The sequence below is a fragment of the Halichoeres trimaculatus genome, unplaced genomic scaffold, assembly GCF_033239565.1.
Source record: "Halichoeres trimaculatus isolate MK-OKI-2021-1 unplaced genomic scaffold, fHalTri1.1 fHalTri1_scaffold_2, whole genome shotgun sequence".
Taxonomy (NCBI): domain Eukaryota; kingdom Metazoa; phylum Chordata; class Actinopteri; order Labriformes; family Labridae; genus Halichoeres; species Halichoeres trimaculatus.
In genome coordinates, this window is record NW_027437180.1 from 12,021,931 (window position 1) to 12,242,645 (window position 220,715).

General features: G+C 41.6%; 15 protein-coding genes and 2 non-coding genes across 25 annotated transcripts; 5 read left to right on the plus strand and 12 right to left on the minus strand.

The window, feature by feature from the left end:
* Positions 1–3,498: 3,498 nt before the first annotated feature.
* On the plus strand, positions 3,499–3,570 carry trnae-cuc (transfer RNA glutamic acid (anticodon CUC)). Its single transcript has one exon. It is a non-coding gene; the product is annotated as a tRNA-Glu (tRNA).
* A 4,108-nt stretch (positions 3,571–7,678) lies between these two features.
* Positions 7,679–40,468, minus strand: LOC141804896 (E3 ubiquitin-protein ligase DTX4-like). 2 transcript variants are annotated; one of them, XM_074689573.1, is made up of 12 exons: positions 40,149–40,468; positions 38,434–38,660; positions 21,009–21,223; positions 19,922–20,811; positions 11,613–11,674; positions 11,088–11,249; positions 9,669–9,730; positions 9,179–9,345; positions 8,955–9,108; positions 8,423–8,512; positions 8,189–8,287; positions 7,679–8,103 (listed from the first exon to the last, which is right to left on the minus strand). In XM_074689573.1, exons 2-12 carry the CDS (start codon positions 38,642–38,644, stop codon positions 7,972–7,974), a joined length of 2,244 nt encoding a protein of 747 aa, XP_074545674.1. In that variant the 5' UTR covers positions 38,645–38,660; positions 40,149–40,468; the 3' UTR covers positions 7,679–7,971. The 2 variants fall into 2 exon arrangements, with proteins under 2 accessions (XP_074545674.1, XP_074545663.1); XM_074689562.1 differs by lacking the exon at positions 40,149–40,468 and adding an exon at positions 38,897–39,394.
* Positions 40,469–41,374: 906 nt separating this feature from the next.
* On the plus strand, positions 41,375–41,447 carry trnat-ugu (transfer RNA threonine (anticodon UGU)). The gene has a single exon. It is a non-coding gene; the product is annotated as a tRNA-Thr (tRNA).
* A 1,458-nt stretch (positions 41,448–42,905) lies between these two features.
* Positions 42,906–66,089, minus strand: LOC141802154 (uncharacterized). Of its 3 annotated transcripts, none has more exons than XM_074685638.1 (9): positions 66,010–66,089; positions 63,906–64,457; positions 61,566–61,663; positions 60,427–60,547; positions 56,678–56,832; positions 49,426–49,519; positions 46,955–47,070; positions 44,681–45,032; positions 42,906–44,551 (listed from the first exon to the last, which is right to left on the minus strand). In XM_074685638.1, exons 2-9 carry the CDS (start codon positions 64,207–64,209, stop codon positions 43,989–43,991), a joined length of 1,803 nt encoding a protein of 600 aa, XP_074541739.1. In that variant the 5' UTR covers positions 64,210–64,457; positions 66,010–66,089; the 3' UTR covers positions 42,906–43,988. The 3 variants fall into 3 exon arrangements, with proteins under 3 accessions (XP_074541739.1, XP_074541731.1, XP_074541746.1); XM_074685630.1 differs by having other exon boundaries at positions 42,906–44,554; XM_074685645.1 differs by lacking the exons at positions 42,906–44,551; positions 44,681–45,032; positions 46,955–47,070; positions 49,426–49,519 and adding exons at positions 51,105–51,974; positions 52,073–52,244; positions 53,302–53,493.
* Positions 66,090–66,228: 139 nt separating this feature from the next.
* LOC141802178 (uncharacterized) lies at positions 66,229–74,117 on the plus strand. 2 transcript variants are annotated; one of them, XM_074685656.1, is made up of 4 exons: positions 66,229–66,490; positions 66,715–66,797; positions 67,117–67,228; positions 70,445–74,117. In XM_074685656.1, exons 1-4 carry the CDS (start codon positions 66,229–66,231, stop codon positions 71,440–71,442), a joined length of 1,455 nt encoding a protein of 484 aa, XP_074541757.1. In that variant the 3' UTR covers positions 71,443–74,117. The 2 variants fall into 2 exon arrangements, with proteins under 2 accessions (XP_074541757.1, XP_074541765.1); XM_074685664.1 differs by having other exon boundaries at positions 67,120–67,228.
* A 1,648-nt stretch (positions 74,118–75,765) lies between these two features.
* LOC141787164 (uncharacterized) lies at positions 75,766–77,959 on the minus strand. Its single transcript, XM_074665447.1, has 7 exons — positions 77,860–77,959; positions 76,993–77,246; positions 76,854–76,904; positions 76,574–76,767; positions 76,319–76,478; positions 76,146–76,233; positions 75,766–75,987 (listed from the first exon to the last, which is right to left on the minus strand). The coding sequence occupies exons 2-7, from the start codon at positions 77,213–77,215 to the stop codon at positions 75,969–75,971; spliced, it is 735 nt and encodes a 244-aa protein (XP_074521548.1). The 5' UTR covers positions 77,216–77,246; positions 77,860–77,959; the 3' UTR covers positions 75,766–75,968.
* Positions 77,960–78,694: 735 nt separating this feature from the next.
* On the minus strand, positions 78,695–81,955 carry tmem187 (transmembrane protein 187). Its single transcript, XM_074665446.1, has one exon. The coding sequence runs from the start codon at positions 81,777–81,779 to the stop codon at positions 81,009–81,011; it is 771 nt and encodes a 256-aa protein (XP_074521547.1). The 5' UTR covers positions 81,780–81,955; the 3' UTR covers positions 78,695–81,008.
* A 2,731-nt stretch (positions 81,956–84,686) lies between these two features.
* On the minus strand, positions 84,687–90,894 carry LOC141787165 (uncharacterized). The gene is made up of 10 exons (XM_074665448.1): positions 90,201–90,894; positions 89,854–90,077; positions 89,115–89,319; positions 87,357–87,776; positions 86,471–86,673; positions 86,098–86,249; positions 85,486–85,728; positions 85,214–85,373; positions 85,026–85,101; positions 84,687–84,925 (listed from the first exon to the last, which is right to left on the minus strand). Exons 1-10 carry the CDS (start codon positions 90,853–90,855, stop codon positions 84,906–84,908), a joined length of 2,358 nt encoding a protein of 785 aa, XP_074521549.1. The 5' UTR covers positions 90,856–90,894; the 3' UTR covers positions 84,687–84,905.
* A 6,009-nt stretch (positions 90,895–96,903) lies between these two features.
* Positions 96,904–106,018, minus strand: slc26a11 (solute carrier family 26 member 11). 2 transcript variants are annotated; one of them, XM_074662288.1, is made up of 15 exons: positions 105,826–106,018; positions 104,850–105,072; positions 104,510–104,752; positions 103,652–103,844; positions 103,278–103,363; positions 102,181–102,403; positions 101,916–102,094; positions 101,764–101,836; positions 101,246–101,357; positions 101,101–101,156; positions 100,836–100,976; positions 100,633–100,760; positions 98,497–98,596; positions 98,245–98,378; positions 96,904–98,103 (listed from the first exon to the last, which is right to left on the minus strand). In XM_074662288.1, the coding sequence occupies exons 3-15, from the start codon at positions 104,717–104,719 to the stop codon at positions 97,993–97,995; spliced, it is 1,746 nt and encodes a 581-aa protein (XP_074518389.1). In that variant the 5' UTR covers positions 104,720–104,752; positions 104,850–105,072; positions 105,826–106,018; the 3' UTR covers positions 96,904–97,992. The 2 variants fall into 2 exon arrangements, with proteins under 2 accessions (XP_074518389.1, XP_074518396.1); XM_074662295.1 differs by lacking the exon at positions 104,850–105,072.
* Positions 106,019–106,027: 9 nt separating this feature from the next.
* On the plus strand, positions 106,028–111,048 carry sgsh (N-sulfoglucosamine sulfohydrolase (sulfamidase)). Its single transcript, XM_074662305.1, has 9 exons — positions 106,028–106,296; positions 106,949–107,109; positions 107,202–107,307; positions 107,399–107,766; positions 107,876–107,957; positions 108,039–108,242; positions 108,833–108,999; positions 109,089–109,306; positions 110,728–111,048. The coding sequence occupies exons 1-9, from the start codon at positions 106,218–106,220 to the stop codon at positions 110,909–110,911; spliced, it is 1,569 nt and encodes a 522-aa protein (XP_074518406.1). The 5' UTR covers positions 106,028–106,217; the 3' UTR covers positions 110,912–111,048.
* A 932-nt stretch (positions 111,049–111,980) lies between these two features.
* Positions 111,981–113,474, plus strand: npb (neuropeptide B). Its single transcript, XM_074694891.1, has 2 exons — positions 111,981–112,343; positions 112,936–113,474. The coding sequence occupies exons 1-2, from the start codon at positions 112,080–112,082 to the stop codon at positions 113,062–113,064; spliced, it is 393 nt and encodes a 130-aa protein (XP_074550992.1). The 5' UTR covers positions 111,981–112,079; the 3' UTR covers positions 113,065–113,474.
* A 5-nt stretch (positions 113,475–113,479) lies between these two features.
* Positions 113,480–151,837, minus strand: gnav1 (guanine nucleotide binding protein (G protein) alpha v1). Its single transcript, XM_074694878.1, has 9 exons — positions 151,297–151,837; positions 150,883–150,974; positions 140,228–140,320; positions 139,410–139,570; positions 133,707–133,835; positions 120,867–120,996; positions 120,618–120,689; positions 117,500–117,587; positions 113,480–114,833 (listed from the first exon to the last, which is right to left on the minus strand). Exons 1-9 carry the CDS (start codon positions 151,421–151,423, stop codon positions 114,643–114,645), a joined length of 1,083 nt encoding a protein of 360 aa, XP_074550979.1. The 5' UTR covers positions 151,424–151,837; the 3' UTR covers positions 113,480–114,642.
* A 1,730-nt stretch (positions 151,838–153,567) lies between these two features.
* Positions 153,568–163,908, minus strand: pcyt2 (phosphate cytidylyltransferase 2, ethanolamine). The gene is made up of 12 exons (XM_074665555.1): positions 163,597–163,908; positions 159,329–159,417; positions 158,435–158,596; positions 158,168–158,319; positions 157,999–158,040; positions 157,708–157,846; positions 157,516–157,598; positions 157,179–157,256; positions 156,697–156,762; positions 155,663–155,728; positions 154,968–155,056; positions 153,568–154,883 (listed from the first exon to the last, which is right to left on the minus strand). The coding sequence occupies exons 1-12, from the start codon at positions 163,719–163,721 to the stop codon at positions 154,766–154,768; spliced, it is 1,209 nt and encodes a 402-aa protein (XP_074521656.1). The 5' UTR covers positions 163,722–163,908; the 3' UTR covers positions 153,568–154,765.
* Positions 163,909–164,596: 688 nt separating this feature from the next.
* Positions 164,597–169,124, minus strand: sirt7 (sirtuin 7). Its single transcript, XM_074690576.1, has 10 exons — positions 168,940–169,124; positions 168,682–168,819; positions 167,632–167,736; positions 167,483–167,553; positions 167,306–167,378; positions 167,107–167,205; positions 166,669–166,905; positions 166,436–166,516; positions 166,254–166,360; positions 164,597–166,054 (listed from the first exon to the last, which is right to left on the minus strand). The coding sequence occupies exons 1-10, from the start codon at positions 169,042–169,044 to the stop codon at positions 165,850–165,852; spliced, it is 1,221 nt and encodes a 406-aa protein (XP_074546677.1). The 5' UTR covers positions 169,045–169,124; the 3' UTR covers positions 164,597–165,849.
* A 93-nt stretch (positions 169,125–169,217) lies between these two features.
* cp110 (centriolar coiled-coil protein 110) lies at positions 169,218–180,076 on the minus strand. Its single transcript, XM_074698853.1, has 10 exons — positions 179,657–180,076; positions 179,211–179,336; positions 176,091–178,527; positions 174,263–174,390; positions 172,308–172,409; positions 171,693–171,809; positions 171,458–171,559; positions 171,173–171,289; positions 170,868–170,950; positions 169,218–170,321 (listed from the first exon to the last, which is right to left on the minus strand). Exons 1-10 carry the CDS (start codon positions 179,783–179,785, stop codon positions 170,162–170,164), a joined length of 3,501 nt encoding a protein of 1,166 aa, XP_074554954.1. The 5' UTR covers positions 179,786–180,076; the 3' UTR covers positions 169,218–170,161.
* Positions 180,077–180,934: 858 nt separating this feature from the next.
* Positions 180,935–200,920, minus strand: mafgb (v-maf avian musculoaponeurotic fibrosarcoma oncogene homolog Gb). Of its 3 annotated transcripts, XM_074665054.1 has the most exons (4): positions 200,082–200,488; positions 199,997–200,030; positions 186,250–186,315; positions 180,935–186,166 (listed from the first exon to the last, which is right to left on the minus strand). In XM_074665054.1, exons 3-4 carry the CDS (start codon positions 186,283–186,285, stop codon positions 185,681–185,683), a joined length of 522 nt encoding a protein of 173 aa, XP_074521155.1. In that variant the 5' UTR covers positions 186,286–186,315; positions 199,997–200,030; positions 200,082–200,488; the 3' UTR covers positions 180,935–185,680. The 3 variants fall into 3 exon arrangements, with proteins under 3 accessions (XP_074521155.1, XP_074521153.1, XP_074521156.1); XM_074665052.1 differs by lacking the exons at positions 199,997–200,030; positions 200,082–200,488 and adding an exon at positions 200,678–200,920; XM_074665055.1 differs by lacking the exons at positions 199,997–200,030; positions 200,082–200,488 and adding an exon at positions 193,753–193,880.
* Positions 200,921–205,673: 4,753 nt separating this feature from the next.
* On the minus strand, positions 205,674–212,034 carry pycr1b (pyrroline-5-carboxylate reductase 1b). Of its 2 annotated transcripts, none has more exons than XM_074665505.1 (9): positions 211,861–212,034; positions 211,135–211,228; positions 210,805–210,875; positions 210,461–210,640; positions 210,084–210,191; positions 209,883–209,996; positions 208,031–208,123; positions 207,034–207,197; positions 205,674–206,894 (listed from the first exon to the last, which is right to left on the minus strand). In XM_074665505.1, exons 2-9 carry the CDS (start codon positions 211,199–211,201, stop codon positions 206,720–206,722), a joined length of 972 nt encoding a protein of 323 aa, XP_074521606.1. In that variant the 5' UTR covers positions 211,202–211,228; positions 211,861–212,034; the 3' UTR covers positions 205,674–206,719. The 2 variants fall into 2 exon arrangements, with proteins under 2 accessions (XP_074521606.1, XP_074521605.1); XM_074665504.1 differs by having other exon boundaries at positions 205,676–206,894; positions 211,865–212,033.
* Between the last annotated feature and the right edge of the window lie 8,681 nt (positions 212,035–220,715).

The window sequence follows — 220,715 nt, forward strand, 5'->3', positions numbered from 1 at the left end:
TTACTGCCCTTGCTTCGGATTTACTAAATGTTATTCCATAATCCTATTTTGTTTTAGTGCTTGTTTCGCGAGAAAATCTGCAATTTCATTCCCACTCAACACCTCTATGCGCTGGCACCCACATTAATCTGACTGATGCCTCTTGCTGGTATAGTCTGAATAATGTTTCATGGGTTTCATAGAGAATATCTGGTCTGCAGTGAGATGACATGAACTGAAGTGATTCAAGGGCTGATAATGAGTCTGAGCATATAATTATCCTTTTAAGTGTATTATGTTCTCCCCACTGCAGTGCCATTGCATTAGCCAGCATCTCAACTGTATATACTGATAAATGATCAGATGTCTGCTTCTTAACATTTACAGTAAGACAAGGTATAAAAAAAGCAAATCCAGGACTACCATTCTTTGGTTCCTTTCAACCATCTGTTAAGATTGTCCTATATAATCCCATTTCCATTCAACATTAGCTGCTTGAATATTAAATTCAGTGGTGGCTCACCCATTTTCACTTGAACTACAGCAACTGGAGATGTCTTAATTGCCCCACAACATTATATCATCGCCTGATTTTAAACCCCTCTAACTTTTTAAGCAGTGATTTGGATGCTGAACCCTACACAATACATCCATAATCAATCACTGATCTAATTAGGGAAATATAAATGTTCTTTAAACCACATCGACTTGCTCCCCATTTAGTTCCTGCCAGACATCTCATAACATTTAATACCATTTTACACTTTTTTTCTACTTTATTGATATGATAATTTCAGGTTAACTTAGAATCAAATAAAAGACCAGGAAAACGAAAGGTATTTACCTGCTCTTGTTTCTTACCATACATCTTTACATCAACTGCTTCTGTTAACTTCTTTCTGGTGAAGATCAAAGTACTTGTTTTGTCCACAGAAAACTGAAAGCCCTGTGCATATGACAATTGCTCAACCTTTTTAACTACTTCTTGAATCCTTCCTTGTATACAAGGCCACCATGATGCCACAGGTGCTTAATATAGGGTTAAGCTAATCAAAGGGGAGGGGCTTTCAAGAGGCTGCATTCAAGTTCAACAATGAAAACACAGACTACAATCACTGTTCCCACTATATAACGAAAGTTTGGAGAAACTGTGATCTTTATATTGTTCAATCAGCTGGTCTTCCTGGTTGCTTGTGTTAAAAGCAAAACTTCTTTCATTTTGGTTTCAAGAGTCTCTTTTCTTTGAGGGTCGGACTTTAATGTGTCAGGGCTATGAAGCATACTGTGCAGTCTTGTGTGTAAAATGTGTTGATTGATAACGTGTCTTGTGCTTTGGCTTGATCAGCAACATGTGACTTCCCCCCTCTCATCTGAATAAACCCACTGATGACAGGATGTGTTAGAAGGGAACTAAACTTATCACCAGGTTAAATAAGGTCTGAACAGCTCAGATTTTCTCTGAGTACTCAGGAGCCCTCTGCTGGTGAGTTTGAAATCAGCTCATTTCACCAGCAAATGAAAAGAGAAGCACACCTCCGTCCATCCACAGAGTCAACAACAGCTCTGACAACCCAGGTCTGTTCAGTCATTTCTTCAATGCTATCAGTCACTCTTTTCATATTACATCAAGTGTTTTTATCCATTAATTCAATAACACTTTAATGAAGCTGAATAATGTCATTTTAATATTTGATTCACTGTCTGATACCAAATTACAAAAAAAAAAAAAAAAAATGTCAGTAACTTTTTACACTATAAGAGAGTTAACACTTCAGGTGCTATTTACATTGCTTTACTCTTCACAAGTGTTAAATGTATTTAACACAAAGTGCTGATTTAAAAACTACTCTAAACAGTTTTTCTTTAGAATTTATTCCTGTCATGCTGCACATTTGAAGAGGCAAATTTAACTTCATCAGAGTAAAAATGAACACTGCCTGTGTGTATATGGGAACCTATGAAAAGGTGTCAAATGAAGACTTACAAAATGTTAAATTTGACACAATTAATTTAACACAAACTGAGTGTTGACACATTCATGTGTAATAATCACCCCAAGAAAGACTAAATTGTTGGGTAGATCATTTGTCTTTTTGTCTTTAACAATTCCATATGATGAAATGTTAAGGGACCTCGTCAATGCAATACTTCTAAAACACAAGGTGCATATGTGGTGTTGCCTCCTCACTCACGGTTGCAATGATTGTTATTTTCTCAATGAACAGTTCACAGTAAAATCAGCAGGGTCAATCCAACATTGACAAAGTTCATTTTAATGTTGAGCAAGTGTACATATGGTCCTTATACAGGGAGTCAAAGTAACACTTGACTGAAGAGTTAATACTCAGCGCAGTCTGATACCACGTTGCGCTGAGAAGTGTTTAAAAAAAAAATTTAAAATTTTTTTGGGTCATTCAGATTCTGTCATTCTAATATACCACATGTAGCCAGGAGTTATTCTTCAAACTGCCTTTACAGTAGCTCAAACATGGTGAAATAAGCAATCTCCTGATACAAATATAGGACTTTTGTTTTGTAATTTTTCGTAATTGGTACAGTAAAAATCTTTGATATTCAGCAAAGGTGAAGTCTCAGATGATTAGAGGTGAAATACCCCACTCTTAGCCAGATTCTATTCCTAAAAGTGTTTTTACAGTAGCTCAAACATGGTAAAATGAAAAATCTCCAAGTACAAATATGAGACTTAAATTTGGGATTTATTTGAATTGGTAGAGTAAAAATCTTTGATAATCAGCAAAGGTGAAGTCTTTGATGAGTAGAGGTCAAATATACCACCTGTAGCCAGGAATTATTCATCAAACAATTTTTAAAGTAGCTCAAACATGGTAAAACAGAAATCTCCTAGTACAAATATGGGACTTTTATTTTGGAATTACTCATGGTGTAAAAATCTTTGATATTGAGCATGGGTGAAGTCTTCCTCTGGAAGTAAGTATGCTGTCTCTCAATATTTACCATTGTGCTGAGACTACTCGCATACTCGAAAATTAATTGCGGCTGATTTGACCACGGAGTTCGAAGTTTGTTTGACTGAAGTAGGAAACACACCCTGCCTGCGATGAAGTTCGCATATAGCGTGAGTCTCGCTGTTTACAGCCCTGCACATTCCCTCTCTCCGACGGGTAGCTTGTCGTTGCTAAAAGTGCTACCTTCATCTTCCGAAATTTGCAATAAATCCGGAAACTGCCAACTCCAAACAGCAGAAAGCCTATTATCATAATTTCACATAGACATCAGGCGATTAATCAGAAAGGATCCCTACAAACCAAGTTGTGGCAAAAAGTTGAGGCCGACAACACAAACATTATGCCATGCAGAGTGGTACACTAGGTTTGACATTAAAATAAAATGGACAACTCTACAAAGTAATTTGGAGCTTTATCCGCAACCTTTTATAGCTATGATATTTTGACACCGCTATCTCAATCATTATTATATTTGAGCAACCTGGAAGTTAGCAGTTTTAAAAATGGAAATTTTACCAGGCGTCTTCAGTTGTCCCTGGTGGTCTAGTGGTTAGGATTCGGCGCTCTCACCGCCGCGGCCCGGGTTCGATTCCCGGTCAGGGAACATTCCTTTTTCCCCATGCAAAGCATGTACGTCACAGGCAGCGCGTACCTCTTACCTGTAAGACCGTGGCTGTTATAACCATTGATTTCAAATTCTTGGGAGTTACTTTAGATCCACAGCTCAGGTTTGATAAACACGTGAAGAAAATAGCTAAATCAGTAAAAAGCAATTTAAACTGTTTCAAATTAATAAGGCAGTACATACCAATTCAGGCAGCTCAGATATTCATGCACTCTATGATCTTTTCTCACTTCTCATACTGCATGACAGTTTGGGCTCAGGGTTCACCCTCAACAATCAAAAGTCTGTCATCCTTATGTAATAAAACCCTCAAAGTAATGGACAAAAAACCTATCCAATGGCACCACTGCCACATTTTGAGAAAATACAATCTATTGAGCTTGGAAAGCTTCATGCAGTTTTCATTCCTTAAATTAGTTTTCAAATGTATAAATGATCTTGCCCCTGAACCCTTATCCAAATTTATCCAAAGGCAGAACAGCAGCAGAGTTACAAGAAGCAAGGTGAATGGAAACTGTAGCATATAAAAATGTAAGTCAACATTTGGACAGTCAGCTTTTCTTTTAAAGGCTCGAAACTCTGGAATTCATTACCAACCGAAATCAAATTAATCACAGACTTAAAACTCTTCTCTACAAAGGTCAAGTGTTGGCTAAAAGCAAATCAGAACTGTGATCATTCTTAGTTTGCCATAATTTTTTTTTTGTATTTATTCATTTTGAACTGGGTTGTAAAATTACTTGTTCTGATGTGAACATGTATTTTATTGTTGTTTTGTAAACTTTTTAAAATTATTTTATGCTGTTAAATATTGTACATTTTATGACTTGTAAAGGCCCAACTAGGGACAAGAGTTGGAAATTAGCATTTGCTATAAACTCTCTGTGCAGCACATCAGATTCATACTTAGTGATGGAACTATGTTAAACTGCATCGTCCCTATTAAATAAATAAATTCAATTCAATTCAATTGGATGATATCTTCCATTACCTTTCATCCTCCACCAGAACTCCAACATTAATTTCAGCTGCTATCCTATACCAATTATAACTTCATTTACCAAGACAAAAAATAAGTCCCTTAAAGTCGACATGAAATAAAACGATGTTTTCCTCCTTGGATATAGTCACAACAATGAGACAAAACACCTTCTCATGGAGCTGGACTCATGTGAGCAACATTTAGGCATTATCTGTTTAAGATTAGGATTAAGAGGTCTACCAACAGAGTTAACAAAAATAATCAATTTATATTCAGTAAAAACAGAAATTAAAATAAACATTTTCTATATCAAATTCATGTTGTAAAAATAAAAACAAAGCAGACAGTTCTTTTTACTAATTCTTTATTTTTTTTCTTGTATTAATCACTCATTCTCCAGCAGTTGTTTCTGCAGTATTTACACTCTGTTTTTATCATGTGGTTTGCAGCTTTCTCTTCCGTACCAGCACCTGTGATCACCTGTGTCCCGTCCCACCCCTCACCCTCCCCAAAAACAGAAGACAGGCTCACAGGGCTCCACTGACAGACACTTTGAGAGGATATTGCCTTCAGAAGGGATGAGAGCTGCTGCTGAGGATGAAAAAGCATCTGAACAGAAGTGTAGTCAGAGCTGTTTGCTACATGACAGCTGCAGACTTTAAAAAACACAGATCATCCTTTAAATCAGACTCTTTTTAAGACACCTGAGGTCCACGATCATGGTTCAAACCTCAAAGGAACAAAATCAGAGACAGATCCAGAAAATACGACAGAGAGAAGAAAGTGATGAGACTAAGTTAACCCTTTAATTCACGTTCTCATTCAAAGACGACAATCAAAGTGTGACTCACTGATCGTACTACATCTTTCTCACTGCTATGCCAAGTTTGGGCCACACAGAGCGAGAAAACACCACCAAAGAAAATGTGATTCTAAATCTTTCTTTTCACTGAACACAGCTTTGATCTCTGACACCTCTGCTGCTGAGTGTGAAAATGTAAACTTGGGGAGGAAGATTTTTATTAACATCTGACTGCAAAGATTTAATGTCCATTATTTAACATGTATTTTTCTTGTTTTTCTCTACTTCAGTCAGAATTCAACTTTTGCTCATAATTCAGACAGAATTTAATCACATTCTTCAGAATTTTCAAACAACCCTCTTTTGAGTGGCCAATCTATGGAAGCCTTTAAAGGTCATGATTAGAAACATTTCATCATCTCAGTTTTCCTTGGTTCATGCAGTCATTTTCTTAAGAAAACAAGATGACGTGTTTGAAGCCTATTTCTTTGTGCTTTTGCTGCTTTATGAGAAGAAACACAAAACTGGACTTCCCTTACCTCAATCATCAGCAACAGAAAGGCTGCTTGGTACGCCACCTTCTGGTTAGCGACAACAATTGACCCACTGACCTGATCGTTAGATTGCTATCAAACTATTTTGGGGAAACTAGAGTTTTTTTCCCAAGATAAGTTAAATTAGTCCAGGTTACCTCAAGATAACCGAGATAATGTTATCTTTTTTAATCATGATTTTTTGGGGCTTCCATATTTCCACTGTGTATCAAATGCAAACTAAAAACTCCCCCCTTTCGTGTGCAGTAAATGAGACGAACCAAACCAGGATCCTGAATCCTGAGTCAGAGCGTCGACTTGGAACTGACAACAGGCAGAAAATGAATCTTTACGTCACAGAAAAACATGTACATGGATTTTAAACTTGCTGATAAATTTCATTACAGTTCTCACTCAGATAAAAGTTTACCATCAGATTCCTTTTCCAAAGAAAAGACACAAATCAGCTTCATGTCTGTACACCATGAAAAAAAGAGTGTATTTAACAATACTGTCTCTGTAAACAAAGAGGAGCACATAAACAAAGCATCGTAACATAGATGTACAAAATAAAAACAGAGATTTACTCTAAAATAAAGAAATGCTATAAAAAAGAAAGTGTACCTCTAATATTAAAAATGAGCATTAAAAGGCTAGCATACAGGGAGAACCATCATCATCAGAGCAGAGGATGATGGGACGCCGCAGAGTACCAAAATAAAAGCATACCCTGGGAGTGTACCGTAGTATACTTAGTTTCTCACACACACTCACAAGTGTTAAAACATCCTGGTGAAGGGTCATTTACAGACCTGACTCAGACTGGACAGTGTGCACTGAGGGAGATGATGTCTTCATCCATGACCAAACCTACACTTCCTGTTTTCTAACAGACGAACCAATCAGGGGAAGCTCAGGATTACAGGGTCTTAATGGATCATTTTCAAAACAGACTCTGGTTTTTAAAGTGTCGGACGTTGTTTTCATCACAGCTTCATGGAAATAAAACACGTCTGACGTTTTTACTCTGAGCAGTTTTAGTTTCACCTCTCCATCCTCTGTACACAGCGCCTAGTCTGAGCAGCTCAGATCACAACCTCCTCAGTTTAAAGTCTCCCTGCAGACAGAGTTTAACCTCTTCAGTATCACCGCTGAAAACAAACACTGTCAGGATCTGTCCTAAAACACACACACAGTCTCACAGACACACACACATACACACACAGACTCACAGGTAGTTGAGAGAAGCATGTTGGAGTGAAAAGCAGGAGGTCAGTTATGGAATGATCAAAGTAACAATGATAGAAACTCTAACACAGGTTTGTAACTCAAACGTTTGCAGTTGTTCCAGCATCTTTCAGGCAAAGTGTAGTTCATCAGTGTCACCACAAGAGGGAGCAACAGCACCACAGTCCTGCCACAGACAGGCAGGTGGTTCAAACCCTCCCCGTCACGCTCTTTGTTAAAACTAACAGACTCAACAAGTTAGCTAAACTCTACTGCTGTCCTAAACTACATCCAGACTCCATCTTTCCTTCTTTCTTCTCCATCAGTGGTCATTTCTCTCCTCCTGTCCCCTCCCCCTCTCTCAGACTCCATCCTGTCATACTGTTTCCTCTGAACTGCTCTATCATGATCCATCTAGTTTTCCTCTCTCAGTAAAGTTAACTTGTTTATCTTTTCAGTGTTAGTACCTGTTCATTCTCACATCTGTATGTTTAGTACCTAGCTACTGAGGCTGAAACCTTGAGCTACTCCTCCTCCTCCTCCTGTCTGTGGAGCTTTCCTGTGTGTGCTGCAGCTTCCTCAAACTCCCCCTGACTCCTGAAGTCCAGACGGACCCCGCAGTGACTCCATCTTGAACGTGGTGACCTCTGCAGGACAGAATCTCTCCTCTCCGTTCAGAAGTCCCCCTGCGTCCTGTTTTTTGTTTATTTTTAAGTGCTGACAGGGGGAGCCTGACTGACTGAGTCCAGGACCTCCTCTTTTCCCCCTTGTCTCCCGTCGTCTTTAAATCCTCCTTGTTTCATTTCTATTCTTCTCCTCTCTCCCTGCTCTTCTCCTCACTTCTCCATCAGTGCGTCGTCCTCTGTGATGCCCTGAGCACGAAGCTCCTCCAGCACGTTGTCCAGGTGTCCGGGGTCAGGGAAGCCGTGTCCCGTCAGGTTGGAGCCAAACTCTGTTTTATGGTGAACCTTAAATATAGAGCAAAGCATCAAAGTGAGTGACACAGCTCAGTCTCATCCCTCCCTCTTCTCATGCTGCTTTTAGAGAGCGTACCTCGTTCCAGATGACGGTGTCAGACTCGCCTGTAGTGCTCGAAGTACCGACCGAGAAGATCAATCTGCGGTCCCATGCTACCAGGAGCAGTCTCAGTACCTGCAGACGAGTAGAAAGAGTCAGGACCATTTTTGATGATCAGCAGCAGACTAACTATCCATCAGGTTTAAAGCATGAACATGATCTGGGCTGTGTGTTTGCAGCAGTCTGTGACCGTGCAGTGAGCGGTGTTACCTTGCGTCCTTTCTCGCTGTCGGGGAGGTAGCAGTGTCGCGGGAAGCCTCTGGCAGTGAAGGGCTTCCCGGGGTTGGGGTGCTCTGGTCCCTGAGAGGACAGAAAGAGAAAGGTTTAAGAACCACTCCTAGAAAGTTTTTTTCTTTCTTAGGCTACGTTCACGCTGCAGGCCTTGATGTTCAGTTCTGATTTGTTGCTCAAATCTGAATTTCTGTTTGGTTGTTCACTTTAAATTTTTAAATGTGGTCTGTCTATGGACTGGGCTGTGAACAGCTCACTTGAAGTGATGCCAATGCTCAGTTCATCATTTACTGACATCACAGACTGAACAGTGTTTACAGAAATAAACATGGCCCTGGGTTTTGGTTTTTTTTTCCAAAGTGTAGCTGCTTATCAAGGCTAGGGGTGGGCAATGATTTTCAAATATTCTTTGTTTATGTGAAGCATGTGAACAGGACTTAAACCTGTAGACCTCTGGAGAGACTCAACCTGTGCAGACCAAGCCGTATGACCAGCAGCCACGGTGGCGTACCTGAATGCCTGGTGGGATGTTGTAGATGATGCGTACGGTCTTGCAGTCAGGATGCCCGGGCAGAGAGTGAGGGATGATGTGGTACTCCATCTTCCCCGCCGGCTGGTTGCCCGTCTTCACGCCGTAGATGGTTTTACAGGTGGGACACTGGAGACTGAGGAGATGTGTGTATTAGACTCTGTGCAGAGCGACAGTGTGAAGGTGAGGCTCTGACGTTAGCTTACCTGCCGTCCTTGTTGCCGTTGTTGTACATGGCTACCAGACACTGGAAGTGGTACTGGTGTCCACACTGTGCTAGTCGCCCCACAGACTCCGCCCTCGACACAGGCCCAACACCTGGACCCTTGTACCCAGACGGACCCCCCAGTGGCTCCATGCAGATGGTACAATCCTGAGGAGGGCAATAAGTGCTACATCAATGGCTTTATCCTGCTAATATCAGTTTAAAGCAACCTGATTGGAGATATTGGGGGTGAACTCTGGCACCAAGCTGTTTTCATTTGTTACAGTCATTAAAAAGCTTCATCTGTGAAAGCAGACTGAGAGGGTAAGGTCTTGACTTTAAATAAAAGAGGGTGAAGACATCAAATTAAACTAGAAAAGTTCTTTTTTCATGCTGAAAATGGGTTGAAATGCTAAAGCTAAAAGCAGCGAAGCTAGCTGACGTTTGCTTTTCTCAAGTAAACATTGAAAATGTTGAAACCAAGCTCATACCTCCTCAGGTGGACTTTTTACTTTCTGCAGGTACTTCTTCACCACCTCCTCTGGAGTCTTACCTACAGACAGGACAGGACAGGACAGGACAGGACAGGACAGGACAGGACAGGACAGGAGAGGACACATGTTATAAGGTCAGCTAGTGCTGAAAACACTGATAGTTTCACCCAGGAAGTGATGAAGGACAAAATTACACACTTGAAGATTTACAGACACAAACATATGATCTACAGGTCAAACCGTTTTGTGGCTGGGACGATATGCTTTACTCCTAATTTGATTCTTTAATGATTTTGGGGTACCCATTTGATTTTAAGCCCCGTTTCCACCAAGCAGTCTGGTTTAGATCAGTACAGTTTGGTACGTATTGGATCGGTTAAGTCTGGTCTTGTTTGCGTTTCCACAGCCAGCTGTGCCCCCTCGTGGTGGTGTGTTTGCTGGATCCTGACAGCCTCGTGGGTTACATAACAGCACAACATTTTAGCAGCGCGACACAGTGTTCCCCCCCCAATAAATCCAATGTAGAAGAAAACGCGAAAGTAAACAAGGAGGAACTACGGGACAGCAGCCACTGTCACACAGGAAGTGACGTTTCTACACCTTCTCCACGTTTTAGGATTGGATTGGTTTAGTCTGACACCCCAAAGGAAAAGTCCAGAAAGTGGGATGGTTCGTCTTGGTTATTTTGGGGTCTGTCCCGGGATTAGTTAGTCGAAACGCCATAAAAATGCTCGTCGTATCAAGACGAACCGAACCAAACCGAACTGCTTGGTGGAAACAAAGCTTTAAGTTGTGATTCTTCGATGTTTCTGATTTTTTGTTTGCTTTTTAACACCAGAACATGAGAAAAAGTTGAATAATGATGATAATGTCTACAGACTATATCAGGAGCCATATTTTCCAAAAGACGCACAAAGAAAAACATTTTGCCAATTGTTGGAGAAAAGTGGTAACCTTTTCCCAGCCCAGCTTATAAACAAAGAATCACATGAAGAATTAAATTTGAAAAAAAAAGAAAGAAATTTCTGAATAAAGAATTTCTATCTAGCTTTCACAGGCCATCACCAGTCAGAGGTCAGATGCTGTCAGCTGTTTCTAATCGTTACACAAAGGAGGAAATCAGAGTTCTGATTTTAACCTGAGCTGATCCTACATCTGGATGCCTGTTAGGCCTGAATAAACCCAAACCCAGACAGAAAACATCCTTCTACTGTCAGGCTCCAGCACATCTGAGAGCTTCTCTTTGTTATACTGGACGTGTGTTTGGAGCAGGATCAGAGACAGCTCGCTGCTGAACACAGATCACACATTTATGGATCTTTAAAGTCTCATGGGTCAGCTGAGTTAAACACAGACTCTCTGGCTCGTGGTTTTAAAACATTTCAGGATCACATGGTTCGGTTCTGCGTTGCTCACCCTTGCGGGCCTGCTTCTTGGTGGTCTTCCTGCAGCAGTGGCTGAAGCCTGGCACAGGTTTGATGTCGCTCTTGCTGACGGGCGGAGGGTGGAGCACGAGTTTAGGAGGTCGGGTCAGACACACAGGCAGAGCAGCGGCACTCATCAGGATACCGGTGATACCTGAAACACACCACAAGTCAAACATCAGCTCTGACCTGAAACTCAAACTAATGATATGTACTTAGCACCTTTACAAGCTCAAACACACAGCCCACAGTGCTTCACACAGGAACAGTCAATACATAACAGCAACAGGAGAGAAAAGGAGAGTCCCAGTAGAAACAAAATCAATGTGATTCAATCTGATGAATGCCATGAATTCAATAACCAATCAAATCTCTATTTATATCAACAAATCAGAACAAAGGTTATCTCAAGACAGTTTGTGAACCCCCACTTCTAAAGTCCTCTTCAAGTCTTATCAAAGAGTCTGAGACTGAGTGAAGTGTAAAGTTTCATATCTGTGTCAGTGTGTGATCTTACCAGCGAGGGCGGGGTGGACGGGGCTTGATCCATTCAGGTTCTTCACAGGGACGGTGGGTACCCTGTGAAAAAGACAACAGACTCTTCAGTGTGTGTTTTACACCGACATCTCATCGAACACTGTCCCTGGAGGCGGAGTTTAAAAACACTCACTGTGGAAAACAAACGACGGTCATTTTCAGAAATCTCAGCGAAGAACGTCACAAAAACATATCAACCTGCAAAACTGTATTTCTGATTTCTGTCATCCAGCTTCTCTTTGTCCTTTGTCTCCTTATCTGACAGTCATCTCCTCACTGCTCAGCTAACGGAGTGTGTGTGTGTGTGTGTGTGTGTGTGTGTGTGTAACTAACCACACCCTGCTGTGCGTGTGTGTGTTTTTAGAAGAGCTAATCCACAGAGTTTCCATCTACTCAGTGAGCTCAGAGATGGACGTCACAGAGCTGCTCACTGGGAATTACCTGACGTGTCAGCATCAGCATCATCGTCATCATAATCAGAACACTCAAACCCTTTGTGTCACTATTTCAGTCGTCTGCAGTGCAGCGTACGGAGAGGAATGATGGCGCTTTGAGACATCTGTTACAGAATTCAGAGTGTAGCTATAAAGGTGTGGTGAGGCAGACCTTCCAGAAAAGTCTTTGCAGCAGTTTGACACACCAACACCAAAGGAGAGCAGCAGCTCCTGTGTCCTGTGAGGTAGCAGTCTTTGGAGAAATCAGGGCTACCATGCTTAATAAATTCATCTCAGAGCCTGAATAAAGTTCTGATTCTTGGATGTTTTAACCACTTCATGATACATCAGAGATGGCTTTGAAATGATTCATAAGTGTAAATCTTTCTATCTTGTACACAGACAGCTGGAGGTCTAACCAACAGGGCAGCTCTCTGGTTAAGCTCTCAGACAATGTGGCTCTGCTGTCTCTTCTTCAGGGTTCTGAGTCAGGCCGTGGGGATACTTTATCAATATTTTTTAAACGTGTGATGACAACTTCCTTGACCTCAATGTCCAAAAAACCAAAGAACTAGTCATTGACTCGAGAAAGACTGGCCAGGGGTCTTCACCTGAGGCCAGTACTATTCATGGTGAAGAGATAAAAATAGTTGACTCCTACTTACTCCTACTTGCTGATTTGATGGTTTGTCTGTTAAGTACTGAACCAGACAATAAAAGCCTGCTCCAAGATCACTGGGGTCCAGCTGATGGACTTGAGTCCCCTGTGGGAGGAACGTGTGGTCCAGAATAATTGATCAGCCTGGTCACGTTCTCTCCTCTGACTTTCCTCTAGTGCCCTCTAGGTGGTGCAATCATACACCACCAAGGAAAACAAACAGATACTCAAACTCATCAGGCTGCTAAATGCTGAGCAGTAAACTAAAACTGATTTGTGTTTATGCTCATTTGAAGTGTCTTACTAAATGCATTCTTGACATTCTTTTTATTTCATTTATTGCGTTAATAACTGATCTGTTGGCACTGACAGGAGGATGTGAACATGGATATCTGTATGCAGCTGTGTGTGCTTTGCAATTGTTTTTTTATTCTCTATTTATGTTGTTTTAATGAGGCAGTGTGAACTGCAAACTGAACTGCTCTTCAGGGATTAATCAAGTCGTTTTAGTCTGAATCTAAATCTGAAACATGAAGTTTCTGTAGCAACATGTCACGTCAAAGTTACCAGAGAGACACTAAAAACAGCCCTGGTTCAAAAATAGTGATCATGTGATCATGAAGCAACCAGCTGATATCTGAACATGTAACCACAGCCGAACAGCCGGGTCAAACTGAGGCAGTGAAACACACACACAAACACACACACAAACACACACACACACACACACACACACACACACACACACACACACACACACACACACACACACACACTGGGAGAGGTCTGGAAGCTGTAGTGAAGCTACTGAGTGTCTCTTATTGACAAAAACCTCTGGCTGAGTGGGATCAGTGTGTGTGTGTGTGTGTGTGTGTGTGTGTGTGTGTGTGTGTGTGTGTGTGTGTGTGTGTGTGTGTGTGTGTGTGTGTGTGTGTGTGTGTGTGTGAAAGAAACCACACAGACAGTGTGAAGGGGAGGAGAGTAAACAAAGCGGAGGCAAACAGCAGAGAGCTGTGATGGTGTCTGACATAAGCTCAACACCTGGTCACAAGCAGAGACCAGGCGCTCAAACATGAGTGTGTTCATTGCTCTTTTAAACAGCTCAAGTGGGTCACTGACCCGTTTTCAGTGGGTCGTGGGCCTTTGTTTGAAAATTACCTGTGCTTTTATTTTGAAGGAAGTTTTATAGCGGAGTCTTGTTTATTCATAGGCCTCTACAGTGGGTGAGGATAATGCTCTTCGCACTCCACACAAACTACATTGGATACAGGTTTTCTCACATTTAGGACAAAGGGTTAGGGTGAGCAGAGAGGTGTTGGCACATGAAAGCATAAAGCCTGTTTTTGAAACAAAATACCTTTCTTTAAAAAATGGACCTGTTGGGCTCATTTGAAGACTACTTTAACATCAGAGGACAGCGGATATAACTAATGTTAGAGAAGTTGAACACTTGGGTCACAGCTTGTCTTGAGGGAGGATAATGGCTTCCAAAGCCTGACCAGTTCAAATTGTAATTGGAAATCTGAATTTCCGAGCCTTAAAAATAGTATTATTCCATGTATACAGAAATACTGCCGTTATGGCAAGTTTTTGCTGACATCGCAACTGAAACACTTTTAACTCAAACATGACGTCATTCCCACTCCCGACTTCCCAGTTCCCAGTAGAAAGGGAACGCAGCATAAGACCCACTGCTTTAAAACCAACAAACATTACCCTCAGTGCTGCCACCTACTGGTTACTGGAGCCTTAGGACGGAGGTTGCCATCGTGGAAATATCAACGACAGCTCACTTCACGAAACTGATGCCACCACACAGACACTTGGCTAACTACTATGACACAACCTTAAAGAGACAGCAGCTTTTTCAACAAGCTGGGATATGGATTTACTGAAACACCAGTGTCAGAAAAATATGGATCTTTTTGAGCTGGAAATCGAAAAAAATGAAAAGTTCCAAAAGAGGGACCATAGGAACAGCATAAATCCAAAAAAAAGAAAGCACAACAATACCCACTGCTCACACACAGCTGACCTGGAGCTGGTAATAGCACTTAGCGTGTTAGCTGTGTTAGCACAAAGGGGATCACAGAGTGGGGACCAGAGGAGCGGAAGCTGAGTCACAGCTGATTCTGGATTAGCTTCATGAGACTCATCAACACACTTTAGCATTGACCCAGTTATGAGCTGATAACACACACACACACACACACACACACACACACACACACACACACACACACACACACACACACACACACACACACACACACACACACAGGCTTGCCCTGAATCAGACTGGGGACAAATGACAAACTGCTCCACCCTCTGGTCAGGTTTATAAATCTCATCCAGGTTCCTGTTGAGTTCAGCAGCTCCCCACAGTTTGCTCTTTTTGTATCTTATGGCCTGAATACACTGTTAGCAACTCCACTCTGTGCTTTATGTTCCAGCAAACACTAAAAACATTTTTAAAAAAAACAAGCCCTTTACTTTAGACACACCTCTAAAGAGACAAGCCTCCATCTCAGCAGCATTGAAATGATCTGAAGCTGTTGTGTTGACATGTCACCTCTCTTTGTGTCCTCTCAGGTAGGATCATCACGCTACAGGAAGTGTTGGAGGAAGTTCAGCGGCTCAGACTGAAGAACAAAAAAGAAGCCTGAGAGCTCTGAAAAAGAAGGATCCCGTCGACGCCTGGAAGGGGGATGGGGTCTGAAAGGGACTCTGGTCTCCTGACCTCCTGTGACCCTGCCCTCCGCCCTCATCACACGCCCCTCCAGCTTTGTCTCCCTGCCCGACCCTCTGCTTCTCCTCTCTGTCCCCTGGGCCCAGATGGACATCAGCTGGGCTGATAGAGACCCAGAACAATCACACACTCCCACACATGCTCACACACATATTGTCACATGCACATAAAGGCACACACACATTCCTATGGACACACACACTCTGCAATGTGGACAGGAGGAGTGTTTCACAGTGATAACAGGCCTCATCCTGACCCTGAAACACCACAGAGGCAAATGTTCCTCTGTTTGTGTGTGAGCAGTTTATCCAAGGTTTTAATATGCACACACACTCCCACAATCACTAATGACACTGTACCAACAGTGCCCTCTACAGGCCACACACGGTAACAACAGACAACCTGTTGTTGAGGTGAACAGGTGTTGACAAACTCTCACTGCTCTACTGTTCCTCTTCTCAGTGAGGAAGTTATACTCCCCCCTCACACACACACACACACACACACACACACACACACACACACACACACACACACACACACACACACACACACACACACACACACACACACACACTGCTATTCTTTGTCTCAGTCCTGAAATCCCTCACCGGAGAGGGAGTGAGAGGCGCTGTGAGCACACATTCTTCTTCTCTGCCCCCTCTGGATCGTCAATATTTACTTTTACTGAGTGTGAGTGTGAAGGACAGTGTCGTGTGTGTGTGTCTGTGTGTCTGCGTGTGTGTGTGTTGGCCTGATTTCTTGCACCACTGTGTGATCAATCTTTGACAGTTTGCTGACTTGTTTCTTTGTCTTGCTCCCCCCTCTGTTCCCATGAGCCACCGTCTGTGGGCCCTGTCTGAGACTGAGACCATCCCCACACACACACACACACACACACACACACACACACACACACACACACACACACACACACACACACACACACACACACACACACCTCCTTCTCAGAGCTGTGGCTGTCTGGAGGAAACAACAATCCCGACTTGGAGCAGCACCATTGTCTGCATCTCTGAGAAATATCCCAGTTATGAATTTTGATCAGTGCTGACAAGTTCCTGAGGGGGATTCAAACGCTTCACCCTCTACACACACACACACACACACACACACACACACACACACACACACACACACACACACACACACACACACACACACACACACACACACACACACACACACACACACACACACACAATGAAGGGAAGAGAAGCCTCTGAATGAAGAGTTAGGTTGAAGCTCAGGTCTGAAATTTTCTCAGGAGAGCAGAGAGAAGTTTAACATCAAATAAAGAAAGGAGAAGTGGAAAAAGCAGAGAGAGACGGAGGAGGGAGAGGAGGGAGGAGGGGGCAGAGAAAGAGGAGTGGAGGCTCAGCATTGTGCTGCTAATGCAGTCCAGGCTTGGCTAATCCAACAAAGGTTTCTGTGGAGACCAACAATGAGGCTCTGAGGGGCCCAGACTGCTGAGACGCGACGAGAGCGAAAGGAGGAGGGAGGAGAGGAGAGGAGCCAGGGAAGGAGAGGAGGAGAGACTGGGGGGGTAGGGTTACAGGGGGAGGGGATACATCCAGAAAAATCTACATGTGAAAACCCTCTGACCCTGCCCAGTGTGAGATCAGGTCTTATATCTGAGTCCAAACTCCAAGCTTCAGTGTTCTGAAAAACTGGTGTTCAACACGTAGATCAACACTTCTTTAACACGATGCAGAGCTCAAAAACAACTCTGAACTCAAGGAGAACTCTGGAGGTCTGCAGGGCTAGAGCTCAAAAACACCTTCCTCTGTATCCTCACCACACGTACACACACACAGGCCTTATTAAAAGCTTTCAGTCGTCACAGTTTCTAAGGATCAGCTAAATGCTAACAGCTACATTCTCATGTGCTTACCGGGCACAAAAAGTCAGAGAAAGAGAAAAACAGGAGGAAGAATGGGGAAAAAAGAGTTAAGGGGAAAGAAAGTGAGCAGAAAGGAGGCAGGAGGCCAAACAGAGGTTTGAGGAGGGGGAGGAACGAGAGGCAGAACTGGGGGAGGACGGCACTTTGTTTACGGAGGTGGAGGAGGAAAAAAACAGAATTCTAAACAGGATTGAGCGTAATCTCAGAGAGGTGTACAGCAGAAATACCATTCCTCTCAGACTGGAACAGTGAGCCAATGAATGAGGCTGAGGTCTGACCGTGGGCACAACAACAACAGAGTCATGAGACCGAGTTTAAAATTCTGGCTCAATCTGGTCACAACGGATCAAATCGAATGGGAATATTTGTGTGTTTGCATCCAGCTCTGCATGCTCAGGCCTGTGTGTTTGTGGAAGAGGTTCTGCTTGTTTTGACATGTGAGTGTGTATGTGATAATGAGCTGATGGTCGTTCTACAGGTGCATGTCTGAGCAGACTCAATCAACGTTTACGTTTGCAAACAGCGTGAGAAAATATGCAGCTCTGAATAACGGCAGAGTGAGAGGATAATAATGTGGAGGTGTGTTATCTGTGTATGAAATGATGGTTTCCTGTTTGCTAATTACAATCACAACATTCAGTCAGAGGGACGCTGTTTTTATCGTTCTGTTCTGATCTATAAATTGACGGCTGAAATCTGCTCTTTGTTTCTACTGTGACCAGAGGCCAGGACTACGGAGCTGGATTTTCTCTTATGGAGGTAACTTCAGGCTTCACCCTGGGTCTTTAATAAAACACATTTACTTTCTCCTGAGCAGGTCGATTTCTGAATCAGACATTAACGATATAAAAGCACCACCTCCTGACCAATCGGGTCTTTTGGAAAATGGTCTGCCCATTCTTAGAAGATCCTGTAGAATCAGTGGGTGGATCATGAAAGGAGCGCTTAGGAGAGAAAGAGTTGGACTCATATAAACGAAAGAAAGAGGACTGAGAAAGCGCTCTGCTCCAAACGTCTGTGCCATAATAAAGTTGAATGAGAGATCAGAGCGCTCTTTAAATAGTCCAGTGAATAAATATTGTATAAGAGAATTTACGTATTAACAGTCAGCAATTTTCGGCTAGTTTTCCTGGATTTTGCTCCAGCAGCAGTATTGCTTTTGTCCTGAATAATGTGTTTGAATTCTTCATACTTTTGGAAAATAACTGTCTGCTCCTACAGGGTAAAGTAGGCTGCTCTGCAGGGTTTCTCCTGTTGCTCCACGTTTGATTGATCTAATGTTACAAACTCCACCATTTTCATGGGAGCGTGCACTGATCAATAGTTGGAAACCCTGGGATCTTTATTCTGTGTGAGTAACTGATATCGCAGACGTGTTAGATCCCACTTCATAGTACAGGTCTTGGGTCACTCTTGTTAAAGAGATCTTTATCTTAATAGCTGTATTCCATAACACGTTTTTGCAAAATAAAAGCGATATTTCTGAGCTTTCCATTAAGTAAAATTGTGCCTTACTAGTGTTTCCATTATGACTAGAATTATGCACAACTTGAGTAAAATAAAACGGAACATCTGTCTGGACGCGGCACTAATGATGATGCTGATTCAGGAACATTAGTGTTTTTGTTTACTGGTCAAACTGTCAGCCGTGATCACACCAACTAAAACAGACAGAATGAAACACAGAATAAAAGTCATCATCTCCAGCTCACACACACATGCACACACACCTCTGCCCCTCCCTCCTGCTGCTCTCAGCCTTCAGAGCTGTTACAATATGAATGCCAGAGTCCATATGTGTGGAAGTGGACAGGAGGTGAGGGAGGAGTGTTGTTATGGCAACATTATTATCATCATTAATATCAAAACTTCTGAAAAACCACCTCATGAGAGCGTAAAAATGTATTTTTGAAATTTGAGAGGTTGTTTGAAAATGTGGTGTTTCCATTACCATTTCTTTATTGTGATATTTAGGTTTTACAAAATTCTAGGTGTAATGGAAATGCAGCTAATGAGGCTTTTACCTGGTTGACGAAAGGATTATTTTAACTGCAGACTGTAAAAAAGCCTAAAACTGGGTCTGAGTGTTAATCATTCACAAAATCTGTGCCAAACAATACTGTAAATGTGTGATGGTCCTGGTGGTGCTGGCCACAGTGATGGTTATGATGGTGACAGCGACGAAGATTGTCATATTGATAACGGTGATGATGATAACAGTGAAATTGGATGCAGGAAAAGGACAGAGGGTCTCTCTGCTATCAGAGATCACTTGACAAACTTTAAATGACTCCATTATGAAAACATCACGATGCTCTGAGTTTATGGTGAAGTCTGAGGGACGCTGGATGCAGGCAACACTGTGTTAGCATGCACTGCTAACTGAGCTGCGTTTACATGTATTGTGGGGGTTTTGCTGTGAAGCTAACCAGCTGTGTGTGTGTGTGTGTGTGTGTGTGTGTGTGTGTGTGTGTGTGTGTGTGTGTGTGTGTGTGTGTGTGTGTGTGTGTGTGTGTGTCACACTCACCCTGATGCTATGAGCGCTCTGGACTGGGCCATGGCTATCCTCTGTAGCGCCGGTCTGCTCAGCCCGGCTAAACTGGACCTCTGTGGGAGGGGGGCGTGGCACACGGTTGCAGCAGACGAGGCGCTGCGCTGCGGCTTCATCACCACTGGCGACGGGGAGGGTACCGGAGATGGGGGCATGGTCACACTGTTAGCGGGAGTGATTAGGGTGGCGGTTGGCACTGAGTCGTTGGCTGACAATGAGGAGAGTTTGGGTGGGATGGACGGAGGGTTTTGATTGGATGTTGGCGGCTGAGGAGGAGGGAGGGACGGCGGTGGCGGCCTGTTGGAAGACGAGGTGATGCCTAGAGAGGAGGTTCCAGCAGTGAGGGCAGCGAGTGACTGAGCAAAGAGCTGGGCGTTCCTCCTCGGGGAGGACACGTTCCTGGAGATGGCGAGGCCGTGTGGGAGGGTCTGGTAGTAGTTGGAGTTGGAGTTTGAGTTCTGCTGCTGACCTCGGCCCAGGGTGGCAGATTTGGATGGGCTCAGAGGTTTGGAGGAGAAAGACGCAGAGTTCTTTGGCCGCTGTACGGTCAGAGAGCGTCTGCCTAACGTCTGTACCCCAACTCCTCCTGGCCCTCCTGTGTTTGACTTCACACTGAGGACCAGCATGCACTGCTGGCAGGAGCAAGGCTGGCCCAGACCAGCAGCTGGAAGGCCCCCGTTGGGATAGAGTGAACCCCCCATCCCCATGCTGCTCCCTGACACTCCAACACCCAGGAGGGCTCCTGTCAAACCCCCGCCTCCTCCTACACTTCCACCTTTGGGCAGCGGGAGAGGACCAGACACCAGAGGATAAGCCATGTCAGCGCGTCTCTGCAGCCTGCGACACCTCTGACTCTGCCTATTCACCTGCAGGAGGACACAGACACCACACAGACAGCTCTTAGTGCAAAAATACAGAAACTGGACATAATCCCTCATCACATTCTGCAGCAGCTCCAGGTGTGAAAATGAGAGCTCTCTGACAGGAGCTTCAAACCTCTCTGCAGAGACCCTGCTGCAGGTCTGATTTCTCGTTGTGCGTCACATCAAACCTCTCTGTGTACCTGTGTCATGTTCTGGAAATCGATGAGGTAGCAGAAACCCAGGGGTGTCAGGTCCAGACAGGGCTGCTGCCGGCTGTGGGCGTTCTCGATTGCAATGGCCACCTCCATGTCGTAAGGTGTCCATGTACCGGCATCGTTCTCCCACTCCCACTGCCAGCCCTGACCCGGGGCCGAGGCTGGGTCATAGAAGGTCCTCCGCACCGGACGGATGGTTCCTAAACGGGACAAAAGAAAAATGTACAGTTACTGAACTGTTCCATTCAATCTCCATCTTTCTCCAACAGAGACTTGAAAACAGCAAAGATCTGAAAACATGGTTTCGATCAAAATGCTGCTGAAAGGTGAGTTAGTTTAGGCCCTTAGACTGACTTCAAAATAGCCCTGCAGCAGCCTTTAAACAGAACCATAAATTTTTTTAAACACTCTTAGATTTAGTTTTAAACCTTAGAAATGCATTATTTTACATAAAGAAAAAACTCAAACTAAATGATCACTGCAAGATCACAGCAGAAGTTTTTTAGAATTACCTCTCTCATAAATCAGGTCTATACCTTTTTTTATTTAACAGACTAAATAGTTGCATGTTATTGTCTAATATACACACACTGCATTTTCTGGCAGCAAATTAGTTGAAATACTTAAGCTGAAGGTAGTAAAACAAAGCTGAAAATGTGGAACATGTGAAATAAAATTTGCTGTAAGCTGCTAAAATTGTTAAGGCATAATCAGAGCTACAAAAAGATAGAAAATAAAAAAAAGTGAATAACTGTAAAATGCGTGGAAGGGCCTGAAACATGTGAATAGAGCTGAACTCTGATTAGATAAAAAGCATAGCAACAAGGATGTGAAAAGTCTGCTGATGTACACGTAACAGTAACTGATTGCTTTTCATACTTTTGGAGCCTCAGGGACAGATCTGGCTTCAAATGAACAGCAGAGACTAAATATTAGTCTCCAAAATGCTAAGGTTGAGGAAAACAGAGAGATTTTCAGAGACCTCATTAAAACACCAGCTTCTGCTTGCCAACAGGAGCTGGCACCCATGAAGGTACAAGTCCTACTAATCATGGCAACTATGTCAAAATATCACATGCTCTCACTGGGAGAGATGAAGGTTAAATACACATTTGGAGACACCACTGTGTTTTCTGGGTTGTCAAACAGAGCAAAATCATGGTTTAGTTAAAACAGTCAGTGAAGAGATTAGGAATGATGTTTAAAAAGAGATTAATGCAGCTTCATTTGCTATTAAAAAAGGTAGATGAGACAAGGTATGTCACAAACAAAGCCCAGATCTCTGTCGTTGTGAGTTATGTGGCTAAAAATGAAATGGCCTGTGAAGTTGAGGAAGTGTTTTTGAGATTTGATGATGTGAGTGATAACAGCCTCTGCTGTAACTGAGGAGGTCTAGAAAAGCCAGTAGCTCAGACTTATAATGGTGTCAAGCTGCCTGATGCCATGTTTACCAGCTGTTTCACACAACAATGGAATCTCATGTCCTTGCATTCAGCAAAAACCATACCGAAGTGTAGAGGTATTCTTTCAAGCAGTTGAGGGACTGGAGACATTTTTAACTAAGTCCCAAAGCGCACCTACCTATTGGGTGATGTTGGGGAGCAACATTTACAAAGAGCAGCACCAATGATGGCTGCTGGACAGGTTTGAAAGGTGTCAAAAGCATCAACAAACATATACTTTCTAAGCATATGAGGGCATTTTCAGTACAACTAATACGCTTTATAGAGTTCTGCATATTAAAGTCATAGACATTTGAAATTGTGTGTGAAGTCTTGATGATTGCACGAGACAGGAATTTGACACTTTCTGTGCACAATTTGCATAGAGATGCACCACACTGAGCCTGACAAAGAGTGAAAGTAAACAAAAGCTGTGTTTAGTGAAGTCTTCCATTCATTACCACCACCAAGGAGGTTGTGTTTTTGGGAGAGTTTGTTTGTGAACAACATAACTCAAAAAAAACCTTTAAACTTCAAAGGATTCTTTATCATTGTGAGATAGGGCCGTTTTCACCATATGTGTATATAACTCCACGATAAATGGTCTGATTGTTTTGCAAAACAATACAAGACACGGTCACCATAATGTCTGACAGATGTAAAAGTACGATCCAGATCCTGGCAGTATTCTGGATATTAAGATGTGGAATATGAAATATGTACTGGGTCATCATAATTTTCAACACTGTCAGGTAAAAAATTATTGCACAAACCTCCAACTAACACCAAATTGTAGCAGACAGTCTGCTGAAAGGGAGTATAACATTAAAGTAAGACTTAAGTGTTGCATGACAACCACAATATGCTTGGTGGAGGTCTGTGCTCTGAGTGCTTTTCTAGTTTTAATTGTAAACATTTTGTTGGAAAAAGGTTAATAATTTAATGAGTAAAAGAGGTAGGAATGTGAAAATTCATATCCCCCCTTTTCTGAAGAAGCTGAACAGTAAACAACCTGAAGAGTACAAATCTGCAAAAAATTGAGGAAATAACAACTCAGCTAAAAAAGCAATTCCTAAAAAATGGAGCTGGATCAGCATTTCAACCAGTTACACAAACCCATCCATCCTCCACAAACATGATTCAGTGGCAAACTGGTCCCTGTGTGTTACAGCCCTCAGGAGCCAGCAGGAGTCTCCATGTTTCTCACAGAGTCTTATGTACATGGAGATAATCAGTTCAAATGTGAATACATCAAATTTGGTTGTAAACAAACTTTTTTTTTTCTCAGTGGTAGAAGTGTAACTAGATGATCTATCTCATCATGATTTCCCTATATGATCAGATTAGGGCTGCAACTAACGATTATTTTTAGTGTCGACTAATCTATCAATTATTTTTTCGATTAGTCGATTAATCACGATTATTTTGAGTTTCAACCTAATTTGGCCTTTAAACTGTGCAGACCTTTATAATTCAACCTGTGTTTTGCATTTTTACTGCATTTACCCAGAGTTAGGTTCTCATCTCTGATTGGTCAGCCCTGTGTCACGTTTGTTTGTTTGTTTGTCTTTATTTCATTCATGATGACGTGAAAAAATATAAGTAGGCCTACTAGGCTATACAAAAAATAAATAGGCTAAATCTCAAACTGAATGAAGCAGGTAACAAGGAAATTAAGTTGTTGTGCGCAGTGTTGGACAGACCGCTTATTAGTGACTTTGGGCTCGTTTTCTAATGTTTATTTGCTCATTGGGGCTTGCTTTGCTCTCTGTGCGATCCCGTCTGACTCTCCCCCAACTCTCCATGACAACGCGTTAAGTTTCGTTTCTCTACATGCGCTACTTCCACTTCGCTCATGCGCACTCCGCCCCTCCTCCTCCCCGCTGAGTGTTACCGCTGCAGTGTGAGCTTGAGAGTGATAAATTTCCTCTCTTTTCAAAAGTTAGGGGAATTTTTTACACTAGTTTGTCGCTTAGATCCTGAAAAACTGTTGGTAACAGAGAGTGAAGGAGACTCTCTAGATCACGTTATCAGACGCTAAACTTCGGGAGCTGTCAGGCTGTCCAAGCCGGAGATGCAGAGCCTCCGTCAGAGCGCACAGCGCTCTCTGGAAGTGGAGTTTTTCCTCATCAATTTTCCGCACGTATGAACTTAGTGATCTTTTCCCATAAAAGTATCCAATAACACAGCACCTCATGCTGTGAACTGAAGTTACAGATGAGTATTACCCCCTGGTATTTGATTTCACCATGTGACAACAACAATAAAAACAATGATACGACGCGTCGACTATTAAAATTTGCGTCGATGAATTTTTTTCGTCGACGTAGTCGATTATGTCGACTAATCGTTGCAGCCCTAGATCAGATGACACAGCAGGTATCCACCTGTTCACACCTCATACAGCAGGAAACGTGGACGTAGTCTGAAGATCAAAGATGGAGGTGGTCAAAGAGAAGAACTGACTTATTCTGAGCTTCAGGTGATCTAAATACAGGTGAAGTTGAAGCCGAGAGACCAAGTTAGCAGAGCACAGGCTCATCTTTGGAGAAAGATTTTTACCCCTCGAGGAAAGGAGCTGCAAAAAGCTGCTCAACATCCAGACTCGAGGTGATGTTTCCATCCTGGTACATGGAGAACAGGTTGACCTGAGGAGACAACCGCTCCTCCATCATCACTTCATCATGGCCACAATCAAAGAAACGCAGCGTGGCTTTGTTCCTCACTGAGGAGCTTTCTCTATGAGCACATGAAAACAGCAGAAAACCCTTTGGTGGCCGGAGACTGTGTTTTCTGGGTGTAATCAATCAAACTTCTACATAGTTTGAGCTCTATCAGGTGCTGTCCTGTCACTGAGAGGTAAACGTGCCTTTGAGCAAGACACCAACACTTTGGAGCTGAGTGCTGCAGGTTTTTCTGCACAGTTTTCTCTTCAGTCACAGGAGGATCAGCACGAGACCTGCTGTTTCTTTAACAGGTCAGCCACAGCTGGAACCAAGAGCAACACGTGTGGGCGCGGCCACGCAGAGCTCTCTCACACACACACACACACACACACACACACACACACACACACACACACACACACACACACACACACACACACACACACACACACACACACACACACACACACAAGAATGTGAATATAACAGAGCAGCAGTGTGTGAGGACAGAGGCCCAAGACAGGTGGAGAGAGAGCGCCATCTGGTCTGTATTGTTCTCTACCACTGACCCCTCCCTAAAAACACACACACATACACATACACGCGCGCAGGCTCCACATGTCGGGTGGGGTCAAGCTTTACGCCTGGCAGGACGTTTGTGCTCATCAGCAGAGACTCTGTGGGAAAACTCAGCCACACAGATGAGCCAGCACTTCCTCCTCTTCCTCTTTCTCCTCCTCCTCCTCCATCTTTTTTGCTCTGTCACATTTCAGCTGCTGCTCAAATTTAGACTCCCACCAGCCCACAGTGATGGGGTGTTAAAATGTCCTGTCCTGCCTTAAGGGTTTTCTCAGCGTCACCCGACCTCAGCCTGACGCTTTTTGTGAGGTGATCACGACAGGAACAAAACCTGCAGTTCATCCGTCACGCAGGAGCAAAACAGGACTGAAACAGAAACATCCAGAGTGAAATAAATGTTCCCACTGTGACGTCCCACTCGGTGTGGAAGTCTGTGGGGAAACATTTTCCTTAAAAGACTCAACAAACAGGACAATCAGCTGATCCTCTGCAGGATCACAACAAGGCTCAGCAGCTGGACGGAGGTTTGTTTGCAAGACATTAGAGGTAAAACCGCAAGTGTCTGTGATAGAGGTAAAACCAATCCTGATACTGGTATGGGTTCAATCCTGCCCTCAAAGCTGGATCCAGTATCAGTGGGAAGAAGCTGATTCATGATGCAACAATTGCATATTAATATCTGAACATTCTGAAGCTTTGTTTCCACCAAACTGCTGGTAAACATTTAAACTTTGATAGTTAAATTAAATCAAATTTTAACTTCAGTAATTCCATATACTCATTTTTTTTGCCTTTTATCCAAAACATTACCAGTCTTATCCATCAGTAGGGCATGCAGGATACATTTAACACTGGTATGAGATTGGTCATGGTATCAGTCCATACCCGAAGCCCAGGTATTGGTATCAGAACCAATAAAGTTGGATTGGTTCTTGGAGTACACCGATCACAATTTTCTGACCGATCACGGATCTTAAAAAAGCCTGACCTGCCGATACCGATTTCTACTTTTTATTTTTTTATAACTGACAGCATTCAGTGTTCCAGTCTTATTTTATTGAAATCATTGAACAATACCAGTGAAAGAATAAAATCTTTACGTTCAACTTAAACAATCAATAAAGTGTCCTCAGTTTTAGGTCTTAGAGCAAAAAGCAACAATGGCTGTCAAACCGTCCAAGAGCTATATAAGATCAGTTTCATATGTAAGGATGGGCTGATCACTGATTTCTGATCTCTGATCACCGATCCCCCAAACTTAAGGAAATGGGCATTCATCGATCGATCGGTCGGTCGGTGCATGTCTGATCGGTTCATCCCTAGTCTGTGTCCTGACTGAATGAGACCAACCTCATTCCTGATGTTAACACAGTTGTCAGACCAAACACCCATGGCCATGATGACTCCTTGACGCCTTCGACCTCTAACTTACAATTCCCCGCTCCGTGTTCAGGCAGCACAGGAAGCTCAACAGCAGCACCAGGTTAGGGACACGAGGTGAAGCCGAGTACCATTTAGCACCAAAACCACAGACAGACGTCTCTCTGCTGCTCTGCTCTCTGCTGAGTGATGATGTGTTTGATTGTGTTAGTTTGTGAGTGTGCGTGTGTTTGTAAGGGCGTGGCCACACTGGCCATCCAAACAGTGCTGTGATGAGCACGATTGAGCCCCCTTCCCGCTGCATTGTTTCCCTCGATGTCCAGTTCAACCCGTGGTCACACTACTCCAATATGGACCAGACTTGAGACACACGCATGGCCTGCCTACATCATCGTGAAGCCTCATGAACACAGACAACATTGCTACAACTTTTTTGGCTTATGTTAAGCCATTTTGGTCCAGGATCACAGCAGAAGTAATTTAAAGTTTCCTCTCACACAGACCAGTTCTATATCCTGATCTTTTATTCAACAGATTAAAAAGTCTTTTTATTTATCCTTTATGACAGGATGTCATTTCTGTCTCTGTGTGGCCACGCATTCACAATCCTCTTCTGCTCTTTGTGCCCAAGGCAAAGTTCTGCCCCAAAATGTACAAAGACTTATGTGTGTGCACACACAGGTGAGCACACTCAATAGGGGCAGAAAGCCCAGATTTCTGTCATGGCTAATGAGAATCTCATGAGCTAACAAAGTGTCTTAACTGTGTCTGTCTTTACTCTGTCCGTCTTTTCTTGTTTTTTTTTTTGTATTCCTCTGTGTTTCTATAATCTTGCATATCACTTCTTGTCTTTATAGTCCTCTGTATTTCTATAACCCCCCATATTATTTCCTTTCTTGTTGACCTCTCTAGCTCCCAGCTCTGACTTTGTCATACCACCTAGTCCCCTTCAACTCCGTCTCTTCTACTTTGTCTCTACTTTGTCTCACCTTGAAAGAGTATGGTCTCTGGAGTTTTGGGTTCAGAGTCAGTTTTCAGCTACAGAGAGTAGAAGAAAAAGAGACCGAAGCAGTGAGGGTCGGATCAGGTGGACCAGAGAGCGTCTGACATGAAGCCGACATTAAAACAAAAGAAGAGACCCTCACCTTCACAGGTGAAGAGAAAAACCATGAAACGTATCCTCTGCTCCAGCAGGACGTATTGATTTCAAACTTTATCAGTTCATCAATCTGAGGCTACAAACACGCTCCTCAATGGTTTGAACCATTTCTAATCAATTTTTAACGGAAATGGTTATCAACACTTATCTCTAGAAAACAATCATCTCAATCAAACACAACATTCATTAAATTAGAGATTATTTTCAGGCAAGAGTGTAACTTTTCTCTGCTTTCAGCTTCTCACAGGAAGGACACGACACGACATCCCACACAAACAAAATGCCTCATGAACAAATGACATGCCGCACCACATGACAGGAAGACAGAGAGAGCAGTTGTTGATTTTCAGAGATAAAGCAAAGAGAGAGGATAAAGATGCTATTTTCTGATTGGATAAATAAGTTCCCTTCCCCCAAACAAACATGCAACAAGTCACACTTCCCCTCTGCCATCCTTACAGCCTCCACACCACTGACTGCTCTCTGATGTTCACTAAGGCTTCCTTTGCATATCTCATAGATGCACATGTCAGATTTATGTCAGGCAGACTATGAGCAAAGGAGGGAGGGTAGTGTGACCTGGTCTTTGACTCTCTGGTCAACTCTGTGCTCAAAACATCAGATGCCAACAAAGAATCCAAAATAAGAGGATGAGAAGTAAGAGTAATGTGTTGATCTGGGTTCAGAGACGACTTCTGTCCCAGGTTGGTTCACCGGGACTTTACTTTAACCACTATCACATATACTTGTAACATTCAGCAGATACAACTAACAGCGTCCCGATCTGATATTGTTACCTGATATCGGTCTGATACCAGTAAAAAAACAAGCATCAGATTATATCAGCCTGTATCTAAAATCTCCAATACAAGTAGTTCCCTCAAGGGTCGTTTACACGACAACGGTTTAAGGGTGAAACGCAAAAGTTTTGTTGCGTTTCAGCCTCGCGTTAACACGGAAATGGCGTTTCAGCCGACCTAAAACGCAAACTTTTGAAAACGGCCTCCAGAGTGGGATTTTTCTGACACCCTCCCGACACCGTTGCCGTGTAAACAGTAAGGCGTTTTCAGTGGAAACGATGACGTCACAGTCTGCCTTGCGCGCGTGCATACAACAGGACAACAGTACCGTTGGTACGATCATCACGGACTACCGTGTTGTGCTTGTGCTGCTCAATCTGCTGAATCTGCTGACTGTCTTTCAACAAAATCTGCATCTGTTGCTCCACTTTTTGACTTAGTATTCCCCAATACACCAGATGACTGGCTCAACACTACTTCGGTGGAGAACCCACAAAAGCAGCTTCTGGAAAAGATAGTTATAGCACCACCTATAGGCCTGGGGTCCTCACTACAGCGTTTTCAGTCCATCAGCGTTTCCGTGCAAACGCAGATTTTTTTCACAGAGTTTCCACTGTGTTTTAGCGTTTTCAGATGAAACGTTGTCGTGTAAACAGGGCCTCAGACTCTACTGCAGCACTTCTATTCAGCATGCAGAGCCTATGTGATCACAGCAACAATGTGTGCTAAGGTGCTAACAAAGTGGCAAGGAGCAGAAGTAAAGTGGGCCAGTATTTTTTTGCAAAAGTTTGAAAAAGACAAGTACAAAACTTGTCATGCATGAGTTTCCTGTGGTGGCAGGGAACCTGGGAAGTTTACCAAGACCAACCTCAGCACTGAGTTTGATTAATAACACAAGCCTTTTCTAACATTCCATACTACACAGTTAGTACGAAAAGTGTGTATGATTAAAGCCGATACCGTATCAGATCAGCCAATACTCAAGGCTGCAAAATCAGTATTGTGTCGAAAGTGGAAAGGTTGTATCGAGAAACCCCAAGATACAACACCTGAGTAACCCGATCTCTGGGTATTGGAAAATGTTTGTAATAGGAGGTGTGAAAAATATTGATACAGCAATATAAGGTTATACTTTGACCTGTGATAAAGTATCAATATTTTGACTCTTAATGCCAATACTTTTGTTGAAATAAAAATTCATATCTTAGGTGAGTTGGAACACGTCTTTCGCACCTCCACTGTGGTGGATGGCGCCAATGAGCTACTCTGCTGTATGTTGCCCATAAACCTTATAACAAACATAATGTCAGAGTTAATTCAAAATATTTTATTCCTAAACTTGATGATGTGGGTTTTGATGCTGTAAACATCAATGTTTCTCTCTGTTCTTGGGTCAGTTTGTTTAAAATCACTTTAAGTTTAATTTTTACAGTGCAGCAGACTGATAAAATAGTCATAGTCATGTTTTGCACAATATTAAATTTTTTTATGCGTAACATTGGTTACACCAAGTGACATTTATAAGTTTCACCAACTGACCACGTCTTTCAAACAATAATGTCTTGCAACATTAGTTTAATGTAGTTTGAGTGACAAACTTGACACACTATGTTTTCAAGTTAAGTTTATGAAACACTGAATCTGACTTTTGTTATTTCAAACACAAGAAAAAAGAAAGTTGTTTTCAATCAAATAGTTGATAGCTAAAAGCTGACAGGCTGCAGCTGTCTTGAAGGAGTTTATGTCCTTGTCTGAGTATTTTCTCAAGCTTGTTGAGGTGACACAGTTGTGTTTGTGGTGTTTATAGACGGGCACTGTCCCAGCTCACGGCTGCAGATTATAAACTTGTTCTGAGACCTCTTGTCGTCTGATGTTTCCCTGATGTTACCTGCTTTGTTCTTTGAATGTTCTCTGTTTTTTAGTTTGCTCTCGCTCCCTCCCCCTTTCTGCTCAACACAATTTCCCCAGCCCCCCTGGTCTCTTGGGAGTCTCCCACCCAACCCCTGCCCCCCATCTACCATGACCTCGTTGCCCCAGGGCATTGTGGGGGTCTGGGAATGTGTCTCCTTCAGCAGGACCAGCTGGAGCAAGAGGAGCAACAAGCTGCAGGCGCATAAAGAAAGCCTCTCACTCTGCAGTCCTCAAACACAACCTCCAAACTCCTCATCTGGAAACAGTCGAACGTAGATATGAGTTCACTTTCACACTCCTGAGTCACCGTCAACCAGCTGACAGGGTGAGCTCCTCAAAACCCCAGATCTCAGCCTCACAGAGAGGAAGTCCAGCTTCAGAAACAGCTAATTTAACATTCTCAGCTGTGTCACAGACAGCTGTTTCACTTCCTTTATTCACTCAGCAGGTGAGCAGACTCACAGACTCTGAACTCAGACAACAGGAGGGTTAGTGAGGCTCCGAGCTGAGAATGAGATGACGCTCCTGGTGAGAAACATCTTTACATGAAGTACGTCTGAGAAGACTGTTTCTCTGTGGATCATCACACGACAGAAACAAACTCCACAGACAGCGACAGTCTGAAGTAAGGCTGCACGATGTATCATTTCAGCATCGTCGTAGCGGCTCTGGGTTTACTTTTAAAGCCAAAGTTTCAGTGTTCTCATCGCTCATTTTATAGTTATTTTAACTTTCCATGCCTTATAATTTCACAAGCTGCCATATAACTCAAAACAGTCGTAGTTTAACGTTGAATTAATCTTTGCGTAAAGTTTGCTTTTCTTTCTGCAGAAATCGCCTTTTGTCTATTTCCGAGGTGAACCATGTTCACAAAACACATTGTGTTTGTTCTGGAAATGTCTCTAAACATTACTTTACAGTTGGAGGAGGACAAACTCTGTGAGCCATACACGTGTATGTGTGCACTTTCGCTGTGTGACTCTGGCTCTCATGCAGCGTGTCAACATATTTAATAAATTTCTGTTATATTATTAGTTTCATTTGAGGGGAACTTAAACAAAGGAACCTCTGAGCAGAAGGGTCATTTCAGGGAGAATTCAGTTGAACAAAGTGAAGAATACCAGTAATACCAGTAGGAAACACAAATAATACAATGTCATTTTTACCATCGGGCCACCCTTGTCTGAAGCTCATGCAATAGACATTAAAATATTTCAAACTGTCTTTTCCTGGAGTCCAAATTAAACTGTAGCTTCTCTGAGTGTTGCTACCAATTTGATATTCCTTTATTTCAGAAAAACTGCATCGTGAGGATGAGTTTGTTTAGGGTAGAAACTATAGAAACTATAGAAACAATGAGCACTAAGGAAATCAATAAGGAAATCAATAAGAGTCACTCAAAGCAAACAGCAGCTCAGCTCACAGCCCCCATCAGAGAGAAAGAAAGAGAGGCTCACAAACATTACAACAAAAAGAAAAATGCTTTATCAATCTGTTCACATTAGCCCCGTTTCCACCAAGCAGTTCATTTTGGTTCATCTCTGTACAGCACATTAGGTGTGGGCGGTATACCGGTTTCATCACTGTCACCAGTATCATATGTTGCCACGAAATGAATTACCGTAATTACCGTGGTAAAGCATTGTTACACACAAGTTAGCCCAGGTAGTTGTTATTTATTTCTCCCAACGTGAGAAGACACTTTTCCGCCACATCCATTCTGAAAATACACCTTTAAGGCCAGTAGCACCGAGTCAGTGACGTGATGAAGTAAACATTTACCACGTGCAACTGGTGTGCAAGACAACGGCTGCCCTGTTTTGGACACAGGCTGTACATCGCTATAGGTAAGAGTCTATGGTCAAACCTCAAAACCTAAAATGTGATACAACCATTATTTTTACATAAGTAGTGGCATCAAAATAAATGTTTTGAAGCAAACTGAAGCCATAGTTTGTGGACTATGAGGCGCCACATTTTTCACACGCTTTGAACCCTGCGGATTAAAAAATAGTGCACCCAATTCACAGATTTTTACGGTCTTACGAGCTTCATAACCTCGTAGCATTAAAACCAAGAAATGTCTCAATTATTTTTGTTGTCAATAAAATATGTGCCAATGAAAAATATGAGTTTTGCCAAGCTTTGACCAAGTTTAGACTCATGCCATGGCAGCAACACTGCAGTCTGTTGATTGGTGGAAAGAATCATCACTTCTGTGATAGTAGAAACAAAGAACAACACATAACCTCCGGTCAACTTCCTGAAGAGAACATTCTTTTTGTTTGGAAAACGGCGTCACCAGACAGCTCAAACTTCAGTTGAGCTGAAGCGGCGTTGCGTTTTCCTTCTTCATTTGATTTATTAACGGGGTACAAAGTGTTGCATTAAGTAGCTGGTGTGACTATCAGCACCTGGCTTTCACGCTGCCTACTGAGAGGAACATGGTTGGCTGTTGTAAACACAAACAAGGTCCCAGCTTTACCAATCCAACCCATACCAAACTGTACTGATCCAAACTGGTCTGCTAAGAGGAGACAGGGCTATTGTCTTATTCTTGTTTGGTCTTAAAGATAGTTTTCTCATAGATACGCGAATGTATGGCAGGCTTAATCTGTCAAAGAACCAGACTGACACATTTAATGAGCGAGTTAAGAGTCAAAATAATCAGTTTGAGGTCGGGTTTTAACATTTCAACGTGAAGACGGTAGTGGACGGTTAAATCCTGCAGCAGCTTGCCTCAGGTCCCATTCAACTCTTTCTCTTCCAAACTCAGATACACCAGAGAGCCTGTCTGGACCTGTTACACCCCTAAAGTGGTCCCATGTAGTCTGTCCACAGAAACTGAACAGGTTAGATGGTGCAGCTTCTAAAAAATATCCAAACCTGGTTTAAAAACTAAGGCCAGAGCAGGGGTAAGCTTCATATTTCAAAGGAGAATGGTTTTAAACTGGCTATGAACTTTAAGAACTGAAAGAAATTCAAAGTTCAAACTTTGGGACCAGCTTTTGTTGATCGAGCAGGCACAAACACGACCGGTTTAACTGGTTACTGGATTAATGTTCACAGACTGAAAACACCAGGATAACAAGATGGGTAAGCAGCAGGAGGAGGGATCTCTGATTTCATACGTCACTCATTAAAATCTCTGGCAGCAGGATCAGTCAGTCAGTATTATTCCAACAGCATCACGGTTCACTGGCATGTTAGAGTTCAGCATGATAATCTGATATCTGGATGAAGACACCTGCTGGAGGAGCCAACAAGATGCTGACCAGCTTGATTTAACAACACATGAGAGACAAATGTGAGTGGATGTATCAGACAGAGACAGGCAGACTCTTCACGGGTTTTGTTTTTCTCTTTTTCTGGGACCACACAGTCATAAAAACTTTCATTAAACAATGCTTGGTCAACCATAAATGAAGCAGCTCCACTTTAAAGCAACTTTATAGCCCACAACAGGCATACGACGCCAGCAACAACGAGAAAAACAAGAGTCAGTGAGCGCAGTTGGGGGAGAACCCTGTGATGATGGTGTTTTGGTTCATTTCGTCTCTCACAAATTAAAACCAGCTTCAGCAAACAACAATGTCTCTGAGGAACGACACGTAAAACGCCCCAACCCTGACGACTGGTGAGGAGGAGAAACCAAACAACTGAACACTCCTCTTCATCTTCATCTTCATCTTCAACCTGCCAACAAATAACACTCTCACCTCTGAGTCCAGGCTTCATCCTAACTCCACATTTCTCTAGTGTGTGTGTGTATCTATACGAGGGAGACTGTGTGTACATGACAGCCACGATGAAGTAACTCACATCTGTTCCACAAAACCCAACAATGGTGGAGTGAAGAAAGTTAGGGGGAGCCAGAGAGAACAGACTCCCCAATTATCTCACTCCTTCAACAACCACTCCCACTGAAATACACACACACACACGCGCGCACACACACACACACGCACCTCTCAATGTCTCCATGTTGAAGCCAAGTCCAAGAGGCCCTCGGGACTTTATCCTATTGACGAAACCAAACACTCGGACCAGAGAGAGAAGGGGGAAAGGGGGCTGAAGGAGGGGGAGGGGGACACAGACTGAAGTGAACTTTCTGCTCATTAGTCTCTGAGATATTCCATTCTTTCCACACCATCAAGGGTTTTCACTTCGTTCTCATGTGAGGGGTGTGCAGCTGCTTTGTGACTAAGCTTGTGTGTATGTGTTTGTGTGTGTGTTGAAGAAAATAAGGGCTTAAGACCGAGGAGAACATAACAGAGATCTTGGGCAGCTGCTCTGCATCATCATAACGTCATCATATGGTTGAGTCTTCAACATAAACTATGCTCATTTTCTCTCTAACACACATAAAAACACACACACGGTCATGCTTGATGTCTGACTGAAGTTTCTCAGCTCTCTGTAAGGCGGGGTGAGTGGTTCTGATCCAAACAGCGACTCACAGCTGGGCTCTAACAGAGGAGAGAAGGTCTGCTCCCCACCCTGAGCTCTGACTTTGACCCCACAGTCTGAAACACGAGCTTGAAGAAAAACTCAGCCTTGTTTTCGTCACATATTCAACCTGAGCTGTTGTTTTTCATCAAGGAAAAATAACTGTAGCTGTTCAACAGTTATCACCTCACTGTGAAAAACGATGTCAATAAATAATCAGAGTTCAACACCCGTAGAGTCTGATCACACAGTCTACTGCACTCGTAGCGTAGCTTAGCTTTGTTCAGGCTAGCCAAGACTGGGTTATCTGACGTCAGGTTGGGTTGGATCCTTTGTTGAGGTTAGCTTAGCTTAAGATAGCTTAGGTAAGCATATGTTGGGTAAGCCTAGGTTAGTTTAGGTTAGGCTAACATAGGTTAGGACAGGTTAGCTTAGGGTTAGCGTTACTTTGCTCAGGGTAGCTTGGATAAGGCGAGGTTAGATCATTTGGTTAGGTTAGCTTAGGTTAGATAAGATCAGGCTAGCTTAGGTAAGCTTAACTAAGAACAGGTTAGCTTAGCATAGGTCAGGTTTTTGCTTCGTTGTACTTTGGTTTTGCTTGCACCAAGCGTTGCTATGAATGAACTGTACTATGAACCAGTATAGTTTGGTACAGGTTGGAGCCTGATCCTGTTTGCGTTTCCACAGCCAACAGTGCCCTTCTTGATAGGCAGCGAGTGAGCAGCAGTAGCAGCATCAGCTATGTAATAGCATGACAGCATACTAGCATGACACGGTGTACCCCGCTAATAAATCCAATGAAGAAAAAAAACGTGACACAGTGAACAAAGAGCAACGATGGAAGACATCCAGCTTAATTTCCTTTGTGATTGGCATGTGGCTCTTTGTTACAAGAACAATCAAGCTTTGTTATGTGTTGTTCTGCATTAATGCCGTTACACGGAAAGTGGTGATTCCTTCAACCAATCAATAGACTGCACTGTATCTTAGTCCACCATTTGGGGTCGCATTAATATGTCTGTCACCCCAACAGAAGGGTATCAAAAAGTGGGATGGTGCGGGTCGGAAACACCACAGAATGCATGCCATACCAAGACGAACCAAACTGAACTGCTTGGGGCTTTAGCTTATCTCATTTTAGGTGAGGTTATCTAGGTTAGGTTAGCTTATCTTAGGTTATGTTAGCTCATCTCAGGTCAGTTTAGCTTGGCTTATCTTTGCTTAGGTTAGGTTGAACGGTTTAGTTTGGTTAGCTTTGATTGTCAGCATAGGTTGTTAGGTTGGGTTGATATAGAGTAGTTTATCTTAATTCAGGTCAGCTTATCTCAGATTAGCTTATTTTAGGTCAAGGTTAGGTTAGATTATTTGGATAGGTTATCTTTGGTTATCAAAGGTTAGTTAGGCTTATGTCAGGTCAGTTTTGCTTATGTATGCTTGGCTTTAGTCAGGTTAGCTTAGCTTAGGTGAGGTCACTGTATCTATATCAGACCCAAAACCCAGTGGGGTTCATACTCAGTCTCTCCTGAAACCTTTAAGGTTGGATCACAGAGGACCAAACACTTTGTCTTTAACCTGACACTGCCTTCACTCTGTGCTGGGGATAAATAATCATTCAGAGAAAACTGACAATCTCTGCCAACCGGGGAGCTCAGTGATTTTGTCTTCTATCATCTGTCAAAAACTTTTCTGTGTTCAGCTAACTCACAACTTTTAGAGCCCAGGAAGTCCAGTTTTTGCTGCTGTACTGACACACCTAGGTATTGATAGTGTTCAATTTGTACCTGTATCACATCAAAGTTCCAAACTCTGGTGTCATGACATCCCTTCTGCTCACAATTTCACCAAGAAGCAAAACTGGTCACAACACCGATGTCTGGTGAAACCTCTTCACCTTAATGTTAGCTCGCAGAGAGAACTTTCCCCCTTACATCAGCTTCCTCTATCCTCGTGCTGAGTTTCACCTGGAGGCTGGCAGTACAACTGTTCCAGCTGTTCACACACACACACAAACCCACACAGACTGATCAGGTTTCCGTTGATGAAAGGGAAACTCTCCTGAAGCTGTACTTACAGCTCCACATACGCTGTTCAAGACTTCTGTCACCTGTGTCCATCAGCTGCTCCACCGCTCCACCACTCCCTCCACACCCACCTGTTCACACACCTGTATCTCCTCCTGATGTGTTGAAATCTGAGCTGCCCATCAACAACTTCTGACACCGTTGTGACCAACGCTAAGGTTTCTCTCTTCAGTCTGTCCTCCCATATAATGAACCATACACAGCTGTCTAAAGGTTCAGCTCAACCTGACCTTTCACTGAGTCACACTCAGCTCTGCTGGTGCCTCTGTGTGAGCTGACGAGAGCCTGCTCATCTGGCTCAGCACAGAGTCACTGTGTCTACAGTGGGTCACATGTCAGCTACAGTGTAGGCTACTGCAACAGTATGAGGAGTGAGGGGACAGATCCTGCAGGGTCTTAATCCCAACAAACAGGCAGAACTGTAAAGGTTTAAAGCACATGCTTAATTCATTCAAGTCGAGGTAACAAGTGCACAACTTCAAGATGCTTCACAAAGAGATCCAATCAGCTGCTTCTGCTCCAGGCTGGTCCAGACACAGCCCTCTGTGGCTTTTTTCCTGTTGCTGCTGAATGTTTCTGAGTCACACACATTCGGTGTCTAAATCACAGTTGTCTTCACAGAAAAGTGGTGTACAGGTGTACCTGCAGACCTGGAGCCAGACACGCAGAGTCTTTCACCCAGATTCATTCTGGGCTCAATAAAAGCAACAGCTTCCAGATTGAAGCATTTCATGTGGATTGCTTATACCATTGAGACATCAAGATTAGTCTTGTACGAAGGGTGTACAGTAAAGTGATTCTAACCATGAGGAAAGTATCAGAGCTCTGAACAGTCCCATCACAGCCAGAAGCAAGGCACACTCAGGTAAAGGAATAAAACTTTGGCATCACTGAAAGCAGATTTCTGGCCCCAAACATCACCTCTCTCCACCCTCTGTCTCACCTGTGTCCTGTCTGAACTGATGCATGGACTGGAGATCTATGATGTAGGGCGAGAGCCGGCTGTCCACCTGGCCGAGGACCACGCTTCCTCCGCGGGGGTCGCTGCTCCGGATGGCCGCCTCTATCTGGTGGGATACGGCGGGGCTGTAAGGCCTCCACCGGCCGTGCTCGTTCAGCCATTCCCACACCACCACGGCAGAGGCCAGGAGCATGTTGTTACTGTTGGCCCTGCAGAGGAAATACAGGAGGAAATGGAGGAAAACAGGGTTGACTGTGGTCCGGTTTGATGTAAGGAGGGTTTGTTTGCCAACACAGATAGTAAAAGGGGAGACAGAGGCCAACCACAGCAGACAAAGAGACATTTACACACAACGTTCTGTCTTCTCTGTTTTTCTCTTCCCTTTTTCACAGTCTGCTGTAAATACACCCTGTTTCCCACAGCCAAACACAGCTAACTGTCTTACATTGAGCCGGGGCTGAGCTAACGCCGGGAGAGACCACCGACACATTCTTCTGCAGACATCCGAGCTCCACGCATGGCCAGGCGGGCAGGAAATCCCGGTCAGCACCCGTCAGCTCCGCGAAAACACCGAAAAATGTCGTGAAATCAGCCGCAGAGTAAACGTCCAGCGGAGAGGCCTAAATGTGGAGCTTTGTGGGGTTAAGGCTTTGCTCTCGACACGCAAAGCCGCTCCAGTGACGGCCTTTGTGAGATTTTGGCTCTGTGTGAGAGAAACCACCTCGGTGTGGAGAAAATCCGGGTCAACGATCCGCGTTTCGGCTGTTTCTGCCTTTACCGTAGGAGCAGATAAATCCCCCTGAAGCAGCCTCGGCAGGGTGGAGAGAGCTGCAGCTGGTGTTTGTTTCCTCCCGTAGTTTGGGGCGTTGCATACCGAAATGTTGAGAAAGTGGAGAGGCTTCCTACAGCGCAACCTCAGTAGTACCGACTCCCAAACCAGGTGTTCTGCTCACTTTTGCTACTCCACCAGAGGAGCGCGCAGCTCGCGGGGGCGAGCAACCAGTATCTACCGAGTCGGGCACGTCGAGAGTCCCAAACGATAAAGCTTTGACAGACTTCGTCCGCGGGGTTGATCATCATCGGTGTTTAAGATAATTTGTGAATCATGGAGTGTTAGGTGCTGTGCGAGGGACTACATTATACATGTAGCCATGCTTTTTACTTTACCCTGTTTGCTATGAATGGGTAATATCTGGTCAATTCCTCAGATCACAACTTATTCAACAATATCTCAGGGTGAAAAACTTTTTTTCAAGATTCTATCGTGAAATCTAGTTTGCAATATAAACCAGATTAAATAATAATAAAAAAAAAACAGTGTTGTTCCTTTACCCATAAAACTGCGTTAACACTGTTTGGGTATATGTCCACTTGGGGCTTTTGAACCTGTGAGATTAGTCTGTCACATTTTTTTTACAGTAAATATTTGGGTGTTTTTAAAATAGAGCTGATAAAACTAAATCAGACCTGTCGTGATAACACTAGTTTTGGCTTGAGATGTGCGCGCTCCCGTGGATGCGGCTCTCGTAGGGCACGCACAGCGCTGCAGAACACCGTCGTGTCGTTTGAGTACAGGTTCAACTGGTCTCGATCCCATGGTGAACGCATCAGTGGAAGTTACACCGAAGACAAATGAAAGAGCGCAGTTAAATCTCAGAATATGTAGTCTGGCTTAATCTCATGAAGAAAACACTCACCGGTTGATAGGAACGTCCGGGTCCTCCGACACACTTGGAGGGAAATCCAGGATAGTCACAGACCTCTTTGTAGATTATTCTGTGTTTTTCTTCTTGTCTCCGCCATGGCTCGCTCTTTACTCCGCCGGGGATCACCAAGTGGAAATAATCCTATCTTCCCCTCTGTAAATAAAATTTCAAAAAGTAATCCAGACAGAGATGAACTAGAGTTCCTCTAAAGAGTTAGGGACCGGAGAACAGTGAATAAAGTCCATGGTGAGATGAATTTGACTCTGCCATGTTTACCCTGTCGCCTCCATGTTCTCGCTGTGAGGGAAACTGAAGGCTGTGGAGGGGACTGAGGGGGACAGCAGCCCCCTCACCGCGCCCAGAAACAAACCCCCAGGGCGGACAGCGTCCAATAACAAGGAGGTCTGCAGAGACGGCACTCATCCAAGCCCTATAACTACTAACAACGTGCTTTCCTCTCTCAGAATGAGCTGTAAACATTTAAACTGGGCATTGTGCAGTAAAACACAATAACAACAAAATTATTGATACAGTCATCATCCTCGTCGTCTCATGATCGTAATAATAATAATCGGTTAAGACACTGATGAACCAATAATATAACCTCTCAAACCTGGAAAAGGCAATGATACAAGTCTGAGGCAATTCTATTCTATATAAATATTTTTCAACAGAATCTCTTAGTTATTATAGTTGTGCATTTTTTTATGTGAAAATCATGGAAATTGAGCAAAACAAATCAGTGCACAGGAAGCTTCTTTGCTGATGAGTAGGGGGTCCCGTTTTGTTTAAACTGACCGCGTGCTGCCACCTGGCGGACAGAGTGTAAACAGCACGTGTATTGTTGCTGACCGTCTGAAGCGGTCTAAAGTCGACTGGAGTCCGACTGGATTAATCGATGCAAAAAAGGTCTGAGGGAGCGTTTACAGAGCTTCACCGAGGATTATTGCTGAAAGATTGTATTTTAACATCAGTTCTGTTTCTCTGGTCGATTCATCTTCTGGTTTCACGTTTTTCCACGTGTTTACAGTATATGCTAACTGTAGCTCCTTGCAGCTAGCTGAGCCAACGTCATCGTTTATAGTTTAGTTGGACCGGTCTGTTCACCGCACGATAAATTAACACGATATATTGACATCATCATTTTTGCAAATAGTCGCATACACAAAACAAAATCCAAATTTTTGTAGAAAAGTGACGTCATGGCGTGTGTCGAAGGCTCCATAGCTCAGGGGTTAGAGCACTGGTCTTGTAAACCAGGGGTCGCGAGTTCAAATCTCGCTGGGGCCTGGATCACGTTTTTTTTTTTCTTCAGCCGACTGTTTGGTGTATGGATGATTTAACTTTATTTGTCTGACTTGCAGTTATTTGAATTATTGATTTTAATATCATAGTGTTTACATCAATATGTCTGAATACTATTTACAAACAAGAGATAAGAGAGAACAATTTATATTAATTTTAGAAATGTACTATAAAAGTCTTTTAATTGTGACCTTTCTGGTTTAAAAACAGAATATTTAACCAGTGAAGTTGTGATTCACTATCACTCATGACAGAGAAATTACTAGGTGAGAAAAATCATTAAAGAGATTAAATCAATTTCAGGTTGGATGGTTGACTAATTGTTGAAGTGCAACATCAGCAAACATCCGGAGTTTCTCTGTGTCTTAGTAGTGCAGCACTGTATGGAAGTAGTGTACCTCAGTTACTAATGGCTAGCTTGACAGAAGAGCTCAAGTGTGCGAAGGTCAGGACGGAGATGTTGGTAGCTGGGAGTGAAGATGAGATAGTTGGTAGGTTGGTTCTAAATCTGACGAGGTAGGAAATGAAATCCAGGAGTTGCAGCGCAGGATGCAAAGGCATTTGAAGACTGGACATGTTGCAATGCTGTGGGGTTTGGAACTTAGATCAGAAGGCATGTCCTAAAGAAAGGAGGAAGTTGCTGGTGGAGCAGATATTGGGTAGTAGGAGACCCAATAAACAGGCAGCTGTGGGGTGGGTACAAGTATGTGCTTAGCTCAGAAAAGAATCACATTAACTTTGTGCTTTCAGAATCACGCAAACACCCCTCAACTGGTTTAATTTCCTCACTTCATTCAACTGAAGTCATGTACATATCATTGTGCCCCAGGGCTCTGTCCTGGGCCCCTGCTATTCATAATCTACTTACCTCCCTTTGACCATATCTTCCATAAACGTCACATTCATTTCCATTGCTATGCAGATGACACTCAGCTCTTTGTCACCACACCGACCTCCCTATCCTACTGCCTACTTGACATAAAATCCTGGTTTACAGCTAACTTCCTCAAACTCAACAGTGACAAAAACTTAAATGTTACTCATCTGCACTAAATCTGGCCAAGCTAAATCAAACTCCTCTATACTTCCAATTGATAATTCATCCATTTACCCCTCCCCTCAGGTCAAGAGTCTGGGTGTCATCCTTGATTGTACTTCTGAGATCCCCTCCATGTCTCCACTCCTGTCCACACACTCAGATCCTCGTCCTCCACCCATCTTGCTGTCCCCTGTGTCTACCTCTCTGACTGACTCTTTCCTTCCCGTATCTGTTGTTAATCACTATTTTAAATGTAGGCCTATTTTTTCTTTAGATTGTTTTGTACTTGTGAAAAGTGCCATTCAAATAAAATGTATTATTTTAATTATAATATCCGACCTAAAAGGTCAACATGTTACTGTATTTATATCAAAACAAACTTTCTTTATTAACAAACACAAATTTATCTAAAGGCAGTGTTTATTTCAATAAAGCCACTGTTTCCTCAGAGTCTAATAAAACTTAAAAACATATCAAACAGCAGTGAAATCATTTAAAAACACAGGAGAGGAGGTGTCTCCAGAAACTCTTCGGAGTGTCAGACAGAATTGAACCAGCGTCTTTGGATCCACATCAGTCTTCTTTTATCAAACAGAAACACAAAGTCAGCTGTGAGAGATCTCAAACAGTGTCTTATCATTCCTGAACATAAAAACAGAAAACAGAAAAAGGCTTCATGAATGAGTAGCGGAGGTTTTTGACATGAATGCAAAAATGAGTTAAAGAAAAAAAAAACGGACCATATTATTGCGAACTGAATCAATGATTTCCTTATCAACACCAATAATCTCATCTCTGTCACTCGTGTGCATCCGGCTTCTCATCCTGCTCTCTGGTCCACATTTGGGACATAAGAGGAGCTGACAGAGTCTTTCTCTGCGTCAGATATCTACAGCTCTGATTTTAAACATGATAAACACTTAAAGACATCACAGTGATTGAATTAATCATTCAACCTGATCAGGTTTCACCAACGCCGGGCTGTGAGGTTTGGATTTGAGCTTATTTAGTCTTTATTGGACTCTCAGAGTTTGGATTTACCTGATGTGTGAACCAGAGCTGACAGGAACCAGATGCTATGGAAGACATCAACACAGCCATCGTCAAAACACAGGAGTAAAAGTCACAGCTGGTCACTCATGAGGTCATTAAACGTGTTGTGTGATCAGATCTCAGACAACCTGACACTTCTCTATCACAGACATTAAACGTCGCACAGAGCGCTGAGACTGATCAAACTCTTGATTCTAAAACAGTTACTGTGAAACATTTCCTGAACAGAGGATTAATGTTGAAAGTGTTTGAACTCTCCGGATCTTGCTCAGTTTGGCCTGACAGTTCATTGTTTACGGTGAGCTGACAGTTTTTCCTCACATATCAAAGACGTCAACATAAAACCATGGGGACATGTGGCACCTGTGACTGCATTCTGCTACTAAAGCTCTGCCCACACTGGGTCTTTTGTCCATCACAGTCCACTCTGACACTCAGCTCAGTCCCAGTGCCCCCCTGGCGTGTGGTCCGCAGCCTGTGGCAGATTGCTGATGAGTCCTGAGGTTGCAGATCCAGGCGAACCTCTTCCCACACTGCTCACAGCTGAAGGGTTTCTCTCCGGTGTGAACCCTCTGGTGTTTCTTCAGGTTTCCTGCTTCAGAGAATCGCTTCCCACAGGTGTCACAGCGGAAAGGTTTCTCTCCTGTGTGCACTCTCTCGTGGGCCTCCAGGTTGGACTGGCCGCTGAATGCTTTTCCACACGCTCGGCACACGTAGCTCTTCCTGCGGCGCTCACTGAACAGCAGGCTGGAACCCAGACTTTTATTCTGGTGGGACACTATGCTGGATGGATGCTCTGTGGGGATATTGATGCTGATGGATGCTGATGTGGATCCTCTGGCAGGTGGAGCCTCTGAGGTCCTGCAGGTGGAGCTGACACTTGGAGCTGTGATCCTGTTGATTTGATGAAACTGAGCACTCCTCGAGGCAGAGGTCCTGCTCCATGGGGGCTGAGAGGACGAGGTCTGCATCCTCAGAGGGACTGACACAGAGGGGCCTGCTGACAGAGTGAGAAGAAAAAGAAGGAGTGATTCGTACCATCACTCTCCCTGACGCTCAGAGCTGCCCTCACAGAGAGGATGATAAATGAAAGTATGAAACATCATCACATAAGGGGGTCTCTCACCGTGGGCTCTGGTCTGCTGGACTCTGGAGGGCTCAGCTGCAGGGCTCGGTCCTCCCCTCAGTCTTACTGTGGCCCCCTGTGGAGGCTGACCCACACGTTGAGCCTCTTTCTCCACAATAATGACTCCGTCCTGCTCACATTCTGCTGAGTCCTCATTAGTGAAAGAGCATGCAGGGCCCCCGAGGGTGGAGACAGAGCCAGAGTCAGGGGCCCAGCGGGTGAAGAAGGTCTCCAGGTCAAACAGAGAGTACTCCGAGCTCGGAGGGTTCCTGCTCCTCTGCCCCGGGTCTGTGGGAGCGTCAGACGCCATGGGCTGGACCAGCATCACTGAGGGGGACTCAGGTGCTGCAGGCTGCAGAGGGGGGAGGGGAGAAGGTGTTAATGACTCTTCCTGAACAGAACAAGTTCATCACGTCAACACAGCAGCTGCTTTCCTCCCGTCACACAGAAGGTGGCGCTCTCAGGTCATGTAAAATAGATCTGCTGTGTAGCAGGTGGAGGTGACGCTTCGCCAGGTCTGATCAGAGGCTGCAGTCAGCATCAGGAGAACCAAGCTTCACCGGTTACCAGTACCTCCACCTCTCACACACTCTCTGATTATTCATCCAAAAACCTGAGATTATTATCAACTCTCCCCTCTTTCTCCCTCTCTTTCTAATCTGGCTCTGGTTCATCGTCCAGACTGAGAATAAGGAGCTTTTGATCTAATCTGGCAGAGCTTTAAAGGCTCCTGTCTGCAGCTTGTCACTCTGAGTCTGGCTTTAAGATAATTCTTCAGCTCCTGATCTATAACCTATAGATCTATACATTAGTTTTACCCAGCTCTATGTAAGATCTACACACTGTAATTGCTTAACATGCATTTATATCAGTTCTGTATTTGAGGCTTATATTGTGTCACAATTCTGTATTCTATTCTATATGTGGTTTGTAATAAAAGGACAAACTGAGGTTTTGATTTTTTAAGTCAGTTTTAATGAATAAATAAACTGTGAACATAGAGCAAACCTTACAAAACTGTGACACAATAAAAAAATGACATTAACAGTGAAAGGTTTCCACCAACAGATTCATTTGTACAGAGTTAATCCCGCAGATTAAAATACGATGAAATCTGTATCTGAGGTTGAACAGACCAATGAGAGCATGAACACACACACACATCTCTTTCTCTGGCTGAGAGTCCTCAAAGTCTGACCTCATTATCACCCTGAACAGGCTAAAAACTTTAAAACATGACCCTGTCAGACCGTCACTCAGTCCTCCACCGCTCTATGTGGACGTGCCAATGACAAACTGTGTGTTAGTGTCACAGTGGAGCCCGTGGGTCCTTGAGGATGTGTTAAACAGGAGGCTGAGGAGGAGCTTCACATGAATAAAAAAGGAGCTCTGAGGTGATATTCTGAATAAAATCAGCAGCGTTATGAGGTTAGACAGGCATGTCTCAGACACTAGAGCTGTCTGTGCATGTTTTGATGTCCTGTCTCATGGTCTTTATCTTTCTTTAAATGTTTTTTGATGTGTTTCTTTAAGCTTTTCTATTAATAAAAGTTATAATCATCACGTTTATACTTCTTTGTGAGACTGAGGAGATTTGTTTCAGCTCCAGATGGTCTCTGAGGATCTACACCTCCTTATGACTCTCATAACATCTGATTACAGGTCTTGTCCAGCGTGGAGACGACCCCCACCCTGGGTCCGTGGGTGGTGTCTCTTCTGGTGTTTCCTCAGGTTGCTGGGGTCAGAGAACTTCTCAGGGCACAGCTTGCACTGGTACGGTCTCTCTCCGGTGTGGATGTTCCTGTGGATCTTCAGGTTCCAGAGCTGGCTGAACTTCTTGCCGCAGATGTTGCAGCCGTACGGTCTCTCCCCTGTGTGCGTCCTCAGGTGAGACTCCAGGTTAGCGTGGGAGCAGAAACCGCGGCCGCAGAACCTGCAGACACACATCTTGGTCCTGACGGTTTTCTTCTGCGGGTTTGCTCCTCTGCGGGCCCCCTGAGCCGGACCTAAACTCTGGACCTGATCTAGAGCCTGGGCGAGGCTTGAATCCTCTGACAAGTCAATAACAGGAAGCTGCTGCTGCTGAAAGGACGTTGAGGTGTGGAGACTTCCAGAGTTTTGAACAGCCAATCCGCTCTCAGCATCCTCCTGCTGTGCTCCAATCAGAGCGCCCGGCGGGTAGGAAAGCCGAGCGCAGTGAGAGGATGGCCCTGGAAGGCTGTCTTCATGACTATAACCACCCCCCCCACAGGTCCACAGTGAACCATAGCTGACCTCTGAGAAGCCCCGCCCACTCTCCTGCTGGTCAGACAGGTGATTGGAGGACATCTGTGTGGATTCATCAAAAGAAAGAGCGGCTCTGAAGTCATCGGTGCTCGACTCAACCAGACCTGCAGACAGAGGGAGACAGAGGACGAGATCAGTCACTGCCATGACATTGTTTGCCACATGTCTGCTGAACACTGGGTCTGTACGTGGTGAACACTTGGTTTTGAGGGGACCCGTTTGGTTCCTACACTCACAGCTCTCCTCTTGGTAAAAGCGCTGAGAACTTCAGCATCACTGACCTCCACCTGGTCTGTCTGCAGCATTTACAGTCACCCCCTAACCCCCCCATCGGACCACAGTAAAAATCACAATCTAAATAAAAAAAACAGGAACAGATCCTGAGCTGGTAGAGCCTTCAGAAATACCACAACCCGATCACTAAGGACGGACTGACACCAGCTAAACTGGATGGTTATAACATCGTTGACCATGTAGAAAACCTGAACAGTCTAGAAAGCCCCAGAACTACAGATCAAAGAAATCTTCCAATGAGGCGTGGTTTAGCTTAGACTGTAGACCTTTAAAAGAAACTCTCAGATGTTTATCCAGTCAGAAACAAAGACGACCTGAGGACCCTGAGCTCCACCTCCAGTGCTGTGAAACCCTGAGAATGTACAGGAGGACACTCATAAAGTACCAAACCCTCCTCACAGAGATCTGCAAGTGTATTCTCAGAGTCAACAGGAACATCTCCAACAACAGATGCTTAGCCGAGCTGGGGCAATTTCCCCTTTTAATCTGAGACCAAAAAAGATCTGTCTAACATTATCAGCATTTTAAAAAGCAGGTAAGCTCAACCATCACAAAGTTCTGAATTACAAAGAGGAGAAGATAGAAAACAGTCCCCTCAGCCAGCTGATCCAAACCACCAAATGAAACAAAAAGAAAACTGTGTGACCAGTGGGACACACACACACACACAGTGTTATTCAACTCTTAAGAGATTCAGCAAAGTATGTCCACCTGTGTCATAAACTGTGAGACAGCTACAACATCACCTGACAGGTAATAAATTATAAAACTATTTTAAGATGTACAACATTATCAGCACATTATCAGTATCAGCTGATATTGGCTTCAGAATGACATATCAGATATTGGCCAACACGTCGATATAAGGAACCGATAAAATAATGGGCTGCTGACATGACTGAATTGCACATCACCTCTGTGTTACACGTTTACAGCTCATAGAACTGTGCAGAGTAGATGGAGTCCACCTGTTTGTTACTATTTTGATCAGGGGCTGAAGCTGCAGATATTTTTTGCTCTGGTTGTGATTTTGTTTGCACAGTGCAGATTGAGTAGACCCATATTTGGCTCCTGTTATTAAGTTAAATTAGACCTGAAACGGCAGTGTGTGAGGAACATGTAGCTGACTAACTCAGGCACATTTAATGTCAAAGAGTAAAACATTTGATTTAATTTGGGTTTAATAGCTGTACAGTTGCACTTCTCACATGCTCCCTATGAACACAGGTCGTGTTAATTTACTATGTCAACTGTGAAACTGGTGAAATTTGCTCTGGTTGTGGGTCTTGTTGTGATTGTTAAAAGGTGAGCATCATCCAAGTTTTAATTAGGATTTATCTTTTTGTTTTATATTGTTTGTAAGTGATGTCATAAATAAATATGCAGTTTGATTTTTTTTTCCACAGGAAATGATTATTACATAACAAATGTGATAAAAGAGTGCACCATGACACTGTAATACAGACAATACAGAAAAGAGTTGATGATCTCTGCAGTCAGGTGTGAAAAAAAAAATCTTAGTACCGGTTATATAGGTTTTAAAATATCTGCATTTCAGACATCAACAAAAAAACAATATTATACCTCCTTAAAACTGATTATAGGCATCTTTCAAACACTCAAGGTAACTTTACACATAAAAGCTAAAAACAAAGAACAGAGCAACAATAAATTAATAAATTTAACCATTAGAATTTACAGTGTATAAAATCAATGTTCTCACGCAAACGACCACTTCCTGTTTTCTGACAGTGCTTCTGAACCTTTTTGTACAAACTAACTTAAAATGATCCCTCATTTTGTTTATAAAGAGATGATGTTGTTTTGATGCTGATGCTGATGAGTTATCTGTATAATACTGTGATGTGCCAAGTTTTTATGCTTTGGTAAAATAGTTTTAACTTTTATACCGATAAAGCTTTTTTTTATCACACTGAGAGTCTGTGTCAGATTTGATTTTCATTAATGCATTTTTTTTTAAATTTCGAAGAAGAAAAAAATCAATCTAAAAGCAGTAATGTGTGCTTTAAGCTGACAGTGTGTAGAGACTCCTCTCCAGTCACCTGTAATGGTTGTTTTTAGGGTAAAGGTGCAGCACCCCCTGTCAGTCTGAGCTGTAAAAACATCAACTCTGTGATTCAGCATCAGGTCAACATCTGACTCACCTTCCTGAATGCTGAGGCCCGTCTGGTTCTGAGCCCCCACCTTCACCTCCTCCACCTCCTCCACCTTCACCAGCACCACGTCCTCCTCCTCATCCTGTACACACGAACACACAAAGAGGAGAGAAGTGTCATGTTAGAGCAATAAAAAACCTACCACATTACAGGTTACCCAAACAAAATTTACCAGAGTTTATTTGAGAGGATATTTTAATAATCTTAGACTGCACGCAGAGAAAATGAATCGGCTTTTAGTGCTTTACTACAGAGGCCTTAAAGTGACATGAGCAGAAATGAGATAAGAGTGAGTCTTGTGCAGACTAAAATAAACTTTCTTGTGGTCACATGTTGGTATCTGGTTCGCAGGAAAAACCTTTTTTTCTGCGTATGTCATTTTAGGGACTCTGGACTTCACAGATATCACAAGAAAACAGAAAAAAAAGAAGAAAATATTTTTAAAAGTTTTTATCTGTGGGGCACAATGCATTGTGAACAATAAGTCTAATGTATAGACTCAGACTGCTTTTGTCTAAGCCTGTTGTAGCAGACTGCTCTAAGCTGGGACTACTTAAGGTTTAAACTGCAGTAGGCTAAGGCTCAGATTGCTATATGCTAAGACTGCTATGGACTTACACTGATGTAGGTTCAGATTACTACAGGACTAATAGACTCAGACTGCTATAGCATTAGTCAGTTATATTCTTTAAAAGCTTTAGATGCTATAAGTTTAGAATTTGATAGTCTTACATTTTAACACTGCAAAAAAAAAAAAAATCTAGACTAAAATTTTTTTTCTTCGGGTGTACATTAATGTCACACTCAGAGTCAGACTGAACCTGTGAAATGTATAATCTCTCTCCTGTTCAGCCTGATCTGACCTGGTTCTGCTGAGGACAGTCAGGTTTGTATCTACTGTGAACCGAAAAGTGCTGTCCCAGTCAGCATCATTCATTGCTAAGGGAATAATGTTAAAATCTGCATCAAGTTTTTCCACAAACTGGAAAAAAGCTTGCGTTAGGAACAAACAAAACTTATGTCTATCAATTATCTCATGGGTAGGTGCCTCAGACTGCCCTGCAGAGGGCGCTCATTACATCAACACACCACTCATTAATACACTCTGCATGAGCCTTTTTCACACAAGCTCCTGAGGGCCGACCTGAAGTCACATTTCCACCAAAAGTAGCACAAACTTTGAGAACAGGATCCACCTCTCTAAACAAGTCTGTTTTCCTGTTTCCTACACATTCATCAAAAACATTCAAGCTCAGATTTTTTACTCAATGTGACTATATAAAACACTGCAAGTGCTCCACCAACCAGAAACATTCAGCCTTACACGACCCTCCCCCAGTGCTCCTTCCCTTTCAAAGGACACAAACCTCCAGTTACTGATGCTGTTTTGAAACAGGAAGAAACTAATCTTGAGATCTGCAGATTTAGGACCAAAATCTTGGGGCTGCATGTATTTTTTATAGTTTGTTTTTCTTTCTTTCTTTTTGTGGTCGGGCCACCTGTTGGACAGGCAGGTAAAAAGTGTTTACCCAGAAACAACTCTGTCAGAAAGTTTTGTTTGTCATCAATGGTGCAAGGTTACATCACAGACAAATAAACATTAACAAAAACGAAGCAGTTTCCTGAGATCAACATATTGAGAGAGAATCTTTATTAAAAACATACAAAGGAAATAAAACTGAACACATGCTTTGGTTTAAGATCAGTGCCATTAGTCACAGTTAGTATGTCCTCTGGCTCTGCTGCTTTCTGCTGTAAGTGTTATGTAGCTATCACTGTTCTAATTCAGAGACACTTTTTAAATTACACTTTTTTAAAAAGGCTCATTACATAAAACTTTCACATTGTGTTGAACCAAACAGCTGTCACTGATGATGTGTGATTAGTACATGCTGCTGAGGGATGAGACTTAGCTTCGGTGTCTACAAGCACAGCTTCGACCACCAATCTACTGGATTAAAAACTGGATAAAATAGACTTTATAGATGAAGAGAAAAATTACATGATTTATGTAAAGTGTTGCTCTTCCCCCCACTCTTCGTTCTGGGTGTTGAGAGAAGTCGAGGTATTCAGAAAAGATTTGTCCACACTGCTGATTCCTTCATTAAGATCTAGACGCTCTGTGTGGAGCTGAGCTGCAGCTGATTTCCTCTCACGTCCAGTTGTGTGCTTCCTCTCGATGTGCTTTTTCAAATTCCGCTTGTTCATCACCACCTGACAGATGGGACAGCTGATCTGCAGCACTGGCTTCACCCTCTGCACCTGTCTCTTTGGAGTGGTTGAGACTGGGCTGGTGGTTGTCAGAGCAGCGAGTGGGTTGACAGTGGTGGTGTTTGGCACCAGCTGAGTGGTGGCTGTAGAAGCTGAGGTGGTGTCTGATGCAGCAGGGAGAGGTGGGGTTGTATCACTGTGTTTCTGCTTGCACCACTCCAGGTGTCTGATGAAGTCAGCTTTACGTGAAAGAGTGGACTGGCAGTAGACACAGTGATAATGCAGATGTTTCCTGCAGCTCAGGCCACACCTGTGAATGGTAAACCCTGAAACACAAGACGGTAGAATCAGATTAAAAACAGCTCCACACTTTCACTCAGCCTAAATGCACAGACACACTGACTCCTCTGCTGTGGAGCTTTACCTTCATGGGGAACAGCTCGGTTGAAGTGGTTCTCCAGATGTGTTTTGACTTTGCTCAGCTTTGTTGGGCGGCATACCGCCGAGCTGCAGAACGGGCAGTGAAAGTTCAAGCAGCATGAAGTGCATCTCTTCAGGGTGGGCAGGGATCGCCCACGCCGGATTGTTATGTGCACCTTAAAAAGAGAGTTCCTGGTTAGTGACTTTGAAGACATCTTTCCACAGACATACATTAAGCATTAACCTTGAGCCAGATAAAAATACAAATTTAATCTTCTGCCTTGGATTGAGACTAATCTGTGTGTTCAAACTATAGAAAATAGACACAGGAGATAATCTGCAGCCCTGCGGAGAAGGCCCACAGTCATCAAATGAAACATGTCATCAAACATTACAGGATCTGATCTCTGCAAAACTCTTCAGCTCAATACAAACCAAACAGTCGAGTCACAAATATTCATCCTGAATAGTTTAAACTAACACAGAGATGAGCAGAATGTAGAATGTATCCCAAACCCTGCTGGTAAATTATGTCACATCGGTTAGCAGAGTACGGCTAAAGCTAACAGAGACAGCCCAAATGCCAGTCCTGCCACAGGACCACGTATCTGTCACCTGTGACTGTTTACATCCAGGTAGTAGAGATTTAGAGCATGTGGCAGCAGATATTAACCAGATATAAAGCTCCAACTAGTGGAAGGACGCTGAACCACAGCTTAGGCCTACAATAATAAAAATATCAATCAGTTTAACTGACTGATTACTCACTGCAGGAGACAGAATCTAGTGGACACTCGAGGAACTGCAGTTTGAGGAACCTTAGTGTTAGATTTGTTAACACCAGAGATGGTGACAGAAGAAAATGCTCAGAGCTCCACAGAGCTAAAGTACACGTTTCCTGTTTCATGTAAAAACTGAAACTATATTCACTTATCATCCAAACCTTTTAACACTATTTTTTTAAAGAAGTATCTATCATAGTTGGTGTTTTTACTGAAATGTTTTGACTGACTAAAACCTCAGTGCCTTTAGACAGACCTCCAGCAGACTATGATCAGCCATCAGATGACTGTCAGTGGTGTTGATCACAGTGAACACAGTCACATCATGTAAAATAAGAGTGAACAGTTCACAAACATGTCATATAAAGAGACATCAAGACCCCGTGTTGGTTTTAAATCCAGGACGTTTAAAGTTAAAAGATGAAATGAATGATTCACATTCAGTACTCACGCTTTGATCATCATCATCATCATCATCATCCACATCGTCAGCAAAATCAGCTCCATGGTTATCCGCTGCTCTGGGCTGCACAGTCACAGTCAGCAAGGGTGCTTGAAATGCAGTCCCAGGATCGTGGTCTTGAGTCTGCAGCCTTGGGTTCTGCACACACATGCTACTCGAAATTTCTTTAAGAGCCTGGCCCTGTGGTGGAAAGCCACTGTTAGTTATTTAGGCTCCTGTTTGGCCCTTAATGACTCAGATCCACAGTGATTCCCTGTTCGTGGTGGATCACAGTCTGTGGATCTATTTTAGTGAGTAACTGGATCTGTCTGTAGTTCTCAGTCTGTAAATCGATGGTTTTAGATCAACTTTAATAAATAAGTGTGGATATTGTGGATAACCACATGTGGTGATAGTCAATAGATCCTTGTCAGTGGATCACTGTTTTTTGGATCCTGGGTCTTTGTGTAATGCTGTCAGTTGATAACTGTCTTTAGTTCACTGTGTATGGATCACTACCAGTGATTCACAGTGTGTGGGTCATTGCTTGTACGTCACTGTTTGTGGTCCATGTTCTGTTGATGACTCCCTAAAAATGGACGTCAGTTTATCACTGTCTGTGACTGTAAATAAATAACTGTATATCATTGACTGTGGATCACTGTCTGTAGCTGGACATGAGATGGAGTGGTGGTTGAATTTTCACAGAATTTTACCCTGCAACTATCAAAGAGTTATTCTGACTGAAATTAAGGCTGAGCGATTTGGCATTTAAAAAAAATATAGAATAAAAATATATTTTGCCTTAGTTTTGATACAACACTTTCAATCAAACCAGAATGGCAAAACTCAAAGTGTATTGATCTTTATTATTATTTTTATTGGTATTAATCATTGAGGTCTTTCACACTCTGATCAGGTCTTCCTTATTTTCTTGCTAGCACTTTCCACAGAATCACAGATTTTTAGTGTTTCATCCTGCACCAAACGCGTGACAGCATTCAGGTGAGAGGTTTTCAACATCCTCTACAGATCACACTTTGCTGCTGGTCATCGGACACTTTGAATTCAAACCATCTCCAAATTAAGAGCAATTATTTTTGATGAGTAGTGATGAGTAGGTATATGAAGGGGGAGGGATGGTTGTGAGGTCACAGAGCGAGGGAGGCGAAGCAGAGAGGCTGTCTGTGCGTGTGAAACATGGACACAGACAGAGCAAGAGGAGGAAAGGGAGCAAACTTGTGGCCCATGGGAAGAAATGGACTGCTATATGATATGCAAAATGAGCTCTATTGACACAAAAGGTACTGTCTCCTGTAACTTCGCATGTAAAAAATTACAGATATATATTAAAATCTTGAGATTTCGTCCAGCCCTAATTAAAATTCTGACCCATGTACAGTGGATCACTGTCCCTGGATCACTTTCTGTGGGTACTAGTGATTGTGCAGACTCAATAACCTGCTGCAGCAGGTGGATCAGCATGGTTTGTGTGGGTATTGTGTATTTAAACCATGGGAGCAGAGCTTTCTCTGGAGCTCACTCCCACCTCACATCAGAAACATTGACTCTTTTTCTCTTTTTAAATCTAAACTTGAAACCTCTGTTTCAATCTGCATTCTCCACTCCCGCTGATCCATTTTAACTCCATGTCACTTCCACTTGTCATTTAAACTTACTGTGATTGTCTTTTAATTATGATTTTAATTATCTGTACAGTGTCCCTGAGTGTTTTGAAAGGCGCTTTTAAATGAAAAGTATTATAATTATTATTATTATTGAAGACATTTGTTAAAAAAAAAAACACAAGTCACAACATTTTAGAACCATTTCAGGAAAAAAACAACCTTAGGAGTAGTATTTTAACTTCTTCATCACAAATAAATGTTTGGACCAGATCCTGAGACAAACAGCAGGAATTGACAAAAGATCAAAGACGAGCACCTTTTTTACTAAGACAATATCATTTTATTTTGCCGGTAGTGTTTTTTTAAGTTTTGCGTACATCGTGCTGATCAGACCTCTCTGCAAGGTCAGGGTGCTTTTCACTCTTAGATACCTATAGCTAAAATAAACCTTACATTGTAATTGTTACAATAGCTTTTTATATAAGTTTAAATTTCTGTGTTTACAGGTCTATCCTGCTGGAAGCGTCTCTGTTCTCTGCCTCTCAGTTTTCACACTCTTTGCAGTCTGTCTGTCTATGGATGGAATTGAACCTGCAGCCAAAAACTTCACACAAGTATCAATAAGATCCTGATAAATCCACAGCAAGGAGCTGTATGAGGAAGCATCTTTTTGAAAAAAAAAAAAAAAAAAAAGGTGCTGTTTAAATTCCTGATTGAACATGTAGCCTCAGACGGATCAGTCTGCAGCAGCGTTTCTCTTTCAGACTTTTTAAAAGAAGGGGGGCCTGCTCCCCTGAGCTTATCTTTAAACACACGTTAAATACATTAAGAAAAAAACAGATAAAGGAAAACAAGTGAGATATTTTGTTCTAAAACCCTAATAAAAGCCTTCACCTGATCGGAACCCCATGCAGATACATTAAAAGGGGTTTTAAAAACGTTAGCTGCTCCAGATCAATATGTAGAGAGACTACAGGCACAAATCCTGACAGAGTCACTTTAACACATGATTTTCTGTGTGAAACCTTCTGGTGACTGTTCATTAGAAGATCCTTTTAACTAAAACAGAGTCTCTGATGGATTGAAACACCTATCCGTACAGTTCAGGTGAAGGATGAGAGCTCATCTACGCCTCCTGTTGTCTCCTTGTTGTAAATTTCAGGGTGGCTCCTGAGCTGATGTGTTTTCAGGTTTCTGATCCAAGCAAATCCTCGTCCACACATGCCGCAGCTGTATGGTCTCTCTCCACTGTGAATCCTCTGGTGCTTCCTCAGGTTCCCGGCCTCAGAGAACGTCTTTCCACACGTGGAGCAGCTGTACGGTTTCTCCCCCGTGTGCACACGTTGGTGGATCTCCACCTTCTTGGGACGGTTGAAAGCTTTCCCACAGTAGTTGCAGAGAAACAGTCTCTCTTTGACGCCTGTTCGATGGTTGACTCTGCTGGGCTCAGCAAAAGGCAGTGGCTCAGGGAAACTGAAATTAGCCTGTCCGTTCTCACCCGAGGAGGTCGATGGGAAATCACCCGCAGCCATCGAGTACGCACACGACTCTGTCTTTCCTCCAGCTCCGACCCGCGCCCGCCCGTCAAAAAACTCCTCATGCAATGAGTAAGCGGTTTTATCTGCACCACACAACACGTCAAACTGAGAGTCGCTGCCGCCATCTACAAACTGCTGGTTTATCGTTTTCTGCAAAGAGTTTGTGCTCTCAGCAGAGCCAATCAGCTCACAGCTAAGAAGAGAGGAGGAGTCACTGACCTCCACTCCTCTGCTGCCTGAACACCTCCTCCTACTGCTGCTGCTGCCTGCAGTCGTGCTCTGGCTCTGGGTCACGCTGGGGGTGGACTGGGCGTCCTGCTGGTGGAGGCCGGGTCCCTGTCCTGCAGCTTTGGAGGGGACACACTCCACGACTCCTGAAGACAGACAAGGAAAGGCGATGAATGGACTGAGCAAAAGAGCTGACCAGGGCGTCCCTGACAGTGATACGCTGATTCTTGGACTACTATGTACTTTTTAATCTCTTCAATCAGAAATACTTTATAAATTCACAGGAGTGAAATTTGGTAAAGACTAAGAACGTCAACAAGTTCATTTCCTGTTTTCATAAAAATAACTCATCAGTCTAAACCAAGTCTGAGAGAAAAAACTTCAAAAAAATTATAAAAAAAAAACATTTGCAGCTGCCTGTACACTGTTAAAAAAAATCACACCATAAAACGATGGTAAAATGCTGTCAGTAGAAATCGCCAGTAATTTTCTGTTATTTTACAGTGCATGTGCTGTAATTTTGGATGAATAAGAAAGAAAAATACTGGTAACCCTGCTTTTACTGTTATTTTACAGCAAAGTAATTTTTGTCTTGTAACCGTGAGAGAGGAGGAAACGCAGTGGATAAGCGACCCTGCTGAACATCGGAGCTGCACTGTAGGCACAAGCTGTCTGTGCTCCACATGGCACTGAACACCACCATATCAATGTAACGCTGATGCAGTTAAAAATAGGGATGTCCCGTTCTGATCACGTGATCCGGATCAGATCGGGGCATTTTTTAAGGATCAGAGATCGGGGGAGACAGAATCGGAAAAGGCCTGGGGCCTTAGTTCTTGTTTTTAATTAAAATGTGTATAACAGAACATCATTCATTTTAGAATATAACTTTATTTGTCATTATAACAAGTACAACGATATTGCAAACAAGAAATTGCAACCTTATTGTCACACACATACAAGGTTATCTTGTGGTGCACCACTGAGAAGCTTTATTTGTATTTTGTTGATCCAATGCTGCACTAAGCGGGGAAAAAAAGCTATATCCATGTTGGCTAGAATGATACCTTCATTTAAATAAAATTAAAAAAAACTCAAAGGACAACTTGTAGAAGTTTTTTTCTTTTCTCTTTTTCTTTTTTCCTAATGCATTGCTGAAAGATCGGATCGGGAAATATCGGGATCGGCAGATACTCAAAATAAAAAAATCGGAATCGGATCAGGAGCAAAAAAAAGGTGATCAGGACATCCCTAGTTAAAAATGTAAACTAGTGCTGCATCATTAATCAAATTGCACTTTGAGAACTTGCAGTAATGTTAACGAGCCCCCGTGCGTTCATGAATGTTCCAACTTTACGTTCACCCACCAGCTGCTCTGACATCGTGTGTGTGCAGCATTGTCACAGCAGTAAATGCAAACTAACCAAACAAAAATTTACTGTCATAAAAATGTTCTTGTTTCTTTTTGACACTAAGCACCAAGATGGACACACATTCTTTATGGTAACTAGACTCCCATCAGTATATCAAAACCCCTTTGTGTCAATATTCTATTTTCTATCTGGCACTTTCAATGTGACTTCTATGAAAACAGGACCTTTTTTAGGTTGCCCACAGATTATTGGTTACACAGGTAGTGAAGAAATATAAATCAGTTCAATATTCATATTTTTTACAACATCACACTCGACTGATAAAAATTCTATAAATCGGGGAGTGAGCAGCACACAGCATGGCCATAAGCTTGAGAAGTAGTCTGACAAAAGTTGAGTCCCGTCTTTCATTGTAACCCTCTATTCCATGAGCTGAACACTGTTCTTCATAAACCTATCCATTGATGAGCAAAGCAACCAGGGGTGAGACGATTCCTTGAATAAATGGAGTACTTTTAATATAAAAAAATAATAGAAAAAGGGACAAGTGACAAATCTAGTGACTCTTCTGGAGTTTGGAGACTAGGACTGGGATGATGTGCTTTTCTCGGGATTCGATTCTGTTACAATTTTTGGGGTGCCCATTCGATTTAAATTGCGATTCTTCAATATTTACAATTTTTGCTATTTTTAGTTTGCTTTTTTAACACCAGACCATGGGATAAGTGAAATGATGATGATGTATGCAGACTATATCAGGAGCCATATTTTCTCATAAAATGCACATCTCGTGAGTCTGAGAGAAACTCTGCTGGAGAAAAATGGAAACTTTTTTCCAATCCAGTTTATAAACAAAGACATTTTAGGGGTGCACTGATCACAATTTTCTGGCCGATCACCAATAAAAAGCCTTGCCTGCTGATACCAATTTGGGCCGATACCGATCTTTTTTTAAAATATATTTATAATTGACAGTATATAACTTTAATGTTCCAATTTATATATTGTAAATCATTGAACAATACCTGTGAAACAAAATATTTTTGATTTAACTTAAACAACCAATTAAGTGTCCTGAGTTTTAGGTCTGAGAGCAAAAAGCAACAAAGGCTGGCTGTCAGACCGGAGGAATATAAGATCAGTTTTATATGTAAGGATGGGCCGATTACGATCCCCCAAAATTAAGGAAATCAGCACTGATCGCAGGTCTAAAGGAAGAGGATTGATACTTAAAAACTTTTAAAAAAAGAAAACAATAAACTAAAGAAAATGTATTTGTAGTTCTAAACACATTAAAAGTCTGTTATTACCTGCTTTCTGTCTGTCATATAATGTTATTCCTCCCTCCTTTAGCGTCCACAACAATAACATGCAATTTCATCTATAAAAACACAGCGCAGTGGAGTAAAGACGATGTAAAATTGAAACATAATAGAGTTAAATTGGCAACTGTCAAATTTAGCTCACAGGTCAATGATGGACAAAATATCAAAGTAGCACTGGAGCCTAATGTGCTTCAAAACAGCAGGGACCATCATTTTACACCACAAAGACTTAAAATCTCATTAAGAATACGTCCTTCCCCTGAGTTCAAATGTCTCGTGACTAGTCAGGTCTCACAAAACTTCAATTATAAATCACCTAAACTCACTTGTTTTTAGCTTGTTTCAAATTTTCATTTGAAAAATAAATACTCTATAACTTAACAAAAATATGCTTTATCCGATTACTCAATTATTGAATTTTCGATTGAATACTCGAATACTAAAATATTCATTGGCTGCGGCCCAAAAAGCAACACAATGGACCTGAAAAGAGGCTTCACAAACAGGGGCATGTCCAGACTTTTTAGACTGGGGTGACCCGACCAGAACACTGACTTATGCAGGGAGGCATGATAAATGTGAGCCAACACTCCAGTAAATAGCATTTATAATTGCTATTCATATTTACTACTAAAAATACTGAATCAACAGGCTACAGCTGTAACAAAAAAAGTGAAAGTGATAAAAATCAAACACACTATGGGGGAAAGGCCATTTGAAACTAAAATGCATTACTTTATCAAAATTATTTACTTATTTTGCTAAAACGTGCAGCACTGGTTCAAACTGTGTTTTACATGAGAACATCATCAGAGTCTGATGAGGGTGGGTGGGTCTGAATTAGGCGAAGGAGCCTCATACTTAATGGATTAACCTCACACTTTCTTTTTATTTTCAAGTTGAGCTGAACATAATTTATTAACTGTAACAAAACATGGTGTAGCCTTCACCGTCAGGTTAACACTCGTAGATGAAGAATAGACAAATCTACAACATGAGAGTGTGTGTCTAACACCATCACACGTTCTCTGTCGGTACTCACCATCGTCTCTGATCAGGGACACCACCTCCTCCTCTGACACTCTGACTCCTGATATGTTCGCCTCCATCTTCTCCCCCTTCACCTCATTCGCCTGTGGCTCCACCAGCTCCACGTCCGGAGACTGCAGATAAGACCAGATCAGACCAGACTCGGGTTATCATGACAGCAGAAGTTTAAACTTTGATTCAGGTAGAAATAGACACACAAGTGCTTGTTTTGATAGCAGGGTGCTGCTGAGTGTGTTCATCAGTTGCTGCAATGTTTGGAAGTCAGGGGTTGATGGGGCCTACTTGGTTGCTGGGCCCAGGCTTTGGAATAAGCCACCCCCTGAAATACGCACCGTTACTGACTTTGGGCTTTTTAAATCCAGGCCTGAAACCAATTTATTCAGACTGACTTTTAACACACAGTAATGGGATGAGATATTCTTGCCATTTTACTTGTATTGTATTGTTGTTATTATATTGAGTCCTTGTGTTGTTAATTTTAATGAAAAGCACTTTGGTCACCTTGTGTGTTGTAAATGACTACAAACTGATTGATAAGTCGATGTGCAGGAAGCTAACAGCCAACAGTCGGCAAATAAAAACACCTTGGTCAGTGTGACAGACGCACACAGACACTACTGCAATGCAAAGAAGCACTAAGCACGGGTAAACTGACGTTAGGGACAGGGGTTAGGGCTCAATATAAGTAAGAAAGAGACCAACTGTAAGGTCTCAGCTTCACCTCCTTCATCTCAAGTATTCATCATGAGTCCTAATGAGAGAGGATGTGAGGAAACAACATGAGAGAGGGGCATTTTTTTTGTAACTGTAAGTGAGGAGTAACCACAGGAGATATGAGACCCTGCTGTTCACTGAGGCATTGTGCGGGAGGCCAGGCTGTCTGTGCTTCCCATGGCACGGACCAGCTGTCTGTGGCTGTTTTTAGAGTGTATAATCTGTTATTCCCATTAGTTAACTTAATTAATAATATCATTGTTTCAATGTATAGTGCAATGCATTTATGGTTAAATCAAGGTTGATTCAATGACAGATCTGACTGGAATTCCAATGTTGTTTCCATGTTAATCATGTTCAATCCAATGCCCTGTGTCTCTGCGAAGCCGGGTGTGAGAACGACTGAGGTAAACTCGCCTTTCTCTCTGCATGCTCTGAGTGGATCAGTGCAGCGTCTCTGTCAGCAGCTCCATCAGTCCACACAACCAGGTCCATCTGTTCCTGGAATCCTCCATCTGTTAAAGAGCACAGAGACTTATTAGTCCTTTGTTTCTGCAGAAGGAAGGAAAGCATCGGCCTCTCTGCGTTTTATTTTCTGTTCCTACTCTGTAAGATCTGGATGAAACGCATGAATAAATCTGCTGATCATAGCGATGTAGCAAATTATTGGAGCTGTGAGTTCATGAAGTTCGAGCCTGGCTTTATTTTAAGTCAGGCACTTCATAAAATATGGATAGACTATTTCTAGGCGTGACGTGGCCTGGGAGGTGTAAATGAGAAAATTTCAGGCAGTGTCTTCCCCGGTGTGTGTTTTTTAAACCTGACAGAAACAGGAAAGGAACAAATGTTTGAGCTGCAGACCTGAAGAAAGTTGGACCGAGAGGTGAGACACTGCTTTCTGTTAAGACAGACAGCTTCCTGTTTGATGAAGTGATATCATGATTAGCAGCTGTGTTAACCAATGAGGCTCCTGCAGCACTGTGTGTGCACTGGATTAAAAGAGTGGAGGAGAATGATGAGAGGAAACAGACAGTAACATAAGAGACATTGAACTTCCTACAACAGTTTCTGCTTCAAAGCCACTCAAGGGCCTGTTCTGCCCAGGACTGGACACACCTGCTTTCAGAGCAAAGTTCTGGCTTCAGATTTCACAAAGGATGGGACCTTTTATTGTGAAAACAATTAGGGCTGGGATGATATGCTATTTTCACAATTTAAATCTATTGCAACTTTTGCGGTGCCAATTCGATTTAAATTGCGATTCTTCGATATTTACAATTTTTTGCGATTTGTAGTTTGCTTTTTTAACACTAGACCATGTGAAAAAGTTAAATGATGATGATAATGTCTACAGAATATACCAGGAGCCATATTTTCCCATAAAATGCACATCTCGTGAGTCAGAGAGAAACATTTCACCCTCTGCTGGAGAAAAGTGGTAACATTTTTAGTCCAGTTTATAAACGAAGACTAAATTAAGGAATTTGAATTTGAAAAAAAAATGTTTTTTTTGACAAGGAATCACGTTAATAATATTGCCAAACAAAAAAAATACTGACATATCAGATTTTCACCCTCCCATTAGAACAATCCTTATCACCACCATTTTATTTACTTTAAGATCAAGATTGTTGACATAGAGGTTAGTCTACATTCTTATTTTGTAAACATCAACACACAACAATATGTTAAAGGCGACAGTCTCAACTTTCCATGTTTTTTGCCAACATTTGATCCATATAAAGAACTCTTCTTTCTGACTAAAATGTCCAGAGTGTAGAAGTTTGTTATCTAATTAGCAGAACAGAATCAGTGGAATCATCTCTATAATAAAACCATTAGTTTTATTAACTAAGCACAGGAAGGCTGCCAGGGCATGCCATCATATTAACTCCAGAAGTTCAGAACAAACAGAATAGTGTTATAGTGAACCCTGGTTATGTCCTACCAGTGCTCATCTACCAGCTCCAACCTCACCAAGCAGAGCTAATGTAACCTCACTCTTCATTTTATTGATAGACTCTCAAGTTTGAACAGACCACTGCAGAATAACTGCTGACTGTGGGTTGAAATGAGCATTAGCACAAACAGTTTAACCTGTTTTTTTAGCTTGTGCTCTATCCTCCTCTTTTCTTTTTACCAGCCCAGCTGCAGTGTCAACCATTTCTCCAGAATAAGTCCAAGAAATCTTTCCCTTGCTTCTCACTGCTAAACTTAACCTGACAGCGATGTGCCGTATATAGATGTTAGGTTGTCTGCGAATACTGAAAATCTAGAAATAACCTATTATGCTGTGTAATCTCGTTTTAAATTGTGTATTTAGAATAGGCAAATATACAAAAAGGAGACTATTTCAAAACCAACTGTAAAGTCCTATCAGAGCCTTTGAGGGCCAATATTCGACAAAAAATATAAAATCTGACCACTAGTTGTAGCTAAAATTCCCATTTCTAAACACTGCACATTTAACGCCTCTGTTTTGACAAAGTGAATATTAAATTATGGTCGCATTAGATGTATATTGTGTTCTTAAGTTGAGTCTTTACAACAACAGATTGCCATTATATATCTAAAACAGGTAAAGATTTATTGTGGTTTAAAGAAAACAACGCAGAAACATAAGACAACTAACGTTCATGACTTCATTTAAAAATCATATTCTATTTTTTCGAATGTGTATCTATGCTGAATCAGTTCACACCCACCACCCCACGGCACATCTGCCTCCCCTCCATCACCACTCTCTCCTTCACTCACCGGGGCAGGTTGAGGCTGAGGCGGACTGCCGCAGCCTGTCCCCGCCGGTGACCTGCACCCTCGGTCGGCTGCTATTCATGGCGCTCTCCCGGAGCCTCCTCTCTGCGTTGCCCCGAGCCATCTTCAGCTCCAGTAGGTGCAGCTTCCTCTTCAGGGCTTTGTTCTCCCTCTGACACTGGGACATCTGTAAGCTCACCACCGCGTAGTCATCGTCGACCAGTTTACAGATCTCTGCCACCGCCGCGTTAGCCAGCACCTCCATGATTGAGGCCAGCTGGGTTTGGAAGGCCAGGCGGCTCGACATCTTCACCCAGGCGGGACTTCGTTTGAGGCTATGTCGGTTTAGAAGAGCCGTGAAATTCCTCCGGTGGGACAAAAACCGTTAATAAGGTCCAAATTCGATAAGAGGGGCAGGCAGGCTAGGCTAGCGGGGTTCATCGGCTGTCTCCTGCTGTTTCTGCTGTGACTTCCGACTCTTTTTCTGTTTGTTCGTAGGCTTTTCCGGTCACGTTACTGCACCCTGCTGGTCACATGTGGTACTGACACTGGGTACTGAGGAGAGCAAAAGCGCGAATAAGAGAACTATGTCACCTGTTACACTTGTTTTAAGCTAAGAAGACAAAGGTGCATTTCTGAGACAATCAAAAAACAGCAAGAGGACAAAAGACCAAAATGATATTAATATATATAGGACTTTGCTTTTGCTTCCATGTGTCTGAAACTGTGTGTGAAATATTTTACCAGTTTGAAAACAGTATTTGTTTAAAAAGAAAGAAAGAAAGAAAAATTTTTGTTTTTATACACCATAGGAGCTGTACTTTGGAAAAAAAAAATTGAAGCAGACAAACCTGTGGTTAAATGTTAACAAAGATTAAAAATAAGTAAAGTGTACATTAGCTTTAAGAAACCAGATTATCCACATAAATGTATGCACTTTTACTCACTTACACTTACAATACAACAAAATACAAAACATAAAAACAATATCAGCACATTTTCTCAGTAAATATGAAAATTTGTATATATGCACAATTGTTATTTTCAAATTGCAAAAAAGCAGCACCTCAAACAGCAGAGATTTTCCTCAGGCACACTGTTTGGATTATTGTGTCTATAGTATTGATTGAAAAGCATTTAGAGGAAGCTCAGATACACGTTTATGCTGTCACCTTTATTTAAGCCATGCTCAACTGGTACAAAGGAGACCGAGACATACTGAGAAAATATCTACCATTACACCAGCAGCAGCAACCTGAACTGTTGATATAGGGCAGATCCACCCTTTCATTCTGTTTAATCCAAATTCTGAGCCAACTATCTGAATGTGGGGCAGAAATCAAACTCATTAGACTATCATCCACTTTCTGTAAGCCTGTGTGAACTTTAGCTTCAGTGTCCTGTTTGCAGTAGACAGGTTTAACAAGGGTGATGGCTGCTGTCACAACTCTTTCCATATTTGGACAATTGGTTGATTTGTGCCCAGTCCCTGAGCCAAGTTGTGGAGGTCACACCAAAGGTGATAGCAGACATGAGTTTTGTCACAGGGATGGCAGCATCCCTGCAAAGCCTGCAAAGGGTGATGAAGCTTGAAATGACAGTCATCTTTTAATCACATTTTTAGATTTGTATTCATGACTTCCAGACTAACACAAAACTACAACTTCAAGGCGAAAGAACTACAGCTTTAAACTAAAGATCAAGCCACAACACAAAAGTAGAGAACTACAAGTGCAACATGAAAGATTAACAACACAAAACCTAATAACTACAACTTAGAACAAAAAAAAGTAAAACTAAACAGCTTCAACACAAATTTTAAGAACCTCAAAACTAAAGGAAAACCTGGACATGTGGGTTTCCAGCACATTTATTTATTTATTTATATAAACTGTTTTGAAGTTTTTATTTTTTGTTGTTGTTTTTTTATCTCTTACATTGCCTTGGCATTAGTTTAGTCTCACACAGTAAACACCTCAGAAACATGTGTGTCACTGTCACCAGAGAAACACTGATTGTGACAGTGGTCATAGTTGTGAAACACTGGTTATGACTATGATATTAAATTACTGATGATTAGATCATGCATAAAAGATGATTATCCTACCAGACACACTCAGCCTCTCTGTCGCTTTGGAGTGATGCCCATCAACAAACTTACGTCATCGAAGCGCGACTCTCGCTCTCTCACAACCACAACATCCAGCAGACAGTCGTCGGTGCGTTTAATGTCTGCGGTCGCCGCCGCGCCCCGCAGCATCGTCCTGCCGCGCGCACAGCTCTCCACGCACGCACAGTCACGCACGGACACGCACAGCTGGCGGTGATGGCGGAGTGTGTCGGCTTCCAGGCGCAGATCGCCTCCATCATCGAGATCCTGGCGAACTCCGCGGTGATGGAGATCTGCAAGCTGGTGGAGGACGGGTACGCGGCGCTGCGCGTGCAGATGGAGGAGGAGCGCGAGAGGAGCGAGCAGGAGAAGCGGGGCCTGCGGGACAAACTGCGGGACATGGAGGTGAGGATGAGGAGCTGCGAGAGGAAGATGAGGAGACGGAGTCAACACGCGCTTCATTTCAGGTCAACAGCAGGTAAACTGTGTGCTGAAGCATGACGTTTCACATACATGTAACACGCGCACGCGACATGCAGAAAGAACATGAACACATTTCTCATACATGCAGCGATCAGTAACTCATACAGTGGCCGACATACTGATATACTGCCACACAAACACACACGCGCGCGCACGCACACGGATGACAGATGATGAATTTGAGGATCATACTCAATCTGTGATCTTTGCTATTTTCAGCACCTAATGATCCCCTGGAAACTCCCCCTCCTCCTCCTCCTCCTTCCTCCTGTGAAGACAACCACCTCAATCACATCTCAAAGGTAAAACCCACAGAGTGTTTTTAAGTACAGTGTGAGGAACAACAACCCCAAGAATTTCCATAAAATCCAGGACAGACCATTTAACCTGACTGTGTTTAATATTGGATTTTGATTGGACAAAACTCTGTAGAAACCCCTAAAATAGATGAAGCACTGTAAACAACCTGGATGCACCTGCCCATTCTCTTCCATGGGCTCACCTGTCTGCAGGTAAAGGTTTTCACAGGCGTTAGTCCGGCAGGAAGTAATCTGTGTTAAGAAAGCAGTCAGCTGATTCTCAGAACACATGCATCATCACATGTGTTGTGATGTGTGTCAGCAGGACACAGGAGGGTTTCCCCAGGTGAAGCAGGAGCGGGAAGAGAGAGAGGACTGCAATCTGGACCTGAAGGTGGAGGTGAACATCAGGGCGGAGTGTGGCCTGTCCACAGGTGAGAGATGATAACACCACCTGTTGACTGACCAACTATTTGTGTTAGTGTCAGAAAAACATGCAGATTACAGTGATTAACTCTGGGACACATTAGGACGTCAGTAGACCTGCTTGGATTCTCATTAAATACATTTTTCTTTTCATTTTTTACATTTTCCTATGTCTTTTTTAGAGGTGCAGTGTGTAGAAAGCAAGATTTTAGTGATACTTGGCATTCAGATTTCAGAATGAGCCCACCTGTTGCAGGTCAAACAAGATCCTGAAGATAGCGTAATTTATTCTGGTCATCATGTTGATGGGTGTTGATGCTGTGGGACGTGTCCCATAGCTGGGGAAACAACAGGCAGAAATTTCCATGACAGCCACATCACCCTCTGATAGCTCATGTTCTGTTTGACAGAGCTAGCCTACAACAATGAAGCACCAATCCACCTCAACAGTCAGAGAGAAAAGAAAACTTTCAAAGCGAGAGAAACACTTAGACTAAACTATAAACAATAAACAATTTCTTTTTCAACCAATAAACTGAAACATTCTCAAACATTATGTTGCACTTTTACCTCTGGAGGAGAAAACAGCCAACTTCAGTGTCATCCTTCAGACCCAACTTTTTTATTGAAGACTCCCATCATGGAAGCTCTACACCATGTTTACTCCCTTTAGTTGTTGTCTGTCCCAGTTTCTCTTCATTTCTTCCTGATCTGTTTGGACCAAAATCTGATGATTTAAACTCATGTAACGCTTGTTTGTGATTCTTTCCATCAGGAAGTACTCTCAACACTAGGGCTGGACAATTAATCGGATTTTAATCGTGATTTCAATTTTGCCATCTGACAATCATAAAAACAATATAATAGAAGAAAAACAATTAATATGCCACACAGTGTAGATGTATGCAAGTTCCTATGCTTCATAGCTCTTCTGTGTTCCATGTGCAGCCGCAGCGAGTGTGTGTGACTTATGTGAATCAATAATACTGTATGTACCACTGTGCCACTTGCTTGTTCTTTAAAGTTGTATTTAAATCAGTACTGAAGTTTTTGAATAAATGAATAATTGTGTATATTAATCGTGATTTCAATATCACTTAAAATAATCGGGATTCTTATTTTTACCATAATCGCCCAGCCCTACTCAATACCAATTCTTTTATGCAAAACAACAGAAATTTACCTCGCTTCGTCGTCTTCTTCTTCTTCGTCTTCTTCAACAACAACAAAAACTGCTGTCTTCTTCTTCTACTGTAAGAATGGTAACCACCCCATCTCTTTATCTCTGCCTGACTTCCAGGTAGATTTCAGGACCGGCGGCCAGGCCTGTTTGAAAATCACGTTTCACTCGTTCGGTCTCCTAAAACCTGCCATAGCTAAACATGGCCGTTTGTTATGTCTGCTTCCATAAGTGAAACCTGTGATAATATAAACATAAAAAAAACTTTTTTCTGACTTAATAAAAAAAAAAAGTTTGATATGGATTATTGTTCACTTATTTTACAGTTTTTCTCCATTGGTATGGCTCATGTCTTGGAACAGAAATTACATTCTCAAAACTCTAAGACCATTGGGCAAAACAGTCTCACAGTTCAACACAACACCATAGCTCACCTGCAAAAGCGCATATCTCTCCCAAAACTATTCATTCATGCTTCAAAGTTTAATCCCTTTCCCATATAAAAAAAGTCACTGCCACCAAAAATGTAGAGATTCTTCTCAATTGATTTTGCTCATTTCTTGAAAAAGCAACACTTTTGGTGCTTTTGGTAAAAATAATCCGGATTGATTAGCGTAACACCATGGATTATCTGCAAAAAGCTCATATCTCTCCCAAAACAGTTCAGTTATGTGTCAATACACAAATTTCTGCCTCAATTAAGTAGTCAGTGCCTCCATAATGCATCAACCCTTTGGCTTTGTGTGAGCACTGCAAGTCAAATTGTTTAGATGTTTTGTCACTATTGTAGAGGACCATTTAAATATCCCCCATGTCCACCTCTCAGTCTGAGCCCAGTCCTTCACTGAAAAAGGTTACTGTACTCACTTTTTTTTTCTAGCTAACAGAATAAAATTATATATAAAACTGGATGAAAAATAGATTTTATGGTAAGAGTAACCTCCAAGGTCTGACATCACACATTGCACTCATACTGCTAAGGAACTTGTGACCTTAATTGTTCACACACATAAAGTAACCTCCCTACATCACAGTAAAAAGAAAATGTATAAAGTCCAAAATACTGTGATATAAACACATAAACAAATAACAAACAATCATATGTAACCAACAGTGCTGTAAATAAAGCTGGAGTTTAACAACTATCACTTCTTTACTGGTCGCTGTCCTCACCCCCCTCTCCTGACCAATCACACGCTGTCTGGCCACAGATTCTCACTCATGTCACAGCGTATTTTCACAATCAAAGACAGAGCCTGTCAGGTGATCTGAGATGTGTTTACTCTTTCGAGTTGTAGTTTCGACTGACTTTTGATTTATTAATTTATCCAATGTCCCAAGAGATTTGTACGCAGTAATCATATTGTTATGTTGCTGACTAATTTTGACAATTGTACAGACTTTTTTGCACAAGGTGACTTACACAATGAAATGATGCTGATACTTTTTGGATAGACTGACCATTAGACTGAGAATCAACAATCAGTTAGGATCAACAAGATGTATTCACTTGAAAATTGTGCTTAATCTAGGCTAACTGTGCTAACTGTTAGCTGCCTGTTCTTTGTATTTTGCAAAACTAAACAAAAGCATTTGCAATTTGATGAAATCAATAAGAAATCAATTTTGTTGTGGACAATTGCCCAGTAGTTAGGATATTTTTGTCCGTGTAATTTTGAGAAGGTAATTTCTGTTTCAAGAAATGAGCCAAACCAATGGAGAAAAACTGCAACATACTTCACATACATATATAAACATTCTATCTCATTTCCATCGTTTCTGTTCAACCAAGTGCTGCCAGCTTCTACACACTGCACCTTTAAGACAAATCCTGAATTGAGACCTTTTGTTTATCAGCATCCACATGTAATTATTTCAGCATCCCTCCAGTTTGTCCTGTTTGTTGTCATCAAACCACAACAACATCTGTTTATTTTTAGATATCTAAGATTCACAGTCTCCCTGTCATCAGCTCTATCCTAAACCCAGGAACAGAGCAGCAGACATCTTCCACCCTAACTCTATCCTCTCTGTCTGTCTGCAGCCCTGGAGCCCAATGATGGGACCCCTCCCAGAGAAATCCTTCTGGATCCCAACATCACCTCCCCATCCTCCTCCTCCCAGCCCCCATCCTCCCCTCCTGACGCCTCCATGGACCTGACCTGCAGGTCTCGAGCCAAACGCAAATGCTCCAAACCTGTGATGAGCAGCGTGATGGTTGGTGGAGGGGTCACAGACTCTGAGGCGGGCCTAACGGACGGAGCTTTGAAGTCAGAGATCCAGACTGACGGTGATGTGGATGAGGAGGCCTCTCCCTCCCAGTTGTCAGCCCCCCCGGCTTCAGACGAGCCGAGCCCGGAGCGGCTGGCCGGCCTGGGTCTGGACCTGGCCTGGATGCAGGAGAGGGTCAGCCATCTTGGAGCAGCGTATGCAGTGGCTCAGCTGGGACTGAACTCAGAGACGGGTCACCCCTCCTCCTTCCCCTCTCAGGGCGGGGCAGATAGTCTGGATGGTCCTCCCACCATGCTCTTCACAGGTGGAGCTCATGAAATAGCTGCTTTCGCCGCCTCCTTTGACATGGCTGCAGCCGCTGCTGCGGTGGTATCTGCACCTCCCCCACCTCCACCCCCCCTGCCTACAGCTCCCCCTGCCCCCCCAACCAGCCAGAGGAGGTCGTACAGGAGCAGTGCAGCAGCGAAGGAGCCTGCTGTGTGCTCTGTGTGTCGGCGGGTCTTCCCCAGCGCCGCCGCCCTGGAGCTCCACCAGCGAGTCCACACAGGGGAGAGACCGTACACCTGCCCCCACTGTGGGAAGGGCTTTGCTCAGCCCAATAACCTGCGTGTGCACCTCCTCATCCACACAGGGGAGCGGCGTTATCGCTGCTCACTGTGCGGGAAGAGCTTCATCTCGTCCAGTCATTTAAAGAGACACCGCACTGTTCACACACAGGAGAAACCATACAGCTGCTCTCGCTGCGGACAGTCCTTCAGCCAGATGTGCAGCGTCAGACGTCACCGACAGCAGTCCCAGTGTGGACTGTAGACCGCAGCCTGGAGGTGGGAAGGGGGTACTCTGGACCTGAACCTGGACCAGTTTAAGCTTCACCTACAGGTGCTGGGCTGAGTCATGAGACCACAGAGAAGGCTTTTGAGATTCAGACTAGGGATGGAACGGTTCACAAAAATCACGGTTCGGCTGTTATTAGATTTTGTGGTCACGTTTTTGGGTTCGGTTTGGTGTACATTGTTGTTGTTTTTAACGCCCCAGATTATCATATACCCTAATAATCCACAATTAACAGATTGTTTTTTATCATTTCTGTCATGTATAGTCATGAAAAACATGAAAGAATGAGGCTGTTTCCCATTTGAAACGTCATTTAAGCTGAGTGAACCATTGCTAGTTTCAACATGCCAACTCCTCAGTAAGGAAAGTCACTATTGGCTGTCCCAAATCTCACTAAAAGTCACTAAAAGACGCTGCTGTCTAATTTGTACTATAATCCATTTGCATGTAATTGTCAAAGACGCTGTAGGAGAGAGAAATAAGGTGGGAGAGACAGAAAGCAGGCAAAACACAACTTCATAAATATGTTTAGAACTACAAATTAACTTTCTTCTGTCCATTCTTGTTTTTTTTTAATGTCTAAATATCAATCTTCCTCCTTTATCTGGGCTGGGGACTGGCAGAAGTGACCATAATGAGACACACACTTTCGTGATTCATGTGAATGCAGTTGTCTGCTCTGGGGCAGCACTAGGAGGACTGTCTGTCTGTGTTTTGGATAGGTGAGGGACTCACACACACACTGACCATTGAGGAGATCAAAACACAATGTAACCTCAGATTCTCCAAACTCCAGAAAAGTCACAAGAATTGTCGTCTTTAAAAAAACTCACCAGAGGGGTCCGAAAAATCATTAAATGTAGCGACAAAGTCTCTAAGTTGGCAACACTCAGTTGTGGTTTTATCCTCCACTCACACTGAATCTAAAGAGCTCCCAGACAGCAGAACGACTCAACACCACAGGTACACCCTCTGACTCTGTCTTCTTCACTCATCATGTAAACAACACACATGCTTCTCCACAAAGTGTCCTGCTGTACCCCTTTGCCTCGCGTTGCTAATGCGTATGATTGGAGCTACATACTCACTTCAAACTGAGTAGTAAAACAAAGAAAAAAGAAACGAAGCACACACGCCCCGACCCTAGTGAGGGAAAACTGAGATTCAGATTTTTTCCATAAACCGTTCCATCCCTAATTCAGACTGATTGAAAAGTACCTGTGACTGTTTCCATCACATTTCATTAATCAGTCAGTGAGCCAAGCTATCTGTGACAGACACACACACACACACTCATAAGCAGGTTCAAGTGGAGGTGATGTTTATATCAGAGCGTATCCTAAGGTGTTCTGGATGCTGAAAACTTAATACTGTCTGTTTCTTTTTCGGCATCACAGTTTCTGTAATCAGATTACCTAAGTATGGATCTCACCTGTTCACAGAAAACAATGACGGGTGACCCAGCCAGGGGACAGGACATCTAAGGAAGCTCAGTGATACCTCACAATGTAAGAAAAAGACAGACAATTCACTGGCTACCTACTCCCACCCACCTCTTCAGTCTTTGTGCTAAGATGCTCAGATAATCTGATATTGAAGCGATTTTATGGTGCGACTGTTACCACGGGAATGATCCTGAACTCTTCCTCTGAGGCACTTTAACACTTCCTGTCAGCTGGTGGAGAATGACAGGTGTGTAGGTATATGTAGGGTTGAGTATGTGCTCACAGATTGGCTCTGTCTCATCCATGATTGTGTTAAATATTGTGTGTGTGTGTGTGTGTGTTTGTGTGTGTGTGTGTGTGTGTGTGTGTGTGTGTGTGTGTGTGTGTGTGTGTGTGTGTGTGTGTGTGTGTGTGTGTGTGTGTGTGTGTGTGTGTGTGTGTGTGTGTGTGTGTGTGTGTGTTTGTTCATCATATTACCTCATGTAATGGAGTGAAACACAGAGGTGAGACCAGATTTTTTTCATTCTCAGCCGCAGTGTTTGTTCCAGGTGTGACATGAGGTATGCGTGTGAGTGAGAGAGACAGCATTTGTTCCCAGTGAGATTTCAGACACTCAAAGATTGTACAAAGATGTAAAGTTAAACATATATATGAATCTATATATCAGAGAGTTGTGTTTGTGTGTGTTGGTGTTTGGATGTTGTTGGCAGTAGCTCAGAGTTGCACATCTAAACCTGAAGCTTGGCCGTCTGGTCCCCACATGTTCACGTGTTGAAAACAGAGTCAATAAACATGGTTAAGTGTTGAAACTGTGTCATTAAACGTGCTCACTTTGTTTGTCTCATTATATCCAAATGAACTTTTTTCTCTGTTATCTGTTTCAGCAGGAACATTTGAAGCACGAGAATGTTTACTCCTCTTTATTCTCCAAATGTGGTCACATATTGCTAAACCAGCATATTAGCATATGCCTCTATAACCTGGGATCATTGTTACGTCAACTTGACTGACTCTATAAAGTGTCACTGAGCAAAACTTTTAACGAAAGGCTTTCAAACTGTTAGTATGGAGGCCCTTAATTGTCAACTGCTAACACATTAAAAGACCAAAAGGCATTTTAATAAATGCCAAAATAATTCAATTACAAAAAGTTCAGATTTTTTCTATAATCTATATAATATTTTACTGGGCATAATTTCACTAGATCAAAACACACTAAACTTCACTTTAAAAATTCATCAAACAGTTAAAATGTAACTTTACACAAAAAATAACTCAAAAATCCTTCCCTAAACAAAACTCTCCGACATTGACATTTTCCATAACCCAGCTACATACAATGAAGACTAGCATATCTAAATTAAAAATAATTCCATTACTATTCATATTGGAACAAAAAACATAGAAATATCTGGTCTACCGCAAAAATTATCCCAAACAAAAATATATTATCAAGTTAGAAGGAAAAAATCATATAACCAAAATGACTTCGTAAAGTACAAAAAGGTACTGGTAACCAAAAAAATTAATAAAAAAAAAAAAAGAAAATGCAATAGTGATTTATCAAAGTATTGTTAAATACCAAGACCTTATGATAAGTGAAAAAGGATTTCACTCAAAATATTGCATCAGTCTTGTTTTATCTTTCTTTATTCATTTATGAAAATATTGCTAAAATATTTTATCAAAAATAATTATGTCACTTACAAAATGATTATAGATTACACAAACATGAACACTTTTTGAATTCTTTTCATGACCTGTGCCTGATTGGGCCAACTTGAGTCCACATAATCATCTTAACTGCAGTTAAAATAAAATCAAAAATAAAAGTGTGAGCTGACAGAAAAGTAAGCAAGTAGCAGAGACACTATTTGTCCCAGGCTGTAAACATGTTTATTTCTGCTGTGAAAACAGCTTTTTTGGCTTGGTGTGTATGTGGTTCTGACACTCAAGTGGACACTTGACAGACTACAGATTTTTGCACTCCCACACACGTCATGTTTTTGGACCAGAGATTGTTGCTTGTATGTAACAGACTCGTCTACGTGGCATTTCATAATGCAGAGTGCCAATGCTGTTTCTCTTTTCTTAAATGTAGGTTACACTCAGTTTATAGCATGAGAGTATAACATCCACCTGTGGGGTTCATACACTAAGTTTATTACAACTGGAATACAACATTAATTTCACAACCTGTCATGTCAGAGTGACATGATCCAACAGGATCTCCTGTGACCTATCTCACAGGTATCTGTTCGTCTACACAGAGATGGATCCTTCCCAACAGAACAGTCAAACTACATCGAGAAGCAGTAACCACTAACCAACTGCCTACTACCTATGACATTCATGTGGTAGGTGGTTTGGAGGCATTTGGGGCCTTTTCCCTGCTTCATGCTCTGTGTGACTCCAGGTTTGACTGTATTTACTAAATGAGCATCATGTTTTGTTGAACAAGACTTAAAACTAGGGATTGAGACCATAAACTCATCAGAATAAATAAGATGAGAGGGAACATTTTCTCACACACTGATACACAACCAGATTTAGCTTTTTGTTGCTAACCAAAACTTAACCAACCAACTTGTTTGGTTAAGTTTGCGCCTTGGTTTCAGTGGAAAGTCTTTACTTTGTTCTAGAAATATCACATGTTGGTCCCCTCAACATTTCAGAATCTAATAACCCTTGTGGAATGTTAGTTTTTGGTTTTCCTTTGATTGTACAGACATTTCCCCATGACCTTTAAACTAACATGTTGATGCTTGTACCTTTTAATAATAAACTGATTTCTTATACCTTACTGTACATGAGCATATAGTCAGAAATGATGAAAAGACACATTTAGCAGGATTTTTTTTGTTTATTACAATAATATCAAATAAAAATAAAAGTAAAAAATCACAGTATTTACATGCAAAGCAATGACAAATTTTAAAAGTCCAAACAAAAACAACATGCAAAATTGGACATGTCTTTTCTGATCAGTGTCTTCATTCCCAGCCAATAAAAATAAAAAAGGTGCAAAAATAGGCAGGTCTTATCTGTTCTGTCTTCTTATTCTTTTTCAGTGGGCCTAAAAAGAACAAGAAATAAAAATTTTAATATTTGTTTACAAATTGCAAATAGTCTCTATTATCCCTGATTTCACCACAAGTGACTGAAAGATTTCCAAATAATTTTACATATTTGAAATATCCACCAACAGAGACAAATAGGAGGCTTCTTATTTACCGTCTGTGTGGGGCAAACTTTAGCACTTGCCCGATGAAATCCTCTATTGTTGCCTCTGTTTGGTCAGGGAAGTTCTTTAGACAGGCCACTGGGTTGGAAATGAAAATGAAGATTTTTAGTTACACATCAAAACCTTGGCATAAAAATGACATGAACAGTGTATGAGCACTTACCCGTTATGATCTTGCAAAGTGTCAGATCCTGGAAAGCTTTTTTGGATCTTTTCCCTCGCAAGCTGTACTGGGCCAGGACATCGTTTGTAGCCACTCGTCGAAGAATCCGCCGAATGGCTGACCCAACATTGGCACCTCCTAACCTTCCAAGGTAATGTTCCTGAAAAACAAGCATATGATTAAGATGTAAAGAGCCTTCATAATCTTTGTTTGCAAGATAAGTCAGTTCAGTTAAGATTATAGACACCTTCTTACCATTCTGTCCTTATTCTCCTGATGGGAGAGACTCTTGTCCAGCTCCTCCAGCTCACCCACTGTTCTGCATGGTGACAGCAACAGGTCTTCCCACTGAGCAGCCTGTGATGAGTGATCTCTCATCAGGAGCAGGTTGAGCTTGGCCTCCACTCTGTCCATTCTCCTCATCAGGTTAACTATGTAAGCTTCCAGATCTGTGGGGACATTTGTGAAGGAGTTATTGTTAGGTTTTATACATAAGATACATTACTTTATAAACAACCCTGTGTTAAGTACTTACTACTTTCAAAGTTGTCCAGAACAGGGGCTAAATCCTCTCTCTTATGAGTCTCTGCAGAATTTAAAAGACAAAGTAGTTTTCAATTCCCTGGTCATGAATTTGTGTTCAACTGGTAATGGAAAAGTCAAAGCCACTGTACCATGAGGTTGGTCCAGAGACGTGTATGTTGGTACAACCATTAACTCTGGCTCCTCTCTTATTTCCTTGGTCACTTGTAGCTGTGCCTGACGCCGGCGTAGCCAAGCTGCTTCTTGCTCTGCGCGCATCTCTGCTCGCACAGCCTCTTCCACTCGTTTCATCTGTCGTTGCGCCCTCTTCCATCGCTTTGTGTAGGCTTGTCTGGCCAATCTTTGGGAACTCATTGTGTGCAAAGATATGCAACCAACGTGTACACTGCAGACAAAAATTACAACTAAATCAACACACCATATTAACAGTGTGTGAGACAGTGAGAGTCTCTAAATTGTGATGGGGCATCCAACGAAGTGTGTCGTTTTGCTCAGCTCACTTAGTAAGTCAATGTGGCAACCCAAGGCTAGCTTAACAGTCTGAAACAATTTTATGATACAAATGTGCAACATATACGGTATATTATTCATCTGGCGCAATTGTGCCCGGTCATTTTTTAGACGTAGACGTTAAAATTGAGATCAAATCGCCATTCATCTGCCTCGCTTCAAAACAAACACACACCACCAATGTCTAGGGGCAGATGCCACAATTGTGGGAAACGGAGTCTTTTATTTCAGAAAAACACTAAATTTGCTAGATTCTCCTCATAACCACGTTCAATGCATGGGTGAGTAGTTGAATCACTCCAAAATCGTCTAAATTCGGGGCCGGTATTTGATGGTCACAATAATTTACCTCTGATGAAAAGTTTTCCGCTATAATGACACTCATCATGGAACATGAGTTAAAAGAAACTGTTTCTACAAATTCCGTGGTTAACTAAACACAGTCACTCAGCGTTTCCACTAAAACCATAAAAAAAACTGCATTTTACCTCTGAATCACTCTGAATTCGTGTAAATCCGATGTTCCCCGGGCAAAACTTCCGGGTGGTGTTTTTCGAAGGCCCCGCGTGTCTCCTTATCCATGTCTTCCAGCCAATGAGGAGCGTTTGTGCTGCTTTACGCGACGTGACGTCAGGCAACCCAGCAAATCAGTATCTTACTTGGTCAAATCAAGTTACACAAAGGAGTTCGAAGGGTTATTGTTTGCTTTCTCCGTCCGTACATGTTTCATAGACATTAAATTTCATTGTGCAAGGGCTTGTGCAACCTAAATACATACATGGGCGGAAACACATCCATTCCCCTATCTTTACTCCATTACTCTCCCTTCTTCTCTGGCGTGTTTCGTCGTTTGCCAATTTAGCTTAAAGTTTCATTACTGCCACCTGCTGTGCTGGAGTGTGGCTCTGGATTAGGGGTTTGTTGATCTCAAATCCTAAATTAGATTTGTCTTGTTAGAAAACAGATCAGTGTTTGGATGCTAAACAATCTCCTCCAGCTGAACTCAGGCAAAACTGAAACCATTGTCTGTGAACCACAAACATAAAGATAGGGGTTATCAGTCACCTTGCGACTCTCCTTCTAAATGTGAGTAACCAGGTTAGAAATCTAGGGGTAACATTGGACTCGGACCTGATTTTTAACAGCCATATCAAATCAGTAGTATCAGCAGCTTTTTACCATCTTAAAAACATTACCAGAAAAAGGAACAGTGTCTACACCTAACTTAGAGAGACTGATCCTTATGTTTGTCTCCAGCCGGTTAAGTTACTGTAAAGGCCTACTTGCTGGACTCTCAAAACGAGCTGTAGGACTGCTGCGATACATCCAGAATGCTGCTGCTCCAGCCCTGACCAGAACCAGGAAATATGATCATATCAGTCCAGTGCTCAGGTTTCAGAGAAGAGACAGCTCTGCTTTTTTACAAGTCTCTTTATGGTTTAGCACCAAAATTCATTTCTGACTAGTACCAAATGAGCCAATAGGTCTCTGAAAACCTCAGGGAGAGGTCTCCTGCTGGTCCCTAGAGTCAGGACTAAACACTGTGAGGCTGCATTCCAGTTTTATGCCCCTAAAATCTGGCACAGTCTTCTAGAAGATGTGAGACAGGCCTTAACTGTTGTTGACTGAAAACAGTTCTGTTTAGCATAGCTTACAACACATGGAACTGTTTCATCTGCACTCCTCTCTTTTAATTCAAGTAATCGTTGTTAATGTTTTATGGTCTGGGTACATGCATTGATTTTTTTTTTTCCCTACTGTGATTTTATTTTATTTTAGCTGTTAAGCACTTTGTATTATACGTGTTAAATTGTGCTCTACATATAAACTTGCCTTGCCTAAAGCTTTCAGCTCCACTTTTTGCTTATTTTAGTGTATACCTCACACTTGTTTTATATATTTTAAAACTCTATTACACCTTATTTCCAACTGCTGTATTATGTGAAGAGTAATGGCAATCCTCCTGAGATTAATAATGTATTCCTGATTCCTGATAACAAAAGTGTGACACAGTCTTGAAGGCACACTGTGCCTTCAGCAATTATATTTAAGTAACTTATTATGTATCATATTTTCATACCACAGAGTGCACTTTAAAGCGCATTTAGCTAGTTTAAAATGAAAACAAAAAGTGATTAACATTTGTGAATTACACTTACAGTGTCCATGGCAGACTGGTGTATAGCAACATGTAAACAGCAGTCTGAGTCTAACATGACATTCTGGAGAGTTTGGTCATACACTGAAGGAACACTTAACTCTTTCTCTGGTCACAAAGACACATGTGAACTGGTCTTTACAGAAGAACATTTTTATGTATCCAGATCCAAAAGCCACACTCAGTAGGCTCATCACTCTTGGAATGTCTGGAATTCCCTACCCAGTCTTGAATAGTACTCCCAATGGCTGTCATTGTCACGTAAACAGGCACTGTTAGCATAGGCTACATGCCAATTAGTAGCCTAACTGTAAAATATCAATGAAAAAGGAACCTTATTGTCATCATGAGTCCTCATCGTTCTCAGATCAACCAAAAAACAACCAACCCAATGCTGTGTGAAGGTAGCAGTGCAACCACAGGACAGTGTTATGGTTAAAGAGACTGTGAGGAGAATCTGTTTTAATTAGACTGCAGCCACACCTTTTGGCCTGAGTCGCACACACCCTGTGGTGAAGATGTCACTCTGAATAGGGCATGTGGTTGTTTTGGAAATGAATGGAGATCAAATCTTTTTACCTCTACTTTTCTTTGTTCAAGACATCTTTTTACCGGATACAGCACAAGATAAGGTATTTATCAACAGTTGCGCAGTGCTGTTGTTTGGAACATGACAACAAGCAAACTTTGTCAGTTTATACCATAGCCAGCTATACGTAGTGCTACTGACAGCCTGGTGTTAGTGAATCCTGGCTATGTCCTGCTAGTCATCTACCAACATAACCTCACTCTTCAATTTATTTACAGACTCTCAAGTTTGAACAGACCATTGCAGAATAACTGCTGCATGTGGGTTGGAATGCACATTATCATAAACAGATTGCTGTGTTAGACTATAGCTCGTGCTCTATCTCTCTCCTATCTCTCTCCCATTTAGCTTTATTATGTTTTTCTGTCCTTTTTTTTGTCTGACAGTTTGGCTCCATCTTTAAAAAATTAATCCAGTTTTTTTTTTAGCAGAGAAGAATAGGGCCCTCTCTCCCCACCATTAAACTTTGTCAGCCAGTGTGATGTTGTGAAAGACACTTTGGTGTGCTGTGTGATTCAATAAGGTAGCAAAGAAGTAAAAGGAATAACCCATTTGGCGCTATTAATCTCATTTTAAAGTGTAGATTACAATCAGGCATATATCTAAATGGGAGACCTTTTCAAGATCACTTTCAAACTCCTTACAGTGACTTTAATATTCAGGGAACTTCAGGCTTTGTCAAGTTTCAGTAACCAAGAGGGAATGTTCTGTAATTGTTAGATCTTGGTTTGGGTAGCCTATGAATAACCTTTGGACAACCATGAACTGACGTCATCTAAACGCCCTGTGTTATTAAAACTAATAGCTTTTTCTGGAAATTAACTTTTAATCATCATTAATCTGAACAATTATCAGTCCCCTTCAGAAAAAAAGAAGGGGTCTCAGTCCCTTTATCTGGTCTTCTTAGTCCGCGAAGTCATGTTGGTCAGAAAACAGATGCTGAAGTGGATCTGCGTGACGTCACAGACTTTGGACCAGAAGTGTCCGGTGAACCGCTGGAAGATCCGATACCGGGCCAGAGGGAGATCCAGCAGCTTCAGGACCACGAACCCGCAACAGGACAGCACGGCAAACATAAAGTTCCTCAGCGTGCGTGCGTCCCCGTGCGTGAGCTGGACGCGGACCCCTTTGTACACCGCCAGCAGGACATGACAGCCCAGCGCCACCTCGAAGCCGCGCTCGTGAAGCAGAGCCAGTCCATAGCTGAGGACAGAGAGCAGCTCGAGCACCGCCGCGTGCCACACGCGCCAACCTGCGGCCCCGCGCTCTATGAAGCCGATCCAGACCAGAACCCAGGCGAATATCGGTAACGTGACCCACTGATCCAGCACCGCGGGAGCGCGCTGCAGCACCGCCAAGCGCGTCCACTGAACAGGCGCGTAAAAGATAGACATGAAGGCAAACACTTGTCTTAAGTAGCGGCCCTGTTCAGGTTCCGCGTTGTCAGTGCCACGGAGCAGCCAGTACACTCCTGTTATGATGTACAGCAGGTTGACCAAGCAGTTACAGGGCATTGCCAGGAATGCGGGAAGGTGTTCCACGCGCTGCTCCGCGTAATGATCATAAGACAGATCCACCGCGACTGCGTCAAACAGGCGGCAGCGCGTCAACAGGACGCAGAGGGCGAGCGGCAGCGTCACATGCAGCAGAGCGGAGAGCATTCTGACTGAAAAATATAAACATCACAGAAAACGAAACATTTAAAAGTTTCCGAGAGGTTGCCAAGTCAGCTCAGTGCTGTACAGAGTTCTTCTTCTTCTCTCAGACCAGCTGGAGAACCACAAACATGTACACCGCCACCTGCTGCTCGTTACAAGAGTCACAAACAGCAGGTGCTGCTTCGAGAAACAGATCGCCGCCGGAAATAGTGCATCTCGCAGAAATGCTCACGGTTACAGTCACTTCAAACACTCTGAGCTGAATAACGTTGCCTGTTCATGTTTTTATTAAAAATCTGTTTCATTTGTCTTTTTTGTTCAGCCACAAAAATGTTAAGTCCAATAGATCATATTATCGTGGGTAGTTTGCGTTTTTTTCACCTGAAATCTTAAGACCAGGTCAGGTATGAATCTTTTTTTAGGTGTACCTTTATGATTCTGATCACAGCTCAGTCAGTTTGAGAGCTTTCACTTTAGTCTGACAGCAGGTGGCGCTGTACCCGAGGCTGGAGCTGCTCTGCCTCCTGGGTAATGTGGACCCTGAGTGTAGTCACTGTGGAAACCCTAGGAAGGGTTTCCACAGGGAGAGCCTAAGGCTGGAGAAAGAGTGGAGACAAGAAGACTATTTCATAGAGCCTCTCTAATTTGTGATTGTAAAAGTATGTGTGCTCTCCCATGGTTTTAGAATGGATTAAGATCACAAAAAATCATAAACACTAATGATAGGCCAGAAAAACACAGTTTTTTGCGGGCTAGTTTTAAGAGCATAATAGGCCTGTTTTTAGAGCTCCACCAAACGGGCCGTAACTCCACAAAATGTAGCCTGAGGGCCCCGAAACTTCTAGGGTGCATCCGTGAGGTCCCTAAGAGTGTCCCCAGTAGGTTTTCTCAAAAGTGGGTTTTGGGTCCAACCTTCGGAAAAATGCAGATTTATGCAGGCTATTTTTAGGGCAAATAGGGCCTGTTTTTCAGCCTTTCAGCAAATGGGCCGTTACTTCACAAAATGTTGCCCGAGGGCTCAGAAACGTCTAAGGTGTGTCCTTGCGGTCCCCAATGGGTTTTTTTTTGTCAAAACCGGGTTCCGGGTCCAACTTACAGAAAATCACGTTTTTTCTAGGGCTACTTTTAAGGGCTAAAGAGGCCTGTTTATAGCCTTGAACACTGCTTCTCCAGTCAAGATGCGTGCCCATCTTCATGATGATGTTGACTGATAATTCTTGTATATATACAGTGGGTATGGAAAGTATTTAGACCCTCTCTGATTTTTCATTCTTTGTTAAATCACAGCCATTTGACAGTCATTTAAGTTCATTTTTTCCCCTCAATTATGTACACACAGCACCCCTTACTGACACAAAAACACACAATTTTAGACATTTTTACAGATTTATTAATAAAGATAAACTGAAATATCTTATGGCCTAAGTCTTCAGACCTTTTGCTCAATATTTAGTAGAAGCACCCTTTTGAGCTAATACAGCCATGAGTCTTCTTGGGAATGATGCAACAAGGTTTTCACTCCTGGATTTGGGGATCCTCTGCCATTTCTCCTTGTAGATCCTCACCAGTTCTTTCAGGTTGGATGGTGAAGGTAAGTGGACAGCCATTTTTTAGGTCTCTCCAGAGATTCTCAATAGGGTTTAAGTCTTGGCTCTGGCTGGGCCATTAAAGAACAGTCACGGAGTTGTTCTGAAGCCCCTTCTTCACTAGTTTAGCTGTATGCTTAGGCTCCTTGTCTTGTTGGAAAGTGAATCTTCGACCCCGTCTGAAGTCCTGAGCACTCTGGAAAATTGTATGGTTCAATGTATGGTTGTGTGGACCTTTTTGCACTTTCTATTCTTTCTTACTTGTGTTCTCTTGATTGCTGCTGTGACTGCTCCTGAATTTCCTACTTACCCACAGTAGGGGAGACCTGGTATAGTTATATAACATGGGGAGAGCTGTAACACCACCAATTCCACCAATCAGGGATAAAAATAGGAGTCATATTATCATTTCAGACTATCAGACTATATTTTGTTTAGTACTTATACAGTACACTGCCCAGCCAAAATAAAAAAGATCAACAAAAGGTCACACACTATCATTTTTTTATACGACCGTCTTTAGCTTTGATTATGGCACACATTTGCTGTGGCATGGTTTCAATAAGCTTCTGCAATGTCACAAGATTTATTTCCATCCAGTGTTGCATTAATTTTTCACCAAGATTTTTCACCATTGATAGACTAACCTGGTCATTCAGTGTATTCAGGCAGTCAGCTGACCTCATTCTTTGAGCACAGACTGTTGCTGAACCTAGACCTGACCCACTGCAGCAACCCCAGATCATAGCACTGCCCCCACAGGCTTGGACAGTAGGCACTAGGCATGATGGGTGATCACTTCATCTGCCTCTCTTCTTACCCTGATGGTCCATCACTCTGGAACAGGGTCAATCTGGACTCATCAGACCACATGACCTTCTTCCATTGTTCTGGAACATTCTATTTCAATAAACCTCTTTTTGAGGTGCATGATCTCTGTTTTCCTTTTTTTTTTTTTTTTTTTTTTTTTTGTCAAATTGTTACAACTTGCCCCAGCATGTGTTACAACCTACCCTGTGAGTGGGGTGGGTTGTAACAAAGGACCACCGTGTATTTGACATCACCTGGTGAGGCCTGTGATATTCTTGCAGAGGTTTGAATTGGTGTTATTTTTAGTAAAGAAATGTGGGAACTCTGCATTAAAGTTTGAGAACTCTGACTCAAAAATTCAGTGAGTTGGAGGTGCTGAAGCAAAAAGTGTTACATCATACCCAGTCTTCCCTAATTTATATCAAAAAAATCATGGTCAAGTGCAGTTACTGTGTTGCATAAATTCACATCATGCTGAAAGAACCTACAATGAAAAGGGAACGTGTTGGCACTGTTGGCACTGTTGTCACTTTAATTGAAATATTTTGCACATTTATTTATTTATGTTTGGTTGCAAAGTCTTTGAAAAAAATATTTTAACAGAAAACTTACATTTAGTGTGATAAGACTGATTACATAGAGATACACCAGTGTTGAATGATAGTTTTATGCCTTCTTGATACAAAAATAGTGGAATTATTACTTTATGGTGTGTTTGTTAGTTTGGTTTGGCTCACTCAGCCGACTTTTCCCCTAAAGAAGAGAGAGGGAGACACAAAAAATGAGTGTTATTACCACATAATTAGGTGTGTTGAGACATCAGCCCTGTTGTGAAATAATAAGCAGTACTCACAAACAATTGGCCCGATAGTGAGGTGCTCCATGGCGTCAGAGCTGGAGACAGAGCGATATGTTCTTCTTGCACAGTGCTTAAAGATGGACAAAGACAGAGAAGTAGCAGATATAATCAAAATTCAGCTTTTACGCAGCAATGACAATAAATTAATAACTTTAATATTGAAAAAAAACAGTTTGACTCACTGGGACACAGATGGAGCGCCAATGATCACAAAGGCTAAGGCTGCAATGAAGATAAATATCTCTGTATTCATTTCCCGGCAGGAAAAGCAGAGCAGAAAAACGAGCACGTGACGACCTGCCGCTTTCTGTTAGGGACACCTGTCGGCTGTCAGTGGGACACCTTCAAAGAGAACGTTACAGTGTATCAGGTCAGAAGCACAGAAGTGTACATTTAATTATTCCAGTTTCCACCGTGGTCCTCAAACATTGCACTTAAGCTTGAAAACACTCACTTGTTCTGGATGAGAGAGTACTGCACGGGGCCGTGAGCATAGGGTGAATATGAGGTGTAGCAGTCATCCAGAACAACAACAAGTCTGGGATCTCTCCCAGGTACAGTGACACCCACGTACAGAGGTGAGCCCACTGGCAGGCTGACCCGGCCAGCTGGGTAAGCCTGAGTGTAGCTGGGGTTGCGGAAAAGAGACATGAAGGCTCTGGCTTTGGGGCCCAAGCCTGAAGTGCCACCTGATGAGCTGTAAAAAACAACAGATGTTGTAATTATATATATTTATTGTTTGAATTAAGATTTCTATCCTCATGTTGCACAAACTTCACAGCTGAATATCTCTGTTCATTACAACATGCAATGATGCCACCAAGCATGATAGTCCCACAATCATTCACTTCAGCTTCTGTCAGAACGGCTCATCACTTTAGTTTTGCTGACTCCTAGTGGCAGTATTATAAAATATGCAGGGGTTCAAAGTAAAACAATTTTCTCCAGGTTTGTCATTTCTTTTACTAAAATGTCTGTTTATTTCTTCAGATTATTCTAAGAGTCAGTTTAGCAGTTCATACTTAATAATTGTTAGAGAGGTGACAACTGATTAGAGGTTTCTTACCCCAAGACTGGTCTGATAACTGCATTCAGGACTGCATCTGTTTCCAGGGGATAAGCACAGGAGAATGGGATGCTTCGAGGAATGTTGAAGGACCCGTTGACAGCAGGGTAGATAAATAAAATGTTGGAGTAGATAGCATGTGTGCGGTTGGTCTGCAAAGGAAAAAAAATGGTTGAATTAAAAGAGAGTTCAATTAAAAAACAGGTGTGGAACCTGTTTTCTAGAGCTTTAAGACAATAAGTACTTTTTCTTTTTGTTTATAAAACTTCTAACCACAAAAACACTCTTCACTAACTATGCTCCTTTTTTGTGTAAACAAAATATAGTTGAAATAACAATAATAAGCCACTTCCAAAGTAAAAGCAGTCTTTACCGTAAAACGGTTTCCACAAGCGCCTTCCAGGGCCTCCACTTCATACCACACCACGTTATTGTGCACTCTGATCCAGGAGCAGTTGTGGGACGCCAAGTTGCCAGAGAATGGGCTCAACCCTGAAGATATCAGGTCATCTATATCCAGCCCCACTTGGAGTTTATTAGGACCACATGTTAACTGATGATTGATGAATGAAGGAGCTAAAAAAGGGAAATAGAATAAAGATGAAATAATACAAAACAACATGAATTAAGACCTAGACAGTATTTATAAAGAGCTTCCTCACAGTTATATTGCACATAATTCAGTATAAAGTCTGTAACTATGGAGAATGTGAGTTGATCTTAAAAAAAGTGTGAACATTTACCCTCACAGATGACACTGGCGTCTTCAAAGTGACCACAGTTGTGGACCCCAAACCCTGGATGCCTGCAGTCAGTAAGATATGGCTCGTTCCCAGAACAGGAGACATCATCCAACCAGATGGGTCCACTGCCCTGTCCAAAGGCTGCGTTTGATAGAGCTGAGCGAGCAGGGCCACAGTCAAGCTGTCTACACACCACGTTGGCATCCTGCAGACCCCAGCCATCATCACACACTGTTCCCCACTGTCCACGGTGGAAGACCTCCACTCTGCCAGAGCAGCGGCTGTCAGAGTTAGCCAGCCTCACTGGTGCAGTAGCTGACAATAAACATTCCTTGTTCAGTAAAATATATTAGGCCAATGGATTTAGAGATCAATGTTTTAATATAGCAAATTTAATTCTGCTTCAGATAAAAATCCAAATCAGAGAAGTGTAAAAACTCTCAAACATGTCTCAGTATTTCTCCTTTTTTCTTAATGGAGAATTTTTTTACAATAAAGACTTAATAAACTTATTACCTTCACATACAACACCAGCATCCTCGCTATGATGGCAGTTGTGTACTCCAAATCCTTGGTGTCTGCATTTGCTTAGCTTCAATTCACTTCCTGTGCACATGACATCATCCATCCAGATGGGCCCAATGCCCTGTCCAAAAGCTGCGCTCTGTTGCGCAGACAGGACCCTGCCACAGCCCAGCTGTCTGCACACCACCTGAGCATCCTGCAGACCCCAGCTATCATCACACACTGTCCCCCACTGTCCACGGTGGAAGATCTCTACTCTGCCAGAGCAGGAGCTGTTTCCATTAACCAGGCGGACATCCCCCTCATCTGCTGAGCTGTTTCCTGATGCTGTGGTCGAGGTGATGTTGACCTCAATAGGAGGAGAGGTTGGTGTAGCTGGATAAGGTGTGGTTGGTGCTGTGCTGTTGGAGCCTGGTTGACCCCCGCACACAAAAAAAAAAAAAATCAGTGAGTTCTGATCGCAACCACAACACTCAGTTTACTCATTCTTACATGCAAGGTTTCCTTTTTTTAACTCAACATGAGCAGGGTCATTATGGTACATTTGGATTATAGCATACAAGTACGTCTGAGCACCAGGCTGCAGATGTTGCTGTACATATGGCCAGCTACTACAATGTTTGTTTGATGTCACGTTTCAAACTGTATCGCTACATAACTGTGCTGCCAAATACCATGCCAAGGACTGTTGTATCCAGTAAAAAAGTTGTTTTAAACAATGAAAATGTGTTTCGATTCGATCTCCATTAAATTTCAAAACAAGCACACACGTCACTAAAAGTAATTTACAACAGTGTGCATGAGACTCCGGGCCAAAAGGTGGCAATAAGCCCAATTAAAAAAAGATCCTTCTCACAGCATCTTTAAGGAGGAGGGTCAGGGCGGCATCTTCATCTATAATGGAACTCTGATCAGAGAGCGGCACAGGACAGGAATCTCAGAGGTCTTTGGTCTTTAATAGTGAAAACAGTTATCCACTATGTCTGAACCATAAACTGTATGTAGATTAGACTGTGTGGCTCTGCTATTTACCAGTGTATGGTGTTGAAGACAAAATACCCCTGTCAGCGGCGCCGCCATTGTGCAGCTAGAAAGTTCACTTTTTTATTGCTCTCCTTCCTGACATATCTTATGTAAAAAAAAAAAAAAACTGCCCAAGAGCGGCAGCTGTCAACAATCGCTTAACAGGGCATAAAACCTTATTTCTGACATCTAATCACTGATGAACATGAAACTTTTCAGAAATAGAGGATTTGAACAAAACACAGCCCAATAATATCTTCATATCACCATAGATTACTGATCTGAGAAACATTTCTACCAGGTGTATTTATTTTTTAAAGTTTGACCACAGCCCCATTAAAACAAATGGGGAGACAGGGTTTTTGACCTACACTGAAGTCCGTCACCAGGGGGAAGTAGTATTGGTGGCCACTGGTCTATGATCTGAACAGTCAAATTATTTTTACTGTCTTCATTCTCTCAAATGGCGTTGAGGTATGACTAGCAATACTAATGTGAAGCAACTACGGGGAGCGTGTTCATGAATCCTCAGACTCTTTAAGCCATCCAACTAAAATATCAAAAATGACCAAAACATTCCTTAGGGAAACATGTTACCAAGTGGCTAAAATGAGGAATCCAGAGCATTATTTTTGAACAGCACTTGAACAATAAAACATGAACTTGTTCTTGTTAAGGGGTTAGCCACAGACTTTAGGTTAACTCTGAATTATTGTGAACACTTACCTATACAGATGACACTGGCGTCTTCAATGTGACGACAGTTGTGGATCCCAAACCCTGGATGCCTGCAGTCGGTAAGATATGGCTCGTTCCCATAACAGGACACATCATCCAACCAGATGGGTCCACTGCCCTGTCCAAAGGCTGCGTTTGATAGAGCTGAGCGAGCAGGGCCACAGTCAAGCTGTCTACACACCACGTTGGCATCCTGCAGACCCCAGCCATCATCACACACTGTTCCCCACTGTCCACGGTGGAAGACCTCCACTCTGCCAGAGCAGCGGCTGTCAGAGTTAGCCAGCCTCACTGGTGCAGTAGCTGATATGAGGCATAGCAGAGTCAATATGACACACAAAAGAATAGACAATTTGTTTCAGCTATGTGCTGTAAATATGTGCACCTCAACTTATAATTCATTTAAGAGACAAACACTACTTTTGGTTGTAGAGTGCCCACATTTCAGTAAAGTCAAAGCTATATTCAAGTTTTATGCAGATGACTTGCTCTGAAATCTACTGTACAAACAAAAAAACAAACTTCATTTACCTTCACATACAACACCAGCATCCTCGTTATGACCACAGTTGTGTACTCCAATCCCACTGTGTCTGCAGTCACTTAGCTTCCATTCACTTCCTGTGCACATGACATCATCCATCCAGATAGGCCCCCTGCCTTCACCAAAAGCTGCGCTCTGTTGCGCAGACAGGACCCTGCCACAGCCCAGCTGTCTGCACACCACCTGAGCATCCTGCAGACCCCAGCTATCATCACACACTGTGCCCCACTGTCCACGGTGGAAGATTTCTACTCTGCCAGAGCAGGAGCTGTTTCCATTAACCAGGCGGACCTCCCCCTCAGCTGCTGAGCTGTTTCCTGATGCTGTGGTAGTGGGGTAGGCAGTAACATTTGTTGCAGCTCCAGTTGTAGGTTCAGGTGTGGGAACCCCCGGAGCCCTAGTTTCCTCTGTTTAAAATGACAACGTGACAAAATAAGGGAATTTTGCTGGGTCCAAGAAGAGTTTCAAACTCAAGTTTCAAATGGTAGGGAGTGTACATGTGTAGTAATATATATCTAACAGTATCTCACCTGCACAGTATGCCAGGTAACAGTTGCTTGGCTGAACAAGTTTGTAGACATAGAAGCCTCCATAGCAGAGCTTCACATGGATAATGTGAGGGCTAAAGCGGCAGCAGCTGCCACTCCAGGAGTTACACACAGTGCGATTCACTATCTGATCTACCTGAGTGGGGTGAGGTGTGGTTATCCACATTGGAGCGTGAGTTCCACACCTGTTCTCAGCTATGCACCTTTCTGGGATCTGGGCACTGATTTGTCCAAGACGCAGCTGGTACCAACCTTGCCAGCTAACATATTGGTCACAGCGTGGGTTATCAGTGGATGTATTATTAGTTGATCGCCACTCATCGTTCAGCCTTGTGTGGTACAGACAAGGGTCAGCACAGTGGACTGTCCCATTAAAATTGATGCAGTCTGTGCCTAAGGGACACGATGTGTTTCCACAGCTGAACTGGACAGACTGGGAGGAAGGACTTGATCTGGTGTTGGGAGAAGGTTCCAGGCATTCAAAGGAGCCTGGAGTATTTTGGCAGACCTGAGAAGGTCTGCAGGGTGAGTCTTTGAGGGAGCACTCGTCGGTGTCCACGCAGCCCCTGTCAGGTGACCACTGGTAACCGTCTTCACAGCAAGAGGAGTCGCTGCAGTGTTTAACATCGTAGCACATGAGGCCGTCTCCTACAAAACCTTCTTTACAGGCACATGAGAGCACATGGCTGGAGAAAGTGTCACCTCTTTCACGAGACTCCAGGCAGGAGGCTTCATCATGACACGAATCACAGCTGGTGACCAGAGTCTCTGTGAAAGCACAACAAAATTCTTGCATGAGATTTTCCAAACAAAAATGCAGGAGTGTCCGATATTATTTTCAAATATGAACCAAATAACTAAATTGAAGGAATTTACTGTCCTACAACGGAAATCATATTTAAAAAAAAAAAAAACACATGAAAGTTTTCAGACCTTTTCAGACCATACTAATGCCGTGTTGAGATCTATTTTATCACAAGATTGGGATACCATTAAATTGAATGTATAAAAACTTGCTTTATATATTCCACTTTCTAACAGGAGGTGGCTGTCCTAACCTTTAACTCCTATTCATGAATCTAACATTTAAAATTATTCTTGCTAAATTCCTAAATAATTTATTTGAATTAATCTTTTTATTTCATTTAAGGGATACTAAAAGATTGAACTTGTTTTGTTTATTTTATTTATTTTATTTATTTATTTATTTTTTTAGATTTTGTTCAAATTAAAAGTCTTCTAGTAAAAAATCCAGTCCTATAATTTTATACAACCCCAAAACACAAAGAATTTTAGGCAATGTCCTCATGTAGATGAGTATCTGGAACTGCATATATATTTTTTAATACGTTTAGCTCTGTCATCCACATGAAACCGCAGTTTCATGTCACTGAAAACCATATTTTCTGAAAACTCTGGTTCCATGGTTTCATGTGTTTACGCTGGGAAACAGAGTTTTTGGTTCTCTAATGTCACAGCTGAGTGACGTGGGTCGATTCTGATTGGCTGGCACGGGTTTCACATTTGAAAAACACACCGCCAAATATGAGTTTGGCTTGCTTCCAGCTGGACTTTCGGAAAATATTCCAGGTGTGTAGAAATGAAAGTATTTTGAAAACAAATAAGGGGAATATTGGTTTTTGAAAATACCAGTTACATGTGCACAAGGCCTCAGTCTGTAGGCAGGGCTTGGTTTAAGCCACACCCCCCAGAAGTTTCTGCAGGAAGAGACTGTTACTGTTTCCCAAATAGCACATTTCTGCACTACACTTACTATTATCAGTGCATAAGTGTGTTCACACTGACAGTATGGAAACTTCACTTTGATTTCTTAGCTGGAGCACTTCAGACAGTCAAAAAGATAAGTGTAAAAAACACTGGACATTTCTCTCACTCAACAGTCGCCATATTAGCTTGTACATGAAGGGGCAGGAATGGATCAAACGTTTGTTGATGGATGTAATCAATGATAAGCAGGAGAACACCTGTGAAAAGTTGTAAAATGTGATCATAGTTTCTGCTAAGTGCGAGGCCGCACTTGTTTTGGGACACTACCCTGTAAGATTTCATAACACTGTTCTAGCAGAGTGTGCGCAGTGCACCTCATCTTACAGAAGTACACAGCATTTGCCCCTCTGTTTATCTATGGCCACATTGGTGAGTGGTTAGTTGACAACAATATTAAGTACAGGTCTTCTAAAGTTTGAAAAAGTGTGTTTGATTTTAAGGAGTGTCAATACCAAACACATAATTTTTGCAATTAAATAAGCCATTTAGATTAGTATTGTTGAAATATGCCAACAAATAGCATAAAATATCACTACCAAAACAGTCACAACCAAAACACATAGAAAGGTTAACATTATACATATATACATAGAGATAATTCAGGCTCTTGCCCGACCTTGCTCTTCATTTTATTGATTGACTCCCAAGTTGAGCACACCACCACAGAAAAACTGCTGCATGTGGGTTGGAATGAAAATTATCTCAAACTTTGCTCGTGCTTTATCTCTCTTTTATTCAACTTCCTTCTGCTCTTGTGTTTTTTTTTTTTGCCATTTAAGCTCCTGTGTCCACCAGTGCTACAAAATGAATCCAAGAAATTGTTTTTTAGCAGAAAAAAATAGAGATCCCTCTTCTTACTGCTAAACTTTGTCCGCCAAGGGGACTTTGACATGCTGTAAATAAATCCAGTCTTGTCTGACCTGATCAAGAAGCTGAGAAATAGCATTTAAAATAACCTGATTTGATACTGACATTCTTATTTGAAGTGTGGATTATAATCAGGCATATATCTAGAAGAGAGACATTTTCAAAATTAATTAGTCCTCGCAGTCCCTTTCAGCAATGGTGAGTTAAGGAGTCAATATAATCAACCTTATATATTTTACAAGGAAAGACAGAATTTAAATTTTATTACATTAGGAAAAAAAAAACAGTAAAAAAATAATTTTAGTTGATTTTGATGAAGAAACCCTATACATTACAGTGTTTCCCACAGGATTTTAGGAGACTGTGGTGGGGGAGTCTCTGACCCTCGGCGGTTTTAATGTGTGTGTACGTTTTTAAGCGCGATGTATCACCCTTACAGTAAGTGCAGTTTGGGACCATGGACATGAACATACGCTGATAAATAAGAACTTACAAAGGCATATCAGAAATATTTTACATTTGATTCAGAAACAAAACCAAAAACTCACTCACTCACAATAATTTGAACAATTTACTGAACAACATTTCAACAACAGGTTATTTACACTATTTCCCGTGATCTGTGATCCGTTATCAGGCTACTGAGACTGTAGCCTACCGTTATTCTCTCACCTGAGTCAATGAGGTGTGTGTTTGAAGCTGATGAGAGAAAAGAGAGCAGGAGGATGTGAGTAGGTGAAAGGGAAGCAAAGTGGAAACCCTTTATATTGTTTTAACATCTTAAAAAAATATTTTTTGGGGATTAAGGGTCAGATTACGATTCTTCTTTTCTCTGCTCCCTTATCTGGATTTGGGAGTGTTGTGTTTTCATTCTGTTTTTTTTTTTCTACAGTGACTGCAGAAAATAGTCAAAATAAATAAAGATTCCTAAATTTGCTGCGGCCCACTTCATCACAAAATGTAGCCTAAATCAATGCAAGATCATTTTCTGAATGATACTTCCTGATATTGCTGTGTATCTGGCTTTGAGAGAAATTCAGCTTCTTCCATGCTCTCTCCGTCTGTTGTGTTCACCGTCTTACGCTGACGTCACTACAAAAATCGTAGAGCGCACATGGCTACTTAATATGCACGTACTGATTTGCATTGACCATATATGGTTATGTTCGGGCACGCTGAAGGAGGGAAAGGAGGCGTGCTCACCACATTCACGCTTTTCTCGGCGCGGTGTGATTTATCACGGAGAATAGCGTGCAGCCGTGTGTACGCAGAGTCTGATAGATCTGAAAAGAGTGTTGGTCGTATCCACGTTTTGCCTTTTCGTCGTAAGTGAAACTTAAGAGGACTTTTACACGCTGTAATAAATGTAGGCCCCAGGAGAGGAGAATATGAAATAATAAGTCGCGTCAGCTCGTTGGTATTGTACAGGTGATTGTACTGTGTGTGTGCCTGCTCTGACTCTGAATGCGCGGTGATAATGAAACTCTGGAACCGAGACGTGCGCGATGCAGCCGTTCCTCTTCCCGAGAGGCGGGCAGACAGCGCAGTGAGATACTGTGTCCACGGCCGCAGTTAGCATGGCCGCTAATGCCCAAAAAAGAAGTTGCACGTACCTCAGAGTCAGACGCCTCGCTCTAACGTCGCTGGAATCTGGTTCGAGCCAAACGTAACAGGTAAAGAGCGACGTCTATGAGTGTGACCAGTGCGCGCGCACTCTTGTTCTCGCTTGTTTACGTGCGGTAGGAAATTACAGCTGTGTAATGGTCTGACAGAGTGACGGATCGTATTTTTTGTCTCCATATGAGACTGTGGCGGAGCCAAATGAGACTGTGGCGGGCCGCCACAGTCTCATTAATTAATGGGAAACACTGCATTATTTAAAAAAAAAAATACTCCATAAAGTCAGAATACATATGACTAGATAGATATAATTCTTTTTATTCTAATGTAATTCTGTGTGTACTGACTAATTTATGAGAGGAAAGATATTTAGGATAAGTTAAAAAAAAATATTGTCTGTACTTTGAATATGGTAAACATGTCTCAAAGAGATAAAGACTAAAATGAGAATTTTTAGAGTTAGCAGTCTGAGATGAGAAAAGACCTGTGAGCTTCAGGATGGTATTTGAATACCTCAGTACAGAAAAAAACTCTCATCAAACTTTTTCGTAAATTATTTTCATAAAGGCACAAAATTTAGATAAATGTGTCACAATATCTAAGACCAGAAAATAAGTCAGTACGTTTACCTGAAGCGCTTCTTGCCAAAATCTGTAAAATTAGAAGCAATGAAAAAAAACCTTGCACCGTCATTATGGACCACTTCCACAACGCAAACCTGGTTAAAGACAAAAACAGATTGTTTTAGATCATAATGTTAAAGAGATGCTTAAAATCAAGCTTTCTTCCTATCGTCATGTCACTGACCTTGGGGCTGATGGGGGAGTCCTGGTTTGGAGAAGTGGAAGATGTTGATCTTTCACTTAGAGGAAGAATTTATACCCTTGTTTTTGTCTCCACCTTACGAGACACCCATTGGTGAAGAACAAACAGGTCACTGAAAGCACTGATACATTCAGCATGACATCAAAAGAGTTACTTATTAAGTAGAACATGAAGAAAGGATAAAATTCAATCAGATCTGGCAGACAATCAAAGTGCTGATTAAAAATGTTTTATGGTACCACCATCAGTCTGAGGTACGATTGAAACATCATGGAGACCTCTTGGACTCTCAAAGTTTGCACGTTCTAGCATCACTCTGTCCACCACCCCTACCATCCAGCTTTTGAGCATGAAGATGACCTAAGGACACTAGATTGGTTAAATAATCTGAGGTGGAGACTGAAGTCCTTCATCTTTCTGATGCTTTTGTCTACATCAGAAAATGTCTTTTTTATAAATATTTATTTATTAGGGTGGTCATTGAAAATTAAATCATGTTCATAATGTTCACCCTCTTTTTGAGTTTATTTTGATGAATAAATATTTTGTCAATTGCTGAAAAAAAAATCATTTGACAGAATCTTATCATCATTATTTACTGGGATCATTGTGCCCCTTCCTTAATGGTCCTTCATAAGTCTTCCTTTCTTCATAAGTGTTTATTACGCCCAAGAAATGATTGACCCAGCTCTATGTTCCATTACGTAACAAATACCATAATAAGTTTTACAACATATTACAGGAAGTGCATGTGGAAAAAAGTTAATTCAACATATTTCTAAAAGAAATGACAACATCCACAGGGATTCTGGCATTCATGAAAAAGAAAGCCTCACTCAAGAACAACTTACAGTCCCAAAGCTGTAAAAAAATGTGCAGAGAAAACACACGTGTGTCTCTGGGAGTGTGTTTGAGTTAAATTAGGGGACACACTTTTACTGATAAGATGTCAAACCAAAAGTAGCAGGGCCAGATTAACAAGTAATTTTATGATATTTTATGATCTGTCCCAAATAAATATGATTAATGAAGAACCTGAGTGATGACCCATCATAACCTGATCTGATTTGAGGTTGAGATAAAGAAAGTAAAGGTCACACAAGAGAGAATTTTAGTGTTCAGTCAAACACTCGTCTTTTCCCCCTCCAAGGATAAAAATAACAGGGTTAAAGAAAGAATAAGTAAAAGGCAGAAACAGAGGGGGAGTGAAAGAAAGTCTGAGAGATAGTAAGAAAGAAAGAAAGAAAGAAAGAAAGAAAGAAAGAAAGAAAGAAAGAAAGAAAGATAGATAAGGGGAGAAAAAGAAGGAAATAAAGATATAGGGAGACAAAAATATAAGAAATAGTCAGAAAGAAAGAAAGAAAGAAAGAAAGAAAGAAAGAAAGAAAGAAAGAGAAATAGTCAGACAAAAAGAAAGAAAAAAGAAAAAAGAAAGAAAAAAGAAAGAAACAATTAGAAATAGTCAGAAAAAGAAAAGAAAGAAAGAAAGAAAGAAAGAAAGAAAGAAAGAAAGAAAGAAAGAATACAGTTCAAACACTTATGGACATGTGGTCATTGGCGTAAACTCAGAAAAAAAAGAAGCAGATAAACTTAAACGTATTTTTATATCCTTGAAAGTACAGTCCAAAATACATGTCATCAAACATGAGACAGAAAATCCTCACTGTGATCAGTTCATGAGACAGTGTGGTTCAACAGGCGGGTAAAATCATTACTAGAGTTAAAAACAGTTGATGGATTACATGGATGAATAACACAGGATCAATCAACCCAAAGTGCACAAACACTGTGTTAAATAAATGACAGCAGCCTGTGGCTGAACTTTGAGACTATACTTTCGAAAAGATTAATGTTAGATATCATTATTAGATTAGATCAACAACATGTGGACTCTGTGTGGTAATAAAACATAACTGTCACAAATGTCATGATTGAGATTCTGAATTGTTTAATAAATCCAACAAGTTATTCTTTGCTTCACTCTCTAAGAAAATAAATGTATGTTTCTTTTTTCTAAGTCACAAAGATAGTTTCTTATGACACAGCTTATAAGAAAATACTAAATATCTGCTGAAATTGATTTCTTCAAAGTGATCACAGTTGAAACACAACAATCCCCTCATGTCTTAAAACTTTAATAAATACAATGTGAACTTAGGATATCATAACTAACCTCTGCTGGAATGAGCACCAGGCTGATGCAGGCTCTCTGCTCATGATCAAAGCCTGCGACCCCTCCTGAAAACTGATCAAATGACCTTCACCTCTATTCTTTTACTGTATTGGGATTTGGTCCATTGAAGTTAATCTATCACCTGCAGACAGAAAACACAACATCTCCCATGTAACTACAAAAAACCCATAAATATCTGTGTTTTAATTTTTTTTATTTTAATAGTCTCTTTAATTTAATTCAAGACAGAGTCATTTAGAAGCTTAAAAACACAATAAAATGCTACAAAACACCGAGCAGACCTCTGGTCAGTGTGACAATGGTGTAAAGTGTTTGATTGTCAGGTTACACAATGTTTCCAAGGTTAGCGGTGCTAACACTTCCTTTTACCAAAGAGCAACATGACTTGGCACTCAGGTCCAGCAGTTGGTTAATCAGTTAGTGGAGGTAGTTATTAACTGTTCATCTTCATAACTGCCAAATAATCCCCAAACATGTCTGTCACTGCTCTTTGAGGAGACCTCTTGATTCCATTTGCAGTGCTGCCTCCAAAGTGTCTGTGTACGTGAAGCCCTGCAGATCAGCAGCTAGGAGAGTATCCAGAACAGTGGGCTACAGATGGAGGTGAACAGAGGAGATACAGTGAGAGAAACAGGAAAATTACAAAGGAAGGAGCATGCAGTACACCCTCTGTGTCGTTAGAAGAACAAACACCCTGATGGATTCACAGCTAGTAATCCGTCTGAATCTTACCCGCAATCTGCAAAAGACCAGTTGCTCCTTTCGTAGTTTAAACTGTGTCAGCAGGTCCCTGAGCTCGCAGACCACCGAGTAATCAATGATGCTGACATGATGGCAATCCAAGACCACTGACCGCGGGGGAGATGCTGGGTGAAAGGCATTATGGGAAGTGTCAATGAGATGAAAAGCTGACGACACTACACCACCATAGGTTACTGATTATGGTAAGAGTGTCCAAAATACGATCATCAGACAAATCCTTACCCTGCAGAGCCTGCGTGTGTACAGTGCGACTGAGATACTCTGTGGCAGGAAAGCTGAGTCCACTGCCCAACTCAATCACCAGCACACCTTGATCAAAGACCTGGGTACAAGAGGCACATGCAGATGGGCGTATTTAAAATCGTAATAATGGATATAAAATCAATACTGTTGCATCAAATCAATGCGTAGGTTAACCAGCCTTGTGCCTGTGTTGTCACACTAACTGTTGAATACTGAAGTTACTTCCTTCCAGTCATGGTTGGGAACATGAGTAAGGAGTGTCTTATTAAAAAAAGCCTTGCTGTCTTTCCTCAGTTTAACATATTACTCACCAAGGATCTTTCTTGTGGAAAATATAAAAAGGGTTGTGTTAGCTGGGTGCAGTTTATCAATTCATCTGACACATCCCGTGGCAGAGATTTCAGGCATAAAATAGCTGTTAGAGATAACTTTCTTGCTAGTGATGGTTAAGTTTGCTTGTACAGAGACATCGGTCTGTTTCATAACTAGTTAAAGACTCACTCACTCATTCATTTGTGTTGGATTAATACATGGGTGGAGTCTAGGAAAGGCATACAAGTGTGCTCACCAGGTAAGAGGATGTGTTTTTGAGACTGGATGAGCACACACTTCTTTGACCACGTCTTTTTTGGAATTATTGGTTATTATTAGAATAAAAAGTGCAAAAACAAGAAGGCGTCAATCAGAGTTCATGCATCTTAACCAAACAAACCAGTCAACACTTGACCAGTGACTTTGATAGGGAATAGTCCACACAACTATAGAAGAGACAACATTCTAAAAGAAAGTACATTCTTATGGAAACAACAGTACATGTATACATAGACAAAGTGCCCTCACGGCTGCACAGAAAGAGAAAATTAGCTGTTTGAGTCAGATGAGGCAAGCGCACACTGAAACCAAACTTCTGAAGATATCAAACAAACAACATCCTGGTGACCACTGAGGTTGCTAGGCGCCGCCCTGTTGGCTATGGCTGCCTCTTACAGCAGCTCTCTCTTCTTTGTCCGTTTCTTATAATTTTTTCATCTCTTTTTTGTAATCTTTGTATTTGGAGTGGATCATTACTTTGTGTGGCTCATTTGTTGGTCATGGACACCAAACTTTTTGTGGCTTCAGTGATATTTTTACTACTTTTTCTCCTGTGTTTGTCTGGAGATCCTACATGTAGCCATGGCTGCATTGTTTACATGTGAACTCAGCTGTTAGCAGCCTGTAGCATGTCAATGCTAACTGGTGTAAGGCCTGATGTCTTCCCACAAGGTGAGGGGAAGGAGGTGAGGATGACGTGCTGGTTCTCATGTGTGAGCTAAGAAGTGACGACATCGACCTGTCCTTCCATCCATCGTTATTGGGAACGTAAGATCTATCTCCAATAAGATGGACGAGCTAGCTGTGCTAACCCAGCAACAGAGGGAATACCAGAAGGCAGAGTAGCATCATGCTATTCACAGACATGGCTAACGGAGTTGACATCGGACTACGGCGCCGTGTTGGGGGAGCTTCACCTGCTGTGGGTGGACGGGATGCAGGAGACGGAGTTGGAGCATGACTGAGGAGGCTCAGTCCTGGACCCTGTGGAGGTGGAGGCTGGCTGAACTGGACAATGATGGACAAGCTGTCAGCATCTATTTTATTATGGACTTTTGCACTTTCTATACACTTTCTTACTTTTGTTTTCTTGATTGCTGCTGTGACTTCAATTTTGTTGTACTTGTTACAATGACAATAAAGTTCTATTCTATTCAGTGAGACATGTTGAGTGTTTATGGCCTCATATCGCAGAAGTTAGCTCTGCAACAAAACACTCCAGTTTCATTTGAAAGATTTATTGTCTGCTCTGTATAGTCCTCCTGTCTCTACTGTGGTGTGCACAGCATTTTTTGTCTCCTCTACTAACCCCTGACAAATGTTGATCTGATACTGTAAGCTGCATGACTGCTGAGACATACAGGGTCATGTGTGGGGTTGGACTTAGTGCCCAGGAAATGGCAGCCTGAAGTAGTCCATAGATGAACTTCAGTGTTTAGCTTCCCCAATCAGGAGCTATCTGACATTTACCAATGAGAAACACGTGATATCACTGAACAGAACCCTTACTCATTATTGAGTTACCTTTATCTTGGGTCTTGCCATGTTGTAAAGCAGTAGGGCTCCAGATACAGCAACCCCTCCCACAATGCCATACTGCACCTCCCAGAAACTCATCAAGAATGTCACCACAAAAGGCAGCAGGTCCAACTCTGAAGAGAGACATGTTAGCATTAAACTGTAACCAACAAAAACCTATAAGACAGCAACTCTCATCAGACACTCACTGTGTATCCTCCACATCTTCACTACGACGTGATAATCCACCATGGGAGCCACCGCACAGATGATCACTGCAGCTAGAGAAGCTTTGGGGATGTAGTAAAAGGCCGGCATGAGGAACGCCAGGGAGAGCAACACAATCACACCTGCAAGGAGGAAGAAAAGGACACTCACAAACTACCTCATGTCCCTTAAATTAAAGGGATGTGTGGTGACACAGATTACCACAAGATGTCAGTAGAGACGCAGGGGAGGAGAGTTTGAACTCACTTGTGACGATCCCTCCGGCTGGAGAGCAAACACCAGTCATAGAGTTCACTGCCGTCCTGGATGTGAGGAGAAAGATGAGCAGAGTGGATACACACCAACACTACTCTTTGTTTTCACACTGACTTTAAAACATGTGAGCACAAACCTCCCAAAGCTGCCAGTGACGGGGTACGCTGACACAAAGGAGCCCATGATGTTAGTCACACCGATGGCCAGCAGCTCCTGGTTGGCGTTGATTCTGTAGTCATTCTGACTGGCTGGGAAGAAACAGGAAGTAAATAAAACACTCCCTATGCTTGCCTCTAACAACTTGTATGATATTTTTCTGTCTACAGATTGAGCCGGCTATCAAAGCACACAACATAAAGAGCAGCTGATAGTTTTTCCTTTCCAGGATCTTTGGTCAAACATGAAACTACTGACATTAAACTTCAGGAAATATCAAAACTATTGCAGTTCATCCAAAAGGGAAATGAAAGTCTGTCCCAAATATGATGGCAGACTCAATTTAAAGGCAGCATTTTACCTATATCTGTTGAATATTGAGGACGACAAAGTCAGGGATCATCCTCTGTAAATGACAACTCCATGTCTTTTAAGTAAGACTAATTTTGCAAACCCATTACCTGATAGAATGCTACTTCCATGCCTTGAAACACTTACCAAAAGCTTTAGCTATAGCAATACTCTCCAACAGACCCATGAAAGGAATCACAGCCAGACCTCCTCCAAAGCCCTGCACAAAACACACAAAAAAGATGACTGACTCAGAGATAATTTCACACACAGACTAGCTTCCTGTCTCTGCTACTTACCTCAACTATCTCTCTAAAGGAGATGACAGTGCCGTTGGCCGTGGTGTCTGTAGTGGGAGGAGGCCTAAATGGAGGGAGCCCCCGAGACGTTTCACCAGTAATTGTGAACACGTTGTAACCATAGGCGTCCCACGAGAAAGCTACAAAGGACGCAGCCACGACCACCAGGGCGTTACGCACTGCAAAACAGAGCAGAAAGTGGCGTAGAGCAAGACTTAAAAAAAAAATCACAGACTGTTACGCTCAAAACTACACAGCCACTCACTGGTCGCAACAACCCACACCAGTTTCCTGGCAACTCTGGTGCAGGTGGAGTCTTCAGAGTCATCAGGGCTGAGATTCTTCTTCATAAACACCAACATGATGAGCAGGGTGAGGCAAAGCAGGCCCAGCACCACATCACCGATCTTGGCCTCTTGAATCCTGTAGAAAGTGTAGTACACCTGCTGGAAGAACTCTGGGGGAACACCTTTGAGACCTAGAATGTTCTGGAAAAAAAGGAAAGCAGATCTACCATCAGATGAAAACACAGACACTAGGATAGTTACAGGAGCAGTTATGATCACAGAGGGTAAACCTTGGAGGTCTGAAGCACTGAGATGCGTTGTAGATAAATCATTGATGTAACACACAGGTAGGTAAGTCTTTAGAGCTTATTCTTAAAATAAATAGTTTGAGAAGAAAAGGTAAAGCTTAAGTCATACTTTTTGGTTAGTTTATGTGTTTGGTGGTCAAAAGTGTCAGTGTCATGATAGAGAAAAAATCTTGAGTCAGCTGCATGTGAGGAAAACCTGCTATTCAGCTAAGATTGATATTTGAGTCAAAAAAAGAAAAACGTTACCACAGACTTAAGACTTCTTGTTTCTATTAATGCATGAATATTCAAGGGACTGTGTTGGCTTTTCGGGAGGTTTCATTTCTGTGTTGTGAGTTCATTGTTTATTGTTTCATACTCCCATTGCTGATCTAATGTGCACATCATAAAAAAACGCTAAGAAGATTAATAAAAGCTTACACACTGTGCAGATGAAGTTAGAGGAACCAGAACGGCTCATGAAGATGCCTCTCATCAGGGAATGATCAGGATTATAACAAGCAGCAATACAGATTACTGATAGTTAAGTTTTATTTATGTTTTTTATTGTTGTACTTTCAATTTTTCTTTCTTGGATGTTTGGTTACAAATTTTGGGCGGTAATAATATATTTTTGGATAATGTTAAATTCACTGCGGAGCACTATCATAAAGAAGTGGGTAAGGAATCTGGTTATTACGTGTGTGTGTGTGTGTGTGTGTGTGTGTGTGTGTGTGTGTGTGTGTGTGTGTGTGTGTGTGTGTGTGTGTGTGTAGTTTAAACTTTACCTTAACCTGGCCAAAGCCAATGGTAATGGCAGCAGCACAAGTGAAGCCTTTTATTACTGGGTAAGAGATGAAGTCCAGCAGGAAACCTGCAGGGGCCGAGAAAAAAATGAAAGAATGATTTACAGAGCTGTGGCATTGGCCTTGGCCCACAGGTCCTCTTGCTGGAGGGGTTACCCTTACAAATACCCAGTCTCTCAGTAGAAAACAATGTCTAGCACTGTGTTGAAAATTGTATTTCTCTATTTTTTTTATTTCCTCTAAAACCTGATGTGCGCATCTACTCAGGTCACGAGTGATGATCGAAAAAAGAAAAACTGCCAAAATTGGAGTCACATGTTTTTCACATGACCACAGCAGCCCGACCCCCTCCTCACCTAATCTCAGTAACGCCATAACAGCCTGGATGAGCCCACAGAGAAGACTCAGCAGCACAGCTTGGTTTGGGTGCCCACCTACCACCGAGAAACACAACAGGGACATGATCGCTGTGGGACCCAGTGTGATGTCCTTGGAAGTCCCCAAGAGGGTGTACACAAACCCCCCCATGAAGGCAGAGTAGAGTCCAAACTGTGAGGAAATATTAGGATTAAATGGTTATTACAGCTGAAGTCAATGAGTATTCTAATCAGCTTCAATAAATTAATAAATTATTAAAAATGTATTGCCAGTCTGCCTGAGAGTTTAAGTACAAAACAGTAAATTATGAAAAAGAGAAATAAACACGTGCAAAATAAAATATTATGCCTAAAAGCAAAGAGACACTTCTCAAAATTGATTGAGAACAAAAAATGCAAAAACTTAAATGAGAAAATTAAGGTAAGGAGGTTAGTCAGGGCATCACATTTACAGAGTTGTTGACTGTTGTGCTAAGGGGTTGTAAAAACTCTAAAATTGACAGCTAATTCAAATAAGTGAGCAATTAAATTCAAAACTGCACATATTGCAAACGCAATATTAAAACAGTGCTAACATGTCTGACTGATAAGAAATACAGCACATGGCACAAAAAATGCATATAACAAACTCAAAGGCCAATATTGAAAAAAAAGGAATTTTCAACTTGAAAATTGAAAATGTCAAATTTAAAAAAGTGATATTACACAGGGTTGACAGTAAAATAAAGCATGATACAAAAAGTTATATTGCACATACCATGAAAAGCTTTTTTCTTGTTGGTTTTGTCCACCTGAAATTTTTAGCCAAAATGAAGTGACAACCTAAAAAGGATTTACCTGCACAGGAAGGCCAGCTATTTCAGCATAAGCCAGCACTTGTGGTACAGCCGTCAAACCAACAGTGAGGCCGGCAAGCATGTCCATCTGAAGCCATTTCAGGTTGTACTTTGGCAGCCAGGACAGGATGGGCAGCCAGGCCTTGAGGGTGTCGTAGGAGCAGCAGCCCCGGCGGCTGTCTGATGGTTGTCCTAACAGTGGCTGGTCCATGGCACCAGGATCAAAGGAGCAGAGTAGGAGAACCTATACAAGACGGTGGAGAGGAAGAGACAGCAGCTATCACATGTTACATAATCAACTGAACATGACTTTGGTGATTAGAAAACAAGAAAACACTCACACAAAGAGAGGGATTTTCCTCTTCTGCTTTAAATGTCACTTATCAGCTTGTAAGAAATGTTGCCTGTATTTTTTTCCAGTCTTCTTCCGCCACAAGCCAAGCTTTCAAGATAACACAACAAAGAAATGCTCTGTGTGCTCGTAAGTGTTTGCATATCTGTGTGGTTTTTTCGTACAAACACAGGAGGAAATTAGAGCCCATATCTGCAGGTGCTTTCTGTGATCTGTGTGAAAAGAAGAACAAAAGTCAGAGTATTAACATGCGTGTAATCGCATGTCTCTCCTATGTTTGTGTTCATACACCTGACAGCAAATCTTCTATATGTCTCTGGATGGACTCTTGCACCTTTAAAAGCTTTGATGGTTTTGTGATAGTATGATGATCATGTGACAGGTCAGTGCTTCACATATCTACGCGTTACCAATGACACCTTTACAACAGAAATGCAACAAAGTGGTTGCACCTACTCTCATAGTGAGACAACAAGTGGACGTAACGTGTACGATTATGTGTGATAGGAAAATTAGATTAGCCTTCTTGGCATACGAGAAAAACAGGAATAACCAAGAACCAGCTTTGTGACAGGTGTGGTAGGATCAGGGTTGGATGTAAAAAAATGGTTAGATTAAAATGAACAACAAACTGAGAAAATAGAAAACCACCCGACAGTGTGTGAAACAACAGTAAAATCAATGCAAAATAATGGAAAGGACAAGACAAAATAAAGAACAAAAAGTAGAATATAATAGAATAAAACAGGCAAGGCTTGAATAGAATAGAATAGAATAGAATAGAATAGAATAGAATAGAATAGAATAAAACATAAAGGAATAGAAAAGAATAGCTGAATAGAATAGTGTAGTAATAGCAGAATAGTGTAATTATAGTAGAGTATAATAGTAAAAAAGGATCACTGCAAGATAAATGATAAATTTAAGCAGGAAAATAGAATAGAAACAACAATATAATCTCTTACCAAGCCTCATTTTTTCTTCTTTGCCATTGTCTGTCAGTTCAGCAGTGATTTTGAGCCAAAGCAGCCCTCTTCCTTTCGCTAAACCAACTTCCCAAATTTCTGCATTTCGCTGATGTAGCGCGAGACACTGGTTCCTGTTTTCCGTCTTCACGTGATCGTCGTCACGTGACCCTAAATGGGCGGTGCTTACGTTGTTTGCGGAAGAAGTTAAACTTCTCTGCAGGTCACCACTTGATCGCTTTCTTTCAAATTTGACCACAACATTTATGTAATTGTATGTTGCATATCACTTGACCCGCTCGAAATGTTTCAGACTCCAACCAGTTAAGGTTTTACGAACTTCTTTCCGGGGTGTTTTTGAGGCTACAGTTTGGTACACAGACATCACCATTATGCTTAAATTATTTTTTCTCATCTTTATATCATTTTGCTACGGAGAGTCAGAGAGGAGGAATGTCCTTCTAATTATCGGTGAGTGAAGTTTGACATAATAGTCCAGGTTTGCCCCAGCTAAAGAGACTTAACGCTGTATACTCTTGTAATACTTTACCTGAACCAACGCAAGATTAATACTGAATGAACCATGTTGAACATAGAGAACCAACTATACACTACAACTGTATTAGAGGTAGGAGTTAATGCAAAATCCATCAACTTCATTCGGATGTAAACTCTAATCATGCAAGCAACATTTTGTTATAGTGTGATCGTTTTTGTTTTGAAGTTTTTCAATATTTATTTGAAAATGGGCTTTAAGAAGAATGTCTGTCTTATGCATGCAAGAGCCAAGTATCCTTAGTCTGTTTTTCTTTTAATAATGGAGTAACAGCACTAACCAATACATTTTGACACTAAAAATAAGCATGAGCAATATCATGTGAAACACATGTACTGATGCCGATCAAACTAATGTTAGTAAAGTCATACAGAAATCATTTTGTGCTACACTGGTAAGAAGGACCCGATATACAATAAATGTTTTGTAACTTTTGTTTTCAGCCTGGTTATTACATTGCCAAATATGAAGAGTGTATGCTAACTGTTTTCTACATGCTATATTTTTCCAAAAGCATGGCCAAGCTTTTTTTAAAACTCACAAACATTTATCTTTGCACTTCTCCAGCCGATGACGCAGGTTTTGAGACCGAAGTGTACAACAACTCTGTCGTCCACACACCACATCTACGCTCTCTGGCAAAGCGAAGCCTGGTGTTCAACAATGCCTTCACCTCAGTCAGCAGCTGCTCTCCTAGCCGCTCCACCATCCTCACAGGTCTGCCACAGGTATATCAAAACACACAAGCACACACCTCTGGATCTCTAACTTTTGTTTGCACACAGTCACTGTAATAAAGTTTTGTCATCAATGTTTTCAGCACCAGAACGGCATGTATGGACTTCATCAGGGTGTTCACCACTTTAACTCTTTTGATGGAGTTCAAAGTCTGCCGCTGCTCCTCAGCAAAACAAATATACACACAGGTTAGTAACAAGTGTCAGGTACCTTAACACACAGTCTAATTTCTAACCATGATCTCACTCTCTTTTTTTTTTTACTGCGTCATGCCCACAGGCATAATTGGGAAAAAGCATGTGGGTCCTGGATCTGTCTACCCATTTGACTTTGCCTACACGGAGGAGAACAACTCTGTCCTCCAGGTGGGAAGAAACATCACCCGCATTAAACTTCTGGTCCGCAAGTTTTTCAAGACCCATAAAGAGGAAGCCATCGTACAAGGGCAAAAGAAAGAAAAGAAAGAAGAAGATGTTGAACAGGAAGAGAGGCCATTTTTTCTTTACGTTGCTTTTCACGACACTCATCGATGTGGACACTCCCAGCCTCAGTACGGAGCTTTCTGTGAGAAGTTTGGGAACGGGGAAATGGGGATGGGTAGAATACCTGATTGGACTCCAGAACATTACACACCTGAACAAGTGAAGGTCAGTGATGTCTATTCACAGTCACATGTCTACTTTCACTTTTTGTTGTTGTGCATAAAAGAAAAAAAACATGCAGGATTCTTATCTGTTTACATCTTTTATATTTTAGGTTCCCCCTTTTGTGCCAGACACACCTGCGGCACGAGCAGACTTGGCTGCACAGTACACCACAGTTAGCAGGCTGGATCAAGGTACGTAACAACATCAACAGAAAAAAGAACGTGTTTAAGTCTTTTCTGTTACGCTTATCGTTATGGTTCTTTCTTCTGCAGGTATTGGTCTGGTTCTGCAGGAGCTCAGGGACGCAGGTTATGAGAACGACACTCTCGTCATCTACAGCTCAGATAATGGCATCCCCTTCCCGAACGGCAGAACCAACCTGTATCACTCAGGGACAGCAGAGCCCATGCTGGTGTCTTCTCCAGAGCACAGGGAGCGATGGGGTGGCACAAGCCAGGCATACGTCAGCCTGCTGGGTAAGACATGGATGCTTGAAAAAGGCTGGAAAAGAGAACACTTTACATAATTTGTAGTATAGAAATGTGTTTTTTTCATTATCATTCTTTTAGATCTATAATTAATGTTACCAAAGATGTTGGTTGTACTTGCATGTAGAAACAAACAGGAATATTTACTATGTATGTTCAGATGCAATCCACCACAAGAGGGAGACATGACTATGGTGCATTAGCAGCAGACCTCAGATAAACTGAACTATTAATGCCTCAATGAATGGTCTGGGCTCTAACAGTCCTTTTCACATCTCTTACACTTTTTCTTTTTCCTTCCAATTCCTACTCTACCTGCTGTCTTATCCTCTAAATAAAGGCAACAAAATCCCCAAAGATAATGTAAGATGAATGCAGGTATCAGAGAACACACGTAGTGAGTGTGTGCATGATAAGCATTAACAATGTGAGTTAGTTATTGCTTCATTAAACTGTTTTTTTTTCTCAAAAGTTGAACTTTCTGATGTATGAACAACATGCAACTGCAGTAAAGGTTGACTTTTTCATCTTTGTCCCTGTTTTCTTTTCTTTTTCTTCTTCTTCTCTTTTTGTGGCAGACATCACTCCCACCATTCTGGACTGGTTTTCAGTCCCTTACCCGTCTTACAGCCTCCCTGGTAGCCCCTCCACTCCTGTCCACTTCACCGGCCGTTCCTTGTTGCCCGCTCTGGTATCTGAGCCCAGCAGCTGGCACACTGTCTACGCCAGCCAGTCCCTCCACGAGGTCTGTCCCTCCACATGGACCCTGTTAGTACCGAATCCAAGAGGAAACGCTTCAATGAAACAATAAAAATATTCTTTGTTTGTTTTCAGGTTACCATGTACTATCCAACCCGCTCTGTACACCAGGGGGCGTTCCACCTTCTTCATAACCTACACTACCGCATGCCCTTCCCCGTTGACCAGGATCTGTATGTGTCTCCCACCTTCCAGGACCTGCTGAACCGCACACAGCAGAGAGAGCCCACACACTGGTTCAAAAGCCTGCAGCAGTATTACTACAGAGAGCGCTGGGAGCTGTTCGACTCCAGGTCTGTCACTGCAGGAGTGTGTGCATAGTTATGGCCCTGTTATGATGTTGTTTGGAGGAGGCTTTGCTAGAGGCTGAGTGATTACAGATCTCGTTCTTGAGTTACTGTGATTAAGATGATGTGGACCTGCTGCTATTAAATGTTCAGTTATTGAAAGGAAATGAAATGGTCCTAAACACCACTGCAAAGACAAAATGTGCTACTCAAGATTCAAACATTAACACATCTCCTGCACCTATGAAACAGCTTTTGGCCAGTTCTTGTTGCATTTTAATGTTGATATATACAATTGGCAATTTGAAATCATTATACTATAAAACCCTGTCAAAAAACACATTAAAACTCCTAAATACTATTTATTAATTTTAAGAGTAACTGAACCCAGGAGAAACTGCATCTCTCTTGATGTTACAGTCTAACAGGTGTACTCCATGACCCTGTGATATCACTGCATCATCAAACGATTTCCTTACCACTGCTGACCAGAGAGGGCAGCTTCACACTTCTCTTCAGTCTCAAACTGCATGTATTTACACGTTTGATTGGAGAAATGTGGATTGTTCTTTATCACATTGAAAAGAAACAGAATTAATGTAAAAGTCTGCTGGTGGTAAGCTACAGTGTCTGTACAATGACTGGTTTATACTTAAATGTTTTAACCAAATGCTTTGTACACCTTAAGAGTTGATGCTCCTGCATTAAATCTAAAACCTTGGCGTTTATCTTCTCAATCAGGCAGATTTGCTTATTTCCCATTCTTCTTTTATTACAACCATTTGCAGAGAAAATCAGGTTGGATAGTTTTTATTATCTGCTAATCACAATTTAAGGATATCTTTTAGACTAATTTATGTTTTCATTTACAAGTAAATAAAATGTGCTTTAGTACCACAAAAGAGCATGACAACGTTTTAAGAAACAAGCGTAAAACTGAGTCAGATAGTTGAATTGCCTCTTTTACCTTTTTTAATGTTTCTTTGGTTTTCATAATCAGCACAGGGTAGGAGTGTACTACACCTGGTTGAAATTACTTTTGAAGTCATTTTTCTTTTTAATTTCATCAGATTTTATGTCACTCAAAAATCAATCCCAGCACCTCTTCGTCCATTTCTTTGTAATTCATGATTGGAGCCTGTTTTTGTTGTTGTTGTTGTTTGTTTTTGGGTTTCTCATGAATGTTCTCAGCTGCAGCTTTTAAGATGAGCTCATTCTTATTCCCCAGGGAGTTATTTACCTGTTGGCCACTCTATATCCTCTCTATAATTGTTTTTCTTTCTGTCATGGTAGATATTTTAAAAGCAGCTGTCAGATTTGTATTTATGAAATGAAAACACTAAACCTTTTTTTTAAAATCCAGTTTATAATCAGTTTGTTTGTGATTATGGCTATGTGTCGGCGTTGACTCTATTTTGTGACCACAGGGCGGACCCTCTGGAGTCAAAGAACCTGGTATCAGACCCATCGTATAGCACTGTGCTGGAGAGTCTGAGGCAGAGTTTGCTAAAGTGGCAGTGGGAGACAGGGGACCCCTGGGTGTGTGGACCTGACTATGTCCTGGAGGACAAACTGGAGCCTCGGTGCAGACCACTTTATAATGGACTCTAAAGTTGATGTGTTTTTTTGTTTTTGTACTTATCTTGATTTTTGCATAAATTTACACATTTTCATGTCAACAAATGACATTCATATGTATTTGTATTTTTATATTTAAGTCTTGCTTTTTGCTTGAAAATAAATTTGAACTGCCTTAATTCTAATATTGTGCACAGCACATGTTCATCCATGTTAGTTTTACTCCAGGTATAATGTCATCACCCCAGTCTTTGGTCCTCCTCATCTGCTCCTTTGCTTCCGACCATCCAGACTCCTGTCATTACCCTGCTTCATAGAAGGGTTACGTGGACACACACATGGCTGTTTATATTACTATTCAATTACACAAATGTATGCCCATTTTCAGTGTTTCTGTCCACATCACTGCTCTTCCTCGGATCAGCTGATTACGCAGAATCTGGTGCTCATGACGCATGACTGAGAGGTCAACAAATCAATCAGGAAAGGGGTTTCTGTTGATTGATCTTGGTCTGTTTGAGGATTCACAATTACATGTAAGGAGCTTTGGGTACAATTTGGATCAGTCAATTATTCTCTTGTGTTTATTGATCTGCTTATTTCCAAATGTGTCCATTTCCACTCGTGTTGAAGTCTTTCAAGACCACTCGTGCTGATTCTGCTTTGTTCTCCGCCTTTTGTTGGATGATCACTGGCCGAGTTTAATGGCTTTCAAGCTTTTATGTGTCCGTGCTGTCTAAACCCAGATTTCCTAAATTGCCCCTGAATTTTCAGGTTAAAACCAGTGGACGTTAAAGAAAGAGTTCATTTAGCTTCCTAAAAGCAGGACTTTAAATTTTGGATATATTGTGTAAAATTTGTATAGCTAATTGAAGCACATTAATTTAGACTTTAAGGCCCCAGTGGGATCTGACGTCATGTGTCCGTCCTGCTCCCCTAATGTTAAGTTGTCAAACGTCAGAGAAGAGCTGACGTCCCCATACATCTCCAACCCCCTCATGTGCTATATCACACGCCGGACCATCATCCGCCCACATCTTTTGTGATTTGACGAACGTCCTGGGTCATGACAACGTCGCGTAGTCAGCCTATATAAGCAGCAGAAAGTTTCCAAGGTACAAACAAAACATTAAGTAGCTCCGACTAGGCAACGAAAACGCACTTCTCTCCTGCGCTAAAAAGTACAAGGACGGTTCCAGACATGCAGAGATCAGTCAGATTTGCCGTTGTGTGCGTCGCAGTGTCTCTTCTCATCTGCTGCCCGCCAGTGGAAGCCTGGTACAAGCAGTCCACCGGGCCCAGCTACTACTCAGTGGGCCGAGCCTCCGGTCTGCTCTCCGGCATCAGGAGGTCTCCATACGTCCGGAGGGCTGAGTCCGAGGAGACGCTGATGGACAGCGGAGAGACAGCGGGTAACAGCGTGCTTTCAGAGACGAACAGGGAGATCTCCATTCTTAAAAGCATGGTGGGTACAATTCAGATACTTTCCCCCTATTTTTTGAAGCTGTTTCTTGATTATCCAGACGAGACGCACGGATAAAGGCTTCCATAGAGTCCTATAGATGGCTATAAGTTAGAGTATTTAAAGCCGGAATTCTTCCAGAAATACACGTTTTAAGAAAGCGCTGCTTGTTGGTAACTTTTGCTGAAATAATTTTCAGCTAAGATGAAAATCGTTGCAAAGTTTCACAGCTCATGCGTAAAAGCGCAAACCGTTTGGCAAAAACTGGGCGAGACAACGCAACACTTTCAAGATAATCGCAGCAATGCTCACTGTCAGGTTAAGTTAAGTTGCTTTAGATGTTTGATTTGAACGTGGGCTCCAGACAAATGCGATGACAAATGTTAATAAAGGATGGAATTATACGATGGTGATTGTTTCATAACATTTCTGAAACAAAACATTCAAATGTTATCCGGTTTAAGTAATATATAATTAATAACATTAACAACTTCGAGTCTTTAAATGTTTTTTTGTTTTGTTTTATTATTCAAACTGTTTGTTTCATGTCGCTAACTTTATTCGTCTCATCACTTTCCTCTCCCCCCTCCGCCAGGCTATCTGCGTAAAGGACATCTCTCCAAACCTGAAAAGCTGCGAGCTGCTGCGGGACGGGACAGGAACCTTCCAGTGCAAGGCGGACGTCTTCCTCACTCTGGACTCCCTGGACTGCCTGTCCGCATGAGCCCGGTCCTCCACCGACCGGGCCCGAGGAGCGCTTTCTGGAGACGACACATATTGAGGAAAAAACGAGGGGTGTCGGAGTGTGTGTGGGAGGGTGGAGGGAGGGTGGATGAAAGCGCAGAAGAAACCCATTCATCGACGGTGATGGACTGCTGCAGACTCTGAATGTTATCTGATTTTATGAAAAAAATACCACAAACATTGTTCATTTTCTTTAGTTTTGAAGCTGTTCTGTAAAAGAAATGAAAAGAAAAACAAGTAATGACAACCTCTTCCTTCAGGTTACTTCCCATCTTTGCTGTAATCCCCAAACATGTAACCACAGATGCCAACATGTATTAAATGTCCAGAAATTTCACAGAGCAGATATCCTGGAAAGTACTTTTATTTATTTTATCTATTAAAACGAACAAACACCGGTAACAAGTTGTGTGGCTTAAATTTGTCTTGAAATACGTTCAGGAAGGGAAACAGGATCCACACTTGCTTCATTTTAGACAACAATAATTATGTTGTGCAGTGTCCTTTTCAGAGAAACAATAATACGATCATAAAATGAGCTCACCTGTAGAAAATTTTATCTGTGTTGTAGTTTTACCAACAATATAGTGCCGACTCTGAACTCTCCGACCGTCTGATTTTGCTGCCTGTATGACTGAGATAAGACAATATCTGAAAGTTAAAACACAAACAAAGACGTCAAACATGATTGAAGATTTTTAATATCTCTTCAGGCTCATCGCCAAAAAAGGCACTTAAGGTTTTTTTTTTTCTGAATCTGCCATTACTACATCTTGTGTTTCCAGTCTGGTTGGGTAGAAAAGCCCCAAGTAGAGTTAACACCACACAAATAACATCCACAAGTTTGATCCCAGGTGGAAAATCAGAGTTTATGAGAGTGTGTTAAAGACTTGAACAAAACACTCTCAGTCAGAGAGGCTTCGACAAACATTTGTCCTGTTTTGAATATAAAAGACCGTCGTCATCACTGACTGGATGGAGTCAGGGAACAAGTGACTTCAGTTCAGAAAAAGTAAACACAAACTGGGAGCATTAGGTGGGTATGACGCATAGGATGTGGACAGCAGAGGGACGACGTGATGGATGAGCTGCAAACACGCGGCGGTATGCATGAGTGAACCCTGTGCCGTGGAAGGAACGGACAAACAGTAAATCCTCACACCCTCTGTGTCCGGACCCACCCACTACACACACTGAGGAAAAGACAGCCTAATAAACGCTGTGTGTGTGTTAGTGTGTGTCAAGTCTTTATAAAAAAGTCACATCACTGATCACTCACATCACGGTCTGTTTTGTGAACACATTTTGAAATAAAAAAACAGAGTATACTAAACACAAGGTTTCCAAAGTCAACATCTTAGGGCTCAACCCTAAAGGTCCAGAAGATGCCAAACAGTTCTTGTCCTTCAGTGTTCTTTGAAACATTTTTAAGCTCCATGAATAATAGAGGAGAGATGTTGAAATGCAGCAGTGCCAAAGAGTGTCTGAGATTCAGTGTCAACGATCCTCTTCTGTGTATCGATGGTCAGTACCAACTGTCCAGACTTCATACCTGTAGCTACAGGAGCGACACAGCCTCCAGGTTTTCTCTGATTATCGTGTCCATAACCACCTGAAAGACGACCTGGATGTTGGAGGTGTCGGTTGCCGTGGTGAAGTGGTGGTAGATGAGTTTGCTGGGCGTGGTGTTCAGAGAGATGAAGGTGGCAGCGATGTAGCGAGCAGCAGAGTCCACGTCACAGTCTGCTCCTGGAGGACAGAGGATGAGGAAAGTTAATCTAAAATTCACAGTAAAAGAAAAAGAAAGTCACAATAACCCATCGTCTACATGCCAAACACAGACAGAGGACGAGCATCATGGAAGTGTGTGGTCTACAACACAAAAAAAAGCTCTTCCTAAAAGACTGAGGCACAACTGTCTGGTTCAGTTTTTAATGTTTTAAATCACATGTGCCTGACTGAAGGTTCTGTAAGTTATTTCGTCTCCTCAATGATTTGACAAAAGGTAAGTCAGGGTTCAGTTTTGGGTCCAGTTTTATTACACATCTTGCACATCATCAACACCCTAACCCATTTCATCTGAGCACAGGTGATAGATAACCAGACCCTGAGAGTTCTGTGAAGTTGATTGACTGAAACAGCTGGATATCTGGAAACTTTCTGCAGAGAAATTAATACAAAATGGATATCCTTTTATTGGACCACAACATATGATGGCAGTTAATGCCACCTATTGGTCACCTATTTAGGCTACTTAAAACTACTGCAAAGAGCAAAGCTGGTGCAACCATGGTTTGATGGTGTGTTCACACTCTACCCCCCGTTACTTCTTAGTTTTCATCGGGTAGAGAGGAGAGGGACAGAGCAAACAGAGAGCAGAGTATGTAAAAAGATGTTATTTTGTTGTAGTGAAACATCTTCTGATGCATAGCAGGGGCACATCATCAGACACCCTTTCTCAGGCGGCCCAGCTGAGGTTCATGAGGCCTCAGCTTGTGCCCCAGCAGCATTGAGCCACGGATCTGCTCTCTTCATCCAGAGCCACCTAGAGGCTTTCTCTGCTGCCCCTGTGTTGTTACGGATGGCCCTTCTCTTGCTCTCTCCTGTGATGCCGAATGTGCAGTGTAGGCTCTGCACAGAGACTGTCCAGCAAAGCCTCTGCACCCTACCTCCACCGGCAGGCACCTAGCCTTCCACCCTTGTCTGTGGCAGTCGTTGACTAGTCCGTCTTATCACATCAAAGGCCTCCTCCACTCGCTATTCCCACGGCATAGTGAGCTCCAGCATGACGATGTTCTTTGTTGGCTCTGACACCAAAATGATGTCAGGTCTGAGGGTGGTTTTAGCAACATGCTGGGGGAGCTTGAGTCGGCTGCCCTAGTCCACGGAGAGCTGCCAGTCCCGTGCAGTGTTGAGAAGCCCGGATGCTTCTCTTAATGTTGTTCTTGGTCTCTCCTCAGCTCTGATGAAGTTGATGGATTTCTTCGTGGGTTTTGACCTTCCACAGCTGGCGATGCCATTGCAGATGCTCTCCGCGATGGTCTTGAGCACCTGATCGTGACGCCATCTGTAGCAGCCTTCCCCCAGAGCTTTTGGGCTGCAACTCATTATGTGCTTTAGGGTCCTCTTTCTTTTGCAAAGGGGGCATGCTGGTGTATCGACCAATCCCCAGCAGTGCAAGTTGGAAGGGCTGGGGAGTACATAATAGACGGCCTGGAGTAGGAACTTGATGTGGTGTGGCTCTGCCCGCCAGAGGTCAGTCTATGAGATCTTCCTCTCCGCGACTTGCTCCCATCTCGTCCAGGGGCCTTGCTGTCTCATCCCCACTGCTCGTTAAAATGAGCACAGGGGAAGCAGAGTCAGGAAGAGGAGCTGGTCTAGGCAAAAGCTGAACCCCTGCCAGCTGAGGCAGTACACTCTACCCCCCTCTACCGTCTGTTTTTGAGAGGCTGAAATGAGAGTTCTTAAAGACCCCAGCCTGAAATTAGATTATTTTGAGCTGTGAATCATATTAAGGTACCAACACAGCTATAAGGGTGAAAATAGCAGCTCTTTAAGTTTTACATTATCATGTATCCAAGGTATATATTTCTTCCTAGCACTCCAGAAGCCTCTTCCATTGTTGCCATGCTACAAACGTATGATTCTGTATTTATAATAAATACATATCTGACCTGGAAAGTTTGGAAAGGGACTAAAAAGTGCAACAAAGAACGGCGCAGGGTGTTTAAGCACAGTACGAAGCTCTCACCAATCCATGGTGTCATAATCTGAGTGAATCTGAGTCACACATAATTCTCACGAGACTCTTTGAAAACACCATTAAGAGCAGCCTGCAGTCTACGGGGATTACTAAAAAATACATTTACCTCAGATTTAGGATTGACAACTACGATTTGAAGTTTTTTTCCAGTATGTTTTAGCGTGCCGATATCAGATTTTAGGTGGGAGTCCGTTTATTTGTGTTTTTGGTCAAGTAAAAATTGGTCCCGTCTGAGTGCAGAGGAAACCAGCAGAGGAGCAGGGAGGGGGTGTTTGGTGCGAGCGCTCTGGGCTTCTGCTGCACAAAAACACTGCTGTAGGGGTAATTTCTGCCCTAAACCTTACGATAGGACCCAACTTGTTCCATCCCAGAGTATCACTTTAATGGAGATAACAGAAGTCAGTTTTATAAACAGGCCAATTCAACAATTTCAGTTCATGCACTAAGGTTGATGAACAAGACAGTATGATATCGAAAGTGTTCCTTATTTATTTACTCAAACACAACACAGTGTAAATAAGTTCAACATGAACTCTTAATGAACTGGTCATTTATAACATTCAAATTATGAAATCATAAATAGATGTGTTTGATTGTTTCAGCTTTTAGTAGAGGTCTTTTAAGTTGATGTGGGCTGGGAACACAGTCCTACCTTTAAACTGCGGCAGGTATAACCGAAGGTGTCTGCAAGAGTGTAAAATCTTGTCCTGAAAGAGGTCTATCTTGTTCATGAACAAAATCTGTAAGGAAAAGACACACACAAACAATCAGCTGTGACACTTGGAGTTCATCAAACATCAAAGACCTCTCAGGTGTAAAAGGAAATCAATACTAGAGATCATGAGAAAAAAGAAAATGTTGATCTGATTTGGTGATTTCATCTGAAGCTTAGCAACAACTAACCAAACTATGAAACCAATAAATCAGCTTGAAATGACAGTCTCAGTTCCTGTCGCTTTACAGATATTAACAAAAAATGTCTAGATCAATAGCTGCATCACAGCCGGCGTGAGGTGACGATGGTGTTTGTGGTCGATCAATGACCTCCCTCCTCACATCAACGTGTGATTAATCACTCGTGTAGTCTCCAGTGCCGGAAACAAGCTTCTACTTTCACAAATCTGTTGTTCTTGTCACACTGTCTCCATGTTTTACTAGTCCTTTTAGCTTTGTAGTCCACCAATTAAAAATACAGCCAAGTTCTTGCTTTTAAGGTCTGTTTGATCACAAAAAACATCTTTCAAAAAAGGAAAAACCCTGATAATGACAAGGGTGGGATAAGGTAGAGCCCGTTTTCAATGAACCGGAATAAGAACAACATTTAGGTGTGTAATTAAAGTTAACTGAGGTGGAGGTTACGAATCTCCCTCCCACGTCAAAAAGGTATCATTAAACACTTTTGTTTAATGAGCCTGTTGGCCACGTTAACGTGCGGGCCCACACATTACCCTGCACATAAACACGTCACACACAAAACATTTAACTGCCTGTCCGGCTCTAATAAAGGCTTCAATCCATGATTTTATGAGAAGAAATACTTAACAAAAAGAGATCCTCTTGTTAAACACTGCAGCTTCTTTTGTTTACATCTTCACTGTGGACATATTTAGGTTTTACAAATGTTTATACCAACTTGTCCTAATGACTTCAAGGATTTAAGGATTTCACAAATGCTCATACAAGTCTGGACTCACTCACTTTTACTAGCTTGAGTTCAAATGGATGTTTTTTTTTTTTTTCTCAGATGAGCTTGTTTAAAAAGTTTAAGTGTTTAGGACGGGAGTGAGCAGCAGCAGACACTCACGTCATCATGTTGTGACTTGTGTTTTCAGAGAACTTCAAATGCAGAGTTAAGTGGACTGAATTGAAAAAGCTCGTTTCATGCTTGTTTTAATGTGATCACTTACCGGAAACGAGGGTGGAGAAACACAGAGAGGGGAAAATGTCACCCTGTCGAAGCCCGCCCTAATTACAACTCGCCGTTTAATTACGAGTGACGGGGGACAGAGAGACAAAGAGCTGAGGCTGGGCCCTGTTGTGTGTGTGTGTGTGGAAACAGCATTATTTACACACACATCAGTGGTATTCTTGTCTCATGGTGCCACTGAGAACAAAGAGAGATACAAAGAGACTTTGCTCGTGTCTCGTCCACAAACTGGTCTGCGGTCTCCGCCCCCTTCAGCTGAACTTTGATGTCTGACTTTGGACAAAACAGACCGTTGCTGTCGTACCTGCTACCCCTTAGCTGTTAAAGAATTTATGTGCTAATTTAAAGAAATAAGAAAAAAAAAGTTGTCTAATTAATACCTTAGTGTGATGAAATTTAAATTAAAGTGTTATCCTCTTTTTATTAAATCCATAGTGCACTGTCTTACAGATGCACGGCAAATGCACTAAAAGGATGTGACTTTTCTCTGAACAGCTTATCATTTTTCCTAAACGAGGGTGAAGCTTGGCTCAACTTTCACTTGCTCTCGGGCACTTGAGCCCAGTTTCCACCAAGCAGTCCGGTTTAGGTCAGTACGGTTTGGTACGGGTTGGCTCAGTTAAGCTTGGTCCTGTTTGCGTTTTTCACAGCCAACCGTGCCCCTTCATGGTAGGTGGTGTGTAAGCTGGATGCCGACAGCGGCTCAGTAACATAATAGCGTGACACTATAGCAGTGCGACACAGTGTACCCCTCTAATAAATCCAACGAAGAAGAAAAAGGGGTAACACAGTACATAGATAACATCCAGCATTTCGTTCTCTTGTGATTGGCATGTAGCTCTTTGATACAGAGACAAAGAAACTTTGCTTCAGAGAAGTCTGTGTGCCACCAGGAGAAATGCAGCCGCTTTCACATGGTGACAGTTCTTTTGACCAATCAACGGTCTGCAGTGTTGTAGCTCCACCTTTCGAGAGCGGATTGGTTTAGTCTAGCACCCATACAGAAGGGTGCCAAAAAGTGGGACAGCTCGTCCCAGTTATTTGAGGATCTGTCCTGGGATAAGTCAGTGAAAATGCTGTGAAACGGGGCTTAAAGAGCTCATGAGCTGGATTTCTGCTAACCAAGTATGTGTCAAATAACCCTGTGATTAGCTTGTGATAACATGCCAAGCCAGGTGCACGGCTCCTGAGTCTCTCCCACAAAGAAATGCAATGCAGCAGATGGGTGCTGGGCTTGTGAATGTGTTCAATACGTTCACATCAGTCAGAGTTGGAGGCTGAGGGTGTGCGCTGCGGCTAGCCCTGAGCCAAGGAGGAGAAGCCTGTTTTAAAAATTGTTGTCTTTCATTCCTCCTAAAGAAAGGGTGCTTGCATTTAGGCATCACTATTATCATGGAAAACTTCTTTTCTCCACTACCAGAATGATCTATACTCTGAGTACAAAGCTGAAAACTTTGGACCAGGTTTAGTTGATTAATGGTTTGATTTATTTTCGATTGTTTAAAAAAATAAGTCCCTGATCATGCCTTGTACAATAACTGAGACAGAACCTTAAATGAAAAAGCTTTAATGGAGAAAGACACCAGCTTTGTGAAACAGCAGGAAAAATAAAAAGCAATGCATACGAAGACAGTTACACACATTCAGCTGTTGTATTTTTTCAACTCTACACATCCGTCACCTCAGTGACTTTCGTTTAACTGCTCTTTTGAGATGTGGAGTCAGTTTTTGTGTCAGCTGATGAAAACTAATAAGAGGAAACTCAGTGAGCCTTAATGTTTCTGTTTGTCTTTCAGTATTTCACCTCCTGAGGTGAGGGTGTGATGAGTTATGTTTATCTTACCATGGATGTGCTGCGGAAGAAAACGTTGTTGCAGATGGATGAGAAGAGCTTCAAGCTCTCCTGAAGACGGTTCTGTAGAGACAAGACAATAACGTCACCTGACAGCTGCGGAGGAGCAGAGGAGCACAGAGGCTGGTATTTTGTCACTTTTAAAACTGCTTTTATGTCAAGACAGCATCATCAGATTGGGTAGTTTGTTTTTTAAAAATGCACTTTTGTGGCTTTAGTCAGTGTGAGTGTTTCTTGTACCATGGAGGTGTCTTCCACGAGGGTCATGTCATAGCCACTGAGCGACACCACAAACAGCACTGCTCTGACATCTTCAAAACAACCGATCCACTTCCTCCGCTCAGTTCTCTGGCCTCCAACGTCGTACATCCTGCACACACACACACAAACACACAGATGGAGAACATTTAGACAATTAAAAAAACCTCATCATTAACAAATCTAGGGAAAAAAAATGAAAAGTTCATAACAATGTTGGCATAAGGAATAAAGAACACACTTGCTGTTTACTCTGAGATTGTTAATCTTGTAAATATAATGGAAACACAGCATTGTGACTGAGTGCTACATGTTAGCAGCATGCTAGTTAATTTGGGGCCCCAAGACATAACATAACTATGGATCAGAGCAGTCAAGTATCACTTACAGCTTGCAGCAGTGACCACGCCCCCATATTGAGGAAAACGAGCACTGTACAGATCCAGGTGTTTGATAAGAAACATGAGGAGCACGATGACTGATTGCCATTGTGCAGCATTTTTCAAGTACAACAAATGAAAAAAAATGTAATTCGAATTTTTACATTCATTTTCAAAAGGAAAACAATGTAGAAAACAAATTGGTCTTCAGAGGACAAATGTGTAAACTCTGGTACCAGTCTTGTGTCTATAAGCTGCTGTTCACAGTTCAATTAAATAGTCATATAGACTTGAACTTGCTTTAAAGACTTGAACATACATGTTTTTTAAGTCCTTCTGACCACTTTAAGTGCTTTTACTCTGCGAGTCACATTCACTCATTTACTGTCAGAGGCTGATACAGTACAGGAACACCAGCATTAAAGGGGCTGACAAAACTAATCCCAAAATATTTTTTGAGCAGATTGACCCAGATCTCTTTTTTCTCTGCTAAACTCCATTAGCTGCTGTGGTGTTATCATCAGGACTTCAACGTGCTGTAAATCACTTTGGTTCTGGGCGACCCGGAATGGGAAACAAAGAAATAGCATGTTGATAATCTCATTTCAAATCATGGGTCACAGTCAGTTGAATGTACAGGAGTGAGACTATTTAAAATCACTCAGAAAGTCTTTACAGGGACTTTTACTAATCTCATTTATAATCATGTGCACACCTTGCTCTGCAGGTAGAGATGGGCTGATACACTTTTATACATTCCAATCTGATCTGAACTATCAAAATTTAATTGTGCCGATACCCAATCCATACTGATACAGTTGGCAACAGTAAAACATAAAACAAACAAAACATTCTCAATTTCAAGCCATTTATTAAATAGCACTGCAACAACCTGAGTGCAATATGTAATGGCATGTTATGTAGGGAAGCACCGATCCAACTTCTCTGGTTTCGATACCGACTCCTGGGCTTTGGGTATCAGCCTATACCGAAAGTGATCCGATACCAGTGTTAAATAATAACCTGCATGTCCTACTATGGGATAAGACTGGTAATGTTTAGGTAAAAGGCAAAAAACGAGTGGATGAAAAAACTGAAGTGAATATTTATTTAAACTATAGAATATTCACATGTTTAGCAATATTTTGGTAAAAACAATGTGTCAGAATGTACAGAAATTCCATTCAAATGTAAACTTTTATACCCTGTAGACTGGTAATGCAGCACAAAAAGTGCATCAAAGGAAACATTTTATATCAAGTCGCCAAGAGCGCCAGTGAAAAAAAGCATGGAGCTGTTCGCCTGGATCGGCACTATGGATCGACCCCTTTCCCACTGATACCAATCCAGCTTTGAGGGGCACCAATACACCAATATCAGGATCGGTATCAGTGTATCCCTAACTGCAGGACTTATGACTGAACCCTCAGCCTTTGGTTTTAAAGACAACAGACTTAGGCCTCAGCTGCCCTTTCTCCAATCATTTCTCAGTCATGTTTCTTCATTTTTGCTTTTTGTTTTTCATCAAAGGGGTGTGCTAAAAAAAAAACAAAATAACAGCCCCTCATCCTCATTTCAGAGCTCTCCTGTCCCATTGTTTACAAGCATGTGTTCATAAATAAGAGCACCAAATAACATCCAGATTACATTATGTTGTGCAGCTCTCTAAAAGAACGGGTCACTCTGAGTTTGCATCGGACAAACACCCATCAGTAGTTTTCATGTTAGTCTTTTTTTTACTTTTAACTAGAAATGCATACCAATATGCGATAACCTTGACTAGACCTAGAAAATATTACTAAGAAACACAGTTTATAAGAAATGGTTTTTTTTTTGCCTTAGTGTTTATTTTATTTAGACTCTCAATGGTCATTAAACAACAGTGTATTTTCAGCCCAGGATAGTCTGGACCCTCACAGAGAAAAGAGGACAGCTGCAGGTTAAGTGCAAAGTAGCTGAATGGATAAATCTCATCTACAGAATAATCAAAGAAAAACAGCAGTTTGACTGTAAGAAGAAACCAAAAGCTAGAAACAAAAAGAGTCGCACATGTGTGGGGGAATAAGAACAATCACACAATCAGCATGGACCCAGGTCCTGATCAACACTCCACCATACGACATTTAAGTGAGTAAACCGGTAACCTGAGGAAAAAGTCATTTAACCAGCAAACTCGTACATGTTTTAAGTTCTCATTTCTAAAAACGGATATATTTTCCCTTTACATGATCATAACTATAGAAATATTAACCATTTGTATTTTTGTGGAAGCCTCAGCTGTCTTATGAAAGAGCATATCAAGAAGTCAGCCTATGAGGAAGTTAAAGATATGTGTATGTATCATTCAGCAGACACTGATGCTGTATGTGAAAAAGTGAAATGTGTGTGTGTGTGTGTGTGTGTGTGTGTGTGTGTGTGTGTGTGTGTGTGTGTGTGTGTGTGTGTGTGTGTGTGTGTTTGACAGTACAGTATGTGGAATGAATTCTCATTGTGACTGACATGTCCTTTATCAGAATTCAATTTCCAGTAGAGAAGTTCACGGCTGTGCGTTGTGTGTGTTCATGACCTTGCATACTGATGCTGTCGCCTGCCGTAGCACTGACTCTGATCAATGACAGATTGTATTACTTTTAGATAAGGTCAGATATTCCTAAAATATGGGATTTACTCTCGCACACAGACACACATAGAGGAGCATCTCACGTGTCTCAGTAGACCAGGTGAAGCCATTTTCAATTTTCCTCAAGACAATCACAACATTTTTCCAGAAACAATCACAACAGGGCAGCACAACGAGCGTAAAAGGTCAGTGTTCTCTGAAAGGACTAAAGAGGAAAACAAAACAAAGAATCAGAGCAGAGAAACTCAGACATGAAGCCACAGATCAGTTCCTCCCACTTCACCCATTTGAAAACCAGATGTGTCATCTCCAACTTTCCATTTGAGCTTCTGTCCAGTTAATGCAGCTCTTTATTGAGAGCAGAAACAAACATGTGGAAACACACACACAAAGAGGGAAACAAACAGCAAAGTTCAATCAGGGGTATGAGAGAAGATTTCCGGTGGAAATTTTCTCTGGAAATTGAAGCCAAACTGGACGCGTCAGTGAATCTGATGCTTCATTACACAAGACTACTCACAAGCATGTGTACCCACCACCCTAACAACACTGATCAGTAATAAGGGTGCTCCCTGCCCTCAAGGTCAACAAACACTGATCGACTCTCGTCCCCTTCTGCTGTGTGAGTGGACCACACAGTGGTCATTTCAGACAGAGGTGGGCACAGGTGGGCACTCGAGTCTGATAACTGAGTCTAACTCCAGAGACAACTTCAGAATCTATACAACTCAAACACTGTAAAGAGCTAAAGTCCTGGCCCAAACTCAAAGGTGAGGGTGTTTATGGTAAAGGTGAATGATGTTACTTTTTTACTGCATGAGATAAGTTAGCATTATGAGGTGAGATAGTATCTAAACATAAACCTGACACTCATGAAAGTGTCTTTACTCCTGCTTTTCTGGTTAGCCTTGAACCAACCTAATCTGCTGTTAGACACACAGAAGCAGAGTGGTGGGCCCTTTTCATATTGATATTTATCACATACTCTGTTCTGCTATGACTGCTCAACTAGATCCCAGTGATACCATCATGGCTCTTTAATGACTTCTGATGCCAACACAGCAGAGGGTTGACTCAAAAGAGATGTTTTTGGGCCACAAATATCGCTGAACTGGCAGTGTAAAAAGGTCCCATATCCTTTTCTGCAGTTTAATATGGATCATTGATGTCTTCATGAAATGGTAGTAACATGTTTTGGTTCAAAAAGCCAATAAATCAAGCACAGCAGCATTGTTTCCAGGCTCTCATAGCCCCTCTGTTCAGCACGCTCTGATTTAGTGGGCGTGGCCTTCATATGTAAATGAGTCACTGCTGATATCGCCCCGCTCTTCAGCGTCACTGAGAGCGGCACCACAAGCTACGAGTGCACAATGTTTAGAAAACAACGAAGCTCGTTTACCGTAACATTACAGGCTAAAACAACAGGCTAACCGCAGCTAAAGTTACCATCCTGAAGCTAACACAGAGACAGGGGGGACACTGAGGAAAAGCTCTTACATCTGCTCCACAGCACACAGCATTTAAAATACTCACATTTCCAGGGTCTGAGGTTTGTTAGAGGATGGTTGGTAATGTGCCTGGATTCAGGACCAGTCTATTCGCTAGCCCTCTGTTGGACTGTCCAAAGTTGGAAAAGTAGTTGACAGTGAAGTGACTAGCACACACATGCACAGTTTTACTGAGTGTAGCTGGCACATTTCACTCATAAATGAACTCTGGCCACTTAGCCTTGTGCATGGAACTAAGTGGCTGTTTACAGCCAAAAACAGAGCAGTGATGGCTCTTCAACTTTGACATAGTGGGCACGGAGGGGGTATCTGCTCCGGTGGACCAATCAGGTCAGACTTGCTTCTGATTGGTCAAAAAAAGGAATCACCGATGTTGGCAAAATCCAAACAGCTCGTTTTAGGTCAGGATTTTACATTCACAATCACTACTAAGTACAGGTTTGGTCATTGAATATCACATTTTGTGGGCTGGGAGGAAAGCCAAAGACCCACAAATTTCACTATAAGACTTAATAAAGTGATTTTTGCACAATATGGGACCTTTAAAAAAGGCTAGTGTTTAATGTTTGGAGTGTGTGTGTGTGTGTGTGTGTGTGTGTGTGTGTGTGTGTGTGTGTGTGTGTGTGTGTGTGTGTGTGTGTGTGTGTGTGTGTGTGTGTGTGTGTGCGTGTAGGTGTGTGTGTGTGTGTCTGTGTGTGTGTACACCTGAGAGTGAGTTCATGATTATGATACAACATGCCTCTTGTGTGTCTCGTAACTGCCCAAAACCCATAATGTGAACAGTAACGCTATATAAATTTACAACCTGAGTTACGAACGACATACTGCTACTGCTGTGGATGAAATGAACAAGTGTGAATGTAGTCAAGAACAAGTTAAGACAACTAGTCGTCCTAGCTTGTGGTTAAAAAGGGAGTATTCTGCTTTTAAACATGGATATGGTATGTGACAATTTTCTGAACACGACATATTCACATGTTGTAGAAATCCATTAATCAGTCTGAAAACTGCTCCAAAAGCTTTATTTGTGCCAAGTTGGAGAGGTGGGGCTCAAACACCAAGGTCTGCATTCAACAGGACACCGGAGGCCTAACCAATCAGAGGGAAATCTTGTGAACATACAACAGAGGTACCAGGGGGACAGAACAAAGCCTAAAAAAGCACAATATCTCCTTAAACTACCATGTTTTCCCTTTTGTTTTAAAGGCTTCTTCAGGTCTGGGAAAATGTGCTTTGAACCTGTCGAAAAAGCTGCCTAGCAGAAGTTGAGTCGGGGATCTGCCCCAATTGTTGCTCCAGCGTGCATAGTGTAAAAAAAAGAGGTTGAAAGATATGGATGGGTTGGCACTACACAAGATTTACTTTTTGATAAATATGTACAATTCAAACATTCTGAAAAATGAAAACCAAAACAGCTCTTGGCTCTCAATGAAGAGGCAGCATTTTACATGGTTTGACCTTGTCTTCAGTGATGTATTACACTCTATCCTCAGTTTCCATCATGCCCTCCTTCACCATCTCATACCTTCCATTTCTCCCTCAATAATGTCCACTTTCGTCCACAGTGCTGTAATTGTAATTATCTGAGCACTTAATGTTAATGAGACGGGAAAAGACCCAGATCTTTAGTACAAATAGGGGTCAAAGGTCAAACAGGACATCTGTATGCAAACTAGGCTGTCTGGGTGTTAACTTTTCAGACTTCACGCTCCTCCACTCACACATATTTCTCATTTGCATACACACCTACGCACACACACACCTACACACCCACACACACACACAGGAGATAATGGCTTGATGAAAGGCTATCACCCCATGCATTGCTCATGTAGTTTCGGTACTGTCACGAAGGTTTAAGCCATTTATTACAAGATTTTTGAAAGCATTTCTTTCTTGTCTGGACATTAAACAGACACTAAAAAGTGCACTAATGTGAACCGATGTACATCTGTAAAATGTGGTTGTGATGTCACTAAGGAAATCCAGTGAAAGGAGATTGGTTTAGTTTAGTTTATTCCTGCACATATTATCACAATACAAGTGCATTACAGATATACCTGTACATATATATACCTGTACAGTTCATACTTTTCAGACGGTAGAAGCTCTTAAGTAGTCAGTTCATATTCATGAAGTCACGTTACTCAGCCTTCTGTGCATTAATTCACTGTGTAAGTACAAACGTTTTCCTCCAGAGTAAGGACTGACAGAAATCATGCGTCTACCTTTCAGGTATGGAGGAAGAGCTTGTAGCAGAGACTGTCTGAAACATAATTGTAGTTTAATTGACTCCCCGTCTGTTTCTGCAGAGGAGCAAGAAGCCCTGGGAAGAGGGGGAGAAGCAAACTTTCAGCCTTGAAGAGGGAAGAGCTGAGGTGGCCTAAAGCTGTCTGTCAATCAAGTTACACACTCTACCTTGAAAATCCAAAATCATGGTCAGGTTGTCTAGGACAGGATCAATTTACGGCATGTAGACGTCTTTATGACAACACCACTACACACCGGCCAAAGTTTAGCAGTGAGAAGAGAGATCTGTGTTTTTCTCTGGTAAGACGATTTCTTAGATTTATTTTGAAGCAATGTTGGGCACAAGGGCTGTACTGTCAAAAAGGAAAAGGAGAAAAGAGCAGAAGGAACAGGAGAGTGACAGAGCACAGGCTAAAACATGGGTAAAGCTGTTTTTTGAGAGCTTACATAGCTCTGCTTGGTGAGGCTGGAGCTGGTAGATGAGCACTGGTAGGACACAAACAGGACTCACTAGTGTTATATGGATGACTAACATGAAACATAATCTTGTCCTTTCTTTAGTACCTTAAAGATCATATGAGGAGGATCTGTTTTAATTGCACTCTCTCGCCACCTTGTGGCCCGGAGTCTTTGCACACTGTTGTAAATCACTTTTAGTGAGGTATGTGTTTGTTTTGAAATTATATGGCGATTGACAAATTTTCTTTGTTCAAGACATTTATCAGGTATTTATCAGTACAGTTAGGAAGCACTAAGGTTTGTTGTAAATGTTGTAGTAGCCGGCTATACATGGTGACATTGTCAGCCCTGTAGGCTAACATGACAACAAGTAAACGTTGTCAGTTTGTAAGTACTTGAGTAGCTGTCTATATTTAGTGCAGCTGACAGACTGGTGCTCAAAGACATGTCCATAATGTTTGTAACGATAGTAAATCCTGGTTATGTCCTGCCAGTCATTTACCAATGTTGCCACTGAGATGTTTTGATTTTTATGGTTTAATTATTATTATTTTTAACAGAGTAGTCAAAGTATAATAAAAGGAGTCAAAATGCTACTCATCATATGTGCATTTGGATGGCTGCCACTTTCAAGTGAAATCACAGACTGGTGAGGGTGGTTTGAGCACTGACAAGTGAATTCAAAAAGCATTCATGGACAAAAAATGCAACCTGTGTTCCAGCTCCTTACTCTGATATAAGCAATAAATGAGCCAGTTGACTTACAAAGATCCACTGAGAAAAACAGTTTAAGCAGCAAGATTAAAGTCCAAGATGTTGATGGTAAAACCAGCAGCTGAGGTCTGCCTGATCTTGATGCTAATGAATTAAAATGCAGAATCTTATGGAAAAAGGGCAACCGGAAGGATTCTGCTTTTTATTTTTAGCCCGAGATTCATTTTTTAATAACCTATCAGTATCCTCTGACTGTATCCTGTGTGGGGTGTGTAAGGACCGGGACTCTCAAGCTGTAATGAAACACAAGAGTAATTCAGCCATCATTTAATTCAGTTATTATCAAACCCTGAGTACATCCAAAAGTCGGCTCTTAATCATAGTTTCCCAACTTGGTTTCTTTCACTACTTAAAGGTCCCATATTATGCAAAAATCACTTTATTAAGTCTTTTAGTGAAATTTGTGGGTCTTTGGCTTTCCTCCCAGCCCACAAAATGTGATATTTAATGACAAAACCTGTACTTAGTAGTACTTGTGTATGTAAAATCCTGACCTAAAACAAGCTGTTTGGCTTCTGGGGATTTGCCGATGTCAGTGATTCCCTTTTTTACCAATCAGGAGCAAGTCTGACCTGATTGGTCCACCAGAGCAGATACCCCCTCCCCGCTGCCGGAGAAATCTCTCCAGCAGCAGGGAGGACAATGTCAAAGTTGAAGAGCCATCACTGCTCTGTTTTTGGCTGTAAACAGCCACATAGTTCCATGCACAAGCTTCCCATCTCGGAAGATGACAAGACTAAGTGGCTGGAGTTCATTTATCAAGGAAATGTGCCAGCCACACTCAGTAAAACTGTGCATGTATGTGCTAGTCTCTTCACGGCCGACTGCTTTTCCAACTTTGGACAGTACAACAGAGGGCTAGCAAATAGACTGGTCCTGAATCCAGGCTCATTACCAACCATCCGCCAACGAACCTGGGACCCTGGAAATGTGAGTATTTTAAATGCTGTGTGCTGTGGAGCAGATGTAAGAGCTTTTCCTCAGTGTCCCCCCTGTCTCTGTGTTAGCTTCAGGGTGCTAATTTTAGCTGCAGTTAGCCTGTTGTTTTACCCTGTAATGTTATGGGCTCATTTACATATGAAGGCCACGCCCACTAAATCAGAGCGTTCTGAACAGAGGGGCTATGAGAGCCTGGAAACAATGCTGCTGTGCTTGATTTATTGGCTTTTTGGACCAAAACATGTTACTACCATTTCATGAAGACATCAATGATCCATATTAAACCGCAGAAAAGGAGCAGAATATGGGACCTTTAAGCTGTTGACCAGACCATGAGCAAGGCCGCACACAAAAATGCAAGTGATAAATTAAAGTCTGTCAAATGCTGACTACAGCAGAATCTGCCTCTTCAAGAGGCTTTATCTTCATCAGATGATGTTCTGTGTTTTGAGACCGTGTTAACCTCAAGGTGAAAACAGCATTTCCATCATGTCACCTGTATATCATTGTTATAACCAGTTTTAGCATCCAGGGGTCCACTGGCCCCGTTGATAATTGAATGTTTATGTGGTCTAATCTGGATGAGTTGGTCTGGCAGTCTGTGACAATGCATGGCATTTTTTGTTTGCAATTCCCAGCCACTTAGCTGAAATTAGGAAGGCTAGGCACAGATTCAGGCTCAAAATGTGACACCTGGAGTATGAACCAGTGAGAGAGACATAGTTATTGAACTGAGTGAGACAGTTTCACATTGTGTTAGCTGCAAGTGCAGCCTCATTATTTCCAAAATGAGACAGAGTCAGAACATAAATCTTCACCTCTGAATCAATTCTGCTAACTCTGCTGCAATCCAAAACCTCCACCCCAAGTGCACACTGATACAACACTTTGAAAGTGGTTATTTAAGTAAAGTACCGATTATAATACCAGTGTCTCTGCTTTCTAAAAAGGTTTATTAGTTCAAATACATCCTCTTAAAATCTGAGAGGAGAAACAAACTAGGTGGCATCTTTCTTCGTGAATCCTTTTGTTTCTTAGTTTGAAGTAATGACATTAATCTATGTTAAGCTCTTATCAACCCCAAGCACTTGATCCCTCTCCAAGACATAGACATGAACCCATGCACACAAATATGAAAACATACGGCAGTCTCACGGTGCCTTGTGTCAATTATCTAAATCCAAATATGGTCCAGGATTTATGCAGATAAGAGAGGGGGTGTGTAGGAGAAGAAAAGCCAGGCTCATTCCTGCAGCACCACCTGGGACTCTGCCCTACTTTCAGATTGACGCTGTCACCTGGTGGTGGTGTCACCATCACAATGTCTTCCAGAGAACAAGATCAACCACACACAACTTAAAAAAGCAAAAACAACAAGCAATGACTCAGCGGTGACGCAAAGAGTGAGACTGCAAAGAAAGGCAGAGTTTATCATCACAGGGCCACACATTCATAATTACCATGAGTTTCTTTGCTGGTAGTACTTTTCTAGTGTGAGATACTCAAAGTTTATGTGTGTGTGCTGCTGTCTGACGCAGAAACAGACATGAGTCTGCGGCACCTGGAGACTTACTAGAAGCACTTAGATATGACATGAATACCCCAGACTGAAGTCATCTGCTGACAAACTGACTCACTCTACAATGTTTATATGCTAAACAGAGACCCTATGAAAACCTGAGCTAATGTGTTTTATTGTGATAATTCCTTTTGAAATGTGATTTTGAGCGCAGAGAAAGGACAGGTTGTTTTTATTGTGGCTCCTCAGGAACATAACATTAAGAAAAAGGAAGAAAGCAATTGGATTTTCTTGGCATGATGGACATACTGCAGGAAGACATGAAGACAGACACACATAATAAGGTGTGTATGGTGCTGACAGTATTCCTGTGAACCCTGCATGGCTTATTACCCTTTAATTAAAACCAAACTGTGGAAAATTACCCACAATCCTTCATGTTGAATTAAGAGCCAATCCTCAAACTGACCTCATGGTCTCTACCTTTACGGACTGCAAACGCTCACTGGCTTCGAGGGTAATTTCTCAGTGGGACAGACGACCACAGAATTTGTTTTATATGTACAAGTCAGAGAAATGAACGGACACAACGAGCTACACAGCAAAAAGAGACCTGTCAACCCAACAGTCCACAGGGAGAGAAAGGAGGAAAATCATGGAACAGTGATGTCCATCTTCAAGCTATACTGAGGACTCCCTCTTGAGCAAATGTGGCCTTGCTGGCTGAGGAAGTGCTCTCAGGTATATGACTGTACAATAATTCACGTTAAGAGGTGCAGTTGTACACATGAAGAGGCCCTCTTGTAAGAAGACTGGATGCTCAGCAGCCCTCAGGTAAATTGAGTTCGAGACTACTGCTTTGAAGAGTTCAGTTTGTTGTTTTGCTACTCGTACCTGATCTTCAGAGCTTTTCAATTTAAAGGCACGGCCGACTGCTTTTCCAACTTTGGATAGTACAACAGAGGGCTTGCGAATAGACTGGTCCTGAAGCCAGGCGCATTACCAACCATCCACCAACAAACCTCAAACCCTGGAAATGTGAGTATTTTAAATGCTGTGTGCTGTGGAGCAGATGGAAGAGCTTTTCCTCAGTGTCCCCCCTGTCTCTGTGTTAGCTTCAGGATGCTAACTTTAGCCTAGGTTAGCCTGTTGTTTTAGCCTGTAATGTTACGGTAAACGAGCTTCGTTGTTTTCTAAACATTGACACTCATAGCTTGTCGTGCTGCTCTCAGTGACGCTGAAGAGCGGGGCGGTATCAGCGGTGGCTCATTTACATATGAAGGTCACGCCCACTAAATCAGAGCGTTCTGAACAGAGGGGCTATGGGAGCCTGGAAACAATGCTGCTGTGCTTGATTTATTGGCTTTTTTGGACCAAAACATGTTGCTACCATTTCATGAAGACATCAATGATCCATATTAAACTGCAGAAAAGGAGCAGAATATGGGATTTTTAATATACATGCTTGGTATGTGGTCATGATGAGCTGAGCAACTAACTTAAAAACATCAGTGTTTTTAATTTTAAGTATTTTTTTCTACAGTTCTTTAGTTTCATAAACTCAAATTACTACTTGTTTGGATCGTTATTAGATACATTCTAACTATGTATGTAATTTTATACACTGTATTCTCTTTATTGTGGTGGTAGAGTGAATTTTGTGGCACCAGGATGACGATAATCCAGGTGAGTTGAGGCATGATGGCTCCTTTGAGAGATAATCCCCCAACAAAGTTAGTGTAATTTTCTATCTACTCATTTCCTACAAATTCTGGTTGTGCTTCAAGCAATTTTAAAAAATCAGCAAGTTGAGCCTCACCAATACAGAGAGCATATATTCATTTATAACAGCATGTCCTAGTCTTTAATGTCTTTTAAGTCATTAATATTATCCATCACTCATGCTGCAGAAAAATTAAGCTCATTAACATCTATCAGGCTATTGTGACAATCAACAGCGTCAGGAAATGAGTTCAGTCATTGAGAGATGATAAAGAAGTTGGTGTTACGCGGCAGCAGCTCATTGATCAGGGATGAATACGCTGATCTGACATCAGCCTCCAGCGCTCGGATACCTGCCTTTCTGCTGCTCCACTGATAAGACTGAGGCCACGATGCTTTTCACTGTGTGTGTGTGTGCAGTCAGTACATGAGTGTAAAGACAACTGATGGGTTCCATATTGACTTATTGAATGAATACGCAAATCTCCATCTCACATCTGGGGCCTATCACACAGCTGTAGACAGAGATAAAGAGTGCCACAGCTGCAGAAGTGGACGAAGTGTAAGAGTCAAGTGCAGCCCTGAGTGAGTTTGTGGTCATAGCATCTTTGCTGTGCTGTATTCAGTAGAAAAGAGTGAGAACTGCTTTACCTGAAAATGAGGTGGTTGACTTTGAACTGGGTCTCAATCACGCCTGTCGTCCTCAGCCGTACTCTCAGAACGTCTGTCTCTGTGGGCACGTAATCTGGAGACGTGATGCGGGTCATATTGTCGAAGAAACTTCAAAATGAGGCAGACGAGAGGTAGAGATGCACAGAAGGGAGGAAAACAGTGAAGGGAGGAGGAGAAGAGAATGGATAAATATTACAAATCTACAAACAAACTAACATCAAAGGGTAAAAAATCTGCAGTCAGGGTACAAAGATTTGCTCCAAGTGTGTGTGTGAAGGTCGTGCCAGCTGCCAGACAGCAGGTAGTGTGTGCCGTGATAAGGCTGGGACCCCAGGAGGTGCAGCAGTTCATCAAAATAATAATCATATGAATATTCACTTTGTAGTTTACCATAACAACAGACTGAGGCTGAGCTTTCAGACAGATTAGCCATTAATGCTGCTGGTGTGATCAACTGTATCGCCTGTGTGTGTGTGTGCATAGAGAACATCAAACACACAGTAAGATGTAGATTTTCTACAATTTCATTTAGCAGACGCTTTTGTCCAAAGTGATGACACACACTCATACACACACAAAAACAGTGGTAGTGTATGATATAGTATCCAGCTACCTGAGCTGACTGTGACATTCTCCACTAGTCATCCTGAATCAGTTTCCAGGACAGCAACAAACATCCTGCTGCCGAGAAAACACACAGCCTGCCTGTTCGCGGCGTGCTGCACAGAGCAGACCATGTGTTTTGATTTGCTGTCTTTATGAGGACAGTTATTCTCCGTCTCAAGGAGGGGGACTTTTTCACCAGTACTTCCAAAGGCTACACTGAATGGGTTTTGTATACTTGGGGCTGCTAAGCCAAACTGTCCACTGAATGTAGTAATAAGAATATTGAATAGAATAGAATAGAATAGAATAGAATAGAATAGAACTTTATTGTTCTTGTAACAAGTACAACGAAATTAAAGTCACAGCAGCAATTAAGAAAACAAAAGTTAGAAAGTGTATAGAAAGTACAAAAGTCCATAAGAAAATAGATGATGACAGCTTGTCCATCATTGTCCAGTCCAGTCCTCCACCTCCACAGGGTCCAGGACTGAGCTTCTTCAGCAGTCTGTTCAGTCTCTGTCTCCTTGATCCTGTCTGCCCACAGCAGGCGAAGCTCTTCCAACATGGCATTGGTGTCTGGTGTTAGCTCCGTTTGCCATGTCTGTGAATAGCATGATGCTACTCTGCCTTCTGGTATTCCCTCTGTTGCTGGGTTAGCACAGCTAGCTCGTCCAACTTGTCTTGGAGATAGATCTTACGTTCCCAATAACGATGGATGGAAGGACAGGTCCATGTCGTCACTTCTTAGCTCACACCTGAGAACCAGCTAGTCATCCTCACCTCCTTCTCCTCACCTTGTGGGAAGACATCAGGCCTTACACCAGTTAGCTTTGGCATGCCACAGACTGCTAACAGCTGAGTTCACATGTAAACAATGCAGCCATTGTTACATGTAGGATCTCCAGACAAAGACAGGAGAAAAGTAGTAAAAATATCGCTGGAGCCACAAAAAGTTTGGTGTCCATGACCAACAAACGAGCCATACAAAGTGATGATCCACTCCAAATACAAAGATTACCAAAAAGAGACGAAAAAAAATACAAGAAACGGACAAAGAAGAGAGAGCTGCTGCAAAAGCCAGCCATAGCCAACAGGGTGGCGCCTAGCAACACCAGTAATTTAACTTAACTTTACTTTACTCAACATAACTTATCATTTGTTTTTATCATTGGCTGAGAAATCTGAGTCATGGCATCTTATCATAGACTGTATGAAGTATGGAAGTAGTCTTGGCTACGTCACCCGTCTGTGTCTGATGCAGATGAGGCGATCCCCGGCCACAAAGGCTTCATTCTTCTTGAGTGGATGTTGCCTCTTCTATCTTTTTCTTTTGAGTTCTTCTCTCTTATTGAAGCCTTTTGTATTTTTTGCTAGAATGTGTCTTACAAATTTCACGTTACTGATCTTTCTCAAAGGCAACATAATGCTCTCAAACACTGGTTTGCATTTTTTTTTTATTTGACCATGAAAATAGATCAGAGTTGGTCCAAGGCGACCATTCTTGAAAATAAAGACTGCTGCGAGCTTATCCGCCTTGATTAAATATGGATAAATACTAGCTATGAAATAATTTACTGATGGGGTATTTTCTGTCCATGGGACAAATTTCCTTTTACCATTTAACATACATATTTACTCTGTCATCATATTTAGTCATGTTCTGCCATTCACTCACTGTTACCTTAGCTCTGTTTTTATTTTTACTGACTCCTGCCTAGAAAAACCTCTGTGCTCACTTTCAAGTTGTCATCTGTTTTTTTTTTTTGCTATTTGGTAAAAGCCAAGTACTGCACAATGAAGCAGAGCTTTACCAAACAATATGCTAAAAGAGCATAAAGAGGTCATGAGATGGGGTTGGGAGCCAGTAGATACCCTGCTGTTTCTTTGCTTCACACACATTTTTTAAGCAAGTTACAATGTTTGACAGCATAAATACACACAGTTCAATTGTTTGTCAGCACAAATACGCAATTAGCCAATCATATGGCATCAGCTCAGTGCAAGGATATGGTGAAAATGATCTGTCAAAGTTTAAGCTGAGCATCAGAATGGGGAGGAAAAGAGATTTAAGAGACTCTGAATGGTCTGAGTGTTTCACAAACTGATAATTAATTCAGATTTTTGTGCACATCCATCTCGACAGTTGACAGAGAAAGGCCCAAAAAACAGGAAATATCCAGTGAGTGTCAGTTCTGTGGGACAAAATGTCTTGTTGATTCCAGAGGTCAAAGGAGTATGGACAGACTGGTTGGAGCTGATAGAAAGAAATCAGTAACTCAAATAACCAATTCGCACAGGCTCACCAAAAAAAAAAAAATGTTGCCTGGTCTGATGAGTCTGGATTTCTGCTCCACATTTGGATGGCAGGCTCAGAATTTGGTGTCAACAACATGAAAGCATGGATCCATCCTGCCTTGTATCAACGGTTCAGGCTGCTGCTGCTGGTGTAATGGTGTGGGGGATATTTTCTTGGCTCACTTTGGGCCCCTTAGTACCAAGTGAGCATGGTTTAAAGTCCACAGCCTACCTGAGTATTGTTGCTGACCATGTCCATCCCTTTATGAGCACAGTGCACCCATCTTCTGATGGCTACTTCCAGCAGGATAACGCTCCATGTCATAAAGCTGGAATCATCTCAGACTGGTTTCTTCAACATGACAATGAGTTCACTGTTCTCAAATGTCCTCCACAGTCCCCAGATCTCAATCCAATAGAGCACCTTTGGGATGTGGTGGAACGGGAGATTCTCATCATGGATGTTCAACGGATAAATCTGCAGCAACTGTGTGATGCTATCATGTCAATATGGGCCAAACTCTCTGAGGAGGGTTTCCAGCACCTTGCTGATTCAAGGCAGTTCTGAAGGCAAAAGGGGAGTCCACCGCGAATGACCAAATGTACGAGTTAACACAAGCTCAGTCTGTTGTCTAGGTGGGAAAATTCCCGCTTACAGCTGCTGGTTTTTGTGTGTGCCTGTCCAGAGACATGAGAGGTCAGTTAACTGAATAAGTCAGATTATATATTTTGTTTCGTTGGAAAACTCATCTGAAATCTCTGCCATAATTTATAATTGCACTGAAAACTGTTTACTTAATATGAAGTTAGGTAACCAAAATAATTCAATGTTAACAAATTGAGAAATAGGTTGTTGGGCTAATGGGCTTTTCATTCTTTTCAAAATGTCTGATTCCTTTTATCAGACGTGCTGTATTCACAGGTTTCAACAGGGCGGTGAATGAATACAGTCCTAACACTGATGAGGATCCAACCCACAGACTTAGAATAGTGTTTACTTGCTAATGAAAAAGACTGAATTTCTTATTGATGACCGCCAACACAAAAACTGACCATCTCTAGATATCCTTCCTGTCAGGAAGTAGATGACAGTTGAAGTATGGTAAATGTGTGGACATAACATCATAAGTAAGACCTCAGAAGAATAGAAACGTGTGTGTGTGTGTGTGTGTGTGTGTATGTGTGTGTGTGTGTGTGTGTGTGTGTGTGTGTGTGTGTGTGTGTGTGTGTGTGTGTGTGTGTGTGTGCGTGTGTGTCGAGTAGAGGTGATGGTGATGTTTGCTGGTTCCCAGCAGGAACCAGGGAGCCTGTCGGTGCAGATAACCCCGAGCTGAGGCCTCTCACTGAGGCAGAGAATGGGATCAGACAGCCCCCTGGTGGGTTCCAGCTCTGCCTTACTCCAGCATCTCACACACACCAACCCCTCTTGACACACCACATCCTCACATCCACTCTTATCAATGAGTCTGTAAATCCTAACTGAGAAGTTTTTAAACTCTCTATATGATACTGTGTGAATTCTCCTCTTGTTGTCTGTATCCAATGTCACCTTGCATTCATGCTTGATGTCATGGGAATGTTATCAATGGCATGAGTGGTACATATCATTTTGGATTATTTAACCCCTCCCCCTTCACCTCAGACTCTGATTCTTGATGACAGATAGCACATGGCCAAGCATTAGACAGAGAGACTAATTAGACCCCTGTGTCTTCTCAGCACAGTGTAAGTGAATTTAAGCTCAATACAAGGTTCTGCTCTTCTGATACGTTTAGCAGCCTTCTATTTGGCTCCTCAAACCCCTAAAGACTGAAGACTGGTGGTCAGCAAGATCAAGGTGGCACCTCCTGTCACTGGTGTTACCCAGTCAGTAATGTCACCTGTTTATGGAAGGTCCAGGCTGTGACACTACCAACATAACCCTTAGCTGCCTCTAAAACCCGGCAGGAAGAGCAAAAGTAGAGACCGTGAGGGATTCTGCGAGAATCTGAGACGAGCCGGGTGACAAAAATAATAATGATTTTTTTTCTCTCAAGTGTCTAATCACTTCCTGACTCTACCTCCTGACATATTTTACAATCCCTGAAATAATACACAATAATGGCGGCTGTCAATCATTGTTAAACGTGATGCAAAACCTTGTTTTAACCTCTTATAGCAACTGAAAACAAATTTTTTCAGAAAAAAGAGGACTTGAATACAAGGCAGCCAAAAGATATCTTCAAATCACCACAACAATGGGACGTGAGAAACATTTCTACAAGGTGTACTAATTTTTCAAAGTTTGGCAACAGCCCATCTGGAATGACTGGAGAGACGGATTTATTGACCTATACTGCAGCCAGCCACCAGGGGGAGCAGTCTTTGTGGCGACCTCACTCAGCTAAGCAAGATGACGTCCATTTTTTTACAGCCTATGGTCCCCCCCACTGAGTCCTTCCCTGACAGTGTCAGCTGGATGAAGTAAACTTTCCTCTGACTGATTAACCACAGAACTGTATCAGGCCTCAGATTTGTACAAACTATTTCCAGACCTGGTGGAATATAAAAACCAGCCTCTCTTCATTTCTTTCCTTTAAAGACAAAGTGGATGGCTCCACTCTTTCCCTGGTTACACCTTCAATTCACCTGACATCTCCTACTTTGAACCCCTGCCTCTAAGTTTTAACAAGTGGTTACTCTGCCATGTTTACTCTGCCAGCATACACCTAAATGTTATCGTTTGTGCACACAGAGGGCGTGAGGAGTTTCCCTTATACCCAGTGTTAGAAGAGTACTCACTATAGCGCAGAGTCATTCAGCTCATACTCGTATCCCCTCGACGCGGCCGTCCTCACCCCCTGGTCAGCCCACAGACAGGAGAGGGCGTGGCTGAGGAAAGGAAACAGCACCTGATCTTCGTCAAAACACCGCCCACACGACAGGACAGAGTGAGCGTGGACCTGTGAGAGGAGTCAGACACAGATAAGTGGATGGATGAGTGCTTGGGGTGGAGGACGAGGCAGGTGGGAAAAAAAAGGATGTGGCTGAAAAGTTCAGCAGTCTGTTGTTCGCTCTCTGGTCTGGGTAATCAGTTTACGTGAACCCATGAATGGATATGAAAGCAAATTCACTCATACACACACCCCTTGTGACATTTAATAAAGGAAATAGAGCTGTCACCATCTCTCAGCAGGATGTGTTGGCTGGGTGGAGAGCATGAGAGCTCCGATCACTTTGACAACAAAGTTAGAAACAAATTGAGCCTCACAATCAACCCACCCACTGGTCAACTTTCCCTTTTCTAATAAACAAATCGTGGCTGTTTGTGTGCACGCATGTGTTTGTGTATGTGTGTGTGTGTTGAATATGTAGAGCCAGCTAAACAGCTCTGTGAAAGTGCTGAGGTGTTGCTCTCTAGTGGAGATCTGGGTGAAGTGCAGGAAAATCATCAGAATGAACCAAGAGAGAGCAGGATAGAAAAAGAAAGATGGGACAGAAAATGACTGATTTTAAAAAGAAAAAATGTTGAGATGTATAAAGATTAATAATTATAAGATAATAAAGTAACAAGCTGCCAGACAAAGAGGTGTGATAAGATGGTCAGAAAATCCACCCACCTTGTTTCTGCTGTTGGCCAGGTTGATCCGCAGTATGCCCATGCCATGGAGGACAAACTTCATGGAGGTCAGGAGGTTATCCAGCACAGCAGGCTGTAAGAAGCCAAGGATCAAAGGTCAGGTTCAAGATTAATGACAACAACACAAAATAAAATGCAGACAAAAGCACCTTTTTTTGGTTACACCATGATAAAACATTAATAGTTTTATCATGATTCACCAAAACAAATATTTTTTTGTTCTTTAAGAGTAGGGATGTTCGATACCACTTTTTATGCAGACCGATACCAGTACGAGTACTCCTTCTTGAGTACTCACCAATACCGAGTTCAGACACTGCTAGTACTTTCGATACATCAAATTTCAAAGACAGCACAGTCACTCTGACATTAAGTCCAATTAAAAGACAAACAAATCTCTTTGAGTTTAGAGCTTTTTTGATCAATATAGGAAAAATAAATAAATAACAGTGCACAATAAAACTAACAACTGTCAGAATTTAAGAATTTTTAAAATCAAAATAAAGTGCAAAATAAAAAAGTTTAATTTTTAACTCTTCCTGGTTCACTCATATTGTCTGAAAAGGACCTGGCGCACATTCACCGTGGTGTTAAACCGCAGCAATTAGCAGCGTCTAGTGGCGAGGGGGACTTGCTCGACGCAAGATTTTTTTGCTGCAAGTATCTGCTGCTAGTATCTACAGCCTTCATGAGTACTGGTACCTTGAAAAAAGGCTGGAAACGGGCCATCCCTATTTGAGAGTAGGGCTGCACGATTATCGCAATCGCAATTGCAATCGCAATCGCAATGTCAGCACATGCAATTCAGATTTTTCTCCATGATAACCAAGCAAGTCTGTAGACTCATCATGACACAACTTTTTTTATTAAATCGCAAGCACAATCGCAATATTGTCCACCTAATCGCAAATCGCACCTTTTCCCAAAATCGTGCAGCACTATTTGAGAGCATACATTACTCGATCAGAGAGGAGTGTTGATATCTCTGATGAATTTTTTACCGCCACACTGAAGACACAGGAGGTCAAACACAGACTACAAGACTGTAACTCCCCTCTAGAGCTAATGTATTATAAAGTTGTTGTTTCACATATTTTAAACAAATAAGCAGGAGTAAATGGTTCAGCGACACTTCTAATGCTTTCCTATATCTCTATATGTAGCATTAGCTAGCAGTTAGCCAAGCTTAGTTGCTGTTTCTCTGTATGACAGATGGCGCAGGGAAGGCATCTAGTTCATCATGACTTTTTGCTCAGAATAACTGTGTGCTTTGAAATAAAAAGACACTATTTAAGGGACTTGACTGAACCAGTAAAGTGATTGGACTGATATGCTTCACAAGGTTTGCTAAGTCATATTTTAGCTAAACACGGCATCATAATGTGCTATGAGTACTTGAACATAGATTCTTCTGTGTCTTAAACTATGAATATGTGAACATGTCATACATACAGTCAGACAACATACAAACATGTCATACAACATACAGTCCTGGACCCTGTGGAGGTGGAGGCTGGCAGGGCTGTCGTCATCTATTTTCTTGTAGACCTTTTTGCACTTTCTATACACTTTCTTACTTTTGTTTTCTTAAATGCTGCTGTGACTCCTGAATTTCCCCTCAGGAATAAATAAAGTATTTTCTATTCTATTCTATTCTATTCTATTCTATTCTATTCTATTCTGTTCTACTCTCCTACATGAGAATAAGAATGTTCTTTATTGATCACATTAACATCTACACTGTGACGCTATGAGTCCGAACAGTTAAAAGTTAAATCAAATAAACTCAAACATCTGATTTAGTGATCAGGAGCCTTAAGACTTCAGTGACTCCTTAATAGAGAGTTGGAGAAGTGTGTGTTGATGTGTGTTATTGCCTTTGTCTCTCTCCTGTCAGCCAAAGATAAGCCCCACATTCCATCACAATTCTATCACAGTCTAGTCGCTCCTCTTTGTGTGTGTGTGTGTGTGTGTGTGTGTGTGTGTGTGTGTGTGTGTGTGTGTGTGTGTGTGTGTGTGTGTGTGTGTGTGTATACTGTCCAGAAAAAGATGCGTTGCTCTTGAGGTGAAATGTGTGAGGTGAGATAACTTGGTGAGCTGACATCTTATCTCATCTCATGATGAGAGCTGGACCAGGAGCTGCTGACACCACCGAGGCATCAGGAGCACAAAGCCCAGCTCTAGTCCGTTTAAAGGTAACTTTTTCTGACAGAGCTGCATCGACTTGTGTCAAAAATAAGCTGCTTTGTGTATTCATCTAATTTTGCTCAATACTCACTGTCATCTACTTTAGTTTTATCCTTTACTGTGTCTATGCCTTTAAAGTTTAGAGACCAATTATTCCATGACCTTTATCACAGCTGGGCCAATCAGATGAGACATTTTAAATGTTACGTAAATTAGGTGTTACATGAATACTACATGTAAAATAAACTGCTCAGAGCATCAGAAACAAACCTTTTCTACAGAGATCGTGCTTCTGTTTTTCTGTTGTGAGTGTGTTTCTCAACAACTGCTGGTCAAACTATGTAATAACAGAATACACAAAACTACTCAAGCATTGTTTTGTTGCACAAACACTTCTTGTTTATTTGAAAACATTAATGCTGTGTATTAGCTCCCCCCAGTGAGTGCAAGGTATGTTGGCGGGTGAATTGTGAATCACTATGTCTGCTGCTTCAACAATGGATTCTGTTGATATCAATCTGATAACAGTCCTGCTTTAGGCATCTCTCCACTTATTGTATTATTAATGTAAACACAGTCTATTGACCTTGTTGTTTTTATTTCACAGACCATGTCTGTGCCCTGTTTTCAAAAACTCAAACTTTGTAAAACTCAATATAAAAAGAAGAAGAAATTAATGCTGAAAACAATATGATTGTGATGATTAGTCAAAACCATCCAACAATGTTGAACAAATAATACACCCATAAGTTTCCCGTCTGACTGGTACAGTTTTTCATTGTTTCAATAAAATCAACAAAATCTGTAGGGCAAGGCTTCTGAATTGCATGCCTCCCTCTGCTGACAAGCTTCATGGAAGAGTTAATTTCCTTCTCCAGCAGACTTAGCACTTGCCCACAGCGCCAGCTGGTCTGCTGATATTACTGATGTTGTGATATCACCGTGCTTGACTGGTCAGCTTACTCACCCGCCTAAGACCTCAGAGAAAGTCTGTAGAATATTTGTCAAGAAGATGAGAACCACTCGACTCAAAAGACAGACCACTAGAGGTCACTCTCACAACAAACTGGGCTTAAATAGCACCAACTCAGAGACACATACTGTTTACTTACAAGCCATGACACTTAAATGCAGCAATACTGAGCAGTGGGCCAAGCATATATCCAAATGACTGGCGGGATTGACTGGCAACCAGTCCAGGGTGTGCCCCACCTCTCGCCCAATGACAGCTGGGATAGGCAGCAGCCACCTGCGACCCTAAACAGGATAAGCGGGTCTGAAAATGAATGAATGAAATATATATATGGAAGACATGGATATTTACCATTTTAGATGAAATCATGAAAAATATGTACCTCTTATCGCTCTTTTGTCCGTATACTGGCATGACTTACTTGAGTGACAGGTGAGCACCCTGTAGCTGTCTACAAAGAGGCTAAACACCATCCTCTTACCCTCATCCTACACAAAGCTAGGTTTAGAGAGCGTAAGAAGTTGATGTCTCCATGACCTCACCCTTATGTTTCTAAATGGAGTTTTGAAGCAGTGGGAGCCATATTGGAAATGGGGCGGGCTTTGACCCTCCTCACTAACAGTTTTAGGGATAACACTGCCAATCAGCTGAGATGGTCCTCTGATTGGGTAAACTCCCAGCTGCAAATATGTTTATTTCTGTAATAAAAGTTGTCTTTTTTGGCACTGTGTATGTGGTTTCTGGTACTTCTGAAGTCAGCCTCAAGCGGACACTCAACAAACTGCAGGTGTTAGCATTTCTGCATTGCCTTATATATTTGGAGCAGAGGTTGCCTCTTGGTTAAGCCCAACTTTTTCAACACGACAACTGCGAACGATGGCCTGTTCAGCTGAAACAGGTGGGAGAAATGAAACAGACCATGTCTAATACAGCTTCTGCATCTTTCATACATCACTGAAGGTCATTCTTTTCAGATTTATACTTTGATTTCTTTAGATGAAAAATTGGACCATATAGAACTTTATAAAAGTGAGGAAATGCAAAACACTTCACTTGAAAAAACACTGCACTTAAAACAAAAAACCCATGATATCTCAGGGTTCCCATCTCAAGATTATGTAGTCATGCATGGGTCCTCTGGTGTGTGACAAGCAAGGTTATAATAGTTCTGGATTTGTCATTATAGTTTAGTTTTAGTTAGTTTTGACATTTTTTTCCCATTACAGTTTAGTTTTAATTAGTTTTGGAGCGGGCATTCTAGTTTTTATCTAGTTTTGATTTTTGCAACAATGCTTAGTTTTAGTTTAGTTGTAGTTTAGTTTCAGATTAGTTTTAGTTTTTTCATACCTTATTAACCAGGTGCAGGATTCAAAAAGGTCAGAGTAAATATTTTGTAATACTGTTTATTTACCAGTTCAACATAGTGCTCACTGCTCAGTCAATGCTGATACTGAACTGTTGGCTGCTGCCTTAAACACAAGAAAATAATATAAACTTAGTATAAAAAATGTAAACATAAATTATATAAAAATAATGTAAACATAAATAACGTAAAAATAATATAAACATAAATTATATAAAACAAAATAATATGAGCTTTGATAATTAGAAACTTGTAACAATAAAGACAGACTCACATGACATGAAACTATTACGTGTGCACACATTCATTGCTCCACTATGTTTTGTCGCAGCACAGAGCACAGCCAGTCAGTGCAGTAAACAAGCACGTCCCAGTACGTCACTATGATGGTGCTGTACGCGCTGACAACTGCCGAAAACAGTCTAAAATTGGTTGGGAAAATGTGTCGGATTAATTTAAATCCTAGGGGCTATTAATATTGTCAAAAACCATAACTAAGGACATTTTGTCCATCATTTTGGTTAGTTTCAGCAAGTTTTGTGAACACAAGATACCGTTTTAATTTACTCATAGTGTTTTTTCTAGTTTTTATTAGTTTGAGTTAACTGCAATGTATTTTAAATTTTAGTTTTCATTTTTAGTTTTGTTTTAGTTAACTATTATAACCTTGGTTACAAGTAACATGATGCACTCCCTCAAGGAGAGCATGCAATATTATCATTTTCTGCTGTTTGCCAAACTGTACAGCACCCATAAAAAATTTACTGAGAGCAGGTAAAGAAAAAAAACAGTAAAATTATACAAAACATGAGCTGGGGAAATATTCCAATACAGGGAACATGTATGTAAAATCTTGCACCATCTTCGCTGGGTAAATCACAGCACCTCAAGTCATCACACTCAAATAAAAGAGTCTTTAAAACTCAATAGGCCTAACAACGGCAAGATTTTTATGGTTTTCACAGGTGTATCATGCAGCTGTATCCACCCTGTGGTTCACACAAATTTGAATTTCTGCCCCTCACATGTCACTAATAGGAAAGTTTATCCTGTTGCCTTTCCTCAGGTGATTCATTCTTCGGCTTTCCATCTCCCCTCCCTCCTTTGTCCTCCTTATCAGTTCTTTCCATGTCCCTCCCTCCCTCCCTGGTGGAAACCTCACTTAAGTTAAGTGTTAACAGTTTGCTGGGCAGCATAAATAACTCCCCAAGACATCCAAAAAATTGTGTGTGTGTGTGTGTGTGTGTGTGTGTGTGTGTGTGTGTGTGTGTGTGTGTGTGTGTGTGCAAACATTTGAAGCTGTTTCTCGATGGACACAGAACATTTTGTAATATTTTGGATCAGCTGACTTTCAGCTGAGACATTCCTTCAAGAAGCTAGACCAACCCTGAACGTCTCCCACTGAGCCTTTCAGTAGATCCTTTCAATGGCCAGAATGTGTCCACACACAAACACACATGTACACACACACACACACACACACACACACACACACACACACACACACACACACACACACACACACACACACACACACACACACACACACACAAACACACACACACACACAAACACAAAACACACAGCCTGGGGGTAAAGGTGTAGCACTGCATAGAAATCTGACACCACCTTCAGCTATACGTCACCTCTCTTGAAAAGTATGAAGTAAAATGACACCATGTTTTGGGCCTAGGTGTGTGTGTGTGTGTTTGTGTGTGTGTGTGTGTGTGTGTGTGTGTGTGTGTGTGTGTGTGTGTTAGTTGTGTGTTAGTTGTGTGAATAGTGTTTAAAGTTCAGCAGACAGAAACTTCCCTCGTCTGTTTTATCATCTTCAGCACACCCATCCTCACACACTCTGCAGCAGTGTGGGAATTTTGCAGCACACCTTGCATCAGTAGAGAGAGCACAGCTCAAATTAGAGCTCACTAACCTTTTAATCCATCCTTATACACAAAATCATTGTTCATCATGCCGACTTAGCTCATCTTCCTGAACACGGCACAAACAGCTGGTGAAAACTTCCTTGCATCTGAGCATTTGTCATTAAAATAACACATCAAGGAAGGAAGAATGTGGCTGAACTAGCAAACCTCTGCTATCTAATGATTAACCTTAGACTGTGCTGTGAGCTGTGTATAACAAAGGAGGTGTGTGTTTATAGATTTCTAGGCTTCACTGAGTTCACTAACCCGATCTTTACTGCTGGATCGGGTGAGACAGCTAAAAGATTCAATATTCTGCACCCTTTATGAATAAATGCTCACACTAACACCTGAATCAACAAAGACCCAGGATGAAAACATAACTTATTTCATAAGTGTTATTCATAACAGTGCGCACACACTCACACACACACACAGCATCAGTGCTGTTGACACAGAGTTGTGTGTGTTGGAAGAGAATAAAGGAAAAAATCTCAGTCCATCAGCCTGTTAGCAGTAAAAACAACACTGTGGCCTGAGGCTGCAAATAAAGGAGGGATGAGACAAAAGGAGCCCCCTGCCTTCCTTCCCTCCATTTTTTCCTCTAAAGCAGGCCGTCCTGTCAGGATCCTGATAGAACACAAACCTGGACTCACAAAAACAGACATGAGATCTGTTCTCACACACTGCTGAGAGAGGAAGTTCAAAGGAAAGTCCAGTTTCAAGAGAAGGATAACCTGATCAGCTGATATCTAGACAGATGTTTACTGCTGTGCCCGACACACTCACACACACACTCACACACAGAGCAAGATAGCAAGGGACATTAGAGACACACACAAGCCTGATAGAGAATGATGAGCTCATGTTTATGTGTGTGTGTGTGTGTGTGCGTGTGCGTGTGTGTGTGTGTGTGTGTGTGTGTGTGTGTGTGTGTGTGTGTGCGTGTGTGTGTGAGCAGGAGAGGGCGTGTTCTGTTTGCTGTGGGAGGTTGGGATGGTCAGGGCAGGTTTGTGGTTTACCGTCATTTTTTCCTCCAAAATAAGGGCGTCACCTGAGAACAAACACGCAGCCAACTGACAGCAGCGGCAACAAAGAGATTCAACAACGTAGTATTAAGCGTGTGCTAAAGCACGCTTGTACATGTAAAGAATCACAGTGAACTGGTTACATAGTTGTATCCGTGCAGCATTCAGAGGTGTTGTAATCTGTTGTGTGTGGATTAAGCAGGAAATACCAAAAGCTGCCTCTGACTGATTTATGACTTTTCTTGTTCTCTTCATTTTAAATTAATTATATTTTCCATCTGTTCAGTAGAAAGTCACTCTAAATGCTTTTAAGTTCTTTTCACAACAAAGCATTTATTAGACATCAGTTCCAACTCGGTGTTAGGGTTTTTTCCAAATGTTATGTCATGCACCAAATTTTTCCAATTCTTTGTTGTAAGATCGGAAGCAGTTGGTAATGACCTCCTTAGTGCTAATTAGCATTACCTCACTAACACAATAGTATGGGAGGTGGAGTCTTCAGTTATCAGGCTCCTCTCATTTGGAATCATCTAGTTGTCAGGGTCCAGGAAACAGACACTCCCTTTCTCTTTCTCTACTTTAAAGGCTTAAAACTTTCCTTTTTGACAAAGCTTATAGTTAGAGCTGGATCAGGCCTGGATCCGCTCTTAGTTACAGACTTAGTCTGGCAAGAAGCTCCTGGTTCTCTCTCTTCTATCCCGTAGTCAATAATTTCAGATTTGAATGTCTTATTAAAGTTTCTGCCAATAGATTTTTTGGACTCTCTGAGCTCTCTTGTCTTGTAGATCCCTCTGGATCGTTGCTGCTGTGGACCTGACAGGCTCTTGCTGCTACGGCTATAAACAGTCTCATCGTTATCATCCTGGCAACTGTAAAACTAATATTAAATTCAAAACTCTGTCCCTCTCTTTAACCAAAACATGGTCTCAGTGCAGGGGTGGCCAACCAGTCAGAGACCCAGGGCCACAAAAATTACCGTGGTACTACAAAGAGCCACATCACACACGTGGACTTACAAACGTACTTCCTCTCACACATAAACAAAATTACATTAAATGAAAAGCAGCACATTTCCATCTATCTATCTATCTATCTATCTATCTATCTATCTATCTATCTATCTATCTATCTATCTATCTATCTATCTAAAAAGCTATGAGCACATGAGCAATCGAGACGATCACATGTAGAGAAAAGAAACCGAAACTTAAGTATCAATCTCATCACCCAAGTATTGATCAATACTAATCCCAATGTAGACATCAATATATCAATATTTAAGATGGATCAGAATACCACTACTCATAACCATATGTATATCTATGTATGTTTTTTTAGGAATGGATCAAAGAGCCGGACACCAAAAGGTAAAGAGCCACATGCGGCTTGCGAGCCACAGGTTGGCCACCCCTGTCTTAGTGGATGGCTGTTTAACATAACATTAGCCAGGTCTCATTTAAGGTATCTTAAATGAAGGCAAAAAAAACCTTGAAAAATAAAATACAGGGTTAATATCATCAGCGCCACCTCAACAGGAAAGTCTGTTCAGAGTCCTGCATCATCTAACAGTAACATAATAAATTAAAGACTGATAACTGTTGACTTTGATTACATTATTGTATCACATGAGTCAGGATGACCATATATTTTTATATCAGTATTTTATCTTGACTTATAAGTGCTAAAAAGCATGGGGCATTTTAAAGCTTGAGTTTAGATCAAGGTACAGCCTCCCTGAGCTGCTGCCACGACTCTGGGCTTTTCTTTTGAGTACGTCGGAGTTATTCTATTATAGATGTAAAAAAAAACAAGCAGCTGTAAAAGCACAAAGCCTGCCTGAAATATGGTGTGAAACTGTAAAATCTGAACATAGAAACAGTTGTGTCATGGTGCAACAGCTTTAAGAGTTTAATGTTTCTTGTGATTTTGATCATTTGAAGTCATAAAAGAATTAAATTCACCTGCTTGTGAAGATAAAGGCATAAAAAGAATTCAAGGTTCAGGAGTGACCCTGGATCCTATTTGCACTGCAGTCCAATAACAGACAATATGACGCTGTGTTGAAAGAGTGAATCGCAGATGAAGTGACTGAGCAGCAGCAGAGGAGCAGAGAGCACGGCACAGGAGGAGTCTTTAATATCTAGGAATGCATTCAAACATCCCAGCTGGTTGAAAAACCAAGAAGACCTCCACATGCAGATCAGTGTGAAAAAGCAGAGCCATGGCCCCTGAGCAAAGTCAGGGAAAAGTGTTTTCATTTTAAAGGATGCTGATGTGTTAAATATGAGTGATTGTAAAACAGAATCTCTCTGCTCCTTGGAAACTAATTCCAGCTTTTTACAAACTGAGCACATGATGAGTTGTTTTATAAAAGTTCAAACTTTGCCCTGTTCATATTTATAGACAGGCACTCTTTAAGTGACTGGACTGTTATTATGTAGCAGGTCTCTGAAGCATGAGAAAGGCCTCTTCTGTCTTCACATACTCATTTTGCAACGAAGGAGGCAGAGACAGACAGACACACAGAAGACAGAGGAAAGAGGAAAGGAGTAAAAGTCTGAGCAGAGGTTAAAACAGCACAGACAGGGAAAGAGATAAGCTGTCAGTTATACAAGCTGATGGGTGAAACTTGTGTGTGTTGAACTGTTCCCATCAAACCCCTGCATGCACAAGAGAGGAATTTGGCTTGCAGTTTTTCTCTCACTCAATCATACACACACACTGAGTGAGACACAGTTCGCGAGCCAAACCACTGCATACCAGCTTGGGACTGACCCGGGATATCAAGAGAAATCTCAGCCCCCCAAAGAATCCATGCATCGCCTCCTCATTTCTTATGTCATCAAACCTCAAATATGATCTGTCCCCTTAGACCGTGAAGATCGAAGTCATACTTGGACTAAATTAACTTAAAAACAGTGTGCTGGTTATTAAAGTCATTGATTACTCTGTTCTTTGTCCCATGATAAGAGACAAAGGATGATTGTAGTTGAACTGTCTAAAAACTATGACGCCAGCTGTACTGTATGCTAATAGACTTTTATCTGATGAAAAGGACCACCAGTTGTGTGTGTGTGTGTGTGTGTGTGTGTGTGTGTGTGTGTGTGTGTGTGTGTGTGTGTGTGTGTGTGTGTGTGTGTGTGTGTGTGTAGATCTCCAAACCTTAAAGCTGGCTAGCTCTTGTTTGGTGAATCCATTACTGTGAATGATCTTCATCTGTTTGACCAGAGTACTTTTACCACTCTCTGCTGCACCTGTAGGAGAATACACACGGGGTACACTGAGTCTCTCAGCTAATAAGTTAAAAAGAGATAATAAAATGTTTATCTCTATATAATGTTTTCATTAGATCAGTTGTGTTTGGATTCTAAAAAGTGGATGAGTCTATGTAAACCAGTGAAGATGGTAAACTGTGCAGCCTGCAGAAACAGAAGCAGAATGACACACACTGTAAATCATCACAGACATATCCGTGCACATCCTGTTAGGGGGTCAGCAGCAGTTCAAGAGCTATATGATGTGTGCACACGTGCCCAGGTAGATTAAGGTGACTCCATTTAAGGATGTCCTCCTCACCTAGCAGCAGTATTTTCACCACATTCATCTCCTTCTTGGCGGACTCGTACAGGTCCCGGTCTATCTTGGCGCTGTGGATCTTCGCCTTCTTCTCCTCCGTCATTTCGGTACCGAGGCACAGTCCCATCCTGAGCGCTCATCTCCCCCCAGGCCCAGGACTAGAGAGGCACAAAATCCGGTCTGGGAGTATCTCCGTTGGTTTGTTTCTGTACGCTGCTTCCGAGCTCGTCGCAAACTTCATCGAGTAGAGAAGTCAACCTTCCGGTAAAAACAGGTCCAAACATCCATGAAACACCCTCCAAACTTAGACCAGCAGCATGAAACCGATTCCTAGCATCGCCTTTTGAGTTTTTCCTTCTTCGTCGATGTCACATTTTAATGGGTAGTGACTTTTCGGTGATTGTCCTCCATGAAAACACCACAGTGTAGTGTCACTGTGCTCCACTCGGCAGTTCAAACTCTGCTCTGCCGCCTTGGCAGTGGTCCCAGATTCTCCCAAAGGTGCCTCCCTCCTCCCCCTACAGCCTGCTGCCCAGATGGAAAAGTTTTGGACTTCCCTGGGAAGTGACGTGCCGGGGGACAAATCTGCTGAGTGAGCAGTTCCTCGATTTTAACCTGTTTCCTCTGAGAAAACAGGATAGCTCTAAACACTTTGATGTCTGACTGGCAGAGAGGAGGGAAACTGAGCAGGGAACTGTTTCTGTACTTCACCTGTACAGAAAGGTAGAGCCAAAGGAAAGGTTCTACTTTTCCCCCAGCACAACCAAGATAGTGTAAGTATAAGTGTCCTCATTGTTTGCTACACTTTTCCTTATTGTAGAAACATTCAGACACAAATGAGTGGACTTTTTTTTATTCGCTGCTCACATCAGACAAATTTCAAATTAATCAGAATTTTTTTCTTGCCCCTCAAAACTTAAGGGAGACATTTTCAAATGATATACCTGCATCAGATGACATCCTGCCCTACTGTTAGGAAGCTGGGACCTATTTGATCAGGATTTATCCTTTAGCTCATACATTCAACAGATTTCAAAGACAGTTTTTTTTTCATCTCAGCATTCAAAAAGATTAGGCACATCCTGAAACTTCAAAATGATATAGGAAAAGCTACTTCATGAATTTATAACTGTAAGAGGTCGCCCTAAGAGGTCTTAAAGACTCCTCAGCTGGTCCAAACCACTTCAGCTTGAAGAACAAGAGAAAGAACACCTCTTCTGAGTTGGCCACTCAGGCTCTCCATAAAATATGGAATAGACCCTATAACTCTATTTCTGATCTGGAAAGCTGTTAATAGTAATGCATCATCTGTTACAAATCAAAGTGTCATATTACTCATCTAGAAAACTACACTCCTAGCATGTAGGCCCTTCTTGTTATACCTAAAGTAGTATGGGAGGTCCAGCCTTCAGTTATCAGGCTCCTCTCCTTTGTAATCATCCACTGGTGAGGTGAGGGTGATTTCAGACTCTCTCTTTAGTTTTTAGAGTGGGCTCAAAAATGTCCAGTTTGATAAAGCTTACAGTTACTGCTGCCTCAGGCTTAGACCAGCTACCTTTGAATCTTGTCGTCCCTCAATGGGACATAACTGACCAAAGCTCTTTGTGGGGGTCCCTGAGCTTCCTTGGCTAAGGTTCCTCTGGATCATTGCTGTTGACGCACTGCTGCAGGCTGTCTACAGCTGTTATAACTCTTAATATCAATCCCTCCACTATTATGACTGTTGCAATACTAATATTTATTTTAGAGCAGCTCCACTCAAACTGCTTTACATGATAGTAAACCTTTTGACTCTCACTGTCCTAAACATTACAGTAAATTTTAATGTTTTACTGTATAAACCTATTTTTGCTTGTGGCTGTTGAGCATCCTTTATGAAATGACTGTGTATCTCTCCTGTTTTTTACAGAGAAAAGCAAAGCACTGTCCTGTAAATGTCTGCGTGATGGTCTCTATAAAGAAAAGCACTGTGAGGCTCTGTCAGTGTTCCTCCAGAGGCTCCTTCTGGGCTCTGTGGATTGAAAGCTCTTTGTGTGTGTAACTAGGTGACAGCGGCTAGGTTTTTGTTTTAAATCTGAGGGCACCATGAGAGGGACTGGACTGCTTGGGTTTTGTGGTTTCTGAGCTGCTGTGGCCTCATTACACTGATGCAATGAACTGTGAAAATGTGCTGATCCAACAAAGATCTTTGTCATAAAGCTGCACCATGAGCTGCACACAGTACAGTACTGCTGTACGACAGACACCAGAGGATGCTTTACAATATGAGCTGTTTATTTATTAAAAGAGTTACACAGTATTAGCGATTCAGAGGTTGAAAATTCTTAACTTTGATGAAGAAACTTTTTTGTTATTGAGCCTACCACCATCCCATACACACACACTTAAAACCGTGCACCGTCTCACACCTTCATTTGCCCCAAACAAACAAAAACACACAGTGAGCTTCATCAATTCAAAAGGTTTGCATAAGCTCACAGACAAGGAAACTGGGTCCCACTATTTCAGCTCTTTGATTGTCTTTTAAAAAGAAGAAAAGAGGACATTCTAGTTTTCTGAAACACATTTTTTAAAAACAGATGAAAAGACGTATTAATAAACAGCTTTGGAGACACTGGTCAGAGAACAAGCCAAAGACCTGAGATAAGCTCCATCTTCAGGAATGAGGCACTACTGACTTTGACAAACACTAACCTTTCTCTCACACACATTCTTTCTCTATCTCTATCTATCGCTCACACACACACACACTCACACACACACACACACACACGTTTGGTGCAAATTCAGGCAGTTACAAATTTAAAACCAGACTGCATCACACATCCTTTCACAGAGTAGTCACGTTTTGTCTTCTCAGGAGGAATAACATCATAGTGGTTTTTAAGAAATTCAAACAAATGTGTTGATGACAAACACCTGACATCAAGCTTACTGACTGATGACACCGCTAAGACTGATCATCACAAAACTAAGAGTTAAAAATTTAAAAACAAAACTTAAAAATGTTAAGATTCATCAATAAGTTATGGCTTGTTAAAAACGTCATACGCCATTTCTACACTTCAACAGAGATGGGTAGTGTGAGGTTTGATGGATAAAAACAACACATGACAGGAGGAAACATTGAAAAGTCGTCTGTGGGGGTTTAAAGGGAATCTGAAGAGAAGGTTGTCAGGTGTTGTCCCGGCAGATCTGTTCTAATCCCATTGGGCCGGACGGGTCTACACAGATGGAGAAGCTAACACGGCAGCATTTATCACTCTCTCTCTCACACACACACACACACACACACACACACACCAAACATTCATCAAGATTCTGAAATAGTGGACTTATGAGAATAACTGGCTCCGTCCTGGAAACAGGCCCACTCTACACTGACATCTCTGCCATCCTCTTGGTCTGTCTTTTCGAGTCTATCTCAAGAAGCTGAGCAGACAGACACAGGGCCAGTACTGAGGTGTTACTAGTGAGCTGACTCAGCTGAAGCCTCACTCTGATCCTGCTGCTCTTTCCTCTTCATTGCCTCGATCACCGCCATCTCCTTGGCCTCTTTCTTTTGGTTCCTGGCTTCAAACTGCAGCCTGGGAACGAGACAGTGATAGTGTTAAACCTAGAATACAAAAACTTTAATATGTAAGTTCATTCAAGACTGTGGAGTTCCTGACCTGTTTGCAATGATTCTCTGGACAATGTCATCTGTTGTGAGATTGTTCCCACTGTCGATGGTCCTAAATATTCCCCTCTTCCTCGGCTCCTGAAGACAGAACATAAATATATTAATTTAGATAACTTAAGGAATGAGTTTTCTTCTACACAAAAAAACCCCGACAAATAAACCAAAGACAGAAGACTGTAAGAACACTTATCATTGTAGAAAAACACTTCTGTAAAAATGGAATTGAGCAATAACAATCATTCTTTTATGTTTCATCAGTTTTGAAATATCAATGTCAATCCTTCTGTTGAAGAAGACAAAGACATCATTCAGGGTGCCATCATGCACTGCAAAAACTGAAACCTTAGCTGTTCTTTGGCGTTTTTGAGTAAAATTGTCTTATTAGACTTAATATGAGCCAATTTCTCCTCACAAGTCCAGAAAATAATCTAATTCCAGGATGGTATACACACTTAGCTTTTGTCTTATAATATCTTGGTATTAAAAAATAGAGTGGCTTAAATTTCAGTTTTGTAGTTTTGGTTAAGGCATCCATCTCAACACAGGTTGGGCCAACTTGTTTAACTGACCACATCATGATAACAACACATTTTCCTTTTTTGAAATCTTACATGACGTATGAAAGCAGTGCATTCATTCAGTCAGTTATGGTACACTTTAACAGTGAATCCACTCTGCACTCACAGCGTAAGGGTCTGAGCTGTCCTTGTCTGGAAACACTTCGGTCTTGCCGTGACACACCAGGTCCACCTGCACAGTTACACAGACACACTCTGTTGAAGCTCTCGTCATGTAGAGGAATGTACAGAAGATTCATTTTGAAAGCAATTTATCTACACTTTATTCATTTCGCTTTTTATGTTCCTCTGTGAATTATACAGAAACTGGTGTCTGCTCTGAGTCTTTCCAAGGTAAACACATTAAAACAGTATCGGCAGTTGGAATTCATGGACAAACATTACTCATCTAGACTCTGAAGTGGAACTTTGGGCATTACTTGTTTTATGTTTTATTTTATTTTTTTCAGTTATCTTTTCAGGCTTTTTATTTCTTTAATAAGAGATGTTACGATCATGAATAGAGGAGGAAACAGGGTGAGGTCAGGGAAAGACGTGCAGGAAACAGGCCCCCCGCTCAAGAGCAAACTTTATTGAGTGTGACCTAGACAGCTTGGCCATTTGTGCCCAGAGCCTCATTTGTTCAAGATTTGCAACTGAGGATCGAGAAATGTTGTTTAATATATTTCATGGTCATGTACATTTAGTGTCAGGCAGATTTCTAAATGTCATTATTCCTTCTCTCCACAAGGGGTCACTGTATGTTTCAGTATGGGCAGGACAGCTTCAGCTTCACATTGGCTAACAATGATGTGCTGGTTTCCCTTCTTTTTACGCAGCATAGAGTATGTCTCAGAGGCTTTTTGGAGTCTTCACTCATTTACTCTCTTATAAAATCAAAGGAAACTACATCTGCATGGTCATTTAACTACAAATAATTTAACTACAGACTCTAACACCGAACCATACGCTGAAAAAGGCTAACCGTCAAAAGTTTATATGCAATTTCTTGTGGTTTATTTTGTGTGTAAAAAAAGTAATACTGTTGTTTTTGTGGAGAGTCTGCTAAGTCTTTAAAATGAACAGAAAAATTCTGGTGGAATAAAGGTCAGAAAAAGTAATAATAGCTTAAAATGAAGCGAAGTTTTAAAGGCACCTCACCTTAAAGTGATCCAGCAGGTCTTTGCCCACTGCATAGGGGGCCCCGATGACAACCTCTGATACATACTGTAGAGGAACAAACAAAAACATGGCAAAGAAAAGTTAGATGGTTTTGTTACAAGTGTAACATTCTTCACTCCAGTATGTTTATAAGTCAAAGTGTAAAAGACAAGTATCTCTCGGACATAACACAGCTTAAAGCTGGCTCTGTTCTCACTGCACATCTGTAAGGAACAAAACTGATGGCCCACTGCTGTTTTATGGCTGCAGACTTACATAACATGTTTACTTTCTATAACATTCTCAGATGTTTGAACATAAAGACAGACACAGAGAGGGGGCAGAGGCAGAGACGGGTTGTTCAGACAGCTGAACAGCAGGAATGAAGGGGACAGAGTTGAGTTCAGGCTTCAGTGCTGAGAGCAACCATGTGAGAAATCCATCCCACTGGGCTGAATGTTTAAAGGTCTGAGAGGACTCACCCGGCAGGCCAGGACACTCAGCGTCCTCTCATGGATGTTCATGATTGGATAATTCTTCCCCTTGTACCGATTCACCTCCTGAAGTGGAGAAATACACAAGTTACTCTTCTGATTTCATCTTTGAGACAACCACAGGTGAAAAAGACGGAAGATTTCAGGGCTACTTTTTCACTCTAACTCCTAAGACTTTAAAGAGTTTAATGTTTAAGCCTCTTTCATCTCCACTTGTTCTGAGTGCTTCTCTTGAAAACTGCTAACACAGCAGTTAACAGGGAATTTCTCAACCTGGTGTGAATAATTGGCTGAGATTTTTGCAAGTGTGTGTAATTTAGTGTACCTGGTCAAAGTGCAGACCCACAATGACGTAGGGTCTTTCAGCCTGCTTGTAAACCATCTCTAAGAAGTCGACATGGCCGATGTCTGCAAGGAGTGAGTGGTTAAGGTAGCAATAATAGGAACATGGAGCAGAGATGTTACACCTGACAAAGACTGTGACATCAATGAGGTTGTTTCTGTGTGATAAGGATACGGAAGAGGTCAAATGCTCCAGCCACGTAGATTATGGTGTCTCCGGGCTGAGGCTCCTTTCCTGAAGCAAATTGGATGATCTTCTGGGATGTTTGGAGGAACTGAGACACCCCTGTCCAGGGACTGTGGCCTTTAGGACCCTTGATCCCACAAGAAAAACAAAGTTTTACTTAAAATACAAATACAAAGGCTACTTTTCCAACGTAGTCATCACTGTTCATATCCTGATGTGTCCTTTCATGATTTATGTAAGCTACAAGGTTTAATCAATAAAGGTGAAAAGCTACCTCACCTTGCCAAAGTTATCTGTGTGCTGCTGGTAGTCTGGGTTATCCTGCAGAAATTGTAAGAGACAAAAAGGTAAGACCAGCATCGACTACCTTAAATACATGTGTCACAACTACAGAGAATACAGAGAGCAATGCTGTTTGATCACATACCACAAAAATGGCTGAACTCACCATGTTGCTGTGATGAGCTTTGGTCATGAGAAGCATCCTTCCCACTAGGTCAGTGGTGGAGACCCCCTGTGTACGTCGACATTCCCGGTATCGGCCTTCCCGCTTCACCTCTGCATACGTGTCCTTGCCGTCTACTGTCAGTGTGATGTCATCTGGTGAACACAAACACTGAAGTCAGACCATGATCACATCTGCAACCTCATTCATAACTCTTTTTGTTTTGAATACAACAGACAGGAGTCAGAGAGCTGCCCCCTGCTGGCTCACCTCCGTGCACACAGAAGTCACAGTTGTATTTGTCCAGAGTCTCCAGTGTGGTGACGTACGGTGCTCCCTCCACTATCTCATCCACCCACTTGATGGCCCGCACCATCTTGTACCGTTCTTCCTGAGTGAACACAGGGGGGCCTTTGTGCTTGGAAATTTCAGCTTGGAGAAAAGTGAAATGGGACTCAGTGTTAGTTATTAACACTAACTTCTGCAATGATCAAATGATAAATGCTCATGGTTTTTTGTCTTACAAACTCTCTTCCAGCTTTGCTTTATGCTTTCATACTTGTCCCCTATTAACCCAACTTTTTTGACATGACTTTTCAACTTTTATGAGTGTAACAGTTAAATTTGAATAGCTTTTCTTCAACACTTCTTTGACCCTTATTCACAAGCAGCTTTGAAAAAACAGATGTGAGTGGATTGAGATCATTTAAAATGTGAAGGCACACAGACAAAATTCCTCTGGTTGGTTACACTGAAGGTCTGTTTTCTTTGACATACAATCATCAAAGTTTCACCAAGTTATGTAACCAACAAAACATAAATATTACATCAAGGTAGAAAAGTTGTGTTCTGTAGGTTACATTATGTCAAAAAGTGTCTATGACATAGGTTTATACACAACTTTTAGAAGTAACACAAGAGCTGCTCCTCTTAAAATCAGTCTACAAAAAGAGTCACTTAATGATTTAGTAGTAAGCTGCTTTATCAATAAGTCATGTCTCATTTTTTTTAAAATCTGATTTGGGAAACAACTGTGCTCTTGTTTTAAAAGAGCCAGACTGGTCATTCAGAGCTGTGTAGCTGATCAGCGTGATAACATTTTATTCAGAGGAATGATTCCCTGTAGTATCCACACCAGGATGCGTGTTTGTTTGGCAGACCTACCGTCTGTATGAACTCCCACTATGAGGTAATCTCCCATGCCTTTGGCCTGTCGTAGCTGGTTGGAGTGACCGTAGTGAACCATGTCATAACTGTGGAGACAAGAAGAGACAACTTATCATCAACAAGAGATGCGTAATCACCCAGACAAAACATTTCAGAGGAGCACAGGATATAAACAAAACATCACAGATAAGAGTTGAAATAATTGTTGCCCCTTAAATGTTGTTCACACCCTCAGCTACAGGATGGCTTGGACACAAAGTCTTCATCATTGTTTTCAACTATCTTTCTTATTTTATTCATTTTTATAAAAATTGTGTACGGTGAATGTGGGCTTTGTGATTCCTCAAACAGTTTAGACAACAGACAGGTTACATTTGTGACTACAGGTAACAGTGATAAAGGTTACTGAGAGAAAGGTTATGACCAGATACACCCTGTGTTCAATGTGCCAGTATTTATTTGCTATCTGCAGTTCAGTAACATCTGCTGTTAATGTTTGACTTTTGTGAGGAAGTTGATGTCAGTTCTCCTCATTGAAGCTTATTCAGAGAAAAGACAGACTTAACTAACAAAACACTTGATCACTAATTGCCAGTCTGAGCAAGCATGAACCAAATGAAAAAAGTCATGCTGATAAAAGTTCTTATCTCTGCTTTCACGTTAAGTTTGTTCAGGAAGTCGATTAAACATAAACGTTCAGTACTCAGAACACTGTGAAGTCCAGAATATAACTGTTTATCAAAGCATAGAGAGTTTCCTTATATAATGCATTTATAGCCCATCTCATAACATATTATAATCAAAACATTGATGATCTTCATTTTGAGTTTTCTGAGTTTACATGTGAAAGGAAAAAGTAGAAACAGTAACTTTCCTTTCGTGGATTTTCTCTTTTTATCAGTATCAAATCATTCACTTGACTTTGAGATCTCTACTTCACCATTTTAAACACTCCTCTATAGGCCTGTCACGATAACAAATTTTGCTAGACGATAATTTTCCAAAAGATTATTGCTGATTAACGATATTATTGTCAATATCATTTTGATTTTTTTTTTTTCATTTTTTCATTGATGTAATTATGATAAATTGGATAATATAGTGAGTACACCATATCAAAAGCAAGAAACTTTAATTTCTTAAGAGTATGAAACTGTAATTAAAAGGTCAGGATCTTTAAAATAAAATAAATTAAACAAAAAATGTAATAAGTTTAACAAACAAGAAAGAGAAAAAAATACAATGAAAATGAAATGGACTCTCTTTTTTTTTAGAAAAAAAATACATGTCAATGAAAATAATTAATACTAATCAAAAACAATAAAATATAGACCCTGTCTCTAAAGAAAAAACGAAACTCCCCCAAAAAAACAACAATAAAAACTATAGCCTAAATAAAAGGGAGTTTATACAGTTCCTGAATTGTTTGTAACATGTACTTTTTCCCAGTCAATCAGTACCGTCTGTCAAACATTTTTTACATTTCTGGCTTTCAACCGTATTGAAGGGCTGCATTTCTTTGGCAATGTAGCTGTCTTTGAGCGCCCACCATTTGGCGCTTTTATTTCTATTTACTTTGCAGACCAAAACCCCCAGTAAGAGCGGATTGTCAAAGAACAAGGCTCCGCTGCACCTCCCCTTCTTCTTCTTCATCGCCACTATTTTCAAACAAATGCGACATATCAGCTCGTTGGTGTTCATGAGCTCACACTTCGTTCATTCTGATAAAAAAAAAAACAAAATATTCCCACACTGGGACTGTGGCAGGAGGCTTAAGAACCGTATCTTTCGTGCCATCACTCATATTAGCGAGTGTTTCCTCCTTACCCCTCAGGACGCTCGCTTCAGCTCTCTCCGTGTGTACGCGCGAGCAGCCCCGTCTTCACCCCAAAGATCACATTTTTGACAGATGCTCACTCTGCTATATCCGCTAAATCCGCTATAGAACCTATGCACCCTGATGTTAGGAAAGATAGATGTAGTGAGCCATCTTCTCATTCAGCCTCTTTGGTTGAAAGAGAGGAGGAAAACAAACGTGCATGCATGTGCCAGTTTATCGAGGCTGGCAAACTTACAGAGGACGTTTTTATTTATCGTTCGGTTAATTGATTTATTGATTATCGTGACAGGCCTACTCCTCTATGTGTACACTTCATTTACTCTGTACCACAATGTAACTTGTGAGTTTGATACCAGAATAGATTCCCCCAATTGAAGTACCTCATCTATCGCTGTGCTTCCACTGCACAGCCCTCTCCTCACTAATGACATTACTCCAAGCTGCTGGTGTGACTCTCTCATCCATAATCCCCCTACATCCCTCACCTCACCTGGCCAGGATCAGCTTGACACTTCATGCCAGTTTGAACAATCTTTACTTTTAAATATGATGTTAATGCACATGAGAAGTGCTTGTCATCGAATCATTTAGCAGTCATATGAGTAACAGTTTTAGGACTGCTTTGATACACAAGAGAAGAGAAACATGGATCTAATGCTGTCTGGTTTCTAGATTCACTTTGGGATAATTTTCCAAAAACATTTGATTTTGGCACTCCAAAAATTCCTAAGACCCAATGTGTATAAGTCAACATGAGGTCTTTATTTTCTTATCAGAGCATATTGTTTCCATATTTCCTGACTGTGTGCTGTGATACTACCCAGTTCCTGTGAACAGAAAATATCCAACAATGAGCTAATAAACTAGAAATGCTTGTATTGGACTTCAGCCAATATTTAAAGATTTTTTTTTTAGCTGATCTTGTTTCTAATCTTGTGGGGCCATAAAGGATCCTATACCATGCTGACAGGTTGGTTGTTAAGAGCAAATAGTTTGTTAATTTTATGTGAAGCAGTGGATGCAGCTTTATTTCTTAGCTGATGTTATTTAGAAGCTCCTGTTTTTTTTTTTTTAGAATAACAGTTCTTGAGACGCTTGAATAAAGTGGTGTGTTAAAGGGGTGTTGTTATGCTCCTCCCCCTTAGACTTGAGACTAAAAAGCATTGCAAATGTCAATTCTGCTGACTGCTCCCTATGCTTCAAGATACTTCCAGGCAGCTGACATGATGGCGCATGTAAGTTGTCACTGTGGGAATATGTTTTACATGTCAGCAGAACTTTTAAATCTGCTTGTAATGAATATTAGCATATAAGCTCTAACTGATAATAATACCCTGCATGAATAAAATGCTGTAAGAAAAACTAAGGCACTACAAATAGAAGGCTTGTTGAGTATATACCACTCAATGATATGTCCTCCTTCAACCTACCAAAATGAGGAGACCACTGTCCACCACAGTGACCTGCAGCTATTACGTCATACTGAACAACATGTGCACTATGCTAGTTATTTATAACCACCACATGAGAGGGGTCATGTTAAACTAGCAATCAGCAACTGGTCATCTCTCTCTTCAGCCAAGAGGTCCAGACATGTTCAGGCTGTCTAAGGTTATCAAAACTCAAGGCAAATGATTTACTGTTCATTTATTTGATAAAAGGAGCCTCTAACAATCTTTATCATCTATTGTTTAAAAAAAATGTTACAACTGAACTATGTACACCCTCAGATCCATGATATTTGAGAAGCAAATATCACTTATTATCCCTCAGATCATTTGGCAATACACTTACACACTTACAATGAATTCAAAATAAAGGGTATTCTCATGGTCTTGTCTTTGTCTTACCTTTAAAGTACTAAAGTGTCACTCAACTCTGGATTAAGTTTCATACACAGCGCAGTATTATTCACACCACAGTCTATGAGGTTATGGTAATGGGGACAGAGAGGACAGTGTTCCAAAACTCACTCTTTGCTGTATATCTAATAAAGACACACGGCTGAATTAGATGTATATTGAAGATTAATGTGGAACATGTTGTGATGTAGAGATGGCCAAACAGATCTGATTTAATAACGGTGCCGTCTTAGCCAGCCCTAAGTTATAAGGGCAGGGCAGCTGGAAGAATAAAGGGGCAAAATTGTAGTTATTCACTGTTTTACAAAACAACAACGAATTGGTAAAACCAGCTACATTAAAGTGGTAATTTAATCTATCACAATGCAATTAAATCATGAAAAGGTGAAACTCCTGTTGCTAAGTTACAATCTGCTAAAGTAAGTGGCTAGCATTAGCATTAGCATTTTACTCCACTGTTGCTTCCTGCTATTCATTACATAACAGGCATGTGTGGAATTACAGCCTAAGTAGACATTTAGAGAGCAGCACCGATAGTGCCAATGTCAGGGAGAGACACTCACCAGCCGTCACACCATAACCGTACGACCCGCTTCCTCTTCTCTGGGCTGCACACTGATCCCCCCGGCTTACTGTAACCGGCTTCATCTCGCTGCTCGTCGGTCGCGTGGTGGCCGTTTTTGATCATATCGACAAGTTCACGAAAATAAAATATATTCCTATTAAAAAAGTTAAGGTAGAAAAGTATTTCTCCGTCTCAGGTTTATGTGATGGATTATTTCAGAGGACGTCTTCTATTCGTCCCAACCGCAACCTGAAGAGTCAGGGATACTGCCCGGCCAACGCCTCCAGCCTGACGTCACATCGGACGGCTCGTTGCGTGTGCACTCAAGTCACGTGATCATATGCGACCTATAAACAAACACTTCACAGCAGGGTTGAAGTCTCTTCCACTCTATCTTCTCATACCAAGTTTACTCCACAACATGTAAAATGAGTAACATAAATTCCACTACTATTTTAATGCAGTTATTTGCATATACGTTTTTTCAAACTGAGAAGTGATAGGCATCAAAAGACTTAGCATGGTTGTAGAGTGGGGACAAAAGAAAGCCTAAACTTTGGCAGAAAGTACACAGGAGTCTTTTGTGCAATATTTCCAACCACTAAGTTCTGTTTCGTAGAATTTAGAAAGTTACAAAGAAGTAAGTCACGGAATGCGTTACATTGTGGCCCTAACTTTTCTCTCGTAGGACATAAAGATTTATCTTTCAGTCACTGTGAGTGACTGGAAAAGGAAAAAGATTTTAGTTTGAGGTCATGTACTCCTCGATAAACAGTAGGCAAACTGGACTCAATCTGTTGATCACCCAGATTATACTAAATGTAGGGACCTGTTTTTAATTGACTTGACAAAATGTAAAAGGCAAAAAAACATTATATCTTACAAGATTTAAACAGCTGAGTGTTTGGTATAAGATAACAGTTAAATCTAGGGTGTGTAGAGTCTATCAAAGTGTGCTGAAGAGAAACTGTCAATTCAAGAATCATAGCAAACAACAGTACATAAAAAAATCAGAAACACTTTAATGTCTCACAATTATTGCATCTTTTTTTGCAAAATACTACTAAAACCAAGTTGTATTCACATTCATTTATAACTCTGGCTTGAGTGTTTGGAATATGAAACATTTTGACTATTGTGGCACGTATAACATCTGTCACTGTGCACAAAGCAATGTAAATATTTTCAATACTGGATATTCCTGAGACACATTTTTCAATTTGTTAAGTAAACAGTAACTTTAACAAGAAAAATAAAACAGAACAATAAAAGATATAAGAAAAAAAAAAGACTTTTTGTACACAAAATAAGAGACAGCAGCGTGCAGACTCTGCACTGGGATACAGATGTAAACATATGGTCGGAAAATGTAATAACTTTAGTAAACAAAGGTTCAAAGTAGTAGCTGTACTACAGAGCCTGCAAACCTGAGGAGAGGTGACAGTTCAGCTAGGGTAAACTGCTACTTCAGGAAATAATTTATGTAAATAAATTCTTATAAAACAAATAACACAAAAAGCTACATTCAGACACAGTTTCAAACTTCAAGAAAATCTCTAAAACACATGTAGAAACTGACTTAATCATTTTAAGTCTCTTACCAGTTATAGCTGTGCAGCCAAGAAACGAATACTGGTCATAAGAAATCAACTGATATTCTTCTGGACTACTTCTAGAAACAAACACCATGTCACGTCCAGTGAGCTAACATACAGTATCTTAAGAGATCAGTGTTTCCAACACATGATGATACTTCCAGCAGCATGTTGCACCTTGAATAAGTAACTTTAGAGCACCAATTTACAACTTGTTAGAAAAACAACTAACATTTAATCCCTACTTAGAGCTCTGCTGGGTTTTTTTAGAAGTTGGAGCTTTATCTTGAGCAAACACATGGCACACAGCAAATGATCTGTTGGGGGTGTTTGCTAAATCTAACAAAAAATATATCTAAGTATCACGCACCTCACCTTTGACACAGTTAGCCAAGGTTTCTTTAAGGTGTAATAATCAAAGCAAATTTGGGTCAGGATGATTTAAGCTGCAGGTTGTACTAGTTATGTTGATTTTGCAAAGTGTCATCTGCATATTACACATTAACACACACACTTAGAAAAACACTCTTACTGCATTTGGTTCGCCAATGAGTAATAGCACCTTTGAGTCCATCTCACTGTCATGATGGGACTGAAATTTGAATCCATTATTGGAAAATATCACTTCACATATGTCATCATTTGTGTCCTCAAAACTACACCGTTTTTTTCTTCTTCCTTCCTTTTCCATATCCCCGTCCAAACCAGCCACCCTGCACAGACCTGCTTTCTTCTGTCATCTCCTCACAGTCAGGTAAATTATCCCCCTGCCCATCAGGGGGAGCTATGATCTCACGTGTGTAGCTGTCAACTTCTTCTGGCAGCAAAGGTGTGGCGAGACTGAAGATGGGGTCCTCTGCTCTGTGGGGACAAAAGTTACACTTGACTTGGAGCCAGAGAGCCTGACTTAACTACTGTCTGTGCGTTTGAGAGAGATACTAAAATAAATGTGCTTTACTGCAAAAAAAAAAAAGTCTAAACAGCTAATTTCATAAATATTGGAGAGATTTGGGAGTTTGTGTTGTGAAAGTCGAGTTAACTAAAAACATAAAGTCCTCACCGGTCATACAAAGGAATCTGAATCCCCAGTTCCTCCATCAGGAGTCTCATGACTTCATCACACTTGCCATTAATTTTCAGAGCAGCAAGATCATCCTTTGGAGTCCACTGGAACAAAAGCACATCCACAGCTTAGGTGGGAGTTTATTGACATCTTAGTTTAAATGTAAAAGCTCAAAGTACCTGGAGGTTTACAATGTAGAGTTTTGGCCTTTTGTTTGCCGGTCTGTTCATGCACCACAGACAAGCATATTTCTTCAGCACCTAGAAGAGTGAAAACAGCTTGTCTGAGTGACAGTTCCTAAAATAGTCTAATGCATCTTTCCAGTGTATAAAAAACCAGCCTCTGTAATCAATAATGATAAAAGTATAAATTATACACCGCATGCAGGCACACTCTGATTTATAAACCCTACCTTCAGACTGGAGCCGAGACAAAGGATAACGTCAGCCATCTTGGCAGCCTCTGCAGCTCCCTTCCAGTTAAGAGGTTGCTCCAGTGTTCCACGCTCCCCAAAGTGCACAATGGTGTCCCTGAGTTCCCCTCCACAGTGTCTACACCTGCGACCCGTCCCGTGCCTGTGCAGTGAAGTCCGCTCTGTCACGTCAAATAAACGCACATACTCCCTGACAGGAGAGCAGGATGTACACACCTGATGGAAACATTAAAAACAGCTTGTAAGGACACGTTATTAAACTCTCAGCATTAGATAGAAAACAATAAATCTGTTGAAAAATCTCTCTAAAGGCGCAAAAAGATTAGTTCTTTTATTAAGTAGTTAAAGGGACAGGTTTGTGGACAGTTTTGAGTACCTGAAATTTCAACATTCAGGGTTTGTGTGTGTGTGTCTCACCTCGATAAACATGTTTCCATGAAGCTCAGACATAGCTTGTCTTGACAGTCCACTTCGCAAGTGAAGTCCATCACAGTTTTGAGAAACAACATGCTTTATCTTAATTGAAGAAGAAACACACACCATATGAATGTACCACTATGTGGGATAATGAAACATCTATCAATACACACACACTAATAATCTCAGATTCACACACCAGCTTCTCTTTGTGCAGCATCTTTATGCACATGTGAGTTAGGGTTGGCTCAGCTTTACTCAGGTCAGATGAACTGTTTGTACAGTGAGACAAGATGGTATTAGCAGTGATCATCTAATTCACATTAACAGAATGTGCAGCATTAATCACACCAGATATAAAAGATCCACCCCTCACCTGACCGTCTGTCCTTTCTGTAAAAGTGTCCACACTCCATTAGGACCCCTGTAGTCTGGGATGGAAGCAGCCTGACAGAAAAGACAACATCAGTCCTGTGAAACCTTAAAGAGCAACTAGGGTGTACGAAGCAGAGTGAGTGTACGTACCGTACTGATTCCTGCTCCAGTGTAAACCACCAGGTGTTTTGCTTGTTTGACTGCATCAGCAAGCTGCCTGACTTTAGTTTTCAACTCATCAGCATCATCAAATACCTACAAAGTCCACAGATAAGATTAGTGCATGTTGCCAAGTAGACATTTGAGCCTTAAAGGTCACGTAAACTGTCAACATTTTTTTTTACAAGGACTGTGGATGGAAGCTTCTACTTATTGACGACTGCACAAAAAAAGTGAGACAAGGGGTTTTTTTTCAGCTTAAGTTTACTTTAACTTCAAGTTTGATCAAGTAGGTGAATCCTGTTATGCCTCATATGAACAATTATGTGGGATCAAAACAGTAAGTAAATATAACCACTAATGTTTACAGACATTACAGCTTTACACTTTTACTCTATCAGCTTAAGTATGATTATGACCACTCTAATGCCACACTCCAGACTGTCTGTGTGTCCTTCTCTCTGTCTGTTTTAGGGAAGTTTGTCCTTGTCACAGTAACTTCTAAATGCTGCAAAGGTCTCTACTCATTGTGGATTTGGATGAAGTAAGACCTCTCATCTTGTCTTGGTGTTGTATCTCTGTTGATAATACAACATTAAAAGATCTAGACCTGTAAATGTTTCTAAAAGTATCTTGTCATCGCATTTGATGTGATTTCACATAAGATAAATAAAGTCTGATTCATTAAATTCAGATTTTCACAGCACCCATTTTGCTCATTTAGCCTTGTTCAGGATCCAACATTGATACAAGCATTAAGGCACTAGAAGGAATAATCAATATTCTCAACATTACTGAACTGACTAACTTACGAAAGCAAAATGTTGATGTGTCTCTGCTATCTTTTGGCACTTTGCTTTAGGATTTTTGTTTTGTAGATTGCAGATTGCTGGCAACGCTTTGCAGTTTGATAAGTGGCACTTTAAGAGTTATAAACTGCTGAACACACATGAAACCTTCTCATTCTCTAACTTCAAGATCTACACCAACTAGTTCCTACCCAGCTAACTACCCGGATAGCACACACTCGGTTGGCCTCACCTCCTCCTGCTTCCTCTTCAGCACATTTCTGCGGACCTGTCTCCTGCAGAGCTCCTCCACAGTGTCTCTGTGCAGCAACAACACCGCGGCCTCCTCCTCTGACCGCTCAGCCTCAGGTTTTTTCAGAACCCGTCCAACCTTCAGTTTAAAGGGAAAATAGAAAAAGTGAAGGATTTAAAGACACCAGAGCCACTTTAGCCGGCTGCTTTGCTCGACATAGCTAGCCTTAGTGACAGATCTTCGCCCGACATTTCTCACCAGTCTGAATGTTTTCCTCTCGCTCTCACGTTGAAGTATTTTGGCTTTTTCCAAAGCCTTCCTCTCCGCCCGAACAGACAAACCAGAATCTGCCTCTTCTGCCATCCTATTCAGATATCAGCTGAGAAGAAGCTCAATTCAAAACACCAATGATCAACGACCGAGGAGTTCAATGGTTTCCGTTCACATCCTTGACCCAAATGCCCCACAGCGCCCTCTGCTGTCTGGAGTCTTAACATGATTAAATGAAGCTTTAAGGTCAGAAATGCCAAGACGTGTAAGAAGTTAAAAAATAACTTTATTAAAAACCAAACATAAATAAATAATAATAACAGGTCCATAACAATACAAAAATACAAGGCCCTAAGTTGGCGCGTTATCAAAACAACCAAGAATAAAAGTGAAGGCCAAACATGGGAGTAACTGAGTTCAAGTAACACCAAAATCTGGTGCTGAATACAAACAAACCTGTTTTTTTTAAGTCATTTTTCATAAACAGACAGACCATCAGGTTTAACATTTTAATCTAACAAAGTTATCAAATGTACAGGTGCAATTACAATTGGCCATAGATGAACTGGGCTAAGTTTCCCTCTGTTGTCCATTTGGCTCATTGCATGTTTTTCCAAACAACATGTAAACCCATATAACAAAGTCTGCATGGATTATTTTAAGTTTTTAAGAGAAAAGAGGGAAAACCATCCAAAACCTTTGTATGCTGTTGTGCTGTGACAATAAAATTGTAAGATCTATCTTTCACCACCTGGGTTGAGCAGCACTGCCCTCACTTAATACCCAAATGATTGTGTCTTCAGCATGGTATGACTAGCATCACTGTCCGGGCAAGCCATGTGATGGGTGCATCATACAACAGCAACTTTAATTAAAGCATACAGGGTGTGAAGGACGCATTTTTAAAATTACTATTCTAAAGCTGGTGGTGGAGACCTGAGTTTTCTGAACCTAACAGAGGCTGTGGGTATATTTGTTCTCTACCTCAGCACCACGCCTCCGAAGACCACTCTGAAACATCTAAGACAAACACCCTGCCCTGCTGCAATTATGTTACATTCTAGCTTTTAAGAGGGTGAAAGTTCAAAGCGTACAACCTGCATGGCTTTCTTAGTGTCAAATTTAGATTTAGCAACACTTAGTACTGTCGTGTCTGTGTAATAGCCAGAGGCCTTATTAGAGGTGCTCACTGGGGCCAATTAGGGGAGTGTCATCTAGGTCTAGAGGAGTTAGTGCTCCTGGGGACCCTCCGAGGATTTGCTCTAAACTGTCCTCGTTTGGTTTCCAGTGGCTGCTCGGGAGAGGACCCAGCGTTGTGTCCAGTCTTCGTCTCACCTCTGGTATGTCTTCCTGCTGCCTTTTTTTGCATCCTAAAGAGAAGAGTAGACACGCTTTTAGCTGATGACAAAGGCAGAGTCTACCCTGTGGTGCAAGATTTCATTATTGTTGTTATTATTATTAACTAAAAAGCATGTGTGCACATGCTGCAAAAAAGTAGAAACCTACAAAAAAACAAGAAGTCATTTATAACTTGCATTCAAAAAATTGGTAGAGACAGCACACCTGTTAATTATTATTTTCAAACCTCTTTGTGCTTTTCTATTTTAGCAACGCATTGTTGAAAAAAACTTTCAACCTCCTCATCCTACAGACCTGAAAGTAACAATGACAGCACTTACAGAAACATTACTTTTCAACATTTACTGTTTTAGGTTGTTGATAGGAGTTTCAGTCGGTTTCAAAACCCCAATACATAATTTGAGAAAGAAGGCTTTTATCACAGTTAAGACATCATTTCATATTTCGATGTTTAGTGATTCCTTTGTCTTTTGATGTAATCATATGTGTAATGACCATGTCCTCTTGTGTAAACACACAAATGCAAAAATGTTCTCATGTCCTGAGGAGAAACTCACATCAGGCCTCTCTTCCTCTCCAGTGATTTTTGTGTTGCAGCAGACAGTAAACTCTTTCCTCTGGGGTGACCTGTGTTCCCGCTCTAAATAAGCACAAACAAGAGGTTACTGCTTTCAAAAACCACAATGTAAAGAAATAAACAGCTGTGTATTTTCAACTGAACAGTCACAGGACTTTCCACACACAGAGTTTTGATAGAGCATTTTGTGTTGTTGTCAATAGTGTCACTGTTCATTCTAAGCACACAACATTCCTTCTATTTCCATAAAATCTTAAGTTCGCACACAGCGGCTGAAAAGGTTACCTGTCGTCTCAGCTCCCTCTCCCTGGTGAGCTCCCGGTCCCAGCTGATCAGCTGCATCCTCTCTCTGGCTGACAGGCTGAAGAATATGTTGTTGACCTCGTAGCGTGCTGCGCGCAGCTGGAGTGGGGAAACAATTACAGAGCAGACAGCGGCTTGAATGAACGCGTGTACTCTGACTATCTGATGTGGTAACTGCTAATGGAGGGAATAATTGCTCTGTGTGCAGCGGAGGAGAGAAGAGGGAGGAGGTTAACAGATGTTTATGACGTGTGTTTGCTTTAATACCTGCAGAGCGAGTCGCTCCTGCAACAAAAGGTCCTGTCTGCTGCTGAACTCTCCTACGCTGGTGCTCTGCAGCCGGAGGGCCAAGAGGAGCTGCCGTGTGTCCTACAGGTCCAAAATACACACACACATTCACCGCTGTTAGCTGTACACCACTGCTGTTTTCTTGTAATGACTTTAATCAACAGAAAGATGAAATGCGTATGGAGACAGATGTGATGCAGCTTCGACTACTCACCCTGACAGTCCGCACCAGCTGTGCCACTCTCTCCGTCCTCAACAGCCTGCGAGTCAGAAAACCTTTCACCACCGCTAACAGCAGGGGGCGGCAGTGCTCTGAGAGTGTGCTGGAAGGCTGAGGAGAAGGAGGAAGAGGAGAGAAGGAGTGATGAGAGGGAAGAATAATGAGGAGCAGAGGGGAAGAGAGAGGAGAATGCTAATTCCATCAATGACAACCAATTAATTTCCCGTGCAGATTCTCAAGGTCCTTTGGTTGGCATCTGTTTAGCAAATCAACACAAGTGAACTTGCTGCTCATCATTATAATAGAGAATAATAAACAGAATAATAAGCAGCTGATCTACTGTCAGTCACTTGTTGATTCTGAAGCTGTTGCATTAAAGCTCGGCTGGTTTGTTGAGCTGCTACGGTGTAACCAAGGCGAAGCTTCTGGACTGAATACAGATCAGAGATATAATGAAGATGAAATGATGGACATTAAGACATTGAGGAGAGGAAATGTTTTACATGAGCGTGTCAGCAAACGAGTGATGAATTCAAACTGTTAGGACACAAGGATAAGCAGGACAAGCTTCTAACATCTCTGACATGAGTGAAAAATGTGCTGTGATACCTGAGAGAGGCTCGTAAAGGTCAGTGTGTCCCCAAGACGTGAGCCGGACAAGGAGCAGGGGAAGGACACGCTCTGGAGGAGGCGGAAACGTGCGGCCAACGCCTGAGAAAGAGACAGAGAGGGAGACAGGAGAAGAGTGTGTGTGTGGGTGTGTGTGTGTGTGTGCGTGCACGGCAGGCACATTTGGGAGCAGGCAAGGTTGGAAAATATTGAATTGGAAAGGACAGCAAATGAGGCAGGAGGAAGAAATTAATTGAGGGTAGAGAGGGAGAGACAGAAGGGGGGAGCTCAGTGGAGAGGGATGAGATGATGGAGAGAGCAGAGGAGGAAGAGGAGAAGGATGACAGGGATGATGAGACAGGAGAGATGGAAGAAATTAATGCAGCCCAAAAGTAAAAACGGTTTTGAATAGAGAAAGGAGCGAAAACAAAGCGAGGTGCAGGATTAGAGGCAGAAAAAAGACGGGAAGGAGATGGGACCATTAGCTGTGGCACTCAGTGGGACGATCTGGCACTTAACCACAGACGCTCATGAATTAAACAAATTATCCTTTCCTTTTCTGTGTCAATTCCCTCGCTCCCCTTCTCCTCTCCACCAGAGAGTCCAGCCAGCTCACTCTCACGAAATCACAAATGATGGAAGGACAGAGGGGAGGCGGAGAGAAGTCTTTTTATTAAACAGCTTATGTTAATTATATTGTTGTTAAGGATACATAAATTAAACTGAGACTGTGATTAATAGGGCAAGGACACCGGCCAAGAACAAATACAGAGACAAGCTGAAGGAAAGGGAACTGGTTGCCAGAGAGCAGCAGGCGTCCTTGAAGTCTGCCATGTGCCCGTGCGTGCACACACACTCACACACACACACACCGAGAGAAAGATGCGACCATGCCAGCTCGCCTCTTAGGGATGTAATGAAACATTTATGGTAGAATTCCTCTGTGTGTGTGTGTGTGTGTGTGTGTGTGTGTGTGTGTGTGTGTGTGTGTGTGTGTGTGTGTGTGTGTGTGTGTGTGTGTGTGTGCGCTTTTATACTGGGGAGAGTCTGAAGGTCTCTTGTAATGAGCAGATGTCTGTTGTCTGCCTACGACCCAGGTCTCCAAAAGCACGCTCTAACAGGTAGAGCTACATGTGTGTGTTTTATGTGTGTGTGGAGGTGGGGGCTCCTATGCCACAGAAACACACACGTTCAAAGGTTTTCTCTTGATTTTAAATTTCTAGAGTCACTGTTCTGTCATATTTAGGTGATTTTTTTTCTGAAACAGTAAGCAAGATAAAACAGTGGATTGAGACATCCACTCCTGGTTTCTGAAAGGTGACTTTGGGTGGAGTCAGGAACACTAGGGGAGAGAATTACGGTTGTTGTACAGGAGTTGTGCAGCACTAGATCTGTACAGCAATAAGTGATGCAATCGGGTGCAAGAAGCGGGCCAATGGCATGGAGGAAATGTTGGTGTGACTTTGTCTGAACCGTACTTAAAAATGATAAATGTCTGCTTGTTTTATAGACGTGTAATTCCAGGTTTTATTTCCTGCTGTTGCTATGCTGCTTGGTTTCTTTCTCTGTGATAGAAACACATTTACATGAAAATCCAAACCTACACCTGAAGGTCACAGGTGTTCAAAACCAGGATCCTAAATAAGGAAACAGGCCCTTTATTAGATAATCTATAATTTAGGGCTATTTTGTACAATTTCACAATGTGATCATGTGAATAATAATGTAAAAAGACACCATCGACCTTTACCCTAAGAACATTAATTGTCTCACTTCTGGGCCTAATTTTTCCAAACACATTCTTCTTTAGATGTTTAACCTCCACACTCTTAAAATCAAACACCTACCTTCTTTTTAGACATTTCTTTAGGGTTGTAAACCCTTTATTTTGTTTTCAGATGTGTTTAATAAAATCTAAGTATTGTGTACTCAATAATCTCTCCGTGTCGTCTCACCTGAAGCAGTTCCTCCTGCTGTCTCCTGTGCTCCTCCTGCAGGGCTCTGATCTGAGCAGCGTGCGCTTCTTTCAGCCGTTCCTGTCTTTCCCTCAGACTCCCAAAGCCTTCAGTCCACCTCAACGGAGCTGAAGGCAGAGAATATAGAATAAGCAGTGTAAATTCTGTATCGCACTAAAAAAATCTTGGTTTTTTTTGCTTCTTTCACAAAGTGGAAAAGAAATAAATCTGACAACTGAGGAAAAATGTACTTGTCCAGTTCCTTGAGAGTTTTCTTAAAGGGGACATATCATGCTGATCCCTGATTTAATAGTTACATATAAAATAATAAATTTGAAAACAAGACCTTTCACCCCCTGAATTTTCAAAAAATGAGATATTGTATTTTTTCTGATATCCTAGAACGAGATTTGATGCCTCTGAAAATAGGTCATTTGGCCGCAAGACTTCCACCGTCGTGACGACACGAGGATCCTTTCTTTTTATTGGAGTAATTTGATAAAGCAGCTCCTCCTCTGTGATGTCAGTTAGTCACACAACCGCCACCGAGGGATAGACCCACCAAGAGCCGAGTATACCCCCTCAGATGCTGGATTCAGGGACTCTGCTCTGCTGAGCAGCTCGGCTTTACATGGTGAATTAGCAGTTAAGACACTGTAGTTTTAGCAGACGTTGTAATACTTGTGAGACTGTGATATTTGCGTGCTTGTTCTGACATGCACTGTGAACCTGGACCACAATAATGCTGCGGTAATAACATAGTGACGAACTGACGGTAGAGGCGATCTTTAGACTACACTTTCAGCATGATGGATAAAACAGACAGAGAAAAGTGAAGGAGCAGGATGGAGCCCTGTTATAGAAATAGTTTATTGGTGAAGTCTGCCTTTATTTCCACGTATAAACTATACATGTTACAGTACCGGTTTGACTCACCACACTGAAGCGTCCTGAGATGATCTGTGTCGAGGTGGATTTTCTTCCTCCTGAGCTGCAGAACCGTTCGGGTCTGACTCAGGGTCCAATACAAAAGGACGTATCCTACACTCTGCCATTTTATTAGTGCTATCAATGCCTTGCAGTTAAGTTTTGGCAAACAGCAAACTCACTCGGTCTGCTCCATCCAATGTGGCGATTTTGTATATACTGCCATGCTGCAAAAACCGCCCCCTGGCTCTACCTCCTCCGCCCCTCTGATAGAACTGACCAATCAGAGCACAAAGGGCTGTGACGTTGTGAGATTACTGGAGGTCATTCTCAAAACGGAGCGTTTCAACGAGATCTTCAGAATGGCCTAAAATGAGGATATTGAGAATGCTATTGTGGGGCAATGAAGGAACTAAATGACTTGTACTGAGGGCAGAAAAGCTTTACAGGCATCCTAGCCTGGCAGAGTGAAAAGGAGAAACAAGCATGATATGTCCCCTTTCATACGAGAAACTAGACAAGCAAATTTTTCTTCCTTTTCTTGAAATCAGACATTTTCTGAACATGTTAGGTGAATGTGGCACATTTCAAGTCCAATAAGCCAATTATAATAAAAATAAGACACTTGCTTTGATTTCTGTTTTTGCAGAGCACTAACAAGTATTTTTAAGAGTAAAGCAAACAACTGTTCTGTTGTTTCACAGACTATGTAGTCTGTTGCCTCTCATGATTTTCTGCCTCTTTTACATCAGGAAAAGAAGGTACAATTATCTTTTAAGTTCAATCTAGTTAGTATTGAATTCTTAGCAAGCTCTTTGAAAGTCTTTGGGGTTTCTGTGTAAGCTCTGCCCTGAAGAATTCTGCCATATGCTCTTAACTGACCAGATTTTTAAAGCCTTACCTTTAGGAGAGCTGGAGTTGGGCCTAACCACAGAGCCTGATCCTCCACCGACTTCTGTTTTCCTCTGTGGTGTCTCCTCTGACATGTGCATGAGCAGCCTGCGTTTAACCCTGGACACCCCACTCTGACCCTCCCCCTCGCTCTCTGGGGTCAGCTGTTGCTCCTGAACACAACAACCCCTTAGGCCCAAGTCAGGCCCTGACCCCTCGAGCAGCCACAGTCCGGATGGTGCGTCAACATCATAGGACTGGTTGAGAGATGGCGAGTGTGATAAGTTGTAACACTCTTCATTGGCCTTATTCCTTTTTTCCACAGGCTGGTTGCTGGTGTCTAACAGCACAGAGGACGTGTCAGGTGGAGCTGCAGCTTTAGTGTCTATATTTCTGAACATGTCAGGAATCCTTTGGCGCTGTGCTGCAGAGAGGAGGCATTTAGCTGTCGGCTGCTGCTTTCTCAAGGCACCGTGTCTATTACTCTTTGAAAGTCCATCCTTACCAGAACACTTCTCCTTTCCTCTCTCTGTAACTAAGGTTTTAACGAGCCTGAGCTCACTTAAGTTAACAGCCTCAGGGCTAGTTTCCTGCTCTGTGACGGGAGCATCATCTGTGTAACTGATGCTCGGTGCAGACCCTGTATCTTCACACACTGATTTGTCTGATGATTGTCTCCTCTGCAGCGTCCATTGGTCTTTATCCGCCTCTTTGCTTTTTTCTTCATCACTCTGCGTGAGTCTATCTTCAGCTGGACTCTGGTTCCTGAAGTTTTCTGTCATTGTGTACTCCAGGTTTGAAACCAAGATTTTCAGATCAGACAGATTTGACTGGAGCTGATCAATTTGCTGTGAACTCCTGAAATCATCTTCATCCATAGGAGTCACGTTGGATGGGATTGGATGATTTAGATTTTGATTCAAACCATTATTGATGACAACTTTTGAGATCCCTGTCCTGTCCACAGCGTCTTTATCTTGGATACTGCTTTTGTTTTTGCAGCGAACAGGACTCGAGCAGAAACTTGGGGTTGGGATGGTTTGATACTTCCTCTCTCCTTTAGGAAAATCCATAGAGCCTGCCTTACAAAGAATCTCCTCCTGGTCAGACAAAGTGTCTGTGGACATGGTGTGTCTCTGGGGTAAGGCACTGATCTTTTTCGACTCTGTCGTGACCTCTTGGGAGATGTTTAGCTTATTATTTCTTACGGTTAATTCTTCATCATCACCACTCCTTCCCTTTGTTTTTCCATCTCCTGTTAAAGTTTCAATAAAACAGTTTGTCCTTTCCCCAAAAAGCTCCCCTTCAACTGTCCTCTCACTGTCCCAGGATTTCTTTGGTGACGTTTGTCCTGATGGGACAAATGTGCTTCTCATTTCTTTAGTTGTCTTTCTCTCTGCAGACAGACTGCCCTTGTGAAGGGACTCATCATTCTCCTTATCAGAGAGGCTTGGCTCCTCTGCCCTCATTCTTGGCTGTTCTTGGGTCCTCTCTTGAATTTTACTGTTTTTGGCTTGGTTCCTAAGCATTCGCTGGCGGCGCCGATACTCCTGAGACTTCTTCAACAGCGCCTGGAGGCTCAGACGATGAGGCTCCCCCAGTGGCTCTTCTTCATCTTCCTGGAGGTCTGTTTGTTGTGTTTCTGTGGGGTCTTGCTGAACATTCAGCTCTGCTGATGGACAGTGCTGAACGCTTATCGTCGTTGACGACTGGGGATTGTCTGAAAAGCTCCTGTTGTCTGACAAACATACTTGGTCCTCCATCCTCCCTGGTCTTTGATCTTTGTCAGGGTCAAGAACTGTGGTAACTGTGGTGCTCCCTGTGCTGCCTTCACTGCTTCCAGATTTTTCTCCTTGTAAACTTTCACATATGACTGAATCCTCCTGGGGTTCAGAGCAGCAAATACCTTTAACACAAGCAAAGTCATCATAAAAGGAGGATTCAATTCCACTCCTCTCTAGCTCCTCTCCGTCAATTGGAGGATAGCTAATAATATCTGGTATCTTGGCTATCGTGTTTGAAGTGTGAAGGAAAAAAGCCCCCAAGCTTTGAGCGCCCTCTGATGTTTCGACATTATGGCTTTCCATATCTGAGTCAAGACCTCCAGAGACACCGGAAGTGTTTTCAACATTTGTGCAGGTCGCATAACCCAAGGACTGGTGGTTTACACCATTTAAGGGACTTGGCTGTGGTCCATGTTGGCTGGGATGTAGATCCATAAGGCAGCCCTCCAGTTGAGGTGTCACATCAGTTGTAAGAGAGGCACTATATGATGTTGATGTGAAGAGAGGGAGAGAAACACCATCCTTTACTTCTCTGTGAGATGCTGGTGAGAGCAGTGGATCATCTTTTGGATGATCATGGGTCACTGGTGTGGTTGTGTTATGGTGCTGTGGGCTGATCTGGGACTCTTGAAGCAACTCCTCCAGTGTTGGTGTCTTCCTTAGCTGCAATCCCAAGATAGAAAAAAAACAAACATTTTCTGTGTTATTTTACTCGGGCTGATTTACTCATTTTATAGGAACCAAGTTCAAATAAACATCTCATGCAAGGAAATAACATTACACTATAACTCCATTCATCAGAATAATTAGAGCGTGACTGGATAGGGTTAAGCTGTCTGGGTGCTTAGCCAGTATCATAAAGTAGGATTACAAACAAAGGAACAACAAACAGTGTCAGTTGGAAACAAAAAATATGTTTTTCTTCTTCCTTTTTCTATGCAAATCTCTCTACATGTTTCATGAGGTTATCATGATGACACAACTGCATGAATACGTTTTGATGGAGTGGCTCTAGGACACCAGAGCTAAGTGCTAAGCCATCCTGAGGTGTCAGGAGCCAAGCATAACAGACTGATAATCCCAGTAATGTCTTGCCTCTTGCATCCAGTCTATCGGCACATTGGGGCCAATAGTGTGGGTCATGTGTTTGGGTAGGTAGTTATAGGTCACTACATGGGTCTGCTGAAGCAGGTAGTGCTGTTTATGGTAGCGGTGGTCATGCAACTTGTTAAGAGGGCATACCTGGAATATGAAGTATCCTCACTAAGCCTCTGTCCCTTTTATTATGACAAATTTATCGTGTTTTATTTTAAAAGAAAAAAAAACACAAGAAACTCAGTGCTTACCTGAACACTGTGCAGAATAGTTTGCACGTATGCCATTCTTGAATCTGTCTTAAACTTTCTGTGGACAGGAGCTTTCTTTGCAGCATGTCTGTATCCCTGCATCTCCTCTCTTTGTTCCCCTGAGAGCTGTTGGTACCAGAAACAGAAGATGAGATGTACATTTATCACAAGGCTGCCACAAAGAAGTTATTTCTTTCACTTCTTTTTTTTTCCTATTCCCCAAACACTGACTGTATCATTTGGCCAAATTGTAAATTGAACTAAAACGTCAGCTACAATTCCCTGTGCCCAAACCTTCAAAAACTCCACAGTGATATGAATATCTCAACAGCTGAAAAGACAGTCTCCTTTGTAGTTTTCAGTTGGATAGCGTCTCGTAGACAAACAACAAAAGGCCCAACTTAGATGGTTGGTTCGTCATAAATATAATAAGACAGAGATAATACCAGAGGAGGAAGGATGGGTCGTCCATAGAAGCAGATGAGAGAGGATGGAGATTGTGGTTTGTTGTCTTCTTCTCCCCTCTTTTCCAGAGAGGACAGAAGACGCTGTACAAACGTGCTGTAGTCCTCCATTAAGTAGCATCAGGATAAAGTAGATATGAACGTCAGTATAAGAACGAAGTGCCAATATAACACTGACCGGGATATGTAGCTCACTGGCTAGCGGGTTAGCATACGTTGTTCTGGTAAACTTCAGCGTTTTGGTCACCGTTTAAATAAGTAGCAAGAATGAGAATGTACAAAGAGAGGTAAATAATTAATGTGTGGTTAGTTCTGATAAAAAAGTAAAGCAACAGACTATTATCAACCACAATGTAACCCTAGGATGGGTCAGTGTTTACATCTTTACCCGCCTCTCCTCCCGGAGCAACAGACTCTGACGGTTTGGATATTATCGAAAGCCCGGAATGGATTTCCTGCACGGCAATGGATTTACCAAACCAAATTACCAAAATAACAAAAATAAAACAAACCCTCACTTGGTTTACAGAAAAGTATTCTAATATCTAAATAATGAAATACTAATTTCTTTGTAAAACATGTCTTCTAAGTATGTGTTTGTAACGGATGAAAATGTAGTTTACTCTTTGTGTTCATTCTTTAACTCCGTGTTTTCAAAAGCACCAAGGGAAGTTTGAGAGGCTCCGAGCTGCTGTCAACTTGACAGCGCCACCTACAGAGTGGCACCGACACAGATTGTGAAGCACATTTCTGCTATAACTTTTATAACTTGTATATTTTGCCCAGGGAAATTCGCAGCAGGTGAAATAATCCTGTTTATTCTATGTAAAATAAAGAGGCAGTTTTTAGTGTTTTTAGGTCAGTATTTTCTGATACCATACTATAAAACAACATTAGTGTATCAATGATAAATTAAGAAATAATAATAACAACAAAAAGATATTGTATCTATGTCGAATAGTTTTCTATAGCACAATCAAATTTAGTAGCCGAATAATTTTTAAATACAACACTCATCCACACACTAAACTTTAGACAATTTTACATCAGTCTGCTATTATGATAAATGAACACCTTTAAATAGTGTTACTCCAACATAAACACATAGAGGTACACATAAGCAGTCCATTTTGGAAACATTTTATTGGTCATATACAAAATAAAGTAAGCTGTTTATCAACAAACATACAGTATATACATCAATAAATTAAAAGATGCATCAGACCGATGATGAAACAGTAAATTTCAAGATTACCAATACTTTGTCATCATCACTCAAATATCTACAAATAAAAAAGTACAATAATTTAGTTGAAGATAAATACTTACAAAGACTGTCACATTTTAAGTTTTTTTTTCCCATAGAAAGTACTGTCATAGAATAATTTATCACACCCCATACAGAAATATTACAAAACACAGACTTTCCTAAGGGCCTGTCTGAATAGGTGACACCATATTCACACAAACTTACTACTTCTGTACCTTTAAACTGACCATTTTTCACTTTTAGAAATGCAAAAGCAGCCCAACTCAGCCAAGTGCTTATGAGAAAAAACATAGCAGGAGGGAAAAAAAATAGTAACCATAATAGAGTAAGATTAGAGGAAAGGTAGAAAATACAATGAGTTAATGTGGCATGATACTCAAAACTGTCTTTGAGGCTGTGAAACCAATGAAAGTGGGGGCAGCAGACAGAGTAAGAGAGTAGAGCTGAAGGGGGAACTTAAGAGGAAAAAACAAACATTATTATTGATAAAATCCCCAAACAAATGATCAAAGGAATCCATGGTTCATTTACTCCCATCGACTGGGGTTTGAGGTGGGTGAAAGGGCTTTTAGAGTGTGGTGGCGTGATTCACTGGACAGCAAAACAACTGAGGAACTACACACTGATTGGCCAAGCAGTAAGATAAGAAGTTAATGATTTGCATCTTCTAGAAGAATCAGATGTTTTTAAGGAGGGCTCGGCTGCCTGCTGGGTTAACTTTGTAAAAAGGAGCCAGTATAAGTGGAGTGGGACGCGGTTTTATCAGATGTGTTTCCACCACTCCTCTCTGCCTCTGTAAAATATTTATAGACGCGGTTTAGGAGCAGTTCCTTGGGTTAGTGATGAAAAGCCTTTTGATAAGGAGGGTATGACCCCTGTAAAGGCAGCAGGAAAATAAGGTCAGCGTGTCTTACAAGCTCTTAAACTCTGCTATGAAAATCAAGCAGGCTGCCCTGTCTGATAATGAGAAAAGGTCACTGTTATCAGTTGATCATACTGCTGAGTAAAAGTCAGGAAGAAATGTCTCTAATGTTTCACTTAATTTGTTTAGTGGCCCAACTAAAGTCATACTTACTGAAGATTGGAAGACTGAAATAATAAAACCGCTTTAGTCTGACTGCAGGCTTGATATGATCAGTCTATCAACTGTAATAAAAACAAAAATTACATTTTGGTTCAAGTCCCATTTTCACGGATATTTGCAAAGTGATACTGAAAAACCTCTACGATCTACAACACAGAATCTGCACACAGGTTTGAACATAGAGAAACGACTAACATTTCACATACACTCTTAATTTCTATCACTGAAAATTATACCAGCTTGACACATCCGCTATGAGAGTATTGTCACTCCCATGTGGCTCTAATGTTGCCCTTAACAGTTATAGCATAATTAGATGTGACTATCAAACTGAAGCCATGTTGACACATTTAAGTTTGAACAGTCACTATCAGCAGGAGCATCACAAGACAATTTCTTATTTTGCATTCAGTTATAACAAGCACCAAGAATTTGCTTTAACTTGACACAACCTGATCTTGGGAAACGTTTCTTCTTGTTTTTTAAACCCACAAACATAATGCACAAAACCTTTCTCGGGTAGAAACATCATTCACAATGGTAAACACATAAGAAAGTCAAACAGATAGAAAATAAATGTTGGGAAAATGTTAAACCTTTTGTCCTTAAAAAATAAATAAATAAAATAGGTTTGATATCTCTATCCTTTTTTAAACAGTATCACATATTTTCATTTGACAGTTATGAATCTCTGATTACAGCTTGGCAAAATGTGCAAATAGTTATCAGAGCTGAGTTCATGAAGAAATAAAAAGACAAATTTTAAGAATCCTTTCCCTCCCAATGCTTTTTTGCTCGTTGTTCATCTGTTTCAAGTTTACATAAAAAGCAGGGTAACTATGAAGCCATGCTCAACAGATGATCATAACAGCACAGCAGTAGGCCAGCTAACCTCTCTCTCATCACAGTGGAAAAGTAGCGGTTCACATTAAAGGCGGCATTTATGTACTACTGATCAATGTAAATTGCTTTGATCTCACCCAAGAACCCAGTTTGAAACCACGTATCTTTAAGTGAAAAACAGTCTGAGGCAACTGTATTCAGAAGGTTACAGACAAACTATTAGATAGCAGAATATATTTTCACTTCATGAAACACTAAGTACATTTACAAATTGCTTCACTTCCCTGACACTTAGAACAGTTCAAAATCAAATTAATTTATACATAACTATATAAAATGTACCCAACAAAAACACAGACCTTTATCACACAGTACAGACATAACTTAGTGAAGGAGCAGGGTGATGCAGCTTTACAGGCCTTTTTTTAAGTATCACAATTCTGATGACCTGAATGCACAAATACACAGCTAGTGAGGTTAACCATAACACTTCCTCATCGCATCAGTCATTATAGCTCGACAACTTCTGAACAACGCAGGAACCAAAGGAAAGTTGCTGATGCCCGTGAAGAAAATCAGAAAGAGGATCTGATAGACACAGCTTTAAATTCAGCAAAGCAGAAGCGCACGATGTGAGCTGATGAACACATGAGCTATTAGTCTGCAGCGCTGGTTGACAAAAAAAAAAAGAAAGGAAAGAAAACGATTTAATGATGATCAGAGAAAGAGTGCAGTTACCCTTGGTGTCATCACCCACTTGGGCCTGAAATCAAACAAGGATCAAAGTCATATCCGTGAAATAGTGAACGTTATAGTTACCTCGTTACATACCTACACAGCACAGCACACACTAGTTCACGGTTACACACACGTGCCTAGTCACTAGAGAAAGGACAAAGCTATTCAGTAGTTAAGCCACTTTTGGTACAATTGCAAAATAGAGAGATACTGTATATCAAACAAGTCTGTTATACTTTTTTTTATCATTACAAACGATGCAAAGATAATTGTCTTTATAAAACTCCAGACTCTACCATACGTACACAAAGATTCTTCATATAGAACATCACCTAAGACTACTTTAATGGTAAAACTCAAGTGAAATGACACCTCTTCATGTGACTGGAAATTCAGATATCGTTGCTTTCATTGCACATCTGCACCTGCAAACAGAGCTTTGTGGTTAAAAGCAGCAGGAATGCAGCATCAAACCACTTTGCTTTGAGGCTGAAGTTTTCCTGTGGGTGTCAAAACCTACATTTACAAGTTAGCAGCCAAGAACGGTGAATAAAGTTTCAAACAGTTGTCATCGTGTGTGATGTAAAATCAATACTCTGTGACAGAAAGATGGAATCCATTCATGTCACTTTTTGTTTTTCTTTTTAGTTTTTGTTTTCTTCTTTCCGAACAGTTAAAGAATTTCCAAGTCACATGAAGGGGTCATTTCAGTGTCATTAATCCTGATGGGTACTACACAGCTCACAGAACAACTCACAGCAAGAATTAGATGCTGTCAGTCACAAGCTGAGTCCTGATTGGTCAGTGTATCTTATTAAACACAGGTGTAAGCATACAGCCTGCACTGGGTCTCCAGCTTCCTAAAACAATGTCCTCTTGTCCTCATCTATATGCATATCATTAGGAGACCAAGGCACTTGCCTCCTTGTGTAATTTTAAGGGGAAGTCTGACTGAGCATGGCGTGATGTTAATTCAGCTCTAGTACTTGTATGACCATTTCCCTGAAAATTCTTGAAAACTGTGTGAGACTTTCAATGACCTTTTCTCTGTAGCATGTGTCATTTCTCTTTGTCTTTTGGTTATCATGAACTACCTTTCCCCACCACTCTCTCTGTTAGATTTGGGAAGTACTATGTGTAAAAATTAGAAACCAATTAGAAAAGAAAGATGAAAGAACCGTAAAGATTAGTTAAGATAAAGAGTCTGACAATGAAAGAAGACCATACAAAAAATACAGCTAATTAAATATAGCAATACCAAAACGAACACGCGCCACAGAATTTCACAGAATTCCTGATATATCACAATTGACACACAGAGAATACACTTTGGACCTCATGTGTATGACAACACAGTACAAAACAGTAGAAATACAGTTACCACCATTGTGTTATATACTATATACTTTACGAACATTATATTCTGAAAGTTCTTGGCTGGGTGGAGCAAAGTGGGACTTCTTTGTAGCCACTGAAATCAGCACAGAATCTTGCTCTGTCTTTGAAAAGTCTAAGTTATCTAATCCAAGACTTTAAGATACCTTCTGTCTTGTCCTATTACCTAAGTATTTTCATCAGTTTACACATATTCAGTATCTACATTTTGGTTCAGATCTGGCGTGCAGATGGGTCCCACTAATTTCTCTGCACTCTCAGATTTCTAATTCTACCAGCCGATAACTTAACACTGACACTGTACTGACCTATATTGCAACTGAATGATAATTGCATGATTTAGGAATGCACCTTTCCTTCTTTTTCATCTTGGCATGAATTTTTCTCTAATTTATTGTCTTTTTGAGGCTGTCACATTATTGGAACCCTGTGTACTTCTGTGTATCTGTCCTGTGCTAAATGACCATAATCTGACCACAAGCTTGCATCTTTGCAGTCTTCATAATCTACCTCTGCTTCCATCCTTTCCTTCAGCTGCACTGATCTGCTGCAGATGAAAGGAACACGCTGGGCTGAGATCTAGGCCGCCCAGCTGTTTTGTTCAGTGCAGGTGGAGGAGAGGTGGCCAGCAGAGAAGAGTGACTCCATCTCTCCACCCTCCTCTTCCTTCCATCCCTCACGACCGTGCATCTGTTTTTGACTTCACTATTGTGATCACGCTCGTTGCTGTTGCCACCTTCCCAGGTATGAGCGGACCAATAACTGACGATGGCACCCCTCCTCCTCCTCCACCCCCACCACCCCTGACCCCGACCCCAACAGTGGGGCTCCGAGCCACAGTCCTGGCAAAGGTTTGTAGCGCCTCGTACTTAGACCTTAGAGCGTCCAGCTCGATGCGCATCGAAGCATTCTCATTGGCCAGTTTGTCCACCTCCTGCTGCAGCTGGGCCTTCTGCTTCTCCAGCTCCTCCTTCTGAGTGACTCGCTTCACCCTGCAGCTGGCGGCATAGCCTCGATTCTTCAACGTGCGCCGCCGCTGCTTCAGCTGCAGGATCTCCTCTTTGGTGAGCCCTCTGAGGTGCTGGTTCAGCTCCCGCACAGACATGGTGACCAACTCATCATCTGTGAGGCTGGTGCCATTTTCCCCTGGCTCTCGCTTCACCTGAAGGAGCAGGAGAAACAGTGAGATGGAGAGAAACGGAGTAACGTATCAAATACAGATCATTAAGAGAGGAGCGTGGCTACCTTCAAGGCTTTATTTCCTTTGTTAGTCGTCGTCATACCACAGGAGCCTTGCTCTTCTGAACAAACCTGTGGAGAGGGAAAGATGGAGCAGTTTAAAGCCAGTTCAAAGACTGCACAGGTTTAAAATAGACCCTCATGGTGAAAAGGGTAAAAGAGCAAAAAGTTGAATAGTTGAAATCAACTGTTGTGAGAACCTGTGGTGTGTCTCAGTTTATGAGTGAAAGTGACTAAAATCTTTTCTTAGTATTTCTCTGACTTCCTGTTTCCTGTTGGTTCAACTGAAAGTGCCCACCAACTTTGTGCTGTTAAGCTTGGCTGGTTTTGGACCAATAGGAATGAAATGAGTATGAAAGAAGAGGAAGTGGTAAAACTAGTAGGAAGGTATCCGGGGAAAACCACCGGTTAGAAGCTTTACACACTTAGAGGGAAAGAAGACAGACATGCCAGAAACTATCATGAGGGCAAACCAAAGAAATGATGTGCAATATTTGATCCAAAGTAGAAACAAGAGGCTAGAGGACAAACAGACACAAACAGTGTGAATCAGAAGTCAACAAAGAGGGAGCCTGGAAGTGCAAAAAAGATGAGATCAGACCTTAGAGCGCACGGCTCCACAAATGAGCATCTCCACGAGCTCTCAATGAGACGCTTTGTGTGGTCTCTGCTCCTGCTCACATCCCTCAGACCTGTGTATGTGTGTGTGTGTGTGTGTGTGTGTGTGTGTGTGTGTGTGTGTGTGTGTGTGTGTGTGTGTGTTCGATAAAGTGCAGCTATTGTTGCTGCTGCTGAGCGATCATCATGAGACCAGTCATGATGACTCAGCAGATTCCTGATCTCTCTCTCTCTCCCTCTCTCTGCCAAGCAAATTTTGCTCTGCTCTGTCACTTTCCCCCTCCCACCCCTCTGATTTTACACCCTTACAGGTCTCACACTCCTTTCCATAGAGATGACAGCTTGCCTGTTTCACAGCTGCAGGCTGAGGTAAGCCTAGGGGGCACATGGGGTTCAACCAGAGAACAATGCGTGTGTGACTGGTCGTCTGACAGTTAAATGAAGTCCTCAAAACAAACCAGCACACCTGACATTTCTGCATCTGAAGTGCTGTTCTGATTAAAAACGTTCTCCTTCTACAGATACTTCAGGTCTCTTCACAAACTCAGTGAGCAGTTTCATTCTTCGGACACTCCATCTGTCATTTAAAAAGCTCCCTGCTTTGAGAAGTGATGACATCTGGGTGACGACAGACAACACATCTCTTCTTGTCTGGTACTTGTTCTTTTCAGTCAAAAGGCCTGGAAAACCTCTCTACAATGCACCTCTGTCTGTCTATCTGTAAGGGTGTTTGAGTGTTGTGCAAGTGCTGCCATGAATCCTATAAATAGACGTACATCAAAGAAAACTGAGCTGCATAATGCATGCAAACAATGTATACATAAAACGCAGAGCAGCCAGAAAATCTATCAGAAATTCTGTCCTGATGAAGAGTAATGAGGTTTGATTTGACGGAGCAGCGGGCACTCCTACAGGGGCTGGGGTCACTCATTTATAAACGTGCACAAAGCACTCGCACATCTGCAATCTTGCATTTTGTTTGGGTTGCAGCTTCCCACAGCTGGAGGAGCAACATCACACAAAGGATGGATCAAAGACCTGCGAGCAGAGGAGGGGGCTGCTGGGGATGGGGGCGGTGAGGAGAGGGAAAACATTGGGGGCAAAATGGAGGCTGTTTCCCTGCCAGGCACTGGTTTATTTCCCCTGTGCCCCCAAAACCCCCAACCCCCCCTCCCCATTTCCATCTACATACAAACAAAAAGTACGCTGGCAGCACATACACATTCCCCTGCTGCCATGCCAGTGGGGCACAATAAAACACACACGTAAAACGCTTGGCTGCAAGTACACAAACATGCAAATAGTGTTGTGTTTAAGTGCTTAGCTATGCTTGATACACACAGTAAGTGAGCTAATGTTCACTCACGCTCAGAGGTTTGGACTCCAAGAAACATTATTAAAGCGTTATTGAATTTCTGTTGTCTTTGATAAAAGCAACAAGCGAGAGGAATCACTGCAGGTGAGCTCAACGCGCCTCACAATTCAGTGAGGAAATCTGAAGGTAGCTCACAAAACTGTGATGGTTAACAGAAAGCATTGCAATCCAGGACAATTTTATTTATAAAATGTGTTTTATTTAAATAAGAAACCATTATGTCACTGACGAATCTCAACAACTTTTCTCTTCGGTTAATCAGAGTTTTAAGCATTGTTGTTGTTTTGCAGTCAGCTGAAATGGATGGGTCCACTTTGGTTGGGTGGGTTTTTTTTTATTTCTTATTAATAATTTCAATGAGTTATGTTTCTTTGCCATGCTTGCCTCTCTTACAGGAGTGGCCAACCAGTCAGAGACCAAGAGCCACAAAAATTACCGTGGTACTTCAAACCAAGATTTATTGCCTTTTCATTTATCTATCTATTTATCTATCTATCTATCTATCTATCTATCTATCTATCTATCTATCTATCTATCTATCTATCTATCTATCTATCTATCTATCTATCTATCTAGATAGATAGATAGCTAGATAGCTATGAGCACAATAGTGATTGAGAGGATCACATGAAGAGAAGAGAAACTGAAACTTAAGTATCAATCTCATCACCCAAATATTGATCAATACTGATCCCAATGTTGGAGGAATGGATCAAAGAACCACACACTAAAAGGCAAAGAGCCACAGGTTGGCCACCCCTGCTCTCTTAGATAGGTCAGCTGAAGAGGAACAGGAAACACAGAGAGCAAATGTTCAAAGCCAGGAGTCAAACCAACGACGGTTTCAACACAAAAAAAAGCATCATGCTTATAGGATGGATGTTGAATGTTGGATGTAATACTTCTTGAATTTTTTGGTAATTTCTTGTCCTTTTACTATCAGCTGCTCATAGGAGCTGAAGGTCCTTTAAAAACACTGATTTTATCAATGCAACACTTTTTTTGCTCTCTTGACTTAAAGTGATACTCCGGGATGGAACAAGTTGGGTCCTATCACAAGGTTTAGGGCAGAAATTACCCCTACAGCAGTGATTTTGTGCAGCAGAAGCCCAGAGCGCACACACCAAAGACCCCTCCCTGCTCCTCTGCTGGTTTCCTCTGCACTCAGATGGGACCATATTTTACTTGACCAAGAACACAAATAAACAGACTCCCACCGAAAAAATCTGATATCGGTCTGCATTCACGCTTTATTCAAAGTGAACGGCAGGTCGTCCCTCGCTGTCATAATCACTCATCTTTACGTTGTTATTGCATAATTCGTCCTGGCAGACTACCTGGGTTTGTTTATATTTATATCTGGCACACCGCGCGCGCGGACTGATACACTAAGCGGCAAGCGCCTCGTAGCCAGCTGTGGCTCTGCAGCAGAGGTAGCGTCGACACGATGAGAACTAGAGCCTTATTTAGCTGTGTTTTTGTGTGAAAGTAACGCGCTGAAAATTTTCTAAATAAAGCGTAAATGCTGACCGATATCAGATTTTTTCAGTGGGAGTTTGTTTGTGTTTTTGGTCAAGTAAAATATGGCCCCGTCTGAGTGCAGAGGAAACCAGCAGAGGAGCAGGGAGGAGGTGTTTGGTGTGAGCGCTCTGGGCTTCTGCTGCACAAAAACACTGCTGTAGGGGTAATTTCTGCCCTAAACCTTGTGATAGGACCCAACTTGTTCCATCCCGGAGTATCACTTTAAAGAAAGAAAAAGTGCTTTAACTTCCTTGCGTCTTGTGTGACATCTCAAATTGCTTGTTTTAAAATACAACATGTGACTTAATGTTTACTTTCACAAAAGAGTCAGAAAAAAGCAGCACTGAGTAAGAACTTTGTCTTATTTTGTCTTTTTATTGAATTTCTCTGTTTACTTGTGTACAAAGCTTAAATTTTCTGTAATTTGGTCATGATTTTGCTCTGATTGCTGCTCTTCCATCAGTAATCCGTTTTTCATCAAGGTAAGCAGACAAAGAAACCGCAGTGAACTAGTTTATGTGACTGTGCATGTACGTGTGTGTTTGTTCAAACACTCTGAGTGTGTAAGTCACCTGGGTTAAAGATCATCTGCTGAGCAAAGGCATTGCCATTCATCTTGTGTGTACACACACACATAAACTCACACCAACACAAAGTGCCAGAGGTGTCCTTCCCACAATGCTTTTGGGGGTGGTCGCTGCGGTGTGGTCAATGCCACAGTCACTGTTGCTACAACAGACAGCTTTTCTGCTGCGGCACGCTCTATTTTTATGGAGCAACCAAAAGAATGCTGACAACTCAAGAGCAGAGCTGCTTACGGTTACAGTGAAGACACAACACACACACACACTCACACACACAGAATACTCAGAGGTAGGACATGAGGGACAGGGATGGAGGAGGAGCTGAGAAACAGAAGAAGTGAGTGAAACACAGGTGGAGGAAGACGAAAAGACAAGACAGCATGCAGAAAAGAGGATGAAGAGTTGGTAAGATAGCGAGGTGTAGACAGAAAAGGTAAGAAAGAAGGAGGAAATGGAGGGGGGGATGGGGCTTGGGGGGGGATGGAGGACGGAAAGAATGCTGACGTCTCCAGAGCTGATTAGCGTTACAGCAGAGACATCACACCCACAACCGAGAAAAACGCTGAGTATGGAGGGAGAACGGGCTGAGGGGTGGGGGGTGCAAATGACAAGGGAGAAAGAAGAGAAGAAAAAGAGGGAGGATAGTGAGAAGGGAGAGGGAGGAGGGGGACAGAGGTGGGGATGGAGGGAGAGAAGAAGAAGAGGGGGTGGAATAGCGTTTGGGAGAAAATGCATCCTCAACACATTTGTAAGAGCTTAGCTGTTGGGTACTGGAGGGGGAGTGTAGGGGAGAGTGTGTGTGTGTGTGTGTAGGGGGGGGGTAGAGGACCAGGGGGGAGGAATAGATGGGGGGAGAGAGGGGGGAGGAAAAAACCCTGAACTCAGCAACGACCACGACTAAAACCTCCAATTAGAAAAGTTCTGAAGCTGATCCAGTGCAATGAAACTACTGCTGACCATCACTCTCTCCTCCAACCTGCTCTCTTTCTCCTCTCCCACACACACACACACATACACACACACACACACACACACACACACACACACACACACACACACACACACACACACACACACACACACACACACACACACACACACACACACACACACACAGGGCAGAAGCTTTACCTCCTGTCCACCTGAGCACAGAGGGTGGGGAGTTCATAAAATAGATTAAAGAGCTCAAGAAACTGTACAAGACAAGCAACACGACTTCTTTCTCTTTATGTTGTTCAGAGGAACAGCATGATGAGCTCTCCCTCTCTCTTTCTATGTGTGTGTGTGTGTGTGTGTGTGTGTGTGTGTAGTTGGCTTCAGACAGAGCTCTAATTAATCTTGTTTGAGAAAACCTTGTGCTCCAGCCACAAGCGCCGCACAGAGAGGAATTTCTTAGAAAGAGACTTACAACTTAAAAGCTGGTGGCATGCCGCTTGCGCACACACTCACAAATACACACACATACGCAGGGAGAAGAAAATAAACACCCAGATTAAGTACTTCAAAAATGACCTGGGGGCTGGTTTGTGTGCATGTGTGTGTGTGTGTGTGTGTGTGTGTGTGTGTGTGTGTGTGTGTGTGTGGGTGTACGCAGGCTTAAACAAGCGAGCATATAGAGAATGATCAGGAATAGATTGTAAGACTGGCAAGTTATTTGTGATGCCGTCTTTATTGAGTAATCCTGATACAACAAAACTGCTCAGCCTCCCTTCAGGAAACCCTCAGAGCAGCAACGGAGAGCACGAAAGATGGCAGACACACCGTAAGATGCACAGAAGACAGGATGGAAAGCCTCAAAGAGAGGAAAACAAAGAGAGCATAGATCAAAACCCAGGAGTCTCATGAAAACTCTGCTCTACCTCGTCTTTGTTTAAAAAATAAAACAAAAGGGTGCAGCTCTTCTGCTCATTGATCTCATGTGAGCTGAGGATGATGAGGGAGAGTGTAAATAATTAACAAAGAGCTCTGTGTGGAAGCTTATCGTCATTTAGGAATCAGATGGGCAATAATGGCTACCTGTGTGCTGAGAGAGGAGGCAGCAGAGAAACACAGCCGAGCAAAGAGGAAGAGAAAGAGAAGGTGAGGTGATGAAGGTGGAAGGGGGAGAAACAACACCCGTTTGTTTTTTGAGGAGGGGGCGTAGAAAGAAAAAAGATCAGGAAGCTATTAAGACGGAGGTACGCAGAGCGTGAAATAAGGATGATAAGAGAGAGACGGCAGAGGAGGAAATGAGGAAAACAAGGAAAAGTGACGGAGAAGACCAACAAAAGGAGCAAGAAGCTGAGCCCTCATATACATATTCTAATCTATGGAGAGAGAAGAGTGATCGCTTTCACACTTTTCACTCAGTTCAAAAAAGACGATTGTGTGTGTGTGCGTGCTGCAAAATTGTGTGTGAGACAGTATTTGCGCAAGTGTGTTATTAAAGGCGAGAAAAAGTCCTGGCGTCGACACGTTTTTCCCATTCCAGGTAGTAAGTCGGGGTGTGATGACAAATTTCCCAACACAAGCAGAAAAACTGCACTGTCAGGCGATTGAGCACTGGCTTCTTTTTTTTCATAAGTGCTTTTTTTAAGAGGAGAAGGAGGGGGGGCATGTAGTGCAAGTTAAGTTAGTTTTCTCTTTGTACTTCTGTGAATGTGTGTGAATGTGTGTGTGCAACAAGGGCTTTAAGAGTTACAAGGATGATTTGAGGTATCCTATTTACTACTACTCATTTAAGGTGGTATGATGGTCGTCATGTTGCACTCTAATCCAAAGTTAAGCAAAGTTAAAGGGGACATATCATGCTGATCCCTGATTTAATAATTACATATAATATAATAAATTTGAAAACAAGACCTTTCATCCCCAGAATTTTCTAAAAATGAGATATTGTATTTTTTCTGATATCCTAGAACGAGATTTGATGCCTCTGAAAATAGGTCATTGCCAGTTGGCCGCGAGATTTCGACCTTCGTGACGACACAAGGATCCTTTCTTTTTATTGGAGTAATCTGATAAAGCAGCTCCTCCTCTGTGATACACAGAGGGATACACCCACCAAGAGCCGACTGACTGAGTGCTGGATGCAGGGACTCTGCTCTGCTGAGCAGCTCGGCTTTACATGGTGAATTAGCAGTTAAAACACTGTAGTTTTAGCAGACGTCATAATACTTGTAAGACTGTGATATTTGCGTGCTTGTTCTGACATGCACTGTGAACCTGGACCACGATAATGCTGCGGTAATAACATAGTGAGGAACTGACGGTAGAGGCGATCTTTAGACTACACTTTCAGCATGATGGATAAAACAGACAGAGAAAAGTGAAGGAGCAGGATGGAGCTCTGTTATAGAAATAGTTTATTGGTGAAGTCTGCCTATATTTCCACGTATAAACTATACATGTTACAGTCCCGGTTTGACTCACCACACTGAAGCGTCCTGAGATGATCTGTGTCCAGGTGGATTTTCTTCCTCCTGTGCTGCAGAACCGTCCGGGTCTGACTCGGGGTCCAATACAAAAGGACGTATCCTACACTCTGCCATTTTATTAGTGCTATCAATGCCTTACGCTGAAGTTTTGGCATACAGCAAACTCGCTCGGTCTGCTCCATTCAATGTGGCGATTTTGTAAATACTGCCATGCTGCAAAAACCGCCCCCTGGCTCTACCCCCTCCGATAAAAACTGACCAATCAGGGCACAAAGGGCTGTGACGTTGCGAGGTTACTGGAGGTCATTCTCGAAACGGAGCGTTTTAATGAGATCTTCAGACTGGTCTAAAATGAGGATATTGAGAACGCTATTGAGGGGCAATGAAGGAACTAAATGACTTGAACCGAGGGCAGAAATGCTTTACAGGCATCCTAGTCTGGCATAGTGAAAAGGAGAAACAAGCATGATATGTCCCCTTTAAGTTTTATTGCCTTAGCTGCAAAAGCAATGGAAAGAAAATGTTTGTGATAAAAATGACCTTTAATGTTAGGAACTGGCTGACCAGTAAATCCAAAATTAGAACACGAAACATGATATGGAATCTCTTTCTGAGCAATAACACTTAAAACCATGATTAGTCACAGCTTTGAATGACTGTCTCAAACAGGCACACAAAAGGAGTAAAAAGAAGGGTTATTCTTGTTTCAAGTCATGAAAATATAACAGAAAAAAACGTGTGGAGAAGCTCAACAGGAACAACAATCAGGTTATAGGTGGACAAAGAGTCTGATGTGTAACAACAATGACATCACCGCAGTCTTCACTTACGATCAGAGGTGTTCTGAAGATCCTCATATTTAGTTTCAGCACTGCTCTAATGCTAATGTGTGTGTTTCTGTGTGTGTGTGTGTGTGTGTGTGTGAGATTGAGAGAAAATTCAAACTGTGAGGAACCGTCTCTGCATACACATAATCTAATGCCACAGGTGAGGGCAAAGATCCAGTGGTACCCATGTTTGTGTCTTCCTCTTTCCCCTCTGGAAATCATCCAAATATGTGCATAAGTTTTTTTTTTCTAAATCAAAAGGTTTAGAAAATCAAACCACAATTCTGGTATCGTCACACTGCAGTTAAAAAATGCGGCAATTTGGCGCATAGAGATGATGCAACTGGTAGACAACCTCTGGTACGGATAGTCCTGTTACCTTACATCTCAGAGGCTACGTTTGATTTCTCAACACGGCGTACAAAACAAAATCAGCGCTGGTGGGGAGTGTGTGTATGTTTGTGTTTTTGTGTGTGTTTGTGTTTGAGTGGGAATGAGCGGTCCCTTTACACCTCATGGTGCCTTTCTCAGAAAGATTCAAACTAAACCCAGCGGCCTACAGAGAGGAACCATGAGATCCTGAGTGACAGAAAGTGGTTATTGATATAGAAAAGGAGATTTGCGTTACCGCTCTTTAAACACCGACTCCTTGATGACACAAGGTAGGATCAATAATTCAAGACTGAACACAAACTTGTTTTTCATTCCCTAATCTTTTTCACTTCTCTTGCATGTTGCAATGAGATTGATGTTGATTTCATACATCTTTTGGTTCTCAGGGAGGATATGTAAATAAGGAGTCAAGACACTTGTGGAGGGAGGGAACACTCAACACACACACACTTACACACACACAAAGTCAAAGTAACACAAGGACAAGCAGCACACTCAAACGGAAGCAGGAAAAACAGTGGAGCACAGCAATGATTATGCACCAGATCTGCTTACACCATATTTCATCATTACTGTGGAGAAAAAACACTCAACTATTGATCTGCCCCACTGCTTCCTTTTCTCTTTCTGCCTCTCTCACCCACTCTCACAGGCCGTCGTTTAGTCCTGCTTTTACTTCTCTCTTTCTACTTCTCAGAAATTTGCAAACATAACAAGACTTCTCTGAAATGGATCCCAGAAGTCAACAAGATCATAAACACGCAAGCGCTACTTGGAAAAATAACTCCAAAACACCAAAGCCTGTTACACAAACATACACAAACACACAAACACACACTTGAGGCGGACACAATTTTGTGAGCACCTTTTGCAATCGAATGCAAATTTAGTGCTATTTGTAAGAAACAAACATCACTCACCACCACTTGAAAGTCTACACTTGTACGCACAGTTAGCAGGGCTTTACAGCTGACAGGTATTCAACGGCTTTTTGGTTCATGTTGAGATCCGTCCAGAACATAAATAAGGTTATAAAACACTTTTTGATCAGATTTTTGGGATGGAAAACTCTGCACTCTGCACTCTGTTGTAACTTTCTTATAGTACTTAGAGTTCGCAAAATCAAGCAATAAAGTAGTTCAGATGTTACATTTATTTGTTTAAATGGGAAACAAGAAAAAAATAATCAAATATTTTAAATAATATTTTAAAAAATATGTGATCTGAACCAAGAATATGAAACAAGCAGACGTAACAAAAAAGAAATGAAACATGATGGTCTGACCTGGCATGGTCTAAGTTCTTATACCTATTATACCTACAGTAAGATACTGTAACATAATGAACAGTATAAACTTTGCTTCACAACAACATCCTTTGTCCATCCACCAAAATCCAAAAAAGTAAGGCTCAACAGAAAAAGTCCAAATATGAATTTATTGGTCAACTGATATCCACAACTGTTTTTTTCAAACAACAAAAATAAACCATAATTTTTGATGATAGCTTAAAAACTTGGATTAAAGACTGGGATAAGATTTGCAGCGGGGGTTTCCCTAAATGTACCTCTATCTCTATCCATGAACAGAACTTTAAGTTTTTTCATCAAACTTACTACACACCTGTTCGCCTTCAGAAAATGTTCCCTGACACGTCCAATCTCTGTTATAAATGTAGGATTCATAAAGGTACATTTATTCACTTGTTTTGGTCATGTGACCACATTCAAACTTTCTGGAAGGGGGTTCTATCTGTAATCCAGGAGATCACTGGCAAACAATTTTCACTGACTCCTTCTTTCTGTTTATTTAGCTATGCTCCAGACAGTTCCCCGGACTCAGACACTACATCTCTGTTGATGATTCTTTTATTTTCTGGCTAAGAAATGTATTTTGCTGCGGTGGTCTACTCCCCAGGCACCTACAGTCAACATGTGAATTTCACAGATCTCTGCTCAAGTTCTGGAGGATCTGACAACCACTGCACTCTTTTTTACAGAAAACGTAACTTGAATCTGTATCCGGAGGACAAGGACTGTGTGTTTTTTTTTAATCTCTTGTTTGTGTTCTTTGATTACCTGTCTTTTCCATCTACTTATTTCTCTTGTGTATATGTACAGTGTAGCGCACTCTGTTAGTTTCGGGTAGGGTTTTTTTTTGTTTTGTTTTGTTTGGTTGTTCGTTTGTTCTGTTCTGCTATGTTTTTATTTTTGTTCTAACATTTGTGCATTTAAAATTGAAAAGTCATTAAAAAAGAATATTTAAAAAAAAAATTGTCATTTGTCACACATGGTGAAAAATAATAGAGACTAAACTTTAAGCTGATCACAAAACCAAAACCTTACAATAAATAAAAATAAATTTAAAAGAAAAAAATACAAGGCATCTATGATTAAGTATAAGTCTTTTCATCGGACATTAATGTAATTATTTTTGCAATAATCAGCTGATCAAGAGAAAATTAGTAAATGCTGCATCTTTCTTTAGTTTTGCAAAGCTCAAGAAGACGTCCAGTCATTTTTCTTAAAAACCCATAGACACTTTTTATACCAAAATGAGAGCTGAAACACGTGTTTTGATTTCTTGTCTTTCAAAAGAAGAGCAATAACTTCTGTTTTAGTAACTCCTGCTGAATGACTTGGTCAAACTCAGCTCCAAACATCTTCTTCTTTTCACTCAACACTTGTCTTAGCGCTGATTCTCCTGCATCCTTCATTCTTTGCGCACCACTCGCAGGTTTTACACAGTGTTACATCAACTTGACCCCTGTGCATGAGGGGAATCAATCAAGTTTGTTTTGGCAGACACACACACACACACACACACATACACACACACACGCACACACACATTTCATTACCCTTATAACTAACTTCTTTGGTTTTTCCTAAAGGATGAAGCCTCAGGTCGTATGTGCAGGTGCTAACCACCAAAAGATGTTGTAATGACTGACTGATAGTTAAATTACTTCCTATTGCTTCATCTTCTTTTGACATCTTGTAAAGAAACTCATACACACACAGACACACACTGCCCCTACAGCCCAAGATCTTAGCATCTTATAGGTGTCTTACATCCCTTGCTCTCTTCACACTTTTCTCTCCCATGCACATACACACACACACACACACTGACACACATGCACACGACAAGGCAAAGAAACTAGCTGTGGTAAGTAACAAGTGAAAACGCCATCTGTCAAGCGAGAGCGCATTTGCTTCGCCTCAGCATTTTCAGGGGAATGCCTTGAAGACAAAAAGGTCCTTGTTCTCAATCTCTCCACAAATCCCATCTCTCATTCTTCCTCCCTCTTCCTTCATCCCCCTTGCTCCGTGCGCCTTGCCGCTCCGCCACCATCAGCAAAGTTGCACACATAAGCATTGGTCAGCGTTCAATTACCGTGAACACCAGGGAAGGATGGGGAAAGTACTTGACAGAGAAATGCACTTCAAGCACTGATTAAATACTGATACCAAGTATAAAAAGTTTAGCCCCTCGGTTGTGTGTGTGTGTGTGTGTGTGTGTGTGTGTGTGTGTGTGTGTGTGTGGTTGTACATCCAATGAGAAAAGGAAATGGGAGGAAAATATGTGTGTAAGGAGGGTTGGGGGGTGCTCTTCTCTCCAATACTGATACAACTGTTTCATCATTATGACCCTCTATTACAGTACTTGCCAACTTGCTTACTACATACTTTTGATACACTCTGCAGAGTGCTGACTCTAACTAAAGCTGCTGATACGGAGTCATTAGGGGGTGAAGTTTCTGTTTTTCTTAGGCCCACAGTGCTTCCCTATTACTCCTCAGTGTTTAAGAGTTGCAGTGCTCATAGGCTGCTACCAGGCAGCGGATAATGGCCCATCTACGAGAGATCAATCAGAGGATATTCTGTTGCAAAGCACTTCAGTTCAGTGAGGTGCTTTCTTTTTTTAGCACAAGTCTCTGTGTGGGTTCATGAGCAATCAATGCTCAACATAAACTACCATGGGAATATATCCTGCCCTTTAACTTCCATCTGTTTTTGTCACAGCACATTCAATGACACTTCGTTTTTCTTTTACCTGACATACTTGCATTGAAGGTTTTTCACGAAAGGTGTTGCAAAGGGCGGCAGGTTGCTTCAATTATGTAGATTTACTAGAAGCCACAGGCTTATAAGTAAAAATAATTGAGCAAATAAGTAAGTTGTAGGATATTTTTCAAGTTTATATGATGATCTCACCATCTGCCTTCAAATAATTTGAGTGAATATTTATTTGAGCCCACAGAATGACCAAATATAACTGGGAAAAAATGAACATATTTCATATTAATGACATTTTTAAACACCAATTCCTCAGCCCACACGAGCTTTTATTATCCCATGAACACGTCAACGTTCACTACATGACATAAATAGGCCCCTATTTATTTCAGAGCCAAACCCCCAATATAAACCGAGCTCTTCCTTCCCTCGCGCCAGACCTTTGTCCGCCCGCCTGCCGCCGGTGCCATGTTGCCATGGCTCCCTCATGCCTCCGCTCTGCTCGCGCAAACGTTGAGAAATATCAACGTTGTGATGAATCAGCATCTCTGCCGCGAGCCCAGCCGGTGTACAACCGGGCACGCCACAGAACAGACTGAACCTCTTTGTTTAAACAGACAGCATGAGTCACTTAGACGTAAAATATACCACCTGATCTTAAAACATACATGAACTGAGGGCCTGTCGGCGAAACAGTGTCTGACACAAAGCAAATGTCAAAACAGTCGCCCCAGCAGTCACCGCTGCTCATTCACCAACAACTAGTACACACTGTCATGTAATACACACTATGTAGCTAACCACCGGGCGTCTGACAGTTACCAGCAACCCACGATGACAGTTGCAGACCTTAAGAGTGCTCTTTTATTCGTGGTGTTTCACTTGTGTCACTCCGCCAACTAGGTAAGAAGCCGTGGACGAAATGTTACCCTTAGAATCCGTTAAACCGCGTGTGATACAAACAGCTAACTTAACAAACGGCTGACAGGACAGCTTACCTGGAAGTATCGACGGACGAGTCGGTTCGGGAAGCGACAGCGGCTAAGCTTCCAGTTTGTGTCCACCGCTGCCGCTTCAGCACCTCGACAGGAGGACAGTCAGACGAGCAAACGTTAGATTATACGTTTTAGTCGGGCTCCGCTGCCTTAAGTTGCTATTCAACGCAAACATGTAACCCCTGCTGTTCTCACTTTAACCTTTTTAAAATATCTACCAGTGTTACAGCCACCAAACAAGGGAATCCCCTGCCATACCAGCCGACGTGCTCTCGAACTCACTGCACGGTCTTTAATTCCGACACATGGCTTCTCCGTAAGCCTGACAACCGTACGTAACGTACTCCCCCTTTGTCTGTGTTATTATGAGAGCGCCGGGTGGTTAGTCGGCATGGCCATAATAGCGACGGAGCTGGTCTCGGTAGAGTATGTACGGGGACTGGATGACGACCGTATCGTGATGATTCAGCATTACCAGCCTGCTGCTCTTTAAAACGACTGAGTTCGGCCGAACGGGACAGCGCGACAGCAGCGCACACCGGGACAAGCGGTATCTGAAGCGCGCTCGTAGTCGGCAGTGACAACGGTATGGCAGCGGCAGTGACTGTGCACACTCAGCAAAACAACACCTCTATATCAGCACTTTAAGGAATTTCAGTCTTGATTTCAACAGAGCTGACTCACCAGAAGTCAAACCGGCGTCTTTCACCCACCGCACCTGCGAAGGTTCTGTTCGATGGTTCGTCGACCCGGTGTGGAGAGAGACAGCTGGAGAAATGTTTCCCACTCTCACGTTCTCGCTGCTCTCTACATAAATCCACTCCTTCCTCGCTTGTTTTAGTCTATGGTCGGAGGCGCGAGACGTCAAATGATGTTTGGATCACATGGTTTCATTCATGAAGGATCAACGCAAACCGCATTTAAAGAGACATGAGACTCTACTACTGTGTGTGATGGACCGTTTCAAAAGCAGCCAGTGTAGAGAGTGACAACACAGCCCCTCCTCTGTGCAAATGTCTAAACTTAGAGTTCACATTTAAAGTACTGACTGGCTCCTACAACAGAACTGAGTGACAAAATCAAAAATAAAACTGATGGTGTTGTTCTCCTTGACTAACACCAAGATGCGGAAGTTCCTCAAATTCGTGAACCAAGTAGCCAACACTGTTAAGTACAATTAGATACACTCTGCAGATCCACGATTTAAGCTAGATTTTGTTTTAATGATAGATTTTCAGCATTTAAAGTTGGCTTTATGCCATTGAAGAAAATAAAAACAGAAAGTAAGCCAGTGTAATTACCAATACTCAGAAACAACTTGACTCATAAATGTTAAGTATCAGCTTTGTAGGAGTTTCTGTGCCACTCTTCAACTGATGGCCTCAATAAGAATTAACATCTCGCTGACATGGACATTTTTTTCTCTCTGCTGTACTTCCTCTGGAGGAGTACATGATGTTGCATGATAAATAAGTTATAAAGAACAAAATTTCACTCCCACAGCATCTTCACAGTCAATATTTAACAACAATTTAGCTTCACAACTTTAAAATCAAACTTTCAAGTCTGTTAACAAGCCTGAAACTAACTTGAAGCAGGAAGCTTGAATAAATTAAGAATCAATCACATGCTATCCATCCCTGCACATGCCACTTGAAAGCAAAACAACACTATTAGGACCAATTTACAGGAGTTTATCAATACTCCATTTCCATCTCTGAAAAACTAATGACATTAGATGGAGAAACAGTAAGCACTCAAACAATATTAGCAGCCTATTTCCAGATAATGCCTCTTAGATTAAAAAACATAGTCCATGCTACATATTCATTATAGTTATCCCATTCACAGTCCTTTTAGAAACTAAAGTACATCGCCAGCAGGCTGCTGAGAGTGCACTGTTTTAAGAAATGATGAATAGCTCAAATGTAATCATGCTGCCTAGTGCAGGGTGGAGTTTTCGATTTCTGGATCTCTTGGCAATTTTTCAAACTAAATCATAAAAGCAATTTTCGTGATTTTTCATCCAGAGATGTTTTATCCCTCAGCATTACACTTGATGACAGAGGAAGATGTGATGTGTTTCATATTATTTCATGGGAAGCCACCCATGAAACACATGACTCTTACTGATGAATGCAAACTCTTGGGTTGAAAAAGAACTTCCTGCATTTTGAGGAAACAACAATTGCCCTTTTTTTAAGCACAAAAGGTTCACAAGCGCATTTACACAACTACTGTAAATTAAAAGTACATGTACTAATATAATCTGAAACCAGCATATGCTCTCGCATATAACTCAAATCAGTGCCTTCTTTCAGGCAAGGCTGTTTGCACAACAATAATCCTTCAGCCTTTGCAAATTAAAATGATAAAAAAATCATGTGTTATATAAGATACAATCATGATCCAAGACTTTGCATTAAGCTCTGGCCAAATATAAAGTAGCCAGTTAAAATTAGCCTCAACTCTTTCCACTGCAACATTAAAGTGATGTACACACATGAATCAATAATATAGGCCAGTATTATATTTCTCTAGGATGGTCCAAACTGTAGAGTGAGAGCTCTTATTTGCAAAGATTGCTCTTGTAACTGAGTATTCCTACACTGTGGTGGTGCTTTGCCACAGCTTGAAGTGCCACGGGAAAGCAGGATATCTGAAAAGCTGTCCATTGACTATGAAGGCAGAGCTGACACAGAGAACATTTACTTAAGTGCTGCTTCAAAGCCTCTGTGGTGAATCTCTATCAGGTTATGAGACGGGCTGAAAGTAATACTCTCTATATGAGCTTCACAAGCAAACAATACAATCAGGGGTATGGCTGATTATTTTTATATTTATAACAAATGCATTTGAAGTCTGTAATGAGGACGGTGACAGATTGAATAATTTACAAAAAAAAAAAAAAAAAACTTTTTTCTTTCGCAATTTCCTCTTCCTATGGGAAATATACTTGACCCATCTGAAAACAGGAAAACTGGATGAACTATAGTTAAAGACACTTTTTATACATGCACAGAGCTAAATCACCAGAGATAAAAGATTCTACACAGTCTCTCCTCAGACAGGAGGTTCCCAGAGGTAGCTCTGATTGGCTCCAGCCCTCTATGACTCCATATAAGATAAGTGACGTGAGATATCTCTTTGTCCACAGGGGGCGCCAAAAACCAATCAAGATTAAAAATTTCTGGCAGTAGCTTAAATGTATTTATGGAGAATTTTTGCAGCCCTCGCATTGTAGGGCAAGATGTCACTAATTTGTGCTGACAGTAGCAATAATTTACTTAAGTGTAGTTGAGAGGAAGAATTCAAATTTTTAGTCTTAAAATATCACTCCAAGGTTGTGTGGGCCCTTTATAACAAAAACAAGTTGTTGTTTTTTAATATTTCAGGACACCTCTTTTTGGATTGATGTCAAAATGTAAACACAACTTTATACTTAACATGCACAAAGTGCACCTTACACAAATTCCTTTTGATAAATTGAGCTACCTTTCAACTAATCATACTCATAACAGTCCACCACACTCACTGCCTGTGTGGCAACTGTCAGCTTCCTCTTCCTGCGACCGTTTCACCAGACAGCTGCAACAAGCTGATACTGTATCAGCCTCAAGATCATAGATATGCACAAGTCAACATTTACACACACACACAGTTGACAACACCGCAGTGCATAAACAATTAAACAGAGGAACAGTGGAGCGCCATTCTCTGACCACCATTACATCATCTCTACCGACTCACTCTATTTTTTTCACTTTAGAGAGGATTGGATGAGTGCTGATGAAGGAGAAAAAGAAAGAAAAAGACTATCTATCCATCTATTCACTCATCTGTGTTTTGTACACATCTCCTGGCCTTGACACGATATGCAAACAACCATGTTGCTGCAAAGGTCAGTGATTACATTGATTGAATGGAGATGACAGGTAGCATCTGGCCCTACCTGTGGATAGATGCCCCATGCTGGGTCGCACTCTGCGATCACACACACATACACACACTCAAACACTCGGTGCACACATTGTTAAAACTTTCCACTCAGGATTATCTGCCATTGAACTGCCATCTTAGACCTTCTCTCGTTGTTGGGATGATTGACACAGAGCACATCGTCTTCACCTAAGGTAGAGGAGAGGTGCCAAAAGCTGCAGACCACAGTAAGGTAACACAAGTCCTATAATGAGAGTCAAATGGAAGTCTCTCCAGGAACGGCTAATCTTAACGGACAGAGGCAGGAGCAAGCGGAGAATAACCTCTCGGAATAAAGGAGGGATTACCAAGGCACTTCAGTGGCGGAGGAAAAACCATTGCACGCACAAATAAACAGCCCAAGTGCTCTTACAGCATGCCGAGCGCAATTTAATCAAGGAACACTGGTGTGTGCATTAGTTTAAGAAAAAAATAAAATAATCCTACAACGGCTACAAATTGCCCAATTATAATGAGGACATGGCTCTTCACAAACCATCACTTTTCTTCCATCACTTTTACTTCGCCATTATGCACCTGTGTGTTGACTGAATAGACCCACAGGCCAATCTCATTCCAGCGCAGAGTGGCATCTGTTAATCCCAAATGTAGCAGCCTGGAGCCGAGGAACGGCTCCAGATATTTAAAAAGTACTTCACTGACTTAAGTCTGCAGAAGCTACAGAAATCTCATAACATGTCCCGTTATTACAGCACATCTGCCCTCCACTAACACAAGTCACAACTCACTGGTGCTTGGTTTTTATGCTCACAGCAACCACAGAGAGACAGCGAAATTCACTAAAGTAAAGTGTGGAGGTATTTGTAATTGACTTGGGTGTTTCTGTTTGGGGTCCCTTTTCAAGTTCCAGATCTCTGTTCTCAAAAATCAAAGATGCTGGCAGTTTCAGCAGAGACTTTTCCCTTTTTAAGGTTTTATTTCTCATCTGTCGTCCCTGCTGATTTCAGCTTGGAACTTTTCCAGCTCTCTAGTTTGTAACCCATGTCAATAAATGACCAAACAATTTATAAAGGAGTTTAACTCCCCTTCAACCTGATGCACTTCTACAAACTGCTGAACATAAACAGCTGATTCACGTCTCATAAAATGATACAGAAGTCCCAGGGTATATATTTGAATACATTTAGTTGACACTATATGATATTTATACCATTCACAAACATCAACCTAACGCTCCTTTTTCCCTGAGGCATCAGCTCTGGGTGTTTATGTGAGAATACTGTTAACGTCACTAAGAAAAGAGGCTTGATCTGCAAAGAAATCCATAACTCAACTGACTGTGACCAAAGTTTCTAAAACTGGTCTGTTTTTTCTCAAAACAGCCAATCACAATGCAACCACAAGCCCATAAAGAGGTGCTAGAGACAAAAGGATGACTCAGGGATGTTTTTCAGTGCCTAACCAGTGCACCTCAGCTACGGCTGTTGACTGTTAACTCAAATGATGCAATTGTGTAAGATGTTTGCCAGAGGTAATTTTGAGGGACTCTGAAGTAGCAGATACTCAAAGCAGGTAATTGTACAAATGGGTTCATATCAGGGCGCCATCTGCAGGTAAGGGTGCATCTTCAGACCTTGGTAATTGTCTGGTCAGTACAAGTTTGCATAAAACCACAAACTTTTGCTTAATCAAATACAAAACTTGTAGACTGACTCACTGAGGAGCACAAGTCTTGAATTTCTCTTCTGTAATGATTTATTAAACAACAAACCGACACAGCAGTTTGGATGTCAAAAAACACCAACCAATATTGACATAAAGATATGCAAAAGCAATATAAAATAAGGACGGATTGGTGGCTGATGTAACTATTTTACATCATATTCCATATGAACATTTTCAATGCGTACATTGTCTTTTTGAAGCACTTCCAACAGCATATTCTCATATGAGAGAAAGTGTAAAAAATGGCTTTGTGGTAAATAAAGATAAATCACATCCAAGGGTCAAGACTTGGGGTTTAATACCCATAAAGCACTAAAAATTTAACAGAGAGGTAACAGAAGGTTCAAAAGAAAAATGCTGAGTCAGGTATCTTAAAGCTTGAAATGGACTATATTTGTAAAAATAATGTTTTCAGGGATTGAAAGGTTAGCCTGAAAACTTACTGTAATATCCTTGAGAAGATATGAGGATTGTAGCGTTTATGTAACATGATGAAAATGACAAAAAAATGAAGTTAAAATATTTCTTTGTTCAAATACTATCCAGCTAGAATAAGCACTAACACTATCAGTCAAACAAAAACAATTATTAACACATAAAAAAGTGTACACGATGTTTAACATTGTCGCTTCATGTTTTTCTTCTTAAAGACAGACTTTAAAGATGTACATTTAGAGCTTGATGGTCTCCCTGCAGCCATCTGCTGCTTGGTGCTTACCAGGATCTCATGATGGCACACCGGGTCATTACATTTAACAACCAGAACACAGACGACAACAGATTGAAAATGCACTTTTGCTCTTCATGTGTAATGTGTAATTATAAGGCTATAACTGTGAGCAATGTGCCCTGAACACACAAGGTTCACTGCTCAGAGAAACGTCAAGTATGATATAAATAATTTGGCTTTCCTGCCAACTTTGATGCCATTTCAGTCCAGTCCTGAGTCTGTTCCTTCAACATTGTTTGGCTGAACAGCTGTTTAAGATGCATGTTTGTCCATGTGTTTGTCCAGGTCAGCACAGTTGCAATGTGTTTGTGTGTATGCCTGCCTCTTTAAACTCAGTTCTTCTTGATTCCAGGGCTGCGATTGTTGAACAGGCTCAGCCCTGATCTGCCGTTCCCATTGGCCACTCCGCTAACTGTGACTCCTGGCTGCTGGAGCACTTTGTCCAGCGTGGTTTTCTTGATGGCAGCTGGAGAAATTCTCTCTTGGTCTGCCAAGTACTGAAGCTCCCTGCGAGAGAGACAGTGAAACCTCAAAGTTAGCAAAACAGTACAGATGGTTATTTGTGTGTCAGGAGAATTCATTTTATATTTTCATGTCACAAGGGCTCAGTGTTGTCAGCAGCCTAAGAAGAGGCTTTATTTCTCACCGCGTCCTGATGCATGAAGCCTCAACAGCATTGATCAGAAGGCTGCGAAAGCCGCCGCTCTCCAGGACATGCAGGGCATGGATAGTGGCGCCCCCTGGTGAGCACACATTGTCCTTTAGCTGGCCAGGGTGTTGCTCTGAGTCCAGCAGCATCTTTGCTGCTCCCTGAAAAACAACAGGAGCAAAGGAAATGCAGCGTTAAAGCTGAGCATTGGATAAAACCTTCTCACATTTATGGTGTCATGACAAAGTGTGATGAACATGCATTAAAAAACTTAACTCCAAACTGAAGTGAGATAGTTTCATTTGTAGAACAGTTCTCAGTCATCTTGTTGGCTTACAACAAGCAGACGTGAGTGTGTAATTGTACTTTAAGGAGTCTTCACCCAAACAAATGCGTAAACAAAAGAAAACATCTAGACAAACAGTATTCACAACAAAGAACAACACCTGAGAGGACTCGTGCAGTAAAAACAGGAAGCACAGAAGATTGCTCATAAAAATGCAGAGAGGAACTAACTAACTGAGCCTGGAGCAGCTGCTACAATTATCCAAACAGTTTGAAGTGAATTATTACCAGTCACCTGTTTGACAAATTGTGATCAAAACAGAGTCTGGATTTTAAAAAGAATCAGCATTTTTTTGTGTTTAAAGGTTGAAAACAGAAGCATGAAGAAATTTCTGCTTTGAGTCCTTTTTTAATCACTGGAATGAACCCTGCAGGAAACAACTACAAGCGGAAATCTATCTCTTTTATTTTGGCAAGTCAGATTCCCAACAGGGTTTTATTTCTCCCAAGTTTCATCATTTCATGTGAATCCAAGTCAGCAGTTATAAGACAGAAGAAATGTTGGAAGCATTAAAAGCAGTAACTAAGTTCTCGTTTACTTCAGGCTCCGAAAACTGCAGACGACCAGTGGATAAAGATGACTCAATTTAGAGAAAAAGCCACAGTGAAATGGACAGAAAGAACACACTGACACACAAACACAACTGACCAGGAGTGCCTGAGCTCCAAGTCTGACAGCTAGTCTCCTGGGCAGACCCATCTTCACTCCTCCGTCAGCGAGCGCATCCAAGGCTGTGAATGCCTGTTAAAACACACAGGTTACACAGAGTGGAAGATTTTTCAGCAACACACTATCACATCTCTCAAACCCATGTTGATACATCTTCTAATTTACTGCCTGAGTTGTTTACCTAATTTTACAGAAATCTCAGTAAGTGGATGCTTTTGGTTGCCTCTTCACTATTTAACCTCCAGCCTGCACAGAGTGGAGAAGATCCATAAACTGAATGGTAAATACTGTCAATCAGTCAATAAAGGGTTTCAGAACCTCTGATGTCTCCTCAAAGTCAGGATGGACAAAAATGAACACAGGAGATTTAAATAACAGAAAAAAAACACCTGATTCAAAGCTCAAGCTCTATGCCCACAACAGATAAACACACACACGGTTATCTCCAATTCCTCCTCAGCACACACCTCTGTCTGTTTTATACTGAGTTGACGTGATGTGCAGAAAGACAAAAAGTAGAAATGGCTATTACCACAGCTGGGCTGCTTTTGTGTCTTTGAAAAGAGACAATTAAGGAGAGAATTGTACCCTGATACAAAAGCACACATTCAACCTCTGCTGATGTAAAGATCTGTAAAGGTCTAGAAAGCTGAGGGAGTAAAGTCCACCATCAGAAAACCAGGACTAATTAATTATGGTCATCTCAGCGTGAGTGTGTGCATGAGTCATATCAAAGGACGTGAAATGCCAAGCAAACCCAGTGAAGCACATCATACTGCCACTTTTCTACTGCTTGATGCAAAAGAAAAACTTGCCCTGCTGTCATTTTTATATCTAATCCATGAGAAGATACCACCATTTTAAGCCAAAGGTGGAACACTTTCATCAGGACACAGAGTGAACAGACTGCTGGACACACAGAGGCCCTGTGTATGCACCATTTACCGTTAAACATGCAAGACAGGGCAAATGTAGACACATTATGTTGGTTGGATACCACAGGTAGGTGGTGTGGTACATGTGCTGACTTTGTAGTCAGTGTATTCCTCTTATCAGTGTCAACAATGTGGCTGCACATGAGGAGCACTAATGGAGCAGACCTGCTGCTGTGAGAGTGGACGGGCAGTGAAACACTGAGCTTTCATTTTAAATCATTCTGACTACAGAGCAAAATAAAATTAGAAAACAAAAAAAATATTTACAAGTCCAACAAGATGTTGTACAGGGCTAGATCAAGTGTGATTGAGGGTTGTGGTGGTTTTGTCAGACTAAAATGAACCCAAAGTGCTCAACAAATAAAAATCATGATCCTAGATGTGTATGTATGACACGCAAAATGTGACTTGTCAAACAACTTCCAACACCTTTAAATATAATTAACCGCTGTTAAGACTTGTAAACTTTTTAAATAGTTTACAAGTTAAGTTTTGATTGTGTCTAGGTAAAATAATAGAGTGCTGCCATACTGTGACATTGTATAGACTTAATATTCATACAAAAAGCTTTAGAGCTTTAAAAGATGTTAAGTATGATTTATTAATGGCCCTGTTTGTATATACACAGATTTGAAACACTTTGAGAGTAAACATCAAATTAAAGACCTGTAAGTACCCAGCATAGGGTAAAGGATAAAAATATGAAATCCTCAAAGTTTTGATGACCAAAGTTGCAAAAATAATTTTTCCACTTGGCATTAATTGATTAAATAGCTGACTCTATTTTTTTATCCACAACCCTCTGTTGGATACATTTCCCTTTGACTCTGGGTGTATCCATCACATCACTCTCACCTCTTAGAAAGACACAAACACACAGCTCTGATGTTACTCACATAGGCAGGTCCACTTCCACTCAGCCCTGTGACGGCATCAATGAGGTCCTCCTCCACCTCAGTACAGTAACCCACACTGGCCATTAGCTGCTCAAGTAACTTGCCATCCTCCACCTGGAAGAGGAAAGAAAACTCAAACTAACATCCTTATAAAAGACAAGTTAAGAAAAAGGAATAACTTGTTCAAAAGCCAAACAATACCTCTGCGTGTGTTCCAGTAGCATATACTGTTGCTCCTTCTCTCACGACCACTGGAGTGTTCGTCATACACCTCATGACTTTAGGAGTGGGACGGTACTGAAGTAGCTTCTGTAAAATCCCAACAGCCACAACACATAACAAGTTTAAATAGATGGCAGGATGTTGTTTTTTTCATGCACAAATGGCTGGGTTACATTTATTTGAAACAAGGAGGTTGAGAGGTAAGAAACAGTGGGTGTGCAAATTTAAAAAAAGAACGAAAAAACAGTACGTCTGATTTAGCCTAAATAAATGTTAGAGGAGGATTCAGTGGATGAAGCTGTCTCAAGCAGACATCTGCACTTTATCGGCTCAACAGGTGACAGAGTTAAACCAACCTTCTCTATGGAGTTGATGGTGACACCTGCTGCACAAGAGACGATTAGATGGCGGTCCTCTATGTCTGGACCAATCTCATCCAGAACGAAGGGAATGATGTGAGGTTTCACAGCCAGGAAGAGAACATCACTCTTATTAACTGCCTCTTTGTTGCTCGTTGTCAGGTTAACCCCCATTTTCTGCACAAAAGGAAAAAAGAAAAGTTGGAAAAAAAGTGGAAAGAATGAAGAGGTGTCACGGTAAAAACATACATTTTTACCTCTGGACACACACACATGCAAACACCACCATTAATTCTAATGCACTTTCCATTTTTAAGACACAAACACACAAAACATCTCACCCTTAGTCCTGACACTGTGGGTAGGTCTGTGTCTGGGGAGCTGGCAGTGATCCTGTGTGTGGCAATCACACCTGCAGAGAGAAATAGGAGGAAGTAAGAGAGAGGTATGAGAATGCACAACAAGAAGGAAAGTGTTCCTTCAGTCTAAGACTTACGTGGGGTGAATACGTAAACAAACTACAATACACACTAGCGCTAAAATAATTCCTAGACACGTTTGGTATGGTGCCCAATCCAAAGTTAGTGTACATGATTCTGAGCTTGTTTCTCAGTGATGTAAGATTCAGTTCAGTTCAAGGCAAATATTACACAACACAAAATTGGTCTCACCAGCAGCTGTAAAGCCTTTCACCAGGGCGTGTGCCAGCTGGCCTGCTCCGATAAATCCAACACTCATTCTGTATGATGATGTGGCTCCTTTGACCTGTAAAACCAGTCAGACAACTGATGCAAACTGTCATACAAGGAAAATCAAAACTTACAAAAAACGCAATTTACAACATTACTATTTAACATCTACATAGAAATGTCATTAATTGCTGAACTTTAGAAGCAAAGGATCTTGGGGTTTTGTTGACGTAATCTAGACAAAAACTCATGATCCTGGATCTGGCCCTCAGATAGTGGGTGATGAGAATGATGACGGACACCGACACTTATTAACAATCCAGACACATTTATTTATGTTTACGTTGACTGTCCAAATTAATTCTATATGAACAAAACTTTAAACACTGAGCGTCTAATACAGAGTGAATAAATCATTCTAACCTAAGAACATGTCAAAACCTCATACTATTATTGTTTCAAAATTAAAACCTATTATTTAGACGTAACTTACACGCCTTTCCACTTTAAAGATCACTTCTGTTGCCTTATCTTGATCAAAAACTCATAATTTCTCCAGATACAGAGTATAAGCTTCAGCTGATGCTGAGAAAAGATGATAGCATTTCCAAGCTAGCTGATGACAGCCTGTCCTCGGCTAACGGCTGAATTTGCTATCTTTTGGAAACGGAATTGAAAAACAAAACCACAAAAGATAGAGATTTTTACCTACCCCGATGATCAGGCTATAGGTTCAGAGTCTAAAGATGCTGGTTGACACCGTGACCGTTATTTTCCGGTGTCAGAAAAAAAGAAATCTTCACTTTTTGTGTAAACGTGGCTTCCTCTTCACTCTGCCCCCACATGCGCCATAACTGTAACAAACAGCAACACTGACCAATCACCACTGAGGCAATCTAAATTTTGACCAATAAGAAACTAGATCACAAAAACTGGGCGGGGTTAGTCGTTCTCACTGCCCGGTTGCATCAGTCCTCAGGGTAGGTTCAATGATGATGCCTGGAAGAATGTAGGTCAAATATAGCGGCTGTGGGGAAAAGTAGGTTGTGTTTACATTGACCAAAGAAAGAACAAATAGTTCTTATTCAGACTGCCTATGACTGATTCAACATGGATAGGCCGGACTCGCCCTGAGAGGGTGGAGATGAAAGAGCTGAAATCACAACGCACGGCGCTTTATGACAAGAAGTGAGCAGTTCAGTTTGTCATGAAAAATGCTTGTTAGCACTCTGAGGGTCATTCCACCAGAAAAGTACATCAACACGAAAAATATCTTGAAAATTCTTTTCAGTATTTTAATGATGTGAATATAAGGCACAAACAGCAGATCCACCGCCAAATCTTTGACTGTAACAATTGCATCATTTCTTATCTCAGCATGTTTTTATCCTTGAATTAAAAACACTTTGCTTCAAAGCGTTTTTCTATTTTGGGTGGGTGAAAAGGTCAAAACTTTCATGACTATAAATAATGTAAAAATTATAGTGAAATGTATTTTTGGTAAGATAATATTTGAATAAAACATATTTTAAATGCATATTAATGACTAAATTTAAAATAAAACAATATTGTTGAACTACATCAAACATAATCAGGCCCTGACATAAGCTGGATGTGTAAGGGCCTGACAGCCTAGCAGCTCTTTTTCTACCATTACTCTGTGCAAGTCTGTTACTTGCATCAGAAAGACTTTTATGAATTAATTAATTTATTTATATATTTATTTATTCATTTATGCTCCAAAATGTAAATTTCATGACAAAACTGCAGTTCATGCAGCTCAAGTTTTGCTGGGGACAAGCCAATTTTACATATTTGTCAATTTTAATCAATTTAGCACAAAGAGAAAATAACATCTATGAATCTGGCAATTTATTCTTTATTAAAGATGTTACAGAATTTAGACATGTAGTTAGTTTCAGACATTGCTGGATCATCTAAGCTTTTTCAACAACTCCAGGACAGATAATATGTTTCCGCAAGAATGTGTCTCATATTATGACAGTATAACAGTATTGTATCATTTTTAACTTTATATTTTACACACCATTTCAATTAACGAGCAGTTATGTGAAATGGATAGTGTATCAGTATTTACTTCCTGTTTGAGTCACCTTTTCATACCCTCCACTGAGTACTGTTAGTACCTCACTAGGTTTTATCAGAAGCTGGTGTAATATCACTTAATGAAGATTCTGTTGAAAGAAAACGATGACTTTGTCCTGTACAACAAAGAGGTGTACATGTCACTGTTTGACCCATCCATCATCTTAAAACCTGAGCATATTTTGTTTGCTCCTAAAACTGTTGAAGACAGTCACGTTTGACTTTTTAATGAAATCAACTTTGGCTTATCTTTTACCTGCTAAGTCACGGCACTTAACTGAACCGTCTCAACTGTTGTTTTAATGCTTTTTCTGGTACTGTGAAAATCTCTGAATGGAACTAAACAAACTTTTCCTTTTAAATCATGTCCTCTTTTGTGATTTTCCCCTGGAGATGACATGTCACTTTTCCACATGCCAGCATCAAAATCCTCCACCTGAGTGGTTTGGGCACATGTTCAGCGTTTGTTATTTTGAATGTAAATGCACTGAGATTTGAAGATGAGTCACTGAAGCACTGGAGGGGACCTGAGGTGGCTGTGATATTTGAGGGACTTGAATTTGAATGAAGCTTTGTTATTCTAACAGCAGGCTGTGGACCAGTGCTGCTTCCTCTCCCCTTAGATTTGACAGAATGTGAAATAAAGCCGAATCAGACGGAGAGAGCACTAATGAGCTGTGGCATTCGAATGCAGTTTGGCTGCCATCCCCTGGTAGCCTACCAATACAGATTCTTAAAATTAGCCATGAACTTGGCCTGTAACTGTCAGTTTGATGCTAAAAATCTCTCTCTGCACTTTTTAATAGGCCTGACCCTCCTGTCTGTGTGCCATCTCTTCATCCCCTCTTGCCATACCATGCCATGCCATGCCAGACTAAATTTATCCTTCACAAGAAGTACTGCATGTCTTGTTTGAGAGGCCCCATTCCGTTTATTTCCTCCCTGTGCTGTTGGAAATGACTGCAGACTGAGGTGTTACATATGCTCCCGTCTATATATAAAGCAGAATGTCCGACCAGCTGTTCTATACTCTTCTCCTGCAGTCAGCTGGGTCCATAGATGTCACTTCACCAGTGTTTTATTCACATGTGTACAATCCAGCACCTTGTAGTGGTCAGTTGTTTCAACAAGGCCAATCATTTTAATTCTGTTAATTGAACTGAATTAAATTGTATCGAATTGAATGGAACTGAATTGGACTGAACTGAACTGAACTGAATGGAATAGAATAGGAAAAAATTGATTTTAGCTTATTAATGGAAAAATTCTAAGAATATATGAATTGAATAATGGAATAAATGTCAACTAGAAAAAAATGTCCATCAGAGACGTCATCTTTGCCACAATTCTCCAGTCACCTACTCCCTCCACAGGAAGGATCCAGGACTGAGCCGACCTTCTTCACCAGTTTAAACAGTCTTGCTCTCCTGTATCCTGTCCGATGTGTGTCTGATGTTAGCTCTGTTAGCCATGTCTATGAATAGCATGATGCTACTCTGTCCTCTGCCATTCTCTGTGGTGCTGGGATTGCAGGAATTGCTCATACATATTACTAGCGATAGGTTGAAGTCAGCTTTATGCAGCTCACACTTTAGTACCAACACATTGTCTTTGCTTGCAGGGAACATTGGCCTAGCACTGGTTAGCATTGACATGCTACAAGCTCCTAACAGCTGAATTTTTTGTGTAATGTAGCTGTGTTATTTGATTTCAGTTGTTGGCTAATTGTGGTAGTTATTTAGGATTTTTAATTATTTTAAGTTAATTTATTTCATTATTTATTTTACCCATTTGGTTCCTGTGGTAGCCTGATCTTATTTTTCATCTCATGTTGTTTGTCAATTTTATAAGTAGTCTCTGCATGATTGAAAATGAGGGGCGCCCCCTACGACGCTCCAGGAACTTAAAATAAAGGTTGATGATGACAATAAAGTCAATTTTATTAAAGTTTTTTTACATTCCAGGGTAATCTTAAAAAAGGCACACTTTATAGATTCTGTTCACTTCACTTGTCATGACTAAGTGTAACAAATCTGAATTCAAACACCTTGTGACTGGACGTCCATGTAGATGGGAGTTTATGGAACACCGACTGTGATGAAGAACATGTGAAGTATCATCTGATGAGGATTAAGCTTCTACTGATCAGTTGAAACAGACAGAAGCATTCACTGTTTGTGCAGATCATCGATGTTTGCTCTTGTTCCTGAAGTTGCTTGTTGCCAAAATGTCTTGGCTAAGATTTTTCTTGCTCATTTCCCCTTGATGCAAACAAAGATGTCCAAAACTGGCCAATGCAGAGGACATTAATCATGAGGTCATCATATGACAGCCAATGGTTTTTCAGAATGTCTGGTTGTTGAAGTCTATTACTGTGACATGTTGTTAGATTTTTGGGGGATGCACATAAGGTGACCAGTTATCTAAATAGCTGTAACCTCATCAATGCTTGCTCATATCATTTTTTGGCTTTTCATGCAGTTTAGCTGGAGCTATTCAATCCTACCCATAGGAATCAGGATATCTTGCTCTTATGCTTTTTGAGATTTCTTTTGTAAATAACTCTTTACATCAGCCGCTTTGAAGCTGTCACTTTTCAAAATACTTCATGATATCAGAATATTAAACCTTTTCAGACTGATTGCAAAACGTAAAATCTCCCTTCAGTCGGTAAAACCTTTTGGATTTTCCCAAACACCAGAAAGGACATGACTTGGGCGTCCTCAGAAGCCATTAATGTCAGATTTAATCAGAGGAAGAGGCTCCAGAGGAAAAGACGTCAGACTGTCTCGGCAGTTTTTTGTTTTTCTCTCTCAGAATAATGCTGAACTTTTTAGGGAATTCAGGAATAACACGATGATTCATTCTCCATTGATGTTTCCAAAGTGCAGAATAACAGATGGAGTCATGAATGAGGGGGAGGGCACTGTGTCCTCATCCTCTTGTTGCACTGGTTTGTGGAATAATCACCTACAAAACTGTACTCCAACCTCTTCACAAACGACTAAAATTTCAGTGACACATCCCTGCAATGCTGTCTCTCAGACACACACAAACATGCACACAGTTAATTTACCAGTGCCTGCTTCTGTACTATCTATCACTCAGACCCTGCATGTGTGCTGAGGCGTGACAGCACTCATTCGCTCTTTCTCTTTTTGACAAAACCCCAAGAGATTTATTAAAAATACCACAGCGCACAAATCTCTTTCTTTATTTTCCCTTTCCTCCACAGAACAACGAGCAGATCGAGGTGAAGCGTTCACAACAATTTGTTGCTCGCTGTGATTAGGGCTCCGAGGTGTGTGAGTGTGGTGTGTGGTGTGTGTGTGAGTGTGTGTGTGTGTGTGAGTGTGTGTGTTCTTGACAACAGAACAGCGAGAGAACAGGATTGACAAAAAGCAGTGGAGAGGAAGAGCAGTAGCTGTCTTGAGTGAGAGATGTGCATATTTAATATAACAGACAGACAGAAAATCTTTCCCGAGTGTGCACCCGTCTCCCCTCTGCAGTCTGAGACCAGAATGAGTGACAAGAATGAGTCAGAGATAAGAAAGAATACAAATGAACACGATAGAAATGACAGCAGAGAAAGTTAAGGCATCAAGTTTAATGTCAGATTTCAATTTTATGTTAAACCCAAAACTAATAAAGGATTTCCCAAAGCACATCACCAAATCTCTCAGACAAATCAGGATCAAAACCCCAAAAGACCCAGAGGAGACTGAAGCTGTGTAATGAATGTGTCATACAGAGTCTGTGTTTCTATCCCCAGCTCTGCGTGCACCACGCAAACTCCAGAGTGATTACATTTCTGTAGCTCATGGAGGAGTGGAGGTCACACAGAACATCACAGGAGGACAACTGTTGATGATGTTTCCTTTTATCGGTTCACTGGTGTTCACCAACATGCTGCCTGAGCGCTCAAACGTAGCCATGGTTGTCTCTGGACTTTGACCTCCTAGAAAACATGAGGGAGGGGCTTTCTGTGTGTGTGTGTGTGTGTGTGTGTGTGTGTGTGTGTGTGTGTGTGTGTGTGTGTGTGTGTGTGTGTGTGTGTGTGTGTGTCTACAGGGTTAAAAAAATAAAATCCTTTGAGAGAAACATCAAAAATTAGCCTCAGGTTCAGTTCTAAAATCATTTCAACTGTTTTTATTCCCCCCAGCTCCTGTTTCCAACATGATGGATCTGTATGCAGTAATCTAAATTAAACTTAATTAAACCTCTTTCTGAAAATGCTCATTCTTGATTTATGGGCTTTCTGTCTCTACTGACTGGTACCTGACCCCTCTTTTCTCCTGAAGCTCCTCGAAGGACCGCTTGCCATTTCACTATCGTCAACAGTTTATTTGAGGGTTTTCTGTCAAACACTGAGTCCTCTACTCTTAGGACACAACACAATGACCCATATTATTGCTAGGTGCCGCCATGTTGGCTATGGCTGCCTTTTGCCGCAGCTCTCTCTTCTTTGTCCATTTCTTGTAATTTTTTTTGTCTCTTTTTCGTAATCTTTGTATTTGGAGTGGATCATTACTTTGTATGGCTCAATTTGTTGGTCATGGACACCAAACTTTTTGTGGCTTCTGTGATTTTTTTCCTATTTTTTCTCCTGTGTTTGTCTGGAGATCCTACATGTAACCATGGCTGCATTGTTTACATGTGAAATTAGCTGTAAGCAGCCTGTAGCATGTCAATGCTAACTGGTGTAAGGCCTGATGTTTCCCACAAGGTGAGGAGAAGGAGGTGAGGATGACGTGCTGGTTCCCAGGTGTGAGCTAAGAAGTGACGACATGGACCTGTCCTTCCATCCATCGTTATTGAGAACGTAAGATCTATCTCCAATAAGATGGACAAGCTAGCTGTGCTAACCCAGCAACAGAGGGAATACCAGAGGGCAGAGTAGCATTATGCTATTCACAGACATGGCTAACGGAGCTAACATCGGACACCAACGTTATGTTGGAAGAGCTTCACCTGCTGTGAGCAGACAGGATCCAGGAGACAGAGATGGAGCATGACTGAAGAAGCTGAACTGGACAATGATGGACAAGCTGTCGTCATCTATTTTCTTATGGACCTTTTTGCACTTTCTATACACTTTCTTACTTTTGTTTACTTGATTGCTGCTGTGACTTCAATGTCATTGTGCTTGTTACAATGACAATAAAGTTCTGTTCTTTTCTATTCTATTCTATTCTATTCTATTCTATTCTATTCTATTCTATTCTATTCTATTCTATACAAACATATTTATGTGTATTCTTCCCCAAAGCCTTATTGGGACTCTCATTTTTTCAATGCATCCAGATATTTGTTTGTGAATACCAGTGAAACCTGCACAAATCACATTACTTTCCTCAAAGTTCAGGTGTGCATGAAAAACATGAAGATGTGGGAAGTCAGCACTTTACTGCAGCTTCATTCTGACTGACTGCATAGCTTTGCCTCAAACACCTGAGATAAACATAAAATAATGATTCAGCTGCCACAGATGGTGTTATTCCAGCATCAGATGCCTTCATCGGGAATCTTGGAGTTCTAATTGATTGAGGAAGATATTTATCAACTTCAATACAGAAAAAATAGTTTCTGTATATGTAACATTTAGTTTGTTTGTTTGTTGTTGTCACACTTGGGTTGGCCTGTCTTAAATGACCCAGCATTTGCACTGATACCATTAGACATTCTTTATAACAGCTCCCTAAAATGATTTGACTACAATTTAAATCTTAACAGTTGAAAAATCAACCAGAAATTATCACACCTTAAACTCAAAGCGCCCTATCATCAACTTAGTATCTTACAGTTACAGAACACAGGCCAGTTTGTGGTACGTAAAGTCTGGTTTGGGAGGCAGGCCTCTCTCTGTTGAAATTATATCTCTAATTCAAAGACCTAGCCTGAAACCCTTCCAAGAAATGGTCCAGACTTGACAGGGACCTTCACTTTGTTATCCTAAGTGCAGACTACCTGGGGTCTTGATAAAATGAACTGTACTCCACTCTCCCTCATCCTATGAGGAGCTTTCATGTCCCATAAAAATGCAGCAGGGGCGTCTCTGAGGGGTGGCCAGTGCTGACTGTTGCCGACCTTTAAATCAGATTGGCCACCCTAATACTGATAACAACGAATGTGTATTTGCCTTGACTTTAAACAAGCATCTTTAGGTGCTTTTCAACCAGAAGGTCCAGGAAATTCTAATTCCTGGTGGAAAATTTCCCAGGATTACATAGTTCCTCTAACCCACTGTTTGTCTGCATTTTGACCATGTGAAACAGGACAATAGATTTAGCATGAGAACTAAATTATTTGGGCTTCACTACCAGTACAGTAGTAGTCATAAAGATGAGGTGATAGAACAGAGTGATGTGATATGACGCGATGTGTCATCCCGAGAGTGACACTGCAGTTGGGCTGTGTTTATGGATGAGGCTGTGCAGCTGCTATTTCTGATCGTACTCTAGTGTGTTTCCAGTTGGTTCATTGACTCATCACAGGAAAGGAGGAAAGTGTTTAAAGCAGGTTCAAAAAAGCCTGAATTGCTTGACTCAAAGTGAAAAACAGATTTTGAATGTCATTAAAGAGATCAACCAGAATTTGAAAGCCATGCCAAGTAGATGAGTGGTAAGGAGTAAATATTTACACATTTGATAAATCCAGTGAATCGCAGTTGTGTAGTGTTATGAAGTCTACTTAACTGTCGGCCCTGTTATGTGTTAGATACAGGTACAATAGAATGTGTCGGGTTTCACCCAGCATCTGTGCGCACAACAAGGCTCAGTAGTTGTTCAGTAGCCCTGATAGACTCAAGCTAAGAAGACTAGTATTGACACTCTGTTGTGTCAGGTTTTGTTTTTTTGTCTCTTTTTTACGTGATTTCTTTAGGCTTTTATGCCTGTAATCAGAGAAGAGAGGACAGTGGATTGAGCAGGAAACAGGGCAAGAGTGGGGAGTGACATGTGGGACAGAGGCCACAGGCTGAATTTGAACCCAGGCCACCCACGTGAGGGTGACCCTCGTGGAGCACGTCCTAGACCGCGAGGCCATGTGCGCTACAGTTGTGCCAGATTTCAAAGTAAAAAGCAAATAAACAGGATTTTGTTTAAATAAATAAATAATCAACATTTATATATATGTATGTAAAAAAAGCTAAAAATATCAATCTCTTTTGTGAAATTTGATACAACGTGAAAACTGACTTATTGCTTTGAAAAACACAAGTGCTAATGTAACCTGACGCTTTTACAATTAGAGAGGATGATAGTTATTTTTCAGCATGTTTTACATTTTAACCTGATTGGGAAATAATCAAGTGATGTTACATTTTTATAATCATGAGAGCTATCACATTGATACCCTTATCTGTTTGTATTCAGTAGCTTCTTTCAGGCTGCTCAGTGAGTCAAGCGAGCAGAGACACACCTCATCTGGGACCAAAGACTTAGCCTTCAACAATCTTC

Coding starts and splice junctions, on each gene's coding strand:
- LOC141804896 (XM_074689562.1), bottom strand. Junction 9,109..9,178: donor AACGGCAACAAGGACGGCAG/GTAAGCTAACGT, acceptor ACATCTCCTCAG/TCTCCAGTGTCCCACCTGTA. Junction 8,288..8,422: donor ACAGCGAGAAAGGACGCAAG/GTAACACCGCTC, acceptor ACTCGTCTGCAG/GTACTGAGACTGCTCCTGGT.
- LOC141802154 (XM_074685630.1), bottom strand. CDS start 64,209: ATGTCGAGCCGCCTGGCCTTCCAAACCCAGCTGGCCTCAATCATGGAG. Junction 60,548..61,565: donor CAGAGCATGCAGAGAGAAAG/GCGAGTTTACCT, acceptor TCTTATCTGCAG/TCTCCGGACGTGGAGCTGGT. Junction 49,520..56,677: donor CAGGCAGCAGAGGAGTGGAG/GTCAGTGACTCC, acceptor TCGTGTGTACAG/GATGAGGAGGAGGACGTGGT.
- LOC141802178 (XM_074685656.1), top strand. CDS start 66,229: ATGGCGGAGTGTGTCGGCTTCCAGGCGCAGATCGCCTCCATCATCGAG. Junction 66,798..67,116: donor ACCTCAATCACATCTCAAAG/GTAAAACCCACA, acceptor GATGTGTGTCAG/CAGGACACAGGAGGGTTTCC. Junction 67,229..70,444: donor GGAGTGTGGCCTGTCCACAG/GTGAGAGATGAT, acceptor GTCTGTCTGCAG/CCCTGGAGCCCAATGATGGG.
- LOC141787164 (XM_074665447.1), bottom strand. CDS start 77,215: ATGAGTTCCCAAAGATTGGCCAGACAAGCCTACACAAAGCGATGGAAG. Junction 76,768..76,853: donor TCTGGACAACTTTGAAAGTA/GTAAGTACTTAA, acceptor ATGTCCCCACAG/ATCTGGAAGCTTACATAGTT. Junction 76,234..76,318: donor ACTTTGCAAGATCATAACGG/GTAAGTGCTCAT, acceptor TTTCCAACCCAG/TGGCCTGTCTAAAGAACTTC.
- tmem187 (XM_074665446.1), bottom strand. CDS start 81,779: ATGCTCTCCGCTCTGCTGCATGTGACGCTGCCGCTCGCCCTCTGCGTC.
- LOC141787165 (XM_074665448.1), bottom strand. CDS start 90,855: ATGTGCTACGATGTTAAACACTGCAGCGACTCCTCTTGCTGTGAAGAC. Junction 89,320..89,853: donor GGGGTCTGCAGGATGCTCAG/GTGGTGTGCAGA, acceptor TGGGGTCTGCAG/GATGCCAACGTGGTGTGTAG. Junction 85,729..86,097: donor GTTATCAGACCAGTCTTGGG/GTAAGAAACCTC, acceptor TGTTTTTTACAG/CTCATCAGGTGGCACTTCAG.
- slc26a11 (XM_074662295.1), bottom strand. CDS start 104,719: ATGGACCAGCCACTGTTAGGACAACCATCAGACAGCCGCCGGGGCTGC. Junction 102,095..102,180: donor GGTGTGGGTTGTTGCGACCA/GTGAGTGGCTGT, acceptor TCTGTTTTGCAG/TGCGTAACGCCCTGGTGGTC. Junction 100,761..100,835: donor GAAGATGTGGAGGATACACA/GTGAGTGTCTGA, acceptor GTCTCTCTTCAG/AGTTGGACCTGCTGCCTTTT.
- sgsh (XM_074662305.1), top strand. CDS start 106,218: ATGCTTAAATTATTTTTTCTCATCTTTATATCATTTTGCTACGGAGAG. Junction 107,958..108,038: donor AGTTAGCAGGCTGGATCAAG/GTACGTAACAAC, acceptor TTTCTTCTGCAG/GTATTGGTCTGGTTCTGCAG. Junction 109,307..110,727: donor TGGGAGCTGTTCGACTCCAG/GTCTGTCACTGC, acceptor TTGTGACCACAG/GGCGGACCCTCTGGAGTCAA.
- npb (XM_074694891.1), top strand. CDS start 112,080: ATGCAGAGATCAGTCAGATTTGCCGTTGTGTGCGTCGCAGTGTCTCTT. Junction 112,344..112,935: donor TCTCCATTCTTAAAAGCATG/GTGGGTACAATT, acceptor CCCCTCCGCCAG/GCTATCTGCGTAAAGGACAT.
- gnav1 (XM_074694878.1), bottom strand. CDS start 151,423: ATGGGACTGTGCCTCGGTACCGAAATGACGGAGGAGAAGAAGGCGAAG. Junction 140,321..150,882: donor AAGAGCTAGCCAGCTTTAAG/GTTTGGAGATCT, acceptor GGCTTCTTACAG/CCTGCTGTGCTGGATAACCT. Junction 139,571..140,227: donor TGGCCAACAGCAGAAACAAG/GTGGGTGGATTT, acceptor CTCCTCTCACAG/GTCCACGCTCACTCTGTCCT.
- pcyt2 (XM_074665555.1), bottom strand. CDS start 163,721: ATGATCAAAAACGGCCACCACGCGACCGACGAGCAGCGAGATGAAGCC. Junction 158,041..158,167: donor AAGCTCATCACAGCAACATG/GTGAGTTCAGCC, acceptor CAATTTCTGCAG/GATAACCCAGACTACCAGCA. Junction 155,057..155,662: donor ACAGCTCAGACCCTTACGCT/GTGAGTGCAGAG, acceptor TTCTGTCTTCAG/GAGCCGAGGAAGAGGGGAAT.
- sirt7 (XM_074690576.1), bottom strand. CDS start 169,044: ATGGCAGAAGAGGCAGATTCTGGTTTGTCTGTTCGGGCGGAGAGGAAG. Junction 168,820..168,939: donor AGAGGAAAACATTCAGACTG/GTGAGAAATGTC, acceptor TTTAAACTGAAG/GTTGGACGGGTTCTGAAAAA. Junction 167,554..167,631: donor CTGGAGCAGGAATCAGTACG/GTACGTACACTC, acceptor CTTTTCTGTCAG/GCTGCTTCCATCCCAGACTA.
- cp110 (XM_074698853.1), bottom strand. CDS start 179,785: ATGGAGGACTACAGCACGTTTGTACAGCGTCTTCTGTCCTCTCTGGAA. Junction 178,528..179,210: donor CTATTCTGCACAGTGTTCAG/GTAAGCACTGAG, acceptor TTGGGATTGCAG/CTAAGGAAGACACCAACACT. Junction 171,810..172,307: donor CCTTTACGAGCCTCTCTCAG/GTATCACAGCAC, acceptor CCTTCTCCTCAG/CCTTCCAGCACACTCTCAGA.
- mafgb (XM_074665052.1), bottom strand. CDS start 186,285: ATGACGACGACTAACAAAGGAAATAAAGCCTTGAAG. Junction 186,167..186,249: donor AAGGAAATAAAGCCTTGAAG/GTAGCCACGCTC, acceptor CTGCTCCTTCAG/GTGAAGCGAGAGCCAGGGGA.
- pycr1b (XM_074665505.1), bottom strand. CDS start 211,201: ATGAGTGTTGGATTTATCGGAGCAGGCCAGCTGGCACACGCCCTGGTG. Junction 210,876..211,134: donor GAAAGGCTTTACAGCTGCTG/GTGAGACCAATT, acceptor TTCTCTCTGCAG/GTGTGATTGCCACACACAGG. Junction 207,198..208,030: donor TTGGAGCTCAGGCACTCCTG/GTCAGTTGTGTT, acceptor GTTGTTTTTCAG/GGAGCAGCAAAGATGCTGCT.